We start from the raw sequence: 288,358 nt of genomic DNA on the forward strand, positions 1-288,358 counted from the left end.
CCTCTCTCTGTAATCCTTTATCTATCGCTAAACACAGTTGTACTACATGGCACAGTACAGTTGCTCTCTAGGTGGTAAACTTGATATAAACTCATCTACATTTACATAGACCTTTCTGACAGAATCTAGTAGATGCTAGAAAATAAATAGAAATGAACAGCACACCTCAAGCATAGGCTTCCTCTTTTCCTAATCTAGGCCTCTACGATGGCCCCCACTCACTGCAGCCTCCCCCCCTCGTAGTTGTGTGTAGATGGGCTGCTCAGATAAGCTGAGCTGGAATTCCTGTCTGGGGGTTCTCGTGAGTGACCTGGGTGGCAAAAAAGGAGACTCAATGAAAATCACTCAGCACAAAACCCAATAAGGCTTTCTTCACTGTCTCTTTTTCTTTACCCTTTTTTATTTCCTGTTTAACTTTTTTCTTCTTTAATTAACTCTGTAATGGTTAAAAATAAGAGAAAGAAAGCATCCATCTTAGGCAATTTAGACATTTTGTGAACCCTAAATATGAAATTTAATATATATATATATATATATATATATATATATATATATATATATATATATATATATATTTGATTTGCATTTGATTAGTCAAAAATGGCCGTTGATACATATTAGCGTTAAAATAACATGAAAAATGTGGCTTAGACAAATCTATTTCTAAGAAACATTACAAAGGGTTATGAACAGGTCACTTTCCTCGCTTATGTTTACTTACAGTACAGCGCAGTATTGTTAGGAAACAAAACCACAACAAAATGCACTATACAATTTATCACAGACATGTACATACACTACACAGTACAAAGTACAAACAACATGGCAAAGCATTAAAATCCATTTAGACCTATACTGCAACACTGTAGATTTTGAAATATGGAATAGAAATACAATCATTTTATACTCACCAAATTAGGGTCATTGAATTTTTTTTTTTTTGAGGAGAGAGAGAGAGAGAGAGAGAGAGAGAGAGAGAGGGAGAGAGAGAGAACAATGTGTTTTCCAATAAAAGAGATTTGATAAATGTAGTGCAAACTCATTTTTATGGTATGTGGTCTTAAAGTGCAATATGTGCACTCATATAACCTTTCATTCTGTAGTATAGCACTGAATTATGTGAATGATAAAATCAAAGTATGTTCATCAGTTGTAGGCAGTTATCATCAGCAGGGATATCAAAAAAACATGTTGACCTTATGTCATTATATTATATATAATAATGGGTAAATAAATGCACATGGTATGTAAGAATTTATATTCACACACCTATATGCTCAGTGTACATAATTAAGAGATCATTGTTGGCATACTCTCCCTCTCATGCACAACCTGAGACTTTTGACATTACAAAGTGACATGAGTCAGTCTAAGCCCCATGGCACTAACTCTCTGCTCTGTTCTATGTTATGAAGTAGATGACAGTTTTAATGAAGTGGTACAGGCTGCAGCTGTGTCCGCCAACCTAAAATCAAGTGGCTTACGGCTATTCTGACTCCTTTTCCCCCCTCCAGGACCTGGTTTCAGGCAATGCTGACAGGACTGAGCTGGCTGACATTCCAGGCCCCTGACCTGACTTAAGCACACAGAGGTGAAAGTGTGAAACCAGTGCAGGGTGCCCTGTTACCACAAGTCAAATAAAAATCATAGTATCAAGCATGCACACAGCTGAGTTAGTCAACCCCCCCCCACAGGGGGACTATAAAGATGTATAACTGCAGAAGAAAGGAAATTATTTACTTATACTATATTAATGTTCTCAATAGAAAAATCCAATGTAAAAGTGCGCAAGTAATTGGTTTCCTCTTTTACCTGCATAACAAAAATGAATGTAAGAAAATTTAATTCTTGAACTTGAAATTGAATTTTTTAGTTAAAAGTAATAGTATTTATAGTAGACAGAAACAGCAATGATGTAAACAGAAACGTGTCATCTTTCTTATCTGTGATTGACCAAGCCTGGCCCAAAGGTACCCAAATACACAAAGGTATTTTGTAATTGACATGCAGAACAAGTTCTGAGTTCCAACCTCTTGTGTACTGCACAACCTCATTTAGATAGCGCACAACTCATGTTATTTAAACTCTTCTTCTTCGGTTTGTTAATTTGCCAATTCCCGCCCACTAGCTCGCACACTAACTAGATTCCCCATATCACACAAGAGCTACTACCCAGACAGGGTGAAGGCTAACATGTGTTTCCTCTGAGACACACGAAACCACCAACCATATCTTTTTAAACTGCTGTTCATGCTATGTCACAGGGGAGCTGACCACACCTGAAAGAAAACACAAACTACTTTCTTAGTGTTACCAATTTTGCTGTCTTAGACCCCAAACCATGGATGTATGTGGCATCATTGTAGTCTAAGTCTCAAACCTTAAAACCACAAACAATTGCTGCGCCACTCTGAAACCCCCACCACTCACTTCTAACATAAAACTACTACAGTTTCTTCCAGTGTTGGCTCAGCTGCTCATGTATTAGCCATATTATGCAACATCATTTAATTATTTGAAAATGTTTTTCATTAGCTTGTTCAACAATAGCTTAGTGTTTAAGTGCAGTTCTGCTAATCAAATCATCATTACGGCACTCTTAGTGCCCTGGACTTTCTCTTTCTCATTAAAACAAAATCTAAAACAACTTCAGCCCTGACTTAATAGAATGCCGAGAAGAAGAGTAAAATGGTGTGGAAAAACATACTCTACAATAACTAAATGTTTGTAACATTATTTAATATGAGTACATAGGTGCAGATGTGCAGATGTAATTGATAAATGGTACCGCTTTTGTAGGCCAAGGTTAAAGTAAATTCACTAACAAAGGGAGATGCCAAAGTAACCAAAACTTTGCCTAGGCCCTCCCAGAGCAATAGTTCCTCAAGAAAACCGCCATCTCTTGTTAAAATAAAAGAGGAAGCTTCTAGGTAGTTCTTGTAGTTCCAGGATGCTCTTGGTTTGTGGTTATTATTCAACCACTGAGCAGAAAAGCAAAGCACTTCCCACTGTGCTGAATGATGTTTCCTCACACAGATGTGGGGTCAGGTGCTTCACCTCAGGCCAGATCTGAGAGATCTGGGGGTCTTTGCCTCAAGCATGAAAGCAGGTGGTCTTTCCCCTGTGGTCATGGCCATGCCTCACAATGTCTTCAAGGAATTGTTGGTTTGAATGGTTGTTTTTTGTTCATGATCATGACCATGCCTCATGCCCTGCCTATGAGCAGTTTTGTACTCCTTGTATTGGGCAGGAGTATTTTGAGGAGGGCATAGTGCACTCAAAAATTTCAGCATGCTCAATGAAGCTTAGTGAAGAGTCATCAATATCTAGGTCTCAAAAAGCCATTTGGTGGAAGGGTGGACAACAATTGAGTAATTAAAATGCTTCTATTCCAAGATACACTGCTGAGAAGGCTTTCTACTAAATCTGGCTATGGGGATTTGTTCCCAATTAGCCACAAGAGCATTACTACTGGAAGGATCTGATTTCAGAGAAGAAAGCTTGATGCACTGTCAGAGTTCCAGTACATTTCAAAAGTGTTCAGTTAGGCTAAGGTCAGGCTCTTTGCAGGCCACTTGTGTCTTTATGCACAAACCTTTGCATACCATATCTTCAAGGTGCTCACTTTGTGCACAGGGGCACTGTCAAGCTGGAACAGGTTTAGGCCCCTTAGTTACAATGAAGGAAATCCTCTTTCTACAAGACACAAAAACTCTATACAATAGTGTGGCAACAGTTTGGGGTGGGTCCAGATAATCAAATACTTTTGACCAGATACACCAATCAGCCATAACATTAAGCCACCTACAGGTGAAGACTATAAAAGTAAGTTAATCAGAGTTGTGTTTGAAACAGGAAACAGAAAAATGGGCCAAATTGTGAAGGCTGGATGACTGGGTCAGACCATTTATAAAATAAAAGGTATTTTTGGGTGTGCCTGTTATGCGGTGATTAGAACCTACCAAAATTGTCCATGGAACCAGTGAACTAGTGACAGGGTCAGGGGTGCCATATGCTTAATGATGCATATGGAGAGTAAAGGCTGGTACTTATGGTCTGATCCCACAGAAAAGCTACTGTAGCCCAAAAAGTGTCAGAACACACAATACATTGCTGCCTGCTGTGTAAACATAGCTGCAAACCTGAGTGTTGCTTACCTGAGGAAAACATGGCACCAGGATGCATTATGGGAGAAAACAATCCGGAAAAGGCAGTGTAATGCTCAAGTCAGTGTTCTGCTGGGAAATCTTGGGTCATGGCATTCATCTTATTTCGAGACCTACCACCTACCTAAACATTGTTGTAGACCAAGTAAACCCCTTCATGGCAACAGATTTCCCTAATTGCAGTTATTATATTAGATATTATATAATATAGCAGTCTTTCAGCAGGATAACGTTCTGTCCTGAAAAATGTTCAGAAATGATTTGAGGACAATTTCAATTCAATTGAATTTTATTTATATAGCACTTTTGACAAAGGATATTGTCTCAAAGCAGCTTTATAGAACATTAAGTTTTTACATACATTTATTTGCATTTATCCCTAATTAATTCCTATTTATGCCTAATGACAAAGAGTTCACAATCTGATTAAGCACCTTTGGGATCTTCTGGACAAACAAGTCAAAATCCATGGAGTCTCACCTTGCAAGTTACAGGACTTAAAGGATCTACTGCTAACGTCTTGGTGCCAGATACCACAACATACAATCAGGGGGTTGGTGGAGTCCATGCCTCAAGCTGTTACGGTGAAACAAGGGGGACCTACACAACGTTAGGCAGTGGTCTTAATGTTGTGGCTGATGAGTGTAGCATTTTATTCAATATGGCATGACAAAGGTCCCATGTGGGTGGCATGGTGGAGTAGGGGTAGAGTTGGCAGGTCACAAGTCCAGGGCACCAGTTCAATCCTAAGATCAGGTTACTGTCTATACAGAGTTTCACATTTTGTACTTCTGTTTTTGTAAATTTCCTCCAGGTTCTCAGGTTTCCTCCTAAAGACATGCCAGCAGGTGGATTGGCTGTGGCAAATTTTCTAAGGGATGAATTAGTGTGTGAATGTGTGTTTATGGTGCCTTGGCCATGGCCAATAGACCAGCATCTCCTCAGGGGGTATTTTCACCTCATGGCCAGTTTCATGCACTCTTGATTTGTTATAAAATGTTATTAACAATGAACAACAAAGACTTATATTTGAATATTCACTTATTATAATTCATTATAATTGAAGAGTTTATAGTAACTGCAAGTGGTACTACATTATGACTGTAAAAATCTGTTAGTCCATAAATGTTATTCTGATGTCATAAAGTTAAATTACCTCAACGCTTCAAAGAGGGAAAACCATACTATGGAAAATACAGTTCCAATATGACTTAAGTGGCAATGACATGGACATTTTCTATTTAACTCACCCAACACCTGCAGGTGTCTCAAAGGAGGCCTTCTAAACAAACAAAACAGAAACCATTACTGGTGTCTAGTGATTTCTTGTGCTTTTTTAATGGTCAGTAATGGTATTTTGTGTTGATATAATGATGCAAATGGTGCTGATGGATTACCAGAGGACTCTGACTGATTTTAGATGCCTTTTTGCTTCATAACAGATCCAGATACCTCTCTAATTGTAGCCTTGAGATAATATATTATGCTTTAATAGGAATTCAGTGGACCTCTGTGATATTTTACTCCATCCTCCCACAGGCTGTCCACAAGGAACAGAGAACACATGTCAGTAAATGGATTTTTAGCTTTTTCAGAAAGTCTGTGAAGACTTTTGCCTAATGTTTGTTGTCCATGGAACTGAGGTCAACCCTAAGTATTACCCCATTGTTAAACATACATTATTCTGAAAACATTTTAATTTACAGTACATTTTATCACAAATGTCAGCAAATGTCAAATCAATTATGTAATCATACCCACAATAAAAATCCTATATTGTAGTTTAGTTTTTTGTGATTGTGATTTTGTAGCTTAGTCCCCATTACCTTTTAAATGAAACTAAACTCTTCTGTGCCTGTTACATAGTATTGCGTAATACTAATTATGTTGGCCACAGGCCAGAAAAATGTGCAGACCATTAGACCTGCAAAACGTTTCTAAGCATATCTTCTCACTCGTATGATGCTCCAAATCCATAAGCTTGTTACAATGTTCTAGGCAGATAACTACTCAGAAATAAGACATATCATAAATCAAAACAAAGCACTTAATCACCACAAGAGACCATTTTCAGCCAGCGGGTTAGAGGCAAGCCAGAAGGTATGGAGGTCTGGCGCATGCAAAAACAATTCAGCAAGTGTAGAAAATATGGAAAACAGCGAAACCTAGTACAAACAATAACAGTCATTTTTTTATTACACGAGTGTACTTCTGGTTCCAAGAGCAACGTGCAATGCTTCATATCACAAGTCTCAAGACACTTAAACACACACTCCTAAACTGTTAGAGAGTGACAGAATCAGCTAAGCTTCACTTGCTTCACTTAACACTGTTCACGTCTATTGTCCAGAAGCCTTGCATGTCAATCTTATAAATATAATTCTGATGATTTCATTTTATTACAAGGGTACTTTGTGGGCATAGGTTATGTTTTGGTGGTTTGCTGTTACTGCAATGAAATCCCATATATTTCTGGCTTTGCAAAATGAAGTGTGAGCTTGTGTGTGTGTGTGTGTGTGTGTGTGTGTGTGTGTGTGTGTGTGTGTGTGTGTGGCGGGTGCCATGTTTGGCAAAAGGGCCAATGTTTGATTATGAAGTCATCAGTTTAAGCAAACTCCAGATGGCCTGGTGCAGAGTAAAATAGTGCCATCTGCTTACATTCAAACGCCCCACTTCTCCCCTTCTTCCAATTTGGCAGTGCTGGAGCTAAAGTGTTCATAGCCCTAATGTCATTAGTGAAAGTTTTCAGAAGTCATAGCCAACTGACTTTCTCATTTCACTAGTACACACAGAGCACATGTCTGTAGGTTCAGTCACTGTGGGGGAAAAAACTGTTTGCACTTCCTTATTGGTTGTAGAGCTTCCATCCACCTGACTATGGGATTTTTGCTATCTATCATAATGACAGTAAATGGACTAAAATCGAAAAGATCACCCAGTTTTTAAGCATTTACAAAATAAATGTCATACTCTAGCACTCCATGAATATTTACATACCGCAAGCATTTCTCACTAGTCATGGAAGCTATTTTGATTAATCGACGGGGAAATGACTCTTGTATGGCCAAAGGTAAGAGAGTCATTTGTATCGGCTCACTGAGCATGCCTTGAAGCCTAATAACTTTAATACAATGAGAACAAGAAGGCATGTTAAAACAATTCAATGGTGGCAAAGAGCAACACTTGAAAAATAGCACATATCCACTCTCACTAATGTATAGCTCAAACCCATTTGTAAAGCTACTTCATCTCACTTAAAGCATGTAAATGAAAAATCAGTTCAGCTGCATGCCTCCCAGAAGAAAAACAGTCATGGTCCTCCTCTGTAATTACCACTGCAGCTGGCAATTCCCATTACACCATCTTGTCCAGTCAGGAGAATGGCAGAGGCCTCTCTGCTACTATGCAATGCAGACACCTGTAACAATGTAAAGAAAAAAACATTTTAGGTGAGTAGGCTCTCTTTCCCTTTCTCACTTTCTTTTATTTTTTTTTACTCAAGGCAAATCGTGCCCTGGGCCCCAGGGAGGTTTTCATTCCTCTTGCATTTATTCTCTGATTTTTGGCACCAGCTATGCATGTGGAGAGATGCCCATGTTGTTTCATGTTCAATAAAATTCACACCATCCTTTTAAACAGTGAGGTACCAGTGTGTAACTAAGAGGCGAGTCAGTGAGGAATCAGAGAGACAGTGAGCCGGGTCAACTGCATGCTGTTCCTAAAGCCATACTGGTCCAAAAGCATGCTGGTCCAAAACTGCTGCCTCCCTACTGCTCTCAGCCTCCTCGCCAAGATAAGCTATGTGACCTCATACTGGCCGCACTGTAAACACAGCATTACCAACAGATAACGTAAAAGCCTAGCATGAAAACATTCATTTATGAGTATGTAAAATGTCAAAGCTCTTTTTTCCTTTGCCCAACATATAAACACTTGTAATATACCAATTACAAGAGTTCCAAAGCACAGGTTCTGCTTTTACACCTCTTTATTTCAAGCATGGCACCATGAGCATTCAGAGAGATGCTAGATGTGGATGTTCCAGTATTGCTGGCTGTAAAGTGAAAGTCCAACCAGAAACACATATATGTTTATATGAAATATTTCCGATGTGCTTAGCGATTCTGGTGATAATTTGTTGGTTAGTGCTGTATTTTTATTGTTCTCATGAGGGGGTAACAGGTTTTCTTGCTGCACTGATTTTGTGATCACATTTGAATAATCCCATTTAATAATCCCTTTTTACTGCTAGTTACTAAAAACAAACATGTAAGCATATCTAATCTCACTCACATTTTTTCCAGCAAATTAGCCATATTAATGAGAATTGAGTTAGGGGTCCATGGCAGTGGCAAGATCGACAGGGTCCTGCCGATCACCACTATGGCAGAGGCTCGATTCCCAGGCAGGGAACCAATGTAGCCACCAAGGGATTAACTCTCCAGTCGCAAGCCCGAATAAAATGGTAGGGTTGCATCAGGAAGGGTATGTGGTGAAATACCTGTGCTAAAATCAAAATGTGTGGAAATATTAAATGAGCTGCCGAAGGACAATAACAAGAAATGAGAAACGAGTTAACAAAAGCTCAATTTTTGCAGGTTTTTTAAAAAGTTGCAAAGAGTTATAAAGAAGACTCAGTTCCTCTAGGTAGGCAGCCGTTAATCGCTGTATTTGTATGAATGATGAAACTTGGGAAGCTTGATGAGGAAAAGGTGAGAGAGCTAGACAGGATAAAGAACTTAGGAGCTGCTGTATCACTGGTTAGATAGAGATGAATTCCCAATGGTGCTACTATCAGAAGGCAGTCAATACTTTTACGTACATAACTGATTATAAACGCTGATAAGTATTGTGGATTGTCTTTTGAACTCATAAGATTCCAAAGCAACTTTCATTCCACTGATGTATTTGCAAAAGTAGTCCTACATCCAAGCTAAGACTCTGTGTGTTATATGAAATGACCTATTTGTCATGAATTTCTGTTTTCTTGCAGGTGTTCTGCTTAAAAGCATATAGAGGGGGAAGAAAAGCCATGATGGAAAGCGTGGCACAGCCGGGTCACTGTTGTTTTTACTGAGTGGCTCTGTCAAACTTAAAAATGAGCATGCTTTGTGTTGCTCTGTCTCTCTTTTGCTGTATGTTTATATAAGAATTTCTGTCAAAACATGCAAAAAAGATAGATGTGGCTAATTAAAAGAGCATTTCTTTGGTAGTCAGTGTAATAGATACCTTTATGTGAGGTCCACAACTACAGCTTTCCTTGACATCTCTAAGGCACTTCTGGGATTGAATTGGACTCCTGCAAGAGCAAGATTTTTAATGTTTCATACATGTTAATGCACAGCGTTACTGTGCCAATAATCATTTGACGATATGTAAAGAATAAAACATGATAGGCTGAGCTGTTAATGGAAAATAATCCACTTCGCTACACACAATAGTGAATTATTATTATCCAATAATCATCATGTAGTGTTTTTTCCTGCTCTACCATAGCAATTTGCCAATACTTGCAATTTAAAATTTATTAACAAGCAACATTTCATGTTTAACTCTATAAATTTGTGAGAGGTTTGCAAGCTAGTTCTGGTAATCCCTTCCATAATATAGTAGCTATAAACATTCATTCCCTCAACAGCCTCTCTTTTTTTTCACTCTCTTAAAGTCATTAAGAAAAATAAATTAAAAAAACATTGTGTTACGGGGAAACATAAAGCACATTTTTTGAAGACTCACTGTTACAGTGTGTGGCATCTGAAACTCCTTCCATAATTCTTCTATATATATAAACATCTCATTTTTCTCCCCAAAATGTTTATTATTAGACTTTGTTCTAGCACTTACGCCATACAAATTGGTGTAAATGAACGGAAACATTTTAGAACAAGTGCATTAATAAAAACCTGGGATTTAATTTACAGCTAGAACTTTAAAAGTTGCAGTTATAGAAAGCATACCTATCCAAGCAGATTTAAGAATGCAACAATAATGTGGTTTAAATGTCAGAATTTACACAGAATTTATTGTTTTTCAACTAGCACTTCTTTCCCTATCTTCTGCATTTATTTAAAAAAACAAAAAAAAAACAAAAGAAAAACTTTCAAACTTTTTTATTGTAACTTTGAACAATGTTTTAAACTCATGGTATCTTAAGCATGCAACCTAGTGAACCAGCATTAATGTATCCAATGAGAGAGATTTAAGCACTTATGTACACGCTCTGGATAAGGGCATCTGCCAAATGCTGTAAATGTAAATGTACACACACTGGTGTGAGCATATTGTAATCCGTATATATAAACAGAACGTTATTAGGAATAATATGACCATTTATTATTCAGCACATGCCTAATACTTACAAACACATATGTTAAACATGCCTAATAACAAAAACCTGGTATAGGAATTGTGCATGGTTTTTGTACATACTCAGCTCACAAAATCAGATTCCAAAGATGCTTCCAGATGCACCCAGAGTGCTGTTGTGCACATGCTTCATGCAGAGTTTTAACACTGAGTGGAAAATGTGTGACAGAAGGAGGCCCCTTGAGTCATGTATGGCAGGAGTATTGGACCAAAACAGCACGCCACACACCTGCTACACCTTCATACTCTGTGTGTTTTTGTGTGTGTTTAACTGCTGATGGGAATCAAACAGTAAACTTGAAATAATGTCTATCGATTTACCACACAGTTCAAAAGAGAAGTGCATTACCTCACTAACAAGTGAGTTGATATTAATCTATCCGAGCATAGCTCTGCCATTAACCCTCTTTCTTCTTCCTTTCCATTTCCCTCTTGCTCTCTTTGTACAACACTAGCCTCATTTGGAAAAAAAAAGGCTACCTCTCACAAATCGTAAGCTTCACTATTAATCAGGTGCTCCAGTGTGAACTGCACTGCATTTGCTCAAAGCAGGAAGTAAAGAAGACTTTTGAAAGGCACAGTTTCATACGTTTCCCTCTCTCTCCCTCTTTTTCCCTTACTCTGTTAATTTGCCTCTGTTAAACATCATGATTTGGATCAGAGTGAGATAGTGGCCTGAAAAGACACTAGAGCATGTTTATTTCTACTTTTTTTTTCACCTTCACTCAGCAGAGCTACACCTCTCTTCTCTAGATCAAACTGTGGAACATTTTTTTATGGGAATCTATCATGGAGGGAACAAACATGATGCCCGACCCAAGGTCAGAGTTAGGGCTACGCAGGAGGAAAAGTCCTGGCCCGATGAACCAACTCTACTCTTCTCTCATTCCAGCTGGAACGACCATAACACAGCTCATGCTCTCCCTCATGCTGACACGGGTGACTAAAACAAACTTTGCGAAAAGGATAAAGAAAGAAGGGAGGCGTAAAAAGGGAAGCTTGAAGAGAGATGGTACTTCCACAGACTTCAGAAACCTACATACTACATCTGTTGTCTGTTAAGATCCTCCAAAATTAGAGTCTCTTGAGGAATGTTTTCAAAATGGCCTTTAAAAGAGAAAGAGATTCACTTTCAAGACCGTATTCCAAATAAATTTCATAGTAAAACTGCTGTTTATATCAGTTTACTGCTCGAGCTAAATAGCCATGACACAACTTGATGGAATCAAAATCTCAGACAAGTGGTGAGCATATTTATTGATTTTATGTTCTATACTTTTTTTTCCAGAAAAATCACAAAAAGCATTACTATATAACTAATTTATTTATACTTGTTAGCAATGACTATTAATGGTACGTATGAGTAGTGGAGAGAGGGTGTTTCCCAGCCCTCTAGAATTGGCTTTGTCCCAGAATTTCCGTTTCAATGCCTGAGATTGTCAGAAATTCTGGGTTATATCTCAGTGCTGAAAAGTAAGACAGACATAAGGAATATGATCTCAGATCAGCACTCTTATTCTAAAAGGCTGTGTGAACGCAGACCCGGAATGTATCAAAATTCTGCTGATGCTGATAGATTTGGCAGATAACTGGACTGCGCTGAAAGTAAGCCCTGGCCAAGTAATTTCAATTTGAAACAGAGGACACTGGATACTTTTAAAATGACACTTACTCTACAGTGCAATATGCCAGTGAAACAGCAACAATACTGGAGATAGAACTCCAGGTTTTATCTTCTGACAGCCAAGTTGTGTAAAAAAAAAAGCCAAAATTAATCTTCAAATTGAAAGAGCCAAAACATTACTAAATCTGTGAGCAAACAGTCTACGGGCTTGAGTGCTGCTGAGCGAAGCTGAAATGAAATCACACATCACTGCTTTGATCATACGGCCCGTTTACATAAATATGATCCATTAAAACATGCCACAATGCAACCATTAGAAGAAAAATGATGTAACTTGGTAGAGGTGATAAATCTTTAGTTACCAATCATTCACCATCTAAAGTGGACTTTTAGGGAAAAAAACGAAAATAGAGGAAGAAGAGGACATAGAAGAAGTGAATGCAAGAGGAAGACAAGCAAGCACACTCAATTTGACAGACCTGGAGGAGAGTCAAAAGTGTCTGCAGTGGATAATTTCACTCTTCTGAAGCACTGTTGTTTTAGGCAGGGAGAGATTTCACAAAGAAACCCCTCTCAAAACAATCAGTACATCAGACAATATCCCAGAGAGAACATCCCTCTGGTAAGAAAATAAATAAAAGCTCTTGTTTGGGCTCAGTATTTAAAAGAAGATAATAACCAAATTGGTCTGAACAGCCCCTCACTGTGAGGTTTGTACAAATGTGTGAAGGTTTGTTGAGCACCATTCAGTGGGTTTGTGATTATTTTCAATCTGGTCCTCAAAGTCAAGGCTAGGAATGTTCCGTAAGAGGAAGAGCCAACTAAGCCTTGCTGCCTATAGTGGTGTTCTCAGGAGTGACTGAGTCGGTAATATTATATTTATCTTGCTACTCTGGTAACATTTAATAGGACCAGTAAGCCTGAAAGATGACCGGGGTCACCACACACTTTTTGAGAGGAGAAATATGAAGTGCAGAAGAGGTCACAGGCACCGGAGACTCGGGGAGAATTCAGTGGTTCCTCTCATGTGGTATATCTTGAATGTACTCTTTTAAATGTCATGTTTTGAGGAAAGTTACGAGGACCATGTGGAATTTTCAGCAGCTGCTTCTGTGCAGTGACTCAGGTTGCGGTGAAGAGTGTAGAAAGGCTGAAACTGCTAACTGATAATCAATTAGGAAATACAGTGACCTTTGAAAGCAGTGCAACCCTGTTTAAGTTCAGGTATGCTGACTATAGACAGTTCATCTCATGACGTGTAGCAGCAACATCTTTTTCTCTGCTCAAAGACTCAAGAAATGCATGTTAACTGATCAAAGGAGGACTGGAAAATATCAACAGACATATATAGCCTGAATCCATCCACTAAGAATACTTGAAGGTAGGGAGACTTATTCAGTAAAGAATAACGTTAAAAAATTCTGCCATGTCTTATAATATGAACACTTTATCCGCTGTCTAGGTCTGATGAACATGAAGAGATGCAAACATGTACGGGTAGCCTGAGGAGATTCTAGAAGCTGTGGATGTAAAGAGGGTAGTGTAGCTGAAACAGCTCGCCTGCAGGGCAGTACGGGGAAGGTCTCTGACCGCAGTGGACGAAGCTAGCAGGAGGCCCAATCTGTCTCGCAGGCTTTAATCGTTGGTATGCATCTCATTAGGCTAACAGCTTGCCATCTGCATGCGGAGAGGAAGTTTACTGTTGTGTGATGATGAATAATCTTTCACGCCGTATATCCTGGGGGCTTATAACTATGCTTACTGTAACAGATCAAGGTGCACAGTGACAGGAGTGGGGGAAAGGATGATTAGATGATTCAGCACCATTTACTGAAATGAAATATCACATGAACTTGTGGTATGCAATCTACACTGTATGTTTTTGCAGTAATAGAAATAATCTGGTTACAGGTCTCTCTTTTTTTTTTAAATAAAACAGCGTTTTTGTTTGCTCAGGTATTTAGTATGGGGAAAAACAGATCATGTAATATGTATTAGAGGGTAGGATGAGTAGGTAGATTTAAATTGAATTTGTTAATTTGTTTTTTTTTTTCAAAATGAAAGTTTCAAATTTGCAGGTTTGTTCATGAAGAACTCTTGTCAATTAATATCAATTTGGGGAAATTAATACATTCATACTCATACCTACATATGCACACATACACACATGTATACACATGAATTAAGCATTAGATAAGAATACTCATTGGTTCTGTTTTATCTTTAAATTTATATCTCAAATGTCCAGATTAGAAAAAAAATCATGTTTGACAGCGTTAAATCAGTAACATAAAGAGACTAGTGTCTGATAAACAGGTGGCGTATGTATGCCAACCATAGGTGACTATGCTCTAAACCATTTCAACCTCCTCGGCCTGTCTTTGTCTGCTCCCGCTCTACTCAACCACTAAAAACCACAGGAAAGAACCTGGGAAAGGAAATGAGCCCAGAGAGCGCTGAAGTTTAATAAAAATGAATGAATGGGGTGTCCCAGAGAAAGAGAGAGAAAGAGAGAGAGAGAGAGAGAGAGAGAGAGAGAGAGAGAGAGAGAGAGAGAGAGAGATGAATGCTTTCTAAAAGAAAAGAAAAACAGCATTTTTTTTTTTAAATTGAACCCTTTACCTCATGGATATATTCTGTACTGGTGAAGAAGTAAAATGAAACCAGTCGCTCTGGTTCTTATAAGAGAACATTCATCAGTCATAGATTCAATAATCACTTCAAATCAGTGATCACACACACACACACACACACACAGAGGTAGGTACACAGATTGTTCTTTCTTGACACAATGAGTCTGGATAGGGAGACAAACATTCCACACATGCCATATATCCAGGCTGCCGGCGAATCATTAAACCGGGGAAGAGAAGCTGCAGGATGCCTCCTTTCTTCACTGTGTCTTCCCCTGTTACTATTAGACCTTTAATTGATCCAAAACATGAAACCGGTATTAACCTACAGCATGGGAAAGGGGGGGCTAAGAAGGAGATCTGTGGAGCATTAAAAACATTGTGTTCACCAGAGAGGATGTGTAATAAGGCCATAAATTAAAGAGATTAGGATCCAGTGGCATGCACTGTTTACACGCTCACAGTCACTTGGACCGCCTTGATCAAAGTCAGAAGAAATGACAAGGGAAACACACAACACGTATGTCCAGTGGCTGAAAAGTCAGAGCATACACCCGCACTAATGGATTTCAGCAGTCTCCATAAGCATTTAACCCCTTCTTTTAGAGGCAGCAGAGAGAAAAGAGAAAGCTCCCAGTTACCGAGGGCGAGAAGAGTGGTCAGTTGATGGCTTTTGTCAGCATGGATATCACCTCGGTTCTGCTTTTGCCCTGAGGGCTGGACCGCTCACCGCTTTGAGCGTGAACATCTAAGTGCTTGAAGTGTAATGACAAGCAATCTATTTGGAAGCAGGTGATCAGAAGAACAAAGGGAGGATTCAGAGCCCTGCTGACATGCTGGGAAAGAAATGAGTGGTTATTAGCTCCCTGCGAAACCTGACAGACTATTTAAGGTCTGTTTCCTTTGATTGTGACAGTGTAATTGTTTGGGCAGATACAATCACCTCGCAGAGTTACCTGAGGCAGGTGAAACAGGACTTTCATTAAAGTGTGGGATACCCTCACAGGGAGCTACTCTTTCTCTGGCTCTTTCCTCTAATGGGATGTGGTTGAGCAGGCCATTCTCACAGTTTGAACAAGTTCCTTTAATGATTAATAGAGGCTATAAGAACAAAAGCAACAGCTCAGAACTTTTATTAGAAAGCCATGATTATGTATGCTGCTCTGGGTTTAATTTCTCAAGAGACCATATATACATATACTGTATAGTGTAAAAAGTTCTAATAATCTAGAGATGAAGTCGTTAGAGGAACTTTAGGAGTGCACTCTCGTAGCACATGCAGTGATGCACTAAACTGTCTGGTACGCTTGGATTACTTTGGGAACATTAACGCTTAGGAAATGAACAGGAAATCTAACCCTCGTAAAAACTTTTGGCAATTCATTAAAACTGACTAAAGACACCGTCATGTAAGCACCTGTTTGAAAAAAGTCATTTCAACAAATGCACCCTGCAAAATCATGTATCTGCAAAACTACTCGTCATTTTTTACCCTTTCGTACTAACCACTGATCAAAGAAATAAATAAGCTGTTTATTTCTTATGATAAATTTTGCTTGAGCCTAGTGTTCGGGTTTTGTTACCTTGACTCCCAGCCCTGCCCCCTGAGCCCGGCCTTGTTCAAGTCCCAGCAGAAAAGCAACAAGAGCTGTGTGTTTGTTTTCGATTCTGGGGGCTGGGATGACACAGTCTGTTAGGCGCTCTATTGGCCATGTCGTTTGGGTCCATTGAACGTGCCTGGCTTTCCGACAGCTCCATGATTAGATAATAAACTACACAGAGAATAAGGCAGAGATGCTCAGCATGTCTCCACCAAATGCAGCAGCGTTCTTGGTCCTCGCTGTGACTTGCTGAAATGGCACTTGTCATGACGCTAAGGAGGAACACGTATGACACAAACCAGAGCTGGAAACATAACCCATTAAAGTAGGGGTTTGTAATTCCAATTTTTCTTTTCTTATATATTCATATAAAGATGAGCTGGAATAAAATATATCAATCATCAAGGCAATTTACCTGGATCTAACTGATGCATAAACTAATTTATAGATATTAAACCCTGTAGATTATGAGGCAGTAATTTTGGCTCTTATACTCCATGAGATGTTTATTATCTTCAGGAAATTTTATGTCATACAGAAAAGACAGTATAGACAAAGTATATATTATGATTAAAAATATATACACATTTCTACATATATATATGTATACATATGTTATATCATGTGTGGCTATACATAAAATTTCATCCGATATTTGCTTTTGAAAGGACTTCATAAAAACATAAACACGTTCTCTCATAAGAAAATAGATTGAAGTTTGATTTTGGGGATTTGCTGGGATAGAAACAGAAGCCCAGCGCTGAATGTGTGCTTTGCAGGTTTGCTCTGTAGCTGGTTTATTTCTATGATGCAGTCCTGGTGTCAAGTATATTTCATTAAAGAAAAATAAATTACATTTATTATTGTTTGCATCACTCACGTTTTCCCGTTGACCTGTAATGTAATCCCTCTCCCTTTACCAGACGGTTTTGTGTTTCTCAGTCAATTTAAATGATGTATGTTCGTTATAAAATGACAAATGTACTGTAAGTGATTTGTTCGTTTAAAAAAATGTCATTTGTTCGTGAGGCTCTAGCAAAATAAAATAACAGGCTGTAATTGTAATTCTCAGTGTAAAGAACACTTCAGACAGCAAATGGAGGAAAGCAGTAAAAGCGATTGATGATGTGAGGAGATAGGACGAGACAAGGGAGGACAGAGAGGGAGGGCTGGGTGTCCGCTCACATTCCAGGCCTGGTGAGGAGGTGAGTGGCCTCTGCTCCTGCAGTGGTGCATTCCATAGCCCAGGCCGAAGAGGCTCTGTCCCTGCACCCTACATGCTGCAGTGGGATGATGGGATAACAGGACTCCTAGGACCATGACTGCCTAAGAGCAGTTTGGCTTTAGGCTGATCCAGTCTTGCTGCTATAGAACGATCAGTTCCTCTCTTTAGGAGGCCCTGGATCCCCCTCTGCCACTACCCTTTGCTCAGGTTGGCCATATCAGATTTTCACCCATTCCAGAGTAGGAAGTCTTGATCAAGTCTTGATCAAGTAATTACAGCTCTTTTTAGACTGCATGTGATGGGTCAGGTGTGTTAGAACGTCCTGAGGGGGCTTGGGTCATGAGAAATGAGGATGGACATATCTATGTCTCTCAAATATTTGAGAAAGTGGGACAGAGAGAGAAACAGACAGAGCACAATGCAATTACCCCCCACCCTTCCTTCACTGTCACACTTAAAGGTCTTTTTTTCTCCTTCACTGCTCCAGCATCTCTCTCCCACCCTGTGTCCCCCTCTCTCTCCGTTTATAAGTGACTGAGCCACAGAATTTAAAATAATAAGATCAGGTTTCCAGGCAGGTAAGTGCATCCAGACATGTTATCAGTGTTATCACAGGAGCTCAAGCCCCTCACAATCTCCCCCTCTCTCTCTCGCTTTCTTCATCTCTCTCTCTCTCTCTCTGTACTGTACAATGATACACTATCCTCTGTATTATATGCTTTGGGAGAGGCAGCATCTGCTGCATCTTGTCATCATTTGCAGGACTGGATCTTTTTGAAGTGTTCTCCAGTTCTGGGTACTACGTTCAAGAGCAACTTCTCCATTGCACAACTCAGTATTATTTACCCAGATGGGGTTAATTGCTGAATAAAAGAATGGTTCTATTCAGTTAACTATTATACAGCCTCACTCCCCCCAACCCCATCTCACATCCCAACTGGAACCCATTAATGCAAATGGCACAACTTCCCACAAAGCCCCTGAATGTGTGCCAAAATATAATTAACATTAATGCTGCAAACTATCCATTAATAAAAAAAAATTAAGAACCATAAAATACCCCAAAGCTACCACAAGGGCCACAAAACTTCCAATTCTGACCATTCCACCAATCATTAAGTAGTGTTACAAAGTCATTCTATACAGGCATTTTATGGTCTAATAGCAAAAAGTGGCAGCTGAGCTCCTGAACATACAGAACAGAAACACACACACTCCACTAAAAACTACAAAACCACAAAACAAAATGCATAAGAGCAAGAACCACACAATGGTGTGGAAGCTGCTTCATGCTTCACTTACACTTGCGGTGCTCATTAACTTGATGCGTTATAGGTTTGTTTGACTTCTTTGACTGCTCAAAGTGCTTTATAATAGTAATGCAACTTTTTTCTTTACACGCACACAGTGTGTTTTTTGAAGATGATCTGAGGTTGTGAATGTGTGCAAACACACTGTTGTAGTGAGTAAAGACAAGCCTAATGATACATATAGTGATACATACTCCTCAAAGTACAGCCACCAGCATCGTTTGTAACTTCTCTGAGCGTGGAAAATAGGCCTCCCTCTATCCCAACACCACTCTCCCCAATGACCTGGCCTTTTTTGATTGTTACTACACAAACCACATTGTCTTGCTAAGTTCCATCCACCCGCTTCCCTACCCACACCCTCTGCCTCCCCAGGTTAGAGGGGTTTAAACAGCCCGAGGTGAAGAAGATGCTCTCACATCCAGGCTGCTCCTGTACAGGCTCACAATAAATAATATACACAGACTTTTATTCTGAACGAATATTAACAGCAAATAATATGGTATAGATAGATAGATAGATAGATAGATAGATAGATAGATAGATAGATAGATAGATAGATAGATAGATAGATAGATAGATAGACGGACGGACGGACGGACGGACGGAAGGATGGATGGGGGTTCAAAACTGACAGTCTATGATGAAGCCCTGAACCGATGTTCTTCTTGATTCCCATTACTACCTTACCTATAGTGTTCCTTTGAAGAAAGTAGATGTCAACAATCTATCTTAAAAGACAAGTCACATGATGAATGACTTAGTCAGCATTTGTTAAGGGTAAAAGCACAGCAGATATGCCTTTAGGGCAATTTAACTGTTAAGCAGCATGTGAACAGTAAATCTCTGACACAGTACTGATACTACTGTAATACCATAATATAGTGTTATTATATAGTGTTAGAGTTATTGATATAGTGACAAATTATGTAAGGAATAAAAAACAACAGTGCATGCTGTCTCTGGAAAATAATCAGCAACAGGGTAGTTTGATGTTGTTGAATACATAGTTGAATTACTTTTGCCAATCCAAAGTTGATTATTTTCCTAAAAGCACATGAAGTGTTTTATGCTTCTTAATACACAGTATTTTGCCAACTATTTCATTTTAGAGTTTAATAATGAATTATATAGCATAATTGTGAACCATCTGGTCCTATAATCACTTACAGCAGCTACAAATAAGAATTTCCTCATCACTTCCTCACAAGCCAGACCCAATTTTTAAAAAAAAAAAAAAACCTTGGATAAATATCAACAATTTAAACTTTGTTAAATAAAAGATGTTAACAGTAAAAATGTAATGTTTTATATTCTGTTTATTATTAGTCCTAGATCGTCTCCATGTCCATGTGAATTAGCTGTTACTCTAACAGAGTAACAACATATGAACAAGCACATTAATATAAAACCATGCTTTTGGGAAAAATTATTCAATGCTTTTTGAATCGACCATTCCAAAATACTGTAGTTTAAAATGATATAAAAGTGAATGACATTTAACTAACTCCGTCCAGGGTGTATCCTGCCTTGATGCCCGAAGACGCCTGAGATAGGCACAGGCTCCCCGTGACCCGAGGTAGTTCGGATAAGCGGTAGAAAATGAATGAATGAATGAATGACATTTAACTAGTAACTTTTTTATCATGTTAGTCTTTATCACTATCCCAAACAATGTAGATAACATCTGACTGAGCATTTAAAAATATTTCTGACGACCAAACTATCCCTCTCAAAAGAACAGACATCCAAAATCACAATTTACCCATCAGGGACCAGGGTCACATCTAACTTGTTTCAGCTCTTCAAACAGTCTGCACTGATTACCTGCTTGCCTTTTCTTTGCCACCAACCTAATAACGCTAGAACCTTCATTACCACTGAGCTAATGAATGGTGAGGAGTTAAGAAGAGGTGTTAACACAGCACCTGCCTGCTCTCACATAGCCACTTATTAACCAACAATGACCTTCCACATCATAAACCTATGTGCTGTCTAATAAACAGAGGTCCACATGCCTCCTCCCCCTATACCTTTAACTCAGCTTCCCAGCCCTTTATTGTGCTTTAAAGGACAAAAATTGGCTGTAAACCAAGAACACCTGGAACATGGCAAAAAAGGTGGTGAATAGATGGATGACAAGGTCCTTAAGGTGAATTTACACACATATGCTGACAATAAGGTATTTACAGGTACGTTTTTTCTCTTTAACACACAGTGTAAATGTATCCTGAAAGATACAACATTGGTACTTAAGTTCCCAATGAAAATGGCTTGAGAGTCATGGTTTAATGCTATATGCTGACATATTTCCTTTTGAAAAAGGAAGTTAGAGTGACAGCGTGTTTTTGTTCCAACATTACGAATCAGTCAATAGCATTCAAGATAGGTTTTACCCCTGCCAAATCTAAACGCACTTGACTGTAACACAGCAAAGTAGCTAACTATGTGGAACAGTGAAAAGTTTGAGCAGTGTAAGCCTTTTTTCTACTGTGAAGGATGTTTTTCTCCATCTACTTCACCTAGCACTGTCGATTAGACAAGGACGATATTCCAGATGACAAAAAGTTGTCGTCAGTGGCACCAACGGTGATGGAGAGCTAAAGGATAATCAGAAGGAAGGATTCCAATGTATCTGAATGGTAGGCTTTTAGATAAAGACTTACAGTAGTTAAATAGACATATAATAGTATAATAGTATAATAGTAAAAAGACATGGTCAAGTTCACTTCAAGTCAAGTAACAGGGTTTTACAGCAAATAGTGTCTGGGAAGATGTACAGACAAAAATTAATTGACAAACAACAGGTTTTGCTGATAACAAGCAATAGGGCATCAGCTCTCCCTGGGGGCAGGATAATAAAAGCATAAGAACAAATATAATATAAGCCATGCAATTGTAGAAAATTAATCTACACTTTCTAACCAATCAGATTTGACCATTCAACAACACTGTGGTATAAACAAATATAGTGTATGTCATATCAAATTAGCATGTTAGTCTTTACTGATATCAAAAATTGTGACAAAGTATACAATTAAATTAGGGATATCTTCAAATAATTTTATTTTTTTTGTATTTTTTCCCAAGATATACTGCCACACTGGTGTCCAGATTTCAGCGGCATTTCAAGTTTTAAAGACACCATACATCTACACGGAACAATAAGTAATGGTACAAAATATAACCATACGCTCTACCAAAAATGTTAAATAGTTTTCAGAAATATTAACGACAATGATTGTAATCCTTGCCTGACTGAAAAACTGCTGGTCTTCCTTCTGTACACTTTAGTCAGTCTGTCAAAATATCTGCACACTTTCTACCATTACTTTAAACTCTTCTGACTTTCACTAGAAGAAACCTTAATTCAAAATTATGCGCATTCCACATTTCATTTTCAAACTGAGAGAGCCAGAGGTTCCTGAGAGGTCTAGACCAATGCATGGCCTTCATTCTGCTCTCTGCAGTCCCTTTACGATATCCCTTTGGTATAGAACAGGGAGGAATAGCAGCGAGAGGGACTGTAATGGGCCCTAATGTGAGAACGTATTTATTTCATTCATTAGGTGGAGTAATTGGGCCGTCTTTCAGTGTGGCCCAGGTTAAAGAGCCTGGTGATGGATGGGGCATTTGACAGAGGTTAGCAGGCTTCCTCTTTCACTAGCTCTTTCTGAGAGAAATCTCTTCTGTCAGGTTGTTAACAGAGACGGATCAACCATGAGCACTGTCCTTGTTCCAGAAATTCAGCAAATGTGGAAAGAAATATACTCCCAAAACAGGTTATTATTAGCGATCCCCAACAATGTCATTCACTTTTTAGATTTGTAAGAGCTATAGATCATTTAAATAGCTTTCTTTATTACTGTGTAATCTAGTGAGAGAGATAAAATGCCTGAAGAAACCTGAATCAAGCTTTTTTATAGTCTTCCTTCATGACTTTGATCATAGTGTATTTTTTTGATCAATAAACATTATTCAGTTATGCTAAATTAAAGCTGTTGGTTATATGGTTATATAAAAATAGACCTATTTTCCTTTAGAGATTTTGACCTGTCTCCTCAAAGACCAGAACTTCTCTGTTTTAAGATGCAATAGATATAATAAAGAGAAGCAGAAAAGTAAACAAAGCAGAAGGTGCTCAGCTATCATGACAAATTTGGAATTACAACACATGAATATGCAATGCAGTTTTATTACACTGCATTTAAAGGATGTGACCTCTAAACCACACAACTCCACATTTCCTAGAAATTGGCTTGAACCCATCTTTGGCAGGTGGAATGTATGAGCAGGAAGGGTGAAGTGAAGCAGGATTTCACTGCCCTCTTGCTACTTTACCCTTCCAACAAAATAAATGCCATTTTATGTGCTTCCATAAATCCTATCAAACAAGCACTTTCCTTTTTATTATTCTATCTCATCTGCCAACAGCCTTTTCTGCCACAAAACAGGTATGATGCCAAAGCAGCTGGAAAAGCGTGGACCTTCAGGTTTGTCCAGCTTAAGCCTGCATCATAACAACACAACAGCTGCATGTATGGAATGTCCAAAATTGCATGAAGTCCTCACACACCTCGGGTAGCGTATATCCAGTATTCACAGCATATAGTATACACAGCAGACAGATTAATCGGCTCTAGCTCCATACACAGATTCCAGCTGTTTGCAGCAGCCAAAAACAGCTTATTGTGTCATAAGGCCTTAGTGCATGGCATTCCACCATGTTGAGGTGGAGTGAGTTTTCAGAGCTTCCCCAGCAGCTTCACAGCTGGATTCAGCACAGAACACAAAATCCACAAGAACACAGTTCCAAGGCAGTGAAGTGAACCAAAACATATAAATATTACCAATCGCTGATCCTTTTATACCACATCGGAAATTGGAGGAGTCGTTAAGAGTGAATGTGGGTGGGGAAGGGGTGGAGCATGAATCACTATAGGGATGGAAATATATGACAAGTTTGAATTTGTGAAAACATTTGCATGGTCCTTATGCTCATATTTTGTTTAATAAATGTGTAGTTTAGTGAAGTCTGGTTAAGGTTTAGAGAATGGGACCTAGGGTTTTTTTTGCAACCAGGAAAAATAAAATGATTTCCAAAGACATCCTTCTCATCACAACACTAATAAAATTTCCAGAACAAACAAAAAACATTCTAGCATGAAACAAAAAAAATGACTCATATAAATGAATACCACAATATTAATTTGAGGTTTTTTCTGGAACTTCACTGAGATGAGGCCAACCCTGTGAGTATCCTGAGGCATCTAGAGATGTACCAGCTCCAGATATACCAGCTCCAGTTCATGAAGTATTCAGACATACTAAGTGGAGATGACAACTCCATGTGGTCTTTGAGGACAACAACCCCAATCAATACACAATTGTTGAACTGTATATTTATAATAACACCCTCCAGTGTCACCCAAATGAGGACGAGGTTCCCTTTTGAGTCTGGTTCATCTCAAGGTTTCTTTCCTTGCCACAGTCACCTCAGTCTCCTCATGCTTGCTCATTGGGGAAAAATAGAAACACATTTAAATATAATTCTAATATTAATTTGAATGTTTGTATTATATTAATCTTTGTATAATATTAAAATAAATTTATAGAAATAAATTTAAATTGAATTAAATTGAAGTAATTCATTGTTTTTCCCTTCCCACCCACCAAATATATGTAACAATGCCTATCATATAAATAGAGCTATTTTATTAAAAGTGCAAACATTATATATACTTGTTAGTTCAGTATTAGATTATAAAACTCTTAACTTTGATGTTAGCTTGAATAACCAAGGGAAAACAATAGTAAAATATTTTGTTAATAATAAGAAATGTTAAGAATGTAAAGAATAAAATTTTAATCATATAGTATTTATATAAAATATATAAATGCTAAAATGTTATGCTGCTATGATATTCCATGTGGTTGTAAAGTAGTTGCTAGGTGGTTGCTATGCTAACCTGGTTGGTTGCTAGGGCACTGCTACTTGGTTGCAATAAACAATTAAATGTGTAAATGTTAGAAAGCTGGAGGCTATGTTCAAACAAAAACATTTTGCTAGCATGTTCAAGTTGTTAAAAGTTGTTAAAGAATTTCTAGCCAGTTGCTACATTAAACCAGTTGGTTGTTAGCGTAACATAGTTGCTTGCATATAAGTGCTTATAAGACCAGTTGGTTGTTAGGGTGCTCCTAAGCTATCCCAGTTGGTTGCTAAGCTGTTGCTAAGCTAACCCAAAAATGTTTTGCAATTTCTTTCCCAAACCTTATTATCAATTATTAATATAACTGCAGGGGGGCACAGTGGCTTAGTGGTTAGCACGTTCGCCTCACACCTCCAGGGTCGGGGTTCGATTCCCGCCTCCACCTTGTGTGTGTGGAGTTTGCATGTTCTCCCCATGCCTCGGGGGTTTCCTCCGGGTACTCCGGTTTCCTCCCCCGGTCCAAAGACATGCATGGTAGGTTGATTGGCATCTCTGGAAAATTGTCCCTAGTGTGTGATTGTGTGAGTGAATGAGAGTGTGTGTGTGCCCTGCGATGGGTTGGCACTCCGTCCAGGGTGTATCCTGCCTTGATGCCCGATGACGCCTGAGATAGGCACAGGCTCCCCGTGACCCGAGGTAGTTCGGATAAGCGGTAGAAGATGAATATGAATGAATATAACTGCATATGATTTTTGGCACAATCTCCCTCCTATCGTGCAGGATTTGAAACTAATTTGTATTTTTTCCACTGTTGTTGCCCTGTAGAAAATACTATTATTAATAATATCTAATACTATTTTAATCATTATCAATCAACAATCATGTGTGTGTGGTGTGTGTGTGTGTGTGTGTGTGTGTGTATGTGTGTGTGTGTGTGTGTGTGTGTGTGTGAACAGCAAACTGTGATTTTGTCAAACAAATGCGCAAATATGCACAAACAGAAAAATATTCACCAATCTGCTTCATTATAGCAAGATTTGTGTACAGAGACTGATTGATTTGGTGCAAGAATGTAAAGCAGGAATTGTTTGATTTATTGTTGTTTAAAATCATGAATATTTAATAAAAAACAAAGCTGATGATGACAGATTTTGAATCGGATTAAATGTGACTCTTTACTCTCTGTACTCTTCCAAACCAGCGGTCATAACATATAATCCGAATCAGTTAAATATCAGATATAGTATCAATAATATAGATCTATAAATAGTATAAATATTAGTTTTTTAGGAGGGAGCAGAGTTTCTATCTGAAGATATAAGAAGTGTAGAAAAAAATGATTTGATAAAACAGCAAATTCAGTCAGAATACTCTCAACACTACAGCGGTGATGACATTGCCCCTTCGACTTTCTCCCAATAAACTAAACAGAGAAGGCAAGAAGGATGGATAGAAAGAAAGGGATGAATGCAATGTGTCTGTAATTTGGCATGGCAAGTTCTGGTGGACCCGGGTTTGGCCATGTGAGAAAACCTTTTGGATCGTTGCTACACAGAAACCGTCATTCTAATTCTTGGCAAAACTACAAGCCCAGTATTACCGTATAAGGTCTCCAATCCTGATGAATATTCTATTCTCTACATCAAATATTGTAACTCACAAAAAATTAAATCTGTGAATAGAAAAAGACAAATTGAATTCTTCAATTCAACATAATAATCTCCCATAACATCCTTGATACTACCCTTGATACCACGATCACATAATATTAAAAAAAAAGCAATACAATCAACAGCCCATGGATATACAACACAGACTCAGCTTTGAGAAGCTTGAGTTTAGATCATAGACACAGACACAACCAAGTCTGTGTGCATGTGTAGGTCCTATGCACTGCACTGTTTTTTCTTTTCTAATACACTGTTGGAAATCCCTTATAATTATTAACCTGTTTGACAGGTCACTTGAATTGGTTTAATTCAAACCTCAATAACTTAAAAACAAGTATCTTATAAATGATGTCAATGAAAATGTTTATATGAACATGTTCTGTTAGTGGAAAGTTCAGGAATAAACTCCATAAGTCAGTTACAGCTCTTAATATTTAAACGCACAAATCTTCAAAACATTGATGTGTGTCTGTGTGTGTTAAGTCCAATCCAATCCCTGGTGTATGCAGCAGTTAAGTGTTAGTCTCTCTCTCTCTCTCTCTCTCTCTCTCTCTCTCTCTCTCTCCCCCTCCCTCCCTCCTGCTGCCATGCTTGTCTATATTAGTCAGGACAGGCAATAGTGTTGATTACTCACTGGCCATTAGATTGCTTTCACTGCTGCGACTAAGCCTCCAGCATCATGAGATTGCTTTGCTGAAGAGAGGATTAGAGGCCGTACTTCACCCAAACCCCCTTCCACTGCCTTACCCTCTTTCCCTCTTGTGCTCTCAGGTCAGCACAACACACACACACACACACACACACCAGAATGGCAGGTTGACTAGCCATGTAGTCGTTATTACCTCATTTCCTGTGACCAAGCTTTTACCCCCATATTTTCTTTCGTTTTTCACGTGGGCAGGGACATGTTTTATGATGGTTATACGTAGTTAATGGCCCCTATGACTTAATTGTTTTTAGGGTTAATTTGGAGTGACAAATCCAAGTGAACCTGATTATTTTGTTGGCTGCATGTATTGTGCCTGGCAAGCACATTTGGAGGGCAGAGAGGTGGTCTTTTACTCATGGACTTGGAGTGGCTGGTCTCTTATGCATGTAGACACATGCATGTACTTTTAAAAAAATGACAACAGGGATCCACACCAGTTTAAACACACAATTCCTAAACTTTGCTTGTAAGACGTATATGAAAAGAAGTGAAACAAAGTTGGAAACTCAAAAAGTAGTTGAGTGGAAAGAATAACATAATTTCCATGCTCACAAAAGCATTGCTCCTGAAAAATAGCTGCCCATAAAAAAGTTTTGAACATCTCAGTAAATTTAACAGGTGTGAAAACACAGCGTTCACTAGTCATGTGATGAGCTGAGCTTTGGGGAATTTGAGGCAACCTTCAGAGCACTGCTTTGCTGAATAGCTAACAGAGAGAGAGAGAGAGAGAGAGAGAGAGAGAGAGAGAGAGAGAGAGAGAGAGAGAGAGCTTAAAGCTCATTAACTTCTCTGGCTGGCACCTCACTGCATTTAAAACGCCTGGCTGCCTGGCGAAGACGCATCCACAGGCTGATAATCAGGTCAACAACAGAATTAAGCTATCTTTTAGATTTGGTCAGTGATGCTTGCAGGTTGTAAAAATACTTGCTTTTGAGTGTCATTGCTGCTTAATGTGATAAAGTAGCCATCTGTCATTTAGAACAATGAGAGATCTTTCAGAGAGGAGAGAAAAGGTTTGTGCAACAAAGAAGTCATGGCCAGACATGTCTTTATCTAAGTGAGCATTATCTTTCATCCACTAATATGGGATAAAAAAAAATCTTTGTAGTACAGTGACACACTAAAAAACACATTTTCTCTAGCTACTATATCAGCACACCAATAGCATTGTGTTATTTTTTTTTATTTCAAATTATTTTTTACTGGTTGAAGCAACGGCTTTATTTGAAGTGTCTACGAAGTGTTAACATAAGCTGAACATGTGTACACAGTGAGAAAAGGAGTCCTTCTGTACAGCCTTAAGCAAACAAAAACAAGAAATGATTTATGGTGTAACTGAACTGCATTATGAGAAGCATCCACAGACCATGTGTTATAGTGCACTGGCCAAATACTTGGTCAAACATCTGTACAGCCACACTTGTGTCCACACACATGAACGCATGCATGCACACACACACACGCACACACACAAATTGTCATTTATTTGAGAGCATGCTGCACTTTACCAGGGGAGGCTCTCCTATCACAAGGGAACATCAATCTCTCACAGTTAACTCGGTGCCAAAAGGTGTGCCATAAACTGATGAAAAAGAGACAGGCAAGTGTGTGTGTGTGTGTGTGTGTGTGTGTGTGTGTGTGTGTGTGTGTGTGTGTGTGTGTGTGTGTGTGTGTATGCACATGCTTGGCCGTGAAGGAATTTTTACTGGGCTTTGTAGTATCCTCAACACACATACACAAGATTTGTTCAGTTATAACAGTGTCACCTCACACCTGCACACACACACACACTCCAGTGCACTCCTGACACACTTCCTACCGCCACAGGGAAATAAAGCCAAATTAGTCAGATTCATTAAACCAGTTACAGTAAAACACAATATGAAAACATTTACAAATCATGTAGTTTTTACTAAAACTTACTCAAAGAATTACTGCACAAAATATGACACATATGCACATATTAAAGTGTGTGCCTGCAGTGTGTGTGTGTCTGTGTGTCTGTGTGTCTGTGTGTGTGCGCTCACACACGTGTGTAACACTAATGTCCTAACTACATGCCACACACCAAAGATCCAGTTTCATGAGCTGAATAGCAGTGGCCATTTACTATTGATACTGATATACATCATATCCATGACAAGGGGCTCCTTGGGGAGAGTCTCTCTCTCTCTCTCTCTCTCTCTCTCTCTCTCTCTCACTCACACACACACACACACACACACACACACACACACACACACACACACACACACATACACACAACCTGCTATCCACAGCATGGTGCCTGCTGCTTCTCTTTGTAGTTGTGCTCTCATTCAGAGGGACATCATTATACGAATATACAAGTGGATATGTGTGTGTATGTTTGGTTCTGTGTACACACAGCTCTGTTACACATCGAAAGTCACAAATAATGAACAGATCAATTATAAACTAGAGCAGACTATACTCTTTGAAGTTCTGTAGAATTATCTAACATAGCAGTATACACAAGCAGTTTTACTACCAAATCAACTGCATAACAACAACAATAATAATAATAATTACAACAATGACAATAATAATAATAATAAATAATAATAATATTGTTATTGTTGTTGTTGCTGTTTTTAATATTATGATGATTATTAGCACTATTATTATTATTATTATTATTATTATTATTATTATTATTATTATTATTATTATTATTATTATTATTATAACAAGCTACAAAAATTCACAGATTTTACCTCTGAAGTTTATAAGTACTGAAATTTTATAAGGACTGCATCTCAGCTAAACAAAATACCTTTATATTTATAATAAATAAATAATTGTTTATTTGACTTTATTTAACCTGCATATCATTTAATACTTCTTCATTCACTTTAAGAATATTAGCAATTTCCAATAGTTATTAAATCAATCTTGTTTTTGAAACAGTATATATTTATATGTCTACCAAACCTTAGTACACAACATAGCAATGGTCAACAATCAAAATGATCTAAAGGAGACGGCATGCTGCATTGTTTAAATACCGCTTCTACTTTTTACACGGCTCAAGTGGTTTAATTATATTTATAGGTTTTATATATTTTTTATTTGTTTATATTTGCTTTTATTAAGACTACATATTTATTGTGACAGGCTTTACTGATCCTTACAGAATTACTGATATTTTACTGCTCTGATTACGAAATAATAAAATAGGATTAATAAAAACACTCTCTAACAATGAGAGAACAATTAGCAATTTAGTCTGGTATGAAGTACAAACTGATAATTATGCTGGTAATTGTTATAAATATTTCAACAACTCCCCTAACCAAGAGTTTCTAACCTACAATATCAATTTGTGTATTGTTCATTCAGCATTTTCTGTTTTTCAATTACAATTAAAAAATTTCACAAATATAAAATGTTCTTCACAATCAGAAATCAGCTGATAAATGCACACACATTTTAAAGGTTTTACTAATCATAACAAAATATGTCAGTTTTATAATGCATTGCATTATTACAGCTGTAACTGAAATTCAATTTAACTTTTTCGATCCGATTCATTCGTATAGATTTTTTAACAATTCACATTGTCTTAACGCAGCTTTACATAAGTATAGAAACAGAATAAAAAAATAAAAGTTTAAAATTAAATTCCTATTTATACATCTATCCCTAATGAGCAAGAAATGACACTTTATACTTTATAAACTGTTGTGCATTTTAATACTGAACTATTAGTTTACCTGAAGGGAATGAAAATAATTTTCTATACATGAACAATAAAATTCTTGTGTTATAACTATATCCATTTCAAGGTACCTACACGGGACATTTATAAACACATGCATTAATGCTGTATTTTTTAATCAAACACTGCTGGAGGATTTCTGTGTCAGGGTCAGAACTTGTGAGGTGACATTAATGGTGTAAGCAGATTTATTGCTGTCCTTACATGAAAAAGAGAAGAAGCCTCAAAATATAAACCTCATTATAATTATGTAAGTCCATCATCAATATTTATTATTCGTACTACATGTACACATCAGTTAAGGATGTAGAAGTGGTGGTTAAATTGCATTCTAAAATCCCTGAAAGCATCAATCCAGTATAACTTTAATATTTCTGAAGCCAACGGGTCAGCTAATGATTTTCCTGCCATCTAACGCAAATAGTAATCAATTTTGCATTTGTAACACTGCTATGTTGCATTATCCACCTTCTCCAACATGACTTATTATTGAAGAAGTCCTAATGTCAGCAACATGCACAGGAATGTAAAATATTCTCTTCATGCTTAATGAATGTGCTCTTAGTAAAAACAGAGTAGGAATTTCCAAAACAAATGGTGACACTTTACTTTTCTCTAACATTTATAAGTATTGTATAAATAAAGCCGTGCTGGAGAATGTAGGAAAGACTTGAATCAAGTGACCATCTGTCATCTTTTTTTGAATTGTATCTACTTTTTATACATGCAAGGAATTCAAGGTTCTTGAACTGAAATAATGCTGGTCCTTTCGCAGTGAAAATGTTTATGAAGCACTTTTAGAGCTTCTTTTGTTAAGAATCCCACAGTTCAGACAAATGCCTTTAAAACTGAAGTGGGAATCAGAACATATCCTCTAACTTTCTCATAGGTAAGGATAGACAAATGGCAGCAACAAGCCTGATGACACTAGCCATAATGATAATGAGCAAGCCCTAATGAGCAAGAAACAATCAGCAAACAAGTTTTTGTTTTTTTTCGACACCGAATAAAATTTAGGAAGGCCCTATATAAATAGCTGTAAAATAGTGTAAAGGTCTATGAGAGATCACTCTGATGCTAAGAGGGATGGTTTTTTTTTAAGGTGCGTTTAATAGTCTGTAATAAAAACAGACTTCATCCGAAGTGGTGAATCTTTCACCCAGAATCACAGATTCACTCTTTAAAACATATAACCGTATACAGAACTAAAGCAGAAAGGAACTGAGAAAGGCAAGGGAACCTTTCTAATTCTACATTACCTCACAGTCTTTCTGGAAACCATGTAGAAGACTCTCACACAATCTCTCCATCACCTCTGCTTTTTTTTATTCTCCTCACTAAAGCAGGCAGTGAGTGCACAGATTTCAGACAGAGATGACCTACGGAAAAGCTTTTGATAGTCTGTGTTGGCTTACACACTTTCAGAAACACACCACATCACCACCCACTAAACACAGAGAGACCATTTAATTTGAGCGTTCTTAAATGGCGAGCTGGGATCTGGAGCACAGTAATGAGGTATCGCTTCACCTTGACAGAGGGAGTGTGTTGTGTTTTGGGCCGAGCTAGATGACAGAACAGCGCTGCTGTTAGTCATGCTTCTCCCAGCCACCACTCCTCATCCACCGAGTGTATTCACAACCACTGCCAAGCATTACACAGTTTCTTCCAAGCCTCAATAAGAGGGGAATGAACAGGGGAAATCGGCAAAATGAGAGGGAGCACAAAAGAAAGGTAGAGAAATAAAGAAATTGCATTCACAGTGAGAAATCACATAATTGTTGAAAGAAAGAAAGAAAGAAAGAAAGAAAGAAAGAAAGAAAGAAAGAAAGAAAGAAAGAAAGAATTGCAGTTACAGTGAGAAATCACATGATTGTTGAAAGAAAGAAAGAAAGAAAGAAAGAAAGAAAGAAAGAAAGAAAGAAAGAAAGAAAGAAAGAAAGAAAGAAAGAAACTTGTTTGTGTCTCCTCTTGACTACTCACTCAATGAACTCATTCCTGACATTCCAGTAAAATGCCGACACAAGCCTCACCATCAGGTCAATCTGACATGATTGACACTATTTGCTACCATTAGGCACTACTATGTAGTTGCCCTCTGACCTCTAGTGAATGTGCTGCTTGAAACGACTTTCAGCAATATGTTTTAATCTCCATGGGAAAATGCTCCTGAATCCAGACCCAGTCTCAGATCAATCAGCAATTCAAGGTGATAAATTGACACTTCATTCTCCAAGGTAATAATTCACCCCGGCTCAAAGTATACCATAAACAACGTCCGATTAAACAAACTTTAGCCGAGTTATCTAACGTCAATATTTAGAGCACCAGACCTCTCTTGCTTCTGCATTTTAGACATCAATGCTAATAAAGCAGGAATGTTGAATGTGGTTGAGTTGTATAAGCTGTACACATGTGCTGTTAAATTTTACTGACTCTGGTAAACAAAACAGAAAATGACAAAACAACACTTTTCTCAACAAGGGAAGTAATATTATGACCATAATATAAGAAGTGTGGAACCTTATTATTAGAAAATTTTATTTTAAAACATGAAACATTACTGGTGCGTACCAATATTGGAGAATAATCAAATTCTAATAGTTTCAAGGCCACATCACATTTCCGGAAGTGTTTTATTCATAATATACCACAATTTGCTAACATTGTATTTACATCATTTATTTATATGAATTTATTATACTGTTATTTAGAGCTACATGCTCTGTGACATCCTTGAAATCATGGTGGTTCCCATTATTACTTACGTTATGTCCAATCAGTAGTTCCTTCGCCAGCCTTGTCATTTTACTTCAAACCTCAACGCCCTCCATCCTGAAGTTTTCCTTGTGCTGGAATAGAGTAACCCAAATCGCTTATAAAACTTCACCATGTGAACAATTACACACAATTTTAATCTGTTTAATTTAAATTTGTTACTGAAGACAGAAAACAAGTGTTAAGTATTAATAGAAATTCTAATTGAACTGTCATTTGCCCTGCAGCAGGAACTTCCAGAGACCATGCCTTTGTAGAAAATGAATCAACACCTTCTTACCAATCAAAGATAAGAATTTAATAACACTGTGGTATCTTAATTTATAATAGTTACTAAAGAATGTGCTGTCAGATAAATATAATGATACTAAGACTGGAATTTAACCAAGTAGCCTTGTAGTTACAAAATTGCTAGCTGTGAATTAGTTTGCATAGTTTGCATTGTCTCTCTTTCAACAAAATGATGTGCTATTATTCATTCATTCATCTTCTACCGCTTATCCGAACTACCTCGGGTCACGGGGAGCCTGTGCCTATCTCAGGCGTCATTGGGCATCAAGGCAGGATACACCCTGGACGGAGTGCCAACCCATCGCAGGGCACACACACTCTCATTCACTCACACAATCACACACTAGGGACAATTTTCCAGAGATGCCAATCAACCTACCATGCATGTCTTTGGACTGGGGGAGGAAACCGGAGTACCCGGAGGAAACCCCCGAGGCACGGGGAGAACATGCAAACTCCACACACACAAGGTGGAGGCGGGAATCGAACCCCGACCCTGGAGGTGTGAGGCGAACGTGCTAACCACTAAGCCACCGTGCCCGCTATGTGCTATTAAAATAGCTAAAAAATAATGCTTGTGCCACACCACCATTACATAATCGCACAACTCCTTCAAAAAGCTCGCTGCAGCCATAACTATTAGCAAATGTATTCAGATAAGACTTGAGTGAGGTAGAGTTCGAAACTCAAAGTCACATGACTGCTAATTGACTGCTAACTTTAAATGCCTAGTAACAGTGTGCTATTAAAATACCTTGAAATCACATGTTGCTAAATTTTTTTGCATCACAACCCGTTATCTGTTTTAAAAATTTCACCTGAGTTTCATCTGTTACCAAGGGCACGTAGGACAAGCAGATCCTAACTATTAGTTCACATACTGTAGGACACATCCCCTGTAGGACACATGTAGGAAAAGTCCCTACTTCCTATTGGCTCATGCAAGAGAAATGTTTTTATTTGGTATGTATTGGGACATTTGTGCGGTAACTGTAATGTAATGTACTCCTACAGAATCTTACCAACTGTGGCATTATATGCATTAGCAGAGATACAATCTGGTAGATGGTAGAGTGATTCTTTTTTATTATTATTTTCAGAAACATGAACCTGCAGCAAACAATCATGCACACATAATATATAGAAAGTATAACAGTTTTGCTCTAGAATTTAAGTCTCCTGCTATGAGCAACAGTCACCTCATGGCTAAACATATGAGAAGAAAATTAGAAAAATCACAGAAAATGTTTTAGTTAGTTAGTTAGTTAGTTAGTTAGTTAGTTAGTTAGTTAGTTAGTTAGTTAGTTATTTTAGTGTGCATGTTACACTAAAAGCGTTGCTAGAAAAGAAAAAAATGTTATTTTATTTTATACTAATGCAATAACCTGCAAATTAATGTTACCTAGCACAATTTAACCTAGTAAATTAAGCCACCAACACTTGGTACTAGGAAACACACTGGAGCTTTCCCCATGATTCATCCAAACCCTTAAAATCCTAAACACTAACAAAAGTCTCAAAAAGAACTCTTATTTACAGTCAGCTATTATAAAATTAAGTAAGTCATTAAAAGTTACTTGAAATTAACTTCCTGATTTGTTAATCAATTAGGCATGACACCAGTGTTTCAAAGTGTTGGTCAATCCAAAGATGGGAAGAAAGAGAGAGAAGAAAACAACTTACAAATATGGTGTGTTGTTTCTGTCAATGAGCATGGATGCTGTCAAATGCAGTTCATAGCTGGCTTTGTTTTTTTTTTGTTTTTTGTTTTTTTATGAGACTGGTGTCCTACGATTGAAATTTGAACATATGGACTGGGGTCAGATTACAAGCCCTGGAACACCGGAGTAATATTAAGTTTAGTGTATGCTGAACTGTAGCAGCCCCACACTGTGTAGCAGGTGTGAAACAAAGGTTAACAACAGCTCACAACTTCACCCTGTGTCCCCTCTTTTGGTTCAAAAACAGACAAAGGGATAGAGATGGGGTGGGGGCAGGAGGGTAGGTTGGGGAGAGAAGTGTGTCGATGGCATGGACCACAGGGTCTGAATCTGAACGTGATTGGAAGTGACTTCTTACAATAAGCAAGAGTTGGACTCAGGCATAGCCATATATCTTTAAAATAAATAATGTTAATAGAAAGCCTTCCTCTCCCACATGTAATCAATTTGCTCTTGTCTGTCAGTGTGGCCTCAGTTCCCATTTAGCCCTTAACCCCCCCAAAACCCCCAAGTGTACAATGCCCTGGAAAGGCCAGAACAAAATGATTTGCAGTATGTTTTAGGTACGAGTTATTTCTTAAAGTCATAGCCATTATATTGCTATGTAGAGACACAGCACCACTATCTTTTTCTACTAAGTCCCACGTATCAGTTAACTGTACGAAGAACATTTGGGCTTTCATTTCTCTATGTGTGACAGGAGTGAAGGGAAAGTGAAGAACCAGACAAGCAGAACTGATAGCAATTATTTGTGTCATGCACAACATGTTCCTTCCTTAAGGTAGCGGTGCATTTTTTCGGACAGCTTAAGTGAGGTAATTTAGAGCAGAGCTTTTGTACGTTGTGCTTGTACAGTAGCTTCATAATTGTTTAAACCTGTTTTCCCCCAGAGTGGGGAGTAGGGGAAGGTTATTAAAAGCCCTTTTCCATACTGCAGGGAACATTCCCTCAGTCTGGGGAAAGTGTTAATAAGTGCTCTTAATATGATGGTACTGCATGTCCGCGGTGATGCAAGGCAACCAAGGGGCCAGACTTCATGCAGCCTGTTAACTCTTTCTACTGGAAACATTGAGTCCGGGAAAAGATATATAACTCAGACCGGGAAAAGGTATATAACTTGTGAAAATCACACAGCCATCTGCACAGTAGAACATCCATAGATTAAGCAGATCCATGTCTTGTGGTGATGGACAATATTCACCAGCAGCTTTGGGTCAAGGAGGAGTTGAGTGTCCCGCGTGAGGGAGCACAGAGTGGGGCAGAGGCCAGTCATGCTGTTCTCCCATCTCCCATCGCCGGTTCTCACTGCCAGATGTCTCTTTGGTTGGGCCTTGCATATGGAAGCACTCCACAAAGCAAACACAAGAAGCCCCAGCACCAGCGGGAACCATCCGCTAAGAAATAACAAGAAGTGCTCACCCTAAACTGGCCTGATTCCCGCATCAAAACATACACGCACATTTATGGAGAAAAAACGCGGCCTCCCTTTGCCTCCATCTTGACATACACTCCATCACACCTGCCACAGAAATGAGCACATGCTCACACACATCTATACATCCACCACTTCCAGATGAAAAGTTTATCCCTTGACAAAATATGATATAGCACACCCATCTCTCATCCAGCAGCTCTTTGATCAGTAGATTTCCCCTTCTGTCTTGCACAGGTCCCCCTCTAAGATTTTTTTTATTTGAGTGTGTTACACAGAACCATGCTGATCTTTTCCTGTGGGATGTAATGGAGAAGTCTCATACCTGCACTAACATGCCCTTATATTACAACGTTGATTTATTGTCCGGCAGTCCTACCACTGAGCACCGTAATGACAAGATGGGCTTATGAAGATAGACAAGTGATTAAGAGCAGATCCTCACCCACCCTGGGTCAAACAGGACAGAACCCAGAAGACCTCTGGCAACCATTTGTACCTATGGTCTCAGGGGTGCTCGATTTGGAAGGGAAAGGAACAGAGCAGTCAGACAAAGACTGTCATACACTAGGATCCAATATGTTTTCCTTAAATACTGCACTGTATGGGTGTCCACAGGGACCATTGTTTTGAAGGTAGACTGATCAGCATAGACATATTCATGATGGTATGTACAGAGATGGCCATCCCACAAGCCCACAGAATCACAACATGGATTTCATATGCAGTCTCTGTGGTGCTGTAACATTAACAACAGCCACTGTGATGTAATCCAGGCCACCCAGGCTTGATTGGGGTGTATGGTTGAGGGTGGAAGTTCCCAAGGATTGACTGAGTGCTCCAGTCCCTAACCAGCTCCACCTAAAGGCTCCAGCTCAGGAGAAAAGTCATTGAATCTGGATTCAGTCATGTGCAGTTATATGTGCGAGCGTGTTTGGTGGTAGACAGGCTCGGGTGGCCCAGGAGTGTCTGTCTGATGTCCAAGCTTACAAACACACAGAGGTCCAATCTAAGCCAAGTCCTTGAGTTTAAAGTGATAAAGAGTGCTAAACATACGTCATGCGCTCGAAGAGTGGGGAAAAGTAGTGGTATAAAATCTATGGCATTCTGAATGTTTCTAAAGTTTCTTTGTGTTTCCAACTCCTTTAAGCTTATTTTAAAGCCAAGGTTGACAGTGCCTATGGTGACCAAAAGCCAGAGGGAAATCACCAGGGGATATCTGACCTGACTGAGTGGTAGATAAAATAATATTACTTCCTTTTGCTGATAGAAAAGCCCTGCCAATGTATAAAGATGTAATTGTGTTCTTGATCAGTCTGAAGCTTTAAGGCTTTCCAGCATTAACCAGCCCCAAGATGGTAAAACACACCTACAAAAGTGTCACATAACTGTGAACTTGTATATATTTTACCCTCTTCAAAATGAATAACAATATCTTTCTCAACCAAGGAAGTGTGGTAAATAATTGCCAATAGGTTCAGGAAGCTGTACAGCACACAACTGAACCATGTTTTGAAGGACATTCTATTGAACATTCTATTTGAATGCATTCTATAGGATCATAAATCATCAAAAAATTGATCTTTTCTCTAGATGTGACAAATAAATAAAAACAAGAGTGCCTTCAAAACATTTTTATATACTATTGAATTGGTGTCAAGAAACTAAGAAACTTTAGATAAATAAACAGATTACAATCTGGGATTTCATGTTTAAAAATTCCATTTCCCTGTCAGGTTAATCATTTTCACTACATTATCATGAACACTACAAACCTCTTTTTCTATGTTCTCACTTTGTCACTGTCTTGCTTTCACTCTAACTGCCACTTTCTTTTTATCTATCTCCTGTTATATTTCCTTCTGACCAGCCTTCAGCAGCCAGTGCATCATATCAGAAGTAAGATAACCTTTTTCTCCTCCCACATTGCCTCATGAGCAATGAGTACAAAAACAGTATGGCCAATGCTTGCTTTTAATTATTTTCCTTTTTCCATCAAGCTACCTGCTTTGGGGTCTATGCCTGGCTTAAAAGGGTGGGATTGTTGAAGATCACACTTACTCATAACTACAGATTCTACACAATACTGTTAGATCAGAGTCTTGCATGAAGTCAATTGAACAAACAATGCTTAACAGGGCTGATCTACAGGTTAACTGGGCAGGTGCTCAGTAAACATCCTTGCTCTTTTATTTTCGATTCAAGCTCAAAGAGGTATTTCATACTTTAAGCTAACAACATTGTAGTGTTACAAGAAGATAAAAAAAAAAACATAAAATCACATATTCACAAACTTCACAATTCCACACCTGTTCTGTTACATACAGAATTGCATACAGTAAAGAGTAGCTTGATGAGAAAAGAGGAAAATATCAAACTAAAGGAAACGTAAAAGAAAAGAAAATTCACACAATAAAAGGACTTGTGTCGTTTCAATTAATTTTGTATATCCTGTTACTCAGCAGTGATGTCCTTGATAAGGTCTTAGATGTTGTCAACACTTCAAAATTAGGTGCCATAGGTGCTATGATTCATATATTTGCAATAATCATTTCCACCTGACCTATGAGTGACCTCTTAAAATATTCCTTAGCCACAAAAACACACTAAGAAACCTAAATTAGTATAATACAATACATGGCAAAAGTATGTGGACACCCGATTATCACACCAAGATGTGGTTCATCTCCAAACTGTTGCCACAAAAGTTGATAAAGGCATGGTTTGCTAAAGGTGATGTGGAAAACCTGAACAAGTCCTGACCTCAACCCCACTGAACACCTTTGAGGTAAACTGGAACACCAACTGTGCCCAAGACCTTTTAGCACAACATCAGTGACTGTCCTCACTAATGCTCTTGCAGCTGAATGGACACATATCCACTTAAACATGCTCTAAAATCTAGTGGAAAGAGTGGAGGTTATTATTACATCAGAAAGGAACTAAATCTGAAATGGGGATGTTCAAAAAGGCTTTGGAACTGACTGTAAAGTCATATAAAAATATCATCCTATAATTCCATACTCATATTTCAAATGCATAAATGTGTGTATAATATTACACTGAGATCATTTCATGGCCTCTATAACCAAACCTTTTTGCCCTCCAAAACCTACTGCTTTAACATGTTCTATATGAATCACACCAAGTAAATGGAGGGTGTATGTGCCTGCAAGGGACCTGAAGTCTCATTACATGAAGAGAATTGCGTGTAAAAGCCCCACTCTGACGGCATATCATTTTGTTTTTCAACCCACTGTACCCTCAAATTCACACCAGCCCACAATCAGGTGGGACCAGAGATGAAAGGAATAAGCCAGCAACAACACCAAAAGAAAAGAAAAAGGGAAAAAAATGGAGACCTGAAAAATTGGCTACAGATAATTAAAGGGGAGAGTCCTGTCATGCCAGGGCATTACTGAATTACTGTGATATCCAAGAAGAGGGCTATGGGCCTGCTCACAAGGTCTATAATCTGTGCATGCTAAATTGCGGCATGATTGTGAAGGGAAGGACGAGGCAGAGGAGCTCACAATCATGTCCTTGTTGAACACGGGCCAAAATGGAAAGGTTTACACTAAAGCAACTGTGTGCTTTAGCTCTTTATATTTGACAAGATCTTGTAATATATATTATATTTTTTTCTTTTAATTTATCTGCTTTGTATTATTATTATTTTATACAGTGAAATAAGATTATTTAGTTACTTCTGAATGAGGCTACTGACACATTGCTAAAAGTGTTAAACTATTGTGTCACTAATGATGCATTGAAAAATGAGGAATGAAAGACAGGATTTTGAATGGCCAAAGGTCCAGACATCCAAATACAATATTGCAATTTAAAGTCAACTGTATTTAGTACAGTTGAATCCTGTTTGGCCAAGTGTTGGCTCATCTTTTTCACTGATTAGATTATTATTTTCTTTTAAAGAAGAGGTTGTGCAGAAGCTTATTGTACTGTTTAACATTCCAAAACCACTTTTCCTATTTTTATATTTATACTCAATGAAAGTATATATGAAGCAGACAATATATTTATTCTATTTCTTATTATATTTGCATGAAAGTAAACTGCATGTGCCATACTCATATACCAACTAAAACTACAGCAGCTGATAAGAACATAGAAAATTCAGTGAATGGTTCTCTTGTAGCTTGCACAGGTAGCTAAATGTCGCACAGAATATTTGATTTCTTCTGATTACACCAGAATGGAGCTGGAGCATAATACATTCAATATTGCTGTTGTATTATTTTGGGTTTAAATTGCTCAGAGCATGTCTGATAGGCCCACTATCACTGTTAGTTTATGAGCTAAAGTATTGGAAATAATTTCTAGCATAAAATCTTTAACATAAATGTGACTATTTCATTTTCATTTATCTATTTAATTACCCGAGATATCTGCTTGCTAGACTAATGCCTATGCCAATGTAAAATCGACACTCTATTTTCACATTTGCACGTAGTTAGTTAATAACATCTTAATCTTTAAGCAGTTTAAAATGTTGTCATTGTGTGTTTTGGTTTCTTTTGCTATAATGTTTTCTGGATTTTGAAAGCACAGCTAAGTAAGCCACATTGCACATCCAGAATAAAGCTGACACCGTTGAGTTTACTATCTAAATCAAACTTAGTCATATAGTAGTTGTTTTTCATGCAAACTGTTTTAATTAAAAGTAGTTAGTTATATGACAAGATGTTTTGCTTAACTTTATTCTAAACACCATACTGATCATTGTATGACTGCACTCTCATTCTAAACTTACCAGAAATGACTGTCAACAATTTGATAAAATACCATAAATTACCATAAATCATAAAACTACATACTTGTGTAAATGCTTTAAAATTATTTATTTTTAACTAAGGGATAGTTGGAATAGGAAAAAGTGACAAAAGAAAAAAAACACAGCAAGACCTACAGGGCATATATAGAGCTTTTAATTGGACAAGGACATGATTAATATAAGGGAGAATCATCAAATAAATAATTAAGTAAAATAAATAAATAAATAAATATTTATGGGGTGTTAAGGGTTAAGAGCACCATCTTGTTGACAGATACACAGCTTCTTGTAGTTTGCTAACTTATTTGTTTATATAATTCATTAACATTTTGTTAACCTTGATGTAAGTTAACTAATGATTTTTAACAACATAAAGCCAACAAGCTTGACTCTGCTTAAGCGTTTGTTCTGCTAAAATACAAATATTTTCACTTTGAGAGATATTCCAATTAATAATAATAGAATGAAATATATGGATGAGGTTTTTGTATAACCTTTTGTATGACAACCTTACCGCAGTTCATCCACTTGGTGTATGAGGTAAAATAAATCCTTATTGCTCCTCCTGGTGCAGCGTTGAGAAATTTTTATTTATTTATTTATTTATTATTTATTTATTTATTATTATTTTATTTATTTCTTTTTTTTTATTTATATTTTATTGGCAAGGTATTTTGTCATGACTGCAAAGCATACAGACACACGGTACAAATGTGCCTGGAGATATTTAGCAAAATAAAAGTAGCCATTTGTTTCACTGCAATATTTATAAAGAATATTTTTTGACACTTGACAATTATTTATATATATATATATATATATATATATATATATATATATATATATATATATATATGTTTGATGGTACAGATAAGTGGTGAATATAAAAGTGTACAAACAAACATTAACATATTTTTAAGTATATTTGTGTATTTCTTTTTTTATAATAATAAAATGTCATTGTACAATTAACTCTAATATTTGTTGTTTTTGTTTGCCCCAAATGAAGTGATAATTTGTCTTTATTTGAATAAATAAAAATAAAAACAAGCATTTGCAAAACAATGCTAAACAATAATCCTTTTCTTCCATTTTCCATGTTTGCTAGATTTATTTCAAATGTATTTTCCAAAGTTATTCTAAAGAAGAGCATGTGGGGTTAATTAGAGAGCAAGTCTGCGTCCAAGGCCTATGTGAGATTAAAACCTGAGCTCTGCCAGACATACTCTTTGAGAGGTTGATGACTATCAGGATCAGTCTTATAAAATAGCTTAATAAAAAACATGGCTTTTAAGGGCATGAAACATATTGCTGCAGGTAATAAAAAGGAGTGAATTAGAAGCTGTAAATCCTAAAAATCCCAAATTACACATTCAAATATGAATTACTGTGTCAGAAACCACCAATTAGTCTGGACGTCATGAATGATGCAAAGAGAAACATTCTCACTAAATGACAGGATGAGTAACATATTGAACAGAATAGCAGACTGTACAGGACTGAGGTTTGGGGTTTAATGGGAGGGGGTTAAAAAGGGCAACCTTTGTGTTTTAAACCTTCGTTTGTATGATTCATGTGATCTGCACCTCAATTAGCACACTCCCCAGTAGCCACATCCGCTGTCCATGACGCAAATTTGTCTGGAAGGCCGCTCTGCTTTAAACTCTCTCAGGTTCGACCACCTCCACCATCACCCCCAACCTTCCCAAACCACTCACTTTCTCAATGATCTCTAAAAACATATACAAACATGACACTGAGACTCAGATATACTCCAGGGCTGCATTCTGGAGAGTGAAATCAGCACCAGTCACAGGATGTGACCAAAAGCTCTCTCTCCTTTTTCTTGCAGATCAATCAAATGTCCCCCATCCAAATTTTCTTTTATGTGTGTGTGTGCGTGTGCAGCTCCTGATGAGGGAGGTGAGGCAGGCTGAGAGGCCGGGGGCCCCCTACAGGCCCACCACACACTCACACACACATAGATGCCTACATGAAAACACATGCACATACATACACATACACATACACATCCGCACACATACGCACACATACACACACACACACACACACACACACACACACACACACACACACAATCACACAGAGACCTCTGTCTGTAGTATTAATACACACTTGGTTATGCAGGGGAGGATGCAAGGCTGTAAGCGAATCTGGCAGGCAGGTAAAGAATGAGTCTGCGGCAGGAGTCCAGCGCCATGGTGCTCCGTTTACACTTTCAACTCCTCTGGGCTTATCTCACAGATTTGCCTGGATAAGAGAATTATGAAACCAGCCTTGGCATCTAAAGCTTCCTGGGGGGTCAATGGCGTGATGAGAGACAGCTATGAGGAGGCAGCTACTCAAGCCTGGAGTCCCACTCTCTGGCAAGGAGTTCTGCTCCCCTCTCCCCTCCAGCCTTATCTAACTGTAATCTGCATCTTAGAGAGCAGAGAAAGCCGGCCAGCCAGGAGAGAGCTGTGGAGGGGCTGATAGCCTCGCTTCTGTGCACTCCTTCCTGAACCCTCCTGGTTTTAGTGACCCTTGCCCAAGGTCAAAGAGCGGAACTTTCCTTGATCTGACCGAGGGAGTAGAATAGGTCCCCCAATTTCAGGCAATATTGTAGATCCCTAAAAAAAGAACTAAAGTTCACCCACAGGTACACCCACGAAAACAGGGATTCAGCACCAATTATGAATTGTGTATGAATCATCCTTACACTCTGCTATTGCTAATCAGTGACATGTTTGGGCTATAATTATGCTCTGAAGGTAAAATAGGAATACCTCTCTACCTCTCTAGGAAACATACCTTGCTCCTCCTCCATGCTTACAGTCAGTGGCTCCACTTAACATGAAAAGTGCGTCATGAAGACCCCGGCCAAGGTTCCCTCGCAGCACTGACAGCACCCACACAACCCCACACCCAGCCCATTCCCCAACCCCCACCCGCTCATACACCCGCCAGGACCATGTTAATTTAATCCAACAACACTTCCTATAGCAGCCTGTTAATGTCAGAGTGGATTTCCTCAGTGCTCTTACTGACCCAGAAAAGAGCACCACCCCAGCACTTTGCCAGGAACCTTCCCTGGTTTAGTGTTTCCCAACAAATGGCGAATACGCTTCAAAACCAATAAACATAGCCTTGATATGTATTGGCCTGTTATACAAGTATTTCTTCTGTTCTCAGTCACCCCCTTCTGTGAGAGCACCCAAAACTACCCACAGGTATTTGCAATGCTAATGAGAAAGTTAGATCAAAGACGTGCTGTGTTACAATACAAGGCTGAAAATTATGGAGCATGGCTGGGAGGAAACAGGGAATATAGCTTGATTAGAAGACGCTGAAATATCTAACCTTTGACAAATACCTTAAGTTTAAATATTGCTGTCCAGATTTTGTCTGTGTGTGTGTTAGAACAGCATACCTGAAAAACCTAATTATGCCTGACTAATGTGTATTTGCAGTGATGTGATATGTCACATGTTTTATTTAGCTATAATTTTTAAAAAAAGAAGAAAGAAATCTTAAAATTAAGCATGTTGATTTATTTATCATGTCATCCAGCCTGCTTAAGAACAATAAATAAGGGTTAGAGGCATTTGTGTTTTGTCAAATCAGTCATCTGTTACTTTGATTTGATAGTAATAATAATAATAATAATAATAATAATAATAATAATAAACTTTACCTAAATCTATCAACACATCTATCCTATATCATTTAATTAACTAGGTGCCTACTGGCCAATCAGAGATTGGCCTGTGATCAGTTGATGGGGAATAAATTTCATTCTTAAACTAGTTTTAGACTGTATTTACGCACACTTCTTCCTCACTGTCAGACACAGAGTTGGCAGCTGAACTTAAACTGGTGTGTGGGAACACTGCGCTTGTTCCACCGACTGAGTTTATGGCCGCACATACCTATTTCCTCTCTTTGACCACACATTGTTCTCTGCTGATTTTTTTGCCACTGCAGCCAAAGCAGTTGCTTATCAATACTCTTTCAGGTCCCTCATCCATCAGACAGTAAAGATTTTGCCTTTTCTCTATGACAGTTGTTTCCTTGAGGTCAGTCTGGGGTGCTGTAGCCCAATCGGAGTTCACTCTTTTCCTGCTCCTTGTTTGGAGGCCAATGAAAACATTCTTGTTATGTGAAACCCATCTTATGTGAAAGGTATAGAACAGACTGTGAACTGGATTCTTGTGAAACAGGCTCAATGAAAATTCTTCATGAAAACACTTATCATTTAGTTCACAGAAAGAGACACCAACCAACAAATAAGTCCATTCAGCAAGACAAAATGAATATGCTGGCAGTGTCCTCTGGGGGTCACTGGGGATAAAGGCAAAGAACTGGGGCTCGCTAGGTCTGTAAACACATAACAACACACTCTTGCACACACGCACATTCCTGGGAGCTGAATCTGGACTACGTCATAAGCTTTAGATAGGAAGAAGAAGGCACTTCAACCATCATTCCATCTCAACATCATGCTCTTTTATCTTTTACTAAGTGACAGCATGCTGTCAACAAAACTATCCTCAAGCCAGCAAAGACTTTTTTTTCTAAATTAATACCTACTGTTTTGAGGCATTCTGGGCTTGGTAAAAGGTCAGCAAGCAAGAATATTATGAAATGTTCACACATATACACACATGCACAGATATACATACATACATACATACATACATACATACATACATACATACATACATACATACATACATACATATATATATATATATGTGTGTGTGTGTGTGTGTGTGTGCGCGTGCGTGCGTGCGTGCGTGCGTGTGTGACCATATGACTACATCATTATTAGTAGACACCTTACACACTCCTATTCTGTGTGTGTCAGTTACCCATGTTGCCAGTGTGTGTTGGTGTGTTATCCCTTGACTTAATTGTACAGTATTCTGAAACCAAAGCAGCCAGATGTTTCTGTTGTTTTCTCAAACAAGTTCCAGTGGGCCCTCTCCACATAACCTTCATGTTGTGTTTTAGAGCATAGGTAAAGTATATCTTTTCAGGATCATGTCATAATACCTAAATCTCTCTGAGAGAATATGGTTTAGAAAAAAAAACAGATGAGATGTAAATCTTGGAGTGGAGTTCCAGGGAAGGAAAGTCTTATGCTGAGGAACTAGAAGCACATGTAGTGCGCAAGCTACCAGGAAATTGGTATAGTCTCGTATGATTTTATAGGGACCTTGGGCATGCCCTTCAGATTAATTAGGATGTGGAGCACGGAGGTATTTTTTACAGGAAACTAAGTATGGAACCCCTGCCGTCAGCCTCAGGGCAAGAACATGAAGGACTGTAAGTAGGGTTTTTTTGATGGGGAGAGGCATAATGCAGGTCATATGCACACACACATGCACACACACAGAATAGAGGCACACAAAAATGTACAGGGTATGTAAAACATCTACTTTTAATGATGTGGTCATGCTTACACAGGTACGATTCCTAATTCCTAATATCTTTGCAGCTTGAAAGACATGACTGAGAACACTAGCACGAGTGCCTGGATGTAGACCGTGCTCAAAAACAGAAAGTGTAGGCTATATGGGTTTTTTGGATTTTTTTGTTTGTTTGTTTGGTTGGGTTTTTTTTACACAAAATACTTTCGCTTGAAATACCGAAACAACCAATTTATTATTAGTATTTATTTATTTATTTATTCATTTTGTGTACTTAACTCGTCTTTAAACTCACTGTACTATAGCAATAATTTTGTGCGTAGATAAAAGTAAAATGTATAATCTACAGCTACGGTTACAAGCTTCTCCTTTTCTTAACCCAAAAAGGCATTAAGCAGGTTGTACAGTGGTAGAGCACCATCAAGGTCTGAACACAATATCAGTATAAGGCAAAGACGGATATGTGTTGGTTCAGTCCAGTTCACCAGTTCACAAGTGAATAGGCCAGACATTTTAATGCCCTCCTGTTTATTTATGCAGTCATATGTCTCACTCAGCCCTTTATGCAGGTCTTGGAGCTTTTAGGTGCTGGTTAAATACTCCTCCGGCACTGGAATGGGAAACCTCTGTCCCGCATCATGACAGTATAAAACCGAACTACACCGTCTTATTATTTACTGTATACTGTATACACTCTTTACCCCCAAAAAAGTGCTATTTTTATTGATTTTATACATTAACCCAAGTAGGACAATTTGTCCACCCATTAAAATACACTGCAAAACATTTCTACATATTACACACATAATTCTGTCTGCAAACACTGTAAACATGTTGCACTGTTATGACCAAGAGTACAGGCATGTCACCGGCTGCAAGGCATAAACACTCGACCCATTTTAAGTGGCCAGGGCACAGCAAGAGGATAGAGTTACTGCTGTGACTGCGCACTCATAAAATCGACATGTCTCTAAATCCACACTTTTATTGGCATGACCCTGTGCTTTTAAAGGCCTTTGTTTGTCCGTTTTATGATTGTTATTTTTCAGAGTTTTAAAAGTAAGCACTCCATTCTCTAAAGGTTTTTGTACACGCAGAGGACTTCATAAAAGCAAACCTTTTATACATGGTATGTATAGAAGTGCTGAAAAAGTGCTGTTCTTTAGTAAAGAACAATAGTCTTGTAGAAGTTGGCCTATCCAACCACACTACAAGGCTTTACTTTCTAGTTAATCAAGTTAGTTAAGAAATCCATAATATAAGTAAGTATAATGTCTGATCAGTATTTTTAAACAATGGTGTAAAAAGTAATGAAAGACTACAGTGAACTGTAAGTATAGTTATTGTGTCAGAATCTTTTCTCCTTTAAAAGTGAAAATATCCAAGAGGTCCTTACTTCAAATGTACTCACGAGAGAAGAAAAATGTTTTAACTGATTAATTTGCACAACTTTTGATCCTTTTGAGTGCTCAATTTCAACACACCAATATAATACTTACAGTATAGTACAGTCACAAGAATAATTACTCAAGAGTTATTGAAGAATGATCACAAATTAGATGTCTATTGGATCTAAACAGGATGTTATTTTTTGGGGAGTGGGGGGTACCTGGAGGTGACTGGCATTTTGGCAGGTCATATATGCTAGCCGCCTGTTAATGGAGCCAGAGGGAATTCATGTGTCACCTGTCTAGCTGACATCCTTCAGCATTTTGACTGAAAAATAACCACTTATCACAATCTAGATGTAATATTCTGACATGCCATTTATTAGTATGTTACATTATGAATGGTATCCATAGCCTTTTATAATTATATTCAGGACAATAGTCCAGCACACATGACTTCAGCTTTCTAAAAATTCCCCTTTTGGGTTTGCTTTAATTCTTTTTCTCACACTCTCTCCTTCACTATCCCTCCCACCACCACCCCGTTAATGAGATATGCCTGTCAGGGGGCATCCTGCTGGTTAGGCCCAGTGCATTGCCTTGGAGCAAGATGAGGAGGAGTAGCCATCCCCGATCAGCCTGGTTGGAACTCTGGAATGCCCCCTCCTCATACCAAACCCACCAGGAGCCCTGCAGCTCTGTGCCATAATCCCAGGGCCTGTGGGAACTCTCGCCAAGTCACTTCTCTGAGTCAGAACAAGAAAAGTTCAACCACTGCAACATCCATCCTTTCCACACTCATTATGATCAGCCTCTCTCTCCATGTAGCAAATCCCTCCTCCCAGATACATCAAGGAGGAAAAATGCCATGGAATCCCAAAAGCCGTTAAAGCCTAAACTTTTGTAGTAGTAGTTTTCAAGCTTTTAGCAAGGTTAGGAAACCGCATTCTCCGTCTTATCACCTGATCACTTCTCTGTTTAATATGACATGTTTCACAGAGTAGAGAACATATTTACAGAGCACTCTGACGCAGGCCCAACCTTAGTCTAAGGAGCAGGCAGTTAAGTGACACCACAACAGACATTTCTAAAGAGTTCTTTAACAATACTCACAGGCATTTAAATGCCCCATGTTATGAAACATTACCCATTAATTCAGGCTCATTTAAGGCTTTTATTAAGTATAATGAAACATTGATTCACTGCTCTTCTGGTATTTTAATGATTTTATTTTCATTTTTTCCTTCTTTGTTTGCCCCAGTTTGCTTTCATTTTTACTACCTTATTTGAGGAGTTGAGCTGAAATGTTCTGGTTCCCCCAAGAGCATTTTATTAGCATCTGATGTTGTGTAAGTACACAATATACTCTGCAGTTCGGTTTATAGAGAGAAAAAGAGAAAGAGAAAGAAACGTTTTATAAGGGATTTGTACTGTTAAATCAAAGATATGTAAAATTAATTCTCCTGTAGATCTGAGTACCAAAACATATTGATTTAATATTAAATATTTAGCAGTAAACGTCATATATGTGTGATGCTATTTACATTTATCTTACTCACTGTTACAAAAAAACAATTCTATTTTCTGCTTTATAAAAATGATGTGCATATTTTATTAGTTTTTTTTTTTAGCTTTTTACAAAAAAAAACTAGTGTGTAGTGTCTAGTCAGATTACTGCTTTACCATTATGTATTTTATTTTTTAACTAATTTAGACATTATCTAGGATAATGTTGTTTTTTTAGGTTACACACTAAACCACTTAAGTGATAAACAACTAGAAAATTTATTTTGTTTTTTTTATGAATTTCCTCAAACTTTTATTTTTCATTCTTCTATCACCTTTAATTGTTTCATAGAATACAGTTATTCTCAAGTGATTTAAGTTTATTTTGTTTTTGTAAATATTTAGACAAGTTTAGAAGTTGTTATTTTGCTCATTCGAACCTGTATTTAAAGAGATGGACAGAGATATAACTTAATCTTATCAATGCAATCTTGCAACACTCAAGATTAGTTGTCTGATTTCGCTTGGACTTTCATTTCAATCCCCCTTTCTGAAGTAGACAAAGAGCTAATTTGCAAAGGCAAGCCGGGAATGGAGTATGTTGCCTGTCCTCCTTCTGCTGCCCTGTCTCCTGTTGTCCACAGACCCCATCCTGTCCTCGTCTGTTTATCATGGAATCTTGTAAATAGAATCAAACATGAAAGAAAGAGTGCTCATGAGAGCCCTTTAGGATTGGGTGGAAATGTGACAGTTCTGGAAACATTTAGCCTGTCATAGTTGCCTGCGTTCTTCAAAGAGGAGCTGAAGGAATGAATTAATGTTGCTTCTGTACTAAACATCCTTTCCCTTCCTCACCCTCCCCTCCCTACAACCTCCTCTTAGGTCATGTTGCAGATTATGATCAATAAAATGTGTGTGAGTACATTCATGTGTGTGTTCTCTCAGGGAAGCGGGGACATGTATACACACCAACAGTCTCATTTATGGTAATAGACATTTATCAGTTACTCTATTGCATGGCATATAGACAGATGCATTCGTTTGCCTTTGTCCAGTGAGAGAAAATGTATGCTAGGCAATCTGTAAAACTTTAAATCCATTTATGTGTGGTCTCTCTCTCTCTCTCTCTCTCTCTCTCTCGCTCTCTCGCTCTTTCTCTCTCTTTCTCTGATACATTTTCAGACAGCATACCTGTTCCTTGTGACCTGTGATCTAATGTTCACTGATCTGCAAATCAAGGAGAATGTGCATCTTCCACTTTGCTTTAATGAACCTAAAGGTCAAGATGGGTATGTTACAGCTGACCACTGGGACACACACACATGCAACTATATACACACCTCCTAACAGACATGGACACTTACCCACAAACTTTAACACAAAGAGAGGAATGCTGTTTGCTCACTGCATTCATCCATGTAAAAGCATCACCGGAGCAGAGGAGCAGACAGTCACTCTGTTCCACAGCATATCCAACCATCACCACACACACACACACACATACACATACACACACACACACACATAACCATCACAAAGAGATGGCACTTTCCTTTTCACAATGCACACCCCTAAAATCCCTCTAGCAACACACACTTGCACACACCTCACTTGCCACCTTTGTATCACTTGAAAGGCATATGGTTACTGCCATTTGATTCCATAGCTGAAAGTGGCTTTCACTTAACAGAAGTTCATAAAGAGGTCATACTTCTGCAAACAGAAATATTGGACCATAGGAGCTCAGTGACTGGCACTTAAAGTGATGTGAGAGACAGGAAAACAAGAACAAAGCAAAGATCAGATAAAGTACTAAAAATCCGCCCAAACAGAAACAAGAATGTGACACAACTGAAGACCCAGACGAAATAAAATTGATTAAACTTGCCACAGTGTGTTATTTAAAGAATTAAATAAAGGAATCAAGATGAATGGCAACAATGTAGAAATGTACACAATTATTCCAGAGCACTGCTTCAGCTTGAATTACTTTAACAATGCACAAATCAACTAAAACACATTTTGAGTACTTTGAGGAGAATATCAGAAATGTCTGCCTTAGTTTTTATTGGAAACACAAGGAGCATGTGTTCAGGTCACAAAGCCCTGGTCGAACAGAGCTATCTAGTCTCGCCAGGCCCCATTGTGTGTGTGAGGTAAATGATTAATGTCAACTGTTCCTCCTCTGACCTTGCTGGTTAAATGACTCATACCTGACAACTCACAATGATTAGCTTTTAGAAATAACTGTTATCTGTTATCAACTAAGGGACTGTCTTAGCATACACAAGCACTGTTGCTATTCAAACTGGTGTGGAGCAATCTAGAGGATAACTTGAATAAAACTGCAGCCAGGATGAAAACCAGGATAGATAGATAGATAGATAGATAGATAGATAGATAGATAGATAGATAGATAGATAGATAGATAGATAGATAGATAGATAGATAGATAGATAGATAGATAGATAGATAGATAGAACATAGAATAAAATAACTATGAAAAGAGCAGGAGTGAAAATGGTGGACTCCGTGATGGCTGTGTAATAGTTACTAGTGACAAATTTACTTTCATTTCAAGCTTTTAGTTTTTTCACAACATCCACTTTAATGTTTTATTACCTCATAAAGAACTTTCTGCATCTGTGTTACGGAAACCAAACAAAGAATCCTCCTAAAAAATACATTAGACACCTCATTATTTTTTAAATACTACTACTATTATGCCAAAGAGATTATTATAAAAGAGCTATTGGCATAGCTAGTATGTAGCACCATCCATGTTAGCACAGGGCATCATCTACGGTAATTAGCATTCATTTATTGAGTCAGATGCTAGCATCTGTTATTCCCAGATATTAAAATGTTTCAGAATACCATTAGAAAACCTAGTTTTAATGATGAGCAGTTTATTACTCACTACATTTCCCATAAACGTATACAATATGACTAGCTCCCAGACAGAAGCCTACAAAAACACATCCGGTTAAACTCATCTGTTTGTTGTTTGTATGTGTGTTTCACTGTGTGGGGGAAGGGCGTGAATGTGTGTGGAAATGCACTCTTGAATGGAATCATTGAGTTACACCATAAATCTGTCCCTCATCAGGGAGACAAAATGAAAAGCCACCCCCCAGCCCCCGTCATAAAACATCTGTAACAGCTCCATCCGCCACTAAGGCGTAATGGGGTAATTACGGTGAGGAGGGCTGGGTCTCCGCCAAAGCCCACATGCCCCTCTTTTGTACATCTGCCTGTATGTGTACCATTGCTACCCAGAACCGCATTACTGTGGAGTTGTAAAACTGCAAACATAGAGAGTCACACACTGGAAAACCTGAGACAATTCTCCACAAAAACTGTCTCACCTCAGCACAAACATGACCCCTATGCCCTGGGAGCAGTCATTAACTTAACGCCAGTCTAGTTCATCTGATCTGAAAGTGCATAATTAATGTCGGATCTTTTTGAGAAGCTGTAGCCTCACATGTAGCCGCACATTCTCCACACCTTGTAATCAAGTATAATTGAGGTTAATCGTATTGTGCTCAGCTGAAAAGCAAGACAGGTAAGCTGTAGTGCTTCATGACTAATGGATAGGGCAAGCCAGTGGGGCTGTGACCTTTTGAGACACCGCAGGCACCATTTTTAAGTGAAAGCTGTGCCTTTACAGAACCCTTTAGGTGTCTGTCAAGACAAGCCACCAATCAACACCTGTGATCAGGACCTCAGCCCACCCCACTCCTGTGCTCTTGGAGGGTCTGTTTCTCACTAGCTCCCAGCTCCAGCCCCATGTTTGTTTTTCTCAGAAGATCATTTTACAAGACAACTCCAAATGTACCATTGTTCCTTCTGTCACAAGCTTGTTTTTGAAATACAGCAGTCCTTGAGGTGCCCGTCATACTCTTTGAGTGTAAGAAAATGTTGAGGGATGGTGCAGTTTATTGAAAGTGACTGTTCAGTTGTAGGACCAGATGGAGAGGTCATGTCCCTGCCCTGTCCCTAAACAGCACCATTGTCTGAGCCTCTGTGCAAATTTACCCTGCTCTTAGCGCACACTTTAACTTACCCTCAGACAGGACACCACTAAACGACAGTAACGAATCTCAAGCCATTGTCCTTAAGTGCTAAACTGAATGCTGCTTCAAGAGAACAAATTTGACCAACCCTTAAGAAGATGTCATGATAAAAGAAGTATCTCACTGGACAGGTGTGAGGCACCGCTGAAGCATTCACAGTTTAAACAAGCACTTAGTCTTTATCACAACAATCCCTAATAAGTATTTTCCTTTTCTCAGACGTCAGCAAAAATGTCAGAGTTTTCCCATAAAGTCTCAGTCAGATTTAAAGGCCCATGTAGTGATAACGAGGTAAAAGAAACGTCTGAGCTTTCAGAAAGGCCTCCAGAGTGCATGGAGTAATATGATTAACAGGTAAGCTAAAGCCCAGCAGATTTATCCTCTCAATAAAGCCTAGGCTGGCTTGGGGCAAGGGCCAGGAGCCTCCTGCTTGCTTCTGTGGAGAAAGGAGAAGGCCAGCAGATGCCCCATTAGAAAAATATCTCTTTTGCCTTTTGTTATCCCTTCACTGCTCCATCCTGTGTTTTTCCCTAATGAGCAGCTGCCAAGTGTGTTTCCCTAAGCAGTACTGTCCCTGCTGAAACAGAAGAATTATGTAAAAATATACTATGTGTACATGTGTGCTAAACTTTGTTAAATACTGTTAAGAGTTTTACTCAGGACTGAAGCACCAGCTCCACGGAGTTCAACCCACCATCTAGCCTGATATCTCATCACACAGATGGGTTATGTCAAAGACATTCTCTGAATCTAAACTGAAAATGATCTGTCCCTCTGCCAGGCATCTGGTTATAGCATTTCAAGACACAACATTTAAATAAACAGCAATGTCTTAAGATACATTCCAAGCCAGATGGAGACTAGGGATGTGCCATCTCCTCATAAATGCACAGAACACCAGAATGCACTGAGAAACTGAAAATGATAAACTCTTCTGTCCATTTTCCTAAACACTCTTGAGATATCCAACATTCCTGTCTCAGTGCACTCTTCAGCAAACACAGACACTATTCATTATATCTTAATCAAATCTGGAGTAAAGACAATGAAATGCCAGTATTACAGTCATGCTTTTTTTCTATTTTGGAAATAGAAATGTAAACACAAGTTTTGTTGGCGAACATATGCATCTTTTATTGAACGATTTGGTACAATGCTTCTCTGCTTTTCTGATAAAAAGCAGAAAGGATACTAAAAATTGTGTGAGGCACTGAGAAGCAAAGCTTACTTTTCAGTTATCCTTTATGTAACTTAAGGTTTGCATGGATTCATGTCTGGGCTTTATTTTTTACAGCATTTGTGAACTGAGCACTAATTAATTATTTATTCTGACATGTGTGGATTTATTCTTGAAGTGTCTTTCTAGATCCTATTTAACACTCATAATGCTATCACCAGCATTATTCTTTTGTAAATGTCATTTTCTGTTGCAGTTTAAAAGCTGTGTTTAGCACATTTTTCATCATTGACCAAACATGTGTAGGATGACATGATACTGTACTGGTATGTGGACAACATATGCCATTTCAAAGCAATTTTCTAATTGCTTCCAGGCCAAGGCCAGCCACCTATATGGAAGCAATCCATGCTTTTAAATCTTTTCATCTGTAGATTGGGAAACATTACAGTGTTAAGAAAACTTGACCTGTGGATGGTTAATTCATTGAGAAACAGCCTGTTGAGCGTACATGCTGCCTCACAGTGCTGACAGCTGCTGGATTTCTCTCACATGGCCATATGCTGTGAGGTCACTGCACAAGGTGCAGGATGGTTTTAAAAATAAAAGATTTATTTGTCAATCTGATCTACCTGGATTGATTACTGGATTTTGTATTGAGAATTAACGATTGCAATGTTTTGTAAAGATTACCTAGAGTTTAAAAAAGTACTTTTTTTTTTTAAATCGTTTAGAATCAAGGATCGATGTGGAAGAAAAAAATGTCATCACTGTTTATCAGGTATGATATCTAAAAATATAGTATAAAATAACTTTAAATAGAATTTTATACACCATTCTGTGAAAATTATACTAATTTAACCTGGACAATGTATGTGGTATAGGATGATCGACACAGATCTATACTAGTCACTAAAATAACTAAAATTTAAATAAGTGGTGATTTTCTAAAAATATTTCCCCCTCACTTATTGTGTGTTTTCATGAGCCACTGGTGACACACAAGTAACTCATTTTCGGTTTTATTAGTACAGTAATAGTGTGGATTATTATCCATTGATATATTGTATATAGAATTGAAAAAGAAAAAAAGCCTTTACACTCTAATTGAATGCACCTCAAAACTTCAACTCTATGCCATAATGAGGTAGACATCGATATTGGTATTTCCACCCTCAGCAAGTACTGAATACATTTTTTTTTAAATTATTAATTAGTATCACTGTAAAGAAATACGAGATTATCATGAAACTCTGTACATCACAAATAATAAAAAATAATTATAGAATAGAAATTATTTGAGTGCATTTAAAATGTACTTTTACAAAGAAGCGTGGCTGGTCATTTCTCCACTCCTTGCGCCTTTTAGTTTTTAACTGTACACATATTTACAGCTCAAATAAGGAAGAACAGTGCATTCGAAGCTAATGTGCATTTAAATAAAAATCTCTCTCGAGTCTCTTTTCCCTCATCAGTGGGTCAGGCGCGGGGGAAAGGCTCCGGACAGTCCGCTACTGTGAAGTGCATTTCGGGAATACGCGCGCGCTGATATCCTTTCCTTTTCTCTCTCTTTCTCAGAGAAGAATTTTTTTTTTTTGCTGGTCCACCTTTGTGTCCAATATGAGGAGCTCGTCTTCTGGACTTTTAGCAGGCACCGTGAGCCCGCAGTGTCCAGGCACTTCTAAATAAAGTTTACCCAAGTTTTTTTTTTTATAATTGGTCTCCCGTGCATGGAACAATTTCATGTTTTTTTTTGATGATATCTCTCTCTCTCTCTCTCTCTCTCTCTCTCTCTCTCTTTCTCTCTCTCTCGCTCTCACTCTTTCTCTCTCTCTCTCTCTCTCTCTCTCTTTCTCTCTTAGAGATTCCCACGGACGTTTAGAACACAAAATTTTGGCAAATTACTGTCATCACTACAGGAGCTATTAATTGTAAAATCTGTGTAATATTAACGCATGCGCAGACCGTTCTCTAAAACAGGACGCAGGCAGGCAAAGGCACCACGTGACCTTGCACCGGACCGTAATGAAACACGGAGAGCTCAGACACATTTACTGGCTGCGTTTGAACAGGTGCCCAACACCCCATTCCTTTCAGTCCGCATAGATAATGGTGTAACAAAATCCCCAGTGAATCCTGTCCAGACGGTTATGCACAAAACCTGCCTTTTGTTACCTTGGGCTACTTGCCGGAGAGACAAGAAAATCCTACTTTAAGCTTGTTTTTACGCATTTCGATATGTGGCTAATGGGAAAGTCTTTAGGCACTGTGCAAGCTATAATATGTTGATCTAATGAAAATAGGGGTTCTGTACCATTATAGAAAATTAGGTTCCTGGTAGAAAAGTGTTCGGTGTCATAGTGATGATAGTTTAGAGTTCACGTATATAAGAACATAAGCACTACAGGTTTTGGCAAGAAATGACCATGAAACCCTATGTGGCCTAAACACGTATTTTTGTTTTGTAGGAGCTTTAACTTTATTCTGGACACGGGCTCGAGTTCGAGTGGCCTCTACTTCAAGTGTGTTAAGCGTAAATTCCCGTCGTGCATTGCTACCTGCAGCCGCACTGCTCTACAACCATGTCCTCGTACTGTTTGTAAACGACGTTATTGCCGGAGTCTATATACAGTATACTGATGGGGCTTAGTTTGGTGGGCACGCAGCAGCTGGGCGGCGTGCTGTTAGGGTCCATGGAGTTCATGAGAGTTTGGATGATGGCGTGGTTTGTGGGCTCCAGGTGCGACCTGAGCGGGAAATCGCACATGCCCTCGCAGTGGTAGGCTTCATAGTCCAGGGGCGCGATTATCCAGTCGTCCCAGCCAAGCTCCTTGAAGTTCACGTGTAGCGCCTTGCGGCTACACCTCGACTTCGATTTTTTGCCGTGTCTCTTGCCGTGCCGGTTGCTCAGCGCAGTTCTTCGTCTCCTACGCGCTTTAAAGTGCAATCCGGTGTCCTGCTCGGAGCCGCGAGAGCCTCGAGCCGATTTGATTTTTTCCCGCATCTCGTTGAATAGGTTCTCCCTCTTTCTTGAGCGCGCATATACCACCAGGATGGCCTTCTCTCGCTGCGCACGGCCGCGCCTTTCAAAGCCTAATGACCTCAAGTCCGTTTCAGCATCGGTCTGACCTACAGTGGCCTTGAGCTCCACACACAGCTGACTCCCGTGAGGCGTCGAAAGTCTGCTTTTAAACATATTCCACACGTCCAAAACCTCCCACTCCGGGTTTCGGGCGTCGCGCAGAGCCACGGAGCTGCCGGAATCCAGAGACCTGGTCGAACCGCAGGACGCCAGCTCAATGTTGTAGAGACCCGACGGAGAGGACAGCGCGTCCTCTGGGGGTTTACGGAGGATCCTCAGCTCCGCTCCCACCAGCTCCTCTTTGTCCGACAGAGTAGAGACATCAAACACATATTTCTGTTTTCGCAAAGGGGAATGCGAGAGCTCGTCTGCCAGATAAAAAAGAAAGGAAAAAAGAAACTACTGTCAGTATCGCCAAAATAACGAACACTTTAGTAAAAAAAAAAAAAAATGCACAAATACACCATAAAAATAAACCTTATTATTATTATTATTATTATTATTATTATTATTATTAGTAGTAGTAGTAGTAGTAGTAGTAGTAGTAGTAGTATCATTATTATTATTATTATTATTATGTAGAAGATAGGTTGCTTCGTTCTATATTTAGCAGTGCATTCTTGTTTGTTTGTAAAGTTAAAATCACTCGTGTGTCACGTTAGACCAACAAAAAACAGGAGTTTATCAGCTCATAATTACAGGTACAAATTATAACATTTTATGCGCCTTTCCCAATAAACACAGAAAATTATCAAGCAATTTTTACAGCCAAATTCTTCCGTTCTATTTTTTTTTAGGTTTTAACGAAATCTGTAACTGTTAGACCACCTAGGGAAAAAACACAGTGTACAGTTTAACTAAGAAATGGAACCAAAATGACAAAATCACATTGACCTGTTACGTTTTAAACCGAAGACTGTGTTAATGCGCTGATGGAGAGACTGCGCAAGGCAGCAAGAAAAATGGCGCAATGTGTCGAGAGTGTAACCGAGCAATACACACTTCATGCGTTGTCTCCCAGGAGGGAAGTCGGAGGCCTACTTGTACATAACCACACGAGCAACGCCATGATGAAATTGATCTGATAGTTCTGACGAATAAAATATCGTTTCAGACTAACCTGGAGGATGAAAACAACGTGTCAAAATCAATAAAACTATATCCCATACTTGTTGGGTTGATTTACAATACACTATAATAATGTTTTTCTAAGTCAAATAATAAATAAATCATGCTTGTCTAAGTTAATGTTTATTCTTAAACTAAACAAAAGAAACGCCTGCTTTTGTTGAATTTCCACTTATTTTACCCATTAAAGTAAAGAGAACAGGTCCTGTTTGTGTGTGTGTTTCTACACAAGTTGCATCATTGCAGCAAAGGAAAACGGTGTGTTTATCTCTGTTGCTATCCGCGTATGGCTTGCATTAACTTTTAAGACTTGAAATAAATCGAATACAAAGTCAACAAATAATTAACAGTTCTGCACCCCTACCCCGTCCAAAAAAAGACTTCAACGCTAATATTTCACGCTCTCTGCCAACGATAACATTTTCGGTGCAAAAAAATGCGTTGCCTGATTATTCTGACTATAAAAGTTATTGCAGTCCCATTTGCAGAGTTGCACAGGCATTTACGCCATTAAATGGGAACAAGGACCGTTTAAACAGATTTTTAGAAGATTTAAAAAATTGATAACCGACCGTCAGACAAACAAATCCTCTACTGTCCCACTTACAGCCGTGCGCATTATTTGTCCAGATATAATTTGGAACGAGAGAGAGAGAGAGAGAGAGAGAGAGAGAGAGAGAGAGAGAGAGAGAGAGAGAGAGAGAGAGAGAGAGACCATCTGCGTTTTAATGAGTTACTACAAGTGCCAAAGGTAATTTTCAAACATTTCATCCGCTGGTTTTTGTCCAATCTTGCAACTATAACGACGTAAACGTCCCTGGGAAATATCTGCTTTTAAAAAGAACTGTTGTCGTTATTTATTAAGACTTGTGGCTTATGATAATCAAATATTCAACAACATCCAGCATTCAGTAAAGTGTACTGAGAACAGTATACATAAATATATGCAAATATATGCTTTTAATATATTTGTAAACTGTCCTGTTTGCAGTAAATATGTAAATATGCAGTCCGGGACCACTTCAATCAGTGCACCGTGTTTTAGTGTGCAGTTAAAGTCTTGTCAAAATATGAATTTATGGCGTCTGTCTTGTCTCCGAAAAGAAATGCATTCAGTGGTCACATCACCGTGTTCTGAAAAACCTTTCTGTAGTGGACCAAAAAGTGGCAACATGCAAGAAGGTAAAAACCGTACGAAAAAATATAGAGCTTTCCCTGAAACTTCTTTGGCTGAGCTCGTTCATTACTGCAATGCAGAGACAGTGATGGTTATAGCGACAATTAAATCAAATCAACTGCAGTGAGGGGTCCACCAGTGGGTCACAGCCAGTGACACAAAATCACACAAAAATATATGGTTTTTCCCCTTTCTTTCTAAATGACATCTAATGGATTGTGTAATCCTCTGGGAATAAAAACAGGCCTAAAAATTAATTAATTGGTTACTTTGGGTAAAATGAGTTTACCCCTAATGTATTGCTCATATAATTACTATATTCTAATCAGGACAATCAGAAACAATGTGCGTAAAATGTTGCGTCATAGTTTTCTTTTACGACATAAATTAATTTAACATATGACATTAAAATACAGTTTTGTATTTCTATGGCTCGTCGAAAAACCTCTCCACGAAGACCTGCAAAACCTGCAAATATGTATCTCTCTCTCTCTCTCTCTCTCTCGCTCTCTCTCTCTCTCTCTCTCTCTCTCTCTCTCTATATATATATATATATATATATATATATATATATATATATATATATATATATATATATATATATATATATACAGTTTATGCAATTTCATTTAAATTAATCGAGGATGCTACGACCAAACCAACTGAACACTGATTATTCTAATTCATTTTCTAGAGAGGCAGTGACTATGAAAGCATGTTTTGGCTGCTTGCACGCTAGAATTCTGGAGGAATGATATATTAACTTCATTTAGAAAATGCCCCAATTAGGGCTTTAGTGTCGTGGTACTTTGCGTCAGTGTAAACCCGATTTAAATGTAGGCTATACGCCCCAAATTCTAAGGCGGGGTTACAATTAGGGTTAAATTGTTCACAAAATAAGATCAATGCTAATATTAAAACTTTGTAGAGGGATTTAAAGGTTCCTACTTATTATATTTTCATATAAGCTTAATGGAATGTTGTTTTACAAAAGTTTTCCATCCAGTACTCTTGGCTTTCTTTGCCAAAACGCTTGTCCTGTCTTAAAAGTAAAAAAAATTATAAATTACAAAGACAAACAAATTGAGGCAAAATGATGTGCGCGACAGGATTAAACTCTGTACTTGGAACCTGGTAATGTGCAAAAATGTCCTACAGTTCTCCCATTACCCCACAATTAAAATGATTAATGCACCAGTGTTCCTTGTAAATGCAGAAAATAATCAGACAAACCTTTTCCCCTGTCTACAAAACTTGTTATGGTATTCGCAGACTTGGAAGAGCGGAAAAAGCTGGCGTTTAGCCCCAGCTTTTCAGCGGCAGAGTAAGTCCTGTATATGGAGAGCATGTAATCGTGTGGCACAACCGAGTTCTTAAAATCATCCCGTCCACTTAGACCGGGGGAGGACGCAAAAACCTCTTTAAGAAATTTGGGTGACCTTTGTCCATCATGTGGGCTCCTGGTCCCCCTGTTCCTTTTCGGCCCCGAGGAAGGCACGATCGCGGCCGACCGGGTGCACGGTAAACTCCACAGGAAAGCCAAGAGCACGCATAACGCTACTGTTCGCGAGGCGTCCATAGCGACAGTGTCCAAAATGTGCGCCGAAACCTTCTCCACAGTGAAGCCGGCGTTTGGGTTCGCTTTTACTCACAGGCGGTGTAGTAAGGCACAGCAGTGACGTGCGCTCGGTTTGCGATCTGTATACGCACCAGAGTTGAGGCCGCCAGAGCCGCTGGGACACGCCCACCCGTCGCGCGCTCACACAATTACTGGAGAAGCCTCTGCCCACTTCTGTCCATCTCAACACTGGGACAAGGGGAAAACGCGCACGAAGGAGGGGGAGCGCAAAGCCTCGGGGCTACGTTAGGTTAAGATTACGACTGGACTAACATAGCTGACAGGGGTTAACATGTCAGAAAATATTCACAGATCTGTTGCACAGGCTGCAACTAAACTAAAAGACGATGCCATGCATAAAGTTTCATTCCAATCTAAAAACAAGGAGCAGTAGCTATGTATTACTCATTGTGTGAATGATCTGTAAACTGCCAGCAACACATATCTAGTCATATTATAGTCACATATCTAGTCATGTTATTTGAAAAACACATGAAAAAAGATAAACATTGATTTTTATTGCTAAACTGTGTATATTGGTATCACTCCCACGATTTTTACATATAAAATCAAATAGTCTACCAGTTAACATGCATTACTTGGATGGCACACCGTGTATATCAAAATAATGTGCAGCTGAACAGTGGCCTTCAAGTGTCCTACGTCTTATACTGTAGCGTTTTCTGGAGCTGCACTGCCCCCTATCCGTTACATACCGACACTATAAAACAGCTTCTGCAAAATAACTTTAGCAGTAACTTTAAGAGTTGAAGTTTTCTGTTTTCAAATTAACCTGGGTCAATATTCATAATGCAGCGTGCTTACTATGAGATTAGTCTATTATTATTATTATTATTATTATTATTATTATTATTATTATTATTATTATTACTATTATTATTAATAATAATAATAATAATAGTAATAATAATAATAATGATTGTTAGAAAAAGAAGAGGAAGAATTATTATTTTCTCATTGTTGTTGTTGTTACAACTAACTAATTAATTAAATAATAAAATAATACATTTTAATTAAATTAGGTTTTGTTATAAACATCAATTTTTAGTTTAAACAGTCTGTGTGATTCCGGTGTAAACCCTTTTATTTTATTTCACTTTTCAGTATGTTCCCATGCACACGATAAGAAATATTTAAAGGAAGGAATAAAATTGTTGGTATAGATAATGGATAATAGATAATAGTGAATACCGAGAATACTAATATAATATAGACTAAAATGATTGTCAGTCACGTTCACAGAAAACATAGTTTCACTAATGTGGGTAAGGTGTCCTTTGGCAGATTTTTTAAATATACCACCAGTGGGCAGTGTTTACCTTAGGTTTAGGTTTACTTTAGGTTTTTTCTACGCATTAAAGGCAAGGGTCTAATCTTGGGTCCGAAGTTAAAAACATCAGTCTGAACATAAAAAGAGAAAGCAACAGAATATACAACAGAAAAAAGTATAACATTTTATTCGATTTATTCTATTGTATTCATTAAGTACTTGCATATCAAATCAACCAAATTTATAAGAGTTATGTGTTGGGTCAGCCCTGAGTACCAGAAGACAAAAAGTATTCAGAAACAACTACTTCTTTTTGCTCAGGGGGATGGACATAAGCGTAATGTGTTCAAAGCTATACCAGAAGCTCAGCTCTCAGAAGCATGACGCCTTTTCTCAGCTCTCTCACTTCAGCACCATGGAGAGCCGACAAACCGCAGCACTGAGTCATTCTGATCATCCTGATGATCATCCTCACTGCGGATACCCCCTGAAATTCTACCTCAACAAACCCAACAAACCTTGCACGTCCCAAAAGGCCAAACAGTATCATTTAGTCTCACGTGTTTATCTGCGTTCTAACGCAAATCATCTGATTGAAAAAAAGCTTTTTTTTAACACAAGCATAAACAAAATCGCCTAGACGTCTGCGATTCTAGAAATATGACATAATTCGTAATGACCTGAGGCATACAAGGTAAAGATTATAAGTGATGTGGTAAAAATGGATCCCTGTGCCCAATGACGTCATGCGCACTGAAGTAAGCAAGCACATAGTCTTATGTAATTGTCTTGCACATGCTGACTGCTAACCTGGTCTTTGCTATCTCCATAGCTAGTAGCTTAAGGGTTATAAAAGCTGGTAGGAAGCAGTAAAGTAAGGGTTAACGCTGGCGGTGTTACATAACCCTCTCGGATGGTGGTAGTATTTATGTCAGGCTGGCAAAGCTGGGAAACTGGTTCTTCCCCTAGGATCTTGTCTATCTATAACGAAAAGTCACCATCTCGTGAAGCGAAAGTGTGAGAGGAAGAGCACAAGGTGGGACACAAGAACGCTTTATACACTACGTACACGCACTGCTTTTCTGAGCTGTGTATCATCAATCTGAAAGCTCGCTAAGAAGAAGACGCCTCTCATACGGCAAGTGTTTTTACCTACTGCGCCACAGCACATAGACATACTGAACACTGAGTACTGTGTGCTTCATTATTCAGCAAGTTATTATCTTCCTTACAATAGGCTTAAAAACAGAAAGGTTATTATGACAATTTAAAAAAAAGTTTATTTTAAAACGTAGCCTAAAATGACTATAAAATGTTCAATCACGCTTGAGAGATATATAAAATCATTGTCCTATTTATCTACAGTGTATCACATATACAGTTTGTATTCATGTTGGACAGTTCACTCTGAGAAATGAAATTATTAAACTGAAGCTTTCCTTTTTGCTTGGCTAAATGTACATTTCTGTGCATTTAATGTTTATACTTGACCTGGAAATATGGATATAGTCTTATAAATCTTATAAATGATTATTTAAGGTACATAAATGAAACGTAATTGTTTTTGTAGAGTAAAGCTATACAGGTACATTGCATCCACCTTTCTATGTGAAGGATACAGCAGATGGTATGTCTTTAAATTCTTTCTGGTAATCACAATGAATCAGCGTATTTAGACTACTAGAAAACAAACTTCCTTTGTTTACAGTAAGACAACAACAGAGATATCACCATTTAAAAGATCTTGTTGTTTAGAATTATATTAAAAGGTCATGATGATGATGATGATGATGATGATGATGATAATCAAACAGTGATTCATTATGGTAATCCATTTAAATTAACAACAAAGTGAAAGGAGAGCTTATTCGCTTAATATAATTATTAAATAGGTCATATTAAACAGTGTTCTAGAATATTGTAGAGTTTCTCATCCACATCACATGACCTATATCCTATCTCATATGGTCTAAAAATAAGTGTAATGAAGAGTAAATCAGTTGGGTCTACTCTATTGTATATGCATGGTGTTAGATTCAGCCAATCCATCCTATCTCTTTAGCTTCATTACTGACAGTTTAGGTCAAATACCAGCTTACAATACACTCTACAATTACTTCTGAACAAGCACAAAATAGCAAATGCTAAACATATCATGAGTCTTCAGAGAAGTGTCACTGAATGACAAACAACAAAATGTACAGTTTAGGAAGGACAATAATGAATGGACCCATGCACAAAAGGGGAATAATTCTAATAAAATAAATTCCCAGAACTGACAACTGACAACGCTAGCGAGACTCTCCTTTTAGTTCTTACAAATAGATAGATAGATAGAGAGAGAGAGAGAGAGAGAGAGAGAGAGAGAGAGAGAGAGAGAGAGAGACAGAGACAGAGAGAGAGAGAGAGAGAGAGAGAGAGAGAGAGAACATATAGTCTGTCTATTCTTATTCTTGTGATTTCTGAATAACAGCATGTATTAGTATTAGTGATGTGATAAACCTCTTATGAAATGACATCAGAAGTAAATGAGCACATTCAGCCTTACATAATCAGCCTATAATCTTTCAGAGGATTAAGATATATATTATGTCCACAATCCTCTTGGGTTGAAAAGTTCGATCTTTTTTGTCAGACCCAGGCAAACATTCACCTCTGTTATTGAGCACTGACTAATACATGAAACAAAACTCCACGTTAACACACCCAGACAAATCATTGCAAACCATACCAAAGATAGTATTTTTGAAAACTGCATTGGAACAACAGTCAAAAACTGATAATTTTATAGACAGAGGTAGTTATTGTGAAGCAGACTAGAAGCCCAAACCTTTCCTTTTCACACAAAACTGACATGTTTTTTTAGTTGTCTATTTGCTAAAATGGGGAGCGCTAACTGTTCTGTGCTAATGAAGGTCAGAGCTAATTACTGGGCCAAAAATAAAATCTAAGTAGAATCCTGAAATTTGAAAAAACTACCTGGCAGAAACATTTGATATGAGTACCTATTGAAAAGGTAGCTGAACTTTTTCAGACTGATAGACCAACATTTCAATCCATCTTTCCAACTTTCAAGCTTTTTATCCAGTTAGATATATCAATAATATCCAAATCCCTCAGAAAAATCTAGTCAAGTTAGATCACATTAGACGCTACCTGACTACCTCAAAACAGTGGAGTAATTCAGGTGTTTTCTCTGCTCCATCTGTCTTATTTCTGTTTGTATGTCTGTAATATCATTTAGTGTTGGAGTGTTACTATGGAGATGTCTCTTAAATTTCAACCAGTTCTGTCAAACAGCACCACCCATATTAAACTGTTTATATGCTGTGTTTGCACGTGCTGTCTTGTACTTTCACTCAGTTGGTGTTTTGCACACCACATTTCAATACCTCACCAAACCGCTGCTATTACATTAATAAGTGTATATATGTTTGCAGGAACACTCTACAATCCTCTATTTTTTCATAATGTACTGTACAATACACAGAATGCACACTGGTCAACGCTATTATGTGTATTTGTATTGTGGTGTTCTGTATTGTTTGTTTGCTGTGACATTTGTCTCACACTGTTTACACTAGGTTGCACACAATGCACTTTATGTGGCTAGGACAGCTTACTTTAAGTCCTTAGCTCTGTGTTGTTCTATGTAGATCTGTGTTTTATGTAACACCAATGGTATTGGAGGAACACTGTTTCATTTCACTATGTACCATATATGGTTGAAATGACAATAAAAGCTTCTTGACTTAATTTGAAACAGGCATCACACGTGACCGCAGGTAAGGGTAATAATATTAAAATTAAATGTTAAGACAGTAAAGTATGTTAGAAAGTCAAGAGGAAAGTACCTGTTTGAGAGAGTTCTCACTACAACTGTTATTTATAAAAGTATCTCAATGTGAACATTTGAATTTACTTTGTCAAAATGGTTGAAGAGAAATACAACAGGGGGAATGGGGAAAAGTGCAGAGCTTTACTCTAGTGTGGTTTTACAATAAAAGTAATGAAAACAAATTCTGGACAAAATGGGCGATTTTAATTAGCAGAAGAGAACGTTAAATGATCAGATATATTATAATTAACTTTTTTTTTTCGAAGAAACATACCACAGTAGCTTTTAAAACCACTCTAAATCCTAATTTATTCAAAATGTTCTAATAATTAAATTTATACATAAGCTACAATACCAAGTCAGCGTGAAGGTTCTTGATTTGATTAAAAGCAATATCTTGAAAGAGATATTAAAAGAAACAAAAGAACAGAAAGAGGCAAATGAACAGATGAACAGATATACATATACAAAATGTTAAATAATCTCTTTTATCCATCACAGGACTACTCCTGAAGTGTGTTTTGACTCAAGCAGAATGGGGCCATTTCAGGAATACAAGGTATGTATTTGCTTTCCTTACCGACAGTGATTTTTTTTCTAGTCAATCTCTAAAGGAGATTTAGATGTAAATATTTAATCAATGCCATCAGTAGATGCTCACTTTTCCACTATTTTTAATAATGAATTTGACATTTTCTTGAGGTGAAGAAGTCATTTGGAAAGGACATCCCTAGGAGCCGCATCCCCCGTCTTATGCTTCAATCTATTCGTCCTAAAGATTTGCAGATTTCTGAGTTTCCATTATCTGAGGATGAAAGCAAAGGCTGTGACATCAGCAGAAATCAGAACAGAACCATCAGTCCTAACAGCTTCTCATCAGGTATGCTGGACGTATCCTAAACACAGACACTGTTACATTTAGTCATGAAGTCTGTACACAATAAGTAGTCGGATCAAGAAATGCATTATTCTTTAACGTTTGCTTACAATGTTGCCGTGTAATCCCCTGGTTTCAGATGACACTGGATGTCCTAGCAGTCAGTGTCCATCTCCTGCTAAAATCAGATCTAGCTCAGACAACAGCTCTCTGGGGTCACCTATACCAGTGAAGAGCAAGGCCAAGGTCAAGAGAGTCAGAGTCAATGTGGTGGCTGAGTGCAATGGCATTAAACAGAAGCACAAGAAAGGGCAACAACAGACTTCTGTTCAGCACAGAGGTGAGTGAAATTGTGCGAGATTTAATCATCTTAGAGCTGCTTTATATAAAAAAACATTGCACACCCTTAAAGGTGTGAATAATGTTTATGAGCAACATGGTTAGAGCTTCTCTTCTTCACATATTCCAGCATGTTAGTGGTCAGAGTGCAGCTTCAGCCATGACACAGTATCCCTACAGCAAGGAGGGATAAGTTCAAGAGCCCAGCAGAGGCAGTGATGGGACTTGAGCGTTTAACCATCTGTTCAGGACCATTATGCTATCACTGCTCTTTAATCACATATAAAAAAAACAACTAATTATCGTTACATATTAAAGAAATCGTTTTTTTTTTTTACTCATCTGCCACTTTAATAGGAACACCTGTAAGTAATCATTTGTTTCAGTTAATTATTGCAAAAGCTCATTTCATAAAATCATGCAGATTCAGGTCATGAGCTTCAGCTAATATTCACATCAAACATTAAAACCTGTGAAACATGTGATCTCAGTAACTGAGCATGCCATAGTTGTTTGTGAAGTATGTAAATACAGAATGGTCTAAAAAACAAAAAGCATCCAGTGAGCATCAGTCGGAATGGGTGGAAATGCTTTATTAATAAGATAGGGCTGAGCAGAATTGCTGGACTGGTTCAAGCTAACAGAATGTCCAAGCTATGTCAAATAACCACTCTTTATATATATCTTAGGAAATGCATGACAATAAACCTTACAACAGCAGAAGATTCTAGTCCTATCACCCAAAAACAGGCAACATTGTAGAAGAAAGCCTTTGCACAGACTCCCTGACCCTGGGCAGTTGAAGACTGGGGAGAAAATATGTGTAACACCTTAAAGGTTTCATAATCTTATAGTAAGTACAGACTGAATGATCATGATATATGCTGTTATGACTAACAAAGGTTGGATAAACAAGTGACCCATTTGCTAAAGGCCACACTTTATTTATTTATTTGTTTGTTTGTTTGTTTGTTTGTTTGTTTGTTTGCTTGCTTGTTTATTTGTTTATAATTCCCTAGGTATTATATCTTGCTCTTCTATCAGATGTACTATTTTTTAATATATCAGAATAATGTTCTTTCATTCTTGTCCAAATCTTAGTCTGCGCTATTATAAACTCTGTCAAAAAATATAATAATGTCCTTGGAATTATTATTATAATCAGTGATCAGGAAGTTATTGTGAAGCAGCTGCACTATGATGTAAGGGTTTCAGAGATGTTTCTCTCAGTTACTTGGACAAATGTGTGTAAATACTCCTATTGTTGAAGTAACATAATTTATATCTAGTAAATACATTAAGTGTAATCATAAAATCATTTATGCAGCCAATAAAGAGGTTTTATTGGTAAGGTTTCACATATTCATAAATCTCACAGGCATTTTGCTGTGTAATTTGGGGTGATTAATGTTTGATAGTCAACTCTGCTTTGAAGCCCATGTTTAAAAATGTCACATTAAAATGCCACTCTTTTAGAAATCTTTTTAGTGCTTCCAGGATTAAACCACTTATGTCACTACCAGATGGTGAAGACTAATGTGTCTTTTGCAGAACTGACTACTACAGCACGCTTTTCTGTGGCTTACTAACTAACTCCTGAAACAAACTTCAACATGTACAGAAGTTTCTTGTTCTTCATAATTAGCACACTAGTGTACTTCCAAGCCTCTACTGGCATTTTGTAGGTGTAATTAAATTCTAAATGACGTAAAAGGTAAATGAGCAGGTTTTCTATGTGAACTCATTCAAAACGATTTCTTCTCTTTGTTCTGCACTGTATTTATTTTCAGCAGCCTTGTACTAAGCCAGGAAATTAGGAGCTCACTTTGACTATTTTAACACCTTAAAACATCATTCCTTCATTTATTTATTTTATTTTATCCATCACAGGGCATCATGCATACACACACACACACACACACACACACACACACACACACACACACACATACCTATACACAGAAACAATTTACAGTGGAAAATCCACTACTTTAATGTTTTTGTGAGGTTGGAAAAAACCCACACAGATACAAAAGGGCTTTTTAAAAACTTTTCCACAAAGAAACTAAGCCCAGGATCAAGCCCAGGATCATGACCGTAAAGCCATGTCACTAAAAAAAAATATTTTCTCTCATTTTCTATATATTAAAAATAAATTATTATAAAATAACATTTATTTGGTCTTATTATTTGTTTGTATTTTCATGTTAATCTAGCTATCCTCTATAAAATTATTACCGATCATTAACAATGTTATCTTTGTTACTTGGAACTCATTTTACAAGTTGTTACTTGCAGCCTTGCCAAGCTAAGATGACAGGTTTTGGTGTACTTAATTGTGCATAGACATAGTGATTGCTGATTGGTGGAGCAGTTGGGCTACAGCTGGCCATCAGTGTAATTAGAAGTAGTTAACTTCTCCTATTGGCTCAATGAAGTGACTAAAGAAAATCAAACTCACTAGCGACACTGAAAGACTGCTAGGTTTAGCAGTTTGTTTTGTTCCCTCACAAGTTCAAAGTCACAGTATGATGGTTTTATCAAAAGGAAAGAGGTGTTTCTCAGGTACTTGTTTATCCTTGTATGTAATGATATTAGGTTTAAGTATTATGAAGCATTTTATATGTACTGTGTGGCATGTTACCGTATGTTAATCTTGTAGAGTTTAGTTTTTTTTCTGGTGTATTTTAATGTGGAGTTTTGTAGCTAGAATGAATAAAATGTTCTGAACTGAGTGATAATGGTCTGGTCTTATGTACTCTGAATGTTGAACATATTTTGTAAATGTTGCTTTTTTCTAGTGCATGTTACATTGCTCGTTACAGGATTTTTGGGGTTGTTTGGTATGGCAGTATGGTAGCAGATAGATGTTGTTTTGTGTGGTTTGCTGAAACATGTAGAACATTTTCATGTTTTACAGGTAGTGAGGCTGACTTCATCTCCTCCAGCAGCACTGGAAGCTTCAAAAGCCGTGGAACTATGGCCAACAACTCCACTGGGAAAAAGAGTTGCCTTTCACACAGGTGAAGTATACAATTTCAGGATTATGGTATCAGTAGGTATGCCTTAATTATCCTAAAAATGAGCCTAACTTTTAACATTACCAATATCACTAGCAGAGCTGTTGGACTCATGTATTCAATAGAACAAAAATTAGTGTTTTATTCTACTTTTAGCATAATCTAGTTCTAGAAGTGCTTAATCGTGGAAAATTTTCAGCATAAATGAAATGCATTAAATAAATTTTGTTAAATTTTAATTTTCTTATCCATTTGTGTGTCTGAATTTAAGATGCTTTACCATTTTTCAAGTCTGCTCTTACAGATGTAATGTAATATTGAGTAATCAGAGCTACTGTATTCTTGTGTTTTCTGCTCTCTAGCCGTGTGCCGCACATCAGAAGCCAGCCTGTGTTGAAGTCACCAGGAAGCCCAACTGCTCCCCGTGATGCAGAGCTGTTTGCCCCCTACACAACACCACCCAAAAAAACACATGCATCATGCATCAGCAACAATTCTAGCCCCACTCCCAGGTAGGACACTGGGCTAGATAGAGCTGTGACTATAAGGAAAAAAAGAATGATTATAGCAAGAGTTATATTTTTCAACATGTGTATTAGATAATCACTCCTGGGAAATGATTCAAAACGGTCATATTTTTGGGTTTTTACTGAACTCTGAACAGTTTAGTGGATCTGTCTGTTTTTCTTTCTTTAAGCCTGGCAGCCTGATAAGTTAATCTATTCAATCAGTACTTCAAAGTTTTTCTTAATCTCAGGGGTTCAGTCATTTTGAGTATAGTTTATTAGTTTTCAGATTATTGTATTGCAGTTTTATCCTTTTTTTTTTTTTTTTAAATAAAGACCACATGTTTATATTAAGGTCTCTGTATATGCAATTCTATACGGTTGATTGGTAATGTCTGTGTGGAGCATTACTAATCAATGTGGTATGTTTTAGTTCTTTCTTTCTGGTGATATTTATAAAAAAAAGATGCAGAGGTTACATCAAGGCAAAACTGAGCTTGTGCTCCAGTCTCAGAACTGCTGCTTAGGGTGTGCACTATTGATTCATCTCTTACTACAGAAATTTTCCAGTCTGATAACGGAGTATACCGTCACAAAGGCTGAAGTGGCTTTTAGCTTTATTTTTGTCCATAGAGACTGTAACATGAAAGTTATGGATCAATTGAATCATTTCAGAACCAGTTTCTGTGCTGTTGAATTATTGCTCAGTTGTATACTGTACATGTGCAGGTTATCTGTTTTGCAGTGATTACAACAATATGACAAAAGTTACATTTATTATAGAAGAACCACTCCAGGGAGCTACCATTCATGTGGTGACAATCATGGCATCAGACCTCCCAATCCAGAGCAATATCTGACACCTCTACAACAAAAAGAGGTGACAATCAGACACCTGAGGACCAAGCTCAGGGATGCTGAGCAAACCACTTCTGATCGGTAAGCCCCGGTGACATTTTTTTTTGTATACCGTATTCAGCTAAGTACTAATTATAAAAACAGCATAAAGGTGACTTGTTTCCCATCCATCAGGGAGTCTGAAATTCAGGAGTTGAAGTCCCAGCTGGACAGAATGCGTGAGGACTGGATCGAGGAAGAATGTCACCGTGTGGAGGCACAACTGTCTCTCAAGGAAGCACGCAAGGAGATAAAACAGCTAAGGCAAGTAGTTGAGACCATGAAGAACAGTCTAATGGAGAAGGATAAAGGCATTCAGAAGTACTTCATTGATATTAACATCCAGAACAGGAAGCTGGAATCCTTACTGCATAGCATGGAACTGGCGCAAAGTGGTGCCAACCTGCATGATGAGCCTACGCTGGACTTTATATGTGACTCTCCAGAAAAGCCTTCTGGAGAGAAGCAAAAAGAAGAGCTACAGGTCAAGGATCAGGCAGAGGAAGAGATGACAGACAGTGGGCTGCTTGTCAGCGAAGAGACAGCCAACCAGACGGACACGCTAGAGCAGGTTCTCATGTCTACAGCTATGGACTACAGCCACGATAGTAGTGCCAAACTCATGAGCCAACCAGGACTGTCCACTCTGATTCAGAGTGCTGCTGAAGACACTGTAAAGAGCTCAAAAGTCTACAAAATCCCAAATCAAATTTACAGTCAACTCAATGCTGATGAGCAACATGCTTCTAGTGAAAAGGCAGTTCAAACTGATGAGTCTCTCTATAACCCTGACCTTCAAACCTTGCTTTTACATCTTCTGAATCTTCAAAACACTGGGCTGTCTTCAAATTTTCCCCAAATGTTACCAAAAGCACAGAAATCAGACCAACATGCAGAAGAACTAATCAAAAACAAATTGCCTCAAGCCCAGAATTTCAGTCTGCTTGAGGGGATGGATCACATTCCCTGTAATCCTGCATTTTCTACAATGCTAATTCCACAGGACCCTGGAGGTTCAATCCAGGGTTCAGAACCTGATATGGCCCCAGGGTTCATGGAAGATCTGGACTTTGGTATGAAGAATACTTACAACAGTGATGGTGCAACTGTGGTAGAGAAAAGTCACTGGAGCAACAACTTCTTGGTTGATCTTGTTGCTGTGGCAGCACCTGTTCTTCCTACAGTGTCCTGGCTGTACTCTCAGCACAATGCAGTTGATGGGCCACCAGTCTACAACATTGCAACTTTAATCCGTGGATGCTGCATTATGGGATTGCACTCTCTCCGCCTTGTCACCTATGGGCCACATGTGTGATGGTCTTTCACGTTTAGGCACAGCTAACAAGAGCACTTAATCTATATAAAATAAGTTTGTGTTGGTACTTTTTTATTTTCAGTTCTGCCACTTTGCACTTTGTGTATAGTTGCTATAATAATGAAAAATGTACTTGTTGATATTGTCTTGTTTATTTCTCCAGAGTTGTATTTTATTGCTCATTGCCCTGATGTGATCATCTTGGTAGGTGATCATGTTATTGTACTGTCCTTTGCCAGCTAGTTCATTTCTTGTGTAGAAATGGTATTGATGGTTGGTTATAATGTTCTTGTTTCCAAAGGAGTAGCCCTGCAGCCAAAGCTTGTTCATTATTGTTTTTGTGAATTTGTCTCCATCAGTGGAGCTTTTTACATGTTTTTGTTACCATGCTGACTCCCTAAACAGTCAATACTACAGCGCACATGACCTGTTTGTGCCTGAGCAATGTGCAATATTTATGTCTTGGATGTGTTAAATATCTATTTATTATTAAAGCATGATTACCCCATTCATGGTTGTACCTATTTATCGTGTTTGGTTGGCTATGCTAAATCACCACCAGGTGTGATGTGTTGTACTGGCATTCCAGTCCAGGTACATTCCCTCCACCTTGTTTTCAATATTTCTGGGTATTCTTAGGATCCACTGCAACTGTGACCAGGAAGAAGGTCATTGAGATGGTGACTTGGAGCTAAACCCTAGTATGTCCTATACAGGAAATGTAACTTAATAGTATCAAGTTAATGAAAATAATAAGCAAAGCATAAAGAACCTGGACAGCTGCATTTAAAAGTAGATGGGATGTACCCTTGGGCAGAGCTGTTAATGTTCAATCCCATACACATTGAGAGATGAAGCAAACATTTTCCATAACAAAGCTTGAGTAGATCATTATCTTTTCAAAAATGTTTGATGCATTTCTACCATATAAACTGGCTCAGTCAGTTATCTGGACAATCTTACACAAGGGATGACGTAGGCTGCCAGATGGGGTGCAACTGTTGTATAACCTGGACCTCATATTATATGATGACTAAAAAGTAAGCTCAAATAAGGACTGCCCTGACACATGACTCATCTGCAGTCAGAGCTGTGATATCAACCATTTACCATTGCAGTCAGGTTTAAATTGTAAGACAAAATGGTGACAATCTGACAGCAGTAATACTGCTATCAGAGCTAAATAGCAGAGCTTCAATTTTGTGGCTTAACCAAAGGCAGACAGCAGTAAAGCCTGAGCTAAGAATGCAGATTTTTTTTTTTTAAGGTTCAGTCCATAAAACCGAAGGCGGAAAGCCACACTTAAAACATGACTCAAGATGCATGCACATGTAAAATGTGGGACTAAATCATGCTTTGATCTTAAAATATTACAATGTGTGGGAAACAGGTGGCATGGTGGTGCTGTAGTGCAGTGTTCTGGTCAGATTTCTGGTTCCTCCTAGCTTTTATCTGTGGGCATGGTGCCACTTGATGGACTGGCATCGCCTCTAGGCTGTATTTCCACCGCATGTCCATTGTTCCCAGAATAGACTCCAGATACACTTTGGTTCTGACAAGGATAAAGCATTTACTGAAATTAATTGAGTGATATTTTAGAAATTGTGTTGGGGAAATGCAAAAAATAAACAACTGTATTTCAGTTCTGTATAGCCTATAGATTTCAAAACCATGGGAAGGTTTTCCAGGCCACCATACAAATCTTAAATGTGTATAAATTCCTTCATTTTTCAGTTTCTCAGAAAATTAGTTAAATGTATATTAAAAATAAGCACATAATCTGAGGCATTCCATATAATCATTAACAACATGGGTATTGAAAAGACCTCTTCCATTTTGAAAGAATAATTTGGTCTTCTACCTGCAATAATGCTCTTTAACACAATTCAAATGAGGTACAAAGATCATTTAAACTGTCACACACCATCTTTTCTTCCTGATTTAAAAAAAAAAAAAAAAAAGCTTTAATATAAAAGTGGGTCGCAGGCTGTATGAGCTTCAGTGGGCTGGGGGCGCTGATAGGGAAACAGATGGGGGATTACGAAATCATTCTGAGGGCTGGAATATTCCACTAGTCAGAGAAACACGACCTTGAATAAGCTCTGAAAATGCACAAGTGTTAAATCATTTAACAAGGCATCTCTCACACTGTGTTCAGCCATGACATTAAAACCTAACGCACTGCGAGGATTTACATGCTTCTATTTCCATTTGCAGATCTGATTTAGAGGCAGTGCAACACCTACACCTGTAAAAAAAAACTCTTCTAAAAAGCATGGCTGTTTATATTCAATAATCACATCTTTTTTATATATATACAGTATAGAAATACAAACATTTATTACAGGGAAAGAATGAAATTGTGCACAGCATGGGAACAATGTTTGTGAAATGACAGGCACATGTCTCATTCATTGCTTAAGCCTGATTTCCCAAATGTACTGCAGAGCTGCCCTTTGAACGTTGTCTCCAGAATGTAATCATGATCGTTCGTGCTGTAAATCCTCAGAGAAACTTTCATGTCTAGTGGGACACAAGTTAAAAGGATGGCTTGGGGTAAAATCTAATTTACATAAATTTCCAGCATACTTCAGCCAAGACATTTGGTGTCCATTTTGTGTGACATTTGCATAAGGTAAAATTGGTGGTCATAAGTTCCTGTTGTTTGTTTCAGGGCAAAATGTCATAATGGACATTTGGAATTCCTTATCCCCTGAAATGTTTTAATAATATAAGCACTTTAAATTATTACCTGCAACCAAAATCTCTCATGACAATGATCCTTCATCATTACCACATGCACATGATATCCACCAACCCATCACCTCAGTAGACCTTTGAGTATTAGTTGAGATGTCATTGGTCAAACCTGCAACAAATAACCAATGTAAAGGGAAAGAGGAAAAAAAAAAAGAAAAAAAGAAAAAATCAAATATACAGAACTGCTGTCAAAAACCTAACCATGTTACATATGGAATGGGTTGAACAGAATCTGCATCTGGTGCTTCATATGCTACTGCATTGATTCCTGTTAAATTTAAGTCAGATAAGTCACAAGGTGCTTTGATGACACTCCAGGCGTTCAAAAACTGCCATGTTTCCATGACAACCAACAGTTTACCATCCACATCTCAAGAAATACTGGCTTCAGTCCTTCATTCCATCCCACATACACACCATTTTCAGACATTTGCTAAACAAGCACAGAATGTTCTATTATTTTAGTGATTCAGAGAGACGTTTCCTTTCCCTTTTTTTTTTATTTCACTCTCAGGTGACCTTGTTGTTGTGGAAGCAGAACATCAGCCCCCACAAACCCACCCCCGCCCCCGCCCCCGCAAGTCCTCTTTCTGCAGTCATTGTGAAAATCAATTAAAGAGGCAAAAACAAAATCCTCAGTCTCTTTACAGTTAATTTTTATAGATATAAATACAAATGCACTAAAGCTCCAGCTCCTTCAGTATGTGTACTATTGGCTGTCAGCTGATGGCATTGTACAATTTATTTCAATAAAGGGTACATTGGGTTCTACACAATAAAAGAAAGAAAACACAGTAAATCAGGAAAACTTGGGGGGAAAAAAGTTAAACAGATTCCAAAAATGATGGCTGAAGACATGAAAACAATGACATGTTGAGCTGGAAATAAAAAGTGATGAAAGGTACAGTTTGGAGAATAATGTATGGGGGTTTTAATGTCCAGTGTTGCGTAAAAATGTTAGGAAAGCTTTACTGCCATCTTTTGCTCCTTCTTTAACATTCTCTGTGCCTCTTTCTCCATCTTCTTCCTCTGCTGTTCCATGGCACGCTTCTCCCTCTCTGCCATCTTCTGCTGTCTGAAATCCAAAACAGATGAATGATTAGATAAAATCCCAAATATATAAGCCAGCTCATACTTTTTGTTTTGCTTTACTGTCAAGTATGCTTTAATACTGAGAAGTGAAAAGACACAGAAGAAATTAAGTAAGAGGAAAGGTGCCTGAAAAACAATTATAAAACCAGTTAATGAGCTCTACAACAGTGCACTCTGTTGAATCTGAATGTACCTTACTGCCATCTAGTGGACAAGTGATTTAAATACATGTTGTGTCCACTACTCCAATTGTTTCAAGTAAAGCTGAATGGTCCCCCTCCCCTATCTCCCTCCTCGCTCCCTCCCCCCATGCTCTCCCACAATGAAACCTGTATCTCTGTAAAAACGATTGTTTTTTTGTTATACAAAAATCATTATGCAAGGCCTAATAACATTAGTATAACAGCAAGCCCTTTACCTTTAGTGTTTAATTACTTATATAAAGTTTCTGATTCTACAACAATACCTTAACACTTCTTCTGCCTCCCACGAAGCATCAGACTCATCCTCCCAGGCATTTGTGTCCTCTTGCCAGGTTTCCATGTCTCCCAGCTCTGCCTGTATGCCACAAGCACCGGAAAGCTAAATACGCATGCCTTAAGTCACCTAACACATCTATTCACCATGTATAGGTGAGTTAGATGGAATCCACATATTTGTAAGGTACACAGCATAAATTACTGTAACACTTTTATACCGTGTCTGAATTAGTAGATCGTTAGACGTTAAATCATTAGTTTTTATCAAAATGAGTCTGTATTACTGGCTCAGTTTGCTTAATATTCAGGGAGAGCCGTGTGATATAAAATGCATCTAATCTGAGAACTTATATTAAAAATACTTCAAGGCTAATTATGATATTTTCCACAGCAAATTATTTTACATTACCATTTAGTTTAATTTTTTTAATCGATATTATATAAGTGCCTTGACCAGGTGGAAGGGAAAAATATTGTATACAGACACAGTAGCGCAGCACTCACAGAAGGCTGGATAAAGGACATATCCTGAGTGACCGCCAGTCTGCTTGAGAATCCTGTAGTGGTATCAGGGAGAGAGAAATTCACAGGCTCCCTTTTCTTCAAGACAATCTGGCAAGATGATTACAGAGATTTGAGGATTAAGTTAGTTGTGAACCACCCAAACTATTCTGGAGACAAATAAAAAAAAAAAAACAAGCACAACCCTACTTTTTGTGTTTTCCTGATTGTAGGAGCCATGTCTTTGAAATAATCTGGCTCTTTATCCTCCACCTGGTTCTGCTGGGATGGAACAGCTCCATTACCTCCCTCGATCTTTATACTCGTCGGCGCCTCTTCATCCCATGAGCTCCACTCCTCGATCTCTGGCTATACAAGAATGGTGTATGTTACATAAAGTTGTACAAGAATATTAAACTGAATCCACTTAATGAATACAACATCGTGAAATAAAGATTATTCAGTCAGGTTTTGACCTGATGCTCCTGGGCTGCTGTGAGTTGCTTTGATAATCCTGTAAGAGTAATACACTCATGGGTCCCTGGGATTTAAACTCTCAACCTTCCGATCAGTAGTCCAATAACTTAAACACTTAGCTACCACATCCAACTTCAGTAGGCCAACTTCACATCCACTCAGCCAATCAAATAAGATCTGCATCATTAACCAGTAGTGAATTTGTTTCAGTAGCGAGTAATGAATATTAGCTGTAGCATTTCTGACTATATTAATACCATTATAATGCCATAAACGTTTGTGTGTTTATTTCCTTTACACATAAGCTAAACCATTTATATGTGAAATGTGTATTGACTTATCACTTGCAGCTGTGACATGATTGTATGCAGTGAATGTTGCACAAACTATAGTATAAACTGATCTTCCACTGCTGGCTTGTAATGAACACTTTACCCCACAGAGGGCAAAACTTCAAAATCATACAACCTTGAGGGCAAGCAGCATGAAATGAATCATTTTTACTTTTACTGCTTTCCTCGTGTTCCACTTTACTGCTCTCTTTCACATGTTTCTGCTGAAGATGCACAGCTCTATTAATGTTACATAAATTATAGGCTTTAAAAACAAATTGTGATTTTTAAACTTTATTTAAGGGACTACAAATCAAAGGAGCTTTAAAAGCTTCTGATTGAGCAGAAAATAACATACAGGTAAAAAACACATTCACTAACCTGTTTGGGAACAGAGGAAAAATCAACTGTAGTAGGGAGTGTGATTTGATCTCCACTTCGCTTGCGTGATCTCCCAGTTCTAAAAACAAGAAAATAACTACATTGTTAGAGAGTTAAGGAAGTGTTAAGTACTTCTTATATGTTGTCTGCCTCCTTTAAACAGATGTCAGCAGCGATTACCTTATGATGTAAGTTTATTGCCTGATGGTGTAAACACTGTTAAACACAATGTTTACAGTTCAGCATTTCTACCTTCGCAATGTGCATTTTTCTTTGTTCGTGGGGTGCAGCTTGATTTTTTTACACTGTAGTACAATAATTTCACTGTGTTTAAATGCTTACAGAACTCTGCACATGACAATAAAACAGGAAAAAATACAAAACCAAAACTGACCTGGTTATTACCTTATATGGTCATGTTCTGTTCTACATGTTCTGTTATAAGTGGTCAGGATTAATACTAACAATATTAAAACAACATTGTTTTTCTGCAATCAAACCACATTGAGATTGCCCCCTTTTAACATTTTGAGACTTCCCGTGTGTGTGTGAAATCTAATAATCATCATGTGTTGGCACCGTCTTTCACCTCCTGATGCCAAAATCACTGAGCTGTTACAGAATAAAAATTCATTCTGATTTCCAGTTCATATCATCTTTATCATCTCCAGACACAGAGAGAAGAAAGAGTGACAATAATTGTCATTTTTTTGTACTCTCCCGCCTTGACACATGGACTTTAAAGATGTTGTTTTATATAACACTGTATACCCGGAATAATGTTGTTTCAGTTTTCCATCCAACTTGACCAACTACATGTTCACGTTGATTTCTCCCATACAAGTGCAGCTGTACTTATACTATATTTCTATATCATTATATTATACTATATAAGCAATGTTTATAATGGCGGCTGCATCAATACCACTTTTCTTCATGGAATATGAGTTGAGTTTTGTTAATCCTCAACACCCAACATGTATAACCTACATAAACTACTCTGCTCAGTCTTCCTAAGGTTTTATATAACTGCATTAATAAGCTATGTTACCTTACAATACCTTAGATCAAATATGTTGTAATGGGGAAGAGCAGATTTTGTTTGACTTTGGAAAAGCTCTACAGTACAGCTGTAAGTAAAAGTTGTTTCTCTTGTAGTCAATGACTGACGGTGGCAGATCGCCAGAAATACTTTCACATACTTTGTAAGAGCTGTTATTTTCCTCTCACCTATGATTGTCTCTAGACATTTTTCTCAGCAGGCCAGCTTTTGTTGCTGTTGATTGCTGAGTGTGTTGCTAGAAAAAAAACTCCTCTTGTTGAGATTTATGTTTATGTTGTTTACATTTTATCAGGTTATTTGTGTTGATGTTCTTGCTCCTGATATTTTCCAGAAGCCCAGTTCGCAGTCTGTTTAGTTTTGACTGTAATAATTAATCATGAAATACGAACAGATTATTGCCATGTCATGTCGAGTGTCAGCATGGCAGTGTGTACTGGGTTCACACTACATGCTATCTGGTTTCAGATGCTGACATTGTGTGCATGGTAACTTGTACCAGATATTTGCCAAGCCCTGACCATCACACCCTTATCGTGTTGAAGATCCCATTACAGATTTAGTCCCCCTTTCCTGTTATGAAAATCTCCAATCATCTACAAAGGCTTTCTGTGAGATTCTGAAGTGTAGTTGTGGGGATTAGTGATCATTCAGACACGAGAATATTAGTGAGGTCAGGCACTGATCTCAGGTCTGTAGTTTATCCCAAATCTTTAGGTCCTGAAATGGAGGCAATGTCATGTTTGGCCCCTTCATTTTAGTAAAGAGAAATCTTTAAATTTTAGCATGCAAAGTCATTCTAAACAACTGTGTGACAATACTTTGTAACAATATGGAGAAAGCCCACATATGGGTGTAAAATCAGGTGTTCAGAATTACTGGCCATATTCAGTCCCTCCATGATTTATTTTTTTTTTGTGTGATTTTTACAGCCAAAAAATGTTCGACTGTACTCCAGCTTAATTCCAAATTTGAGATTTTTCTCCTTTTTTGCAGAAACCTACTTGAATTAGTGAAACTACAAGCTGTTTTTCTTTTAAACAGCTGCTAGCAAAATCACAATTGTTATTACTACGATAGCTGTACTCGTGTTCAAATACGGCTTTGGCTGAACGTGCGTTATATCGCACAATACATCTTCACACGAAACTGAAGATATTTTAATTGCAACCTCTACTGAATATTGCAGAATTTGCTCGATTTTGCGCTAATCTCTGTCATCTTAAAATCATGAAGCCCTAAAGGAACTGACAGTATATTCATAGAAACTTTACAGCAATACGACAAATGTGTGTTTGTTAATTTTCATGGACAGTGTGTGAGATTCTCAGTGGTGGTATGTTCAGGTCAGTGTAGCAGTCGAAGGAATGGCGGGAGAAGCAAAGCACTGCAGAACTCAGTGATACACCCTAAGCTGTGCACTATATTCTTACTCCATGACACATCTAGGTATTAGCAGTACCCTACAATTTCCATAACAGGACAGGGCGCATTCATGATTGTGTTTAAACAAACTTTCACTGCAATTACGCTTAATAAAAATTAAACAGGAGGTAGACCACCGTGTTAAGGCTCTGTCTGAGTAACGTGACAGCACAGAGCAGCTTTTAATGTTCACAGCCTTGGATCAAACCTGCATAAAACATCTTTCAGCATAAAAGCTTTGAACAAACAGCAGCATCTATAAAAACATGCACAACTAGTCCAGGGACTCACCTGCATATGAGCCTTTTAAAGAATGACAGGATGGAAGCTATGCATGTGCAGATCTTAAACAGACGAAACTGGGTCACGGCCATGGTGATAGCAGTGTCTGAAACAGAATAGAGACATGCTACAATTAAACCAATTCAATCGTGCCACAAAACACGTCTACAATCATGCCATATTGTAGCTAAATCCTGTGCGACCTTGTAACAGCAAAACAACATGTTCTAGCTGGCTAATGTCCAGTTATTTAGATTATTATTACGAAATCAATCTAATTATTAGTATTTATTATTTTTATTATTAATAATAATCCACCAATGGAGATGTCAGTGCTCTAACATACAAGAGCAGGTTATGAATAGATAGCAACCCTAGCAGGCTAGCAGGTTAGCCTAGCCGTCCAGCTATGCTAATGTTACACTGAAGCGTCACTAAACTTCTAAATCATTTAATACACATAAACAGTTTATCTATAAAAACATGCTGTAATCTATTCGGTTTAATCAGAGCACAATCAAGGCCCTTGTCACACAGGTATCTTAGCTATCGTGTACTCACTCACCAGGCAGACATCCGGGTAACTCTCAGTGGCTGCATAGCATTAGCTAACTAGCAAGATGCTGAAAGTGAGCCACGGTGTTTACTAAACAACTAGCATACGCTTATTTAATGTAAATCCGAATTATTTTCTTTTAACACGCAACAAAAATCATTTTGGATCCTTAGCTGTCAAACAAGGCGGTTTGGTCAGCAAACAGGCCAGTGTGTCTGTTTGGCACTGAACCCTAAAGACACCATGATAGTGTGGCTTCTCTTTCTGACTGCCAGGGGGACGCGTGCGTACGCGCACACAAGGGATCGCGCACGCACGCACGCGCGCGCTCACACAGATTTTTATGTAGTCTGCCGTAACCGGATATATCAAAAGAAAAGCCAATTCAACTTCCGACTTCGGGCGGACATGATCTGACTATCAGCGAACATGGACGATTTAAGTCAACTGTATGCACCAGTGATGAAGTGATGAGTGTTTAAGTACACTTTCACCCTGAAACACCTTATCCGAACTACCTCGGGTCACGGGGAGCCTGTGCCTGTCTCAGGCGTCATCGGGCATCAAGGCAGGATACACCCTGGACGGAGTGCCAACCCATCGCAGGGCACACACACACTCACGCAATCACACACTACGGACAATTTTCCAGAGATGCAAATCAACCTACCATGCATGTCTTTGGACCGGGGGAGGAAACCGGAGTACCCGGAGGAAACCCCCGAGGCACGGGGAGAACATGCAAACTCCACACACACAAGGCGGAGGCGGGAATCGAACCCCCAACCCTGGAGGTGTGAGGCGAACGTGAAACACGTTCAATATGTTTGTATTGAAATTTTTGATATACTTATATATGTAAAAAAAAATATATATATTTTTATTTTTTTAATAATTATTTATTTGTTTGTTTATTTATTTATGTATTTTTTACTATCACAGGGGGTCATTCCGAGTGCAGTTACAATGGTGTTTAAGTGAAATGAACACTTTCAGACAGTGACAAGTTCAGGTTTCACTGTTGCACTATATGTTCCAAGGTTTGTGGTCACCTGACCATCATAATCAAAAAAAAATATCCAGTCATTGGGAACAAAGTTGGAAGCACACTAGGATGTATACTGTGGTGTAAAAATGTGTAATTATTGGAACTAAGAAGCCATGCCAAAAGCTGTTCCTCTAGTACAACAGTTTTTTGGTGCACAAAACAAGCTCAGTGAAGACAGTGGAATGTTGACTGCATCCTAGGCAGTTTCATCTATCATCAGTGCCTGATTGCACAGATGTGCTTGTGAATGAATGAACACAAATCCCACCAACCGTGTTTTAAAATCTAGTGAAATGCCTTCTCAGAAGAGTGGGCCGACTCTGATGGGAGTTTCACCAAACACATATGAATGTGATGTGATGATCAGGTGTTCACAAAATTTTGGCCATATTGCATAAGTCCTACAAACAAAAAAATAAGAACATCAGTTCTCACTTAACATTTTCCAGCAATTATTGTCATTAAATGCAGATATATGATGTATGACAGAGACAGAAGTGTTAACAGCATTATTACCATGAAAGATGAACCTGTGGAAACTAATGTGTTTGAGCAAAGTGTACAGAAAAGGTGGTGAGAGAGCTGGACAGACTGAAGAGCTGAAAACACTTCAGTTTTTTAACTGCACACTTTTATTAGACATCTTGTTGTGTGCTGTGTATACATAGCAATAGCAACACAATTTGTGTTAATCATCTTCTAGGCCTTAATCTGGGTAACTGTTTAACTGCATGTATATTTTTGGCTGGCTATTGCTGATTTTTTAATTATTCATCCCAACATGGTGCATCAAAATTCCAGCACTGCTTTATACAGCACCAAACACTAACATCCACCTGCTATTTCTACTTGGATTTTATATTGAAAAACTGAAATGGTAAGTTTTCAGAGAGGTCAAGTTTTAGTACCCTTTTTAGACCCCTGTAGTGACTTCACGTAAAAATATTTAAGATCAGCAGCACATCTCTGGACTTTCTGAGCAGACTGTCCTATACTTGATGTAGTTTTCTAACACACAACACAACTGCTGATTATTTGATTTGAGAAAGCAGGATCACTCAAGTGCGTACAGCCTGACTGATCTGTTCTCCGTGCTGCAAACTCTTTTTTCAGAGGAAGGTAGCTAAAGCATGCTCCAAACTATACTAGAAGTAGCTAGATGATGTCCAAGACTAATTTGCATATAAATTATGCATCATTTTCAAATCAAATTACAATCTGAGTAGTTATAAATGGTGATTAGTAGATATAAAAAATTGGTTACAGACTTTAATTACTTCTAAATATCTTGGAAAATTAAAATGAAGAACAAATCATTTAGATGGTGGATAAAACAGTTGTGATCAGTGATATGTCACTGTGCACCAGTGTTAATCAGTGACTGCTTGTTGGGAAACAGTGGTGATCAAAGTTTGCCCATTGGGAATAATAGTGTTTAGTGATTGTAAGCATAATACACTTAGGATGTACCCATTGACGCTAAGTCAGGCAAACCTGCTCTCTCAACTCATACAACAGTAGCTATAATGTGAGCTGGAGGATCATTTCACTGTGCTCAGAAAGTTACTAAATTTGTCTCTAGTCTGGGTTTTGAATTAAATTTGGGAAATTTAAAAGTCACCAAATCTAGTGACAAAGTCTTTAAGTTCTTCTGTGAGCCCGTTACCAATGAACAATCACTGATCACTATTGTTACCCAATGACCAATAACATATCACTGTAGTTTTCCAACACCAATCACTGATCACCACTGTTTACCAATAACCAATCACTGATCACCACTGTTTACCAATAACAGTGAACACTGATCACCACTGTTTACCAAGACCTTTCACCACTGTTTTTTTAATTGATATGAAACACATTGATATGAAAGTGATCATTTCAATTTGATAAATATTCAAAGTAGTTGATGTTTGACAACTTCTATCTACTTTCTTTTTTTCTAGCTACTACTTTTTTTGGGAATATCTACATTCCATGCTACATGAAAAAAGATTGGCTTGTTGATTTTTTTAATTATTTATTTTATTTTTTTTTTTACCACAAAGGGATGTGACAACATTCCCTATTAAAATTAGAATAAAAAGTTTTAATATGCTCATAATCATAAAATGTCATTTCTGTTCTCCCCGTGCCTCGGGGGTTTCCTCCGGGTACTCCGGTTTCCTCCCCCGGTCCAAAGACATGCATGGTAGGTTGATTGGCATCTCTGGAAAATTGTCCCTAGTGTGTGATTGCGTGAGTGAATGAGAGTGTGTGTGTGCCCTGTGATGGGTTGGCACTCCGTCCAGGGTGTATCCTGCCTTGATGCCCGATGACGCCTAAGATAGGCACAGGCTCCCCGTGACCCGAGGTAGTTCGGATAAGCGGTAGAAGATGAAAAAATGTCATTTCTAACTTTCTATAAGCTAATGAGTCCCTAAAGCTTTAGACGGGGTAGCCAAGTGGTTAAGGTGTTGGGCTGTCAAGGGTTCGAATCCCAGGTCCACCAAGCTGTCACTGTTGGGCCCCTGAACAAGGCCCTTATCCATCAATTGCTTAGTTGTATAAAAAAATTAGATAATATGATTTGCTCTGGATAAAGGCATCTGCCAAATACTGTAAATGCAAGGTAAGATATTCAGCTCTAAACTGAAATAACAAAGGAAACCATTCTCACAGCCTTAGATGATTGGATCGATACTGCTCTAAACCGGTTTTGACCAAATCATCTTGTTCAGCTCGTTCTCTCTCCAGTGCATCTCTGCCTATAGAGGGGGCGTGGCCTGTCTCTGCGGGGTGTGTGTGTGTGATCTGTTCTTTCTCTTCATTACAGCTCGTGTGGATAAAGGGGCGCGGCCTGTTCGAATTTCTGTCTGTCAGTCAAACAGAAGGAGGCGGGGACACAAAAAATGCAGCTTTCACAACAGCCTCTGCCTTGTATTCGGCCAAACAGGATTCTCCTAACCAAAAGGAATTAATGAACGATGTTATTTTTACTCGACACATAAGATAAGGCTGTCGGTTTTTTTTATTGGATGAGGAAATCCCGAGGAGCATTTTGGGCAGTAATGTAAGTAGCCGTTAAACCGTCTCTCGGCCCAGGTAGCACAAACAGACCCTTATGTAGCTTCCTCGTCTTACATTTATTGCCTGTTATCGTCAAAACTTGCCCTTTAGTAGGTAGTAAGACGCTTTAATCCGGTCTGTTTAAACCATTTCCTTTACCAGCTCTATAAATTAGCTTTTAAACCTTAGCACGACTTAACTAAATTAGCCAAAATTGTGATGTTTAGCTAGTAGGTGTCTATGACCTGGCAAACCCTGACTAGCTTTAGTAGCTTCAATGGAGTCGTATCATTTCTTCAGTCCTGTATTAAATATACATTCGGTTACTAACAGTACTTTTATTATTGTGTTAGTGTGACACTTAAAGTTGAAACACCGAAACCGAGGACGTCTAGGCTAGGCTCGAAATGCAGAACTAAGTAGTATGTGATAATAAAACCCTACTGTTTGGTATTTAAGGCTACCCACATTGCACACTAATTATTAGGGAAGTATACAGGTTTGCCCCAAGCCAGGGTACACACCATATTTCCTAATAACCCTGAGATAAGGTATTTGCCAGATGTTCTTATTATATTGACATATAGTATGTCTTAAACATCTGTCTTATTTTTGTGTCACCTACCTTTATGACATAAAGGTTGTAACTCACGAGACCAAGTGCAGTCCTGGATAGGTGGAGTTACATAGCTAAGCACATAGATTTCACATTGGTTTGGTTAATAAACAGGTGTATTAGGGATGGTTTACAGTCATTTATCCAAACTGTGCTGTACTGCACTGCAATCTTGTTATAGCTCTTTTGAAAATATGAAGAAATCTGGTCACTCCCTACTTTTGTATTAAAAGCCTGTTCTCTTTAGATGAGAACTTTATGCTTATTCTGTCTTTGTCAGTGTGAATGACTAAGGATAATGTACCAGGTTCTGTTTAAAGCTTCTTGTTTTGTATAAAAACTATAGACGTGCCGTTAGTCACCTTGTGTCTGTTTTCAACTCTGCGCACTTAATAAGGACTCGGTTCTGTCTACTGAAGAAAAAAAAAAACTGCACAGTAACTGTTACCTCCCTGTTGTGTCTGTCCTCAGCATGAAGCCTTTGTGATAGGATGAGAAGCCCAGTGCCTCGTTTCAGGGACGTTGAGAAGCAGGCAAGCAGCTTGCAGCCCATACAGTGTGTTCCTCCCTGTCATGACAGACAGAGCACCATGTGGTTTGTTCGGGATGCCTGTGGCATTGTCTGTGGCGTTATCACATGGATGCTTGTTTTCTTTGCGGACTTTGTCGTGCTGTTTGTCATGCTGGTTCCGTCCAAGAACCTCACCTACAGCTTGATGAACGGTGCAATCTTTAACAGTCTGGCTTTCCTGGCTTTGGCATCCCACTTCAGAGCCATGTGCACAGATCCGGTAAATTCACATGCAGTCAAAATGAACGAACAAAGACACAAGTCCTGTATCAGATGTTAAACCAAAGCTCTACGTGTTTTTAGGGTGCGGTACCGAAAGGAAATGCCACAAAAGAATACATAGAAAGCTTGCAGCTGAAGCCAGGTCAAGTGGTGTACAAATGTCCTAAATGCTGCAGCATCAAGCCTGACCGAGCTCACCATTGCAGGTAAGAAAGACAAGGTAGAGGATCAACATTTATGGCTTTGCTAGGAATGGGCATGATGGATGCTTTACATTCTGTTTCTAGCTTATTTGTCAAACATTCATCTTCACAGGTTTAAAAATGATTTTAAGTGGTGATTATTTTTGTGAATTACAATACATTGTTATATAAAGTGCTTAATAAGTTCTTTAAGTCTCATTGACAACTGTGTGCAACTATTGTCTTTTTTTTTTCTTCTTTTAATGATTTTAATACTTCACTTAACCAGTGTCTGTAAGAGATGCATTCGAAAGATGGACCACCACTGCCCGTGGGTCAACAACTGTGTCGGTGAAAGTAACCAAAAGTACTTTGTGCTCTTCACGGTACGTAACACACGTATGTTAATATCCTTTTTTCATACTGTATGTGTGTATAGCAGATGAAACAAGGTAAATCTGATTCACCAGAGGTTATAAATTGCACAGCTTTTCAAGTGCCAAAAGGTTAGTTGGCTTGTAAGGAAACGACAGGATAGTAGAATTTGATTGGTAAAAAATTAAATCTAAATGATCTAAACTAAATTCCATACATTTAGAAGATGGATGAAATGCATGTGCTGCAGCAGCATTTCACTGTTTTGGACAATGTAGCCCTGAGAGTTTCTTTGCATTTCAGATGTACATTGCACTCATCTCTCTGCATGCCCTGGTCATGGTGGTTCTTCATTTTTTGTACTGCTTTGAAGATGATTGGACCAGTAAGTAAAAGCTTTTAAGATTTCATTATCTGTGACGCAAAAAATCACATTTAAATGTTAAGATCCCATGTTCTATTTTTAGGTGGATAACATGAAATGTTTCCTGTTTAGTCCACTGAGACTTTTTCCTTTCAAATGAGTATTTAATCTGCTGTTCTACAGAGTGAACACAGTCTTGTTCGGATGTTGATGGCAGACTCCTTAGCCATTTGATGAATTTGATTAGTTAATACAAAGTACATCTAATTCAAAGTTAATTCTTGACAGGTGAACTAATCTCAGATATGTGACTCTGCGTCACCGATGCTGTGACTGCCAATGCCATGTGGATGACTACGCTTTACATGTGCATTGCGTTTTTTTTTTCATCACTATCCATGTAATATATATGCTTAAGATGGTCTTAATTAATCTGTGAACTATTGTTAATGTGTCTGTGATGTCTTGTATTACACAGTTGTTTAAAAAGTTAACAATACAGTTAAGTATCCGTTTTACTTTTTCCTAGTATACAGAATAGTCACTAATCTCATTACTACTAACAGCTGATAAACAACAATCAGTGAATCTGTATTTTAGATTGACCAAAAGTAGTGTCTTTAAACACAGGCATTGTGTAGTAGCTGTGTCATCCTACTGTTTACCCTTTACTGCGTGTTAAGCACCCGCCCTTTCCCCTCCAACCCCAGAGTGCAGTACCTTCTCACCTCCAGCAACAGTCATCCTCCTCATCCTCCTGTGCTTTGAGGGTCTCCTCTTTCTCATCTTCACCTCTGTGATGTTTGGCACCCAAGTCCATTCCATCTGTACGGATGAGACGGTGAGTGACCCGTATCCCTTCCCTCTGCCCATCTTTCCTCCTTTGCTCTAGAAAATGTCTGTAGAAGTGCTGTTTAAGTATAAAATGATGGAGTAAATGTGCCGAATTAGGTTTTCTGTCCAGTTTTATTTGTACAGTGATTTTAACAATGGGCAATGTCACACAACAGCTTTACAGAAATGCTGTATGTAAGTTCATGCTATACATTTTCTGTGTAAAACATGATCCCCGTTGACCAAACCAGAGGCGTCAACGATAAGGAAAATGTCCATGAGGCGATTATTAGGAAGAATCCTTGAGAGAAACCAGAAACAGCGTTTGTCATTGGTTTCCCGTTGTAAATGTCAGTAGTATGTTGATTGTATATAAACATACAGAGTGTATATTCACTCAATCTGGTATTTAGAAGATCTTAGACTTCAAAAAATACTTTAGACCTGGGTCGGATTTTGGCCTTAACTAGATTTTCTTCTATACTACCCTCAAGTTCACTCATAGGACTCTTGCACATGTATCTGTTCTGCCACCACAAGGCTTTGAAACAGTTGTTTTAGATGAAATTATTAGCACAGACCCATTACATCACTAGCATCTAAACGTGCACTTTGGCTTATTTTCAGTGCATTCAGCAAAAGAGAATAATCCATTTGTTCGCACTAGACATTAGTCTTCAAATCTCTTAACGAGAATTATTGCATGTAAGAAACTCATTACTTTACTTTAATTATTTTTTTCCCACCCATGTATACCAGATAATAAATCAAGTTGTCATATAGGTTAAGTTTGAACATACATTGATTTGTTACTGGTACATTTTTCATCTAACTCTGCTTACTAACAAACATTCTCCTTCTAAACTCATAGAGCTTTATTAATTTATTTTTAAATACTGACCTCTTTTGTTTTTTTTTTTTGTTTGTTTTTTAAATACTGACCTTACATTACTTTCAATTTCTCAATTCAGATATATTACATTATAGCATTGAAGCTTAAGTTGATCTTTAAAGTTGCTATGAATATTTTGCACATGGTTCTGGCAGTTCTCTAGAGATGGAGGTAATCAATCACATCCACTCTGAAGTTTTGGTTGTCTCTTGTTTTTAGGGTATAGAGCAGTTGAAAAAGGAAGAGAGAAGATGGGCTAAAAAAACTAAATGGATGAACATGAAGGCGGTATTCGGACACCCCTTCTCAATAACATGGTTTAGTCCGTTTTCTACACCTGACCATGGGAAAGCTGACCCCTACCAGTACGTGGTCTGAGTTCAGGAAGATTTAGCCCCTTCCCTTTCCAGCTTTACGGTAGAGACTGGAGTTCACCGGACCTGTTTAACTCCAAAAACTCTCGCCAGCATCCGTGATTGTAATCCTGACTTGAGTAATGTCTTGCATTACTTTTAACCAGTGGGACTTTTAATTGCTGTAATGAAACCCATTGTATGTGTATAAAATTTATCCCTTATCTTATATCTTTGCACCCATTCTATTTTCCGCAAAAGTTACCTTCAGGACCATAGCTCATTTTACACCAGATGGAGTAACCACTTTGGCACTAGTGCAGGATGTTTTATCACTGTAGTCATTTACTTGTCTTTTGGGAATAAGTTGGCATGTTAAACTACTTAGTTCCTTCAGTTTTTGGTAAACGAAGACAACACGTACGTAGTTATGGCCAACCTATATCTGAAAACTGTTCTGTAAGCTGGATTCTTTTAATCACATGCAGAATGACTCATGATCAGTATCTGACTCGGTTGGTACAGCTTAATAATTTGAGGCCACAGTGTGACACTGACTTTCATCCGTAACAGTGCAAGGGTCTCGATTTTATCGAATTATAGAAAGGCAAAACAATTGTGGTTGATGCATTGCTAGTTAAGTGCTACTAACGATGTGTGTGGTGTTTTTTTTTTTTTGTTTCTCTGAACCACATGTCCTGTCCCTCTGAAGTGAGTTTGAAATCACATCACTATTCATGGAGTGTCACTTCTGGTGTAAAATGGACTTGAAAAGTGTTACTCAATAAACTTTATGTACATGTATATTCCTATCCATGTCTATATAAAATACGAGATTAGGAACAAGGGAAATTAATAATTATTCCATAAACCTTCAGCCAGTCATCTTTTAAATAACATCCTGGTTGATGATGATGATGATGATTTTTTTTTTTATTTAATTTTCTATGCTCTTTATTCTCCTTTTCATGGATGGCCAAATATAATTGTTAGCCTTCAGAAAGTAAAGAGTGTAAAATCTAGGAAAAGTATTGTATGAATAATGAATGATTATATGAAGAGGATAATGTATTAATTATGTTTTATAAATCAGTTTATGCAATCAGTCTATTGCAGTGTTGCAGGAGGTTCCTAAATAGATCAGTGCAAGAACATTTTAATTGTTAAGTCTGTGAATATTATATCCTAATTTCATAGCTTTACGACTGCTGAGGGAAACTGGCTCATTGACTCATTTGAAATTATTTACTTTAAATCTGTAAATAAAGTATATGTTTTTTTTGTTTTTTTAAAAACCATTTATAACAACTATGATACGTGTGTGTTGTTTTTTTTATGTTAGATATTTAATAGCTTATAAGGAAAAGTAAACCGTTACTTTTAAGTGTCATTAATACTCATAAAACGCATCAGTAAAGATATTAGATATTTGTTTAATATTTATTTCAAATATTTTCATCGGAATTCAAAGGTGCCGTATGTCATTAAGTGTTTCTAGAGCTTTCTCAAGCCAGTCTCCATGTTTCAGTCTTGTATTTTTTCCAGCCTGCAGATTTTGCTCCACCCACATGAAAGAATTGTTCTTAACTCCAACTCGTTTAAGGACAAGAGATTGGAAAGAGTTTGTTTTAGGGGAAGAGGAAATCTTGCTAATGTTCTAAGTGACATTACAATTAGTCTCTCAGGCAGCAGAGCGCTGTAAAACTTCAATTCTACTCCTCACAGGGGACATACTAACCTTTCCAAGGCCTATAAATACATCAACGTTGTTCTTTTTCAGGTACTGGTCTTCTTAATGGAATAGGTCTTTGGTCAGTTTCATGATTCTGTACAAGATGGCTTTTTTTTTATTTTATAACAGACCTGTAATGAGAAGGTTTTACTGTTGGTGCTTTTTTTTTCTTATGAATAAACTAAAATGAACAGTCATTACAGGTACATGAATGGCAATCACTGGGAAAATTTTTAAGTTCAATATTAAAGTGGAAAATGAAACCCTTGTTAATGGTTTGTACTTTTTATATCTAAATGCCCAAACTCCCTGTATTGTTCTTTGCTGTGGCTCTCTCACTCATTTCTGTCCTTTCTCTGATCTCTCAGTGATGAATTCTTTCTATTCTTTTCTTCTGTAGTCTGACTTTTTGTTAAAAAGCTAAAAGTTGAATCATGTATTTAAAAACCAGTGATGTCATTCTGATTGGTATGAAATGGAGGTAAGCGTTGATCACCACTGGCTGAAGCGCCAGGTAAATCGCAGCTGGTAGATTTTGTGCTTGAATGCATGCTGATGCTGAAATGAAAGGAAAGCTAGCTAGCTTTTTTTTTCTTTCCTTCCAGACGTCTTACCTTTTATGTTGCAGAGTACATTATGACTGCTAAAAGCATGCTGCATGTGCGCTGTGCTTTTTATTCATCCATATGTCACATTTATTTTAGTAGGGATTATTTCAACACTCTTTTCAGAGTGCACACCTACAGTTCTAAACATTTATCCTGCATCCCACTTCATCCAGCCCGTAGTGTGTCTGTGCTTTATTTCTCAGTACGTTCAAGGGAATTCCAGTTGGTCTGTGTTGCACATGTATCATGAAATAAACTCACATCTAAACACATCTTACGCTTTTCTCTTATTTTTTTAGGGTATTGAGCGGCTAAAAGGAGAGACTCCATCGTGGGAGAAGACTACATGTTGGGAAGCCATGAAATTAGCATTTGGCGGTCCTCTTTCTCCATCATGGTTCAGCCCCTTCTCTGACCTTTCCTGCAGGAAAAATGACTCATCCAACATTCCTGAAGCCCCACAAGGGGAAATAATATCAGAGGATGTCATTGAAATCCCCTTATAATATTGATGACCCATTGAACAATGCTTTTTGAACCTCTAATGCAGAAGAATGGGACCTTCTGTATGACATGAGATGGGGACAGTGGACCTTTTTCTATTTTGACTATAACTTTTTTGAGCTCAGTTTACTTTAATATATCAAGCCAAGTATAGACTCCATAAAGAGCTTATCTGATGGTTATGATAAAGCATTGATTGTGAGTTACAAGCTACAGGAAATTTCCCTTCATAATGAATGATTCAAGGGAAGAATTCTTGGTCAATGTGAGCAAGAATATTAGATCAAGAAAAGATCTTATTTTAAACTTAATAGTATTCAACAGTGCCTTAAAGTGTGTAATTAACCAGAAAAATCCAATATTACATGTGAATATTCCATGATCTTTATCAGAAATAAGATTTGGACAAAGTATAAGCCATGTGTATTTTGTTAAGAAATATATTTTTTTGTTCAAGTCAAACATCTGTGATCGCATTAGGACTGTTTGTCCAGTGACCCACTGTGTAAAGGGGTTAAGAGGCTGACAGCTAAATATCTGGAGTGAAAACCCCAATACTGTGAGAGCATTGTGACGTTATAATTGTGCATTATTTCACAGCTAACTTAAACTTTTATTATTTTTGAAACATTGTGGTCTTTTGTGTAAAATGAACATTTCATGTGAATTAAAGGACAAGCACTAATAAAAAAAGGAAAATTTTACTTCAAATGAGTTATTATTGTGCTTTAACATCACACACACATTTATTCAGTTTCACAGTGCTTCCGACATGTCATGGACAAAGAGAAGCTGCTCCTTCTCTTTGTTTGACAGACAATGTTGCATCATTACAGAATTTAAAAGGAGTAATGTTAGCGTGGTCTTTTCAGATACCTTACGATATCAGAGAACTAGGATTATGGTCATAACTGGAGGTTCTCTTTCAAATATTTGTTTTGATATCTCACTATAGGATATGCCTATAGGAGAAGTGTATTGCCAGACAAGCCCATCAAGAAGAATGAACTCCACAACAGCACGTGTGCCCTTTCATGGTCAAAATTTACCCATCCTCTTAGGGCTACTTCCAGCAAGTTCCCCATGTCACAAAGCAAGTAATCTAAAACAGGTTTCATGACAATGACAATGGTCTTTTGTGATGTTCTCAGTCACCGGATCTGAATCCAACAGAACAAGATGGGAGATGTAGTAGAATGAGATATTCACAGCATGAAATTGCACCTGTGCTGCAATCATGTCAACATGTCACCATCTTGTGAAATCCACGCCATGAAGAACTGCTTGTGATTTGAAAGAAAGGGTAGGCTCTAGCCAGTACTGGCATAATGCTCCTAGATATATACAAATATAGCTGCACAGTCACTGTCCCTTAATAATTTAGAAATCATCTTCAACACATATGTGAGAGATCAGTCATCCTTTTTCACATCTAATTGTTGGTCCTTGAGAGATGATCCATGCAAGATAAAGAGCCCCAACAAGATTAGTGAGATGCCAACCCACCACAACAGTGCATGGCTTTCTCCAAAGATCCCATATCCAAGGAATGCCTGAAAAATGTAAAAAGCACATCAAAATGACATTTATATTTTGGGCTTTATTCAAAAACAAATCACTAAGCTGGAATTTGTTAATGCCAGTTATACCACAGCACTGTGTAATTGGTCAAATCTGATTGGTCAGAAAAACTGCAGCTCTAATATATTATAATTTCTATAGTCACAATGTACAAAGTGGGTGCACATTATAAATTATGACTAATAAGAAACAGATTAAAATGTGTTGTTATTTAACAAATATCTAAATGTTGATGAGGTGTTAAAAAGGAGACATTTATTTAATATTTGTGAAGTAGTCTCCAGTGTAAGATTTCAGATATAGAGAAGGATGAATAACTAAGCAGTTTCTCAGTAAAATGACAATTCATGTGATAACAGAAACTAATTTGTTTAAATGTAACTACAAATAAAATTAAAATGAAGTTTGTTTATGAAGTTGTTGCATTAATTAACAAAAAGAAAATGTAATCTCTGGCAAAATGCTGCAGTACAAGATTAATAAAATGTCTTTCAGGACTTGCTGTTAAAGCAAAATTAGCTATTTGTAGGTGGAAAAGTAATAACCCTTTGCACACCGACCAGCCGCATCAACCCTTCCTGCACACCCTTTTAATCATCCTTTCATAATTAAAAATACATAGAATATATATATATATATATTTTCTGGAACCATTTATAATCTTTAATGCAGCTTGTTGTGCTTCAGTCTTACAGAGGAGATGAAATTAGAGGCAGTAGTGGTTACAGTAGCCCGAGCAGAAGACGATGAATGTCGCAGAGCCTTGGCAAAGAAGGTCCACATCACAGCATTAGAGCTGAAGAGCAGGACGCCACACACCAGTCTCAGAGGAATGTGGACCTGTGGAGAACATCAGCATACTGAGATGAGGCTCAGATGATTATAGTGTATCGGATTCTTTCCTAAATTACAGCATTACTGTTAACCAGTATTTCATAGAAATATGTAGAATTATGTTGGTTGTATTAATTATGTCACTATGACCAGATCTGTTGCTTTTGGTACATGAGTCTGAGATAATGGCGAATGTTATGTTTTATGTAATTAAACAAGATAAAAAACAGCCTTTTTACCCATTCACAAGCAGTGGTGTCCACCCCAGGGGTTAAACCGACCTCCTCAGTCCATGTTGTTACCGCAGTGTCACACAGCTCCTTAAGGTAACCGGCACCCAAAGATAATTTAGCAGATGATGAAGCGACAGCAGCACAGAATCCGGCTAACAACGCGTACATCAACCCAGTCAGCATAATTACACGTCAAAGCTATATGACATCAGTAACGATAAACAAATCCTAGTGTACAGAAGAAACATTTTGTATAGCAGTGTATCCAAACACTGAATGGTGAAGTATGCGGAAGCTGGGGAACACTTTCCGGATTGTGCTGCGTCCCAATCGCGCACACGCACACGCACACGCACACGCACACGCACACGCACACGCACACGCACACGCACACGCACACGCACACGCACACGCACACGCACACGCACACGCACACGCAAGCTGAAAAGTGAGCATCGATCCGCACTTCGAAATTTCCACCAGCAATAGTGCACCATCCGGGTACTTTTGACACATACTACGATTTGGGACGCGTTCATTCTAACCTCGGACACTATTTAGTAGGGATAGTAAACAGGGTTGATCTTAAAATCCGCGCCTGTTGATGACGTCAGGGCCCTGTGTGTATTCGTTGACTCGAGCTGAAGCTAACGTGTAGCTACGTGTATAGAACCTCAGCTATATTAAAGGTTTACAATATAAACATGAACAAGAAAGGTAACGTGTCGTGGGTGAAACCGAGCGAGCCGTCGTTTCTGCGAAAATTCAAGAATGACATTGGATACAAAGAAGGACCGACTGTTGAAACAAAGGTAGCTAAGCAAAGCAAAGCTAAGCTAAGCTAAAAACACTCCCCCGTTAGTGCTATTGATATGTAAATGTTCGGCTATTTAGCGCTGACTTTATGTTCTACACTTTACGTGATCACAGCGACAGGAACTGCCCCAGTTTGACGACGACAGCGGTGACAGTGACCGAGAGGATGAAATGCCTCAAGTGGTGGTGTTAAAGAAGGGCGACATCACCGCAGAAGAGGCTCTGAAGCTCAAGAAAGACATCCATGACTCTAACAAAGGTAGCTAAGTATTTTTATTGTCCAAATGGTTTACAGAGTGAATATAGAATTTCTGCACAACACAGTAGTTTTGCCAGCTCGTGCACTACAGAGTAATTAGAAATCTCATGAATTATACACTATATTTAGATCAGCAGTAAATGTATGCTTCGTAATTACTTAAAGACACAGGATAGTGAAACAACTGGCTCCCATTTTGGGGAACAGCTAAGTGTTAGACTAAGGTGTTAGACTGGTAAGGAGGTCATAAGTTCAAATCCCAAGTCCACAAGCTGCCCCTGAACAAGGCCCTTAACCCTCAGCTGTAGAAATGAGATAAATGTAAGCTGCTCTGATTAAGCACATCTGCCAAATGCCCTAAATGTAAATATTGATACCCTAAAGGTCACAGAGCAGAAAATGTCTGTGGGGTGAAGTCTAGCTCCTGCTACTGGTGTCGTCAAGGCAGAAGGCCAGAGGGTAGAGAAAACAGTACGTTTTAGGCTGGACTGTGTTGTTAGGGTTAGGACTAGGCATATAGAATTGGATCAGGTTCAGCTCCACCTACCTGGGCTTTTGGTTCTGCAGCAAAATCTATAGCTGAGGTACTTGTACCCTACACACTTACACTATGCACTGTGTAATCTAGCGTAAGAATTATAGAAAGTCAGTATTGTACAGATGGAAAACTAATGGAAGTATTAGCTATTTCCCAGTTGATGGCAAACAGTATCTCAAACATGTAATGCAACTCGTGTCTCTAGCAGAATATGGTGAATTTTTAAAATGTTGAAAAATAAGACATTAGTAAGTTGTCTTGTTCTACAAACTGTTTGTCATAGTAAAATAATTTTCCTCACTCAGTATTAGCACCTTGTAGCCCTGACATTCTTCTTCTTAAGCAAAGCTGTATAGAATACTTCATAAGTATGTAATTGGGGCTGCATGCTATCTTAACTCTCTCTTGCTTCAGTGTAAAATCTTACCTGGTTATTGGTGACTTGTTCATCAGAACTGCTGCTGTAGTTATAAAGATTGCACTGGGTTCATATGAGGACTCTTATTCACAACATATGTGTATCCAACGTCCTTTTAACATTTACGGCATTTAGCAGACACCCTTATCCAGAGTCACTTACAATTTATTTAAATTTATACAACTGATCAATTGATGGTTAAGGGCCTTGTTCATGGGCCCAGCAGTGGCAGCTTGGTGGATCTGGGATTTGAACTCATGACCTTCTGATCAGTAGTCCAACAACTTAACCGCTAGCTTACAACGTCCCTTTTAACTCGCTATTGTTTGGCAAGATATGTAGCTGTAGAAGAGACTTTTTTCCTTTACCATCTTAGGGAGTTGCCATACAAACTAAATTTAAATTGAAATGAAATGATTGTTTGGAATAGACCCATTACATTTTATGTATTACTTTATGTATTTTTTTTTTTTTGGTCGCAGATGAACAGCCTCCTGCAGACGGAAAAATTTTATTTAAGAAGCCAGCAAAACGTTCCTCAGACAAATTTGAAGGCATAACTGCTAGCTCCAACAGCAAAAAGAAGAAGAAAAGTGAGAATGAAGAGGAGGAGAAGAAGAAGGAGTCTGGAGTGAAGGTGAAGAACAGCAGTCTCTTGTCTTTTGGTGATGATGAGGAGGAAGACTGAGACCTTAATTATAACATAAAATATAATGGTAGAAGCCCCACACACATGATTTTTAGAATTTTGAATAAAATTGTTTTGTAATTTGAAATACTTGTCTGAGGCAGATTATAGACATCTTTAATGTCCTTTGGTTAATATTTAAATGATTTAATTCTTTATCTTGGCATGTTTGCCAGAACATTTTAATATCAACATGCAAAAATATGTGCTGTCTAGCATCATGGTGATCGAAAAATGAGTTTACAGCTTCAGAAGAAACCATTTTTCTGCTGTAATTCTGTGTGTAATGTACCATTGTGTATTTTCCTTGCCAGATGTTTTGCCTACTTCTGGGAATGACAGGAGTAAAATCTGTGTTCTTAAAACAAAATGCAAATTATGAACAATTAACATTTTTTGGGTTTCAGCTGAAGTCACTGTATTGAGAATTTGTGTTGTAGATAAATTATTCTGCCAAAAAGCAGATGTTCATACATTGTATAGCTTCTATAAAGGAGCTGTCTGGAATTTTACTTTTATTTTTTGCTTCTCAAGTATTGAGATACTGCTACATAACTCTCATTATGGGTTTTATATAGAACGTAAATAAAAACAATTATTATTTCACGTCTTATCTCCGTATGTGTTGTGTTAGACTCTTCATTGGAATGACTTGAAAACAAGAAGCTACATAGTAAACACTTTATTCAACTAGACGAGGCTGCAATCAAATGTGAATGTCTTCCAAATGTTTTCTTTAAAGTCAGTTCACGTTCCAACTTTACAAACAAATGACGACATTACGGAGGATATGATATTTGCACCGATAACAATAGTGTTGCTTGATGACATAAAAAAAGAATTTTATAGAATTATGTCAATCAGCATTATAATCTATATGGAGTGTAATCTGCTTACACAAGTCTACACCCAGACTGCAGTACAGCTTGAAATCAGTGAAATGAATCGCATATACGGCTAACAAGGTCTATGAATTTACATCTGTGAGCGTCACTGAGCAAAATTCAACAAGCCGTCTATTCTCAGTGTGTACTTCAAGATAGATAAGGACAAGTGAAATAGCAGAGACTTTCCAACTAGCAAAAACAGCAAACTGAGTTATTCTGGTTCTGACATAACACAAATCAAATTAAAGTGGTACTGGTTAATTAGTATTGATTAGTAAATTCAGCACACAGAATGATCCATTTGAATATGATGATGCTACAAATGACCAGAAGACTCCAAATGATGTTAGTGCACATAGTTTTGTAAAAGCATTAACAAAAGTGCAATTCATTTAATTTCTTATCAAGGGTTTTTTTTTTTTTGAGAGAAAACCCTTTCACAGTATGTTGTTAAAGCACTGCTCAATTCCCTTGTTTCCTAAAAAAAAAAGGAAAACTGACAATAGGGTATACGGACCATAAGAAACCCCGTTTCTCCTTAACAAAATGTAATAAAACCAAACTCAAGGGATATAAACAGTGGAGCTTTTTCTGGCAGCGTTGGGTAGACAGGATACAGTGATATAAACACTTGTTAAAAATGTTACAAAGAGTTAAAAACAGATTATTAGCTAAGAGGTATCAGTGTTTCCATAGGGGATGTGGTCAGGTTTATAGTTTCTTTGCCCAGCAGGAAAAATGTATCTGGTGATCAAGAAATGGTCCCAAAAGTTGTATTTATTTGTATGCAGAAGGTCATCACCAGTGAGCACACCAGCAGCATTAAATGGCCTTCTGGAGAACTTGGAACAAAATGTTTATTACTTACTGGCTCTGATCAGCATCAGTTCTACCTACTGGATAAAAACCTGACTGAGCTGGATTAATCTGAAGATTTCTGAAGTTTAAAAACATCATGATACAACCCGTTAGTCTAATCAGTGGTGAGATTAAAAGAGGATGAAAAATTCCTATGAGCACTGTTTATGTTTCTGCAGTAGTTATGCCCTCCACAAGGGGGCACCAAATGAAAGTAAAAATTACTAAAGTATTGAATAGATATTGCAAACAGCTTTTGTTCCAAAAATGTAGTTGTAGATGTAGTTAGTGAAACGAGTCTAAATGTTTGGCAGCTTTGTGACTGGTTAGACCCTGAGAATGACCACAACCTAACCATTTAATCCCAAAAGTGTTGTTAACTAAAGACTACTTGAGAAAAAAAAATCCAAATATAAATGTGCGTAAACCGAGAAGGTATGATAAAGGCAGAATTAATCACTGTATTAAAGGCAGAGGTGCTGGTGAAGGTGTTACTTTCGAGGCCAGCATGACTGCAGCTCGCTCAGGGCCGCTCAAATGTGCTCAGGGTGAGACTGCAGGCAGGAGATCATGTCCTGAACTGGCTTGCCATCAAAGCAGATCTGATACACGGCCGTGAACAAGGGAAACCTAGAACACAAGGCAATATTTATTTTATTATTTACTATGTAAGGAATAACTATAGTAGAATGGGGTGGAGTAATATGGCCTGTCAGGATAACGGCATGTAATTAAAAACTATTATTATTTTTATTTTATTTTATTTATTTATTACAATTTTTACTCTTTTTTTCCACTATAACTGAATGATGTCTGTTCTTTAACATTGCTTACTGTACATCAGTTAAAAATGGCCTTTCCCGTAACCACCTTTTTTTTCATTGCTATTGAAGTTCATTAGGAAAATGCAGCTTGTTACAGGACTGAGAAACTATAAAGCATTTACAGTGGAGACAAAAACGCTCATCTCTTCATTCCTCCACATATACAGAGCATAAACTATAAAATTCCCTGTGATGGGTGTAACTACATTTACATTTCTGGCATTTAGCAGACACCCTTATCCAGAGTGACTTACATTTTATTTCAATTTATACAATTGAGCAATTGAGGCCTTGCTCACTTCCCAGCAGCGGCAGCTTGGTGGAGCTGGGATTTGAACTCATGACATTCCGGTCACTAGTCCAACGGATTAACCACTAGGCTACCACATCCCCTTAACCACTCAGCATATCACATCACATTACATTAATATTAGACACGGATCAGTGTAGGTATTGTGTAGTTCCGCTTCGTGCTGCTAAAACTGCTGATATGCAGCAAGCAGTAACGTTTTCAGCAATTTGTGCTACAGTGGCTCTTCAGTGGGTTCGGACCAGACAGACTAGCCTTTGTTCCCTACGTGTATCAATCATTATTGGAGCACTTTTTGTAGCACTACTGCATACCGGGAAAACCCCACAAAACCTGCTGTTTAGAGATGCTCTGACTCAGTCGTCTAACCATCGCAATTTGGCCCTTGTCAAAGTTTTTCCTGTTCTAACACATCAACTGACTGTTCACATACTGCCTAATATATCCCACTCCTTTATATCCCTGCCGTTTTAACAAACTAATCAATCATAATCGAGATAATTATTCACTTCACCCATCAGTTGTTTATGGCTGATCGCTGCATTAACAAGCACTGAAATAATTTTGAGATTCCTTGCATACTTGAATTCTTTGTCTTGCACTACTCACATCTGCATTGGACAAATCAAGCATTTGTCAGCACTGTAGTATAACAGATTACATATAAATGCACTGGTAAAAGTACGAGGACACCTGTTATGAGGGAACAAATGATTAAAAAAAAAAAAAAAAAAATGCACTGACTTTTCCACTAGGCCCTTCTGCTTGAGGATGTGGTTCACTTCAGCAGATGTCATTGGCCCTTGAAGCTTCTGACCATTCAGCATCTCCTTCTCGAGTGCCTCAATGCTCTAGGACAAGAAAACGCACCCCATTAACCAGAAGCTGATTGTCATATTAAAAACTCCTAAAGTTGAAATCATGACATTAAAGTTGATCTATAGGTTGATCAGTGGTTCATCTTTAACATTTCAAGCCCACAGGAGTAACACTAAACATTCTCCCATGCATTAATGATATTGCTGCACACCTTGCCTGTCGTGACGAAGGCCTCTGCTACACGACGGTTGCGTCCGCCATAGCAGGTGGTGATGAGGTCAGCTACTCCACAGCTTTCCAAAAAGGTAGCAGAAGATACGGAGCCGTCTTTATTGAACAGCTTGGCAAAGGCAATCATCTCCATCAGCCCAAGCCTGATCACTGCTGCTTTGGTATTGTCTCCACACTTTAGGCCGTCACAAAATCCTGCTCCCACAGCCACGATGTTCTGAAAAGAAAAAAAAAATAAATTATACAAATAGAAAAACTGAAAAATAAATAAATAATAAAATAAAAAATGGATAGGAAAAACAACAATAATAACAACAAAAAGAACTACTACTGCTGCTGCTATTATTATCATTAAAGTATATTTGATCTACTAAAGTCCAGATGTGTGTAAGCTATAATAAGATTCATTATGATGTGCAATGCTTAACATAATACGTTTACAAAAAGCCACAGAAATCACAGAAACAAATCTATTGTTTCGGTCTCTATAACTTGACCGACACAAGGTTCGGGGTAAACGTAAACTACTGTCAACTTTGCATTTAAAGCATTTTCGCTTATATAAGCAAGCACAATTAAGGCTCAGTTTCAAAGAGTTATTGCTGTGTTACACAGGGCATTTAAAGTGTGTTGCATGCATATGAGTCACACTTCAGCTCATATGCCCTCTCTATACATAGAGACACTTTTCCTGGGAAATCAGCCAACATGAGTACTATATACAGTACTTTGAGAGCTCCACACAGCTCCACGGTGTCTGCGTCATCCACGACAGTGATGCGGAAGTTGGGTGTCTGCAGAAGATCCTTAAAAAGCTGTCCGTTCTCCAAGATTTTACTGCCTGGAAAGTGAAGAGCAAAAAGCAGCACTGCTTAGTTCCTTCCACTGGTTATAGATAATGCCTTCTACCCTGCACACTGAAGCTGTAACTCCATCATTCCAGCAGCGGTGCATCTTTATAAACGGTTGTTGAAATGAAAACAAGGTTCTGTAAAAGGCTGAATATTCTGACAGTGCAGCGAACCTGTTACAGCACCTGGTTAAGAGATTTGTCATGATGTGTGATAAAAGTATAGTTTATAGTTAAACAGCACAAGATATGCGGGTGTCAAATCACCTAATTCTTGTTAACAATCAGTCCTAGCAATGTAAATAATATACGAGTTGGGAAAGATGTTACTGCTGCCACTGTTGGGCCCTTGAGCAAGGCCCTTAACCCTCTCTGCTCCAGTGGTGCTGCATCATGGCTGACCCTGCGCTCTGACCCACAACCTCCAATGCTGTGATATGTGAAGAAAGAATTTTACTGTGCTGTAATGTATATGTGACAAAATAAAGACTGCTTCCTAAACAAACCCTCTTCCATGGCAAATTCAGGGGAATCTTAGTAACCAGAGGATTAAGGTTTACAATAAAAAGCTTAGAGGTTTAAACTAAATATGAACTACGTGTTTGACCATGAATAAAATAATGCACTGAAACCAATGCTAGCTAGAGCAGGTTTAGAAAAGCTCCATGAAAGTGTTAAAGGTTCAAGGACATAAGCATATTCCTAATACTGAGTCAAACATACTATATTAGAAAGAAAGCAGATGACAGCATGATGCAGCCGCATTAAAAGAAGAGGGTTATTACCACAGCACTGTAATTTGCCAGTGATGACTTTTTTTCTTACAAATCACAGAATGGCATGTTCGGTTTATAGTTACACTTGAAGGCTTGAAACAAGTTAATTCCTGTTATTGATTTGAAATGTGAATCAAAAAGAGTTCTGCTGAACGAGCATTGTGATGACAACACGTCACATCCTGCTCAAACTTAGAGAAAATTGAATTCTGTGAAGTTGCCGTGATTTTGCGTTCCTTTCTGGAAGTGCAAACTCTGCTTAATACAAACGTGGTTTGCTTTGCATTCAGAAATAACGTCAGAGATGCTGCTAGAGAAAAGTAATCAACACCTGATCACATAATAATAATAATAATAACAACAACAACTAGAACGTACATTTCCTGAAGAAAATGTGAATGGTGCTTGCACGTGGCAAATCCTGGAGGCTAGTCGAGACGAGCATGTGACGTCATCTGAATACTCTTGAGGAAGTTTTCCTCATTGTGCTGTGTGTTTTGATATGTCACACTAATTTTTTATTTTCACGTGACATCACGTGACATCATCAAAATACATGTGAGGAAGTTCCCCTCATTGTTGTGAGTGTTTTGATATGTCACATGTCCATGTTGTAAAAAGTTTTTTGATTTTGCATATTTTGGGGGCAGGGCTGCAGCACAACCGAAAGGCCAGTCGGTACACCAATTTACAGGTTTGTTCAGAGTATCACCCTAAAGGAGCTGGCCAAGTTTGGTGTAGATAGTTCGAAAGCTTGCCGAGTTATAAACCTCCAAAGTTTATAATGGGAGTCTATGGGAAAAAAGGCAAATTTGAGACCTGGTACCAGAGGTACCGGTACTCGGATCGCTTATAAATGTCATAACACACCTCTCCTCAATGAGCCAGTCGATTTGACAGCTCATTCACGGGTCTAGGACAAAAGCTGCGGGACAAGTTACGCGCCATAGTTTTGTCCGGCACAATAGTAATAATGTTGCTTTGCAAGCACCATTAATAATAAAAAAACTCGCTCAATCCAGAAAAGAGCTCCTAAAATGTAGGTCTTTCTTTTGTAGTTAATACTGATGTCACCACCAACATTATAGCGAAGAAAAAGAAGCTAACCCCTGCAAATATGTTGGCCGGAGCATTACAAGTTGTAACTTTTTTCCTCTTACCGATTGTGGTTTCACAGAACTTCTCATCCGCCACCTCATTAGCAATGTTGGCCCCCATTAAGACACTGACATCAATACCCATCTTCTCCCGAATGATATCAGAGATGAGTTTCAGCCCCTCAGGTCCCTCATCAATACCCTAAAGAGAAACAATAGATAGATAAAGTTTACTCGGATGTGTTTTATGCAAGTCTCAACATCTGTTCCTTTGGAATCATTAAGCTGTGAACTGCAGCTGCTCCAAAAAAAACATCTTGAAGAGCTTTTTGCCAAATGACTCATGAAATAAGGAGGAAAAATAAAGAAGGGGAGTTAGAAATGCAGATCAGGAATGTGGTATGTTTTTTTAATGATTAAAAGGCATTCAAAATGAATAAAGCCATCTACATTTCATGAAGGCAGAAATCTTTTTTAAAAAGTGGATTATGTCATGGTTAAAAGCAATACAAAAACGTGACAGTCGCAAAGTAAGCAGAGTGAATCTCAATGAGAACCAAGTAAGGCTAAATGGAGGGATAAATTAGAACAGTAATAAAAGAGAGAGAGTGAGAGAGTGTGAGTGAGTGTGTGAGTGAGTGAGAACCTGAAACTCAAAAATAAACAGAGAATAAGCAGCTGGCCAGGCAGCCAGCAGTCCGTGTTTGACTCATAAGTCGTGCTCACATATGGTGCACTCCCCTTAACACACACACACAATCCGCCCACATCATTCCTCAGCACCTATTTTGTATAGAACAGAGAGTTGGAAGTGTAGAGAACTTGTGATGGGGAAACAGTGGACTCAACTTTCTTTTATTTCCAATCCATAACAAGAAGTGTAGTTTATGTTGACGTTACCAGGTTGAAGTGACTCAAACCTAATTTTCCACCTTAATGTGAAACAGATCAAATTTTTTGGACTGTATGGATATAAATATCAGATTTTTTTCAAATAAGCCACTTTTGTATGTGGTCTTAGATTAAACACATCTCTGAGAAGTGACCAAGCAACATGAAAAAAGCCAGATAAGAATTTGTGGCTTTTCATCCCCAACACATTTTAATGTACATGAGTACATAGCCTTCATAGTCATAACCTAGTCTTGGCCCACAGTGACAATACTCAGAGGAAATATCTGGGAAAGTGATTTTTGTAGATTCAGAAGAAACCTTCCAAAACCTTTGCAAAACAATGTGTGAAACAATAACTGAAACAATTGCAAAAGAAATTGATGTGTGTACGTGGAACATTTTGAGGAGAGATGTGTTCATATGAAGACAGATATGGATTGCGTGTGGTTATGAACATAAAACATCAAGATAGACAGATTCAATCTGATTGGAAAAATAAATCTGATTATAATGTTAATGGAGCCACAGTTTTCAAATAGACAGTAATCTCAAATCCCTCATAAAAAAAAAAGCCTTATGTTTTATTACTCTTTTTTTTTTTGGCCTTTTATTTCCACTGTCATTTAACAGACATTACACAGTAGCTTTAGAAAAATAAGCAGTGTTTGGGAAATCAGACATATCTTGACTATTTAACAGTTCAAAGTATCTGGCTGGTCCATGTCAATACTAACCTTCAACTAAATGACTCGAGCTGATATTGCAGCTTGTTTTATAGAGCTTGATTATAAGAATTAGACTACAACAAAGAACACAATAAAGCACGCCATACTATCTACACAGCTCTTAGTGGACTTCGACCACAGCACAACAGAGATACTCACCTATAACATCACAGTGTATTATGCAAACTGTAAAATTGTTTTTTGGATAGATAAAACAGCACAGCAGATTATAGGCTTTGAGCTCCTGAACCTGAATACTGTGTATCATAAAGGACTCCACCCACCCAATACACAAATATGTCCCAATTTAATCAAGAAAGAGGTACATGGTCATCAAATCCCACACTCTTTCTCAGAGCAGTCACAATAAATTGTGTTGAATTGTTTACAATGAGAATAAAATCCTACTCTTACATGTAAATAAACATTAAAGAATCATTATGTCTCTCTATTGTCTAGTGCATTGATCAAGAATAGTTTTGTAATTCATGATGTCTGTCCAAACCGTGCACAATATTTAGTGGATAGAACGCAAGTTACCTTAATTAAACTAATTCCTCTGGCCGTCTTAGAAACACAGCCGACCATCTCATCACACAGCTTTCGGATAAACTGGTGTGGGACCACAAACACCAGCAAGTCTGCTCCATCTGCAGCATCCCGCAGCTCAGGCACAGCAATCTGCATGTAGAGGGTCGTTTCTTAATATCAGCATAGCAAACTCTATCCGATTACAACATACATGAATCAGCAATGCCCAGCTTTACACGAGCGTATTCCATTTTATATGACTGGGGTACAAATTGATGTAAGAACAAACACTTCAAATGGTTCTTACCACATTTTCTGGAAGTTTGTAACCTGGGAGGTATTTGACATTCTCATGATCAGTGTTAATGATATCAGTAAGTTTTCTTCCATTTATATTCTCCTCATAGACCCACATCTTGACGGTGGTGGCAAAGCTCTGCAGTTTTTGTGCATTGTGACCAATGATCCTAGCAATAGCAGAGCCCCTGATTGGAGAATAAAAAAAGAGATAAAGTTCATTATTATTCATCATCCTCAGTTTTCTGTGCTGTTCATGTGCAAAGGTTAAAAGCAATGCAAGTCAGTAAACTGAGGATCAACATGATAAACATGAAGGATTCATTTGTGACTGCATTTCTATATAAAAAAGCAACTGTTAAAACTCGAGTTTATTTTATTGTACCTAATCAGCCTTGTGTTGTAAGTGCTGTAATAATGGCAAATAAATATTGATTATATGTGAAAATGATCATTTATTAGGTATTAAGGTTAAATATTAGCGTTAACAGAGTGATATTTACCTCCAGTCTGACAATGAGGTAAACAGGGTGTACTCACCAGTTTCCTGAGCCCACGATACACACTTTCAGCGGTGCAGACATTGCAGAAATATCTTCTAACAGAGAAAACTAATAATATGGCGGAAACTGCTTAGCTAACTGCTTATAGTTGCTCTATATGCAGCCTGAGGGCGTGAACGTGTTCGTCGACTTTTGATTGCGTCACTAAACGTGACGATAAACCGAAGACGACGGGGACAAGTAGTTATTTGGCATAAGTTATTTGGCATTTAGTTATAAGAGCTTATTTTGTACAAAAGAAAAAGTCATTTAATGGAGTTAACAATTCATTGATGGTCTTCAACGCAAACAAAAGGAAAGAATTCCACTCTAAAGTGTGTTTTAATGACAGTGAAAATAATATACAGTGTTTATATATCATATACATCACATATTATAGTGTTTATATATCATATACTTCATATACACTTTATACAGTGTGTATATATCATTTATACATCATATTCATCATAATACAGTGTACATCATAATGTTTATTATATATATATATATATACTATATACTGTATAATGTGTATATGATATATATGATGTATATGATATTATACATTATACAGTGTGTATATATATCATATACATCATATACACATTATACAGTGTCAAGCAGAGATCTTTTTGGAAAGAATCCTTGACGAACCTTATGAATCTTTCTAGGACTGTATAGAGGAAAGTTTTAAGATGACTTTATTGTTATTTACACTATAGATTGTTAATATTGCTGAACATTGTTAATATCCAAACATATACTATAGAACCTAAATCACAGCTTCCCAAAACTGATCATAGGTGACTGCAAATTATTGTAAATCATGTTTTGATAATCATAATACAATGTTATGTTTGTATGAATGAGCTCTATTTGCACACTCAGCCAACAAAAAGGAGATATTGATGTGTTGTCTTGGTCTTTTTGCCCCCTTTCCCTGTTCCCAAAGGAGTTGGTCTGTCAAAGTAGGGAAAACACTAGACTGTGCAGTGCAAAGGGCACAAGAATGTAGACAACCACAATGTGGTATTACACATTGTGCATGAAATGATTTTTACATAACATTGGACAGTGTATAAATGTAAGGACAACTGGTAATGTTTACACAAATAGGTCACAAATAAACAGAAAAAATACTTCAGTGAGTTCTTCAAATCCCTGGATTTGTATTGAAGGGATTAACATCATTCATGCAAAAGATATTCCATGAGTTAATGTTCTGAAAGCAACAAAACTTTAGTCCAAAATCTCCTATTGGTGTTTAACTGGGTTGAAATCCTGTGATGACTTAAACCATAGACTATGATATACATCATAGAATGGAATGGGGGCATAGAAGCCTTTATTATCGCCACATATACATTACAGCACAGTGGAATACTTTTCTTCACATACCCCAACTGAGGAGGCTGGGGTCAGAGTGCAGGGGCAGCTATGATACAGCTCCTCTAGAGCAGGGAGGGTTGAGGGCCTTGCTCAAGGGCCCAGAAGTGGCAACTTGGCTGTGCTGGGCCTTGAACCCCGATCCTCAACATCCCAGAGCCTTAACCAATTGGGCTACCACTGCCTGACTTCATATGTATCCAGTCATTCCGTCCAATCAGAATAGAAATGTCCCATTATAGGATCATTAGGATTAGTCAGAATAACTTACTGTTCTGATGTCAATCAAATATTACAATCAAATATTAATTTGGAATAGGAAAATAAGATATTAGAGATAAGAATACACACTGATTTGGTCATACAGATTTAGTCTTCATGTTTAAAAAAATTTAAATAATAATAATAATAATAATAAATGGAATCTTTACACAACTGTTCAGAAGAAATAGAGTTGCCACGCGTCGCCTGGCTGTAGAAAACCCTAAAGCCTTCGCTGAGTGGACTTCTGCTGCTGAAACAAGTGAGGGAGGGAAGGTGGGAAGGAGCAAGAACATGCACACGCGCACACACACACACACACACACTCCACCGAGTGAGCTGCTCCGGAGTAAACGCAGAGTCGGACGCACACAGCCTTCACTCGACACCGCGGACATGTTCCTGCGTTCCGGTTTCCTCTAACAGTTCGCTGGCTGTTGTGTGCGGGTGCGTGCGGGATGGAGAAGTGCGGTGCGTCTCGCTGTGGCAGCGCTAATAAGCGCAGCGTGTCGGTGGAGCGCGGAAGGAGAGCAGCGGCGAGCGGAGCGCAAGCGCAAGCGCGGCCCGGACCTCCAGCGCCACAGAGCTGCAGCGGGAAAGCGGAGCAAAACCTCCGGAGAGGACTGGAGGGAATCCTCAACAAATACACCAATCTATTGCAAGGATGGCAACACAGGTAGCGAGCTGACTAATATCACTCAGAGGCCAAAACCACATAGTAATAATCATATAGTCAAAAGCACACAGTGCTGTACTACACAGTTCTATAGCTGGCGTTCTGATAGCATTGTTTATTAAGACTGAATGCAGTTATGGATGATCAAAGTCAGTTAGCTTTGTCCTGAACTTTTACATTGTTAAGTAAGAGCACTTTGATTTCAGTAGTATTGTTTGTACTGGATTCTAGCTGGTCATCATTTCCACTCTGGTCTACTCAGATTGTTTTGCAATGTTTTGTTATGTTGACATCGTAGAAGACTGATAAGAAGACAAATAAGACATCTAATAGACTGTAACATGAAATAATGCACTATGCAAAATAAGAGCTGTGATAAAATAAAATAAATAAGATCCAAGAAGTTGCTAATATTCATTAATTTATCTTCAGCCACCTTTTTATCCTGGTCAGGGCATATCATCCTGGGAATACCTGGCATTAGGTGGGAATACAGCATGGATGGACACAAACATTTGTACTTTAAAATAGATCCATCTAAATCCACCTCCTGGCTTGTTTTTGGGCTGTGGGAGGAAATCTGAAACCTAGAAGAAACACGTCGATATGGAAAGAACATGATAATTCCACACAGACATTAAGCCAAGTTCAGGAGTGAAAGAGGGACACTGGAGCTGTGAGTTTGCAGTGTTAAAAATATTCAACATATTGACCAGCCAGATTCGTTAATGATTTAGTCCCATCAAGTGACACCAATGTGCACTAAACATAGCCTGTTCACTGCATGGTTCAATTTTATTACATTTTTTTTTTATAAATGATATCAGAGAGAACAGAATGCTAACCACACCCTAAACTCTAGCTTAATTTTGTATCTTTCTGACACAAACTGTTCAGAAGTTTGCGAATTTGCAGCAGTTAGACCTTGTTGCAATAATTGCTATATGATGTGTCTGTATCATACATCCCTATTGCATAACCTCAGCCAACACTGCTGATGTATCAGCCTGTTGTCTTCTCTGTACTAATGCAATCAGTGCAATGACTTAATTTCCAGCTGACCATTGTCTTAACAATAAGAGGACACTAATTATTTTTATATTGTTATTATTATGTTAATTGGTACTTTAGTCTTCAAGCCTCCCCATGCAAACACAATATGTTCGCACATATTCATGACTGACTCGACAGACCGCATGCCCACTGAATTCACACATCTATCAATAGGCATTCGTGACTGCAAACTGTTGTGCTTCTGCACTGCACAGACTTCCTGCAAGGAATTTTTATACAGAGTATTCCATATTTTGACACACTTATGCTGTATTTCTCATCTATGAATCGAAGCATAAGTGGTCTAAAATGTATTTAAAGATCACATTTGTATGTTGTCACACAAGGCCTGTTTATTAGTCTCATAACCTCTTATTGATTGAGTGTGTATCTTGATACAAATTGCATAAGCAGTGTAAGCCTCCAGGCCTCATTCATGGTAGGGTGGTTTGTTGTAATGTGTGAAGGTGGGAATTTCATGACTGTGGGTACCGCATGAGACAATACAACGTAGTTCTAATTATGCTTCTTTCATCTGGGAAAGACTGTGACTCATCTGTAGAGAGGAAATCCCCCATCCCCTTAATGTTCTCTTCTCACTGCTGCCTCGCCTTGCAATCGATGGGGAAAGCAGCCAGCTATATAATGAGCCCAAAGATGAGGAGTTATATTCTGGCTCTCAGGCACGCCACACATTTAGCTGCATGCCAGTTGGAGTTTACTTAAAGATTTGCAAGTGTAACACGTTGACCACTATGAAACAAAATGAGTTCTTAATGCAAAAAATAAAGATAAATGAAAATAATCGTTATGTAATTCATTTAAACAAGCACAGCCATCCACTCATAAATCTAATGTTTATCATGAAGCAGTCTTGTCCGTGATGTATAACCCCGACACTCCACTGATATGAGTGTATTTGGCATGAGAGGATGTCATAACACTGCATGTGCGTCCTCACTGTATGTAAAATATAGCAATGGAACATGTTCTCTTTTACAGATTGAATGCTTTGACTGTAGTTATTGTCAACTTATAGACTACCTACAGTGACACTTTTTTGTGCACTTTCAGAGATATAAAGGTGCTGTATGTGATTTTTATCCTTGTTAATAGATATAGAAAAATTAACTCATTTTATTTTTATATTTTAAAATTAATTTTTATTTTACAAAATCACCTTAAACACAATATGTGGAACTCAGTAAGTTTTAAGTCACATGGATCTTTTCATGAATTTCTGGGCCAGAAAATAGAAATGGTCTCTTTTTTGATGTCCATGCATTCAATCTACAAAACCAGCTCTATGATTACCGTTTGCAAGCAAGCAGTTAGCCAGCTAACTGTTATGAGTGATGTATAAATTGCTATATTTGTATAGTCAGCTCTTATGTCAGTGTTGACTGATTTAAAGCACATGTTTGTATATATAAGTATATCTTTTTCCTCTCTGCAGGTATTTTGTTCTGGACCCTGAGCTTGGTCAACTGCAGTACTTTCTAAACGAACAAAGTAAGAGCCAGAAACCACGGGGCTCCTTGCCTCTGATTGGCTCTTCTGTGGCCCCCAGTGATGAGTTTCCATTTATGTTCACAGTCTATGCTGTTAATGGAGAGCTCTTTAAGCTGAGAGGTAATAGAATACACTAATCTTCTCTTGAAGCTTCATTTCTGCTTTTTTTTTTATCACACTCTTTCCTCTTGTCATATTCACTTTCCTGTGCTTCTATCCTGCTGCCACTCATTCTCTTTCTTCCCTGCTCATTTCCTTTGAGACTTATCTGTCTGCCATCATTAAAGCAGCATATCTTTTTATGTTGGCTTTTACCCATGGCAGATCCCTGTCTTTCCTCTGAAACCCATTCTTTTCTGCTGTCAATCATCTGAAGCAATTAATTAGTTATTTTCTCTCCTTTTACCTGAACCTATTGCATCCATGTCATTGTCATAACCACACTCATTCATGTGAAGAGAACAAAATAACATGTTCGTATAACAAAATTATTTTTAGAGGTCTTGCTAGACAAGCACACGAAACATAGCTGTTGTGTGTAATGGCATAGCCTGACATGAAGCCCTTGCTGCAGGTGGTGGACGCCACTCCTCTTCCACTTTGTAGTGTTTTTGCTGCTACAGTTTTCAGGTGCTGCTTTCTCATTTCATACATTTCTGCTTCGACCGCAGGCTACAGCAAACCTTCAATTTGAGTTTTAGTGTTTTCTATAAGACTTAACAGAGAGTTAATAGCTCACTGTCATCATGAGGCTGAAAAAGCTTTTTCTGTAACTGCTTTCTAACGATATAGCCTGTTGTCCTTTCTGAACAGCAATTTGTCCTGTCGGCGTAAGATTCCTTAGATGGAACATAAGCATGCTTGTGTTGTTCAGATTAGATTGACGGCTAACTTGCATGTTCTCATGGTAAATAAACAAATACTTGGTTCTAGATCAAGTACATACAGTGTATATAGTGAATATACATATCCACACACACACACACACACACACACACACAGACACACACACATATAAATCTCTGATGTGTGTGCTTTGTATCTGTACAGCTTGTGATGCTTATGAGCGGCAGCAGTGGATGACCCAGCTTCAGCTCTGTGCCCGTCGCCATTCAGAGGGCAGTGCCAAGGTAGCATAGTTAATTACAGTGCACATACAGTACATACTCTTTACTGTCAGCAATCTCTTTCTCTTTCTCACAGTCATGCCACCTTTCTCTGACCCTTCTGTTTCCCTTTCCTCTGACCTCTGTTGCTCTTTGGCAAACTGCCCCGGCAGTCTTGTGATTTAAAAGTTAGTTTAATTTTCTCTGAGCTGAAAGTGGGATAATATGTTTATTTTCTTCATAGGATGTTGGTATCTCATTCTGTGCTGCTCAGAGAGGTTTTGGAGTTTGCAGTGTTGCAAAACTTTAGCTGCAGGTTGTGTAAAGAAATGAAGGAAGCAGCAATTTTTAAAAAAAATTTTCCATCTGATTTGTTTTTTTATTAAGCTGTAACAAGTTATTCTTCTTTCTTCCTAATCTTTTCTCTTTTATGCATTCTATAAATTATTCTGAATCACAATCACTTTATTTGACATAGGAATTTACTTTAACTAGTAGTAATTAATATTGTAAACATGATTTGCTTCAAATTGCAATTTTTTCATTAGCTTTTAAAAATCGCAATAGGCTTTAGACCTGAAGTTAGTGTTGTACAGGATTATGGGCAACAGAAGTTCTTAAATGTGCTAATAATTGTACTCAGCTCTGTGGTTTTGTGCCACATTTTTTGTGTGTTTTTTTCACACATTTTTACTGCTTATAGTATATTGTGGTAATTCAATGGTTAGGATGAATGAAACATGCTTCTTCTTTTAAAATACTACGTCTTTTTCTGATTAGTTCCACTGTAGTTACCGAATAATACACTTGAAGGTAAACGAATCAATACTAAGCTGGTGCTTTTAGGGGTCAAGCAAAACAACAAGAAAAAAGATAACACACAGTACATTATCTAAACACTTCGGCTTAACCAGCGTTGATTTTATTTTTAACCTTTTTAGAGTTAAACATTAATCACTTACTCTCATTTTGCCTGATTATTTAGTTACACATTATAAATCACCAAGGCCTCACTAGACAGAGTTACTGAAGGTGCCTTTACTATCATTGATTACATTTATTTACCATGTAAATCATGCTTTTAGATCAATTTTTATCCTAAATCAGACAGGATTATAGTAAATACATCTAATACAGCCTCAGAATCAGACTTTGCATCAAGTTAAGTCAAGAGTCAACTCAAGAAGCTTTTATTGTCATTCCAACCATGTAGAGCTCACACAGTACATAGAGAAATGAGATAAAGTTTCTCTAGGACCATGGTGCTATATAGAACAAACACAGAGCTGTGTAACCTAGTGTAAACAGTGTCAGACAAAACAAACGATAGAAAACACTACTAGACAATACACAAAAGCAGCGCTGACCAGTGTACATACTTTATATTCTATAGTACATGTGCAAAAATACTAGATTGAACACTTAATATAACAGCAGCAGTTATATGAGGTATTGTAACGAGTTGTGCAAAACAGCAAGCGACTGAATGTGCAAGACAGCATAGATGCAAACATAGCAAAAACAGTGTGGAGAGGAGTTTGATATGGGTGGTGCTGTAGACATAGATGTATATCTGATGAGTGTGCATTGTCAGGCTGTATACATGTATACATGCAGCCTGACAATATATTATAGGCCCAAATTCTTACAAGCACATTATTTCTTACATGTTCAGGTGTGTACACCGCCCTGTTGAGGTCTATGAGGTGTTAGATTATGGAAGTTCTGTGGGGTTGTTTGGATGGTGTGGGAGTGTCTGTGTTCTGTTCACAGCTGAAATATAAGCCTGCTTCTGTAATGCACTGCCTATTAGACTGAAGCAGTTTTGCACTGTCAGGTCTGATTAGTGCAGCCACACTGCCTGGAAGAAGATGTCTGGGCTTTTTAGTAAATCTTTATTCATGCTCATTTCATAGTTTATAGTTCAATCCTTTAAACATCCTAACCAGTTTAGAAAAATATGAACTGTGAAGCATTTTTCTGATTCTTTCTACAAGAACTGGCTAGAAATAAGCCTAGAACTGATTTTTTTGTCATCTAAGCAGACTGATATATTGATTTTAGTGTGTTTGTAGTGAAATTATATAGAATAAGGGGATGAGCCAAATGAGGTAAAAATTAATGTAATTGTTTATATTACATGGTGGTCTGCAGACAGATTAGAATTTCTGTTCGTCTGTGCATGCTGAGGAGGTTTCAGAGATGGAACTGTGCCATCTTTTCTTTTCTCAATACTCCCTGGGGAGTGTAATACATTCCAGCACATTCTCTCTGTTCTCTCTCTCTCTCTCTCTCTCTCTCTCTCTCTCTCTCTCTCTCTCTCTCTCTCTCTCTCTCTCTCTCTCTCTTTCTCTCTCTCTCTTCTCATATTCCTGGTTCATCTTTTCCCTTCCTCTCCATACGACTCCCTCCACCCCTCTGCACTCTACCTCCCTCCCTCCCTCCCTCCCTCCCTCCCTCCCATGTTTCCTTCCTCCCTCCCTCCCCCTCTTTGCGGGTGAGGCTGCAGTAGTGGGCAGAAGATGCCCTCGTGTGTCACAGGGCAGCGGGGTGGCTGTCGAGGGCAATTGCGCATCTCTGACAGGAGACTGGACTTGGCTAACCGTGTCCCGTCTCACTCTTGCTGCTGCTGCTGCTGCTATCTTTTTCAGGGCTGCTCTTTATCCTCGACCTCCTCCTCCTCCACGGGCAGCCGGACCCGCAGCTGCTCCCTCCTCCCTCATCCCGCTCCATCTTGCTCCTCCACTGCCACCCAGAGGCAAAACCTCCCGCATGGGCACGGGACCCCGAGCTCCATCATCACCATCACCCACCACAAATCACCCTCGAGTGGGCACCGGGCCTGCAGCCACAATCCTGCCCATCTGCACCATGTCAAAGAGGTAGGGCATGCAATCTGCAATGCCAGGCTAGTTTTTTTTCTTTCTTCTTAATTTCTTAATTTCTTTCTTTAACAATTTTTTTATTTGCTATAGATATAAATATATTTCACAATGAAGCTCAAGAGAGTTTGATAGTTGTGATTCAATTTAGAGAAACTAAAAAAAAGGGTGATTTTTGTCCCTGTTACATTTTCTCCATCTCTTAAATGAGCTCATGCCTGTGCATACACCCAAACCTGGGAAATAATTTTATATATATTTCCATAAATATATTTTTCTTCCTGACAAAAGTGGTTAAATATACTAGTTTATTTTATAAATTCAAAAACAGCTGTTTCAGTAGGACACAACAGAACTTGGGGGTTACAACCGTCTCCATAGACTGTGTGTTGTTACAGTAGGAGAAATGTATATCACAGTTTGATGCATTATTGGTGTTGTTACAGATTGCAAGTTGTAAGGTGTTAAGTGTTCATTTAGCTCCTTCTTAAGATTCATTCTAGTGCAGTTTCTCAGTGCATGGTGTGCATTAGCCTCATTCCCTATAGAACTCTTCAATCTTGGCGGGTGTGCGACTGATGCGTCAGCAACCAAAAATTTCTGCTCAGCAGAAAGCTAGTGTCATCACATTGTTTTGACGTTGTTGCAGCACTTTGCTGTTTCATTTATGAGAGTAAGACTTCAAGCCATGGTAAACGTACACTTATATGCCTTAACTGAGTCTATATTCATTTATAATGTACACTATGTTGACATGTTTAATCAGTTATTTTTTTTACTTATTTCATGAATTTGAGTTATAAGCTTTATTTATTTAACTAATATACTTTCATCGTAAATAAAGTGTAATGTAGTTCACTTATATAAGGACATATGTGACACAACTTATTTGAAACCAGACAATTACAAACTTACTCTCATCAGCCACTTCAATAGGAAACCTTGTATAGCTGTTCATTTCTGCAGTAATCCAATCAGCCAATCATGTGGCATCAGTGCAATACATAACATCATGAAGACAATTTCTTTCTAATCTTAAAACATCCAGTTTCTCTGCGCCTTTTCCCACTGTGTCCTCAGATTTGTGTTCTTGGCTAACAGAAATGGATGGAAATGTGGTCTGCTACTGTTGTCACATTCAACATCAATGTTTCATGCGTTATTCATTCTAAGTCACTTTCTACTCACAACCAGTTAAGTGGATATTTGAGTTGCACCATTTTTGTACCCTCTCAGTGTGAACACTAGAGACTGCTGTGTGTGAAAATCTCAGATATCCTCCAACCAGCATGTCCAGTACCAAAGACCATACCACAGTCAATGTCAGCAAGATAAAAAGATTTCCCCACACTGATATTTGATATGATTATTTTATGCAGTGGGGGCAATATTATGCGCTTAGTCCTGCTTTCATATGATGGGCTGTTTGGATAATTGCATGAGTGAACAGAGATCTAGGTGCTCCTATTAAAGCAGGCAGTGAGTGTACAGTATATGTTCAGATCAGATAAATAAAAATGGAAAGCAACTTACTGTACCCAAGTACTGTTTATTAGACATACTATTTAAAAAGGGAATTATGTTTAAGTTTTTTAACTGTAACATTAAGTAACTGATTATGCCTCATCATGTAAACACCTTAAATTAACCCCTTAAATGCATGTTTTGACCCACTAATGACACATGACCTGATTTCTCCCTCTATCTTCCTCTGTTTTCCCTCTCTATTGTCCATTTCTTTCAGATTGGTGCTGGCATTTGTAGTGTTCAACATTCATGCTTTAAACTATTCTCCAATAGTGAAATTCCAAAAAATGTAAAATGATCCACAAAATAATGCGGAACAGATTTATGTAACTGTAACAACAGGGAAATGTTTGATCGGTCTGTTGAATGTTTGGTCAGCCCGGCACATTGGGGTGGGGTCAGTCTGTCACATTGGGTGAGTCTGTCACATTGGGGCGGGGTCAGTCTGTCACATTGGGGTGGGGTCAGTCTGTCACATTGGGGTGGGGTCAGTCTGTCACATTGGGGCGGGGTCAGTCTGTCACATTGGGGTGGGCTCAGTCTGTCACATTGGGGTGGGCTCAGTCTGTCACGTTGGGGTGGGGTCAGTCTGTCACATTGGGGTGGGGTCAGTCTATCATGTTGGGGTAGGGTCAGTCTGTCACATTGGGGTGGGGTCAGTCTGTCACGTTAGGGTGGGGCCAGTCTGTCACATTGGCATGGGGTGAGTCTGTCACATTGGCGTGGGGTGAGTCTGTCACATTGGCGTGGGGTGAGTCTGTCACATTGGCGTGGGGTCAGTCTGTCACATTGGGGCGGAGTCAGTCTGTCACATTGGGTTGGGGTCAGTCTGTCACGTTGGGGCGGGGTCAGTCTGTCACATTGGGGTGGGGTCAGTCTGTCACATTGGGGTGGGGTCAGTCTGTCACGTTGGGGTGGGGTCAGTCTGTCACATTGGGGTGGGGTCAGTCTGTCACGTTGGGGTGGGGTCAGTCTGTCACGTTGGGGTGGGGTCAGTCTGTCACATTGGGGTGGGGTCAGTCTGTCACATTGGGGTGGGGTCAGTCTGTCACGTTGGGGTGGGGTCAGTCTGTCATATTGGGTGAGTCTGTCACATTGGGGCGGAGTCAGTCTGTCACATTGGGGTGGAGTCAGTCTGTCACATTGGGGCGGAGTCAGTCTGTCACGTTGGGGCGGGGTCAGTCTGTCACGTTGGGGCAGGGTCAGTCTGTCACATTGGGGCAGGGTCAGTCTGTCACATTGGGGCAGGATCAGTCTGTCACATTGGGGCAGGATCAGTCTGTCACATTGGGGTGGGGCCAGTCTGTCACATTGGGGCAGGGTCAGTCTGTCACATTGGGGCAGGGTCAGTCTGTCACATTGGGGCAGGGTCAGTCTGTCACATTGGGGCAGGGTCAGTCTGTCACATTGGGGCAGGGTCAGTCTGTCACATTGGGGCAGGATCAGTCTGTCACATTGGGGCAGGATCAGTCTGTCACATTGGGGCAGGATCAGTCTGTCACATTGGGGTGGGGCCAGTCTGTCACGTTGGGGCAGGGTCAGTCTGTCACGTTGGGGCAGGGTCAGTCTGTCACGTTGGGGCAGGGTCAGTCTGTCACATTGGGGCAGGGTCAGTCTGTCACGTTGGGGCAGGGTCAGTCTGTCATATTGGGTGAGTCTGTCACATTGGGGCGGAGTCAGTCTGTCACATTGGGGCGGAGTCAGTCTGTCACATTGGGGCGGAGTCAGTCTGTCACGTTGGGGCGGGGTCAGTCTGTCACGTTGGGGCAGGGTCAGTCTGTCACATTGGGGCAGGGTCAGTCTGTCACATTGGGGCAGGATCAGTCTGTCACATTGGGGCAGGATCAGTCTGTCACATTGGGGTGGGGCCAGTCTGTCACATTGGGGCAGGGTCAGTCTGTCACATTGGGGCAGGGTCAGTCTGTCACGTTGGGGCAGGGTCAGTCTGTCACATTGGGGCAGGGTCAGTCTGTCACATTGGGGCAGGGTCAGTCTGTCACATTGGGGCAGGGTCAGTCTGTCACATTGGGGCAGGGTCAGTCTGTCACATTGGGGCAGGATCAGTCTGTCACATTGGGGCAGGATCAGTCTGTCACATTGGGGTGGGGCCAGTCTGTCACGTTGGGGCAGGGTCAGTCTGTCACGTTGGGGCAGGGTCAGTCTGTCACGTTGGGGCAGGGTCAGTCTGTCACGTTGGGGCAGGGTCAGTCTGTCACGTTGGGGCAGGGTCAGTCTGTCACGTTGGGGCAGGGTCAGTCTGTCACGTTGGGGCAGGGTCAGTCTGTCACGTTGGGGCAGGGTCAGTCTGTCACATTGGGGCAGGGTCAGTTAGAGTAGAGAGTAGTCACCCAAGTAGTATTTCCACAGCTCTGCTATTTCAGATTACTAACCACCATCATGTAGTGTGTTTACTGTAATGTGAAATTCTGAGTTTTATCTTGTTAAGCTTGTTTGTTTCCTTCATTACAAGCTACAAGCTGTTTTTGTTTATATGTTTTTGGCATTTTGATCTCTATTTTCTGACTCATTGCACAAAGTTATGCCAATTCACAGTTTGCTTTAAAACATAAAATGAGACAGTATGACAGTAAATAAATAGCATATTTGTGCTTAATGTGCTTTGCCATGTTGGTGTAATGAGTGTCATTACTGTACCATGACTTTGATCTTTCGGCGCTATAACAGAATAGGACATTTCAAAAACAAAAAAGAGTTGCTTTCCCCACAAAGCTGGAGTAGATTAAAATATTGGATATTTGTTCCATGAGATAGATGTCTGAAATGCCTGATGTGTGAATTATTGTTAGGCGTCTGTAAATCATCTCTATCCTTTCAATGTACTTTATATTGAACAACACTGAATGTCCTTCATAGGCTGTAAACAAATGAATCATGCTAACATTTTCTTTATTGTTTAAAAATTACAATATTTTTAAAACCCATTTTATTCAGCCAGATTCAATTTTCCACAGGACTCAACAGAGCTATCAAAGCAACATTTACAAAATGCTGACATCCGGACCCTTTTTTCCGGACCTTTTAATTTCATTCAAAAATCTAGAGTTTTAAGTAAATGGAACAGAGAGTTATATAATAAAATAATTCTGTCAACAAGTTAGGCCAAAGGCAGCCAGAATGAAAATCATTTAAACCATCCAAAGCACAAATGTTCACTTCAGAGGAACTGCTTCAGCAGCATGGTCTGAAAATCTCTGCTGAGCTTTCAGCTAAATTCTTAAACACACTATACAATGCTAGCAAGAGACCTTATCATGTGAGACAGTGAGATATTGACAAGCGATGAGTATATAATTCATGCCTAAGCTGCAGTTAAGCTGTTTTATCAGCATATGGAATCAGTCCTGATGCAGAAAAATATAATTTGTAACTAGACAAAAATGAATAAAAAATCTCATGCATTATTAAGTGGTTGCAAGCATATACATGTGAAGGGTTGGCTCCCTGTCCAGGGTGTCCCTTGCCCTGTGCCACAAGTCCCCTGAGATAGACTCCAGGTTCCCTGTGACCCTGTGTAGGATAAGCAGTACAGAAATTGATGGATGGAAGCATACGGATGAGTAACAAATTAAAGGAAACCTAGTAGCAGTGTTAATGTATGGGGACATTTATATGGCATGGTTTTGGTTTAGTTGTATCCTTGGAATAAACGGTTACCTGAAATTAATGCAGCCTTATTGATGACTGATGATCTATGATTAAACATTTTTACCATGATGGAAGTGCTGTCTCCCAGGATGATAAATATTCCCATGCCCACGAGGGCTCCCACGAGGGCTCACTGAATAGCTCACTGATGAGGATGAAAATATTGTAATATATCATATGCTTTGTCCCTCAAATTTACCAGAACCCAGTTATACACCTATGGGATTTTGGAACAATGTGTTAGACTGCACTCCCTGCCACTGTTGTCATTAAAACATCAACTAATGGAAAACCATTTTTTGTGCTCACTCCTCTAGTGTGAATTCTACAATTTTTCCAAATGAACATAAAATGTATACATACCCTGGTGCACCCTGGGGTGCCTGGACCATACTTTACACCACTGCTATCATAACTGCTATCATAAGTGACCGTATGAAAAACACTGATGGATAATGAATGAATTATTCATGATGAATAACGTGGAAAATATCAGCATTAACATGTTAATTGAGTGAATCAAGTAGCTTTCAGAAATTGTCACAATCAGTTAAGGGAAGCAAAAATCTTTATTTATATGAAAAAAATCATTTTAAAGTCATCACATTTAGTTTTTTTGCAAGTCGGGTCACTTCCTGAAGTTAACAACTTTCATACATCACCAGATGCTCAGTATTATTCATGGCATTGCTTTGAATTGTAGCTATTCAGTTCCTGTGGCCTGTTTGGTTAATGTTTATTTTAATCTTATTTGTAATACTTCATTCCAGTCTGTGTTTTTGTACTTTTAACTCCAGAACACAGAAAACAGTTATTTATTAACAGTAGAAAGGAAATTATCAGGCTAACTAACAAACCCAATGTCAAAATGCATCTGTTCACTTTGTTATCAAACTTTATTAAGTTGTTCTGGTTCCCAGGGTTTTGCTTGATCTGCTATTTTGAAAATATATTAGCATTTATTCACTCTATTTGTTGGCAGTGTTGAATCTTTTGGGTCTTTTAGTTCATCCTACAACCAGTTGGATGTGTAACATCTGTAGGCTTGTTGTATCAGCTCTGCTCTGGGTATTACAGTGAGTCAGAGTGAATGACAGGTGGAATTCGGTCTGGCTGGTTCTGTGATGATATGCTTCATATACAGGGTTCATAGCTTTAATGTAGTAATTTTTGAACCCTGAAATGAACTCAGCTGCAAAAGGTGTGAAGTCTAAACGACAATAGAAAAACACCTTATTGCTATCTACTGCAACCAGGAGATGAGCAGCCTTTGACCTTGTCTATCAGGAATAATTGAGTGTTCAGAGTCTATGTTCATGTGGCTCAGAAAGCTCTTTCTTATTCTTCAAACCTTTGATCTATTAGTTTCTAACTGACACTTTTGGGGAAAGACATGTTATTGAAAAGCAGCTGAATAATATAAGAAAATTTACACCAAGATATTAAATGAAAGAATATAAAATGTAAAGTTAAAAAGTTGTATCTCCCTTGCCCAACAGCTATAGTGGGCTGGACTTTAAGTTAGATTTTCCTTTGAGATATTTTATGGCCATGCTTCTTATCCAACTAATATACTATATTTGTATTTGTATGCTGTAACTGATGTTCATAAAAGAAAAACAAAAAAAGCTCATCATTCTTTTAGTCCCCCTGGCCATTATATAAATGCATACTTACTTTGTTACACATTTAGCCTGTTTTACACTAGCCACCCTTTGTCACAACCGAAGACAGGAAGACAGACCCAGATGCAGGATAGCTTAAAATAAATAGGGTTTAATAACTAAAATACACAAAACAGGAACGAAAACTAGACAGGACAAATGACGTACACTGACGATGATTCCGCGCTGTTATCGGCAAAGCGGCACGGTTAAATAGACATGACAATGAACACATTGGTGATTGGGGATGTGGTGGCTCAGTGGTTAAGGTGTTGGACTACTGCGTAGGTGTTGGAAGGTCGTGATTTCAAATCCCAGAGCCACAAAGCTGTCACTCCTGGGCCTCTGAGCAAGGCATTTAACCCTCAATTGCTCAGCTGTATAAAATGAGATAAATGTAAGTCACTCTAGATAAGAGTGTCTGCTAAACGCTGTAAATGTAAATGTAAACACATAGGGAACAGGTGTACAGGGGAGGAGTAAACAAAGGCGGGGCAGACACGTGACACGGAAAATAAACAGAAGCACGTGGCCAAAAGTCCGGGCTGAACCGTAACACCCTTGGGCAGTGAGTGATGGCTTAATGATTAAGGCTCTTACTCTTAAGGTTACTGAACAGAAGGCAGGGATCCTGGGGTGGGTAAACCTGAACTCTGCCAGGTTGCCACTTTTGGGCCCTTAAGCCATGCCCTTAACCCTCTCTGCTTCAGGAGTGCAGTATTATGTCTGATCCCAGCTTCCTAGTAGGCTGAGATATGTGAAAAAAAGCTGTGAAGTACCGTAAAGTATAATGTGTCAAAATAAAGATTGCTTCTTATTGACTACCAGATGATTTTGCCAGAACCATAATTAACCCTAGGAAACATGCATGATTCTCATTTCTGTTTGACAGTTACCATAGCGACCACAGCATAGGGATATCAAAATGAGAGCCAATGAAGTATAGGAGGTCTACTGTAGTAGGATATAAGAAAGCAGCTGTTGTTTTAACCTAAGAAGCCACCTCCCAACTCACTAGCATGTTATTTAGTCTTTTTTCTCCAGTGACTCTTGCACAAAGGTATATTATTTTACTGCCTTTAAATACATTGATGTGTCAAAATTTGTCTATCGTAGCCTAGATTGTATGTTAAATACTTAAATGACAGCTTCTGAATACTGCCACTACTTCAGCTAATATTTGGCATCGGATGTGATATAGTTAAAGAAGTAGTGACGGTATTCAGAATCTGTCATTTAATTATTTAACACATAGTCTAGGCTACCATAGACAAACATTCTCATCTCAGTGGATGCTTAATTGTACAGATCAAGCAGTGATTTTATTTAAAATATTTCCTTTTTCCTTCTTGTAAATAATAAAATTATACTACACTGCCTTAACCCAAGTTTTATGGCTCACAATCTGAAGTTAATATTACATAATAAAACTGTATAATTCCAAACTATCTTGCAGTATGCAGCCAGTAAGTAGCTGCACTGTGTTATTTGTGTTTGAAAAGGTTGGAGGCTTGTATTGAAATAGTTGCTGTTGTTTCTGTCAGCCTGAAAATCCCTTAATGTCTTAATGTCAGGAAAGCCTGCAATTGTTAGGATTCAATTAGACAAAAGAGCTGTGATCCTGTATGAATATCCAAATAGTCTAAAATAATCAAAATCTAAACAATTGAGGCTGACATTTTGCAGATTAAAATTGGACAATTGATTGTGCTGGACCACAGAGCAGCACAATGAAAACTGTAAGACTGTAATTACTGACTGCACAATGTGTGCCATATTCACACTGTAGCATTTACAGAGAATGATAAGAGGCTTCCTGAGCCACCTGAAAGAGCTACACTTGGCAGCCATGGTCAAAGATCAAATGAATCTGAGTAAAAGAGACCAAATGTTCATCTCACGGTTGCTGGAGTTATAACAGCTCTTTATTTCTCATTAGTCTTGACCTTTTAAAGCTGCATTCATCTTAATGCTTGATTTTAGCACTGAAAATGGGTAGGGATGGAGGGGTATGCGTGAGGGGCACATATTTCTTTTCTATGTCTATTTTACCTATATTACCTATGTGCAATATACATCCTTTTTTTTTATACATTTTGTTTTGTATATACTGTATATTATATTATGTATCTATCATTTTTATATATTTGCATTTTATTACTCTTGGCTGCTGTAACAGTGAAATTTCCCCATTGTGGGACGAATAAAGGTATATCTTATCTTACAGTATCTTATCTTATCTTATCTTAAATGCCCTCCCTGTATAGTGTACAGTATGTTGTAATTCTGTTACATTGCATTTTTTTTCTTGATTTCAATTAAGGCTGCAGATATGGTTAACATTTCTGTACAGAAAAAATATGCAGGTTACATTCTGTGCCAGTGCCATAGAAAGGGTGAGAGAACAATCTTCTTACCTGTGTGTGTGTGTGTGAGTGTGTGAGTGTGTGAGTGTGTGAGTGTGTGTGTGAGTGTGTGTGTGAGTGTGTGTGTGAGTGAGTGAGTGAGTGAGTGAGTGAGTGAGTGAGTGAGTGAGTGAGTGAGTGAGTGAGTGAGTGAGAGAGAGAGAGAGAGACCCTGATCATGTGTCTTGTTACAGCCACTGTGTCTAGTTACAGTCATTGCCATGGACTTTTCAAAGAGAGATTTTGATCATAGAGGGAGAGAAAAAATAGATTGAGAGAAAGCACATTGAGATGAAGGGGAAAACAGAAGGCTATTTTGAAATGAAGGAGAGTGGTTTTCTGTGTACTCTGTCTACATTTTGTCCTCTTATGTGTCCATAAAGCTGGTAAAAAAGCAGAATAATAACACACTATAAGCAATTTTGCTGGGTTCAGACTGAGCTCCAAATGCAGCCAAATTTTCCCAAACATCTGACGAGAATTTAGTTAAAAACATGCAACATGCACTTGGAATAGATTACACTTTCTGTAGCTATGATCATAACTTCTGGAGCCTCAGATGAAAAAGAACTGGTGCACACAGACAAAGAGAGAATATTAAAGTGTATGCATTTTTAATGCAAGATGAATTATGAAATTCTAGTCACACCATGCACAGCACAGCAAAATCATTCCGCATTATAACACCTCAAGAAAAAAGTGACATAATTCCATATATTCAAAATGGTTTAAAGCTGAAAATGAGTAAAGTTTGTGGTTGTCTTGGATTTAATATGGTGCTTGTAATGTGGTTTCAAAAACCAATCAGTAATTTTTGATAGCGGTGGATATCTTATCATCATCATCATCATAATCATCATCATCATCATCATTCAGTCAGGACCACAAAGCACATTTACACATGGTGCTTAGTTCAGAATGAGTGCTGAATTAAGAGGAAGCTTTTATATACAGTATATTTTACATGCTGGATTTTATATCTGCTAAATAAGATCAAAAGCTCTTATTTACAGATATCTAAGCACACTAAGCACACTGGGTGGACTTCCACCAAAACAATGACATGTTATAAGCTGTTTAACACATATAGATATTTTGGTGAGTTTTAGAACAGATAGTGTTAAAGGAAATGTAAGTACATAACACATTATTCGGCTGCATATTCCTTGCTTGTAATAACTGAAGCTGGTGACCCACTGACATCATCAAACCACTGCATTCTTCTTTTGTGATTCTTCTTTTTTTTTCAGATTTGTGATTTGTTTCAGGGGGTTTCTCCCTTTAGTCTTTATCAGGAGGTGAAATGCATTCTCAGTTGTATTAAGGGCTGGTGATTGTCATGAAGAGTCTAAAACCTGTCACTTTTTTCCACTGATGAAGTCCTTTCTTCTGTTGGCAGTATGTTTTGGGTGATTTTCTTCCTGTATGATGTAGATCCTTCCAGTTAGATTGAATTTAGATTTGTCCATGAATTGGCAGACGGATTGCTTGTGTAGACTGGTGAATTTATTCTTAATCCATTTAAATCCATTTGGATATTTGTATGCTTGTTTAAAAAAAACTGCGGATGGGTTGATGGTGTTGGTGATATGTGATGGTTGGGGCTGTGGACTGTGTTTGGGCAAACAGAGGCAGGGACTGTGATGGGACAAGTGGGGACAGGTTGGGATGGTGTTTGGGCATGCAGGGATGAAGTGAAAATTGACATTGTTGGATGCACGGACGGAATGAGGACAACCTTGTGATGTGCAGGGATGGGATAAGGATGGTGTTGTAACATGCAGAGATGGGATGGGGATGGTGTTGGGGCAAGCTGGGACAGGATGAGGACTGTGTGAGGGTAATCAGAATTGGTGTGAGGATGGTATTAGGGCATGCAGGGATAGGGATGTTTTTTGGGCATGCAAGGACAGGATAAGGATTGTGTTGGGGCATGCAGTAACAGAAAGAAGACTTGTGTTGGGGCATGCTGTAATGGGATGAGAACTGTGTTAGGGCATGTAGGGAAAGGATAAGGATGGTGCTGTGGAATTCAAAGATGGCATGGAAACAGGATTGGGACAAGTGGGGAAAGGATGTGGATGGACATGGTAGATGCAAGGATGGGTTGAGGATGTGTTTGGGCATATATGAATGGGTTAGGGATGGTGTGGGGGTACGTTCAGTGTTCCTGGGATCCGTTCGGATTCATCACCCTCCCTGACTAGGTTAAAGCACTTATTGAAGATGAATAAAATGAATTCATTTATTGTTCATAATAGTGGGTTAAAAGGACAATCTGGGATGGGATGGATCATTCTGTTAAGATATAATGTACGTGTCAATAGTAAATGTTTGTGGGAACGGTCTCTAATATTTCTGTTACAAAAAATTCAGTCTAGGTTTGTTAAAAGCCAAAAACAGAGAAAAGGAAAAAGTGACAAAGAGATGATTATGGTGTGTGTGTTTGCGTGAGTTTATAAGAGAAGGTGACAGAGGAATACAGAGCTGATGTGTGGGTGTGTTTGTGTGAGTTCTTTCCTCTTTGAGCGGCCTACAGTAATGAGTCACCACCTTGCGATCCTCCTCAGCTGTCTTTCCCATTTGTAGTAGAGGAGCTTCATATCTACAGCACATCAAATAATCAGACATCATTACTCTGTGTGACAAGCTTTAAAATAGATGACAAGTGCACAAGCTAACTCCTGCCAATATCACACCACCCACATTACAGTTCGGCTTCTCGATAAAATCCTCTGCTGTGCTGATGTGAGCGGGTCTGCATTATAACCACATAAAGGACACGATGCACTGTCATTTATTCCCCCTGACTCAAATGTTATTGAAAGATGCTCCATAGATTGAACTGAGCCTCTGTTACTGTGAGAATATGGGGATTTTTCTCATCAAACTACAGCAGTATGTCATGTATTAAAATCTCTTTAGATTTAAATAATATGTTGCTCTTTTCCTGTAATTCATGGAAATCTGCTATAATAATGTTCAATAAGTGTTCTCAGGTTAGACAAGCACTCGAAAGCTGTTGCATAAGGACACAAGCACTTTTGCTGTTTGCTGGACATAAGGTTGTGTCATTGAAAAGGTCATTTAATAGCTCCAGATACTGCATTCTATTAAGCTTGTATTGTTGTATGCGAGCTCTAAGGCTCTGATTACTGGAATTAATTGAGATTGTGATTAGTGTAAAAGGTCCTGATGGTTGTGATGCACTAATATAAAGGGTATTCAACGAAATTTGAAAATGTCCAGCTACTTAACATTCTTTCGTTACAAAGGTCTGTATAAGCAAGTAACATGAAATGGTGGAAACAGTTATCTTTTAAATACTTAACCATCAGTGATCAGTTCATGGCAGTTAAATGCTTCATATTATTCATGCTTTTTTATTTTGACTAGACTTTTAACAGGTGTGTGTGTGTCTAACTTGAAGACTAACTTGAAGAGAAAGGAATAAATGCACACTTCTCAATCAGTTCATCTTTAAATAATATGTTTTCACTATTGTCTTGTTTATAAAAAAAAGTGTCTTCACTTTATTAGAGAGGGTACATGAAAAAAGAATGTGCACTAATGCATGTGAATAAGCTGCACCGCTTCATGTTTGGAAACGTATGCGTCCCAGTTGATGCTCTGAACTCTAACATACAGGGTTGTTTGAAAAATAATTGGTGTCAGATCAGTTTAAAAATAATAGCTTAAACCTTTTATGAACATAGCTTTTAAGCATATGGTTCTGCCCAAGACTTTTTTCAGTTTTCTAAAAGTATTGTTTGCTACTCAGGTCATGTCTCAGGCTGAGGGCCAGCAGAAGAACCTACTGCACTCCATTGAGTCTCTGCCGAGCCGTGGGCCTCTTTCCTCTCTCGATCCAGACCTGCTGCTGCTCAAGGCTACGTCTGCAGCCACGCTAAGCTGTCTAGGAGAATGCCTGAGCATCCTTCAGCACAATGTCTCCCAGGCAGCACGCAATATCACGACACACACACCAGGGCTGAGCACAGGTAAGTTACAGTGTGGGTTGATCTGTCTGGACACAGTGGTGTAGATCACTACAGGAGGCAATGATGACAGGAGTTTTGCTAGACTGACATATTAGAGGACATGGTTGAGCCTTATTGTGACAAGTAAATAATTTTACTGGAATTGATAAAAAACATTGTTATATGACAGGGACTGAAGATTAAAATGAAATTCAAATTTGTCATTTTTTCTTAAATAACGAAGTAAATAAAGAAGTTTGGGTACAAAACAATATTTAAAGCACAGAGTAAAGCATTCTTGTTTACCAGTAGTGACTTCACCCAGCACCCCCTCATCTCCTCCTTAGTATTCAGCAACTCTGACACAAGAGTCTTTATCCAAAGGTCTGGCTATTTAAGACAAATCAAATTTCACCCTGGACTCAGGGCAAAATTCAGAGTTCTCCACACTTTTGATGTCTCACATTCACATAGATATCCTTTAGATGCAGATTACAATACAAACTGCCTGATGGAAATTTGTTATTTATAGTTACACTTAAGTTAACATTGTCATTTACATTCATGGCATTTTACAGATGCCCTTAACCAGACAAGACTGTTTCACTAGGTCACAGACCAAGAATACCATCAGTCATCACATTTTTCATACTTAATATGTATTAGTTCAGATTTGTTTGGAATTTAAATCACCTGCTTATTGCTGTCTGATTCTTAAAAAAGGGCACCTAATGACTTTATAATTATATGATTTGTAGATAAATGCAGTAATGTCAAAAGTAGTAGATCAAAAATATTAGGTGCAAGAAAAATTGAAGTAAAATGCAAAAAGATAAACAATATTAGCTACTGCAACATTAGCATAATTCTCCTTCTAGCAAGCAACAATCAGAGACTGCTACTTGAAAAGCAGGTCATTTTGAACAAATACTCCATGTGTGTGTAGACAACAATTCAGGCTGGTCTGTGGCAAAACCTGCAACAGATGAGCCAGTGGAGAATGGATCAGTGATGGGCCTTTCCAACTCCACCACTAACAAAGCATCCCCATCTCCAGCACACAGGAGCAGCAAGGAAGTGCACAAAGGTTCTGAGGTACCGTGCACACACACACACACACACACACACACACATACACACCCACACCCACACACACACACATACACACACACTTACACACACACACACACACACCCACACACACACACACAGTACACACCCACACACACACACATACACACGCACTTACACACACACACACACCCACACACACATACACACACACACACACACACACACACACACACACATACACACACACACACACCCACACACACCCACACACAAACACACACACACCCACACACACACACACACACACACACACACACACACACACACACACACACACAGAAGAGTCTGTAGTGAGGTCACTTGTATATGTTGAGTTCTAGTTGTAGTGGTTGTGTATAAAATGTCAAAGCTGTCTGAAATAACAGACTCTGGGGTTCTGTGCATTTCCTACGAACTTGCCTGGCACAGGAAGCTCTAATTGGATGTGCTCTAGTTTTCTGACAGGTAACTGATGCTCTGCAACAACCCAATCTGAGGGTGGATGAGTCACTCTCTCCCTTTTGGGAACCTTTGCTCTTCCAACATTTCTGTCATCTTCCTGCCTGCTTCTAGAACTAGGCAACAATTACAAGCGCTTCACGATATTTGCATGTTATGAGCATGTGTGTGTCTGAAGGGATGGAATTGATGTTGTGCTGCTTAATGTGCCATTAAAAGCACTCCCTATAAAGACAATGTGCACTCGGCACACAGGATAGTAAACAGAACCAAATCTATGATATATAATGAATGAAATAACGTTCATCTCATCACTAGTATTGCATATTTTTAATCGGTGGATTGAAATCCAGCACTTTACTTTTTAGGATTCTATTACTTATCACTTATTACTGATTAATATTACTTATTACTGATAGTACTATTTAGGAAAAAGTGCACTGGTTTCCAGTAACATGCTTGAGTGTGTTAGAGGATATAGAACCAGTTGGATGTTGCCATGTTTAGCTAGATCATGCTGTGCTTATGGTGGCGCATGCGGCCATCCCTGGCACTCTGCCTACACAGACAGTGAAATATGCTGATAGGCCTCAGCACTTAGAGCTACTGAAATGAGTAACATCAATCCAGACTGTTCTTTTTGGAGCCCAGCTGGAGTGTGTTGCTGATCACGGATGCTAAGGACAGAAAAGCCATCTTTTAAAGCACAAGATCATTCAGCCAGCTCAGATTAACTGTCCAGAAAAGCATTTATGGTTTTTTGAACACGAGTTCAGCTGATCAACAGTACAGCTAAATGCAGTTTCAGTCTATATTTATATAAGATTGAATTTTACAATTTTATGCAATTTTTAAATGCAATTTTATGCAAGTGTATAAGATGATTTGACTAATAATATTAGTAAAACATTCCAAGTATTTGCATTTCGCACTAGTGGATCATAACCAGGTTGTAAGAACTGCTTCAAAAGAAGAAAAATGAGCAAGAGACAAAAAAACAGAGATTGTCAGTTTATTGAAAACTGCATTTAAACTAAAACAAGCTGTTCATCAGCTGATCAAAAGTTTAAGACCATAGCCCAAACATACCCACAACAGAAGTAAAAGTGTAATTGACCCAGTGCCATTGGAAGCCATGTATGCCCATGCCATCACATCGCCTCTACTATGTTTTACAGAGGATGTGGTGTACTTTTGATCAGTAGCTGTTCCAAGCCCTCTCCATACGTTCATTCTGGTACAGGTTGATCTTAGTTACATCTGTTCAAAGATTGCTGTTCCAGTACTGAGCTGGCTACTTTAGGTGTTTTTTGGCAAAGTCTAATTTGGCCTTTCTAATTTTGAGGCTGATTAATGGATTGTACCTTGTTGTGAACCCTCTGTATTTGCTCCCATGAAGCCTGTTCTTTATGATAAACTTAAATACTGATACACCTACTTCCTGCAAAATCCTTGGGATTTACAGCAACAGCTTCCATACAGAAATGTCACACCTAGAATCAATTCCAGACCTATTATCTGTTCAATTGATGATGGATTAATGAGGGAACAGCCCATGCAGCCCATGAAATAGCTTTTGGTCCCTTAAAAAAGAGGCAGCTACAATTTAAGAAGCTGTAATTCCTAAACCCTTCTTCCAATTGTAATGTGAATACCATCTAATTACAGCGGAGAGTCTGTACTTTAAACCCATTATATAACTTTATTTTGAATATGTTTTGGTAAGCAGCTAAAATAACCTGTCAGTGTCCAAATATATATATGGACCTAATTATATATATATATATATATATATATATATATATATATATATATATATATATATACACACACACACACACACACACACACACACACTCACCGGCCACTTTATTAGGTACACCTTACTAGTACCGGTGTGGTCTTCTGCTGCTGTAGTCCATCCGCCTCAAGGTTCGACGTGTTGTGCGTTTAGAGATGCTCTTCTGCATACCTCGGTTGTAACGAGTGGTTATTTGAGTTACTGTTGCCTTTCTATCAGCTCGAACCAGTCTGGCCTCTGGCATCAACAAGGCATTTGCGCCCACAGAACTGCCGCTTACTGGATATTTTCTCTTTTTCCAACCATTCTCTGTAAACCCTATGCGTGTGCGTGTGCGTGCGATGGTTGTGCGTGAAAATCCCAGTAGATCAGCAGTTTCTGAAATAATCAGACCAGCCCGTCTGGCACCAACAACCATGCCATGTGCAAAGTCACTTAAATCACCTTTCTTCCCCATTCTGACGCTCAGTTTGAACTGCAGCAGATCGTCTTGACCATGTCTACATGCCTAAATGCATTGAGTTGTTGCCATGTGATTGGCTGATTAGAAATTTGCGTTAACGAGCAGTTGGACAGGTGTACCTAATAAAGTGGCCGGTGAGTGTATATATACAAACATACATACATACATTACGTATCTGTGACAAAAGTATGTGAACCTTTGCTTTCGGTATCTGTTGTGAGCTGTTGTGCAGCAATAACTGTAAGTAAAGTTTCCGGTAACTTTTGAGTACTGTCAGTTAGCTAATGATTAAAAGATTAATCTACATGTAATGATTAAACTGCATGTTTTTACTCATAATAAAGCCCTGATACATGGTTGCCCTGAATCTGTATAGGTTTGTCCCTGTCTGCAGATTTCTAGAGCAGCCACAGTCAGTAAAATCAGTGTGTGCAATGGAGAGAGACTTTCATTTTTCTTGTCGTTTTAATCAACCCCACTATCTACACGTAATCGTAGTGTTTGCTTTTTAATAACTAGTCTCGTGTAGCCAGAGCTTCAGACAGAAGACAGAATATCTGGACTACATAGCAGCTTTTATTAGCCAAGGTCTGCCCAAGAGGGCATTTGACTGACAAACCAAAGTTTGTTTAGTTCAGTGGCATGTTTAGGGGCATGAAAATGAAAGTGTTGATGTCCCTACAAAAGAGACCACAATGCAACCACAGATTGTTCAATACAAACGTTGTGCAGATTAATGAGTCTATACCATGAACTTCATATCAGTTGGAAAATCCAGCATTTAGCTGATCCTCATATGTGCTCATTGTGACAATGTTGTGAGTAAACACGACAGCTTCCTTCTTCCATGGGGAAAGTAGAGCGTCACGTTGGCTTTGTTTTCAGGCAGACCGTTAAAAGAATATGCCACACGTGTCTCCTGGAAATCCTGTAGAATCCCACCGATCAGATGACTTTGAAACTCCTGAAGGGTTTCCAAATTTGTGTGCCACATGCATTAGGCGTTCAGTTGACGGTTTATGGGCATGACATCTGAGGATAACCCAATCAACAACTGGTTAACTCGTTGTTCTGTGCAAAAATATTGCATGAGTGCTTGAAGATCAGTATGGCAGAATAATACCAGTAGCCACAGAAGAAATGCTTTTGTCGAGTTACCCATGTTTTTGTCCACTTTGATGTGGCCAAATATGATGAGGTGAGAATGACTATTACAATGCTATCATGACCAATTACAAGGCATCACAAACATAGCATTAGACAGTTTGTTATATGTTAGGATTTGTGAAGTTTTTTGACTCGTTTGCTGTATGAACTGTTCTGGAGCTACATATGTATGAGACCTAAAGAATCTGAAGAAACTAATATACCTAACAAATGAAGGAAGCTTGTAGTTTAAGCAAAATCAACACATTCTCACTTGAAAAGGGAACTGATTGGTTTGTTTGGTTTTAGCAAACTAAGTGCTAAGGAAAAAAGTGCTGAAGAACCAATTAAGGATGTTGTTTGAGGCGAGCAAGTGTAAACAGTTTGCAGTTTGCTTGAACTTAAGCTAGTTCAGTTAACATTTATTCAGAAAATATGCTTTTCTTTCTTGCTATCAAACCTGCCGTTGAATCTATAGTGTAAAACAAAAGAAGCAAACACAAGGCAACAAATGTGTCTCTGCTGATTGACTCTTTGGGATAAGGGGAAATTGTGTAAATTTGATTTTTGCACAGAATGTTCCTTTCAAGTGCCCTTTGTATGCATTGTGCTCAAGGAATTAGCAGAAGAGCCCAAGCAATTAAGCAGGTACTTTGTCACTCCAGTGATTTCTCTCTTTTGAATGAGAAACTAGTAAACCATGGTGTAAAACAGCAGTACAGTCAGAGGCTCCATAAATCTTAGGAAAGCTTTTTGTTTTATCACTGATGGCACTGCACCAAAATGGCACACTGTGTGTGTGTGTGTGTGTGTGTGTGTGTGTGTGTGCGCGTGCGTGTGTGTTCTGTAAGATGGTGCACACTGTTTAAGTTTTAATACTAATCATACACAGTAAACATTTTCATTCATCATACTGGTTTAAATGCCTGTGTGTTTTGAGTAATAACCTGATGAGGGGGGTAGAGAGTAGTAAACTGTATAACTGGAATACCTGATGGGGTTTAAGAAAACTGCAGTCAGTGCATCTAAAGCAATTCAGCAACGGATGGTAATAAAGAAGTACAGCTGGAGTCATCTATGCACACAAGCATACAAATGAGCATTGTAACAAACAACATTTTAATTGTGATGATGGACCATTTCTGAGTTTTCATGTTCATTTGTTTCACGTTCATTTTCGGGTTGCAAGAAATACATTTTTGTATTAAGAAATATTTAATGCAAATATTTAAAAAATATTAATGCAGACTGAAACCCATTATACACCACAGGTTCACTATATTATTTAAACGATTATGTGAAGTAGTGTAATTAAAAATGCAAAATCTTTTTTCCATATTGTGCACCTATACAGTACATCACACACCTATAGTCAAAGATATGAGTTTTTTTACTTGCAGCATTGCTTACATATTTTTAATTTGTTCATTCATTTGTTCGTTCATTCATTCATTCATTCATTCATTCGTTTGTTCGTTTTCCTTTTCCTGGTGAGGCTCAAAGAGGCAAGCTAAGTAGGTCAGGCCAGACTTCCAGCTCCTTCAGTGGGATCTTCACATGTTCTTAAAGCAACTGTGAGATGTAATCTTTCCAGCAGGTCTAAGGTCTGCCCTGGGTCTGCTTTCAGCTGAATGTGTTTGATAAACACTAGCAGGAGCACACTAAGGACACGCTTTTAACATGCTCAAGCTCCCTTAGCACACTCCTTCGAATTTGGAGAAGCAGCAGGTTCTGGGACGTTGAGCTCCATCACTGAGAGCAAATCCAACAAACCTGTGTAGGAACCTCATCTCCACCTGTACTGTGTTCTTTCTGTCACATCTGGTAACCATAGATGGGGATAGTGATGGAGTTTTACCAGTAAACAGAGTGCTTTTGTGGATTTGATTTGTAGGTACGGCGCTAACCCAGCCACTGATGACTTAACTCTCAGTGCCCGTTTAAAGCCTAGATAAAATGGAAGGGTTGCATCAGGAAGGGCATCCGGTGTAAAACCTGTGCCAAATGAAATATGTGGTCTAGATGATCTGCTGTGGTGACCATAAACAGGGTGCAGCTGAAACAACAGTGTATAATAAACACAATGCACATGTCATTTTTATGGACATTTGACAGGATTTTTACTAAAAATAACACTAGGCAATATATGTGGTGGTTTTGAAGAAAAAACAAAACTGGAAGAGAGAATCATTTCTTCTTGCTAAGCTGAACTGATTGCTCTGACTCACTAAAATGATCCGTGATTCCCATCACTGCTGTCACTGTCAGCTCGGTTAATGTAATGTGACAGACAGATGACGGCTCTCTACAAATTTGCAGAGTGCAAATAATTACTAATTAAAATGATTAGATATTAGGTTTGCTATAGATTTGAAAAACGCATGTGTTAGGAATAAGTACAAGACAATAAAGTCAGAAATTCAGTAAAGATATGAAACAGATGGATATGTTGGATAAGATGGATAAGTAGAAATCCTCCAATCCAGTCATTCCAAAAAAATCCTTGGGCTGTATGTATAGTATGGCTAAAATCACAGTGTGTTTAACAATATAAAATACAACATATATTGTGTTCTTTGATGAGCAGCACTACATTGTGGTACTGCATTTTAAAAAATACACAAACATCTGTAAATTCAGTATTATATCATTAAAAACATAATTTAAAAGAAAACGTTCAGCATGTTATTAGCTGCTTATTAATCAGTCGATATTAAGTCGATATGCGTTCATGAATAGTTGTGTAATGATACATCATAACATGATGCATTTGAGAAACAAAATGTAATGATGTGTGTCATGGAAATGTGTGATATCAGCATTCCATTATAATTTGTTATGCATGTAATGCAGTTGCAATGTGTGAAAACATGGGATGATTCTCCCATCTAAGTAATCTTCTGTGCTGTGATGTGATCATCACTGTATACAGACACAAGGCTATATTATAATAATTAAAATGTTAAGTCAAAGCTCTTGGGTAGCTTTCAAACACAATCGTCATGCCTCTGTGATTTATGGTGCCTGAGATAGAGGTGAAAACTGAAAACTGGCAACTTGGGTGACTTTGGAGTTTTGTTATGGAGCTATGAAGCTCGATTCAGTCTCTGGACCACAAAATGTTTGGGAGAATCTATACATTTATTTTTAATATATGCTTAACCTGTATTCAATATTGTTTACAATATTAAAACTCTTTAGAGTAATTTTTAATTGATTTAATTTTATATATATATATATATATATATATATATATATATATATATATATATATATATATATATATATATGAAACATTTTCATTTATTATACAGCAATAAAAGTCTTTTGAGTCACAATTTTTCAGTCATAATTTTCTATTCAAAATCTATTTAAATTTTCCTGGAAGCAAATTAAATTTGAATTGTGAATAAGTATATCCTTTCATCCCTATTCATTAATATCCGTTAGATGGCAATAACTGGGATGAATAAGCCTTAGTTTAAGCACTGATATATGGATTTGCTGTGGAAGCATTAACACCTGACACCTACGGAGAATTAGTGGAAATCGTCAGCACTCTCAATCTGTGTGGGCGTAAACTAATCTGACGCAGTACGGTTCATTTTTATTCCTATAGTGTTTTTAACAGTGGACCTTGTCTCAATCAGAACAGTGCCTACTGTTCTACAGTACACTAATCTACAAACTGCTACTGATCATTTATTCACTGTGGATTTAATTATTGCTGCAATGCATTTTGCTTCTTGACTGTGATATAAGCTCAGGTCAGGTGAAAAATCTTCTACCAAACACACTCACAAAAACAGGGCATAGCATTTAGCACTTCATAAGGCATTGCTGCTCATTATTAGCTCTCTTGGAAGTTCACTACACTGTAACCATGACAACGCTCATACCAGTCCTCACAGCAGCTAATACAAGCTAACTATATAATCTCGCTTGCTTTCTAAAGCACTGCTTCTCAAAGTGGAACCCAGACTCCTCCAGGGTTTGATGAAACATGGCTAACAGGCCTTTTTTGTTATAATGGTAGAAATCACAATCATCATTATCAAACTTATTATATGTATTATTGGGTTACTGTAATTCTGTTTATCAGCCTGTTTATTTGTTTGAATTGAACAATTACATCTGTAAATAATGTCAATTTGAACCTTTTGTGTCAGTACAAAGTTCAGGACTAAGCAAGATCTATAGTTCCAATAAATAGCCGAAATATTGTTATACACATTTAAATACTGAGATTTATTATAAGGATTATGAAGTAATTCTAATGCTGAGGAGGCTTGTGGACTCATTTAAAGAGTCCCGGGCTACAAAATGTTTGATAACTTCTTATCTACTGTAGATTCTTTATAATGTATTTGGTCTGTGTTGCCAGCTGTAGTTTCTAATTTACTCAAAGCTGCTATAGCACTAATGATTGATTACTCAGATGATTGTATAATATCTTTGTGTGATGGATGCTGGAAGGTTTAGTGGCCGAGTGTTGAGACTGAAGGATGCAGTGCTGTGCTAAGGAGGACTATATAACATCATAAATGACCCTTTAATCTTTAACTTATTTTAATGTTCTCTGCTCTCTCTCTCTCTCTCTCTCTTTCTCTCTCTCTCACGCACACACACACACACACACACTCACACACAGCTCATAAGGAGATGAATCACATGCTGAACAGCTTGCAGCAGATCAAATCAGACTATGTCACGGGACAACCCAGGGTCAATATAGACACTGAGCCACATGACATTCATTTGGACTCTCAGACACAGAACCTGTCCATCACTCCTCAAATCTGGAGGTTAGCTCTCTAAAAACATATTGCCTAACTGGCAAGAAGGCGCATTAATCTAATTCATTTATTGATTTATACAACCTTGGCTTTTGTCATAACAAAGAAGTAGCTTCGATCAGAACATTATTTAAAATAGAGACAGACACAGAGCCATGATGATTCAAAGACATATAAATCATCATGTACACAGAAGGGAAATGCAAAGCTTTATAGAAAATTAATATAAGGTGAGCATCACATCACATTACACAGATTTCTGATTATTTCTGATCTGAGTAACAAATGAGGCACAGTGCTGGCAGATGTTATAGTGACTTGCAGCTAGGAGCGAGTATGGCGGTAGGTTTTATGGCCCTGGCTAAAATTAGAACATGGCAAAGCTAATAGAGATAAAATTAGCATCAATTATATTTACAGAGATGCAGCACTACACATCATCATGCAAACAACATTTGTGTCATCTTGATGAGACTGCCATTATAAGTCATTTCAATTTATTTCAGTTCAATTTTATTTTTTTCAGTATAGCACTTTTAAAATATCATAAATGTCATAAAGCAGCTTCATAGAAATTTTCATGTAGTTCAGGTTCACAAGAAAGCTCCCTCAGACCGCATGAGGTAGAATCATTAAGAGGAACTTCAGAGGAAAGTGGGATTATAACTCATTAGAATATACAGATGGAGAAGAGTAGAAACACATAGTACTACTGTAAGTCATATTCCATTAGAGAATAAAGCCCTGATGTGTGCCTCAGGTGACCCACTGAAAATGTGGTACTAAATGTGATTGATAAATGGGCAGATTTCCTCCAACCTGAAGATGCAAGAATTCTTGGATAGTTACAAATAAATAAATGCAAAATTACTGAAATACTTAATTAGATAAAGGCAAAGAATTTCCCCAACTCATTTTATGTCGGGGGCACGGTGGCTTAGTGGTTAGCACGTTCGCCTCACACCTCCAGGGTTGGGGGTTCGATTCCCGCCTCCGCCTTGTGTGTGTGGAGTTTGCATGTTCTCCCCGTGCCTCCGGGGTTTCCTCCGGGTACTCCGGTTTCCTCCCCAGTCCAAAGACATGCATGGTAGATTGATTGGCATCTCTGGAAAATTGTCCGTAGTGTGTGATTGCGTGAGTGAATGAGAGGGTGTGTGTGTGTGTGCCCTGCGATGGGTTGGCACTCTGTCCAGGGTGTATCCTGCCTTGATGCCCGATGACCCTGAGATAGGCACAGGCTCCCCGTGACCCGAGAAGTTCGGATAAGCGGTAGAAAATAAATGAACGAACATTTTATGTCGCACAAAATCCACACTTAATTATAAGGGGAAAATATAAAAAAGAAAATAGAATGATTAGCTACCGAGCTTCTTCACTTCTTGTTAGAATTTGGGCTTCTCTCTCTCTCTCTCTCTCTCTCTCTCAGAGCCATTTTCTGTTGAAAGAAACACACGAAAGGCTGCTTTAACAATAAACACAAGTATATTAATCATTCACATAACCTACTGATACATACCATCAACTAATTAAATGCAAGACAATAAAACAGTGTGGCAAGGTGAAGTAGAGGTTGTGTGGGAGTGTGTGTAGAATTCTAGAAGGTGGATGAATACATGAAGGAGATGGCTACTTGGGACATTCAGACCTGTAGTCACTTGTAATACACCCACTTTAGGGTGAAGAAGATTTCCCAGAATATACATATACTGTAGATGCAAATGGAACGCTGGGTGTGGAAATCATGTGTGTTTGTAGGGAAGTTAGGAGGGGCTTAAAGGATTTAAAACATCAGTGTAATCTCCCATTGGGTATCAGGAACAAGTCTCTCTCTCTCACTCTCTCCAGTACAGTGTGCATATATCTCTGGCTTTGTTATTGTAACCAAACAGGGGCAAGGAGGTCCAGCTGGATGGCAAGTCTGGGCAACAGCAGCAGCAATGTGGGTGTATGTGTGTGTGTGCATGAGTGCAAATGTATGGGTGAGCAGAGTGGGAGGGGGCAGTTTCACCACAGCTCAGGGACAGCTACTCAGACAGGGAAGAGTAGCAGAGAGAAAAGAGTGAAAGACAAAAGGAAAGAAGAGAACAGAAGAAGAGCTGCTGGGGGAAACTTTCTTACTTCTTACTTCCACTTTGAGATGAAAGACTCGGAGCACATAATTAAACTGGCTCAGACATGAATGTAAGTTTGAAGAGATTTGTGTTGAATGTGTGGTGAATCAGCTTTCTGTCCTCTGTTTGATCAGGTTGTTGGTGGAAGGAGAGGAGGAGTGTCCTATAAGACACTGGCACATAGTTATTGATATAAAGACTAGAAAAATCAAACCTTAAATATGTTGGTCTTTAATGTTTCATGTACTAGTCCTTTGTTCTGTTGTAGTAGGACAAGCGGCAGAATTTCTCTTTAGTTTCACTGAGTTATCATAAAAGCTGCAAACTTTCATATATTTTGATATATTATATTTTCAGATACATCAAATGTTGCCGTGGAATAGAACTAATGGGTTTCATGACCAGTTTTTTCCTCCAATATTGTTGTTATATTGAAAATTAAAATCCCACTGCTATATCGTATATTCAAAAGTCACTGTGACATGCATGTGAGGGTAATTAGTATACGATTTGGTATTTGTGAGTATAATCACATTCCCCAGTGCAACAAATTGCTGCTTTTTCTTTTTTTAATTTACATTTTAATTGATGGCCTCGGTTCAGTTTTGAGCTTTTTGGATGTTTGAGTGTCACATGATGTTTGAAAGTGGACTGATTGATCATTGCTTCACCCTTGTGAGTGTGCAGCTGCCATAAAGAGAAGAAAGATGGCAACATGCTTCTTTTATGAAATATTCAGTTGAAAAAGCACTGCTGCACTGAGCACAGAACCAGGCTTCCTCATTTACCTCACCAAGCCCCATCCACTTCTCACGATTCACTGAACGCTGTTGGCATTAAGCAGAAGGCTGAGGAAAGCAGATCAAATCAACATATGATCATAACGTTAGCCTCTTTTTCAGTTTATATACCATTCACAGAATTTGTTACTTGAAGCATGCTGCTGCTTTTCAGTTCCCATCTGGTGTCTTAGAGTTGATTAAATGTTCATAAAAGAATGGAAAATAATCCTCAGAGATGCAAGATGTGATATTTCTTACTTATCTCTGAACTATGTCAATGTTTGATGAAACTTTGTGCATTGGGGAATGCACTTGTGGGCTGGTCTATATTATGCATTAGCAACTATGTAGGGCTTCCGCATGAGTGGCTACAGCAGAGAAAACACACACACACAAGCTACACACTACACATACATACACGCTAAACCGGGCCAGATCAGCTAAGAACACTTAAGACTGAACAGATTATGCCCAAATGAAAGTATTGCATGTGGAAACCTGGGTGATTGAAAATGAGCCTCAACAGGATAATGCCACGGCCATCCAGCTAAATATATATTGTTTCAAAAACATGCATTTAATTAGTGCTGATGTCAGGAATTGTTCATATTCTTTAAGTTAGCATTTAAGATCATATGTAAAATGCAAACATTCAGTGCAAACTAATATATTGAAAATAGAGCTAAATATGTTAAATACTCTAAATGCAGGTTCATTTAGATCACAAACAGGAAGTGCATAGTGATATAGTCAGAACACGCCTGTACATATACAACCTATTTGTACAGATCATATCAATTTACAATCAATAGAACAAACAAATTCTTCATTACAGATCTATTCATGAATGTTATATACTTTAGTCTTCAAAAATTTAGGAATTTGATGCCTCTATAAAGTGCAGTGTGTCTGGAGCAGGCCCTTGGGCATGACATTATGTCAGTTATGTAAGATAGTAACCAGTTTGTGTGTTTCAGCAGCACTTAAATGCAAATGCAGTAGACCCCAGTGAGGAGAGCACAGACACTGAGGACAATGAGGAAGAGGACCTGGGAGTGTTGGATGAGCAAAGAAGTATCATCCTCCACCTGCTCTCCCAGCTCAAACTGGGCATGGATCTCACACGGGTATGTATGCGAACACACACACACGCACACACACACACACACTCATTGATTATACTGCATGTTAATCAATTGTACTGATCAAGCAACAGAACATTTTTAACAAACATTCGCCATAGGAAGATTAATGCTTGAACAAAAGTAGCAACAATGTACAGTAGTTTTTAACCTGCTGCTGCGATCCCTCCACTGGCTTCCAGTAGCTCCACACATCAGATTCAAAACACTGATGCCTACCTACAAAGTTCTTATCACTCCTCGCACTGTACCTTGCTCCCTCAGAGCTACCAGCACTGTTTGACTGGTCCCAAGATCTCTCAGGGTAATAGGCAGGTATACAGCAAGACTGTTTTCTGTTCTGGCATCAAGGTGGTGGAATGAACTTCCCCTAGATGTCTGAACAGCTAAGCAGCTGAGTCACTTCCTAACTTCAAACGACCAGTGAAGACCTACGTCTTTCTGAAACTGACCTGAAGTGAACTAGCACTTTTCCCTTTGTTGTGTGTGTATATTTAAAAAAAAAATTAATAGGGTTTTAGGTTGATGGTATCCAAAGTCTGTAACCTAGTAAAACAGTGTCAATGTATTCATCGATAGAGACATAAGCACTTATGTATGTCTCTCTGGATAAAGGCATCTGCCATATGCTCTGTGTAAATGTAAATGTAAGGAAGTGGATACCAAATAGAAGTTGATCATCTGTTAAGACCAGCATGTCTTAGTGTTTTCTTCCTACCATTGCCAGCTTAAGTCATTTTTGTTTACTAAAGAATGAGACTTGTACAATTTATTCCGTAATAATTATATTTAATGTTGTGCTAAAATAAGAGCTGTAAACAAAGGTTCCCTTTCCAGTTTATAAGATAAAAAAAAGCTGTCTGTCCTAAAGATGAAAATTTACAGTTTTCCCTCAGAAACTACTGGGACTGGGGATTCCTTTCACAGATGTTAAATAATCCTCTCCTTCCAAACTCACCATTTCATCATTCATTCATTCATTCATTCATTCATCTTCTACCGCTTATCCGAACTATCTCGGGTCACGGGGAGCCTGTGCCTATCTCAGGCGTCATCGGGCATCAAGGCAGGATACACCCTGGACGGAGTGCCAACCCATCGCAGGGCACACACACACACTCTCATTCACTCATGCAATCACACACTACGGACAATTTTCCAGAGATGCCAATCAACCTACCATGCATGATTTGGACCGGGGGAAGAAACCGGAGCACCCGGAGGAAACCCCCGAGGCACGGGGAGAGCATGCAAACTCCACACACACAAGGCAGAGGCGGGAATCGAACCCCCAACCCTGGAGGTGTGAGGCGAACGTGCTAACCACTAAGCCACCGTGCCCCCCCACCATATTATCAATTACACATAAATCCATTAATGTGGAACATCCACCATACAAATCACGATAATGTATTAGAAAGAGTGCAGTAATATAAACGGTGCAGAGTTGAACTTTCAACTGTGATCGTATAAAAATCTGTAGCGATTCTCACAGAAACAATTGTAAGCTGTGGGATATCATTTCATCATTTAAATCAATCTTTTTTCACCCTGTAATATCTGTGAATTCTCAGACCATGATGAATGATGGTCATGATGAATTTGACAAACGTAATGAAAGTCTATTGATTTAAAAAAAAAAAGTACATAGTACTTCTACTAGGAAAGAACAAGTTTGTTTTTTTAAGCACATATATTTTCCGCAGGGCCTAGCTGAGGTTAAAAGCATTCAGCAGGGATCGATGCAGGTCTCTGGGAATCACAGATGAGTAAAGCTAACGATGTGTGTTAGAGATTGTTAGGCCTGGGGCGAAAGGACAACACATTGATCCAGTGCGGGTCGGATTGAACGCCAAACACGGAATCACACATTTATTAATATGACTCAGCAGTGGATTGGGGCTCATCATTAGTGAGTGATTAAAACGTGTGTGTAAAAGAGAGAGAGAGAGAGAGAGAGAGAGAGAGAGAGAGAGAGAGAGCGATGGGTACAAGTATTAGGACTCAGTTGAGCTAGCTTGTGAATACAGTATGCCCAATACACAACCATAGAGCCGTGTTCAATTATTCAATCCAAACAAATGACCACTATTCACTTTTTATATGATTTGTATAATTAATATAATTTTACAGAATTATAATTCCACATCTTACTATTATTTTATTCAAAAGAATGGAAATGTTTATAGGTAAAAATATATGTAAATCCACAGTATGTAAAGATGTAAGCAGTAATTTTTTTAAAGCAAATTAATTTATCAAAAATCTAGCTTGTGCTTGATTTGCGTTTCTGGCCCAGTGTTTCCAGTGCCTGGGTTTTTATTACGAGTAAGAATTTTTATTTTGGCTTTTTATCCAGTCCAGTTTTCAGCTCATTGTCCTGTAATACAATGAAACAATGAATACTCCTCCTGCAGTGCAGAATACTTTCAACATTATTCTCAACTTTCAACCAGAAGCACTATTAGTGCTATATCCAAGTCCCCACTAATAGATATGCATACTGTACAGTTTAATGCATCATTAATGTAATAATTTAACAACTGCTTTATCCTTGGGTCACAGGATAAATCCCAGGAACACTAAGTATGAGACTGGAATACACACTAAATGTAATTCCAGTCCACACATAAAATTAAAATACCGGTATTAAATAATTGCACATAAAAATAAAGTGCATTTAGTTGTATTTAGTAGGTACCGTGACTGTATTTGCTGTTGTCTCTAATGACTTGCAATAGATTAGTGAAATAATTAAAGGCCACTCTCTTATCTCTCTCTTAGGTAGTACTCCCTACCTTTATCTTGGAGAAGCGCTCTCTGCTGGAAATGTATGCTAACTTCATGGCCCATCCCGATATGTTCTTGGCCATCACAGCCGGAACAACACCAGAAGAGCGCATTGTGCGATTCGTGGAATATTACTTAACTGCCTTCCACGAGGGACGCAAAGGCGCTGTGGCCAAAAAGCCTTATAACCCCATACTTGGTGAGAGCTTTCTGTGCAGCTGGGATGTCCCGTGTGAAAGAGTACGGCCTCTTAGGACCAACACTTCTGTCACTGCGCCTTCAGCCACACCGCCAAGCTCGGCCAATCCCACTCACTGCTACCGGCTGCACTTTGTGGCTGAGCAGGTCTCACACCATCCTCCGGTCTCAGGGTTCTACTGCGAGTGTAAGGAGCGTGGAATGTGCGTCAACGCCCATGTCTGGACCAAGAGCAAGTTCATGGGCATGTCTGTAGGCGTGTCTATGGTTGGAGAGGGTGAGTTGAATTGCATGATATGTGTTTAACTGATTGGATTTCACATGAAATTAAGCCCTCTATTACAGTTAAGAGACGATTAATTGATGTTAGTTGCATTGAATCTTTCAGAAAAAAATGTGGATCTAAAGTATTTTTTTGCAATCGCTGTATTCTATATATATGTATAGAATGTATTCTATATATATAAGAGTTTCTGAGACAAATCTTTCCTTGGGCTGAGTAATAATAATGTCACTGTCAGGTAGTCTAGTTTATAGCAGCATGTTTATGTCAGGGTTTAGCATTAAGCTACATTTAGTTTAGCTGACAAAATGATGAAGAGGTGGACCTTTCTAGTGAGTGTAGTAACTGTTCACTTTCAGATTGTTCACACTCTCTTCCTTGGTAGGTACTTGATTCAAAACACTTTTTACCACATTTTTTTTTTATCTGTGGTAATGGAGGAAGAGTTAAGAAAAATAACCTCATTTATTCATCTTCACTAATCTCTAAAGAGAATCTTGGTCAGGCTTGTGGTGAATCCGGAGCCTATCCAAGGAACCCCTGAGTGTGAGTTGGGAATTCATCAAAGAGTAAATCACAGAGCATCATGCACACACTTCCATTCACACCAGGGATAAATTTAGCAAAGCCAAGCCACCTAATGGGAGGTAGGACGATATGAGTGAATCTAGATGAAGATCACATGACCAAGAGAAGAAACATGTAAACGGATTGAACCAGTGAACCTGGAGCTGTAAGCAATACTACCCACTTTACCTAAGACAAGATCAATAACAATTTACAATTCCATTAATCCAGTTTCTTTTCTGCTTATCATGCACAGGGTTGCACGGACCCTGGAACATAATCTAGGAGACTTTGGGTGCAAGGCAGGAGACACACAAACACACAACAGAAAATGTAGAGATGCCAGTCAGCATACCAAGCTCCTATTCATCCTAGTCAGCCTGCTGTTCCTTTCACATTATCCGAACTGCTGTAATGCTATTAATGTCATGTAGATTTACTCCTCACCAAACTTGTGCACATATCCCATGCAAGACATCATGAGACTCAGAAATATTGCATATATTTTTAATTAGGACTTTGATGCATTAAACATAATCGGAACAGCATTTTCAATACAACTGAGCCCTATACATTGTTTAGCGAATACAAATGTGTGACTTCAGACCAAACTCCAGGTTATCTGTGACGCTGTTCTCTCTCCAGCACTGCACCCAAAGTACATTCTGTCTTCAGATAAGCTGTCTGGTGAATGGACAAACCTCAGGCCATGTGGTGGCTGCTACCGGTACCTTTTAATCTCTCAGTTAGCCAGCTGTAGGGAGCCGTATACTGAACTCTCCTCTCTGTGTCTGCTGCTCATTTTTTTTGTCCTGCTCCCATTTCGGTTTCTCTACATACCAAAATTCAAACGTCTTTAAAATGCTAAAAACACAGAACAGCAGTTCTCTTGTCTTTCCAGTGCTAGCAGACATCCAGGTGATCAGTGAAGTGGATACAGTTGCTGCCTCTGCAAGCTAACCTCAACCTATTAGTGATTCACTCTGATTAGGCCAGCATTAATTACTTACAAGACAAATGGAACTAATTCTCCTTTAGAAGAGCAAGGCAGGTAATTAGAGACAGAAGAACCTGGTGGGGATTAATGAGAATTTCTTAAATGCAGTGTAATGATTCCACACACTTTAACAGACAAGCACAAGTAGTAGTTTTTATAAAGTTGGGTATTTTTTTTGTTCGTATACACATAATGAGTGAAATGGACTTATTGCCACCCTTCATAGAAATGAGGGAAAAAATGATTGTTTAATACAGCGGTGTCCAGTCTTATCCGGAAAGGGCCGGTGTGGGTGCAGGTTTTCATTCCAACCAAGCAGAAGCCACACCAGAGTCTACTAAAAGCCAAGAACAACTGATTAAACAGGTGGAATCAGATGTGGCTTCTGCTTGGTTGGAAAGAAAACCTGCACCCACACCGGGCCTTTCCGGATAAGATTAGACACCGCTGGTTTAATATAAACATTACACATTATAGTTAAACGTACCCACTCAAATGTTCAATAAAAATGATTTAATATGTATACGTAAGTTATATATTTAATATATAACTTACGTATTTTTTTAAATACATGTGCCATTATAATTGACATGCCTAAGCAATGCAATAAATAAATAATAAATGTTAACCATCGTTTTCTTAGCAGAATTAGGGTAATAAACGTTTCTCATGATTAAAACTGTTAAAACTTTGAAATGAACTTTTAGTCAATTTCCTTGCTTGAAAGCAAAAGGGAACTGCATCTGAACCTTGACAGTACTGCATGTGCACTGCACAGTAAGCATGTGGATCGTTAGATTTGGGGCTGTTTTGTTGCTGGTGATTCATGGGCTCTTGTGAAGACTGATAACATTGTAAATGCTAAGTACCTGGATATTTCATCTCAAAATCTAATGCCTCTGCTACAAACTTTAGACTTAAAGAGACACAGAAATGGTTAAACAAACACAAAATTAATGTTTAGGAATGACCAAGTGACAGTTTCCACTATATCTCCAAAGGTTGACTGGACACACAAGCCAAGCGCTCGCTTTTCTTGCACACTGTGCTGGAGGCTGTAGGAAAGTGCTAACCTCAGCAGCATCATATGTCACATGGCAGTCCCATGCCCTGTAAAGTGGGGATGCAGGGGCACAGAGCCATGCTCTAGCTCTCTCCTGCTCTCCTCTCCTGGGGAAACAGATGTGTTTGTGTCAGCCCTGGCCCAATGCCTGCACCAAAACGTGCCACAAGACAGCTGGCTGTTATATAAGAGCTGGAGAGGGCCTGTCCTATGAGGATGCACACGTTGTGCAGCCAGGATCCTACACATGATAAAGAGACGAGGAAGAGTCGTTTAGATTCTGTTTGACAATCAGAGCAGATGATGCAGAAATGTTTAATTAATATACAAATGAATAATACAAAGTGTAATGACTGAGCAAGCAATCTGGTGAATTGGGATTTTTCCCTTTGTGATAAGTGATGTTTCTAAAAAAAAAGTTTTTAAAAGGAAGTAAAAAAAAAACAGTTAAATCCCAGAGTATTTAATGGATATATACAAGGTACATGTCGTTCCTTAAAGAGGCACAAATTTAAATTATAAAATTTTGTCATGTAATGGAGGCGAGGGCAGATGAAATTGCAGATTTTATTGTAAAAAAGTAAAACTACAATACAATCAAACAGTAAAACATGAACTATAACTAAACAACAGATATAAGGCAAAACACAGACCATGAGCAAGGCTGTGAAACACTACCACATTCACATGACAACAAAAGCTTGACATACTGTAGAAACACTGAGACCACAACTTAAGTAGAGCTGCTTATTAGTACAGTCTCTCCTGGATTTCCCCCTGAGGGTTTTTGTGATTTTTGCGGCCAAAAACGATTTGATGATTTTTTGCAAAAAAAAAAACAACAAAAAAAAAAACACAACTTGAATTGGAAAAACAAGCACAAGACGCTTCTTTTAAACTACTACCAGTATGTGCTTACATCCTATGATAGCTGTAGTCCTTTACCACATACATGTATTGAACAGATTAACATTACGCGTTTTGCTCAAAACTCTGAAAAATCTGCGGAAATTTAGAAACATTGTGTTTGTTTTACATTCATTATTATGATCATGAAAGTGTGAAATCCTGGAAAGACTGTGAATGATCAGTCGGATATGTGATGTGGTCATGCTACACGTTGGAGGTGATGATCGATTATGACATTATCATAAATATAAGACCTTACTATTACATTGTCTTAAATTTAAATGTACTATAAAGAATGTTAGATTTTGTGCTATAAATATTCCTAAATTCATTATGAACACTTACTGTAATGTATGTTTAGTTACAACAGACAGTTATAATGTCTTTCCTGGTATTTGTAGATGAGAACATTTTACACCAGACACAGTAAATGCACTGCACGAGCACCACACCAATGCTGCTTCCTATCTACTCAAAGGTTAATTAACACGTCCCTTTAAGCTCATTTCCCCCAAAAGCTCTAATGGGAATTTATAGAGCTTTTGTAAAAGGAAGAACTTGCTTCCTTTCTGTAAATGTCTTTTCACCCTTTAGATTAAGGGTCATAAAGCTTCCCTGTGTTCTCTGCCTTGTAGTACTTTGTAGGTTTTTGAGATATAACCGAAATAATACGACCATTAAAAAAAACGTGTGGCAACAGTGACTAGAGGCTATAAAGGATTGATGTGACCATTGTTGTGTGAAAATACCAGATTTTTTTCAGACTATCATCATTGTTAATCTGGTCTTAACTTAAATTTGGGATGTGGTGGCCTAGTGGTTAAGGTGTTGGATTACTGATTGGAAGGCCATGAGTTCAAAGCCCAGGTCCACCAAGCTGCCACTGCTGGGCTCCTGAGCAAGACCCTTAACCCTCAGTTGTATAAATTGTAAGTCACTATGGATAAAGGTGTCTGCTAAATGCCAGAAATGTATATTTAAAGTAGTCTTAAAAAGGTTTTACTGGATATTTGTAAAGGAAATAGATGTAAATAAATGGCATGTGTGGTATTAACTGTATACTGGATCACTTTCCATTTTAGTTTTATTAATCACTGCAAATGGAGAGGATCAGAAAGATGCCTCACTGTCCAAATGATTAGTTGTAATGGATTAAATGATTAGGTGTATGGATTTTTTTTTTAAATAAATGCCCCCTTCTCCCCTTGGCCACACCTGAAATGATTTGCTATGACATAACTGAGCGATCTAATGTATGAAATCCTCTCACGCAACCTTTGTCACTGCCTTGAAACAAATCCACAGCTTGTTGACAATAAACTAAAATCCTCTCTGTTTTGGTGTGTGTCAGGGGTACTACACCTTTTGGAGCATGAAGAACAGTACGTGTTCACACTACCCTGTGCCTATGCCCGCTCTATCCTCACTGTGCCATGGGTGGAGCTCGGAGGAAAAGTGACCATCAGCTGTGCCAAGACTGGCTACTCTGCCACCGTCACCTTTCACACCAAACCCTTCTATGGGGGAAAAGTACACAGGCGAGTACACTGGCTCATTTTAATACCCTCAGACTTTATATAAACATACAGAGCTGTAGATCAGTATCATGTCCAGAACAGTGTCATGAACTTTATTTATGTTTATAGACAAATTCTTCTTTCAGATAAATGCCTAAAATCTCAGACTGTGTTAAATCTCGACAGGGTGACGGCTGAAGTCAAGCACAATCCCACCAGCACCATTGTGTGTAAGGCTCAAGGCGAATGGAACGGTACCCTGGAGTTCACATATAGTAGTGGAGAAACCAAAGTGATTGACACATCGAAACTGCCAGTCATTAAGAAGAAGATCCGCCCACTGGAAAAGCAGGGCCAGGATGAATCCCGGTAAGAAAGTGTACCATATTCATGTATTGGAAAAGGAAAGTACTTTTACATTGTACGTTTGTTAACCCTCACCATAAATAATCCCACCACATTTCACAAGAATAAGAATAAATAGTTTAAACATATTATCCATTTATATTCTTTTGTGAATAAAATCTGAATAAAATGATACAAGGATGCGGGAGCACAAAAAGAAAAGAGAGATAGGACATGACATGACATGACATGACAAAAAGCAGGCTACATGCTACTTGAAAGTAGTGCTTTAACCAAGAACACTTTTATTGTCCATCCTCAATGGATCTCTTATGCAATGTAGCTCCTCTCACGCTACTCTGTCTCTCTGGACCACTTACTTAATAAGTGCAATGTTGCGTCTTACAGAGAGAAAGAGGCACATCCGTGCCGCATCAGAGTAGCCTAGCGCTGTCAGACTGACATTAGCATCGCAGCTTAATGCAATCAAAAGGGGAATTGGATGCACTAAGCTGGTTTGTGCAGGCAGACAGGCTTTCAGGACAGACTGATTTCCATTCTGCGCACACACACACACACAATAATCATTACAACACAGCACAGAGACATGGTCAGAAGGTAATTTTATTGATTAGTAAAAATCCACAAGGCATTTTGCAATTAATTTAACATAAGTATTTAAACAAATCCTGTGATTATAATTTTAAATAATTACAAAATGAAAGTCTGTTTATTTTGGAAATGAACCCAAATCCCAGTTGTTTAACTGACTAAATTGTTATATTCTGGGAGATTGAATCATCTTTAATTGCACCAGAGTGCTGCTGAATACTCTAATCTGATCGGACAGAAGGTGTTGATGAACAGCTCTGAAAGTAGCTGCGATGCTAAATCCAAATGATTATAGGTTTACTGTACCACGCTCATTCGAACACGTTATCATTGCAATGATAGTAAAAACGAATTCAGGCACAGTTTGTTGGACGAGATACAGAATCGAACACTAATTTAGTTCAATACCACTTTTTACAACGGACATTGCCAGAAAGCAGTTTGACAAAAATGTATCAATTTACCTACATTAACGGACAGGATCCACAGTGTTAGCGCTTTGTAACAGACACTGATTTTTCCGTCTTCATTCTTCTAAGACGGATAAAACACTTCAGGCCATATTGTGATTGCAGCTCCCAATCGTGGAGTCTTTTCAGCACAACATGTAGTGTTTTATTTCTCCCATTCTGACTACAGGAGCAGGAAGGAGTGGGGTTTAAAAAAAAAAAAAAGAAAAAAGAAAGAAATACTGAGACTGCTATGTTACAGGGTCACTGTAATATTTTAACAGGATTCAGTGTCCTTGATAGTTAAAAGAAATTCTTGTCTTTGCTTCTTCAACAATATCTGATGTTAGAATAAACATGAGAAGTGTCCTTTATTAATGATTTGCCATTTCTTAAATGTCCTTCATTAAGACTTTGTAAACTTTGAACACGTGCTGAATATTTTTGACTGACAGGCGTTTGTGGCAGCATGTGACCGCAGCGCTCAAGGCTGGAGACATCGACACAGCCACAGAGCGCAAACACCAGCTGGAGGAAAGACAGCGCAGCGAGGAGAAGCAGCGAGCGTCCATCAATACCGCCTGGGAACCCAAGTACTTCATCAAAGAAGTGAGACATCCTGGTAGAATTCGATAACACTCATATTAGCCTCATTCTTTCCATCTCCTCTCCTGTGTGTCAGCTGAGACAGGAAAGCTGAAGAGATTATTGCAACACAGCAGAAGTTCCATCAGTTGTTTTTTCTTCTTTAAACAGAGTGAGAATGAGTAAGCGAAGTCTTGTCGAGAGAGAAGGCAGGAACAGGAGCAATGTAATTTTTTTAATATAAATTCCTCTGTAGATGATTTGCAGACTGCAGAGCTGTTCGTCTATAACATCTCATATCAGAACATACTCATATGTCTCCACTGTTAGCAAATAGCCTGCGTATTACAAACCAGGCTCGTAACATTCTAGATAAATCCACCAAATAAATTTACTCTGTCTCACTGGTAAACAGTATATGAATGTTTCATGATGTTTAATGTGTGTGTATGTGTGTGTGTGTGTGTAGGGAGAAGGCTGGGTCTATCACAATCCTCTGTGGAAGAATAACTGTTGAGAAGAGAAAGTATTGTGAGCTAGCTGTCCGTCACAGAGCCCAGCCCACTGATGGGCGGGGCCAGACAGGAAGAATGCTTCCCAGCCAATGGAAGTGTAAGAATCGGACTTCACAGGAGCAGGAAAGAGCCTTACCTTTTCCTCCGAGTGATAAAGGTGCCAAAAAACCCCCAAATATTCCAACCCAAAAGAAGAACGACCCAGTGCAGCAGCTCCTTAAAGAACGGCCTCACGGATTCTGAAAAGTCCTCCGACTGGAGACGTGGAGGTCAAACAGTACACAATAGAAATATTTTGCATCCTTTTTATCTTCCTGAATTTAAATATATTCTTCCAGCCATGCTTCCTGAAATATCAGCACTCAAGCTTCCTTAAACTGAACACCCTGGACATTTTAAACACTAACAGACAATGATATACAGTATGTTCTGAAAATATCAGTCCTGCTCAACCACCTCAAGCTTCAAGAGAGGATGCGTTAAAGATGCAGCCAAATGGGGCAAAAGCCTATTTTTTGACCCACGACTGCATGTTAAACTGAACATACAGGCTTGTGTGAAATCACTGAGCATAGCATTGATGTCTGATGTAAGTAGTCGTGAAAGTGACTGTAATAGATCTCTTTGCATAAGTGTTCTGGTTATCGGTCATAAGAGAAGATTAAACTTGTAGCTCTTGAAGTAGCTGCTCATAACATTCCAGCATAAGGCCTAAATAAATGAAGTTCCAGATTTAATTCACCGCAACATGAGACATTCGAACGCAAAGACTACGATGTGGTGTTTTTTTCCTCAGCTGAGCCAAGAAACGGCAAGCTCTACGACTACTTTATCGGGAGGTCAAGACAGGTTGAGAGACAATGAGTTGGTCTTGATGGCGGCTTTTATAACGATCTCAATCTGACGACACGTCTCTTAAATCCTTCTTTAGAATAGCAGCTTGCATCTCTGTCCTGTTTCTGAGAAAATGATCCAACATGCACAAGACATTCTGTTCAGAATTAAGATTTATGGTTCATTTCACTGGCACACTTATTATTAGGTTGTAAATTCATTGGTAGTTTTGTACATGCATTTTTAAGACTACGGATAAAACAGGTTTATTGTATTCTGAGACACAAAGCACTGTGTTGTAAGCCATGGTACACACTTTCATTTTCCTTACCCAACTTCCAGTCAGGTGCATTTATAGAGGAAGACAAATGGTTGCTATCTTGGTATTAGTTTGTAGCATCATGTTTAGAATTTACTACACATCCCAGACTGAACATTTAATGAGCGTCTTGTAGAATGTCTGGGACATCTTTAACTTCATGGTTTTATGTTTATTATTTAAAAAGGTTTAGGGACCCTTCTAAAAAGTTGGCTTTTGATATACACATCCCTCAAAGGCCTTATAGGAATTGAGGAAAATTAAAAGTGTAAAATTCGGGGCACATAATGTAGTACAGATGGGTGAGACATGTTCACTGCTCTGTGTGTATGTGAAGAGTTTTAGGTGACGTACAGCATCGTAATGTATTCAGAGCTTAGACCAAACACTTTGTGCACCAATGTAGAAACTATGCAACATGTTAATTTCACCAGATAAAGGCAGGGAGTTGACGATACCTTCCATAGTACAGTGTAACATGTTCTTTTAGAAAGAAGAAGAAAAAAAAAAAAAAAAAAAAAAAAAACATTTCTGTAGAAGTTTTTTTTTTTTTTTTTTAAATCACAATGGAAGATAGGAGATTGAACACAACCTGGTGGGAACTAGAACATAACTTGTGTATTCATAATGATTAGGATGTTGATATACTGTAAACAAATGCGTGTGATACTTATGTATGTGTACAGACTCTTGATTGGCTGATATAAATGTCAGTCAGGAAGCCGTTTCTGGTTTAATCTGTTATCGGTCTAACACTACCAAGCACATACCCACCCTTTTTTTATTTTATTATAAAATCCTCACTTCACTAACCCTAGTTTGATCACTTGAAATAGCACCTCCTAAGGGTTGTCAAGATAAGTGTACTGCCATCTAGAGGACACAAGACATTTTTATAGAATGAAAAATAACTCATTTGTACAGTTTAGTGTATTCACCTTGACAGTCTTTACAAAGAAATCTCAAAATCAAGACACCCAGAATAAACCACTGTTAAATACAAATTAACCCCCCAAAAAAAGGAAGAACTGACAAGCTTGCATTTGTTGTGTGTTGCGTAGTGGTTGGAAAGACAACGCAGGCTTTATGTGTACGACCGCTGGATCAGCACAGAACCTTTAATAACAACAATATTAAAACTAAAACACAAATGAACTTTTTTAATGAAACTGTGGTGTACCATTCAATAGCGAGACAAAAGCAGTGGAGAAGAGATGAGATGTGAAAATAAGTACAAACATGGCGACAGTTGATAAGGCAGAACCTTTCATATACTCCTTTAATTTCAAAGGCATCACTGATTCTGACAAGAACATCCATTTTTCAAACTCTCTCTTACAACTTGGGGGAAGAAATCCCAACTTAAACAACACCCAGTTTTGCATTAGTGATTTGATGCTTCCATCTTTTTCTACTTCCATTTTGTTCTTATAAATAAATAGCCCGTGTCTATTAATTAATTATGAAATAGATATGTTGTTAAGCAGATGGCTGTTAAATTGAGTCTGAATTTTCCTTAGAAAGTACTAAAACTGCCCTACTGTTAACTCGCACACAAAAAATAAAGTAGAGGCAGCGCATGGAGGGAAGAGAAAACCAAGAAAAACATGGAGCAAGAGAACGAACCAAGATTCAGAAACATGACGAGAGTTAAAGCTGGTCGTCTGCCAGGAGCGAGAAAGACAGAAACGGAAAGTGAAAGAAATGCAAATTTGTCACCCGGAACAGAAACGTTATCACTAAGAATACACACTGGTCACCTGCATGCTACTCAGTAGTGGATCCACTTTAAGGTGAACTAAGCCGAAAGTGCACAAGCTAATAATGCAGCATCGTATAAAAATCCCTAGAACTAATATAAGTGTCACGTCCTCCTGGCATTCGCCACAGGACAGTGAGACAGTCATTAGGAAAAAACAAGGAGAGAAACAGATTCCTACAAGGCCCAACACTGCAGAACAGCCTTTATTCAACGGTCTACCTACAGTATTCACTTCCCTAGAGGCACTGCTGAAACCAAACCAGACCTCTGGACAAGAGATAGGAGCAGAAAATTAAACAAAAGAGTTCAATTCAACAATAAACAAAACTCTTTTTAAAAAAATAAATCACCATAATAATTAAGCACATTAGTAATAACTCAGACCTCTGCAATGCCTGCAGTACTGACACACGTTCAAGTGACAAGGAACTTGATGCATTCTGGGAACTACACAGGAGGGTTTCATCAGTTCTAATTGAAAGCCTGCAGAAGGGCCTGAGCCTCTCTTGCGGTACACCGCTCCATAACCCTCATACTCCAGAGCTTTTATCATTAATTTTTTTTTTAGCAAAAAGTAACAAGTTTACACAGGCTCTGAAGAAAAATATATATATAAAAAAAACAACAACTGGATCTTTGGTGCTATTGCTCCAAGGTTCACTCAGCTTACCACTTCATCTTATTTCATATTACGGTTGTTGTGGATTAGATAGAATTGTACCACAGAGATAAAGGTTGCCATCTTGATGGATAGGACAGCTCACCTGCCTTACAAACACATTCAAGTACAAAAGAAACAAAAAAAATGTCCAGAATCGTTAGATTAAAACCGAGATCCCTGTCCAGGCCCTCTCTCAACTCCCTCAGTCAGATCATACAGCCTCCGCGTCGTCATGGCAATCATGGGGTCAAAGCCTCCAATCAAATATTTTCAGATGGTCAGATGCCAGACGACTGGGTTTGTTTTTCTTCTTGATTGGTGGATTACTGGTTGCATTTGTCATTGTCTATTTTGCCTTGTTTGCCATTTTTTTCCATTTTCCGTTTGACAACTAAACTGACTTTTTATTCAGTTTCTTGCCTTTTTTCAGGATCAGTTTATTTTTTATGTATCCTCTCTTCCTCTTGGCTGTCTACAAAGCAAGAAAGAAAGAGACAGAATTAAAAAAGAAAATAAATAAATGATCCGGAGGAGTTCAAAGGTGCAGTAGGTGGTCATGGGTTATTGTACCTTTTTTGAGGTGTACTTCTGTTTGGGTACAACATTACGGAGCTTGTGGTCCAGCGGCTGCCGGTTCTCCTGCTTCTTCACTCTGTAAATTCGCACCAACCAGTGCTCGGAAGTAAACGCCTCCTCAAGGTGTTTCAGACGAATGTCCTTATTGCCGATTTCAGCATTCCGTGTCCGGTCGAACCCAGGTGGTGTACGGAAGTCCAGCTGCATCAAAGAACACGCAGTTAGCAGATAATACTTTTTCCGCCAAGATTAGTCGAAAATATTCATTAAGACCGGTTTACAAAGAAGACGGGGGGTGGATCTCACCTGCATCTCTCCGAAGCGATAGTAAGACATTTTATACATGAGGCAGTTGAGCAGGGTAGGAGAGCCGGCCTTATCTACTCTAAATTCTCCCTGAGGGGTGAAGTAGTCACTCTCCTGCAAGGAAAGCCCAATGTCACTATTAACTTTAAACCAGTCAGGACATGAACTCACCTCCGAGGTTTAGAGGAATAAATAATGCTGCAAGTACAACCAACGAATTTATCACGGTTACCATGGAAACATACCCTGATGTCTTTAGGGTGCTCCCCTTCTGCAATGCGCACCATCCACAGGAACTTGTTAATGTCGTCACCCGAGTACCCGATCACGCCGCCAAAAATGATAAGGACGTAATCTACATCCAAGGATTTCATAATCTCAAACGCAGCACTCTCGTTAGAGGACATGGCCTTGCCAACCTGCAGGAAAAACAAAAAGATTGTAATAAACATACATGAGCACAAAATGGCACCAGAATGAAATAAACCTGAGGGCATTTAATCAGCATGCAGCTACAACCTAAAGTCAGTGGGTATTGTCAGGTGTGTTGAGTCAACAATAACACTAAAGACAAAGGAGGCTGTGAACTGGACACAGTTGGACATTGCTCATGTGAGTACAGTGCTCTCGAAATCCACATTCGCTTTATACATGGCTCAGGTCTTTTCCACCGCAGTTTTGACAAGGCGATAACTAAGCCCAGGTCAGGATTAATGATTAGCAAATCTTTAAATTCAGAAAATCGGCTTGACTAACAGCAGGCTGCCATCATTCACCTGCCTTTAGATACCGAGGAGCAGACACAAACTGTTTGCTAAAAGTAATTAAACCACACAAGCTTTTACTTTTCACAACATTCCCATTAGTGGCTGACAGATTGTTCAAGCTGGTTGATTAAATAAGTCGATATCAAGCATTTTAAGGCAATAAAAGTGCACTGGCAATCGCATACGGACTTCGAATGCAATAAAATCTCTCAGAGAAAGCAGTGGCATTGGAGTTCCCAGAGAACAAACGGCTGAAGTTGGTACGGCTGAAATTCCTAGCTCCTAAAGAATTAATTCATTTCTATTCATTTAATTCCATTAGCCCCCATGTGTAATACAAGCAGTTCTTACACCTCTGTACAATTTGTTTAATTTAATTGTTTAGCGAGAAAACGTAAATGAAAATGTGAGGAAAACGAGCAATGCTAGAAAACAAACGAGACAGAAGCTACACTAATATTCATGCATATCTCTTCTCTCTCCAATTGGCCAACCCTGACATCCTACACAGCAATTTGTCCCCTTATGATTCTTTTTCCTTTTAAACGGGAAGTGCCTGTTCTTCATCAAAGAACTATTCATTTATGCAGATTTTCCCCACATACACTATGAACTATATGAAACATCGCTTCATACTTAAGGATACATTTCATTCAGACGTATTCATGGATCTGAAAGTCTCTGAATCTGTCATTCTATCACTCCTATTAAACTCATATAATCCCAGGTGTTGTTGATGGATCACTCTTCACTTCTCACCAGCGCTATGTGACTGTTATTCCAGGTGTTGTTGTCCACCAGTGTAGTTCGGTTAGCCATGCCCGCTATCTGATAGCCGTAATCCCACCATGACATGACTCGTGCGTGCTCGTCTGTGTTCTGCCTCAGCCAGTAATATGCCTCGCGGAAATCATCCAAAATGTTCCTTGACCTACTCGAGAGGGACACCAAAATGTAAATCAAGACCAGTTGTTATTGTGTATACCACAACCAGCCTTCATGCTGGTCAAGACAGAAGAAAAAAACCAAATTCGTTTAAAAGAAGGTCAGAAAGACATAAATAGGATTTTAGGCTGAATTAGTGTCCCCTAACCCGTCATGGTTGTAAGAAGCTAGCACCACGCTGGGACTGGAGTAGGCATTGCTGGTGACCCAGGTGCAGTGCACAGCAAACATCATCAGCAGCATCAGCATCAACATGGTGACTATGCTCTTGATGTTGGGCCCCAGGCCCTCCTCCTGTCGGTCTTGCTCAGATATGTGTTTCCGCACTTTCCCAGCCTGTCAAGACAACACACACACCTCAAATTACATTTAAAACCAAAGGTTCCAAACAGGCACACAGTAAACAAGAATGTTAACAAGCAGAGAAAAAGAGGGAAAAAACAACAATATTTTTAAAGTATGCCAGTGAATTGGATGGCTCCATAACAGCAGCACGAATGAACAAATGTGAAAACACCTGTGCAAAGCAGGTCCCTTTTACCTTGTCATAGAGATTTCCTGAGTTCCTCTTGTCATCTTCGTCGCTACTGTCCTCTGCTGGTGGCTTTTCTTTCTTCGTTTCGTCTCCAAGGTAGTGTTCGAACACGCTGGAGAAAGCGATGGCTGACAGCATGCACACCACTGGAGTCAGTGTCAGCATGAGTCGCACCATAACGCCCGCAAAGTACACGGCGCTGATGGCATACAGAGCCACTGGAGGGCAGCAAAGAGCCGAGAGTGAGATAAAATTAGTGATTTTCAACCCTACCTATAAAACACCACTCACACTACCTGGATTGAACTAACCATATGGGTAAGAACCTTTCAGTGGGTAATTACTGCAGTGATTAATATGGTTCAGGTGGCAAGTTAATCAACCTTATCTGATGCAGTTATTAGCTTTTCATTTCTTAACCAGCCATGACTGCAGACATATACGAGCCTGCATCATGCAAAGAGAACAACTAATGATTGTAGTGGCTAACTATCATCCTCCAGGAAGAAATGTGGCTGGATAAAAATAAATAAATAAAATAAATTATTGTAATCAGAAGAGAAAAAAAAACATTAAAACTCACAGCTATGTTTAAATGTGAAGAGAACTAATGTGAAGAGAGATAAAGAGATTGGGATGAAAGCTGTGTAGCCTTAAGAACACTTATTATTGAGACTAATAAGAACAAAAAAGGCTTCCATTTACTATGGAACAAAGATTTGCCTCTGGAGCAATAGAAAAACTTTATGTTGTCTGATGAGTCCAGATTTAGCCTGTGCCAGAGCGATGAGTGCATCAGGGTAAGAAGAGAGAACAGCTGAAGTGATGCACCCATTGTGCCTAATGCTGACTATACATGCCTGTGGGGGCAGTGTTATGATCTGGAGTTGGATCAGCAACATCATGTGCCTAAAGAATGAGGTCAGCTAACTACCTGAATATACTGAATGACCAGGTTTTTTTTTTTCTTGCCTGGTGGCACGGGCATATTCCAACGTGATAATGTCAGGATTCATCGGTGCTCAAATTGTGAACGAGTATTTCAGGGAAAATCAGACATCGTTTTGGTCCAGACCTTTTTTTTTTTTAGGCTAGGCAGTGTATATTCCTCATTTCTTATTTTAAAGGATTATTTGGGAGACTACAGTGCTAATAAATGTTAGTAGTGTACACTACAAATTAATGTACTAATATAAATTAGTCATTTTCTAATACAGCGTCTACCTTAGGCATAAATATAAACATCATCTTTGTAGTCTGATTTATTCATTCAGCAGAGTACTGCATAAATGATGAGAGAAATAATGTGCTGTCAGTGTAATCAAATAAATTTGCGGGGTTCTATCAAGTTCAGCTATGACATGATTTAAAAAACAAAAAAAAAACCACATACAGGGGATTCTTAAATCTATCACAAACTATGCACAGAAGCTGCACAAGTTTGTAGCACAGTGCTATTTAATTATTCACCAAAACACTTCTTCTTGTGCATCTGTTCTCTGGGTGGTTTCAGTACAGTTTATGAGACAGTAAACTCTCTTTGTGATACCTTGTAAATTTCAGCAAGTGTCTTTGAGCAGACTGAGTGAAAGCAAAATAACTGCAGAAACTGCTTCCTGATTTAAAAACAAGAAGTGCCTGAATACCGTCTTTAGCTTGCTTCTGATATTTTTATATACACACGAGATATAATATACCCTGTGCTCAATACAGTCTGATGAAAAGGATTTTATTGCTTTGTCTCTGCTGAAGCAAAAGTCTGCATGAAAGAGAGTATGAATAAATATGTGCTAACAGACTAGATCACCTGGCAGACTAGGCTACACAAATACCACACTGGTGTTCTTCATTGTCACTTCATAACACCTATTTTACCTGCAGAGGCAGATTGCAGAAGTTCTAGCAACTCACTTTGCATCAGCTATTTGAGCATTGTAATGGTAACCGTTATCCGAGTTCTCACCGAAAACACGCTCATCGTTGATGTTCTTGATGCAGAACCAAAGCCCTGCTGGGAACGTGCACACCAGGATGTGAAGATCAAAGAAGAAGGAGACCCAGGTGGTAGGTTGGTGCTCCGATACCGAAGCAATGATGGGGATGTGGATCTTAGCATATCTGAAGAGTACAAAATTGAGAAGAGCGTATGGTTTGGAATGTGTATAATGCTATAATTCGCTTCTTGCAATGTTTCCTTAACCTTGAGTGTTCATTTGCAACAATGAATTCATGGTCCAAATACACAAGGGAAATGGCTCTTTGAACAAGAAAGCTGCATACTTAACTGCAAAGCCAGCACTTCAACATCAAACTGCCTTAATGTATCAAAGACTCACTGCTTACTTCCTATAGGAGAGGAGTGCAAACCTGGCTAAATGAGCCAACTAACTCACCAAGTTAAGCAATCTCAATCTTTTGACTTCTCTCTCGCTCTATAATAAATATACATACATACATACACACACACACTTATCCAGTACTGTTCTCGTTCTCTAATTTCTATCAGAGTGGGCTCTGTGGGCATTAAATGTACCAGCAGACCTTGTAATGCCGGTCTTCTCTTCTGATCATTATCTCTTGACATAACCTTTCTCTCTCTTCTGCTCTTACCCGAATCACAGAAAGCCGCTTCAGCAAATTCTACCCCCACTTCCCCTGCAGCCATACTCCATTTAAGACTGCCATAAATGTAATTATACCATCACTCAATATTATATTGATATAACTAATGATTAACTATTTCCAAGGTGAACATACTGGAAAAGGAACTGTGTAGTCAAACAAAGCTTATTATCGGTGACAAATGTCTGACTGGGCTGTTAATCCACACAGGAATCAGTATGTCAGTGTGTGGAATAAAGGCCTAAATGAAAAAGTCTGAGCCTGTTTCTGATGTTTTGGTTTAAAAGAAAGCAGCTGCAGATCCTCACATGCATACAAAAAAACAGATTCCACTTACCCAGTGTCCCACAGGGAATAAAAGCGACCACTCCAAGGTGCAATGTAGCCTGAAAACACAGACAACAGGAACATAAAACAGTCGCAATCAACAAACACAACAGCTCTACCTCTTCAGTGATTCCTGTGAGGCAAAGGAGCTTGGATAGCTTTCAGCAGACTACTACCTCCTACAATGCCCAATGCAATTTCCAGTCATTTCCACTGGGAGGCTGTATTCGGTGTAAATGCAAAACAGAAAATAAAGCAAACCGGCCCTAATGAGATCTCATAAGCTTGTTGCAGGCATTGATGTGATTAATAAAGGGCTGTTGAGGATGGAGAATTGAAGCAAATGACTCTCAAAAGGCACAGACATGCAGGACAGGAATATATATTATATATATAAATAAAAGAGAGTCAAAAAATCATTCTGTATCTTGATTAAGAGTAAGTAGTATGATCTGAAGACTTATTGGCAGCAGAGGAGGAGAGCACTGAGAAGACGTATGATGTGTTATATTTTGCAGACTCACCTGTGTAGGTGAGATAGATGACCGTGAGGAAAACCGCCCCTGCGGCCAGTGACACCCCGAGAAAGAACAGGGTCTGGAACTCCTGCCTAGTCAGCCTGTCCTTGAGATACTGCAAGAAGGCATATGCCTGCAGGAGGGCAAAGACACCTGCAGAGACAAACACACCCACACAAACTCAGCACGGTGGCACGAGTTGCCAGCTTCAGACATTTAGGCAAGGTTCAGTTCACATTTCTGAAGTATTTCGTTCAGCAGCAGAAATTCGTTCGGCAGCTAGAATTAATCTTACCTGCTGCAGCCATGTGCTCACTTGTCCTTATGGGCTGGAATCCCACAAATGGGACTTGCATGGACAGCACCAAGCCCACAATATAAAACGTGCTGTAAGCTGTAAAGTAAGGGGGGGAGAGCGCATTAACTTATACATATAATCCTATCAAAGCACATGCATGCATATGAAAGTGCAGAACATCTGCATGACAAGCTGGTGAAGCAGAGCTATTCATCTCACTCCATTTTTGTGCCCAATCTGAATTTCAGCACAGAAAGGCAGAAGGAAACAGCAGTGAGTAGAGCTAATGAGGAGGAATCAGACAGGCCCTGTACTGGAAGGCTGGGCATTAAGCTCAGAATCATCTACAAACTGGGCTGCCGTGCCAGCGCCAGTGCCAAAACTTCACAAAAAATGTTGGAACAGAGTAACTTAGATTTCATTTGTTAAGTCATTGTTAATTAAGCAGAATCTAATAGTTTTATCATTTCAGACAAATTTATATAGAATACAAACCATTCATTTGACTAATATTTCACAATGTTTATTTTGTATTGTATGAATTAATTCAATTTTGTTATATATTTATTGCACTGTGGGAAAGTATAGGACTGCATGATATGAACCAAAACAGCACACTGCACTTATTATTACTATCATCATCATCATCATCATCATGAGCGGTAGTGAAGGACAAGAAAAAGAACAAAATTAGACAACAACTTTGTCACATATACATTAAAGTAGTGAAATTCTTCAGATTTCAGCTTGTTAGGAAGTTGGGGTCCGAGCACAGGGTCAGCCATGATACAGTGCCCATGGAGCAGAGAGGGTTAAGCCCATAGATTGGGTAGTGCTGGAGCTTGTGTATATATAAGAGTTCGAAAGTTATGACAACCAGTAATAAGAACACCTACTGGAGCCTTCATAGTAGAATGACAGGGGACTTGAAGTGGTTAAATCACTGCAGGCGTGAAAGTAGCATAATAAACCTAGCATTTAGTTTCGAATAGTCTTTGCATAACAAGATGGTTTTACAGAGCAGTCGAAACCTCCTTCTGCACACATTTATGAAACTAGCAGTTTCAGAGTCCTTCAATTTCAGATATAACAGAAGTGTTCTCTGTACAAAATATTGAGCTGGCTTTGAAGATCGCTCTGACTAACAGACCAAACCCCAGTCTCCAATCAATGGGGGAAAAAATCTTTAATCTCTGTCCATTTCACTACACTAATGGGGTAGTACTCCAGATGGTTCAAATCCTGAATAATAAATATATAATAAATAATCCTAAATAAAAGAATGGTGGATCTGTAGTGCAGTTTTGCAGTGTCCCAGGAGCAGAGAAGGTTAAGAGCCTTGTTCAAGAGCCCAGCAGTGGCAGCTTAGTGATGCTGGAGCTTGAACTACTCCTACTGATCAGTGACCACCACTGCCATGCTGCCATCTACACTATAACTTGCTGAATTTCATATTGCAGACCAGACCTGTGTTTAATGGTGCTAATCAATTGATTTGCACTGTGTGAAGCTTCAGTGTTAAGGGTCATCTCTCTTACTTTAGAATGCCTGCTACATGTGTTTAACAGAACCATCGCTGTAGAACAATGTATAATGGAACCATTCCAGGCTCCATATTCACTCAGTCAATTCCTGTCCCTAAGGCATACACCCCTATTCAGAATTGGTTTAACATCCTGATATTTATACAATGGCCAGAGTTCTTACCAAATCCACTGTAAAAAAATAAAAAATAAAAAAAAAGAGAGGTCACATTGCATTACAAAATGTCAATTCAAATGAGATGTTAAATTAAGCAGCAATATTCAAGGTCTCATTCCCTGGTGCTCTCTCCATCTTGGTCTAAATTCTAATATTAGCATTGAGAGGCATGATCCAGGGACAACTTTTGGAAGCGCAGTGTTATCATAAGCACTTTGAAATATCTGCCCAGATCTTGGAGCCACCGAAATGTTACTTAATCCAAATTGGTCTAATTTATTAGCAAGCTAAACAGAAGTGCTGTGTAACTGAAACGCATTGGGGAGCCAGATGCAGCACCTGTTCTGTGGCACTCCAGGGGAAAAGGGGGGGAAAAAGAAAAAAAAAAAAGTATTGTGGAACAGTGTTTGATGAGGCTAATGTCCAGCATCCATCACTGAGCACATTTCTGACTGCAGCAGCTGGGCCACTACACCACAGAGCCATGAGGGGAGGGATAATGAAAGCCCTAACAGAATTATCAGGAGAAAGCGGCGCTATCCTGGTCCACCGTGCGAGCACTCTCGAGCCCACACACTTTCTTTAAAACAAGGCCATCAATCAAAACAAAAACACTCAAATAACGATTTGCTTCTCAGAAAAGTCCTACGCCTCTGCCGTTTGTGCGGGTAACAATGCAACTTTATAATAAAAACCCCAATTTAGGCAGTTGGGATCCGTTTTGTGGTAAGTTGTAAGAAGCTGTCAGTCTAATTGGTTATGAGAGGCAGAGGAGTAGGTGGAAAAATATGTGCTATTAAAAAGTCCAGTTTTGGATACATTTTGCTCTCCCTGCAGCAGGATGTCTCAATAAAAACCAAACAGACACTGAATTGAGCACAGCAAGCAACATGAAGCTTTGTCCTCCATATTCACGTGTATGTGTGAAATAAAAATATAGGAGAGAATGAGAACAAAACCATTTTCACTACTGCAAATGAAGACTGAAGATATTCCATGTTTGTGTGGTGTGTGTGTAGGTGGTAGTGTATCTCAAACGATAAACACACACATGTACACTCATGGAGCGCTGACTCACCAATATAAAGCCTCCTGCTGTATCGCTGCATGAGCAGCAGAACAAACACATGCAGCGGGATCAGGTTGATGATGAAAACATAGCCTCCCCACGCAGACACCTGCAAAAAAAACACACACACACACACACACAAACACTATAGATCTACACAAAGCACTCAACCCAATCAACTAGGTACAGGAGAGTGTACATTTTTGAGTGGTGTACACTAGAAAGTCTAGTCTTTCATCCTACAGCCTGTTGGTTAGAGGTACTGAGTAGGTGTTGAAGCCTATAGTACAAATGACTGCAAATGGTTTTAGAAGTGTTTTATTAAAAAGTAATTCAGGTCGCTGGAAAAGCAGCCGCAACGTTAAGCATTAGAATAAAGTTAGCAGAACGGAGAAAAACACCCTGCAGGCAGCATCAGAGCTCAGGAGATAACAGAACAGATAAGGCTGGTTTGGAGCTTTACTGAACAGTTGGATCAATGCTGCCAAAACGACACTTTTCTGTTTCTGACAGAGACGTCCTAGGTAAGTGCACTGACGTGAGTCACGTAGGGGAGTTGATCGCTGCAGCTACACATGATAAACTGAGAGCCAAGTTCGTGTTCTCCCCTGAGCTTGTAACTCTGTCTCGAGAAAGATTGTATGTGACGTCTAAAACTCAGTAACTTGCTTATTCATGCACAAAGGATGTTAAAGAAACGTCAACTGATTCAGATAACGTCATCTGAACGTCAACTAATTACCCCAAATAGGAGCAGCAAACAAGGTGCAATAGTATGGATCACGTGATTGAAACGTCTCACTGTTAACCAGTGAGCTTGCAGTATAAGCTCAGCTTTTTGTATCGTAAAGAGTGACTTGTATTTGTGTTCAGCATATTATATGAAAATTGAAATTTAAAAAAAATTATTTTGTGGACACTTTGCACTCTTACCACCGGTTTGCATGCAGAAGTGGAAGAGCTAGACAAGATGTAACAACTAGACAAAAAGACTATATATAAAGGATCTGAGGTGGCACGACGGCCTTGTGCGTAGGTACAGTGTGTACAAGCAGCCTCTCCAGTCTGTTAGATGAAATTTTGGAAGAAAGTGCAGCAAAAGCAGGATGATGAGATTACAAGTGCACACCTTTGTCAGAGAGTCAAACAGTCTATGATTAGATAAGGCCTTGCTTTAGTAAACGGTCAACAAGAGTGACGAGCCTCTCAGCTTTAACAGATAATTGTATTGTAAAACAAATGCAAGTGCAGAGAACAAGAAGGTCTTCGGGGCTGCCTCTAATACAGCCAATGAAAGGAAAAGCAGCCTGACAGCCGAGAAAGTCACGATGCTTAGTTTTTCTAAACAAGAATTAGCCCCCTTGAGAAAACAGAAAAAGAGCTAACTGACACCGAAGTTTCTCAATGGGCAGATTTAATAAAATAGTCATCCCCTCAGTATACTGAAATGCTCTTCAACTTCAGGCCAAGACTTCTTTTATCAAGAATCTGACAAATATTATTTTCTTTAAAAACTCTTATTTTGCACACAACTGGCCTATGATATTTGTTTTATTTTTGAAGTTTAGAAAGAGATTACATGAATAAAAATAAACAAAAAACTGCTGTTTGTGGAAATCAGGCTGATGTCCATGTAAGAGCAGTTTGAGTTGTTTATTTTTAAGTTCATGGTTTAAAATTCTCATCTTGAATCTGTGTGGTTTAAAAAGCACTGGTATCGAATTGTACTGTTGCTTTCAGTAGACTCTAGCTCTTGTTGTTCTGAAAAAGTGAAGAGAAAAGGAGGACAGAACTGTCATTAATGGGCACTGCCTCCTGTCACCAAAGAAAACTCGCAGACTTCATTTATGGCTCCTTTTTATTAATGCAACTGATGAACGCTGTTTTTTTGTTTGTTTACTTTATATATTTCTGTGTAAAATGAGGAAATGTAGCTCTTGGATGTACCTGGTCCTATCTGCTCTCACAGTGTGCAATTAAATGTAAAAACATTACAGGACAATGCTCAGAGAGAATAAACAATATAACACTTACCATATAGAAATAGGAGAGGCAACAGCCAATGGCCCAGAAGACCGATCCAGTCTTCACAGACTTGACCTGAAAGAGAAAAGGCCCAGTTTAAGTACAACTTCAATGATATGATGACGACTGATGCTGATATTGATCTAAGCTGATACTGGGATGTTTACTGATTATTTTACATTAGTCAGACTACATGACTGCTTATTCATAAGAACCTTCAGAAGGATGACATACAACCAGAGTGTAAACGGCTGAAAATTCTCTCCTTCAGTAAAGGACACAGAAGTCTTTTTGTACAGAAGACAACAATGAACAGACAGTTTGGATTCTTTCCGTCAGTGATGAGCTAATTGCAGCGGCCAAAATCAAATATGAGATTAACCTCGGCAGAACTAAAGTGTAAACACATAGTGCACACTGCTAACAGACCAATTAGGGGGATACAAACAGCACATTTAAGCTTCACTAGAAATTCATTTAAATCTGAGCAGCAAAATATTTTTCTTCTATTTTGAATTTGAATCTCTACACGCTTTTGTACTGAATGGAAAGCAAGGAAATGTATACCACCTTGAATATTGGTATTAAACACCTTGGGAGTCAAATATCTTTGAAGTTAGAATCTTTGATTCTTGAAAACCAAGAATTATTTCCTATTTAACAAGACAGGAAGAAGAGCAGAAGTGAAGGAGTGTGGAGTGATCCAGAAAAGACAGCAGACAGCCTGAGTGTGAGAGAATGAGCAGTGTTTGCTTTGAAGCTCACCCAAAGGTAGTAAGTAAACTGCAGAGCAAAGATGGCGATGCCCTCGTTGTCGAAAGAACCTGCTACGGAGCGAGAGATGTAACCGGGAACGATAGCGATGAAACAGGCAGCCAGCAGCCCGGCGCCCTGATTCCACAACTCTCTCGTCAGCAGGAAGGTGGAGATGGCGGTCAGGCCACTGAAGACCGGAGCCAGGAAAACACACACGTCACGGATGTGCACGGTCACATGGAGCAGGTTCAGGAGATAGTGGATTAGACCTGCAGTCACCATGAGACCTGGATACACCTGGAGAAATACGCAAGGAGGATGAACATTAGTAACAACCCAAATCATTTTACTCGTAAGAACTGAGCAGTGTGTGTGACATTTGGCAGTTTATGGTGCATTATTTTACTTTGATGGTCATTTTTAATGTCACAAGAAGACATGCTTCATAGAGTAAAAGGGAAAGCATCCTCTTCTTGGCACGATTTCCATTAGACAACACTGAAACCTTCTAGAGTGACCAGACTATCAATGCGCACATGCAGGCCAGACAAAACCCCCTCAAAGATGAAACATTATTACCATGTGGCCTTTTGGTATGAAATCCCTATGGACTGTACTCATACATGCCACTAGTCTATATTCCTTTAAAACACTCCTGAGACATTTTTAATGTTTCCTTCAGGTTTCATTTGTTTAAGCCAAATCGGTTTCTTCTGACTACAAACAGGCATCGGGGCCATTTAAATTTCCCTCACAGCTTGGTTTTCTGATCATGTTTCTGCAGTCTCGTTCAGGTGAGTGGTCATGTGTGTAATCACCTATGGTCATTGGTTACAGACAATAATGCAGCTGGATAATGTTTCTCCTTGCAATGCTGCAGAACGGACATTAGAGATACACAGATATTGATGTATGATTATTTAAAAAAATGACATCTGGCCCCATACCTCGTTTCAAATTACAAATTAATTAATTATACTTCACTATGAAAGAAATACAAATAACTATTCTTGCTGAATCAACATGTCCATGTTTCTTAATATGTTGTCTTCACGGACGGCCAAGCTGGACGGCATGAGCTATGCACAGCAGTGAGATCAGTGTCTGTCATGGCGCTACTCGGACGCAGTTCATGGCGCTACTCGGACGCAGTTCATGGCGCTACTCTGACAGTTTAAACATGCTGGTTAGGCTTGCATCTGATTATCTGTTGTGAAGCTCATTGCTAAGTCATTCTGTCGATTTGATCTGCCACAATGCTGTATATCTAATAACACTTGGACTTGGTATCGTGTAGCAAGAAGCGAGGTGTATCAGCAGTCTATGGAAGCCCGTGTCATCCAATATGGACAACGGTTGATCAGCCAGCAAGGTAAACTCATTACTCTCTAGGGTCTTGAGCTTTTGTGATGTCTGGTTGAAATGTCCTGTCAAAAGATTGTTCTACAGATATATAGCTTTGGCTGGGCCAAAGCAGCCTTCATGGTTAGCTTTAACAAACAGGTCAGATTCTTTGCTGTTTTGAGCTTTAAATGTCGGATATTAACGGAGAAACAGTTCCACCTGGTGAAATTCTAGCAGTGAAAAGCTTACAAATTAAAATTCTGCTGTCATTGTCACCCAGTTCAAAGTAATTCACAGACAAGGGAAATTTTCTTAACACTCAGCACGAGTTGCTGGTTAACATCTCGCACATATTTCTACACACTTTTGAATGCCAGGATGTAATTGACACAGTCCATCGTCTGTTTTTAAAAGTTGCTTTTATCAACCAATATTGATTGCTGGCTGACAACACTGCATCCAAAATCGCCACTATATAAAATTCTGTATTTTTGGGACACCCTAATACATGTAGATTTCATTAGTACATGAAGCAGGGTTTCAATGTGAAAGATGATCTAAGATTTGCTATACTCCTTGCCTGTCTAAACCAGAAATAGTGCAGTTAAACCCGCATGTAATATCAAAACAAGGACAACTGGAGCACTGAACAGGAAAGACGAAAAAGGGTGAAGGGAAGAAGATGCATTTTTTTTTTTTGCAGACCTTCTTTTCTTCTCCCTCAACCCGCAGGGCCTGCTCTAGATGAGCAGCCGTACATCGTCTGTTCTAAATGGCCGCTGCAGCAGCTGCGGAGATCTGTCTCCTGAAAGTCTCTATAGCCCTCACATCAGAGCGGTCATGCTGTAAAAACCCTCTCTGCAAAGTACTGACAAAGCCTGCCACAGCTTTACAAAACCCTGTTCCACTTCCTGCCACTGTGAATAAAAAGGTGAAGGTCATAAAGTCGAAGATTTGGGTGTCGTGATGGAAGTCTGAATGCCTAGTGAATGACCAAGATCGAGGTGGAGAGAGAGAGAGAGAGAGAGAGAGAGAGAGAGAGAGAGAGAGAGAGAGAGAGAGAGAGAGAGAGAGAGAGAGAGAGAGAGAGAGAGAGAGAGAGAGAGAGAGAGAGAGAGAGAGAGAGAGAGAGAGAGAGAGAGAGAGAGAGAGAGAGAGAGAGTGCGCGAGAGAGCGAGAGAGACAGAGACACAGAGAGAGAGACAGAGAACCACTGAGATTTTTAATTAGTCAGTCCTTACCGTGCCTCCCACGATCCTGCCAAGTGGATACCATGCCCTCTCATCGAACCAGTTGAGAAATTCATAAAAGCCATTAGTACTGAGGTAATGAGTTGACCTGTAGTTGAACCTGTATGTTGAGGGATGGAAAGACAGTGGGAAGAAAAAAGAAAAATAGGAGGGGGGGAAAAAATAAACATGTCGTCAGAGCCAGCCATGTGACAGCCTGCCTGTCAGAAAGAATACTTCTATTTATTTATATACAATAAAATGTAGATGCAGCTGCAAAGCCTCAATTCATAACCCGAGAACAATATGAGAACATCATGCATTTGCATTTTCTGTAATTGGAACACGGTAATCAGGACAACATGTTTGCCAGCTCTCTTTCCATCCGTCTGTGATCAGTCTGGACTGTTTCCATGCTGAGCCTCAAACGGAGATTTTCAAAGAACTGAAATTACAAAGGGTCTGAAGAGAATAACAATGAAGCATATTGTATACTGTAGAGATCGAGGATGACAGCACATGATCCCAGTGGTTGGCCTCTAACCTTCAAACATGTGGGCAAAGCCCTAAGCTTACATTAGCTGACCTGCTGGATTATTTCTTTCAGCTTTCAGATAGACATAGATGAGTAAACAGGATTACCAGCAAAAATCAAAGAAACAAAGTGCTCAGTCATGGCTGTGCAGGAACACCCTTAATGCCTATAAAATGCAATTAAAACTAACTTAAGTTCATAATCCATCCAAATGCACATACAAATCATTAAAAATAAATAAATAAATAAAAAAATGGCTTCACATCTTTCCGCATTGATTAAATCAAGGAAAAAGCCTTTTCAATGTGTTAATTGGACAGATTATACACGAGTGCCACTTTTTGACCTTGGGCCCAACTCCACCTCCTCAAGTCAGCTAATTCTAGCCATCTTTACTAGCAAGATGTTGAACTTCTCCCTAACTGCATTACAGAAATGTGGAGTGGAATCAGATTTGTACTGACCATCCTAGAGCTGCTTTCTCTGCTCTGGAGACAGGTTAAAGAGCTTTTTGATTAATCTTATAGTTACCTATATAAAGTGAGTGCAGCATATTAGCATTGCAATTTGAGTTCATTTTATTTAGGCAGCACAATAAAACTTCTATCACATTCTCTCTTAGAAAATATTCTTATATTAAATGACTGTTAAACGTGTGAATAATAAACAGAGAAGGCATACAGGAGTTTAGCTTAATGTCAAATTAAACATTATCAGTGATTTATAACATGGAAGTAAGCAGCATTCGTCTCTTCAGTTGATTTGATTTTTTTGTTTTGTTTTAAGTGAAACGTGGCTTTTTAATTTTTTTTCCTGCTTCTAGTGAACCGTGGTACCGATTGTGAACTTTTGTTCACCAATAGCAAGCTGACGAGTATAAACAAGGCCCTATATTTAGCCCTGCACTTCCATAGCATTTTCCCTGTGGCTGAATCTTCAATGGCGTGCAGAATATTTTACATGTAATATCCACGTCTTATCTTGGTGTGGGCGCAGGCTTTCAGCCCAATCGAGCATCACCTGATTCCACTTCCTTCATTAGCTGAACCTGCTTTTAAAAATACTATGAAGTGTGGCTTCTGCTTGGCTGTTATGAAAACCTGCACCCACACTGGGCCTTTCTGAGTAAGACTGGGACACCCTGTCCTAGCTAATCTAAGCTACACGCAGCAAATAGGACGTAGTCTGGGATTCGGACTACCTGAAAGCTGCCAGAGGGTTTTTTTTTTTTTGCCATGCACGGAGGATGACCTCTTGATCTATTTTGCACATTGCAAATAGCAATTTGGTCATTTGCATTAAGAACAAAGAAACAAACACTGGATTTTGGACATAAATGATAAAAGACCCATAAAAACAGAAATAATTCATAAGTTCATTTTTAGATACCGTCATTAGCGCATCCAGTTTGATGCATTAAAAAAACTTTACGTTCTCGACATATTCAGCACCTTTATTACAGATCACGTTGTTTGACAATATTGTGTAGCCCTAATGTGTAGTTACCAATGAGTTGTCTGCATTTAAGCCTCCACTGAGACATCTGACAAGGGCTGGTATACATCAGTGGTGCAGTGGATAAAGAAAACAGCATTAAATGAAAACAACTCAGTTTTAAGCTAAGTGCGTCAGCCAATTTCTGTGATTTGAAACGATATATATAAAAGAGGAAATGACTGAGATGCTTAAATGAGATTGTCTCCTCAAATGCTATTAAACCAGTACAATTTCCCTTTTTGGCTTTTTTTTATTTTTTTTATTTCAAATGTCACTGATTTTTCCCCATTGAAGATAATCCATCATCTTCAGTAACACAGTGAGCCATGAGTGTGTGTGAGAGCAGGGCGTTAAAACACCTTTACATGTAATAACATCACTTTAAGGCACACCCTCAAGTTATAAAAACAAATAAAATGACACGATCAAATCCCACCCTCCAGTTACTTCACTACTTATCCCACGCAGGGTCACTGGGAACACAATCTATCACGCAATACTGTACATCAGAAGCCTTATGAAAGCTTTATTACTGAAGTAGTAAAGTGTTTTATCTATCATGACTGATCTATAAAATTCATCTCTCAATCTTACAGTTTAATCGGTCCATCCGCTCATGAAGTCAGATATCAGATATACACACAATATATTATATTAACTATTTAATGCTGTACATCTCATCTTAATAGAATACGGATAAAGCAGACGTGCAGTAGAGCTGAGGTGGAGAAGTTGCACACTTTGGTCTGACTGGTTTTGCTAAAAACAAAAATCAGATAAACGCACTTTGACGAAATGGTGGTTTTTGCTGTTGTCATGGTAACTGAATGAATGAGGAACGTTTTTTTTCCCCTTTACAGCCAGCCATCAGATTAATGACCAGCCATCAGATAATACAACCCTTTCACAGGAGAAAATGGCAGTGTCCGGGTGGCGATCCGACAGCCCACTGCCTTTAAGAGGCATGCAAGTGGGAGTAGCAGGAGGACTGTTTATGATAAACACACACACACAGCATCCAGGCTTTTTGACGAACATGGCTGCTTCGTTCTTGTTCTGACACTTCACTTGCAATCCTCTGTTAATAGAAGTGGCATGCTGGAATTTTCTTCTTTAACCTCGCCATTCAGTGCGTCTCCCATCTCTTAACTCCGCTCACTTTAAAAAAATAAATAAATAAAAAACTCAATTTCACACTGGATGGATATACTCTAGGCCCTGAAAGGGGCCAATTCAGCTGGAGAAGACTTTATTAATGCAGAGTGCAGAAAGGATGGAGGCAGAGTTGTGTCCTAAATTAAAGATGGACCTCTGGCACAAAAGGCTGCTCTAACCTCTTTTACAGAACCACTGTATTGCAGAGGCCATGGAAAAAGAAACATACTGCTTTTGAGTAAGGTAATGGAAGTCATTCGCTGATTCACTACAGGTAATACTGACTATCGGTTACATACAGAAAATTCAATTACCTGGTCAATTATCCATCTAAAAGTAACTTTGGGGCAAAATTAAAAAGATACCTTCCTACTGCCTTTGCATATCTGAGATTGAGTATGACAAGCCCAGTGAGACAGAGGTGAGATGCAAAGCCTGAGACCCACAGGTAGCTTAGCAGAAGTGCACAAATTATACATTCTCAGCCTTTACACTTTGCAGCTGAGTATCACTTGTTTTAGTTTCCGGTGAACCTAATTAACTATTCTAGAAAGGAAGCAAAAGAAAGATCTCGTGGACTCTTCCACAAAAATCGCCGTGAGCGGTCATTTTCTTCCCTCACCTAACCTGTGTGTATGTGGATAATATCAGTATGTTAGCGATCAACTGACAGGTGGATAATATGCGAGCTTTGTGCTGCAGTATTTCTTTTGCTGGGTCTCAATGTTTCCACATCCATTCACACTAGTGTGTGTGTGTGTGTGCGCGCGCGTATAAAAACAAACTCCACTTCATCAATGAAGGACTATGTATCAAAGACTGTTGTTCCAACATGAAGCGCAGTGTGCAAAAGATGACGAAAACATACCTTCCTTAGAACCAGATTACCAGCCCACAAAACCTAATTATCTACCCGGCGATTAAAAGTGAAAACTAGCAATCCAGACCCAATCTGCTCTTCCTGCATTAGCAAGCAGTTTATACTGCTTTAGCATTCCAAATTCCTTCTGTACGTTTCAGTACCTGCTGTGTTTTCTCCCTTGGTTTGGTCCATTTAAACATACATGAACACCGCAACTGTAGTCGATCCCACAACAAAACGATCACAAATGAACTCCAGAGCTGTTAGTTTATGGTGAGAAAGCAATTCCATGAACCAGACTATATGGCATTGCATGCTGAGAACTGTGTTTGGTTAGCTGATGGTGTGCACCAGGTGAATCGTTGGTTAACAGGTCTAACAGATCTTCGGTGACACGGAATGCTGTGAGAGAGCACATCATGGCAATTAAAAAACAAAGCACGCCTCTTCAGTTTAAAAATGACAGAATGGTAGAATGGCTCTTCAGCAAAACAGGCGAATTAAAACAACAGTGTCCCGATGAAACCTTGACTCCTGCTCAAAGAGATAAATTATTTAAAAAAAAAAAAAAAAAAAAAAGTACAGATAAAAACAAAGCTACAATAAGCTCTCAGAGCTGCTGACTGTGCATCTTGATAGATTACGGCTAGGAGATGAACCCTGGAACATAAACAGGCGTCCTCGGACAAAGGAGAGGACTGTTTACTCAGTGAGAGACTGGCATGAAGACATTACGGAACAAATGTGAAATGCTCCTGTGTGAAATTAAACAGAACCAATGTTGCAGAAATTGCAACACAAACCATTTAAGCTCTGTTTCTGAACAAAGCACGGGTCTGAAATCACCCAGATTAAACTCAAACACAAATGAGATGTGTCAATTCACTGGCCTTTATAAGCCTTAACACTTTAACCAAGAGCTCAGATTTAACCAATCCTGCAGTCTCAATTACAAAGCAAGAGGGGAAAAAATATCAGCCGTTATTAAAATGGCAGAAATGCAGAAAATGTGAAAGTCAAGAACTGAATCCAGTCCAAGTCTCAACTGAATGAAGCAGAACTGAACACTAATAAATCACTCTCGAGACCCCGGTCCGTTTCCTTCGATTTTTTTCTAGAAGCAAAGTGTCAATCCGATTATGACTACTACTTTATTTTAAACAAGACACTGACCATCTCTGTTAGAGAAAGATCATATTGTAGCGTGAAGCATAGCTAACTCAGGAAATGACTCCAAAGACATACAGTGCTCAGCATTTTAACAGGAACTAGATCATGTCATGAGAGAGAGAGAGAGAGAGAGAGAGACAGAGATAATACTCGAAAAGCCAGAGAGATTACCGAGAGTAACTTACTTTTTCCCTGAGCTAGCTGGCCAATAAAATGCGGTAATGCTATTTGCATAGTGGACATATTTGATTTATTGTGTTCCCTGGCTGCAGACACTGCACTGGTTTCTTAGATGCCAAGTGTCTAGTGTGCACACGTGCACCAGAGTGAGTTCATAATCCTGGTAATGACATAAGGTAGTGATAAGCTGTGAAGTACATTACAACCAACTGTTTTAATCCTCTAAAGCAATTACTGAGTTTAACAATGCACAAAATGAGCACTGGTTGTTGGAGTGTGAAGTGTTGTGTTTGGATTGTCTAAGGTATGAATGCTGTGAACAATAAGAGCAGAAATTGGTCAAAATATGAAGAACAATTGGTGTTGCATTAAGTCATTATTCCTGACACCAGATATTCATATAGATCTTATGCAAATGTGTCTTAAGTTTAAGGGACAACTAATGTTTTTCACACCAATGTAAATATCTTGTTTGTGTGTTCCTGTTGCATAACTTTGCATCTTATTCATTCTGATAACACCTTTTATTGTGCTAACAGAAGAGAGTCAAATCTCAGTGTATTCAGGCCTTCATTATACATTTTTCAAACATAATTCATAACAACGTACTTGCCTTGAACAAAGGAAACTCAGCCTTTCAAACCAACACTGGTTATGGCGTTTTATCCAACACCTTTAATCTTTTGCCCTGAAGGGAGAAAAGCAATCAAGCGTTGTTATGCCTCGTGTCCTTGGCGTTAATTTCCTAAAAAGCCACCATAAAATAAGTGATTAGCTTTGAGAAACAATCAGAACAGATTTCCAGATGAGTACAAAAGAGCCTGTCCTTAGGCAAGAGCACATCAATATGAAGGATGCAGTTATGCCGGCATCGCCGGCAGAAGGAAGAAAATGTGCTGAATGGAGAGGACAGATACCAAGTAAACACACCGTAATTAACACACTCGATTTCTTCAACAAAAAAAAAAAAAAAAAAGAAAAACACCCGTGAATTATAACCTGTCAAACAGTTTAAACAGGGCTTATCTAAATGAGGCAACGTGCATGCTAAAAGAGTCCACAAATTTCACTTAAACTATTTTGAACAAACTTTCATTAAATGGTGCTTAAGAGGAGCTTTAGATCTGACTTTCAGCATCACAAGCCCCGTATTACCAAAGACACTTTTTTTTTAAAATAAAAACAAATGCTTCACTGCAAACATAACAAATGTTATCATGCATAATTAAAGCAGTTTGATTCTGTTATAGCTGCAGAGTGGTCAATTATTTATTTAGGAAATATATTTAAGAACAAGGGGGGCACGGTGGCTTAGTGGTTAGCATGTTCGCCTCACTCCTCCAGGGTTGGGGGTTCGATTCCCGCCTCCGCCTTGTGCGTGTGGAGTTTGCATGTTCTCCCCGTGCCTCGGGGGTTTCCTCCGGGTACTCCGGTTTCCTCCCCTGGTCCTAAGACATGCATGGTAGGTTGACTGGCATCTCTGGAAAATTGTCCGTAGTGTGTGATTGCGTGAGTGAAAGAGTGTGTGTGCCCTGCGATGGGTTGGCACTCTGTCCAGGGTGTATCCTGCCTTGATGCGCGATGATGCCTGAGATGCACAGGCTCCCCGTGACCCGAGGTAGTTCGGATAAGTAGTAGAAAATGAATGAAAAGAACAAAAGACTTTCCACCAGCACATTTCACTGTACACACCAACACAATCCAATGGATATATAACCAACTGTGGATCCAGGCTGTGATACTCTCATGCTTTCTAACTTTTTTGAGGTTCCTGCAGTTGAATTAGTGGCTTTCAAACTGGCAGAATCTTGTGAAAAATAGCAGTGCTCATAACATGAAAATTGGTAACATGAAAGCCATCGTGTGGACCAGGAAACACACCTTGATACTGAACGGTCTACCTATAGGAGGTGATGCGAGTTTATTTGCACTGGGAATGAACGTGATTCTTGTGAACATGAACACATCTTAGGGCTGGGCGATAAAACTATAAGTTTTGCGATAGACACGTGATCACGTGATAGAAATCAATAAAAAAATGTGTTCGATAAAACAAAAAAATGTTTTTATTCTTCGTCGGACGAAAACAGAGGTTGCAAAACAAGTTTGGTTGCATTAACAAGGCACTCACTCTCTGGTAACCAACAACATAGAGAGTGACATGCTAACAGTCAATCATGTAACAGTATCAAGTTTGGTCGCGCCATATCGTTGTCTCATGCTGGTCTGCTGGATTCCTCTTCAGTAACCGGTGACTGATAAGAAGAAAATGAGCGCCGCAGCGAGCGAAGAAATTGTAAATAAAAGAGGAAAAGTCAGCTCCCCAGTATGGCAGTTTTTTTGGATATTATACCGTATATATACCATAGTCAGACCTATGTCGTCTGCAAATTATGCAAGACTGTCGTCCCCATTTATGTTTAACACTTTGCACTATTTTATTACATTTTATTAAGCATTTCTTACATTTTCTTTCATTTTGCACCGAGATAATTGTTAAGTGTTCATTGTGACTTTAGACTTATGTTTACATTTTAATTATTTGAGTTTTTCATGGTTGTTGACATTTCTGTCTTAATAACTGAGGGGATTATGATCAGGGGAAGGTTCAGTTTAAAATAAAAATGTTTAAATGTAATATATTTTTCTCCTGGTCCTTATTTTAAATGGGTCATAAATATTAATAATTATCGATATCGACCAATATGAAACACTGATATCGTGATACAGTTTTCAGCCATATCGCCCAGCCCTAACACAACTCATGATCTGCTCTGCACTTGCTCAGGAAGTGAAGTAACATGCATTTGTGTTTCAGCCGATGACATCATTAGTTTCCACATGTGTACCATGAAGATGTGTAGCAGGGGAACATTGTGGGACACAGAAGGAGTGAGATGCCTTAAACATAATAGTAACAAAAAAAGAAAAATAAAATATACATGTTACGAGTCGCGTTGTTATCCTTTTTTTGATGATGCAAGATGAACACAAATGCACTGGGGTTTGATAAAAAATAAATAAATAAATAAAAAAGTGAATCTGAATCCAGCCCAGCGATGAATTGGGAACAATCGCACTCGGACTGCAGGCAACGTGCTCAGTGTAAAAAACACTCCAGCATACAGAGCTGCAAAATTGGGTTCCACAGTACAACTTTTGTTTTTTTTAAAGAACTTAATTTGAACTTTAACAGCAAACATACAAGTCTAGGTTTCAATCTGTGCAGCCTGTCACTCTGATTTGATTAACAAACATGTATATTGATTAAAAAAAACTTTGCAGCCAGCAGGTAGCTCTCCGTTCCACTGGTTTCTCTCTGCTTCACAAAAAACAAATATGTCAGAATCTGCAGCTCAGCTTAGACTTTTTCACAGCTGGTGTCTCAAGCTTCGGTTGTATAGTTACAGCCATTTTTAAAGAGCTAGAGATTACACAGGTTGCGTATTCTAAAACAATTTACCACAAACATACAATCAGAACACAATTTTATATTTTAGAAAAATAAAAAATAACAGTGCTACAGATGACAGCGTCGCTTTAAAACAGAAATACATAAAGGCTGTGAGTTAAAGGATCAACCACACCATACAATCATTACGTCCATCACAGCAAAAGTTTAGTTATAAATACTGATCAAAGCAAACACTGTTCAAATTTTGACAATAAAAGATGACCTCAAAATGTTCTGGACATCAATTCTGACCCTGCTTTCATGGGGGCAGGTAAGTAATACAAAAAATCTGATTCCGACTGACCGAAGTCTATAGTGACCATTAATGATGTGAAGAAGGCAGGATAAGGGAAATATATTTGAGTGTCATTCAACTTCATGCGAACGAGAAGCAAAGCAGTATGTCGACTACCTGTTGGGAGAAGAATGGCAGCAAGGATTTGATTTTTTTTTTTTAGATAAATGATGATTTCAATAAATGAAAAGATTTCAACTGGTTTGAAAAAGAGTTAATGATTATGTCTAATGCTACATTCGCATCAATTTGACTTCCTGTTCAGTGAGTGGTTGAGGCTTCTGGCAACACGAATGACAACCACTGGCCACCAGATGTGTGTGGGTGTGTGTGTCCAGTGGGTGTGTGTCCAATGGGCGTGGCAAGGTTAAGAAAAGCTTAACTTTATGCAAATCTGGAACGACTACCAAAAGGATTGTGCCACTCTGATAAAAGTTATGACAACCAGCAGTAGGAACACCTACTGGAGCCTTCATAGTACAGAGACAGGGGACTTGAAGTGGTTAAATCACTGCAGGTGTGAAAGTAGCATAATAAACCTAGCACTTGGTTTCGAATAGTCTTTGCATAACAAGATGGTTTTACAGAGCAGTCGAAACCTCCTTATGCACACATTTATGAAACTAGCAGATTATGGGCCAGTTTCAGAGTCCTTCAATTTCAGATTACAGAAGTGTTCTCTGTACAAAATACTGAGCTGGCTTTGAAAATACTAACAGACCAAACCCCAGTCTCCAATCAATGGGGGAAAAATCTTTAATCTCCGTCCATTTCACTAAGCACCAACACAATCTACCCAATATTAAAGCCCTATACAGCACTAACCCAATAACAGGCTAATAGCCATAGAATCAACTGTGAGAAAAGCCTGTGATACTCAGGAGACACTTTCATAATGCTCTTAAATAGAACACACACACGCCAAAACACATAAGATTTAAAACAAGCTTCATCATTCATCAAGCTTCATCTAAAACCAACCTTAATTGAGCTACAAGACATTAAAAACAAAACAAAACAAAAAAAAAAAAAACACACCTTTAAAGTGATCCAGTATGAAGGTTTTGTCTGAGGTTACACTGAGTTTGACATACAAGTGAGTTTGAGGTGGATTAGGAGTAGGAGGATCGCTATTCCAAATGTCATCCCCATCTCCCAAGCTTCGGTTTTATGACAGTTTAACATTTAATTGACATCTTCAAAGAAGGAAACAACCCGAGGTAAAAAGGTCTAGAAATAAAACATCAATCTTGCCATTCAGACAAAAAGAAGCAGAGAGTAGTCATTTTAAGCTACAGTTTGAAAATAAGAGGCGCTCCAAGTTGGGCAGCACAGCTCGTACAACAAAGCTCCTCTCCGGGAGACATGAAAAGCAGAGCAACACATTTTAATGGGGTAGTACTACAGATGGTTCAAATCCTAAATAAGAAATAATATCAAAAATAATACTAAATAAAAAATGTTGGACTTCAAGCACAGCTTTCATCTGTTGGACGACTGAAGATTTAAGAGAGTAAAAAAAAAAAAGGGTGAACGCGAGCTACAGAGGGAGAGAGAGAAAGAAAAACTGCAGGGATGATGAGCAGAATAGCAGAACAGGAAGTGCAAACAGAACATGAAAATAAAGAAATAGTCAAATAACTGATCTAAAAAAAAAAAAAAAAAAAAAAAAAAACACTAAACGGCAAAAAAAAAAAAAAAAAAAAAGCTGTGCACCTGCGGCTCTGTAACTGCTCTAGACCTCGATCCAATTTTCTCATTTGTGCTTGCTAATCAATGAAACCCCTGCTGAGAATATGGGCAAGGTATTTCAGTAAGGTACAACCAACACCATCTACACACAGCCCCACACCCATGCTTACTCTCTGTCAGACACACACACACAGAGACAGAGACAGAGAGAGAGAGAGAGAGAGAGAGAGAGAGAGAGAGAGAGAGAGAGAGAGAGAGAGAGAGAGAGAGAGAGAGAGAGAGAGAGAGACATCTCTTTTCTCGAGGTTAACCAATGTATGTTTCACAGAGGAAAAAACCTTGAGTACTGAAGTAGCTCACAGAGAAATATCAAAAACTTTAAGTATGAATGTATAAATATGATTGTTAGGACGATGTGGTCAGAAGCACAGGGTCAGTGTCAGAAGGTTAAGAGCTTTACTCAAGACACTGCTCAAACCTTGGTGTTAAAACATGACCTCAAAATGTTCTGGACATCAATCCTGAGCAGACTTTCATGATAGAAGCTAAAGTAGTATGACAAAGTCATGCATTTTCAGTGAAGGCTGGCAATTCAAAGCGGTCATTAACGATGTGAAGAAAGCAGGACAAGTGAAACAAATTCGAGTTTCATTCAAATTTATGCAAAGGAGAAACAAAGCATAATGTCAACTGCCTGTGAAGAGAAGGACAGCAGCAAGAACGTATAAATTTGAGTTTTTCTATTAATCACTATCATAGCAATAAAAAGATTTTAACTAGTTGGACAAAGAGTTAAAATGATGATCTCTAATGCAATAACAATGTGACCATTTATGTCCAATGAGTGCTTAAGGACTCTGGCAACACGAATGACAACAACCACTGGCCACCAGATGTGGGTGGGTATGTGTGTCCAGTGGGTGTGTGTGTCCAGTGGGTGTGTGTGTCCAGTGGGTGTGTCAAGGTTAAGAAAAGCTGAACTTTATGCAAATGTGGAACGACCACCAAAGGGATTGTGCCACTCTGATAAAAGTTATGACAACCAGCAGTAGGAACACCTACTGGAGCCTTCATAGTACAGCGACAGGGGACTTGAAGTGGTTAAATCACTGCAGGCGTGAAAGTAGCATAATAAACCTAGCACTTGGTTTCGAATAGTCTTTGCATAACAAGATGGTTTTACAGAGCAGTCGAAACCTCCTTCTGCACACATTTATGAAACTAGCAGTTTCAGAGTCCTTCAATTTCAGATATAACAGAAGTGTTCTCTGTACAAAATATTGAGCTGGCTTTGAAGATCGCTCTGACTAACAGACCAAACCCCAGTCTCCAATCAATGGGGGAAAAAATCTTTAATCTCTGTCCATTTCACTACACTAATGGGGTAGTACTCCAGATGGTTCAAATCCTGAATAATAAATATATAATAAATAATCCTAAATAAAAGAATGGTGGATCTGTAGTGCAGTTTTGCAGTGTCCCAGGAGCAGAGAAGGTTAAGAGCCTTGTTCAAGAGCCCAACAGTGGCAGCTTAGTGATGCTGGAGCTTGAACTACTCCTACTGATCAGTAACCCAGCGCTTTAAGTTTAGTGACTTGCACTGCCCTGGTACAAATCACAATACAGACACGTTCACCTATAAACAAGAATATTACTGAACCCAGTAATACAATAAGCAATGGCTGTAGATTTTACAACATATAGTGCATTGCAATCCATCACAACAAAAACACATCTCAATGCAGAGACATGATTCTAACAAAAACAATATTAGAAGCATCTATGTGACATTACACCTATTATTATTAGTCACAATTAACAGTTTGGATGAGCGCTACAGTGGGATTAGATGATCTGAACACTTTTCTCAAAACAAGAACATTAAAATGCTGATTGAATCCTATTAAATATTTATATTGAAATATTGGGATTGTACTTAACAACTGGTGCTAATTTGCTATTTCTGCTGCTCCTGTGAGCAGCTGTGTGTGGCGTGGACATCACAATTAAACCTTGTTAGCATGTAACAGAAGACAAATAGCAAAGGCTCCCAAGTGACACTACTGAAAATCATTCACTCTATAGCCAAGAGATCATAATGCCCATGATATGGCTATGCTCTCTGGATGGGAGGAAAGGAATTACCGTCTCCCCTTTCTCATATACTTCCACTATTTCTATCACAAAATAGGCATATTTCCATGTGAGTAGCGTAAGATTTTGTGTGTTCAAAATAGAGGCAGGACTACCAGGCACTCTCAAAAAATATCAAGCTTGACAACGACACTCTGGTGGACAAGACATCATACAAACTCGCCCATGTTGCACTATTTATTCTTCAATGTTTTGAAAACTCACTGTATTCTACTAAACCTAGAGTCGTCATATTGCGTGTGTTTGATGTCTTTTGCCATCGTCTGGGAAACGTCTGCTTTAATGGCTTAACCTTAGCGTGTCGTTTAAACATTTCTAATTTCGCTGAATACCAAAAGCTGTAACATGGAATCTTCTTGGCACTGTGGAAATGCATAGCTGTGAGGAAAAGCGTGTACTGCTTTCCAAATGTCCAAACGTGTATTGTATTTAAAAAGTTTTTTACGTTAAAGACTGCATCAGTATTATTTTACTTTGTCTCAGGAATGTTAATTTGTTATCGTTTAGAAGAATGCTGAGTATTTTAGGAGGTGGGAATTGTAATGAAGAAGAGTCTGTTACGCTGCTGGTCTTAATATAACACAGCGTTGTATCGTATGGGCAATAGATGGGGATGTAGAGCAGTGTAATCAGCTTCACATGTAAATGTGAATGTAAATCAGCTATTCTTTCCAAGCACTGCTAGCACAAAGGCCCATTAACACAGAATGTACATGCTTGGTTTTGTCTAGTATCTATTCTCTCCTCTATACTCTACAACAGTGTTACTCATTGCGCGGCTCGCGAGCCTCCTGCGGCTCACCAAGCTTTAATATGCGGCTCGCATAGCAGTAAATAATACGATGATATGATCATGTGGTTAAAATTTTTTTTTCATTTAAATAACATTAAAATCAATCAATGAAGCATAGAAAAATGAATGTGCTCTATTACAAATAATAATATATATTTTATATATTATTTGACTCGTCACTGACTCACTGCGTTCCGCAATAGCCAGTTTTTGGCGGCCTGCCAGAAGCAAGTTTGTGTTTCATGCTAGTTAACAACTTGTGTTTACTGTACACACGGACTAAAAAAATGTATAGATTTCTTATCAAACAATCCCGCGCACAAAATGAACAGCAACAAAGCAATGTGACAGTGACAAAAGAGGTAACTGATGGGGAGCATGCATCATCCGCAACTCGAGTAATTATTGTATTGGAATATTGTACATTGTATTTAAGCAGATAAGCTATTTAAGACTGAATAACTTGGCATACTTTGCGGTGAAAGTGGCTCTCCTATTGACTTTGTCCTATCAGTGTGGCTCACATGAAAAAAATAGTGAAGACCACTGCTCTACAACAACACACTACTTCACTTCCTTCACATTCAGGGTTATCTGTACAGCAAATATACAATACTGCAGGAAAGAGAACTCCACTCACACTGGGTCAAACGCTAACGTGCGAGATGGCAGGACTAAAAACTCATCAGTTAAGTGGGTGAACACTGTTTTCCCCCAAATCCAGCACATTCCTAGAAGTCTAGCCAGCGAATAGTGCAGGATCTGAATAAGAATCAGATTTATTGGCCAAGTGTGTTGACACAAACAAGGAATTTGGTTCCAGCAGTTTGTGACTCTCAAAAGTACAGACATACACAATACTATACAAGACAATGCAGTATCCACCTTAATTTGGATTTATACCTTTAGAGTGTAGAAAAAGTTGGCTATACATTACGTTATATTATTCTTCAAACACAAGAGATGTTTTCTCTGTGTACACAGAACAGCTGCACTCAACCTATTTGACCTTATACATCAGAAAAATAGATTCTGTTGCTTCATAAATGCTCCCCTCCCTCCTATTATGAGTGACTGCTAAAACACAAGTAAACCTGGGAACGTACAAGCTAATGATTACCACGCAGCCCTAAAATGAGTTTAGTCTACAACCCTAATAAATCAATTACTTCCTCTGGAAATTGAACAAAATCAGTTTCTGTGAAAGTCAAGTTACACATCACTGACGTTCCCTACAGATACAGACTCACCACTAATCAGAAACAGCAGCGTGTCAGTCATTTAACAGAGGTCAGGTAAAATCACAAGTGATTTTTTTTTTTTTAGATCATTAGCCAATGCATGTAGGAAATATACTCCATGCATGTGTGTAATCTGGTCTAAAAAAATAAATATATAAAAAGAACACAGAGCAAACAAAAGCTGTCAGTGCTAAGCCATGGAAAATGGATTATAACCTCCCGAAGAGAGGAAATGAGTAAAAAAAATGGGGACAGCTTGATAATTCTTAATAAGCCAGAGTGGTTTAGATGAAGGATTTATCCAGTGGATGTGCAGAGTCACAACAGTGCAGAAACTGTGTACTGCAGCATAAGCCATAGGGCTGTACAGTCATTATTAACCAGAAAAAGAATAAAATGAACATATTTAAAAATGTTCTAATTCAGTTTGCCTAATGGACAATGTTCTGAAAACTGTGTGTTTTATGCAAACAACATTACTAGAGAGAATTTTAGACTCAGGAAGATGGACACCTGAAACCTACATTTGACTACCAAATAAGACGAACCTAAAAAAATAGAATTATTCACTTTGAATTTTAAATCTAACAGAGAAATTACTCTTTATTAATCATCCCTGATATTATAGGACAAAGAGAGTGATACAAATCGGTAAAAATAATTTCCAGCCCTCAAAATGGAGTCTCTTTTGCACATAAAGATTTGAAAGAAGCTCTCCAAACTTCACAGTACAGCAGCATTCTTTATAGAACTTAAAACATACTGCAAACACATAAATTGCTAGTGCCGTGACCAAAGATTTTATTCTGTTATAAATGTATAATGATACTATTTAACTATATTCTGAGAAATCTTCATGCAACAGGATTGGATATGCAAATTCACTGTCACGCTCAAATTCAAAGTCAGGCCAGTAAATATATATATTAATAACTATTATGAGGTCACCTGGTGACCACAGGAAAAAAACCTGGGGTAGAGAACAGCTTGATCCAACTCCAACTTATAAGATTAACATTAACAGGGTATCACACTGAACTGGATTTGAGAGCATGAACCGAGTCAGGTCCAACTCCACTTCATAGACGTTCAGTTTTTCCTTGGACTTTTTGAGCATGCATTTGCGGGGTTCAAGATTAAAAGATCTGGCAACCCGGTTACTTGCAAAACTAACAGTATTTTAAAAGAGACATCAGTGGATGCACTATAACAGTCTTAAATATGAAGGTTGCAATATTTACATTTACATTTCTGCCATTTAGCAGACAAACTTATCAAGAGTAACTTACAATTTATTTCACTTTACACAATTGAGGGTTAAGGGCCTTGTTCAGGGGCCCAGCAGTAGCAGCTTGGTGAACCTGGGATTCGAAGCCATGACCTTCTGGTCAGTAGAAAAACACCTTAACCACTAGGCTACTACATCCCTAATATTGTTACTCCTGTCATTAATGCCTGTTAAAGAGCTTCAATAGAAAGCTGCTTGAATGCACAAACACCATTCAGACATTTTAGACCTTTCATTTGTTTCAATGGTGCATTTTATTAATAGAAAACCAATCTGTGCTTTCAATTTTGCTTTCTGGGTTTCACCCAGATGCGTCTCAATATGTTTCAGTCACTGTTGATCAATCCGTGTGAACTAAATAATAACAACAGATACAGATTGGTGCTTGTAAAGCTGAGTAACAATTCAGATGAGATGCTAGTGAGCGATAAACACCATTACTACCGCTTCCTGTGGGATATTTCCGAGTTTCTCTGGCAACATTAATATCATTCCAAGGAAATGAGAACACGGTGTAATTAATGGGTTTTAGATTATTATTATATATTATAGAAATGGACGAATTAGTGAAAGTCCTATAAACCTCCAGCTGTGAAATGTTTATAGCTGTTAGCATTGTGCTAAAGGCATTAGCTCACTGATCACTGCTCAACGGTCACTTAACGTTAGCTTTGTTTGAGACCCGAATTTCTGCAGTCTAGCTCTACGGTTTGTAAACTATGCGCTCTGTATAAAGTTTAATGCACAAATACGTGCATTTCTAACATGTTTTTAATTAGCGTTTTAGCTAGGATAGCTACGCATGTAGCTCAATAGGCTATAGGCTTTTACTCACCAAGGGTCAAACTCATGGATGATGCTCTCGAATCGTATCACGGCGAAGAGCCGAGAGCTGAAGCCCGCTAACCAGGCCAGAAACAGGATGGTGAATGAGAGGAGAGACTGCCATCCTGCAGGCTGCGTTAACCCACCGGACAGGCCTCCAGCACCGCACACGGCCGGAGTGTTCGCTCGTCCGTTCCCCGACAACGAGCCGCTGGAGTTTGGACTTGCTTTGTGCTTGCAGTCGGAGGTGGCGCGGTGCTCCGCCATGTTCTACCGCGGTGTGTCGGTCACAGGCCACTCACACAGCGCTCCGACTTAACCGCGTGACGCTGCTCTTTACTACTTACAACTTAGCTTCCTTGTCGCACACGGACAGCATGTATTTGTACTGAGATTTAGTTAAAGTCGATGCTAATGTGTGAGCGGCATGCTAGCCGGCTGGTATCGCTCGGCACGCGAGATTGAGCGGGGTAGAGGGGCGGGACACCGCGGTGCATCAGGAAGAGCCCTCAGCCTCTCACGGCGAGACAGGTAACACTATGAAGGTCACGCGCTTGACACAATAAGCCAATCAGCTTAAAGTACGCAGAAGATTGATAACCCGATTGACCAATAACAAATAGACTTGCGTTACGGATAGTTGTCAAACAAGCTAGGCATAAGGTGCGAGAAGGAAAAAAAAATGACCAATGGCCATATTAGATCTGCTGTAAATGACATCAAGTACAGCCAATCGGTACAAAGGCAGCCGATGCGCCGCGGAGTTGAAAACCAATTAAATAAATTAATTTAGCTGGAGTGGGGCGGGACAAGTCTGTTATTGGTTTCCGCGTCAGGAAAGTCTGTATTGTTTTTATTAATCTTTTATTTATTTCTTATTTACAGTTACATGTTGTTAGATTGTGTACAAGGTGCATATGAGTCTGTTTGTTAAAGTATTTTGAGACTAGTCTACGTTGTTTCCCATACACACTGTGGGCGGGATTAGATGAATAATGGAGCCTTACTGCAGGATTTAAGACATGAATCAGGGCCAGAACACAAAATGTACTTCTCTTTTCCCAGCCTGAAACGGTCTATACACTGTAAGTGGGTGAAATGATTCAGAAATCTCACTGACACCCACTCACTAAAAAGTGACCCTGCTCTCGCCCACAAACACTCGCCTGCTCCTGCACAGTTCTTCTCTTTCACAGCCATAATATTTCATGATCTAATTCAGCAATGAATCCCCCGTCAGAGCCCAGAGTCAGCCGTGTTACAGTTCCCCCAGAGCAGAGAGGGTTAGGGCCTTGATCAAGGGCCCAACAGTGGCAGCTTTACAGTGCTGGGGCTGGATCCAATCCTACAATCAACAACCCAGAACCTTAACCGCTTGAGTCACCACTGCCCCTACAAAGCAAAATTAAAAACTAATTAAAACTGATGAAAAATGTGTAATGAATCGGTTTTGACATTTCAATTCAATTCAGTCCTGTGCTAAAAGGCCAGACTTGTCTTCAAACGTGGCCTAAATATCAATAAGGAATTTAGAAAAAAATGTTATTCCCCCATTTCTGCTCTCTGGACCTGCCTGATTTGTCTCAATGCCCTATTTCAATTACTCGGTACTGCTGACGATGACCCCACATGATGACCCCACATTCACAGTTTAAACATACATTAAACCATTAAGTTGACTTTGAACTGCAATTAATACAAGCATTTTTTTCCTTGATTACTTTAAAACTTACTGGTTACACAATTTTCGACTATATAAACAATTATGGAATGGGAATTATTTTAAAACAACACTTCCCGGTGTCACCCAGATGAGGATGAGTTTCCTGATACCCAATACAATTACAGTGTTCAAACAGGCTATTTAGAATAAGCAAACTTTTATAAGACATAATCAGGAATATTCATTCATTCATTCATCTTCTACCGCTTATCCGAACTACCTCGGGTCACGGGGAGCCTGTGCCTAAATCAGGCGTCATCGGGCATCAAGGCAGGATACACCCGGGACGGAGTGCCAACCCATCGCAGGGCACACACACACTCTCATTCACTCACACAATCACACACTAGGGACAATTTTCCAGAGATGCCAGTCAACCTACCATGCATGTCTTTGGACCGGGGGAGGAAACCGGAGTACCCGGAGGAAACCCCCGAGGCACGGGGAGAACATGCAAACTCCACACACACAAGGTGGAGGCGGGAATCGAACCCCGACCCTGGAGGTGTGAGGCGAACGTGCTAACCACTAAGCCACCGTGCCCCCCTAATCAGGAATATAAGTTGGAAAAACAACAAAATACATTTATGCTATATTTTGAAGACTAATGAACTTTATGTAGTCATATACAGTGGTAATGCATATTCATAATTCCCCAATGGCCATTCCATCAAATGTATTTGAAAGGAAAGCACAAAATATAATGTGCAATGCCTCAAGCAAAAAAGGGCTTTAAACTCATGAAAATATTACAGAGGCATTGTGGCTTTTAGTGGTTAACACCTTTACTTTACACCTCCGGGGCGGTCTTCACTTTTGCTTTCCCATCTCCGCTATGTGCCTGTGGAGTTTGCATGTTCTCTCTGTGCTTTGGGGGTTTCTCAAAATAATGTGAATGTGTGTGTGTGATTGTGCCATGCAATGGGTTGGCACCCTGAACAGGGTGTCTGCCTGCTTGTGCCCTAAGTCCCCTGGGATAGACCAGATTTCCTGAGACCCGGTGTATGATGAGCAGTACAGAGAAAATATTCCATCTAACGCAATAAATGAACCCACGTGAAACATGGATCACTGTGATCTTTCTGTACCAAGTGTCCTAATTTGGGTTATGTAACATTATATGTGTTTTACCCAGCAATAATAATCTGTCTACATCATCATTGTGAACAACTAAGTCTACAAATTTTCATCAATATTTCAGGCAACAGAAATTCAGCCGTGAAATAGAACCATAGAGTAAAAAGTAGTCCTCTTGACTGTTCAGGATTCTGAATGTAAGTTTATACTGATCAAATATTTTTTGTATACCTGAATATATATTAATCATTTATTTACATATCTTTTGTAGTTTTGGAACTATGCAAGGTGAAAGAATGTAAGGGAACATTAATTTCAAGTTAATATATATATTTTTATTGATATCTAGGTAGACCACCCTCAACTCTTGACACTGAAGTCCCACTTTCTGTCTGTGCCTTTGTGTCACCACACCACTCCTTCTTCAGTGACAGAGTTGTCTTGATCTGGGTACTGCTTCCAGGTAGATCCTTTTTGATCCTTGATTTAATCAAATAGCCTATAGCTTAGCCTATATTTGACACAGAGTTTAATGGCTTAGTGAAAAGAAAAGCTTACCATTAATAGCTCTTAACAATGATTTGTCCTTAGAGGCATCGCATCTCATTCATTTTGGAGGATTCTCTGAGCATGTCGTTCTCGCTCACACTCCTCTTCATGCTTTTTCTAAGTCTCAGAGATGATTATGTCGCCCACTGTGTTTTGCAGTGTCTCCACATGGTGCTTCAGGGTGGTCCTTTCTCTCTCCAGCATAGCAAAGCCTGCTGATGTTTCTCTTCTGCTTCAGCCAGTAATGCCTGAACATTCAAGAACCAAGGGGCTTTATTTAGTTCTCAGACACTTAGGTGTAGTTTTTTTGGGGGGGAGTGTATGTGAGCAAACAATTACACACAGTTAGTGATTCTTTATGGTAGTCTTTATACACTTTACATAGTTATGTGTACGTTTGTGTTGTCTCTTTCGTTTCACTGTGTACTGTCCCAGCTGTACATAGCTAAAATGACAATAAAGCCATATGACATGATACACAAAAAACACACACAATTCTCATCACTCACTCATTTTCTACCGCTTATCCGAACTACCTCGGGTCACGGGGAGCATGTGCCTATCTCAGGCGTCATCGGACATCAAGGCAGGATACACCCTGGACGGAGTGCCAACCCATCGCAGGGCATACACACTCTCTCGTTCACTCACGCACTCACACACTACTGACAATTTTCCAGAGATGCCAATCAACCTACCATGTATGTCTTTGGACCGGGGGAGGAAACCGGAGTACCCGGAGGAAACCCCCGAGGCACGGGGAGAACATGCAAACTCCACACACACACAAGGCGGAGGCGGGAATCGAACCCCCAACCCTGGAGGTGTGAGGCGAACGTGCTAACCACTAAGCCACCGTGTCCCCCCACACACACAATTCACCATGTGTAATTTATCCTTTTGTGAGTTATCTTGATCTTGTAATTAAAATTCAGGTTGCTGCAATCCCTCTACTCTCACTCCAACTCCTAAAACACAATCATGAGGTTCAAAGTCGAGTCCTCATCATCTGCAAAGGGTCACTTTCCTTCCACTTTTTTTTTGAAAATCTATGGGATGATGAAACAGATGCTGTGATGTCATTAAAATTTTTGATCAATTATTTTTTATTGTGGTCAATAAATACTGTTTAATCCTTGCAAATATAGGCGGTACACAGACACCTAAATGAATGAATTTTCTGCTTCAGATAAAGCAGTGGTCACACCAAACACATAAAATGTGTTGGATGGAAATGCTAGTACACCAAGTCTCTGTGAAGTGAACCAATAGAAAACAAAAAGTCGAAGACTATGGGGACTATGGTTCTATTGGTCAATAAAAAGAGCTGTTTATTATTAAGTAGCTGCTACACCAGACTATTGCCCTGCTGTTTTTCTTTTAATTTTGCTTACTGATCATCTGAAAACATAATGTTCAATGCATGAACACTGCTTTGAAATGTTTTTGCTGACAAATATTCATGTTCATGTTTTATATCCCCAGAAGTACTGTATTCATTTTTTGGCCTATAATGGATGCACTACAGCAAATCATAAGAAGCAAGGCTTACTTTTTTACAACTGTTTGCAAGTTCTCTGTCATCTCTTCTTTCATGGACTGGAGGATGTGGTTAGCGTGCCGCTCTTGCTCCGTCAAACACAGACACGCAAGCTCAAACTAGCATGCTCAGTTTCCACTGCAAAAGGTTCAGTTCCATTCAATTAAAAAAAATGCAAATCATGTGGTGCAAATCATCATGCTGCACAAACAAGAAAACATGTCCTCATTTCTAAAGGAACTGTTTAATTTCAAACCTTCATTTTATTACATCATACTGTATATAGTTTGAGCCTCAGTGATGTCATGTCATTTCCGTGTTTTGCAGACTGTCTGGTTCTGAATCACTCTTAATCTAAGATTCATAGTTAGAGTTTTTAAGATAAATTAGGAGCTCTCTGAGATGATTCTTAGAGTCTTTATGAATACGGGCCCAGGTTTCTCTCCTTCAAAAACACAGCAATAATGTAAAAGTAGTTTGAACTCTCTAGTTTGAAGTTTCATTTCCCTTCTGCTTTTAGTTCACTTGTGACATAAACAGATGTGCTGAAGTCATTGAACTTGCAACACTGGGCTGTAATTATTTTATGTAAGGATTTTTTCAATGTGGTCCATATTTAAATAACATCTAGGGGTTTTGACTCCTTGCTGTATAGCATTATGGGAGACAAGGGTAAACTAAAATTATCTGCTGTTTTTCAGATAAACCATTACACATTTTTATTTTGTTAGCAGTTATGTTAACATTCTACACACTTTATCTTGGTGAACTTTGACCTGTGAATTCACATGTCTGCCACGTAAGCCATTAAAAAACTACTAGTACTGAAAAAGATACTGTACTTATTTCTGTTCCTGTTCATGCTGGAGGGTGCTGTGTACTTGCCTCACTAGCTCACAGTCCTACTGTAAAAGGCATGCATGAGGCAAAAAAGGTTCAAAGTCAAGTGTGTAATGTTCACTTGAATATATATTTTATTTTTATGGTGCTGTACATATAGCCTGCATCATGCAGCATGAACATGACAAGTCCTCACATTGGGCTTCAAATACTTTGTGCAATCCATTTTATTAAACTGCCATTACAAACCAACACAAACCCAGAAATCAAGACAATTCAAACAAATCATTCAGTTTATAAATCATTCAGACAAAAGAAATTTTAGCGTATATCCACAGGATAGACTGGTCTATCTGCACATAGCTGTAAGCTATAAACAAATGCCTGAGCAGACAGAAGATTTAGCACATGCTTATATTATAAACCTTAGACTATTTATTATTAAATGTTATCATTTTTATAGAAGTGAGACAAAGTAATTTTCACTTGTGTCTTTGTGTCTAAGGGGGAATTCCCCTTAACATTTATTTTGCACTCCCAGCTGCTTCTTCAGTTTTGTGGGTTTCACTACATACAAAAGAGCTTTGTAGGAAATGTGCTTAGGATAATACAGATGCTCAACATACGCATGCAATTACAAAATCAATGTTGTTGAAATGTTTCTAAATCTGCCAGAAAAAATTATAGTTCAGTTTGGCTTACAAACACATTATTTCTAAAGGAACTACTGAACACAAGGCCTTTCTAGCTTACATTCATTACCTCATGAGGCTTCTGAGCCTCACAGATCTTGTGCCTCATGTCTTTCACATTGTCTTGCAGTTTCTCCACCTGGTCCATCAAGTCCTTAGCTTTCTGATTAAGGAACTCCAACACCTTCTGATGTTTATCCAGCCTATATATGCATGGTCCAAAATATCCATCCTTCTTTTCCACAGAGAAGAATCCTGCTGTGGCTGGGGACGTGGAAGGTCAAATGTAGCCAGCAGCCAGGGCTTCCGCAATGTAATCCTCCATCACTTTGCTTTCTGGAATAGACAGGGTAGAAGGTATATTTTACTATAGGGAGGCACTGAGTAACAGTTGGATGCATGCTCTTTGTTAAAGACCTCATGGTATTCTCTGGGGATGTCCACCTTATTGGGAGTTTCAGGGCTTTCCATGGTGGTGGTTAAAGAATGGCATGTGTTGTGACCTTAAAGACAATGTTCTTGACAGGAAGGGGACCAAGTGTCCTGCAATGACAGTAGTAGGTTTTATTGATGAAGCCTGGGGAACACAATTATCATTGGGTTAAAAGGGAATGTGATGATGAAGAAAGTCAGTTTTCAAAATGAAACAGTCCAATTTGGAGGGTTATGGGGATGGTTTGGTGCATGATGTGGCCCTCCCCTATGGTCTGGTTGTTTGTAGCATCTTTCAAGCACCATGAGCAGCGGCCCATATATGAGCTAGGGGAAGGGGAAGGTGCTTAAACATTTTTTCTTTCCATCTTAGCCATCACTGGTGCCCCCTTGAAATTTCCTCAGACCCTATAGAGTTTTAAATACCTACAGAATAATTTAACATCCTGCCTGGGAAATTTCACTTAGCTTACGAAGGATTGTTAAAGATCTACTAAATTAAAATATTGAGAAGTAAACTGAACAAAAAAAAAAAAACCCAAAAGAATCTAGCCTCAGTAACCACCAACTCTCTGGGGTCCTGAGTTTTCTTTCCTTCACCATCATTGTAATTGCTGTAACCTAGGCAACATTCATTCATTCATTCATTCATTTTCTACCGCTTATCCGAACTACCTCGGGTCACGGGGAGCCTGTGCCTATCTCAGGCGTCATCGGGCATCAAGGCAGGATACACCCTGGACGGAGTGCCAACCCATCGCAGGGCACACACACATACACTCTCATTCACTCACGCACTCACACACTACGGACAATTTTCCAGAGATGCCAATCAACCTACCATGCATGTCTTTGGACCGGGGGAGGAAACCAGAGTACCCGGAGGAAACCCCCAAGGCACGGGGAGAACATGCAAACTCCACACACACAAGGAGGAGGCGGGAATCGAACCCCCAACCCTGGAGGTGTGAGGCGAACGTGCTAACCACTAAGCCACCGTGCCTAGGCAACATAAATTTTGTAATTTTTTTTTTCCCCTGAATGATTCATAACTTCTATCATATTTATCTTACATCAACTTATTTACATAAAAAAAGAAACATTTCAAGGGGAAATGACTTGATTTAGTCTTTTATGTTATTGACATGTCAATGAATTAATTAAATAATTTTAGAAGTTTGTTTTAGTCTATGTGAATTATGCTATTCTAAAACTAAGTATTTACCTAAATTAAGCCCATGTTTAAAAATACAAAATGTTTAATTTAATAAATTAATTGTGCTAACTAATACACTACACAGTATGCAGCATATAATATATAAATTATTTCATTATATCAAGACAAGTGAATAGGATACGCTTTTAAAACGACAGACATCTCTCTCATTTTCCCCAGCTGATATTCTTCCAAATAATTCATTTGCATCTTTTTTTTTTTTTTGTAAAATTGTATTTTATTCAGCAAATGAGGCTTCATCTAAGTAAACACATATATTTGTATGTGATACTTTATATCATTTATTTACATCTATATACAGTAATAGAATGAATTAATTACTTAAACAAGAAAATACCTTGTATTATCATACATTATTTTTTAAATTTCGCAGTCCATTATAATAAGCCTAATTCTCAACATTTTGAAAAAATCCTCTGAAATAAGCCTTTAAAGTAGCACACAAACGAAGATGTCAAGTTTCATGACTATGTGGATTCTAGAAAAAAGGGAATTTGTTTAAATATGTGCTCAGGTCAGTTTGCACTATTAAGTGTGATTTATAAGGCTTTTCCTGTTTAGTTCTGCTGTCACAGGTAGAACAACTGGCGTCTCTGCTTGAATTACAGGCTTGTATTACTGCTTGCATTTCTGCAAAACATTTTATTGACAGAACATATCTAATGTTCTCTCTCTCTCTCTCTCTCTCTCTCTCTCTCTCTCTCTCACACACACACACACACACACACACTTACACACATGTCCATAGTTCTTTTGGGGTACTTTTAATTGAAATGATCAAATTATAATGTACATGATCTGAATGAATGCTATGTATATACTGTATATACTGTATGCAACATTAATAGATTCAACATCTAAGTCATTACAATGTTATAACCTTATAAAAAAAAAATCTTGGTAGTCAGAGGATTTGTCATTTTTCTTACCCCATCTTCTTCTGTCAATTTCCTGTTTGATGCTGACCACCTTAACCATACAATGCTGCATGATTTAAGTCATGTGATGATCATTTTTAAGTCAAAACTTGCACTGTTTATCAGGTCAGATAACCAGCACTGCTCAGTTACAGTCCAGTCCCTGTTGTATTATTTGCACAAAATCTAATTCAGTCTTTTTCTACATCATCTGCAGCTTTGATCTGTACAGTAGTGTTCACATTCTGTGTATTTTGATAAATAGTCAAATTGATCAATCACATGTTATTTAATAGGGATGCAGAGATCATTCAAAGTTCCATATTGTCACAGAGTACGTTTATATTCTCAGGATGAAATTAAAACAGGAATTTACAGTCTGTAGCAGAATTCATTTTATTCATAGTCATCAATCATGAGTACAGATATGTATCCGGGACAGCAATACAGTCTAGTGCATCAATTTATTATTTTTTGTTTTTCTTCCATCAGTTTAGTTCAGAAAGGGCCTTTGTCATGCACTCTCTTGGGTCACCATCAGACAAATGCTGCTGCCGGATACTTGCTTGAAAAACCTAGATCCTAACCCTAGATGTTACCAGTGAGCTTTCTAAACGGTCCGTAATTATAAAGGAGGCCTTACTGAAGACTGCTGAGGCTTGAGGGAAGGTAGTGACCGATTGGCTTACAGCATCAGTTTGAAATCAGTGGAATTGTTTTCAGTGGAAGTCATTTCCAGTATCACACCGCTGGGTGCAGTGGTGCGTGCCTGTAATCTGAGCTACCACGAAGCAGAGGCTGTGGATCATTAGACCATTAACCCACTCTTCTCAATCTTCTCCAGTGATGCTGTATCATGGCTGACCTTGTGCGCTGATTCTAGCTTTCTAACAAGCTGGATGAAAAAAAACAAAAAACTTTCTCTGATCTGTAATGTACATTTGACAAATAAAAAGCTTCTTCTTCAAATCAAAATATGTCTATGAGTTGCACCACAAAATAATCCATATTTCCCATGCTTTTTCAGACCTAGTTATGAGGTGGAAGCAGATCAGTACATCAATTATTCTGTGAAAAATGATTTTATTTTTGAATGATCACCTCAAGTAGTCCACTTACTCTTGTCTGCACAGAGCCCTAGGCTAAGAACCCTGAGCCCAGTTTGTCATTGTGTTCCTATCTAAGGCTTAAACAGTATATAACTGATGCCAATCAAATTTGTAACCATTATTCTGGATTTTTGATTAAGCATTGCCTAACTTGAGTGAAAACTGCCTGTGATTTTGTACTTGTTATGTTTTCCCCATGATTACAACTAATATTGGTTTTGTCTCTCAGCTGCATGCAGACATGGAAGTTTAGTCTGTAGGTGGTTTCATCACCAAAGTCTTCAGTCTCAGCCTGAAAGCACTTCACATTACTTTCATAACTGAACATTAAATACACTTTCAGAGCATTCTTTTGCTAAATAAGTTCAGCCACATTTTAATTTTGTTTATTAGGTATTGGATATAGGGGGCACGGTGGCTTAGTGGTTAGCACGTTCGCCTCACACCTCCAGGGTTGGGGGTTCGATTCCCGCCTCCGCCTTGTGTGTGTGGAGTTTGCATGTTCTCCCCGTGCCTCGGGGGTTTCCTCCGGGTACTCCGGTTTCCTCCCTGGTATAAGGACATGCATGGTAGGTTGATTGGCATCTCTAAATTGAATGAGAGTGTGTGTGTGCCCTGCGATGGATTGGCACTCCATCCAGGGTGTATCCTGCCTTGATGCCCAATGATGCCTGAGATAGGCACAGGCTCCCCGTGACCCGAGGTAGTTCGGATAAGCGGTAGAAAATGAGTGAGTGAGAGGTATTGGATATTTGCTGTGGCTTGACTTGACTGTATGAAGCAAGCATGCTACACTGTGCAGTAATTTGTTCCTTCAGATAAAGTAAGACAAATATACTACACATAAATGAAGGATATTTCTAAATATATGATAATTATTGTATGGAATTATACTACTACTAAATTATACAGAACATTGTGGAATTTGTGGAATATTTCTAAAGTCAATTATGACTTTCATCAGAAATGCTACAGTGAAACTATTCAGATATCCACTTATGAAAGAAAGCAGTTGAATATATCTGCGTATAGAAGATTTGCAGCTCTGTATCTATCATGTGAGAAAATGTCCTAGCTGTAGGCGTATGATTAAAGAGTGCTGTAAATTGTTTACGTGACTAGGATGACAAAAATATGTATTATATTAAGTCATTTCAACAAGCACTTTTATTGTTACGCTGTGGGCATTGGATGCTCGGCGGTTAAGATTATGAGCTCATGATTGCAAAATTGTGAGTTTAAACCCCAGGACGATCATAGAGCTTCTACTGGGTCATTTCCTCTGGCTTCTCATTAGGGATATAAATCTACATGCAAAGCTTCTGCAAAGCTGCTTTTTGACACTGTCATTTTTTTTTTTTAAATAAAATGTCTAGTACACAAATAAACCTGAATGGAGTTAAATGCTTTACTCTGTACTGCTCAGCTCAAACCTTTGATCATATCCTGCATATGCCAATGTACACTAAGCTGACCGTGTCAGCATTGCCAATACAAATAAAAGCTGTTTTTTAACAGCAAAGACTGCCTTAATGTATGAGTGTTTTTGGCCTTCATTTAATGAAGTACACACGTTGCACGCGAAAATATCTAGTATGTGCATTTGTCAGGTCCTGCTGGTGTGTTCAGGCTAGTTTCCTCCTTTTCAGCAACACCTCCCCCTTGGGGAGAAATGAAGTGTGTGTGTGTGTGTGTGTGTGTGTGTGTGTGTGTGTGTTTGTGTGTGTGTAAGTTAAAAGGACAGCTGCTTGATATTAAAGGCAATAGAATGACAATAAAATGATGCATCATGTAAATGTTTTTTTTTCTAGACATACAGTACCTTAAATCTTATGGATTCATGGCTTCATTTATTTCTCTGCCTTTCTTATTTGTGTAGCTGACAATCTCTTTGCCAGGTGTGAATGCTTTCTTATATGCTCAGTTGACAGGTATATCTATGAACACGTTCTAGTGTTTGAGCTGACAGAGGAAAGTTGCTCATGTGGCTGATCCGAATTCCTCAGATGGAAGGACTAACATTCTTTCAACAAAAAAACTCCATTCCATCATACAAAGCAAATGGCAAACAAGTATCTGACCTTCACTTTTTATAGAGTAGGAAATCAGTGAACATGAACAGTGTTACACAAGATGAAAATAGACTGACTGACATTCAGCTTTTGGTTCATTTGTGTAGGCGAATATTTGTCAAACAGATGTGCCCTTAACCTGGAACAGTATTGTTATCCAGATGCAGAAAAGTTGGTTCTTTTTGCAATGCTCATGCACTAGTCATATTATTTTGTACTTGTCATGAACTACCTAATTTTCCCTCCTCACAGCTAACCCTTGTTATCTTTTTTGTAGTAGTTTGTTCCATCCCCAAAGCCTTCAGTCTTAGCTTGTGAGCACTTGACATTACTTTCATATCTGAACATTAAAGACACTTGCACAGAAGGCTTTTTTCTAGACAATTCAGACACATTTTTTTATTTAGTTTTTTAGGCCTTTGATTTTTGTCCTGCCACAGTTAAATATGATGTCTCTCATTGAACCCAACTCCACATGGCCCTGTCTGGAATGTAGTGAAGAAGAACCAATGCTTTGAAGGTGAAAAAAACATATGTTTGGCTGCTTTCATGAGCTGTTTGCCTTGTATTCTTCTTAAAGTCAACTTCTTAAGATTTACAGTTGTATTAGTATGAAGTACTTGTTATTAAGTGAATACCTGAAAGACTGTGTGTCTGTTTAGAGAGCTGCTCCTTTCCTGCTATGGCAGAAACTCCTCTATTGAGGCTTTTATTCCTCTAAAATAACTTCTATACGTGTCTATTCTCATGTGTTAGTTTCTCTGTCCATCTCTGATTCATTTACTCTCTCTCTCTCTCTCTCTCTCTCTCTCTCTCTCTCTCTCTCTCTCGCTCTCTCTCTCTGTAGGCATGTTGAGGGGAGTTCGGATGTTTAATGACTGCAGGGTATCAGTGGGTACTTTAGCTGATTTAATAAATATGCTAGATCAGCTCAATTGATTTATGCTATTATTTATGTATGCGATTTTCTTTCCCATAGTCAACTCTTTTCCTTGGAAGCTTCACAGCAAACTGATGGCTATTTCCCCATGTGGTTCACACACTACTTTGTATGAGTCAAATCCTGTCTTGCTGTTATAGTTAACAATGACTAAAAATGATCTGATCTTACACGCGGCATAATTCTTGCTCTTGAAAAATGAACATTTAATCCATGTAATAATCAGATAATCTGATATATGCTTTTTTTTGTCAATAAAACATGACAGTTGTATCAGACAATCCTGTTAAAAACATTATTGGAAATCTATTAAATTCTTTGCTTTTTTTATGACATGGAAAGAAAATAAATGTTTGATGTTATAAATGTGTCACCAAACTGATCAAAATGAAGACTATAGAATTTTTATAATAATGTCAGACTGCGAGAACTAGAAATTAGAATCCCTAATCATCCCAAGTGGGTAATGTAATTCTTTAATCATATCAACTGGCAGTAAGTCGTTGTGACTAGACTATAATCAGGAAGACTATATGTTATCATTCTGATTCTGTACTCTTCAAAATGATCTTTATTTACTTCTACTAGACATTATAAATATCTGGTTGAAAACTTTCAAAGACATTGTAAAGTCATGTTAAATCAGAACCTCGCATTTTCACATTGTCTTTTATCTCACACAGAATCTGACGAAGCCTCTCAGACAAGATCTCCAACATTTTCTTGCAGTGAAAGATCTGCGATGTGAGTAGTGAAGCAGAAAGTGAGTCCGTATCATGCGGCTGATGCTCTCAGACTCTGTGGAAGGCAGTTGGCATGCAGAGATTGGAAGAGAGCGGACAAAACTTTAACCAATACCAAGAAAGTGGGCCTCATTATTGTATGAACAGAAAAATTTCAAAGCTTGGCTCAGTATAAAGCTTTTCAGTATCTGCAGGACTCCACTATTAAACCATGTTTAAATGCTTATGCCAGAAATATAAAGGGCTTTGGAATAACACCTAAACTGGAAAATGTTGTACAGCATACTGGAGGTGTCACTTAGGCTTATGTGGTATATTTTGATAAGCAATAATGTTCAATAAAACTGCCGATTAATTAAACAAATGACTGAAGGTTGTCTAGAAAATTCTATCCTTGAATTGTTTGCTGAATGAGGTTGAATTAAAAAGAACTTTCATTTTGAAATACACACATTTTTCTGTTGTCAGGTCAAAAACAGGCCATGAGCAAAAACAACATTACTGTAACTAGGGCATTCATAAAGAAATGATGAAACCAGAAGAAGGTTAATAAACAAACAAACAAACAAACAATCAAACAAAAAAACATACTATCATATGACCAAAAAGGTGTGGTTCAGATTGGCCTAAAATGACATGTATGTGTGAACTGAGAGTCCTGTAAACTGTGAGTGTTGCTCTGAAGGTGACTGAGACAAGGTGTGTGTGATCAATAACCTGTTAAGTGCAAACATGAGAGAGTTTCTGTGTTATAAATGAGTCATTAGTGGCCCTGTTTTTATGGTGTGCTGTATTCTCGGAAGCGTAGTTATATACCAATACTGTCGTCGAACATGACAACACCCAGGATGGGGCAATTTAGAATAGCTTTATCTACTCTGTTTAAGGAAGTTGGGAGAAAAACCAAATAACCTGGAGGAAACCTAAACAGACAGTCACCCAAGCTTAGGACTTGCTTAGGAGTGCAGCTAAAACCAAGAACATTTGCTATGTCAAATATTTGTTAAATATTTCTTCATTTCCTGCAGCTGAATGTTTTACAGTGGTTCAGTTCACACACCCAGGCTGAATTTTTCTATTATTATTATTATTATTATTATTATTATTATTATTATTATTATTATTATTATTATTATTATTATATAAAATCTATATATATACTAAATAATAATAATAATAAAATAATAATATATATAATATATATATATATTGTAATTGTATATATCTTTGGGACCCGGACCCGGATAAGCGGTAGAAAATGGATGGATGGATGGATGGATGGATAACTATCTTTGGTACATCCATTTCATCATTCAATTCAACTCAATTCAATTCAATTCAAATTTATTTGTATAGATCTTTTTACAGTGGACATTGTCTCAAAGCAGCTTTAAAGAACATAAACATAGAAAAAAGGTTATTATAAATAATAATATAACAAAATTCAAGATTAATATTAGATATATTTAATTGTGTTTGTATTTATCCCCAATGAGCAAGTCTGAGGTGATTCAGGTGACTGTGGTGAGGAAAAACTCCCTTGAATGGTAAAGGAAGAAACCTTGAAAGGAACCAGGACTCAAAGGGGAACCTCATCCTCACATGGGTGACACTGGAGGGTGTGATTACAAATATACAGTCCGACAAATGTTTTATTGACGAGGAGGTTGTTGTCCTCAAAGACCACATGGATTTGGCATCTCTTCTTTAGTATAACAGAGTACAACTGGAGCTGGTAAATCTCTAGGTGCCTCAGGATCCTCACAGAGTCGGCCTCATCTCAGTGGAGGTCCAAAATCTTCATGGCACGGAAGACAATTGGAGCTGGTACAACTTCTGGATGCCTCGGGATGGGATGAACAAAAGATAATTCTGTGGTAAGGTTAATTTGGTAAGCAGGGAAAGAAAACAGATGACATGTAAGGATGGTAAGGATTAATATACTGTAAGCCTTGGTATTTAAACATAATAAATAACTCCAGAGTATTAATGCTTGAAATGCACAGAGATCACTGCAGTACACTGAATTGGCAGCTCTGAAATTCATCTCAAGGATCTATATATAACGAGTTTATCTGTTGAACAGTTGCCAGTTATGACTATGGCTTTAACTGACTGTAAGGCCATATTCAAGCTTAAGCGTTATTTAACAACTTATTAGTCAGTTATGACTTTTCCCCAGGTCCACTCTTTCTGTGCTGGAGTTTCAAGAAATCTGTTCCTGGTATGAACCAGTCATTTCAGGTGACTGAACTGACTCACATGAAACTTATGTCACATGGAGCACAAACCTGCTCCAGCATAACAATACCCTTGTGCAAAAAGTGAAGCCCATTAAGCCATGATTTGCTAAGATTGTAGTCAAAGAACTCGACTGGCCTTCACAGAGCCCTGGCCTCAACCCTACATCATTCCCCCCTTTCCAGTCTTTCACCTTTACTGACACTGTATGTCCACCAGGTGGTGCTGTTGAATCATGGTAAAAACCTGAAAAATAAAATCCTGGTTTATTCTGTTTCACATTGCTCATACTTTACCTTAAATTAATAATTAATCCTGGGTATTTATAATCTGTTGTTACACCCAGTACATTCATAAGAGAGGGTAATGTTCTTTGCATATTTTTGGTGTTATCATCCATGATTGGATAAATACAGCGTGCATTGGTTTAAATAATGGCTTGTCTCATACTATTGCATCCCTGAGGAAAAATGGATATATCTGCAGTTCTGCATCCGAGCTGACATTATCTTAAGAGCTTTCTAATTTTTTAAAGTGTTCTTAGGTTTGTATATTTGATATCCAGCTTCCAGTAATTTTTCAAGGTCATAAATTTCCACTTTGCTCTGACATGCACTTCTGTGATGGTCAGAGTTTTGCCACCTGACACTACTGAACCCTGTTTACTGAAGTGTTGCTATGTCATGGTTTTCAAATGATATGATGCAAGTGCTACCAATATTTCATGTTGGTTGTTACTAAGCATTTAGCTGTAACGTTCAAACAACATGTCGTTTCACACCATATATGTTTGCCACCACAATGTGGAGTTAATAAATGAAGTGTGAGAAATTTTCCTCTACCCGGTCATATGCAGGTTTCGAAATGACAGTAACCCAGGAGTTAAGTGCAGTGTGAAAAGCTTAATGTTTGCCTACTACTGGCACCAAAGAAAGGCAAGTTTCTTCATCATCAGCCTGGAGTGTGCTCTCTGGTTTGGATGAGCTCCACATGCTGTGGAAAAAGACCTATAAACACTGTGTTTACCTGTTACACTCACAGAATAAAGCACTGAAGACACACAGTATCAACTCATTTACACTATATTTTATAACATATGAGAGAATCCAGCTTTCTTTAAATGCTTCATTATGTTCTGTTATCAGTATATGTACGAGCATTAAATTAACAGGAGTTAAAGAGTTCAGGCATTTAGTGACAACTATTTTGTCTATAGTGCAAACTAACAGTGAAGGTTTTTGGAAGACAAAGACAAAAAAGACATACAGTAAAATGTAATTCTGGTTTCTGCTTTCATATTTAGACTGACAGCTTAAACGTTAATTAATAAATAGATTATACAGATTTATACCACGGCGCTGAATCTGATTGTTTGAGAAGTTGTTGATTCATTTTCAATGACAGCACAGATCAGACCACAGACCAAACAGTTTTATATTGATATGTTTGAAATTTTTAAGTAGCTCATTCATAACGACTTCTACTGTATAGCAGACACGATAATGCTAATGTAATAATAAATGAAATCAAAACATGATAGTTAATTAAAAAAGTCATCCACAGTGTTTAGTTTTTTTCATGAATGTTCCGCTTCACACCAAGTCTCACAACACCCCCCCTGTCATTGGTCGTTCTTCTATCACCAAACATGTCAGTTGTTTTTTATTACTTATTTTAGTTTTATTTACAAATACTATTGAGTGAAGAGTTTGTGGATTTTGAAGGACATGATTTTTAAAATGGATTTATTTTTCCATGATAAATATTTCAAGTTCAATATTTTTTTTGTATGTCCCCTTGGCAATTGTGGTGAAGCAAAATGTGCAAAGTTTTCTTTCTCTCCACCCAACACAGAAATGCAGAAATGACCCGTTTTGCTTTGGTCAGCCTTGTCCACTTTAAACCAGCAACATGTTGATATGCCAAGACTTACTCTATGAAGACTATTCTGAGATTGAATCCACAAAGAGCTATTTTCTGATGCAAGTTTACCCGTGGTTATTGCTCCAGACAAAACTCTAGTGGTTTATATCTAGAATAGTAGTGGGACAATGGTGGCTGAGAGAAGTTGAGAGAGAGGGGAGAGAGAGAGAGGGGGGGGGGAGAGAGAAAGAGTGAGTGAGAGTGAGAGTGAGAGAGAGAGCGAGAGAGAGAAGCTCAATTTGTAGCTATTCTAAAGTCAGACAGGGTCTGCCTGAGGGATGCGGTGTTCAGTCTGATAGTCTGGTTGTGGGAACATCTGTTCTGCAAAGCTCACTGCTGCAGTGTCTGAACTGAAAGCTCTCTCCAAACATGTGTAGTGGCTTTTGAGTGGCTGTTAGTGAACTGAAGAGCACCAGGCACCAAAAGTTCCAGAGCTAGATGTTTATTCTATAACAAAATAGCAGGGACTCAGTCAATACACACACATAGCGGCAGACTCTCTCACAATCTCTTGGAGGCAAACAGATCATATGGCTAATGTGGCTAAATCTGTCAGAATAAATGTCGACAAATCTCTTTTTTTCACAGCCAAAAATGTTAACTTTTTATAAACATACTAGCAGTAACATGTTTTTTTTTTTTTTTTTTTACACAATTAAACTCATTTTACACGACTTCTGACTTTGCAAACTTAACCGAAGAAGAGAGCATTAAAACGCATCTTACCAGCACCAGTAAGAACCATTCGTTACCAGTAGCACATGGATGGATTGCACATGCAATGGCTATGTGTTCAAAATAAATTTGACAATACACAAAACAAATATTCCCAAAAATGAAAGAGAATGTGAATTTAAACTAAAACAATAAAACCTGGCTACACATACTCATGCATCAAGAGTCCCAATATAAGGAAGAGGTTATTAAGCTGAATTACATGACCATCCTGCGTCTGCTCCTCTCTGCTCCTCTCTGCCACTCGCACTTGTGCCTTTGTGGGTCCATGCTGCATTCCTCCAGAACTGTAAAGTTAAACTTCTCTCATCAGTACACACTACACGCTGGTAGTGATTATTATAATAAACACAATTGTCATACTCATCTACTCATCTTCCATATATATATATATGTGTGTGTATGTATGTAATATATATGTAACATAAATGCATATGATGCATATATATATATATATATATCTCAAAAAAAGTTGCATATATATATATATATATATATCTCAAAAAAGTATATATATATATATATATATATATATATATATATATATATATATATGTATATATATATGCACATTTTTTTATATTGCTTTTTAAATGACAAGCAAAGAGCATTGCATGTTGTACTCTGTATGGTTGTGTATATGACAAATAAAACTGAATTTGAATTGAAACATACATGATGATTTATAAAAACTAACAAATCAGTGTGGTGAGGGTGAAAACATTGAGCAATATTGATGTCAAATGAGTTACTGTTAACAGGCTTACTTCCCAGACCTGAGAGTCTTTAAACAACTGACTACTAAGAAAGAAATGTTGTCTGACTCATGAGGAAAACTCTTCAGGGCATCCAGTAATAGACAGCAGCATCACAAATAATAAACATGTTAATTGTCTGGTTTCAAGAATCTCAGAGTAAAAATTAACCTGAGATGTAATACTAGTAATATGGATAAATAAAAATAAAATAAGGAAAACCGAGGAAAAAGGGTTACCTTTACTTGAAGCTGTGGTAGAATCCACACGATGTCTTTAGTATGTATCTTTTACCGTGAAATATAAGTATACATTGGAGATCAAAATTTTGTCTTTTAGTCTTTTAAACATTATTAAAACACATAATTGGTCTGTAGAAACCTTTAAATATATTTAAAGCTATAAAGATTCACTACATGTATTTGACTAGATTTCCTATATTTCTATATTACATTACATGTGCCAGTGTGGAAGGTGAAATGCAGAACATGTTATGCACAAAACACAATTACTAGAATATACACTGTTTATAAGAAATTTATTTAATCTTAAAAGATTTACAAATATATTGCTTATAAAAACAAAAAGAAAGGCACATTTAGCTGTTTTCCTTATTATTTATAAAACTACAGCTTTGGAAATGCTTTATTAAAATACTTTTCGGTGCCAGAGCAGAGTCCTATTTCTTTTTTGGCCTTTTCCAATGCTGCAATATGATTTCCAATAGTTATATATATATATATATATATACTGTGCTTTGTTTCATTGGCAAATGAGTAAAATAAAAATAAAAAACCTCTGTTAAAGCAATACCAAACACACCACATTCTTTTATGTACATGGAATCAAACATGCTCTTACACACCCATACACACACTCATACATGCACACACACTCTTTCATGAACACAGACAGTGCTAAATCAAACTGTACATATAGATTCTCTTATGTATACCTGCTCAGGTAATGTTTGAGTTGCGGTGAGCGGTGAGGAGTGAAGCACCAGCCACGTCCTCTTGCAATAAAGCCACCAGTGCTTCTTTACTGTTACATATGCATAGACAATCTGATAAAGTGCATAAACTCTTTGGTTACGAGACACATCTAAAGCTTAAAGCTACTTCATTTCCCTGTGGCTCGTGTCCCGAGGCCTCTGATACACACCTGCACACACAAGCACACATTGTTTATAACATACTGAATGCATTCCAGTTTCCATTGTTTGGAGGGAGCTGTTCTTCTTTTGCTGATCACTTGATGTGAGCACAGATAACACTCTCCCATGCCAGAGTGACAGTTAAATGGGCTCTAGCTCACTCTCCCACTCTTTCACTTGTCGTCACTGACGCTCACAGAGCAGTCTTCTGGAATCTTCTCCTCGGAGCTGCTGCGTGTGGATAGCTTATCCAGATCGTCATTCATCTCCCTGAAGCGCTCGGCCACACACTGCGCAGTGAGACGAGCCTCAGGGTCTTGGTCCCAGCATTCATTGATGGTGGCGCACACCAAAGCCACACCCTGCAGGAAATTATGTTTGTGTTATTGCATTTCAGTACAGACAGAAGGCCAAAACAGCTTTTTACCTTGACATGTGGAAAATTATAAAATCTCACAAAAATAAAGAGCATCTAACAACCAAGGAATAAAACACTTATCAATGCGCTGCTACTGAAAAATAATGAACGAAGGGGTAGTGAGATGTGTCTTAAAGTAAAGTTACTGTTACCCCAAAGTTGATTATTTTCCAATAACCAAACATTCTGATATGTTATATTCCTCTTAATAGGAAACAGATTTACCAGCAATTACAATTTATTACTAAATCACATCAAAACATCATGTTTTATCCATTTAAACTTCATTTAAAGTTGTAGAACATCTGCAAAACATACTTCCGTAGTTCTTTGTTAGTTATGTTAATATTAATGGTACTTATCTCTGTATTACTGTTCTCATTACTGTATCTCATTATAAAAGCCATAAACTCATTCCCTGACCAGCTCCACAGCTTATTTTCTTTCTCTTTTTTGTTAATAAGACAAAAAAAATACAGTTTTTCATGTGACCAAGAAATCAAAGACAGCAAAGTCTGTCCTGAAGATGTGGTGGAAAACGTACTGACTGTTAAAAAACACCAATTAGCTTATTATTAGCAATAGATTATGTGAGCATGAGCTTATAAGTCCTGTGAAGGACTATAGAAATGATATGGTATTAGAACAAATGATTTAAACTAGTATAAATCTATCATTTGAATTACAGTTGGCACTACGGTCTGAGCTCAACACCTTCCGAATAATCGGAGGATTCAAGACTGTTGTGGTATAAGACATAAAATGATTCAGTATAAATGACGTTCCAACACTCACATAAGTTCAGTAAGCTCATACGTTGTAAACTTTGTCAGCCAGATGGTTATTTCTCCCACTGAGATATAGACATGAAGTCAAATCTCATGTCATTATGAGAATAAAATTGTGCTTCACTGTAGATATTCAGTCTTTCAAAGGATTAGGAAGAGTTGATTTGACTGCATATTGGCTGAGCATAACTGATAATGTTCACTATATGACCAAATGTTTGTGGACACCTCAGCATCACACCCATATAGGGGACTTCCTTAAACTGTTGCAACAACAACAAAGTTGTCTAGTACGTCCTTGTATACTGTAGCTTTACAATGTCCCTGCTCTGGCATGACAAAGCCCTTGTGCATAAAGTGACATCCATGAAGACACAGTTTGCACAGTTTTCACTGAACACCTTTGGGATGAAGTGGAAAGCTGATTGCACCCCAGACCTCCTCACCCTGACCTCACTAGAGCTTTTGTGGCTGAGTGATCACAAATCCCCACAACCACACTCCAAATTCTGGAATGAGATGTTCAATAAGCACATATAGGTGTGATGGACAGGTGTCCACAAACATTTTTGTTTTAACCCAACCTCTGCTTCACCATTGCTCTTATTAGGACCAGTAATGAAAAAAAAATTATCTATACCTTATTATTGCGATTTCAGAAAACTAATCAGTGCCTTGTGGCCAATCAGAATAGTGTATACAGGAGCACACTCCCTTTAAATTAAGAAATGTTTATACTATCTTCAGTAAAGCATGAGGTGTTGTTTCCTACAGTATGTATTGTATTAGCAACTCATAAACCGATTGGATATAGATTTATTCTACTATTAACAAACATTTACTTTTACAGTATATCGTTGAAGACAATATCTTGTCTGAAATGGTCTATAAATTGTTTCATGACTGAGTGTCTAATATGAATATACAATAATAGTGTGACTGTTTTTATGCTGCTGCATTTCTTATAAATCACTCATTGTGATCAGTATGTTTCCTTTCCCCCCAGTATTGCTGTAAAAAGTGGCTAAGTTACCGGGTGTTTCGTCCAGCTGCTTGGAATCTCAGGCCGGCCCCGGTCTCGGAGCACGTTGTCCTTCATGCTCTCCACACAGGGGTGCTCTCGCACTTTAGAGCCAAATGGAGGTTCATAATCTTTTACCTCTGAAACACACAACCACCCCAACACACACACAGACACAGGAACACAATTAATCATTCAGAGTATAACGTTCTAGAGGAAAAAGTGCATTTTTAGAGATCGTAAATGTTCTCTGGGGCTCTAAGCATCGACGTGAGAAACGCTGAGGTTTGGGAAACAGTAACGTCGGAACTCACCTTTGGAAATATTTGTCTGGCACTCCTCTTTACACTGGGAAGGCAGACAAATGCTAAACAACATTGGGGCGATCAGCTTACCCAGCAGAGTGCCAGCAATAATGAGAAGTTATGATGCTGTGTTGTTTGTTTTCCGTATGAAAACAAATTAGAGGAAATATGGGATAATGACTGGACTGTGCCAGAGAGAACACGAACAACAGTATTCCAGTAATTTTCCAAACCCTGTGAAATAGAGCTCATAGCAGCTGTGCTATAACTCACAACAGCTTTGCCTTATAACTCTCACCCATCCACAAACGCACTCAGCGTGCACGACAGGAAAAATGTATGACAAAGAAAACGGTTATAACAGAACAGTGGGAATGTCTGCTATTACAATACAAACCAAAATCCATTGCCACAAATGTAAGTAGATGAATGAGTTTACTTTGGAAAATCTTTTTTTTTTTTTTTTTTTAAATGAGTGTGTTTTGTGGTTCTTCCTCACTATATAGGCCCACAGGAAGAGGCCAGACCAGCATGGAGTCTGGGACAGGAAGTACAGGGCTGTGATTGGGCCCCCGCAGAGTAGCTGACTCCACAAGCGCACACATCCTGTTTTTGACAAGTGGACTTCCCCTGTTTCAATTCTAAAACAAAGCAGTCGTATAGCATTAACTGCTATTCCTGCTGTCCCCGTTAGGCTCTTGGCTATAAACCTGAGAAGGTAGAATAGTAGAAATCATACAGCCCACACAATAATTTGCATTGTGTACTTTATATTGGCGTGATTTGTCAGTCTCACACCTGAAAGGCATCAGAGCAGCACATAAAACCCTACTGCAGAAATGGTCTGTCTGTCTGTCTGCTCTGGGAGCTGTGGCCTGAATGATGTGAGTGTGCTCACTATGTGAGGAATGCAGCGGTTTTGGTAACAGATGTCCCGCACACAGAGGCCTCCCTCTCCAGGTCGAATCGATGCGCTCTACAAATCTTTCCAGGAAAACCCTTTTTAACAAGCTTTTCCTTTTCAGATTATCTGTCTGGAACCTCCACAGACCTACCTGTCTATGCATCTGGGATTTAAAGAAGGTTTCATTTGGGATTTTCAAAAGGTCTATTTGAGAGCATGGTAGAAACGCAAAGACAGGCCAAAGTATAACTTAGCAATAGTAGTAACTTAGCAATAAAAAAACGCATCAAATCTGTTGTACGGCTAGCGGACATTGTCTAAGACTTGAAGCATTTTGGATAAGAGCTGAGAATATGTATGCATGAGAACAAGAACAAGCCTACAGTGAATTTGACACCTGTAGTGACAAATGGACTTGCCATATGGAGCTCTGTCACTTGCCACACAGCTGCTATGCTGCAATGCCCTCCATCGCTCTATCATAAGGGTAGGAGTGGAAGCGATATTTAGGCTGGCTGCCTCTCAGCTCGCCGCTCTACTCTATGCCGTTCCAGCCAGAGCCGCACCCCATGCTAATTTTGGACAGACTAACAACAACACAGTGAGCCAGAGCACAGCACAACAAGGCAGCATGATGACTTTCTCCTGATTGCCTTATAGCCCATGCTATCTCTATCTCTATTGAATTCTGGTGGTCCAGGTCTAAAAAACAGACTCTTGCTATGTTAGTGCAGTGAGCAAGGCAGGAATGTGACATTCCGTCTCTCTGGTCTGTCGGGAAATGTCTCAAGTTCTGCAGATAAGCCTGCAGGAGCCTCTCAATCACAGAGGGGGCATGCTGGGGCATGTGGGTAACACAAATCCCATACTTTGATGGTATGCTTGACACCACACATACACACATGCACACATGCACACAGAACAGTGTGTACAAGGCCCATTAAAATAGCTATCACCAACTGAGTGATATCAGAGTACAGTATCAGTTTGGTTCTAAATTGTGTCAGAGTATTGCACGTGACTTTTCAGACTTATTCTGTGAATTGGCAGGCTTTTTTTTTGTTTATACAAGTTTACTGACTCCACTGTTACTCATACTGGAAAGTAGGTACAGTAAGTAGATAAATAGGTAAATATGTAAATAAAGATTTTATTGTTCAAGGGGTTAAATGTATATAGGTTTATTGGGTTAAATGTGGCTCTTGTAAACCTACTTATATATAGCACCTATATATACTGTATATAAATACGACATGACAACAACTAATTTTTTAAAGATTACATTAAAATACGCATACATGCTGACCCTCCAAAAACCTCACAGTGTTTCAGTCCACCTGCTCAGTGAAGGACTGACATTCTACACATTCCTCACACTCCAGCAGCTCAGTTAACAGTATTGCTATAATGTTTTAGTTCAGAGTTATATTGAGAGCCTTCCAAATAACAGGAAGCAGCAAATCGGTCAAAACCGCACACGAGCCACATTGGGCTTTCTGTGCACAGCGCTGGGACAATAGCCTGGTCACACTGGCAAAACAAAAACCACAGACTAATGGGAGAAATAACTAACTTATTTTTATCCATTCCATTCTTAAGGGGCAACCACCGTCTCCATAGAAATAGAATTCCTTTAGACTTCCTTTAAGGGGGTTAGAAATACTGACACAAGACAGTGCTCCGACAAGGACTCTTATTTCTCCATGAATTACCATGAATAGAATAGACACAAAGAAGTCCTATGTGTTTGGAACTGACTTGGTACCCAGTAATTTGGTTGGTATGGGTATAGTTCAATAAGTGATCTTACCTCCAATGGCGTTACACCTGGAAGTGATCTCCCACAGCACAAGAGCCATGGAGTAGACATCAGTCTGTTTAAAGGACTCAATGTTCTCCAGATTGATTCTGGACTCGAGCACCTCTGGAGCCATGTACCTCGCTGTTCCAACCTGCAATGAGGAGACAATACAGATTCATGGCTCATTACATTGCTTTCTCTCTGTAGTTTAAACTCTGCATGGGCTTTGATCCTCAGATGAGTTATCACAAGGAAACCGTGCATTACCTGATCACTAATAGAGTACATTTTGAATTCAGAACAATGGTATTCAAAATAAAACCAGAATCAGACTTTTCAAATTCTATTATATCCTATTTATACCATGCACAACAAACTATAACAGATAAGGAAAAAGTTTGTAGCACTTAATATGTTTAAAATATACTATTTTAAAAAGAGCAGTTCCATGATTAGAAAATCTTCGCAGTAAGTGGCTTATTTACTCATTCACTCAACACCTCAGTGTGGTGCATTTTCAGCCTGTGAATCATAAATCAAGGCACAAAGAACAAAGGTCACATACAAATCGAAGTGGGAAGATGCTCAATGGGTTTTTCCCCTGCACGTTCAAACATATCCCTGATCTAACTCCTACATACTCTTACAAACTCACAATCGAGTTTACGTTAGCAAGGAACCCAACGAGAACAGCAAACATCACTAGGTATAAGGGAAGAAATGAATGTATTTATATCTTCGAGTTACTTATGTGTTGATTCCAGTAGCATTTATGAGAGTAAACTGCAGTTTATCTATGCATTGAATGGTAATATTGAGTTGATCATCTCCCTTGGCATGTATTCAACTTGTATAATATATGAGAAAGGTTTATTTAATTAATATATATTTATATGTATACATATATATTAATTTGCCCAGTCTTTCAGCTCTCTCCCTATTCCTGAGTAAAACACACATAATTACCTGTCCACTGTTGGCCAAGTCATCCACAGACAAGGAATTATCCAGTCGTAAAGCCAGGCCGAAATCACACAGGCAACACGTGAGGTCATTCTTTACCAGGATGTTGGAGCTCTTGATGTCTCGGTGGACGATGGGCACTTTGGGTCTTCCACAGGGTGTGCGATCGCTATGTAGATGAGCAATGCCCCAAGCCAGTGAGGCCCCAAGCCTCCGCAGGTCCTCCCAGCTTATCAGATGCCGAGTGAGGTAGTCCTGCAGATTCCCACGAGGATGGTAGGCGGTGATTAACCAGAACTGCCTCTCAACCTTCCTTTCTTCAGCGGTGAGGAAGTGCAGCACATTCTCATGCTTCAGGTCAATGTCAGAGAAGACGTCTTTCTCGTTCTTCCAGGAGGCATATTCTTCACATGGAAAGATCTTCACAGCTACCGTCTCAAACTGCTGTGACGAGCTCTGCCTCAGTTTGGCCCGGTAGACCTCTGCGAAACGACCCTTGCCCACCTGCATGTCCAGCTCGATGGGCAGTGGCTCTGTGTTATGGTTGAGGCTGTTGGCATGTGTGGAGCTGCTGTCTGAGCGATCATCATCCATGATGGCGCATGCATCGCTGCAGTCTAGAGGACCTTTGCGTTTCAAAGGCTTCTTGGTCTCCCACTCGCTGAGCTTGCGACGCCGGTAGATGCGGTACCAGTAGAAGGATGCAATGACTACCATAGCCAGAATCAGCAGAGGCAGCAGGCTGATCAAGATTACTAACACCACCTCACGATCTGTGGCGCCTGGGGGAAAATGTGGGGACAAAACAAGATGAGTCAAATTGGCCATGCAACTTATTCAAAACCAGTAAAATGTCTAGTTTGAAACATCTACAATTTCCATCTTTACAGTTATTGCATCTTATGAAACGAACCAAAGGCTGCAAAGCTGCTACTTAGGTGCAGCTTAGTATGATGGATGTTCACAGAGATGGTAAATTTCACATTTGCTTTGCGTTTCTGAGAGGCACATGAGGAAAAGGGTTATACAATGAAACACTGTCTACAACCTTCAAGGAAATTTACCATGCCACTCCGACTTCCTGCCAACCTGAGGTTTGGCAAAGCCTCCTGAAACATTACAGGTTGAGTCTAGCGATGGAGACAGACTAGTGCCAGCTATAAGGGGCACAGACTGGGGTAAAAAATCTTAGCCTGTCTACATTTTTTCCATCACACACATTACACACCACCCTCACTAGAGTACAGACATAAAACACTCATAAATAGATACCCAACTCTGGAACATTTAACATGACAATAAAAGAAAGGCGCAGACTGGAAAGGATTCCAAAACAAAAAAAGATTAAAATAGAATAGCTACTCATAAAGACTGAAATCTACAGATTTATACTTTATGGAATGAGACATGCATTTTTTTTTTGCACACAGCAGCAAAACTACTGAAAATAACTCCCTGCTGTGGTGAGCAGTGAGAATATTAACCATATTCAGACCATTCTCAGATTAAACCATTACTGTGTTTGTGTACACATGAGAGTGTGTGTTTACGTGCATGCTCAGCTCTTTATAACAGGCAGTACAAAGCTTATGTTCTTTAAAGCCCCTGACTCACAGGTTAGTCAAATAGATCCTAATTGCTACAATATTTCAGTGAATCACACAACATAGCAACGTAGACAGGATACAACGCAACATTACAAAATCTCTTATTAAAATTTAAACAATATTCTATGATTTGATGTGAAGGCTGACAAAGATTTTGGAAAATTTTTAATTTCCACACCGTTAAGATTAATGTCTAATTTTTATTCTGAGAAAAAAAAAATAATAATAATGTTTTACAAACAACCACAATGATAAATTCAATTCATGTGAGTGCACTTAATCCTGCAAATTCCAGCTAGATATATTACCTCTGGTGAAACATTTACATTCTGAAATACTATATCACAATTTTATTGCCAGATGTTTAATTTCATAAAATTTACATTCTCCTGTTTAGAGTGTGGAGGTTTTGCTAGAACGGTACTGGTAATATGCATAGTAAAGTGTTGGGGTCACTGTTTATTGTTTGTTATGGTTACAACTCTCATTTCACAGTATGACTAGCACCATAAAAGTGTTTATCGCTCTTTTTGCCTACAAACACACTCTCTCTCTCTCTCTCTCTCGCTCTCTCTCTCGCCCTAAGCCGACGGTGACTCATACCTGTCTTTAGAGCATCTGCTCTGGATTCCATAGTGTGGGGGAAGAAAGAAAAATCATCCCAGACTAGACCTGTCAGACAGACAGTTTTTCTTCTCCTTTTTCTCAAAAAATAACCGGTGATAAAGGATCAACTGAGGGTGAACAATCCTACAACAAATTCAGTCTTGGAAATTAGTAATTCATAAGAATGACACATACTGAGTTTCTTCTCTCTTCTCTAAGATGTTCAAATAACCTAAACTTTTTGTGACAGCAGGATAAAGACTTATTGAAGGTGCTTTCATGATGAGACACTCACTCATGGGTTTCTAACATGTCTCAAAAAAGAAAACAAAATGAAATCTATAGGATTCTTATACATTCTCCAAAATGAATAAAGTAAAACTTGCAAAAATTCTAAGCGACAAATGCATTTCACAACCTGTCACTGTGGCCACATACAGTAACAAGCTGTGAAAGCTGAGTGTGAAACTTGTCATGTGTGAAGCTCTGACAATAAAAGTGAGACACTTCCAACAGCTATAAATCAAGACAGCTGCTGCTGTCTACAGTACATTTGTCACTCTTTGCACTGAGCCAATCACGTTTACGACGTCAACAACAGAAAATAAACCGTGTGAAACTCACGCTATAATGACCAACATAGGCTCTCTGACAAGTTTTATAAGTTGCTTATTAGAAGCACATGTACTTTTGGTAGAAAGCTAATCCACTAGCTGCTATCACTGTGAAGAGGTTCTCTCAGAGATAACCATCTGTATTGAATTCAGAGCCAGATCTGTTTGTGTTGTCCTTGACTGTCACACAGAAACCCAAAACATAAACTCTGGGATAATTCACAAAGCACAGTCAGAAGTGTTTCGCAGTCCATATGTCTGTTTAATTGTCTTCTCTTGTCTTTAAAATGGTATTCCATCTTCTTGTAAGTGACATCCTGTACTCAGCTATTGACAACTGCTCAATTTCTAGGACAAAAATGCGCAGACCTCATATCAGTTTTGTTTTATGTCACAAATTTGTTATGTGCAAGGAAAATAATGGCAAACATTTCGCCATTTCTGAGAAAACTAACCTTGGCTTCTTTCCTACAAGTAAACATGGACTTCCTGCAGGACGTGCTCACTAAAGAGTAGGACTCCTCCTAAGAAGTCTGGACTGCCTTTTTACATTTCATTTTATACTTAAGACAACTTCAGAAGGGCAAAAACAGACAATGTGTAACGTACAACATTCTAGAATTTATATATTAGGGCTGTCTATTACTATTGTAATGTTTAGGTTTGTGTACCATAAAGAACGTATTATGACACGTGGTACACGCACCTCTACAGGCCTGCTAACACGAGAGTGTATTAAGTCAGAGCATGCCCAGTACACCCAGCTGTTTTGCTATGTGGTTGTGTTGTCTCTGTTTTGAGTTAAAGAGACAGGAAACCACACGTCTGGGATCCTCTGCTGCCTGCTTCACCACATAACCAGAGCCAACACTATGGTCTGTCTTGAACAGGCACAACACAGCTAACTAATGTAGAGTGGTGAAGATTATTACGACTGTCTGCAGGTGTCCTATACGCAACCCTATTATATCATTCAAACTAAAGACGTTCATGTATGCCTATTTACAAGCTCACGGTTTATCAAGGTTTGTTTTAAAGATTGAAAGAAAACTACTTTCAGGGGCGTACTACCGACAGCATAAAGAAGTAAGGAAGAATGTTTTCATGTTTACTCCACATTTTAGATTGTATGTAAATGTAAACTGGAAACACATCTGACCCTATATATTCCCTTCTGACGTACATGTGCAATACTTCCATAGTGGAATGTGATATGCTTTTATTTTTTATTACGCAAAACCCTTTCCTTTTACATATTTGAGTGAAGTCTCAGAGACATCCAGACTATTTAAGTTAAATTTAAGTTGTCTAATAAAGAAGACTACGTGCTGCATTAAAAGCTTCGCAATGGCAGTTTAAGGACAGCTGATAACCTTCATCAATAGATATTAACAATATGCAATATGTTGTATAATCATTATATTCTATAAACATTGTAACAATGAAGGTCTGAGAAGAAAGCAATGAGACACTGAATGTCTCACCAAAGCTGGTCCATAGTAGTAAAACATCAAGTATGCAACAAAGCAATATAGTGAAAAGAAAATATTTTAAAGGAAAAAAAAAGGTTAAATAACTCATTATTTTGAGGTTTCATTCATGAACCCATTTACATCAAGAGGAAATTTATCTTTAGCCAATCCACCTACTGGCATGTTTTTGGGAGGTAGGAGGAAACCCAGAGCAAATATACATGGACATGAACACATAAAGAAACTGTACACAAACAGTAAACTGAGCTTAGGAGCTGCACCATCATGCTGTATGGACTGCACAGACCTACACTAAATACACACACTTCCAATATATATCCATCAATCTGTTTACATGCTGTTTTTTGCACACTTTTTGCTATTTGCACATTCTGTCTGATATTTCAGTTGATTGATTGCTGTTTTGCACAACCCTGTACAATATCTCAGTTAACTGCTGCTTGAAATGGTTGAAATGACAATAAAGGCTTCTTGACTTGACTTTCTCAACCCTCAAGATTCCCAGGTTTAAAAATGTCCACACAGCTAAAGAAAAGGATAAACGTGTTGAACAATAAAGTTTGTCCTATCAGCTGCCAATAGACTCTAAGTAAACAAGTTGTTCATTCTTTTCTCGTTTCTGGGAAATGTTTAAAAATTCTTGTATGTGGTAATCTCACATACACTACAGATCTGGTATGCAGCGATTATGCTGAGAAACCCTGGAGATTCCCACTAAAATTTGAAAAACACCAAGAAAACAAAATAGAGTATGCCACTAATTATGCAGTGAACTGGCTATTCTTGATCAAAAGCACGAAAAAGTTAGGTGAGAATGCCAGTGTGACTTTAGCATCAGTGTTTCAACTATAGAAGCTATACTACAGATCAGAAAGAAATTAGCATATACAGTCAACTACATTTGCACTCCTACAGCTCTGTCAATCTGCAACCCAAGCTGCCAAAAGTCACGTCACAGCATAAGTTTAACTTGAAATCCTGTCTCACACACACACAGACACACACACACAGACACACACACACACACACACCCACTCATGCACGTGCTTACACTACTGTGTTCTGTCCTCATGAAAGCCTCAACAAAGCCAAGAACATTTCTGAACATTTGAGGGCCTTAAGTGACAAGCTGCATAAGGAACCCCATCCACATATCATATTATTTTATATGCAAGAACTGCATAATTAATACTTCATCATCCTGATTGAGGAAAAACCATTAAATAATAATTTAATCAACAATAAAATCTGAATATCTGTCCAATAACTAAACTACGTACATAAGTATACACAACATACGTATATATACATACACAAAACAAGTAAGCTCTAGAAATAAAAGAAATAATTACAAATAAAAATAATATATATATATATATATATATATATATATATATATATATATATATATATATATATATATATACACACAGTACTATAAATAATCTGCACTAAAAAATCCAGCTGTTAATCGAAGCTAATGATCTTTAGACTAGACTGGGGGAAATGATCTAGTTTTATACAGTCAAGTTGTGCTTGGCTTAAAAATGTACCTGGATTGTTTTCAGTAGGTTCTAATCCTGATGACTACCTCCAAACTTTCCTTTTAGCACCTGAAAAATGACCATTAGATCATTAGGCTACTTTGCACGGTGAAATTTCTGACGTTAAATTCATTTCTTTTTGAAATGAATTCAAAAAGCACTGCATGCTTTAGGTTTTGGCTACTGCTGAGCTACTGCTTTTATAGCTAACAGAAACAAAACGTAGCTCAAAACCTAGCTACCCCAACACTTCTTACTCCAGATACTAGGTAGGAATTTACTTTCATTAGTCGGGGGACCAGAATCAATATGCTATACTGCTTATAGCAAGAAACTGGTACATTATGACACTATGTGCAAAGAGGAAACTCACTGTGAGGAAAGAGAAGATTCTCATTACACTCTTCCTCATCACAAGAACAGATAAAGAGCTGTCCGTTTTCTGTCTTTTGTTCCTTCATCTCACATGTGCTGCTGTTGTAGTCCTTCAGAAACATGCCATACAGTGGATCTGCTGGAGAGTGACACATCGTCTCGATTGTGTTGTTATCCTCATTCTTCCTCCTGAAGGATCGCATCAAACATACAATAATTAAAGGGTTATTCAAGATAAATTTTAAATAAAATTTTAAATGTTGTAATATCTATTATTTTTGTAATATCTAAAATTTAATAGACATTTGAGAAAATGTCCACTGTTAAAACCAGTCTACAATTAAAGCTGAATTGAACTGAATATAATAATAATAAAAAAAAAAAAAAAAAAAATAATAATAATAATACATTTTATTAGGACGCCTTTCAGACTCTCAAGGTATAGTGTAAAGAGTATAAACATAATATCATATATATACTGTCAAATTTTATGAAAAAAACAAAACAAAACCAAACGCAGTAGCAGTTACGTACCAGATTGCCACACAGACTTCGTCGCTTTTTTCACAGATAGAGGTGATGCTGCAGTTGACCTGACATGTACCAAAGCCATTACATGAAGAGGTCTGCACATCGCAGAACTTACACAGTTTGTTTATTTTAATTCTGCCAGGTACCATCCCACCTAAAACACAGAATACAAGCACATGAGTTCAATACAATCTACAAACTTTGAAATGTGCTTTAAAATGCGTCATTGATGTATCAGTTATACCACAATTCTCAAATCTGATTGTCCAGGAGGTTGTGAATAATATTTATAACAACAGATCTGATAACAGTCCTGTCTCTAATTCAAACGTTTTTATATTAATGTGATCCTTCTGATACATAATCTACAATAATAAAAAGACAAAGAAATTTAAAATTATTGGTGATATGACCACTACTGTGAGGAAATATTTATTTAAAATTTACAGAAGGACTCTCCAGTGTCAGCAATACATTTTTTGCTGCAGGACTTTGAACTTTCCAGTTTCTCTGTAACATGTCAAACTGCATCTCGGCTTTATGAACTAAAAGCGTGCAAAGAAAAAAGAGTAAATGAGTGAATATTTTAGTCACTATAATTCAGTATAGGAAAATAATTCACCTTAGCTTTTTTAACTCATTGTGTTTCAACTTTGTGTTTTATTCATTATATAATAAATACTGAACGATTAAAGCCTTTACTTCACATTTCTTTAATATCCAAGACAATCAGCCAGTCCACATCTTTTCTCTGTTCCAGTTCCCACCATAGCTGTGCCAGATAATTACCACTCTACAGCCCTTAATTACCTACCTTAAGTTTGTTTTGGTCCGGAACAGAATGAAAATGTGGCCTGGTGGTCCCTGAGCACTAGATTAGGAAGATCTTTGTATAATATTGCTTTTATAATACCCCTTTTCCTGTCTTCAAGGACCATATCATTGGGTTGGAGGATGGGGAGTGTGTGAAGGTTCATTATGGTGTGTCAGCATGATCAGTATGATCTTGCATGCTGATCTCCTTGGCCATCATCTCCTTGGGACTTGCTCAGACCTGTTCTCCTCTCTAGCCACACTGAGAGTTTCCTCAGATACAAACCCAAAACACTTGGGCCAATTTTCCTTGGATCTAACACTATTATGCTGGATTACTTAAAATAAGTGTTACCACAAATACCCCACTTATAATGGTTTTGAATCTGGTGTGTTTTAGTGTATGTTAAAAAAAAGTGTGTTTTAGTGTATGCTAAATCTCTGAATGGTTCCTTTGTCAAAAATAAATGTGGTGCATAGACAGGTTTTGCCAAGCCAATACCAGCAGCTGAAGGCCCTGAGTGTGTGTGTATGTGTGTGCTCATATTTGTGTGTGGGGGCATATACACGCATTAAACAGTGTAATATAGCCCTCTACACCAGCTGTTGGCTTGTGTAATAAGCATGCCTCCCCTGATAAAAGCCTTCCTCTCCTCTGATAAAAGGCTTCCCAGCTTCTGACTGGCTGAAAAGGGAAGCACTTGGGTAAAGAAAATCACAAGAAATTGGGTCCCATTTATGTAATAAGATATATAAGCTCTGCAGCCAGTGAACAGCTTTTAAAATCCAAAAACATCCAACTCCAACAAATTGCACTGACATAATATCAACCACATAAAGCTATGAATGAAGCCACTTAACTATAACTTTGATCCTTGATACTGGTATAAACTGCTGTTAACCACATATGCTATAAGTTACAACAATCTAGTGAAATGAGTTTATATCAAGTTCACGTGTAATCAAGTTCACGTGTATATGATGTGATTATCACAAGTGTAAAAATCACACTTCTCTATACTGAGAAAGAACAGGGACTCACTTTCAATGGACTGTTTAAGGGAAGGTACTCCAACTAGATAAGGCTACCTACTGTACAACCATTATAATCTATCAGTAAAGGTCATTAGGTATTTAGTGTTCTACAAAAGTACTTTGCATTAGACTTCTGTTATGTGGGATGTTGTTGTTGGGTTTTTTTTTCATGCTGGAAAATTGTATGAGATTCTTATCTGTGGTGATTGCACATACTCTACAAATGTGTTGTATAAAGACTAAACACTTCAAAATACTGACATTTTCTTTAAAAATTAAAAAAAAAAAATCATATATATATATATATATATATATATATATATATATATATATCTATATATCTATATATATATATATATATATATATATATATATATATATATATATATATATATATATATATATATAAATAGCCCTTAAACCAAATGCTAAAGTTTTCAGATGATGTACTTTCTGTATGCCTTTTTCCAGATAGCAGGTTACAAATTGTTCCTCTCTGGTAGAAACACTTTAAATCCTTTTACCAAAACATGTGATCATAGAATTAAACACTTTAATTTTAAAAGTTATGGCCTTAAACTAAACTGTCCTCTCTCTGTATCCTTTCCTGTCTTATGGACTTGCCAGTAAAGGATGGACCAGGTGACCTGAACGAGGAAGGAAGAACAGACAAGGTGGAAATATGTCTTCCTCTTCACAGCTAAAATAACAAACTTTGGGTGGAAAAAACATACAGAGACTGTGGAGAGTTATCTATGCACTGCACTGCATTATAAAAAAAAATTCTGTACATGTGTCATGGGTGGAGTGCATCTGGTTTGAATTTGATATCACAGTGCCAAAACATGCTGGGAAGACAACAGGCTTTCTGCGCTGATCAGCTAGTCAAATGTTCAGGGTTACTGAAGCAGGCCAAAAGAGGATTGTGTCCATGATGAGGAAAGGAAGACTAATATGGTCAAATCAGATCCTGCCACTTAGAGGTTATGTGACCCTCTTCTCCTCCCTAAATAGCTGTTTCTCAACTCTTCACTCAGAGGCCCAGAGAGGCAAGAGTAAACATGGGCTCAGACTAACACCCCTTCCTGCTTCACTGCCTGGGCGTTACAGTTTTCTAAAGGCCTACAAAAGGTCTCTTTCAGATGGCAAGCATTGCTCTGCTGCCTGCACTGAAGAGCCTTTCACTGGAGAGTCCATCCCTGTAATCTTCTTAAAGGAGATACTGAAGTCCTCCTGTCCTCTTTATGTGTATGAAAAGTCATCTATTTGTGAAGTAGTTACTGCAAAAACATAGAAAGGGTTGGAGACTGCATTTTGAGCTGGTGGAATTGGATTAACAATGGTCAAAATGCAGCTCAAAATGCAGTCTCCAACCCATTTAGTCAGTTCAGGCAACAGAAATGGTGGCAGACTTTATCTCAGAGTAACATGTGATTATCCACATCATGGCTATGGAGTTAAAATTGCATTCAGACAGGCAGGCAGACATACACGAGACAGGCAGGCAGACGAACACTCAGACAAACAGATGCATGCACATGATAACACACACGTTTTACAGCAATCACACACACACTCATTTTGATATAATATAACAAATTTAGGGGCCTTCATAAACATGGAGGAGAATCCAAACTAAGGATATAAATGTATCTGTGTGGTACTCTATCCAATGACAGTGTGTGCAGTTTGGGTGTAAATGACAAGTACAGCAAGTAGACAGGGAGCAGATAGTAAAGCAAATGTTACTAGCAGGGTAAAAGCATTACGTCCAAATACCATATGTAATGGCTAAGTCAAACAAAGATATAATAACTGAATACAAATAAACACACGCAGTATATGTATATTTATATCTATCTTGATAACAGATAACAAAAATAACAAGGAACTATTAGCTTTGTCTCTCACAGACAGGTTGGTGTTTCAGAAGAGAGCTGAGGCAGGGAGGGACTCATTAGATGTAATTAGTACTTAACTCACCTATAATTACGGGATGAAGAGTTAAAATGAATGCCATGACAGAGGAGAATAATCAAGCAGCTTACACAGTTCAATAAAAAGAAGGGGAATTTAAATATCGCCCTCCCAAGATCACACTATTGTGAAAGTGTCACTTAATCTTGCAGAATGACAAAGAAAATGTCTACAGTCATCATTAGTTTGGATCAGGGATTCCTAACCTGCTGGTTGCAGGGGTTGTGTTACACTTGTCATGACATGATCTTATGGATTTATGATTCAACGTTTTTAACCGCTGCAAACGGGTTTACATGAACTCCCAGATCTCTTTAGATGCTTATTTCAAAAACTTTCAGTTTGCATCTTTGAATACATGAGCTTTTAAAATTGTTTCATATTGTAATATACTAAATAATAAACATTAATAATGTACAGTTAATTATGAATCTTTCTTTAAAAAATTATGAGAATTTCTATAGTCAATAAATCAGCAACTAGATGTGAATGCCAAATGATTAAGTTTTAATATAGTATAATATAATAATACAAGTAGCATGATGTTTTAAGCATGTGGAGATGAATTGTGGAACCATACACTGTTCCTTAGAGTTTGAGAGGTTGACAATTTAAACTTGAAATAAAAAGTACTATACACTCTCTGTAATAAAGGTAGAGAACCAGCACCATGCCCTTCCTTCTTGCTGAGTTGCTCCCATTGAGGGCACGTGTTTTGTATCAGTGGTATAAGTAGTATGTATATATTGTCTGTTAAGCATTAAAACTACGAGGACACTCTGTCAGTACACAGATTTCTGCACATTAATGCACTTGTGCACAGTATAGACCTGTTTGCGTTCAAGTCACACCAGAACTGAGTTAGAAAGAACAACTTTGCAAGATGCATGAAAGTGATGACATGGTGAATGTGGTGTGACAGTTATGTTCAGTGGACACATCCACAACCACTCCAAGACTCTGTCAAAACTCTCAGCACATAACAGGAGAAAATGTATAATAAAGGCTCTGTAGGAACTTAGCAGCATGAGATGGTAATAAAGGTCACATCTGCGCTATAGCAGTGACGTCACTCTGACAAGGCACCTGTATAAACGCGCGCGCTATAAACTAAGCGTAATCTTGCGTAACGTTTCCACACTACTAAGTATACGTGAAAAGTACATTAAGTTTAAAGTACAAACTGTTGAAAGCAGTTTGCTGTCAGTAGAGAACTAGTTTTAAACAGTGCTCCTCTATAACAGCGTCCCATATCTAGCACAAGGATCCACAATCCACAGCAGACTCACCAACTGCGTTCCTCTCCAGCCCGAGTGTAGACATGAAGACAGCGACCCACCACAACACGGAAAAGCCAACATACTCCATTAGCGAGCTTTTCTTTATCCGTGTCTCACATTAATGAAGTTAAACGTGTTCCCGAGTTGCATAGAAGTTCTCGCTGTCTTTAACTCCACTCCTCTACTCGCTGTCTGTAACTCCACTCCTCTACTCCAGCTGTGGGACGAACAGGGACTGTCTTTCTCCTTTAGCGCGCGCGTGCGTGTGTGTGTCTGTGTGTGTGAAGTGTGAGAGTGTGTGTGTGTGTGTATGTGTGAGAGTGTGTATGTGTGTGAGAGAGAGAGAGAGAGAGTGTGTCAGAGAGAGTGTGTGTGTTCGTGTGTAAATGTGTGTGTGAGAGAGAGTGCGTGTGTGTGTGTGTGTGTGAGAGAGAGAGTGTGTGTGTGTGTGTGTGTGTGTGTGTGTGAGAGAGAGAGAGAGAGAGTAAATGTGTGTGTGTGTGTGTGTGTGTGAGAGAGAGAGAGAGAGAGAGTGTATATGTGTGTGTATGTGTGTGTGTGAGAGAGAGTGTAAATGTGTGTGTGTGTGTGTGTGTGTGTGTGAGAGAGAGAGAGAGAGAGAGAGAGAGAGAGAGTGTGTGTGTGTGAGAGAGAGAGTGTGTGTGTGTGTGTGTGTGAGAGAGAGAGTGTAAATGTGTGTGTGTGTGTGTGAGAGAGAGAGAGTGTGTGTGTGTGTGTGTGGGTTGACTCACTAGATTCTGCTCGCTTTGCTCTGAAACAGGAAATCTTTCAGTAAGGGCAGGACTTTTCCTCCTCCGTCTCCCTCCCGCTGCCACAGCGCACTTTTTTTTTGCCCCGGTCTGTAATTATACGCCTTAAAGTCTAATTTAGTGCAGACCACTTAAAATGACACGTTTACAATATTACACACTGAAGTTTTATCATCATTATTATTTTATTCCCGAAGAGAAGATGAAACCTACTGTATTTAAACCTCTGCTCGTTGTGGACTAGTTCATTTTAAACCTTGCCTTATCATATCACACTATTTAAGACTAGTGATAATTATTATAATTATCCAAATAGGTGTAATTCTGATTATAGGCTGTTATTTCTTTAGTTACTTTCATTAAACACTTAAAAATGTTATTATTGCCTATTGAAGCTACTTGATGCAGTCATTGTGCACTCACAGAAAAAAAATCATAGATCATGAATGACTTTATGTTCCTGAGTAAACATGTTTTTTATTTGTGTCAGAATTTTACAGCATTTTTGTGCAATTATAGCTCTGCTTTATTTTTTCTCACACTCTGTCAAAATATCTAAAAAAAAATCTGTTTAAATTCTATGACAAGAACATGGTATCAATGTTTAAATCTATTTATTATAAGTATTGTTAATCTGTACAAATCTCATTGTATGAGCTGTTACTATAGAAACAGGAATTCGTTAGAAAAAGTGCATTCATTTTAATCTTTCATATTGATGGAAGTACTGATACCGATGTACTAACCTGCACTGTTACACAAAAATAATGCACCAGATTTGGTGCATCAGATTGAACCAGATTTGAGAATTCAACCCTGATGTGTTAGATAAACTTCCTTTAATCAATCATCTATGATTAGGGAATCTTCCTTGTATACTCTGAACACATATCACATTTTATTATACAATTTTGTCAATATTGTACTGAAATAATCTCATACAGTATGGCATGTAATTATTTTAATAGGCCACTGTAATTGCATGTCTAAAACTGGCTAACGTCATTCTGAATTGATATAGACAGGTGGAGAAAGAGGGTGTAAGGAAGTGAGATTTAAAGAAAGATGGCAAATGTGAGCGAGAGAGAGCTTGTTTTGCCCAGTAGACTATGATGCCTTTCATTAAAGACTGACACAGTGTACAGTGGTTCATTTCTAACCTTATTTCTAGAGCATTGTGTGTGAGAGAGTGATTGTGTATTGACTCAGTACTGTCTTTCTCCCACTTCTTCCTCTCTCTTTGAGATTGAATAACATGAAGAACGAGTGCAGACAGACAGGCCTGAACATGCACACACCTGGCAAGTTGCCACCCAGCCATCCTCACACACCCTGTCGCTGAACATGGAGAGCAGAGAAGAGAGACGAGACGTGTAGTCTGTCTGAAGTGCTAAACACACATCCACGAGTACCTGATGTAGAGACAGACAAAAATCACACATCAAAAGACATATGGCTGTGTTCTGAGCCCGCAAGCATGTCTTTCCCGAGATCTTGTGATCGAATTGTTGTTTGTGCATGCTCATGTTGAAACATTTTCTAGGCTTACATAACTGTACTAAGGCACGCATGTATCAGCATGGTGTAGACACCTTGTTGGTCTCCTCCTCCATCTTTTCAGCTACAGTGTTTATCTAAGATTAATTTCAAGACTAACACACACTGACACTCCCTCAATCACTTGGTCTAGAGTGACAACTACTCAACTTACTTTCACTTAAAATGATGCCAAGGGCTCATTTCATTATGTTAGCACACCCTTGCATAACGAGCAGCATAGGTTCTGAAAGCTCTGATGGATATTTTCAAGAGCATCAGAAGGTTACTCCTTGATAGAATGAGATTTTACTGGATGTGAGAGAAAGAGTAAGTGAGTGAGTGAGAGATCCTACTCTATAGCTCCCTCCACTGGGATGTTTTTTAGCACTGTGTAATTTGGCAAGAGAAAAGACAAATTCAAGAGAAAATCCAAACCTCAGGAGCCTCTAAACATCAATATGAAGACTTGATGTAGTAAGAAGACAAAATTCCCATGCTTTTTTTAACACTCCTTTCATCATACGAAGAATGTAGACTTCTTGTTCTGGCAGACGAGTTATTAATGATACAAAGTGCCTTTATCATCTTTCACCAGATGCCCTTAGGCTTTTACACACTCCAATAAAATCAACTTAATATTTCATGCTTAATACATATATCAAAACAATACAACGACAGACATATATAAATGCACCAAATCAAATGAAACAAGCTAGTCAATATATAATGTAAAAAGCAGGGACCAATATACTATTCCTATGGTTACACTATCCTTCTTTTGTGTTAAAGTGTTCTCAGGAGTGCAGAGTTTGTTCAGGTCTATTCTTGGCACTTAGTGGCAGAGTAACGGAGTTGGGTTTCTGTTGGCACGCTTTGCTTTGACAGAGGTGCCGTGTCTCCCTCCTCCAGCGTCATATGATCTGAGCCACTGTGGAAAGCAGCAGCGGGTGGGATGCTTCGTACATTCATGCCGCAGGTCAGAGCCGTAAACCAAACTTGAGTAACCTTGCTTTGCTGAGAACGTTTAATTTTGTTTTACATCCCTGCAAATGTCAATGCCAAGTGAACAAAGCTGTCAGAAAGTAATAGAAATAACAGTGACATAGTTACTATTCATTTTTCTGTAAATGCTTTTAGAACAATATGGATGGATAGATACAGTAGCATGTGAAAAGAACCACCTTGGCACCAGTCCTATTATTCAACACAGCAGTGACACTATCATCAGAGTGGTGCTATGACTGTGACGCAGGTATGAGTATATTAGGAACAGCAGTGTTCTTGGAAATTTTAAACATCCCAGTGTTGCTGCTGATTTTAGAGTGTTGACAGTGGTGAAGTGGTCGGACACTGACCACTGATGAAAGACTAGAGAGGGATGAACATATGCTGTGCATGGAAAAGATGATCTACACTCTGTCTATGTGTACAAGATGGTCCACCAAGGCAGGTGTGTCAAATAAAGAGTCCAGTAATAATATACAGTGCTTAAAGTCACAGCAAAAATCTTCTGTACATGAATTACACTAATCTATTAATCTAAGATGCACATATCAGACAAGCTGAAGCCTTTCTATATGCAGTCAAACTGACTTTATTTTTACTTACTGTAGTCTCAAAGGTAAGATCTTTCTTATATTATCAATAATGGATCGATAACGTGCAAGATTTCTAGTTGAGGAAGTGGTGCAGAAATAATATTATTTACATTTTACATTTGTCACAATTTCTACGCAATATTTTTGCATGTTCACGGCAAAGGTTCCATCTCTAAAGAATATCTACACACATGTATCCGTTATATACGAGGAAAGTACTTGGATGAAATGTAAATAAAAATGCCTCACAAAACCAAGGCTACATTATATAAAGATATTTTACACAGGAGAACACCAGATGATGGATAGTGGGAAGTGGAACATGTTTTATTGTGGGGCAAGTGGTTGGAGTACGGAGTTGAAGGCTGTGCAAAAAAGACTGTAACCCTGTAAAGGAAGTACAGGGTGCTCACCCACATTTGGTGAGTAAAAAAAAAATGTCAGCATCACACTAAAGATCATATCAGTTGCACAAACAGCACAGAATGTTAACATTGTTTGTCATAAAAGGAACTTTACCATAATGGAATTAAAGCAAGTAATGAATGCTATGCCTACACCTTAATCTAAAATAGGTTTTATTTATTAACAAACGTACCTTTTTCCAACATTCAAGTTTGTATGTGTCATGCTGTCATGATGACTTCATAAACAGGAAATTAGTCATCAAGGAGCAAAGTAAGCTTCATAGCTTGCTTACTTACTGTAAGTTAATAGCGTCACCACAGAACATCGAAAACACTTAATGCTGCTCCAGGAATTTAACAATCTGTAGCCATATGCATTCTAAATATATATCAAATATTTAAGCTGTTAACCTACTAAAGATCCAGTTAAAGATCATTTAATTATTCACAAAGCATATTATTCAGCAACTACTATTAGTTAATTATTATGAAAGAGCAAAACTAATACTTGTATTGCCTTCCACAGGGCAGTGTAGCTTAGCTTGACAAATGATCCCTGTTGTACCTTCTATAAGTACCCATGAAGGGTAGTAATATGTTTACTGTAGTAAATAATACAGAACACATATTGATCCAGTGCAATGATAACAGAAATTGGCACACTTGCTTGTTTTGTGTGATCAAGCAGCCATTATTTAAACATGTGCTTTTTACATTTTTTGTAAAATTCCTGTATTTGAGTGCATGCTGTTTTTAACACAAACTCTCTATGGACTGAAAACAGTAGTTTACACCAATGAACAAACATATCAACACCATGTTTTTTTTCTGGAATAATTTCAAAATGATTTCTGCACCTTTCCAGAGTTTTAATACTCTGCCCATCACTTGTCACTAGTAACCTCTAGATAAACTTGTAGTCTTTTGAGTTTACAAGATAGCACAGAAGCATTTGGCCCCGGCTGTGGATAATACTGGTTTTGCATTTTTACACCATGTAAAATATGCTGAGCCATAATCAAGTGTGAGACAGCTCTAAAAGAAGCCCAGACAGTCATAACTAACAGTATTACTTGAATAAATGACAAGTTCACTAAAGCGATGCAAACACAAGGTAAGATTAATTAAATGATTTGTGTGGAGAGTTTAATATCAAGAGTAAGGACATGGTGAGTAAATACATGCCACTAGAGATGGTGTGCGAGGAGATTTACAAAATTTTACAATATCCCTGACAAAGAGGTAATTTCCTGACAAATAGGTCATGTCATCACTCAAGCAGCCCTCATGCGTTATCACAATTATTCTACTTCCCACTTCTGAAGTTACGAGTATGTCTTGCTCACATGCTGTTTCTTTCTTTTTTCTTTTACTTTTACACAATAACATATATTACATATGTGGCGGAGGGGAATATGCCACCACCTTGTGGGGCAGATAACAAACCTTTGACTAAGGAAGACTGAGTGGGCAACAGGCCTGTTAAGGTCATTCGAGTTATTCGGTGCGGAAGTTGAATACCCCCGTGTTTTTGGGTTCCTTTTTGTGATTTACATCCAGATTTTTGTTAGTTCAAACGAACTCAAGGTATAGTGGATGCTGTTGCGGGGACTATTGGCTGATTCTTTGGATGGCATCGTGTGTTCGTTGTTTCCTCTAATTGATCACCGTTGGACGGGATTGTGGCCTCGTCGGGTCGTGCTGTGTCTTTCAGGATCACGAGGGCAATCGTTGGGGATCAAAGAGTTAAGGAAACAGTACCCTGCCTATCCAGACACCTTTCAGCGCTCCGTCCAGGACCCAAGGGTGGTGATGTACAATAATTTGTTTGTTTTTCCTTGAAGGTTGATAAGCAAGTTACCTTTTCTTTTCAACAAGTATCAAAACGGAACTGTGCTTTAAAGAAACTGTTGTTCGAGAAACTGTCATGTGAGTTTCCAACAAAAAGACATATATTTTTGTTGCCATGGACATTTTGGACATTTTGATTTGTGAATGGACTGAGTATAATTTCCTCAAGATTTTCGAAATGAACTCTTTAAAATTTGAGGTGAACTGATTTAATTCAAACTCAGTGTTTCCTCCGGGTACTCCGGTTTCCTCCCCCGGTCCAAAGACATGCATGGTAGGTTGATTGGCATCTCTGGAAAATTGTCCGTAGTGTGTGATTGCGTGAGTGAATGAGAGTGTGTGTGTACCCTGCGATGGGTTGGCACTCCATCCAGGGTGTATCCTGCCTTGATGCCCGATGACTCCTGAGATAGGCACAGGCTCCCTGTGACCCGAGGTAGTTCGGGTAAGCGGTAGAAAATGAGTGAGTGAGTGAATGAGGGATAAGGGCAGTGTTTAGGGGCCCAGGAGTGACAGCTTGGTGGCCCAGGGATTTGAACTCACAACCTTCCGAACAGTAGTCCAACACCTTAACCACTGAGCTGACACTTCCCTACAGTTTCCTGAAGGATCACTATGCTGAAAGTTTAGGATTCCTCCCATCTTAGAAAACCCCGGTATCAAAATGATGTCTGAATTTCCCATTTGTAATTATGATTTCATGTGCAACATTCTATAGGAAAGCTCGTATATACAATAATTCCTTTTCCATGTGAATGCAGAATCATTTCATCCTCTTCTCTTCTCTCTGTCAAAATACCCATGCCCAAACATGTATGCACAGACATACACAGATTCATACTCACACATGAGAACATCAGAGAACATTACTGAAGACATATGCTTATCAGGCATTACATTTCATATCTTTAAGCTACACAAACACTTTCAGTATGTTCTCAACATGAAATGAGTCCAATATTCCAGAAGCATCACCACTGCCCTAAATACAGACGAGAAGAGAGAGACAGAGAGAGAGAGCGAGAGAGAGAGAGAGAGAGAGAGAGAGTGAGCGAGAGAGAGAGAGAGAGAGAGAGAGAGAGAGAGAGAGAGAGAGTGAGAGTCCCCCTACCATTTTTGGCTACAGTTTTCTTTGAACTCTCCTTGTGATGTTTACACCACTCATAAATCGTATTGCATGAGGTTAGCCTATTGAGTTAGTCAATCATCATTCTTACTTATGAAGCTGAGTGACCAGTTTTCATTCAGCAAATAAAAGGACTGTGATGAAACTACCTCATTTTAGTCAGTAATTAACTGGGAAATGTCAGTGTTCAGTGTGAAGCCTCTATCAGTCTTGACAGGGAGAGACTGGGTGGAAAAGTGGAAATGAAAAACAAAGAGGCAGGAAGAAAAGCAAAATCTGGAATAAGTCTATCCCTGCCTCCGCATTAGTTCATTCATTGTTTAATTCGGTTCGGGTAGGACCAAGACCATGACGGAAACATGCCAAGGTAAAAGGTGTGTTACTTGAGAGATTAAGCAGAGTGTTTGTACAAGTGTCTAATTTCATTATATCTAACACACGATTCTCTCTTCTTCTCTTTCACCCTTCACACACTGTCTCTGCTTGTGAATCAAGCTGAGTGTGGAAATACATTTCCAAACAGTAAACAGACTGTGGAGGAGGCTTTAATGCTGAAACAAAAGATTGCAGATTTTAAAGTCTGACAAAAGATGTTCTAACTTCTGGTACTACAAAGGATATAGGAAGTCTTCACATCTCTCTTAAAATGGCAGGTTTTTGTGATAAATCCTGTCAGAACAATGTGAAATTACAACAGATAAAAATAAAAAGAGTTAAAACACAATGACACTTTTTTCAGGAAAAAAAATTAAAGTTGTGCACAACTTTAAATGAATACTCAGTACAAACACCTTTTGATTTTATTACACTGCTCAGTCTTTTTGCGTAAGAGTCTATCAGCATTCAAACTCCATCAAATTCAAATCTGTACACAACGTGCTTCAGGTCACACCATAGATTTTTAGTTGGACTCAGGTCTTGAGTCTAGATAGATGATTCAAACATATCGATATACTTTTGGTTAAGCCATTCCTTTGTTGATATGGATGTATGCCATGGGCTATTGTTGTGCTGAAAGGTGCAATTCCTTTTCTTCTCCAGGTTTCTAGTAGATACCTACAGTAAAGGTTTTAAAATAAAATCAACAGGTCTAGCTTTTCATGATTTCTTCCACCTTGATAAAAATCCCAGTTCTGATTAAAAAGAAGCAACTCTAAAGCAGTACAGTAGTGCTTTTGTCTACACACCCTACCCTATTCACTACCCTAGCCCAAACATATGAAGGATATGAGAGATTGTTGTCACATGCACAGAGTAATCTGGTCTTGAAGGATATCCCTGCAGCTCCTTTCATGTTGCTGTACGTCTCTTGGCAGCCTCCTTGGTAAATATCTATCTTTTCCTTTTTTTTTATTTTGGGGAACTCCTGTTTTTGGTGATGTTTTGTGCTCTGTTTCTGTTTGTTGATGATGTTGATGCCATACATGCTTTGTAAGCTCTTTGTGGACCATGGCTTCAGCAGTGAAATGAAACCAAGAGGATATAAAGAAAATCATACAGAAACAGCTGATCTTTTGGTTAATCAGAAACATTTGAAAGCTATGCGATGAAAAAAAAGTGGTATGATAATTACTTTTGAAATAACATTGATTATTATTGGTTCATTTGGAACACAACCACATCCACATTATGAATGAGGTTATTCTAACTTTTACATTTTTCTTCTTTTTTTTTTTTTTTTGTATTTTCTATACATTGTAATTTCACAGGGGGGCACGGTGGCTTAGTGGTTAGCACGTTCGCCTCACACCTCCATGGGTTGGGGGTTCGATTCCCGCCTCCACCTTGTGTGTGGTGGAGTTTGCATGTTCTCCCCGTGCCTCGGGGGTTTCCTCCGGGTACTCTGGTTTCCCCCCCCCGGTCCAAAGACATGCATGGTAGGTTGATTGGCATCTCTGGAAAATTGTCTGTAGTGTGTGAGTGTGTGAGTGTGTGTGTGTGTGTGTGCCCTGCGATGGGTTGGCACTCCGTCCAGGGTGTATCCTGCCTTGATGCCCGATGACGCCTGAGATAGGCACAGGCTCCCCGTGACCCGAGGTAGTTCGGATAAGCGGTAGAAGATGAATGAATGAATGAATGAATGAATGTAATTTCACATTCAGGGTAGAAAAAGTTTTGAAATGATTTATCTTTGCTTAATTTTTTACATCACAAAAACATGCCATTTTATTAGGGGTGTGTAGACTGTTTATATCAATTGTACATAGACTGGAAGTGGGAAGAACTGGAGAACCTGGAAGAACCTGGAAGAACCTGATTTGGATATGGCAAAAACATGGGAAAGGCTGCACAGACAATAACCCAAACTCAGGATTGAATGCAGGGCTCTTTATGGAGGCAATTATGCTATAAACAATTTTAATCACATTTGCCTTATTTAAAATTTAAGTGAAACATTAAATAGAGAATAAAACACTTTAGGATGTGCTGTAATAGGAAAAATAAATAATGTGGTGGTCTGTGGTCTAATGCAGCAGTGCAGTGCACTCTGCCGTGTTTATTCCTCTTCTCCCAAAGCATTTTGCCACCATTTTCAATTTTTAATTTCTCAATGTGTATGAATAACATTTAACCATGCATGGTTACATTTAATGTTCCAGATCATCATCGTGACTAGTTATTTATGTGACTTGATTTCACTTACATTAGGTCAGCTTCTGTTTAACAGTATAACATTCGCTTCCTCACCAGCATCTGAGAAAAAGATTAAGAAGTTAACAAAAGCAGAACTCTTCCATAGATACTCTTGTGGTGGAAATTTTAATGTTTTTTTTTTATATAGAGATGACACGCAAGACTCCTTCCATAAATAATTGAAAATGTCTACTTACAGAAAACAACACAACATTTTAAAAATCATTTTCTTATTAGTCTTATGATAATAATAATAGATTACATGGAGTGCCTGTCATACAAATCCCTATAAATTAGCTCTTGCTGTAGGAACGATAAAGCCTTACAATTACTGCGTTAGTGTAATCGTATCATTTGAAATGCTGACAGAACTCAATACCTTAGTCACAAAAGCAGAATTCAATATCACAATAACGTATGTGGCATAGCTGAATAGAGACCATTATGCATACGGTATATACTTGTTCTTTATATACACAGGGATGTCTAAATTTAGCATGAGCTCAAGTTGAATAACAAATTAATGAACTACATGAAATGAATTAAGATAATAATGCTTTGGAAACACACCAATATATTTATAATTCTACGGTTAAAAAATAAAAATAGTGCAACCAATTTACCAAAATTGAGTGTTCCAAAAAGATGTAGTTGTCTGACCACCACAAATATATAGATTTTTTTCTTCAGCTTTTAGATATAAAAATTCTGCTAAATCCACAGAACTGCATGAACCATAACGGTTTTATGGTGGGAGACAGAAAGCTGTAGTCAGCATACACAAAGAAGAGAGAGTGAGAAACAGAGAGCCAAGTGCCATGCCTTCACAGCTGCAAATTTAACTACTAGTTATTGATAGAAGAGAAACTCCCAGAGCACATGTAGAATTTGGCAGGAAGGTACATGTGGCAGTAAGGATCTGCAGATAAGTCACAAATAAGTTTTTCCTGTGCTTTAGGGGTTTCCTCCAGCTACTCTAGTTTCCTCCACCAGTTCAATAAAATGCACTGTAGGCTAAATGGCCTTTCTAAATCTTCTGTAGTGTGTGAATTGGTCTGTGTGCTATTGTTCCCTGTAATGGGTTGGCACCCTGTCCAGGGTGTCTCCCTTATGCCCAGAGTCCCCTGGGATAGACTCCAGGTTCCCAGGGACACTGTGTAGGATAAGCTGTATAGTAAATGGATAGATGGATATATATACTATCTTATGTCAAAATTATTTCTAGATAAAAAATCATATGGAACAGTTCCAATGAAAAAATGTGCATTGGACTTCATTTGGTTCATTTAGATTAGTACTAGTTACACAAATCTTTGGGATTAGCATGTCTGAAGCTGGGGAGCACGGTGGCTTAGTGGTTAGCACGTTTGCATCACTCCTCCAGGGTTGGGGGTTCGATTCCCGCATCCGCCTTGTGTGTGTGGAGTTTGCATGTTCTCCCCGTGCCTCGGGGGTTTCCTCCGGGTACTCCGGTTTCCTCCCCCGGTCCAAAGACATGTATGGCAGGTTGATTGGCATCTCTGGAAAATTGTCCGTAGTGTGTGAGTGAATGAGAGTGTGTGTGTGTGTATGCCCTGCGATGGGTTGGCACTCCGTCCAGCGTGTATCCTGCCTTGATGCCCGATGACGCCTGAGATAGGCACAGGCTCCCCGTGACCTGAGGTAGTTTGGATAAAGCGGTAGAAAATGAATGAATGTCTGAAACTCATTTAAACACAGATAACCATTTCTCTTGGTATCTCACATTTACATTTATGGCATTTGGCAGATTCCCTGATTCTGAGTGACTTACAGAAATGCTTTAAAGTCTCTATCAATAAATACCTACGCATACTATTTCACTAAGTCTGGTACTAATAGTAATTTCAGTCCTACAACCTTGGTGGGGAGGTTGGTATAGTAGTGAAAAACATACAGGACATGGATTTTTATCTTGATAGCTGCTGTGTACTAGCATTAGGATTTCTTTTCCAAGTAAGCAACAAAACACTTATGTAAATGGCTTTGGATAAGAGCATCTGCAGAGCATGGAAAATGGTACATTACATGTTCATACATACTGGAATTCTAATTCATTTAGCATACACAGGAAAATGAGAACACCAAGCAATCTAAGCATGCACTATAATAAAATAGCAAATGACAAAAAAAAAAAGAAGACATTATTAACAATAAAAAAAATTTATTCCTCCCACCAGCTTTCTCTTGGTGATAAATGACCCACACTGCAAATTTGTTTCTTGAATTATAAAGTTTTGTTGCTGAATGAAACAGGGGTGTAGATTATGGGAAGGTGTACACAGTTGAGGACATGGGGGTTTTGAGAGAACCCCATTTCCTTCTGGTTTGTAGCAGTCCTGGAATGGAGCTGTGAGTGTGACTAGGGCAAACCCCGTAGCCTGAGAGGAAACCCTGATAAGGCGGGGAGGATGCGGCTGCTTGGGTTAGGGATTTGGCAGTGGCTGAATATCCATAATGAGGAGCAGGTCTGTCATTAGAGGATGAAAGCAGAGGGCTAAAACCAGAGAGAGGATGATTACAGGGACTGCTTTCTATGGTTTGCCATACAAGACCCTTACTGCAAGCAAGTTCAGGATTCAGTGTTTAGGGTTGAAAATAAGAGCTTAGAAAAAGTGGTTGGAATCATGTACATAGTTTACAAAGTCTACTCCAATGTTCTGTACAACAACAATATGACTGCTGAGACAAAAGAGGCATTTAACTTCAAGATCAAAAAACAACATCTTCAGGAATTCTGCCAAAGATCCCAGAGACAGCAGGACTGCGCAGCCTACATGAGCCACAATGCAATTTAGACTGTCATTCAAATAAAACTAGCGTCACCGCCCTCAGATTCTCTACTGCCTCTGGAACAGACCAGCTCCATTTCTCGAATGTACAGCAGGCAACAACTACAGGCTGTAACTAAGACATAGTGTAGGACAGGAAATCCCACCAGGAAATTCAGGATCCAATAACCTCGGGTCCAAATGTAGAGTGCTGGCCCTCTTGCTGTCAGCTATTACACCATGATGATTTATTGCAGCTGAGGCCTCGGTCAGTGGCCTTATCTTCTGTACAGGAGGGAGGAGGAACTCTAATCTCTGCCCAGGACGAATAACAGCTGATAAGATTTTTGCTGAGATGTTATGCTTGTGAGTGTGTGTAGAGGGAACACACATACACACACACTGTTGACATCTGTACAGTTAAAGCCTGAAGGAGCTTTCAGTAACTAGATCGAGTAACGTATATGCTGGAATACTAGCTTAACCATGTTATGTACTAAGCGTCATCAAACAACAAAGGTAGTATTTGGCAATATGTTGTTTTTTTATGGGAGAATAAAGAACTCAAACTGGAAAGCAAACTTTTAAGCATACACCTGCATTGAGAAATCACAAAAACACCACATTCTTTAAACGATAGGGATCTATCGTTTTTAAGTTCCATAACATGTAAACCCCCTAAGATTTGTATTAACTTGGACAGAAAATTCTTTCCAGGTGTGCCGTTTTGATGTGTCTTGGTTTTCCAGCTACAACACACTGCAAGATTCATCATAACATGTCAGAGTGAATATCAATTTAGCCAGTCTCAATAACATAATGACGCTCGTTACACTGTGAAGCTGGGAACCACAGGCCTGGGTTTTGATGCTGTCATCTCAAAGTGACCATACAATCCCCAGGGGGGCTGTGAAACACAATACTCTCACTCCGTCATGCAGTGACTAAGTGAGCAACATACACACACTGTCTATGGTGGACAGGAAGTGCTTCATTTTGCCTGCTAGTTGAGGGCAAGGCCATTGAGACAGTTGCTGATGTCATTATCTCTAGGGGAAAGGCGTAAATAGGTTTTCAAAAATAAGTGGAAGATGACTCACAAATGTTTAGGAAAGGACAGATTCCCACTAGTTTGTAAGACAAGGATAAAACTAGCAGGCATACAATTAACTCTAACACTTATCTTACTGTCAGTTATGTAAAGTATATGCTAACCAATGGTGACAGAAATGCAGTTTGTTTTATATGTATAAATGCAGAGTTTGATTTTTTTTAATAATGATTATTTCAATTGAACTTCTTATTAATCCCTAGGAAAAATGAATAATTCCAGCTTTCTGGAATAGTTTATTTCTCTTTCATGATCATTTGCTTTGGCATCCCATGATATGACTACTTTGTCTTGTACATGATTTGAACAAACACAGATCCATGGTGCTTCGTACGGACAATCTAGCTGTACTGTACATTGTTAAACATTAGACAATTGGGGATATCTCAATTTTTGTTCTCTTTTCTTACACAAAAATATATCACATGTCTTGTCTGTTCTTTGCAGCCTAAACATTAGACCATCACATCTGGCCTTTTCACTTCACTTCCTTTTTCAAATAACTTTCAGATCATACAGGAGTTTCAAATAGTCAGAAACTAAAAAAATCACATGCTGGCAGCAGGTCCAAAGCTGATTAAATCGAAAAAGCAAATTTGTGTTCCACACAGCTGTCTAAACCTGGTCAAACACTACGTTTTAACAGCTGTAAACAATGGAATCAAGGCCTTTCCTCTTGCTATGTTATACTGGACCATAGGGAGCAGGGTTTAGCTCAACATTGTCAGCATATTGACATTACGCTTTTCCAGGGTGACATGCCCAGGCAAGGCACATAGCCAATGCAAACATTCTCCTCACACTGAATCACTGTTTCCAATCACACCAATCTTTAGCTCCAAATCCTAAGTACAGCTAAAGGCTAGAAATTTAGTTGAACATAACTAGGGAAGTCCCTATCTGAAATGGGGTGTGGATTCAACACATTTTTGCTAACACATTTTTTATTCATCTGTAGATTCACTGGCAACTCATTGAAATGCTTCTTGTAATTAATGTGGCCGGAGGATTTATATTTTCAGTATATGCCAACTAAGTGGAGCACAGGTGTAGATCTGCAAATGAAGTGTCAAGAAATATGTAAATAATGTATGCTTTTGTGTCATTGCTGTAGCCTGATACCACAAAATATGTAAAAGAAAGAAATCCATCATTTCACAATGATGGAGTACAAATGCACTTCATAATTTTCTATGGAGTGCTGGCAAGAAATAAATCATGCAACATTTATGATTATTATTTGGAACATTGGTTTACTATGTGATTTTTTTGGAATTGCAATATGACAACACAAATGTAGAAGACAATACAAAAATGTGCATAGCCTAAATACTGTGGTTAAACCAAACCAAATGCTGGTTAAACAAAAATTTCTTTTACACGCCCAAACAACTCATAGATCAGAGCAGGAAATGTCTGTAACATATTTCTGTAACTGCTCCAGCTAGAATTCCCATCCACCCAGTTGTAGTGTTCTAATGTAGTTTGTGCCCTCTCAGTTCTTATAGAATTGGGTTCTGGCATCAACCTGATCCACTGCAGTGCATTATAGTAGTTGAGGAACTACTTGAGTGACCACTGCCCAGTTCACAGTTGATTAGTATCCCCCTGATTGACAGCCATCAATCCAACATAGAAATCTAAGTTTAGTATCTTGGACTCATGGCTGTGACCATTAGGATTTGAACTTGCAATCTCTTAAAGTTAGGTCAAATGCTTTCTAGTGCACCACTCTGGATTTTTGTGTAGATAATCTCAGATATCCTTATTGAATTAACAGTGATGCAGGATCGCTAATGAACCAGTTAAAAGGGTGGAGATCTTTTTCATGCCACTGTTTTAGCTTGCTCTCATATGTGAAGCACAGGGAAAATTATTGTTTGGAAAGCTATACATCCTATAGCTTGGTGTAGATGTTTATTACCATCTGTTTATAAAACTGAAGAATTTTATTTTAATTGGGGATAGATACAAACATTTAAATATGTCTAATATTTAATCTTGAAATTTTATATAATATTAATCTTTGTATAATTAACTTTTTGTACTATATGTCTTATGTTCTGTAAAGCTGCTTTGAGACAATATCCAATGTCAAAAGTGCCATACAAATAAAATTTAATTGAAATTGAGTCGAATGTGTGAACACCTTGGCTTCATCCCTGGACAAAGAGGGCAATGATGAATCTGAACATAAATTCATCTTAGCAATGGGGCTTTTAAATGCAGCTGCTGAAGTAATAAAAACAAGACATAAAAGACATATGTTAAATCACTCAAAAGGATGAAAAACAAAGGAAAACACGCCTTCGGACGGATATGAGGCATGGAAGCAGGGGCAAGAGCAGAGAATAGAGGTGGGGAGGGAGGAAGATTGGTAATATGAGAAAAAGAAAATGAGCAAACAATTACAGAGAGATCTGTGAGAAAACATGTGGTATTTTGAGTGACACCTACAATCAACCTAGTGCTCTCTTAGACTCTGTGTGGGACTAAGTATCTATGTGTGTCAGTTTCTCATACACACTACGCAAAAGAAAATAAATAGAAAAATGAATAAGACCATGTCATTTTTTTTCATGCTGGACAGGTCAATTTATATTGCACTAAAAGCTGACATCAAGAGCAACCACATATCTATAGAAACATATGAGAGCAAGGGAGAAGAGAGCACTCAGACTTCAGCATTGAGGAAATGGCTGAAATGGTGTCAGAGCTATAGGTTATATACTGCAGGACTGAGTTTGGCATCTGCAGGCCGAGTGTTTGAACAGCTGGACTACAGCCGGTGAGCTCCAGACAGAGCTGAACTTGCCTCAACAAACTTCAAGAACAATGTAATAACTCATAAAAAAAGTCAAATGCAGCAGGTCTGTCCATGCAGTATGGATGGCTAGATGTTCGACAATTTGTTTTGGCATAATTGGAGACAGAGCCGCATTCCTGATGCAATCTAAGCATGTTTAATCAGTCATGTGGTGCTATTTTCCAAACTTTGACTGATTATGAAATAATACCACATCGCTCTTGGTTCCTCAGTGTGTGTGTGTAGTCAGCACTGATAGATGTGAACTGTCTGGGCCTATTTGTACACACTAACTAGTTTAAAACTTTCTTTTTGTAGTCAGTTTTTATTTTTTTTTAATTTCTTTTACAAAGCATGTTACATACAAACGCACATGGAGTGTGTCTGTGGTGCACTGTATGAGTCATCCTAAAGTGAGCTTTATGCAGTGTGTTTTTCACTGACCCCAGTCCACCCATACTGGCTCTACCTCAGCACTCTGGTATGCAGCCTGCGTATCCACCTCCTTCACCACCTCCTTCTCTCTCTCTCTCTCTCTCTCTCTCCCTCGTTTCACATGTTCATCTTTCCACCAGACCTGCAGCCTTTTAAATTAGTTTATTCCACTTCCTGATTTTACTGCTCTGCAGAGAGTGTGCTTGCTGCACACAGTCTGGTGTGTTCAGTGTCTGAAGGTGACTTGTGGCCAAGTGGTTTCATATCGTAGTCATGCGCAGCAAATTGTTTTGGAAATGTGTAACAAATAGTTTAAACGAGAAAGAAAAGCACATCAATGGGATGGAGACACAAACACAAGGAGAAATGCTTCTATTGAGAAAAAAAAACTTTTTGGATGAGCATTCATTTAACGCTGTAACCAAATCCACAGTCTAGACTCTTTAGGATTGTATGTCTATACCATATTAATATAAAAAGCATATGAATTTGTTGGTTATGACAGTTACACAAGTGAGTACAGCAGAAAACAGAGAGATCACTGAACTCCTGAATTCAAGAAAAAAAATTATGAAGGTGCATCGCAAACTAGAACCCTTAAGTGTTGTGAATTTCATTTCATGAAACAAACTCTCCATTTAATTCCTGAGGACAAATCTGTTTTAATCTGTTTTGAGACTCTTTAATGGTCAGATGACTCATAGGACTTGCCAAGAGAAGGAACCTGCTAATTGATTTTTCCTCTCCAATTCTTTTTCTTTTCCCTAAAAGCTTCTTCTCAGTGTAATAGGCTCGACCTTAGAGGCTTTTAGAGCGTTATCTGTGTCCTGAGTGTGTGCAGGAGGAGATAGAAAAGTGTGTCTTGTGAGGGGACAAAGGTGTGGTGTGAGGACTCTCCACTGTGCCCTCCCACCCACACACACACACACACACACACACACACACACACACAAGGTGACACTAAAACCCTAATGGAGAACAGATGTGCTCTGGAGACATATACTTGAACTTACAGTAAGTATGTGCTAATAAAGCAGACCCCCAATTCTCTCCTAAAACACTAAAATCCTCATGCATCAAAAGTGTATTAGTAATGTGGATCTTCAAGAACAAGTTGGTGTCATGTAGACATCTGATCATTTAGAGCAGTTCAATTGGTCTCATTTAGCATACAGCAGTGTTTAAAACTCTTAGTCAAAGCTCTTATGATTGTCAGATGTAGATGTATAAATTCTGTACTAAACTACTATACTTGTAGTTCAGAAACCCCTGACGTCCAAGACAGATCAGTGTACTGAAATGCTCTTTAACTAGGACTTCCCACAGTTGGGAACCAAAGCATCATCCACCTGCCTGATTCTCCAGAAGTTACAATATGTTGGCACACAGTCAAAAGTAAACAAATTTCCCTTTCCATCATTTTCTACCTGGATTTTCTTGAATATGTAACTTTGGTATTGTAGCAATATATTTTAACAGCTTCGTAAGTTTAGATTTGTCACATAACATAGTCCAATTTTACTGACAATTAGACCATTGTGACATAATTATTACGGGAACAAATTAGAGACAGTTTACCTTATAATTTGCAGATTGCTCACAAATAGCTCATGTTTATACTTTTATTAAAGTTAGAGATTAGCCATACACAATTATTTGAGTTTATATGAATTATTTTGGAAATAAACCAACTTAAAACAAAGATAGAGACTAAAACAGAGGGTTTTTAATAAACACATGGATGATACAAATCACATGCAACATAATCACAAAAGATGCCTAATAATTGAAGTGCTAAGCTAGGCTGTGCTAAGCTAATAACAAGTTCAAGGATATATTAAGGAAAGAATGAGCAATACAGGAAGTAGGATAAAGGCAAGCTAATATCTATGCTAATAACAGGACAGAAAACAAAGGTAACATAATACAGGCATGACAGAAAAATAGAATAAAAGCTAGGCCACTAATGACCTAAGCTATAACACTAAGCTAGATGCTAATGGATAAGAAAAAAGTCTAAGCTAACAGCATAAACGAAAGACCAAGCACATGCATGAGACATCACTAACAAAACCATTGCAAAAACAAACACATGGAAATACACAAGGCTTTACAAACCCAGACTCTGAGATGTGAATAAATATTCAGTCCTGAGAACGAGCCGTGAAACAAGCTGCAGGTGTTAGTTATTATGGGGGCATTCATTGTCAGGAATGGCTTTATCTTGATCAGGGTTGTGGTATGTCTCAGGAACATTGAGTATGAGGCAGAAACACACCCTGGTGCAGGGCATCATACACTCACACACTCAGTCACGTCTACAGGCAATTCATAATTGCCATCTCACCTACCAGTATAGCTGTAGTAAATAAAACAATCACACTGTGCTAAAACGGACACATCAACAGCATCATGCTCATGGTTGGGGAAACTGTACAGATGGTCCCAATTGAGTTGTATTATTTAAAATGTCCATGCAGGGTTTGTGAAAAAAAAAATGACTGTGCATGATTTGAATACAATAATAACTGACACAACAAAGAAAGAAAACATAGAACAGCTTTTCCCACAAGATCTCTAAAGATATGTGCTTTCATTTTATGACAAGGTTAAAGTAGGTTCAATTCGTAGCTAATGTTCTAAGCATTTGCTAAAGCATGTGAGGTTCACTAAGATCAGATTTGAGGTTGTAATTGGATTTGTGATTGCCTTCCATTGACTTATTTGGTCTGGTAGGTTATGCTTATCATGATGTAATTGCGTTAGTGCTGTCTGTCAGGTTAACACTAGCAAGTCCAAATCTCAGTGACAAGTCTACTGTACGACTCTTACCACCTCCCTGGCAAACTGAGGCCTGTTCTGTGTTAAAGCCTCCTGCTGATGTTTGGCATATCACTGGGTTTAAGTTAACATTCCATTTAATTAGCTCATTACTGCCTTGCCCAAACATTACCCTCCCCTACCACTACTGCTGCAAAAATAGTTAATATGCTGCCAGGTTCAGTGGAATGTTCCAGTACACCCACACAGACACCTAATCCCACATGCACATAAACACATGACCCACAAGGAGTTAAAGCACAATGCAGAGTGCAGGTTGGGCTGTATTTGCTCTAAGAGAACAAACAGACATCTGACAAAAACTATAAATCTCTTACACTCTTGTGCTCTCTACGACACTCACAGTTAGACTTGTCTACTCTGCCTTGACTGAGAAGTCCACATTCCTTCAGCCTGTCAAGGGAATAGACACAAGGGCCCACAAGATTCAATCTGTTATTGCCAGACTGGACCCCTTCTCTATTGGAAAAGGATGATATTCTCATTCTTTTCCTGAGTAGGAGTCAGTGGAATGCCCCTTTCTACTTCTACAGTATGTCGATGCAGAGCCCCACGCCTACTCAAAACCGCACACGCATACACAGCCACTATTTATCCCCTGGAACCATAGTAACCACTCGCGCCATCTAAGCTGCCGTTAAGTTCACCATATCTGGAGAGAGAACATGGAAATACAAACGACAGAAAAAAAATATGAGCGTGAGTTCCACATTCCAGCTCTAGGGAAATATCATAAGGGAAGAGAAAGGAAACAGCAGGAAAAGAGAAAGAGAGATGGGGGAAAGAAAAGGATGTCAGGGCCTGGCAAAGGTTAGTGTGTCTGATGAAAGATAAAAATGAACCTAATGGCCCTTAAATTAGGAATATGAGAATGCCACGTGAGAACTCGTAAGGGGTTGAAGTAGAAGACGTTCTAGTTCAGTTATCATAGTGCTGCACATACTGAAGTTCACCTAAACCTTTATTTTGATAACTGTTGCTATAACTAATTAAAAATGTTAACTATAGAATGGTTTACAGTTTGGCTGTCCGTCTATTGGTCTGTCTGAAATAATTGAAGTGTGATCTTAATTTTCTTAATATAATAATTAATATAATATAATAATTATAATAATATAATAATTTCTTAATAATCTCAATCTTAAAAGATTTTGAAAGATTGTAGGATTTTTGTAGAAAAACATTGTAACAAGCAGATAAACGAATTAAATTTTGTAATTAATTCAAACAGCATCACGATCACAGCAAAGTGTTTAGGTCAAAAGTCTACGACTAGGCTTTTTGGTGGTTGAGGCATGTGAACCAAGGTTCTATAGACAATGTGAAAAAGAGAATGAATACATCACATCTGTAAGTATTATAAACTAAAATGTTGAAAAACTGCTGAAGGTCCAGCCATACACACTGACATACGACAGAGTTCTGCCCACATGTGAGGCATATGGAAAATGAACAGAAACATCTTGGCCTCGAGTCTGTTTTTCTCATCATTTGTTGCATGCCAGAGCATGTACAAGTACAAGTGTGAAAAACAGCACAACTATCAGCTACACTGTCTGTTACCATAGAAACATTCATGTAGATTACTGAATTGCTGGGTCTTCAGGTAACTGAAGGGAAAACTTTGTCCAGCTGGCACACTGCTCCAGTGGAGCTGCCAGTATCTCCCAAATGCTTGCTGGCTCGCCATGCTGAATGATCAGGCCTTGAGAAATTATTGCACTGGTTTCTTGAGCCAGCTCCTGAAAGCTCTTCACAGATCTAGTAGGCTGAGCACTCTCTTAAAGCAGTTTGGTCTCCACCCGCTCAGCCTGCTGTGTTTTATTTTTCTCTTCAAAGGATGTACAATTTGAAGAATTACATTAAAGGATAAAACAGATGCATTCAATTCTAAACTCTTATAAGGCATTACTGTAGGCCAGTGTAATAATTTAGGTACATAAAAGGACTGGCTTAAAGAAAAAATCTATTTAACTTCTAATCACTACATATCATGCCAAAATTTTATTTTATTTCAAAGCCTAATCCCATCAGCAATGTTGGTGTAGTTTTTGTCACGGACTCTTCAATACTTTAATCTAGGAAGATTGAAACACTCACTCACTCACTCATTTTCTACCACTTTATCTGAACTACCTCGGGTCACGGGGAGCCTGTGCCTATCTCAGGCGTCATTGGGCATCAAGGCAGGATACACCCTGGACGCAGTGCCAACCCATCGCAGGGCACACACACTCTCATTCACTCATGCAATCACACACTACGGACAATTTTCCAGAGATGCCAATCAACCTACCATGCATGTCTTTGGACCTTGGAAGAAACCAGAGTACCCGGAGGAAACCCCCGAGGCACGGGGAGAACATGCAAACTCCACACACACAAGGTGGAGGTGGGAATCGAACCCCCAACCCTGGAGGTGTGAGGCGAACGTGCTAACCACTAAGCCACCGTGCTCCCCTGATTGAAACACTAACAATGATATAAAAAATGAACAACTTATCAACGTATTATTGACAAATCAGTCAAACTGCAGTAAAAATGTTGACACTAAAATATCAGTTCTCTTTTTTAATGGCACTGATGAACCCACAGGCAAAAAAGCTACTCCGCTTTTTCCGAGAATGCTAAGCAAGAAAAGGCATGTAAATGCAATCATTTTGACAGCTAATTTGTCTTTGAATGCATTCCTAGTCATGCGAGTGGGCTTGTGAAATAGTTAGTAAGTCTTACACAACACATGTGCCCTATTAAACAGGGTGGAACCTTATTTATGCATCCAAATAAATTTGTTAAATTAAATTCAAATAATAGTATACTGAATTAAATACAAATAATTGTATACTGAAAGTCTTCCTTGTGTATATGACAAGCTGTATGAAAACAATTACACAACACTGTGTCAATTCAAGTATTTCTCAATCTGTGCATGTAGCGATCTCTTGATCCCACACCATATCTACTGTTGTGGTCACATTCAGATAGGCTTATGTACCCTTTGCTCTGTGTTTATGGATTTTTTTTATCCATTTTTAGCTAATTTACTAGTTTGGAAGATATTGGTACAGCATTGATAACTGGATTATTGTTGTTCTTTATATCTTATAGTTTTATATTGAAAATATGTATTAAGTTTAGAAGTGTATATATGTTTGCAAGAACCCTGTGTTTTCAACCCTCTTTGCACAACATTTATGACCCTATACTTTTGCACAATGCTCTTACAATGTACAGAATGCACACTGGTCAGCGCTATCTTGTGGTTTTATTTTTTGTCCTTTAGTGTTTTGTTTTGTCTGTCTACACTGTCATGTGTCTTGCACAGTTTGCACTAGGTTGCACACGTTGCACTTTATGTAGCTAGGACAACTTATTTCAGTCCTAAGATCTGTGTTGTTCTATGTAGCTCTGTTTTGTTTTGTGTAGCACAATGGTCATGGAGGAATAATGTTTTGTTTCACTATATACTGTGTCAGATATACACTATATGGTTGAAATGACAATAAAAGCATCTTGACTCCTGAATCTCTTGATTCTAGTTGCTGATTACAGTCAGTTCTATGTTAAGCTGGATAACGGACGGGTCAAAATAACAGGTTATATACAATAATCATGGAATAAACATTGCATTAAGGTAGCTGAGCTGAATCTGAGCAGAATCTACTTATCATATGGTGAGTTCCTCCTCTAGAAACTTTGTTAAAATGCAGCAATGTAATGTTGTGTCTGTCCATCAATATTTGTGAAAGCGCCACAGAACTCCACTGATCCATGGCTTTTTACATTTGCGATTAGACTTACATTTACATTTATGGCATTTGGAAGGTTGTTTGTGCTTTTATGTTATACAGGGAGCAAAATGTAATGCTCACTGGTCCACACTGTTTAAATACATCATTTCACCTTTTTGCATGATGACTGAGAGACCTCTCAAAAGGACTGGACCACGTAACCAACTGCTGTAAATGGTTCTGAAGATGACTGACATCTCAAAGTTCAACATATCAGGCCTCTAAGCTACAGTAGTCATCAGTAACCTAATTCATAAAGGTTTTACAGACAGGTTGTTATTTTATCTTTCTAATTGGTAAACACTAGAAAGTGTAACAATAACTTTATTTTTCATGTTCGTAACATTTTCAGTCAGTCTAGCTCACTAGCTGTCACTACCTTCTTCAGTGACATTCAGACACTTCTTTTGCTGACCTTATTTTGGAAGGAATTTCCTGCTCTGACGTATCAGGTGATAATCATTTCTATTATTTTTGCTACACAGAATTTGGCAGTATTTGGGTTTCAAAAGCTCAAAAGATGAACATTAAATGATAGATCAGTATTTCAGCTTTTATTTACTTAGTTACATCTAGATATGTTCAACAACTTAGAACATGGCACCTTTGGAGGCAGAACATCCAATATCATCCGAAATTCCTTAAGATCCTGGGAAGAAGAAAAGAATGTTTTCATTGATGATGCAATATTGGCTAAACATGCCACTTTGCAATGTCAGTGCATTACTTATGGCATTAACATGGGTGCTAGAAAACATATACAACATTTTATAGATTTGCTATAAAACCAGTTCTCTTATAACCCTGTTTAACTAAAATATGTACATATACCAAACCAAACTAAAGTTTTTTTTAGATATGTAAATTCTCATTGCTAAGCTTATTTGCATGGAGTGATGCCCAAAAACCTCTACAAATATTCAAATGCAAAGATAACTGTGCACACAATGAATGATCAAGGTGAAAGCTAAAAGACAGGAGTGGAAGTTGCTTTGACTCACTTCTATGCTTTTAAAATGAAATAATTAGTTTGATTTGTCTTAATTTATGGGTTATTGTTGGCTCAGATTCATTATATTTCATCTTCTTTAATTAATGACTATTAATTATAATTATTTATTTGATTAATTAATGGGGGGCACGGTGGCTTAGTGGTTAGCACATTCGCCTCACACCTCCAGGGTCGGGGTTCGATTCCCGCCTCCACCTTGTGTGTGTGGAGTTTGCATGTTCTCCCCGTGCCTCGGGGGTTTCCTCCGGGTACTCCGGTTTCCTCCCCCGGTCCAAAGACATGCATGGTAGGTTGATTGGCATCTCTGGAAAATTGTCCCTAGTGTGTGATTGCGTGAGTGAATGAGTGTGTGTGTGTGCCCTGCGATGGGTTGGCACTCCGTCCAGGGTGTATCCTGCCTTGATGCCCGATGACGCCTGAGATAGGCACAGGCTCCCCGTGACCCGAGGTAGTTCGGATAAGCGGTAGAAGATGAATGAATGAATGAATGATTAATTAATTATATTATTTGACGTCAATACAGTCACGATTTACATTAGTTAGTCTTCTTATGCATAAATTAACATACACTTTGGAGCTCAAGTAGAATATGAACGTTTTTGAAAATTAACAGGATTTAAGCATTACAACATCTCTGGTGCTCATCCAAACCAGCTTGATGAATAAGTTCCACCGGTAGGTTTTTTCTCCGAGATAAGTCATGACATTTTTCTTTAGATAAATACGTTCTGTTACATTCATTGTAGAGAAAACATTAAAAAAACACTCCACTCTCTACAGTTTTAAACTTATACAGTAGCTGCTATTGACATGTTTACTGATTTAGCAGGTAAGCTATTCAGTTACTCAAGATATAATGCATGTATCCCCCAGGCTTTAATACTTTGATTCTTGGGAAAAAACAAAACAACTCAGCCACTGTTCACAGAGAAATATCTCTATGCCTAGCTAAATGTCAGATATGAACGTTAGTATTGTGTGGATAGGAAAGGGTATTATGTGAATAGAGGGATAAAAGGTGAAAGGTCAGCAATGAATCTGAAACAGCCACTTGTAGAGAAGAACAATCACTCTATCGATCAGGATGGAGGAGTGGGAGGAGACCAGGCATAGAGGGTCACTGACCACAGCAGCAGAGTGCACAGAGTGCCCTGACCTCTCATTCCTTCCATCTTTGCATTTCCATACACTGTGCTGTGTGGTGGAATGTATGAGATACTCTTCTGGTATTCCAGCCATATTTTCATGTCACATGTTCATCCTGGTTACACAGCTGCACTTTTTGACCATATTGTAAACATTTATAAGAGATAAGTTATTTAATCACTCGCTCCGGTGTCACCCTTAATAAATAGGATGGGTTCCCTATTGAGTCTGGTTCCTCTTAAGGTTTCTACATAATATTGCCTCACAGAGTTTTCCTTGACACTGTTGCCTCTGGCGTGCTTATTAGAAATACATTTTAAATGTATCATTTGTATCTTGAATTTCTATATTTCTGTAAAGCTGCTATGTCAATATCCATTATGAAAAGCAGTATACAAATATTTTGAAATTGATATCATTTGTGTATCTAGGCTCCCCTCCACTGGCCTCCTGGTGAAACTACATGCAGTAGTAGTAGATCTCTCATCTGTTACCGTATTCAAATTTGTGAAATCCTCCAAAAAAAATGATGAAATAATGAACAAAAAAGCAAACACAACAGTGTGCAAATGAGATTTTGTCCTTTTTTTATTGAAAGCTTCATTGAAATAATAATTCATAATAACAAACAGAGGTTTAAACTCAACATCCACTGATTTACAGAAACTCTCAGGATCACTACTCGAACACACGGGAGGCATGGATGTGCAGCATGGAAAAAATAGCATCCTAGAACTGGTTCACTTCCATAATCTTTTCATCAACACACTTACAGATATAAAAGTTTACCATAAATAGTTTTCCGTTTCCTTTCAAATAAGTTAATTTCTCACAGAGGTTTCACTGTTTTGGCTGAATTTGGTAGATCAAAGTGAATAGCTTCTGTGCTTACACAATATGACCTTCTCTGTTTTTAAAGCCACAGCTCTTGATTGGTCAGTAAACTTTCTTACTGGATTCTGTTTGACAGCCAATTAGATGTGAAAACACAACACAGGAATCTTAACCAATGAAATATATAGTGTTTGTAGGGCTTAAGGGTTCAAGTTCTTTGCACTGTAAAACCCATCAATGAGACCAATAACAATAAATAATTTATTCTGCATTGCAATAAACAACTTGGCATTGTTCCTGTAAAGTCAAGTAATTACTAAGGTTCAGGGATTAAATTAGGGATGATTGAATATTCCCTTTCTGTTACAGTATTTGTGTTTATGTCATCTAGGTTATGAACAGTTTAATTCGGTTTGCTGTTGAATTCTTACAGTGTGAAAATCCCTTTAGGAATGGAAGAGCACAGTTTACTTACTGTAGGCTGTAGCACAGCAACAAAATGAGAGTTTAGTTCTATTGTTAGAGCAGCTCCCTCTGTGCCTGTAGTGTATATACTCTGTTTTATATATATACAGGAGGCATTTGGACCCTTTCCATGGTGTGAATGTAGCTGCTCTGCTAACACTGCGGTCCTTATCAAAGCAGCAGTCAGTCTTTTAATCTCCTCCCATCTGCCACTGTAGCCCTCCAATACTGAATGCTTTTTTAGCAGCAATTACATGATAAAAATGAATGTTCCACAGTAGAAAAAAGAAACAGATTTCGTTTCATTGAGAGAAATGGAAATGTGTAGCAAGCTCGAACTCCATTCTGTAACAGAGCTTTCCTTGACCGGTTACACACTGTAGCCTATTCATCAGGACACGTGGCAGAGAGGGTTTTCTATTCATCACACCTGTTCCATTATAATCATTATTTCATAGACAAAAAGAAAAAAGTCCCTGTCCTTCCCACAAAAAACCCTCACTACACCCACACCCCAGCATCCACATAGTTTAATTACATCACTGTGAGAGAATGTTTCATTCATGGCAGTAGAAATCTAATTCTATGGTATCAGCAGCTACCAGTTTGCTTTAGCAACATATAAAAGGGAACACACCGAACAATCGTCACTACAAGTCACCAGTTTTGCTTATACCCTGACCTGTAGCGGCTCATTTGTATAGGATGTTAGCCAGTACGTCCTGAGGAGGAAACTGGTTAGCACCCAGAGATGCCCTATGTGAAGAGACGATGATGAGAGATGAGACTCAACAAACTATTCATGCAGATTAACAACTAGCATCGGTGCAGCAAATATCTCAAGTTATGGGTTCAGAATAAAGGGGTCTTGAAAAGACTTCCTTGAATTATCAGCATCATTATGGAGTAGTGAATAACTGTGAAGCTACGAATAAAGGACTTGTAGCATCCAGAGCACATTTTCCAACAGCGCAGTTGTCACTATGTGTATTTAAACTTCATGTTGAGCAATGAAATAGTTGAAGGAAGTAGTGAAGTGGAAGGATAACAGCTAAATGTTTTCTTTTTATTTTTTTTAACATAAGGCGACGCCTTCTGTATGTATTCGATTTCCTTTTCTTTCTTAAGAATGAGGTGAAAACTAGCATATGTAGTCTGAACAGTTAGCATGTCTCGCCTGGTACGTCTCACTTTTATTTAGATTTAGCTCTTCATTGCTTTTTTTTGACAAGGCACTGGAGTAACCACCTGATCCCACGTTGAAACAAAATCACCTTGTTTTTCAATGATTTACTGAGCTTTTCAACAGACATGAGCGTGAACATTTTGTAAAGTAAGACATTTGCTTGAACACATCTGGGAACCACTATGGCACAAGAAGGAATTCTGTTGAATTTTTATCATGCTGCCTATCAGGTAGTTCACTCCCAGTATGTATACTATACCGCTCCCTTTACACATTTAGCTTCCTGTTTCCTCGCATTAGAACTGCTTAAGACTGAGGTAGCAAACTGCAAAAGAGTTTAAATACACACATGACTACAAGAATTTTGGCAAAGGGTATGACATGTTTGTAACACTGAAGACTTGAAACCCTAAAAACGTTTCCTGAAAGCTTGTTGTTTCAGAAAAGCTGCAAATCGGAAGAGACAGGTTGAATATGTAACACTGAGAGACATTGAGTCAGTGACCCGTGGGTGCTGTAACAGAGATGTACAGAGCTGAGAGTCCGAGCACTTTCCCTTCTATTTTTTTTTCCTTTTCTTTTACAGCTTCTCTAATGCCATCTGCTGGGGAGACACCACACTCAATACAACGCATGCGATCTAGAAGTATTGCCCTCTCTCTGTCTGAGTGATTGGTAGGAAAGCTGCAGCAGAGGAAGGAAGTTTAACCCTAGAACCCACCCTAAATATAAGTACCGGTCTGGCCATCAAGGTCAAACAAATACTTCTGAGACACAGAGGCTAGAACAACAAGGCAAAAAAAATCAATTAGAAAGAAAAAAAAGTGATCTACTCCACTGTCTCTACGGGGTTTCTTCATCTTTGGTATAAAATATGCCATCCATGGGCTGCATTTGATCCACAGCTAAGAAAGACTAAAGAAATTGTCAACAATTTCCTATTACTATTGCTTTTTGCACACATTTGCTTTATTTTAATTCAAAAGCTCCTATCTACGTACTTTTGCACTGCCAGTATTTTTTTTTTCCTGGTTTTAGTTTTTGATTTTTTTTTTTTTGCAATGAAACAAGCAAAGCAGGCTGAAAACACCTTAAAGCTCATAAAAATATTGCAGATAAAAACAATAATGCCATTAAAAATGATCTCCACTACACAATAAACTGCACTTCCCAGGATGCAGTGATTTAACATTTTCTTTTCTTTTTCTTTCTTTCTTTCTTTTCTTTCTTTTTTTTTTTTTTTTTTTTTAAAAAGCAACTCTCTTTAAACACATCACTATATTTTGACTGTCCTTTCTTTTAAAACACAAAGTCGCCACTGATAATTTAAAATGTCTTCACAAGACCTTTCTCATTCCTCTGTACAGGTAATATGATAAGCCCCCCACTCCATTTGTTCTTTCAGATAGCTTTTTTTGTTTCTTTGATATATATATATATTTTTTTTTTGTATTTTTTTTTTGCAACAAGACGTTCAGTTTGGGAAAAGTCTTAGACGTTTCTCAAAATTAAGGCAACAAAGATGATAACATTGATATTCTCTAGAAAACTAAAATATAACATAAAAAATCAAAAGTAAAAGAAGTAGCTTAGAATCTGAGGAAGACTTCTTTTCTCTCTCTCTCTCTCTCTCTCTTTCTCTCTCTCTCTCTCTCTCTCTCTGTCTCTCTCTCTCTCTCTCTCTCTCTCTCTCTCTCTCTCTCTCTCTCGCTCTCTCTCTCTTATGCTTCCTCTAATAGAAAACTCACCATAGCTGAAAACCTACCTGCACATTCAAAAAAGAACTGGAAAACTTTGTACTTTGTACTTGAAATTCAACACTTCATGAAGAAAAATGTCTTGTAAAGTTGTAAATATCCATTAAACTCTAACGCCACAACTGCATATCTCTCTCTTCTCTGACCGTGATGTAGGCTTTCACTGGCTTCTCTTGCTCTGCGCAGATGTCTGTTAAATTCTCTCTTTTGTTTGGTGCTTGTGCAAAGGTGGACCCAAACATCTTCTGCTCAGTTTTTCTTTTTGTCCTCAGCACAGTCCCCCAATCTCAAGGCAACGCAGTCACCCAAACACCTCCTCCTCCTCTTGTTATCTGATCACACGGGGAACAGGAAGAACAGCAGCGTTGGAAGAAGCAGCCACCGATGGATAAAAGAGATAGACAAAAATGAATGGTCAAGACACAACTTTAAGGCTCTGAAATTTAGATTTAAGAAGTCAAGATCTTAGTATTATAGAAATTACATTTCCACTCTGATAAGCAGCTAAATTATTTGTACAAAAGTGTTTGGTTGGTGAATAGTGCTGTAATTTTTGTGTGCAAAAAATGTGCAAATCCTTATAACTAAAACAGGTCAAATCCCAAATTGAGGGAATATTTGTGACTATATGGTACAGGTGCTGCTAATGTGAACAGCAATAATGTAAAAGCAATGTTTTACATTTAAGAAGCAGCTTTTCAGAGACAAATGGTAATAATAAGCATTTCCACTGCAGTTTTTGTATGCGGTTATGAATTTTTTTCTAAGTTCTATTACTATATTTGCTTCCAGTGTGCCCACTGAGTTTGCTAAAGGTGATCTCTGTGTTTTTCCTAGCCCCCCTTTTAACAAATCACTGTACACCAAGCAGCCATAAGCCATTAAAACCACCTGCCAAATAGTCTGTAGTTGTAGTGCAGGTCCCCAGAACTCTGCACCATTGAGGCAGGGACTCCATGGAGAGGCGCTCAAATCCTTATGCTTACTCTTCAGCTGACTGTTCACTTGTTGACTAATACACCCCACTGCTTGACAACCCATTTTAATGAGCTAATCAACATCATTCATGTCACCTGTCAGTGGTTTTAATGTTATGGCTGATCTGTGTATATCAGGCCCAGTGCATGGTAGTGTTGTTTAGATATTTAGAACACCAAAAGGGTCATAAACATATCAAAATATGTCATGAGTTTTAATACACATGTAAAAAAAAAAAAAGTCTCATTTTTGGATTTTCACATCTTATGAGGTGTAAATTACATGCCACTAAGGTGTAGTTTACACATCAAAATGGATAGGCATAACAATGTGTGAAATAGGTAACAATTACACCTCAAAAACAAAAAAAGTGTAAAGTGGTTTTCAAACGGATAGTGTCACATTCATTTAACATGACTTACAAAATTAGATATGATCTAATTATGTTTATTTAAGAATGTTATGATAGTATTTTGATTAAATTTATATAATGGTATATGTGCCTATGCATGAGAAAGCTAGATATGTTTTATTTAGATTATTGTGACAGGTAATGTTTACACTTGATGATTCAGATACTATTACTGCTACTGTTACTAATACTACTACTACTACTGCTACTGCTATTACTGCTACTATTCCTGCTGCTGCTACTATTACTACTACTACTACTATTACTTGTATTAGTAGTAGTAGTAATAATGTACTTCTAGTATTACTGCTGCTAATACTACTAGCACTACTACTGGTACTATTAGTATTACTACAAGTGTTAACACTACTGCTGCTACTACTACTACTACTACTACTACTACTACTACTACTACTATTACTATAATTGCTATTATTACTTGCTACTACTAATACTACCATTATTACTACAGCTGCTACTTCTGCTACTGTTACCGCTACTACTGCTAATACTTTTGATAATGCTACTACTGGTGCTACTGCTACTACTGCCGCTTCTACTTCAACTACAAAGTACTTATTCGGTACTTTGATCATCTTTTGACAGCTTAAATACTCATTCAAGAAGGTCATTTAGAGAGGAAATGGAAAAGTGAAATTGCAGCAATTCAGACAAGGCAATATTACCTTATGTGGGGTACAACACTGAATGCTAGTGTTTTTGAAACAGCAGTGATAATGCTAGCTATTGTGTAGGTATTTGTATTTTCAGATATTAATGTTTTGTTTTACTTATAAAGACTCTAGGCAGTTTCTTTTAAGGTGTTGTGTCCATGCCTTTAAAATAATGTAGCATAACAGATGGGTGCAGTATAATGTGGTTTTACAGTGAATCTCACAGCTGGCATGGATTTCAATACTGTCTAAAATAAGAGCTTAAGTTTGACAAAATGCTGATTCATAAAAGCTTTGTTATATTTGCTTAGCATTTGGGTGAAGGAACAGATTTGTTTTGAATTGAGGTAATATAAAAAAAAACATGTATATAAAAGGCCTAAATGCCATTGCTGAGCTAAATACTGTAAATACATTTAATACTCTCTTATCCTTGTGTCAATTCCACAGCTCTGAACAGCGCAGCCCTTCACTATGTAACATGTGTGTGGAGGTAGATAGAGCATCAAGAGTCTCACTTAGCAGGCTGGTAGGAGTAGGTGGGTGTGTGATCAGCTGTACCATCCACACAGAGGGGCTGCTGCTGCCCGCTGGCATCCTGGGAAGAGGGAGGAACGCTCTGCGGAGAAGCCTCTGTCACCACACCCTGAGAGATAAAGATAAAGACATGGGTATATCTGTGAGAATCATCTAACCAAAAGCAAAAATAGAACAGATATGAAAGAGAAAAACTGTCAGAAGGTCAAAGGGAAAGGGACAGCCATCATATGACACTTCAGGAATCCAAAAGCAGAGAGGGTTAAAGGCCCAAGATCCCAACAGTGTTAGCTTGAACCCTCAACCTTCTGCTCAGTACTCCAGAGCCTTAAACTGTTGAGCCACCTTTTATTTCCTATTGACTGGATTGTCCCTGAGATCCCCGGTCTAGTTTTAACCTTTCTCTTCTACTGAAGTAAAAGAAAACTTCAAACAGATGTCTGTATTTTCACTTTAGCAAATCATGTAATTACTGATGTCTCATAATCCTTGATGATGGAATTCAGCAATGACACACATTCATGCCTAATCCTGATTATGATTAATATTTTCACGGGGACTCTCTGTCAGATAATTTGTGAGACTGCTGCTGATAAGTAATGTACTGGATCAGCTCTAATTCAGCTGGTCCTCATTAAGATCGGTTCCGGTGGGTGGGTGAAGAAGAGAGGTCTAACGCATACTCCATGATTTTGGAAATCATCAAGACATAGTGAGTGCTTGTGATCTGGTGCCTTGTCTATTTAACAATCTGCATGTGATGCTCACATATTGCACAATCTTTCATGCAGAGTGTTCCCTGACAGAGAGCACCTGATCCCAGAAATAAGCAAGAGAGCTGTTTTGACTTGATTTGGCAAAGACTGAGCATTAGCATTTTTTTGTAGTTGGTTCTGAATGTTTTTGAATTGTGAAGAAACATGAAATATGCATTCATTTTCTTGGCAGAGCACTATCAGCAATCCTTCTATTTCCTGGGTGCACAAAGAACATGGAATGGTCTTCTCCTGATCGCTCTTCTGATTGTTCCTGCTACTTCCAAGACTTTCGATTTCTCTGTTCTCTTATTAACTGTTGTTATATCACAGCACAGCTCACATCATTAGTGAAAAAACAGGTTGAAAAATGTGGAGCTCATTTATAATCATTGCTACAATGAAGTGAAACGAATGTTTATGGGAGGAGGTTCTCTATCATGGAAGAGGACTTTGTACTTTTGCCTTATTAACTTAAATATAGAGAAACATTTACAGCATTTAGCAGATGCCCTTATCCAGCGCGACTTACATTATCTCATTTTTATACAGCTGAGCAATTGAGGGTTAAGGGCCTTGCTCAGGGGCCCAACAGTGGCAGCTTGGTGGACTTAGGATCGAACTCACAACCTTCCAAATGGTAGCCCAACACCTTACCCAGTAGACTACCACACACAGCTCTTTACAGCTGCTAGAACTTAGCAAGCTTGTTTCATGCATGTTCCTTAGCATTAAATATAAGTATAACTGGACAAAAGAAAGACATGTCAGTTTTTAAGTAAATAAGATGTGCAGATGTTGGCAAGATATTCTTCACACACCCTCATCCATATTTATAATCCACATTTTGTACAGCTTTACATCTTTTTTTCTATAATCTTGCACTTGTACAGTAGATACTTTTATTTATCTTACTTATTTATAACTTCTGGCCAGAGGCGAACTCACTGTCTCAGAGGCATTTCACTGTCTCTGTACACGTACACTGTACAGTGACAAATAAAGCAGAATCTGAATCTGAATTCATATTTTGCTCGCATTGTACCAGCTTGTTGTTGATTATTTTCCTATAATGTTCTATTTTATTCCTCACTTGTCATTATTCTTATGCTGATGCTGATATATCATTTGGTACCTGTATACTTTAAAATCTCTGAAACGACATATTATCATGAATCAGACAGCTGCTGAGAAAACTGAGTTAATACTTTCCAATCCTCTGGAGTTAGTTCAGTCATAGTTTTTTGCATTTTTTTGTATCTACATTGATAAAAATGTCAAAAATGTTTTTTTCTCTTGAATCATACATCCCATCCAGGCACTTTGCTCAGCTGAGATGGGCCTACTGTTAGTGACAAGATGTGGCACTATTGCCCCTTTTCCATCAAGGCAGTTTGAGTGCTGGTTCAGAGCCAGAGCCTAATTTAAAATCAGTTCTTTCTTTTTCGACACCCAAAGCACCGGCTCTGAACCAGGAAAAGTGGTTCTTAAGTAGCACCAAAACATTGCTGGTCTAGACTTAAGAACCGCTTGCATCAGGGGCTGGGGGTGGGGTTACTGTGACCAACAAGACAACAGAGAATGTTGTTAGTGGCATTTTTAAATAATTTTAAATCAGGATTCACCGCGTTTGGATGCTAAAGTAGGTTCGCAAAGCCATGAGCATTAACAGTAAAGCAACATCCACCATTGTTGATGTTGTGTTTGTGTTTGCCGCTGCTGCACTAACGTTGCTGTATAACGTTGCATACAATGACGTAAGACTTGGCCCTGTGATGGCTCTCTAGCCCATGAAAAGGCAAACCGGTTCTTAGAAGGCTCACCAATGGAACCAAATTTGAACCAGCACCAGCACTAGCTCAGAACCAGCACCTGGTTCTTTTTGGTGGAAAGGGGGCATAAGATTCAAAGCTGAAGGGGATGTTGTGACAAACCCCCAAAAAGTTATTGCTGGCAGGAAATGGATAAGGATTTGCAGTGTGCACTTGAAAGGGTGTGAAGATATAAAGTATGGAAAGTGAAGGGCATCTTACCTCCACTGAGATGGCTGAGGCAGGCACCGCAGTGTACTGGGGAATGTAGGTTCCCTGCATAGGAGCCGCAGCAGCTGCCGCTGTCATGTACTGCAAACAGAGGGAGAACAGCCGTTCTGGTCAGACCCTGGGAGTCTCTGGTCAGAACAGTTTATAGAGTAGTCTACCAAATTCAGAGGGATTCTCACAGTGCCAGTGGTGCCGAGGGACAGATGGTTCATCTGCTGGGTGAGGGGCCCCATCATGTTGGCTGGCTGCATGGATATGGTGTGGTCCATGGTTGGCGTAATCACAGCACCCTGTGGGTGGGCACAAATCAACACACACACACAGAGAAAAAACATCAGAGGTCAGACCTCATGGGAAAGGAAATTACTACCTATTCAGTTCCATGTCTGGATAACCTTCTCTACAATGTTAATACCCTTATAATGCAATGCATACACAATCTCATTCACATTCAGAAATCTCTCTCTCTCTCTCTCTCTCTCTCTCTCTCTCTCTCTCTCTCTCTTTCTCTCTTTCTCTCTGTCATACAATGGAATGATCTGAATCACTCCAGCTGGGCCCTATTATGGGGGCCAGACATGTGTTGTTCCACTTCAACAAATGAAATAATGTGATCCAAATGCGCGTCACGCATACTTCTCCAGAGATGATGCATTGCTCACTTAGCGCCATGGCTCGCACACACTGTGTTTACGTTTCAACCACGCTGTTTCATGAGTGTTAACACATGTGAGGTAAAAGGAGGCTACATGCTCCTGCCATTCGTAACCACTCACCTAAGATCTTGAGAGCGTTCTGTTGCGTGAGTGAACATCATGTGTAGCAACGCAACGCACACTCTTGATTACGATTAATAAGTCCAAAAGGATTCTTGGTCAGGTAGTTTGTCAAGATATAGTTCTTTCCTGAAGTTTGGCCAGGTTCAGATCGTGTCTGAAGTAACCAGAGTGCTGAAGAAAGCGTGTGTTTTTAGACATTTTTGAGTGGGCCTGCTCTATATCTGATCAAATATTTTCAACCTGTGTGTGACCTAAATTCTGCTTCCCTTTATGCCGCTGTACCATAGTTGATGTACTTTATTTAGCACTGGATCATTTGTATATATAAAACTAAATAAAGTCGATATAGGAATGAAATACAACTGCAATCCTTTGTGAACTCTAAACTCTCACTGGATCAGAAGTGAACCGTTTTGACGCAGTCTGCTGGAAAAAAAACAGAAACTAATTAAGAAAAGTTTTGTACAGGAGAATATAATGCTTCCCATATTTGCAACCTGACTGGCTGACAGAGAAGACAGGACTGAACCGTCACCATATCACCGAATGGAAAAGAATATAAGCAGGCTTCCATTCGAGTTCATCTTTATTCATGCAGAAACATAAAAGAGACTCTTGTTTCTTCAGTCCCTTGCTCATATGTTGCCTCAGGGCAAAATGAGGTCATATATTACCTTACAATCTGCTATCACCATTTACTGTAAAGCAGGAGTGGCCCCCAGTTGACCCCAGGCAACACAAAAGTCTATGTTACTTTACATTTAATTTTAATCACCAGATGTTTGGTCAGGAGGCTTGTCACTTACATGCTGTATGATAGTGTTTGTTGTTGCTACCTGTGATTAGATTATTCGGACATTTTGTAATCTAGGACTAGCTTCTTATTCCACGGGAAGCTTGCTTAGATATGATAACAGCATAAGGCAGAAATCTCTTCCACTAAAAAGTTTTAAATAATTACATCTTATCAGATGATTATATCTTACATTTAGTCAAACTGATCTATTCTTTTTATTATAAGCTTAGAGTAGAGTGTAAAGTGGAAATTTGGTAGTAATTTGTAATAATTATTGTATTTGTTAATACAATAAAACAAATTTCAGATTATTTAATCGATTTATTATTATGAATAATTTTGCTTCTTTCTAGAAATTTATTCATTCATTTTTTTTTACTGCTTATCCGAACTACCTCAGGTCATGGGGAGCCTCAAGCGTCATCGGGTATCAAGGCAGGATACACCCTGGACACAGTGCCAAACCATCGCAGGGTACACACACACTCTCATTCACTCACGCAATCACACACTACGGACAATTTTCCAGAGATGCCAGTCAACCTACCATGCATGTCTTTGGACCGGGGGAGGAAACCGGAGACCCGGAGGAATCCCCCGAGGCACGGGGAGAACATGCAAACTCCACACAGACAAGGCGGAGGCGGGAATCGAACCCCCATCCCTGGAGGTGTGAGGCGAACGTGCTAACCACTAAGCCACCGTGCCCCCTCTTTCTAGAAATAACTTTTAAAAATAATAATAGCAAACTAATCAGTCAATAAAAGAAGAATAAGCTTAAAAAAGTCAAACAGGGTTTATGATCTTACATATGGTTTACTGTAATCCATACAGTATTTTTTCACTGCCACCTTCATATCTGGTTTTGATATTTCTATTATGAATTTCTATAATTCTGTAAAGCTGCTTTGTGACAATGTCTATTGTTAAAAATGCTATATAAATAAATTGAAATTAATTGTAACATGTATATCAAAATGCCATACTGACTGATTAAGTAGCCATGAACCGATACTTCACACAAATTCAAGCATCTGATGGTGAACAGAGAGCGCTTGGCACAATATTGTTTTTGCAATGCAATTAGCTCCTATAAACCTTCATGTAGCATTTAGCAGTTACTTATTTCTGGCTTGAGTGTTGCTTTGAGAATCATTTCATTCACATGGAAATATACACACTTTCTCTTTTGCTCTCTATGTCTCTCTGTCTCTCTCACAGACACACATGCAGACTCAAAAAGCACTCAGATGCTGTCTCTGTGTGAGTGCAGCTCAGCGGTGCTTGTACTGTCAGTAAGTCTGTTTAAAGAATAAACCGTACAGACACTCAGCGTCAGAGGAGCTCTGTCTTTATCCTATCCGTCAGAGCTAAACTGCTGGAGTTGTTCTTCTCATCTCTGCTACGCCCAGGGCCTCCAGCTACGAGCTCCCCCACCTCCAACACTCCCATAATGAGAGGAGGAAAAAGAGATTGCCGCTGAATAATTCTCCACTCTCATTTACAGTCATATCAGTGAGAGACACAGACAGATGATAAGCTCTGCATGTGTTGTGCCTGTGTGTGTGTGTGTGTGTGTGTGTGTGTGTGTATGAATTAATACATCTCCCTATAGGGCATATATGCAGACAGCAAGAGAGCATTTCTGCAGAACAGAGAGAATGTCTTGCTCCTTTGCCGTTTTGATTTTTTTCAGCAGCTCCTTTACAGAAGCAAAACGACCTGCAACTGACTCCTTGATGTCAAAAAATAAATGTATTGTCTCAACTTTGAGCCCTTGATATATAAACTAGGATGAGATTTGTCTCCTGTGACATCACAGGAAGGGAAGATGATGCCAAGAGGAAAGGGAAGTGGCCTCGTTTGTCCCTCAGAGGCAGCAGTGACCAAAGTAAGCAAACTTCCACAGAGGATGTTTTATATCAATCTTTGATTGCGTCACACAAACATGATATAAGGGCATTTGCTCTGGAATACTGTCTGTATTTCCAGCCATGAAATGTTCCTCATCATCTTCACGGCTTTATCCAAATCAGACTTGTAACGAGCCTAACCAGGAATTACAGTTTAGTAATATAAAATAAGAACTATTATGTGTTATTATCAAACGATATGTCTTTTATATTTTAAATGATACTTATTCTTAGCATATCTCTCTCAAACACAGACGCACACACTCAAATGCCACCTTTTCAAACCCTGCACACAGTGTGCTCTGGAGAATAGAGCTGCGATGGAGCAGAGATAAAAGCAGTAAATCTTTATTCAAACATTTGCTCCTTTGTCTCAACAAATGGCTGTGACTGGCACTGATTTAGGGAAGGGTCTCGTTTCCTTTCTTTTCCATTCAGTGGCCGTTCTGCTCTAAGCGGCTTTGCAATAATTCGCTGTGTTGGTGATTTGCTAATGTTCATTTTCTGACAGGGATTTGGGACTATTCACATAAGCATTCCTCCCGTGGATAAGATGGAGAGAGAGAGAGAGAGAGAGAGGGAGGGAGGGAGGGAGAGAGGGAAAGAGAGAGAGAGAAGGAGAGAGAGAGAGAGAGAGAGAGAGAGAGAGAGAGAGAGAGAGAGAGAGAGAGAGAGAGAAGGAGAGAGAGGTGGAAGTCACAAACATGAACCAAAATTAAACATGGAATACTTTGTGTATATATAAGTGTGTGTTACATGAACACAGTAGTATGTCACCTTTATTTGAAACTGATACATTCATTCATTCATTCACTCATTTTCTACCGCTTATCCGAACTACCTCGGGTCATGGGCAGCCTGTGCCTATCTCAGGCGTCATCGGGCATCAAGGCAGGATACACCCTGGACGGAGTGCCAACCCATCGCAGGGCATTGAAACTGATTCATCAAACAAAAGATACAAATCATATACAGTATACACACACACACAAACACACACACACCAGAGACAGCCTCCATTGTGTGCCAATTTCAGTCAGTCCTCATCTCTAGTTGCTATGGTCACGTGTCTCCACAGTAACAAGGTGCCAAATACAGAGGTACTGTACACTCTTTATACATCACCTTCTTTTCCTCAAATGCTTTTAATTGTCTGCATTCTGTCCATATGGTAACAGAGAAACATTTCCTTCTGTCTTGTACTCTTCTCAGGAGTTTGTTTTGCTGACTCTAACATCCTCTCAACAGAAGTTTTTTTTTTCTTTCCTTGGTGTCTAAGGTTTCATCTGATGAGCTGCCAGAGAATCGGCCCAGAAGACTGTGCTATAAAACATGTTTACACGTTATCACCCTCAGGACAGCACCCAAATCTGACACGTCTCCTGAAATATCATTATCTTGTTAGAGTAATAGAGACAGACATTCCGCCATTGGATTCTCAGTTTGTCTCTCTTTCAGACTGTAAAACTCGGAATGTTCAGGGGTGAATTTCGAGTGCGACAGCTGTGTAGATGTTGGCAACACCTATGGTTTATGTGCGGGGGAAAAATGAAAATATAACCCTGTCTACAATTATTAAAAACAATACAATCATGTAAAAAAAAACGAAAAAAAAAAGCAACAATAAAAATAATAGGAAATATCAATGGAAAAATAGTTAAAAAAAAACATGAACCAAAAACAAAATAAAACAAAAATAGAAAAACAATTCCAGCAATGATTTGGAGAGAAACAACCAAAAAAAAACCAATAACTTTAACACGCACCATATTTCACCATTAATAACAATATACATAGTATATAAATGATGTGTGATAACAAGTAACAAAAATAAAATTTCATGGCTGTAAATTCATGGCAGCAAATGGTAAGAAATAGTGTCTAGTCTATCACTTTGCCAACTAACATGTGAAAACACATCGTCTGCCGTCCATGCTACACAAAGTGTCTGGTTCACTTCTGGTTACTCGGAGGAATCAGGGAGTCTACTTGTCTTTATAGTGTAACGTCTCTCTCAGGTGCTGTTAGACTGGTTGTGTGTGATTGCTGTGTTCACACCTGGCAAAAATCACATTGCACCATAATGGGAAGTGTGCCAGGGTTCAAATTAAAGACTAAATACAGTTCCATTTATGTGAAAGTGGCCTCTGTTGCACTACCTCTTCTCTCTTTTCTTCCTTGATCCCCCTTTCCCTCCCTGACTTCCTTTCCTAATGCTTTGTGTTTGATTCGTTTTGCAGATTATGGAACCTGAATGCCCGAGGCAGCTGAGTGAACACTTTTAAGGCATCGCTAATATCCTCTAAAACTCCAAGGGATCACTAGTGGTTCCGGACTCTCCTGAAAAAAAAAAATACCCAGGAGCATAAGAGGTTAAGACAAACAAAATCCTCAACCCAGACCAGCTAGGTAAAAGGATTGGGGCCTTAGATTAGCGTGCAGTAGAGTGCAGGTACAAGGCAGACAGTGGGCCGAGTTCCAAACATGTGCTTGGAGTTACCCTTTTTTGCGTGTGTACATGTATGGGGAATTTTCCAAGCCTGGAGTGGCAGGTGCCCTTCCTGCGTCCTTACTGTCTATGCAACAACGAGATAAAAAGAGAGATGGTGAAAAAGGGTAAAAGAAAAAAGAGAGTAAAAGGGAATGAGGACTGGGAAAGGAGGTGTACAATTCCAAAACTCTGGACCTTGTAAAGGCAGATGACAAAACTGTGAATCTCTCTCTCTCTCTCTCTCTCTCTCTCTCTCTCTCTCTCTCTCTCAGCCACCAAGGGGCAGGACTAAGATTCTTAATGGCACTTACTGTATAACAAATAACTCACTTTAACCTGTTTCCATTCTTTTTTATTTTATTCTGCACACACAACCACCCACCACCTACACACACACACACACACACACACACACACACACACAAATAGAAGCAAATAGTTTGGACTTACAGTAGGTTGCATAACATACTGCTGGTGAGGCATCCAGGACGTACTCTGCACCTGTTGGGAGAAGAGCATTTCCTCATTTTCCCTTCTCTTCCTCCCCCACCTGAGAAACCCCCAAACCAGCGACGGCAGCAGCCAGAAATACAGCGTGATAATTACAGTGGGATCAGAATGCCACAAGGAGCAATATTGTCTCCTAATTACAGCAGCGCAGCAGCAGTTTCATCATCATAGCGCCGTCTGGCCCAAAATCTCAACTTTCATCTCCCCTGCCTCTCTGCTCTGCTCATAAAGCCCTGCCTAAATATTCCTTATTATTGCATTTGTGCCTCAACAAATGCGGCTTTTGTTTTGCAGAATGGGAGAGTTAGTGAACATCTCGGTATCTACAAGGGGAATGCGATGTCAAATGTGTTTTAAAAATTTGCTGAAAAGCGTTGAAATGTGCATCACTCATTGCTCACCATTTGAGACAGATCCAGTATGGATGTTCTGCGGCATGGTGCACTAGTGTGATCATCTAGCATGAGTTTCTCTAAGGTGTGTAAGCACACACCATGTCTCTGCATGTTGCTTAAAGATTCATTCACTCCTTCTCTCTCTCTCTTAGAGCTATTCTTCCCCTTTGTGTAACACTGCAGCAAATGTGTTTTTTCTGTTAAAATAGGCGGGTCTTTGGAGGCCACTCTGTGTGTGTGTGTGTGTGTGTGTGTGTGTGTGTGTGTGTGTGTGTGAGCAGGGGGCATGTTGTCGTGAGGACAGGAAGAGGTCCAGGATCTGAAAAGCTTTGCTTCTTTCCCAGCTCTGCTCTCTGTGTTATTTAGTTTCGCTTAAGCCAAATCAATTAGAAATGTTCATTGTTTGTTGTCAGTATTTAATCTCTTCCTTTCTCTGATTATTTTTTTTCTTTGTCCCTTTCTCCTGGCTGGTCAAAGCTGAATCAGAGTTCATAACTCTGCAAATATAAGGAAAAAAATTGCATTTAAGCTTTTAAATAATTGAGCACTTCATATTAGAATACATGTAGTTTATAGCATCTATACCGTTTACACAACTCGTGCAATGAACGCACCAAGCCACACTTTATTTACAGCCATGCACATTTTCAGCTTCAGTGCTTTTTTTGGCTTAAGTGTGAATGATGAAAATAACTAAATCAATGCAATAAATGTGTATCTGTGTATCATTATTACACTATTAATGCACAAATTTCCTTTTAAAAATGCGCTTTTGTGTACAAAAGACGGACATAGCTGAGATGAAATGATGATGTTGAGAGCGCTTCTTATAGCTCAGTGACCAGTTTTCCTTGGGTGGAGAAAGCTATGTCTACAGCACTGTTAGGAGGTTTCTCCAGGCTAATAATGACCTAGGAGTTGAACCAGCATGTTCAGATCGGGTCTCACAGTGGCATTGATAATGAGTCTGGAATGGCTTTTGTCAGCTGGAATGTGCAGGTTCAGAACTAGCTGTGACAGCCACCCACAAAAGTGTCTGGTGTTGGATTGGCTTGTGATGTAGAACCCATGGCATGGAATGTGCTTTTTCCGCACAGCGCTAGTCACGAAGGAATGCCACAGTGCTGAGATTTTAATTATATTTTATTAAACATAAAAGAACCACCAAAATAACTGCAGTAGTGGGCAGGAATCATCAGAAATACATCAGGGAATGAGCCGATTAAAATACAGTCCTGTGTACACCTTTATACTTAGTGTAAGATTATCACTATATTAAAGTGAAAATCTTACACTAAAGCAACAGAAAATAATTACACAAAGTGCAGCGGACTGTCGAAAGTGGATTCATATAGTGTGAAATATTTTGAATATATTTACGTTCTTAAAGGTCTTTAAGTATATTTAAGTTCTTTTAATCTTCTTTTTGTATCTTCCGCTGGCATTTCTTTACCATCTACCTTGCTGTATTTTTCCCACCATGCTGGTCGACAGCCGAACTAGTCAACAGTTCCCCAAAGCATTGACTAGTCCACACACACACACACACACACACACACACACACACACTCACGTATATATAATAAATCTAAAGCATATGACTTTACCTGATATGTGGAAACTGGAGAGGCAGCGATGAATGGTGTGATTGATGTCTGGGCGATCATGCGGTTGGTGGAGATACTGTATGGAGAGGAGTAGAACCTGTGCACACACAGCCATACATCAGTCATGCATAATGAAAGAAGCTCACAGAGCACAAAATTACTTAAAAGCTTTAACATGTATGTGTGGGGGAAAGCACAGGGTCTCATTTTACTTCACAGCTCTATACAGTGTACTTTACATGTGCACTTACTGTGTGTGTGTGTGTGTGTGTGTGTGTGTGTGGCTGATCCAGTGATTCCCTATAGCTGTCTGCTGGTAGAGCGATGGGCCATGACTTTATTTAGCATTGTGTACCCAGAGCGGACATGTTTCATTTAGTAGGCTTGTTGCTATGCTATATTGATTGGTTTGGCTGGCGGCTGAGTAATGGAGCGTTGGGAATGAAATGCTGTCTTCTCTTAGATTTCGCTCCTTACACCCATCACATGATAACCTGTCTGAACAAATCTAATATGTCACGTTACCCCAACTGAAGGCATATGGACAATTAGTACAATAGAAACATATAGGTAGTTATGGGATACCTGTCCAGGTTCCAGTAGTCGTATTAGGCTTTCTCATGCGATTCTGGTTTAAGACCACGGCAGCTCGGTTCTTATTTATGTTAGCCATTAGTGGCTATGGCCTCCTTTCAGTAAGATGATATGGCCCATTAAACAATTGGAAAGGTTTAGTTGAGAACAGAACAGTACTAATACTGCAAAATTGTCTTATGTCTGCCTATCAGAGGTTGCAGCTATGTATGATCTGGACATAACAGAAAAACACAAATTAAAAATTATTGTAAACGCTGCTACAGAGACACAAAAAGCATACTGTCTATCATGAATGAGTTAAAGACTTACTTGAAACATAATGTGAAAAACATAATATAGATTGTATAGATTGAAAAACGGAATATTTAGAGAAAATAATAGTGTCTGCTGAACTGTATCTGGCCTACAAAATGAGCACAGTAATATTACTGATTGACCCACTCCTTTCTCCTAAGTTATTAACCTCCCTTGTTTTATGTCCGTGTGTATATGTGCATGTGTGAGGTGGTAAATGCTGTGTCAGTCTGCAGAAGAAGAGGGGTTGGATCCGCTCTCTCGAGGGCAAGATCATGGGCATCAGGGCCGGAAGAGCTGGCAGAAAGACAAAGCTCATATTTCCCTTACACAAGCAGTCACATCCAGCCCCGCAGCCCGTACCTGACGAAACACTTACACCCTGCAGTGCAACAGCAGCACAAACACAGATGGGGCAGGACAGCTTCTCCGTGTGTGTGCTTGCGTGTGCGTGATTGGGAGTGGGTTACACTTGAGAATTACTCATCGTGCCTCAGACTTTTGCACCCCTTCGATAATACTGTCATGGAAGCTGAGGAGGAAACTAATAAACCAAGTGTGTCTGGGAGGGAAGCATAAAAACTAAATATAGACTTACCCATTCTGCATTGCGGCAGGGTCGTAGGGTAATGCCATGCCACTCTGAAATGCAAAAGAGACATGAAAATCAGTAAAAGAGAGTTCATGCCCATACAGAAGGGAGACTAACACTGAAGTGAGACAGAAGCTGTAAATTGTACTGAGTCATGTCTGCCGAAGAGCTGAGCTGTCTGGCCGAATGATCTTTATGTCTTTAAGAGCTTGGGCCAGGCCTTGTAACGGTGAATCTATTACCTTGCAGAGTCAGCCAGAGAGAGCAGCCTTGCTCTGCTTCAGTATGCCACAAAGTTATTTGGTATTTACAAGTCTGCAAGAGACATTGCTCATGTTGACGTTGCTCATGCCAGCTAAGTGAATGACAGCAGAGGGCGGCACTCTCGGCCTGTATCAGAGAGGACATGGATAAATAGTTCTCATATACTGCAACCTGCAGGGTGCCAGATTCTCAGCAGGGGAGAAAACACAGGGAGTAGTGGGAGATTTGCTGGAACAACCCATATGTGTAGTGTACTGTAAGTCCTCTTTGCTCTCCGTGGACCCCTGGGGTGAGGGTAGAGCTCCTGTACAAACACAGACACCTGTGTCTGAGTTTGTCTAGGCAAACTTCTGCTCGATGCCAGGTTTGGGTAATGGAGCTCACAGTGGTTGTGGGATAGACTGGCATCTGGCATGTTTCCCTGAGCCATCATGCAAGTGGCTGGGCTGCCCAGAAAATGCCAGCACATCTCCGCTCTGCTGCCGTGTTGCCTCTCTTCGCAGTTCAGGAAAGAGCTGAAGATTAAAAGCCTGAGAGGGAGGTAGGAAGCTTAAACAGGGCCAGATGTGCCTGTCAGTCAAAGCATTGCCCCCTCCTCTGCTCTCCTCTCATTCCTCTCTCCTCACCTCTCCTCTCCTCTTTTCTAGCCCCAAGCAGAATCAGAGGGCATGCTTAGCATCGGGTGCCTCTCGTCTCACTGATTCTACTGCTGCTCTCCATGCAGGCTCTTTTGTCTTGCAGCTCTTCTTGCCTTGTCAAACCGATGCCTTTTAGTGCTTTGTGTACAGGGGTTAACCCTCATACTCTTTTCACTACTTATCCAAGAATATCCCACTGACTGGCTGACCATGTTGGCATGCAGTCTTACAGTCTCTTTGTCCAATATATCTTAGCTTAGCAATAAGTATGGAAATCAAAACCTTTTAAATGCTTTTTAAAGTGTTCCATTTCCTATGGTAGGTGTGTACACGGGGTTTAGCCTAGGAGTTATAAGTCTCTTATTTTAATAAGAGATATTCCATTCATTCATTTTCTGTACCGGTTATCTTACTGTACATAGGGTCACAGGAAACCTGGCACCTACTGTATCTCAAGGGAATCTGGGCAAATGGAGACCCTGGACAGGGTGAAAAAGACCTTCCTACTGTACATCCATTTTGTAGACAATTTAGAGATTCCAGTCAACCTCCAACACGTATCTTCAGACTGGGTGAAGAATCTGGAGTACTTATGGGAGAACATTCAATCTTCACACACACAGGGCAAAACCCCAACCCTTGAGGTGTGAGGCAAAAAATATGGACTTATATTTGCAAAACGATTTGCAGATCTCAATTAAATTTCATATGGGCTGTACATTTAACATATTCACCTTACACAAAGAAACTTACTATTTAAAGACAACATACTGTAGTTAATTATTAGGTGCTTTGCTATGTGTCTGAACTCTGTCCTTCTGATTTCTCTAAAACTTTAATCATGGCTGTTAGGGTTATGGCTGGGGTTTAGTTTAGCCTTGGGATGTCACTCATGTTTTTTCTTAAATCATAACTGATATGAGATACCACTACTTTTTTAATATTTTTTCATATTACCAGATTTTGATTCAAAGTTCTATTTCATTGTTATTCACAAGAAGCTGAAAGTTAATCAAATTCATTAATATTTTAATGGGAATTTGCACAAAGAAATAAAAAGTTTCATGATGTTAAAAAATATTAAATAATATTGCTTTACTTTAAATAAAAATGTAAAAGTAGTTATATTGACCAGAACAGAACATATGGATTAAAGGTGACATGTGGTATACTGAAAATGATGAGGATGATGAAACTCACCTCTCCTTCCCGAGGCCACGGTCTGCCGTTCTGGGGATACTTGCTCTGGCTCTGTCTCTTCTTCTGACCCCCATCTGCAAATTTACACAGCAGTGGCTCTGTGGGGGCTGCAGCGAGAGAGAGAGAGAGAGAGAGAGAGAGAGAGAGAGAGAGAGAGAGAGAGAGTGGGAAAAAACCGTCAGTCAGATGGAGTGTAGAGTGAGAGCGAGTGAGCGGGGTTGCTAAAGGTCATCGTCAGTAGACTGATGGAGAGGTGATGACCTCAGCAGTGATGACCGTCAGGGGTTTGAACAAAAAGGAAATGTTACACCTCGGGTATCTACACAACCCCAAAGAGCCTGTAGTGCAGGGATGGAGAAGCAAGCCCCTTTTTGAAGTTTGATTCCCATAGTGTTTCTTTTCTCTCTTTCCGTATTCATTCCCCCCCCAACCCTTCTCTCTGTTGAGATGCTCAGACTCCACTCTTGGCATGTGTTCCCTCCGAGCCCGCAACATCAAAACAAGCTTGCTGGCACACCTTCAAAGACCAAGCTTGATAGTGTTGAAAAAATAAACACCGTAATCATGATTGTAAATAACTTAAACATTATAATAGTCCCATGTTCTGACAGCCAACAGTGATATCTTCAAAATGAATATGTTGTTTGATTTCTATGCTTGTGTGAGAGTAGATCTAAGGGGTAAAACCTTTTAAGTCAAGTATGACCAGTTCACATCTCTAAATTTGACAAGCGTTCAACACAATTGTATTCCAGAAAAAGTCAACTATAAGCTCAAGCACACTTTTGTTTTCTTTTCTGTGTCCTTGTTTCACACACATTTAACCAAAAGTGTAGGCAGTAAAGACACTAATATGTGTTCCTGGAACACTTTAAGTGCTTTAGTGCTCTTTTTTTCCAGAACAAAGTCCTATGAGCCTTTGTTGAACTGATTTTGTTTCCCCAGCAACCAGGAAAACTCATTTTGAGCAAGCAAAACTTTCAGTAAGATATGATCTGGCAAAGATTGCTGATAGATGCAGGAGAGCCTTTATGTGGTCTTTGTGCAGTCAACTCCAGTGACTAATCCAGCCTTGAGGCTAAACGACGCTACACTCACCTCTGCAAGTACCTACCTATTGTGAATGTTTCTCTGCCTGGCAGAGAAAACATTAACAATATACAATGTCTCAGACTCTGAAACAATCCAGAGCTGGATTGTTAAAAGAAAAAAACATACAGACAAAAAAAATATCTCTCCGTTGAGACATCAACCTATTTCATTTTTGATGATATACAAATATGCAATAAAGAAGCGTGCCTAAACACAGAACAAGCAACTGTACTGTAACACTATAGGATCTATGCACAGCTTTCAGAACAGTTAATGCATTTTTCATGACACTTTTCATAGTGGTTTACTAACAAGAAGATGTAATGAAGGTGACAAGATTAGAAGAGAAGTGAAGAGAAGAGAAGAGAAGAGAAGAGAAGAGAAGAGAAGAGAAGAGAAGAGAAGAGAAGAGAAGAGAAAAGAAGAGAATAAACATGAAGAGAAGAGAAAAGAAGAGAAGAGAAGAAACATGAAAAGAAGAAACATAAAGAGAAGAGAAGAGAAGTGAAGACGTGGGTGAATTTGGTCAGGGCTGTCAGATAAGACTCTTCTAATCACATACTACTGTATGTGATGAGAGCAAGACAGCCTCTCTCGTTCACCTGCCTGGAGTGCGTAGGTCTACACCTGCCGCCCTGTCATCACATTCATATTACCCAGACACACATTCACACATGGACTTGCACGGCCCTGTGCTGATAAGACCTGCGCACAAGCACTTCTGTTGTTGGAAGAGAGACAGCCAGAGAGGCAGAGCAGATCACAGCATTTACAGCATGCGCAAAATGTTAGCATAAGCAACTCTCCCCCTCTCTCTCCTAGCCAAGTGCAAACAATGGGATAATGAGACAGAGAGAGAGAGAGAGAGAGAGAGAGAGAGAGAGAGAGAGAGAGAGAGAGAGAGAGAGAGAGGGAGAGAGAGAGATAGAGAGAGAGAGAGATTCAGCTGATGGAGTGAAAAAGTCAAAGATTTGCTTTAAGGTCCTTTCCCGGCACTGTGGGAAAAGGGCTAACTCTGAAATAACAACCAACAGTGTCATAAAGTCGAGAGGCCAAATAACTCAGGGGGTTTCGCTGTGTTTTCAGAGCCCAGAGAAATAACCGAGGCTATTTTATGAGCACACTCTGCCTGGCTTTCCCCACATTTATTTTGTTAGTCAAGATGCCCTGAACCTTAACTGCTGATTCTCAGTCATGCGTTTTAAATCTGCACTTTTGATCTTTGATATTGGTCTCACTAACAGACCCTGGATATCACCCAGGGAAATTTTACACACACACACACACACACACACACACACACACACACACACACACACACACACACACACACACACACAGAGGGATGTTGGCAAGTCGGAATGTACCCAGTTGGTGGGTGAGGATGTGTAATAATGGCGGGGAGGATGGCTGTGTTTCACTGCCATAGTCTTACTTTAATAAATCTCAGTGTTTTTCCAGTCTGCCCCCACTATCATACTTAATGAACTGAGCCTTGACACAATCCCTGCCACCTAGGACATAAAAAACACTGATATATATACACATGCACTTCACACTATTCGTACCATTAAAAAACCTCCCCAAAGTATTTTGTTGCAATAAGCAAATAATATAATAACATGGTGGAATACAAACAAAGGTTTGTTTTTTCATTTGTAAAGCTATATTGTAAAACTATTAGTCACCTCAGTCCTGACTGGATAAATCAAAATCACCATCTGTTCCTTATTGATCGATCACTTTGATGAAAACATCTACAGTTGCACATTCACAGTATACATTTTTTTAGCATTGATTCAACTTCAGTAAGCACTTCATTCCGGTCAGGGATCGTGAACATGTCTGTAAAATGGTACGCCAGTCCATAACAGGACACCATGCACACGTCTACACTTACAGGCAATATGCATAGCTAACCCACCTACTGCCATGTTTCTGAGAGTTTTGCTGGAAGTGAACCAGGATAAAACCTACAGGAAAAACTCTAGACATAGACCGAGCTCAGACATGAACCCGGAGACCCTGGAGCTGTGAGACAGCAATGCTTTATAAATGTATAGAGCTTTTAACAGTATACATGGTCACAAAGCGGCATTACACAAATATATAAATAATTATATATATTCGGCTGCTCCCTGTTTGGGGTCGCCACAGCAAATCATCTGATCCGCATATTTTATTTGGCACAGGTTTTTATGCCGGATGCCCTTCCTGATGCAACCCTCCCATTTTATCTGGGCTTGGAACCGGCACTGAGAGTTAACTCTTCAGTGGCTGGTTTAGCTCCCTGAATAAGAGTCTAACCCGACCTCGGTAATGAGAGCACAGGATAATTATATCCTGAATAATATACCCTAAATAATTATATACTGTATGTAATGAAATGTATTCTTATTTTATCCCTAACGATCAAGCCAAAGGTGAATTACTGTTCTCAATTTTCCGTATTCTATACATATTTCCACATATCTGTGAATTTATATGCATTTCTTTTTTCACTTTGTTTCACCTTCTGATTTATTTGTGCAAATGCTCAACTATAACTGCATATTTTTTAGTGGGCTTATAAACATCATTTTACAAGCGCAAAATCTTTTCTACCCTTTTTTACTAGGCAGATAAGAGTACAAAACAATTCTAGTAAACCCATTTGTTCCCCACAACTACAGAAACACACAGAGGCATGCATGGTGAATCGGTGTGACCATGCTGGATTGCATTTCCCTAAACAGCTCAAGAGATATTTTTCCTGTTGCGAAGGACAACCTACAGGCGTGAGGACTGCGTAAAGCTTCATATTCAGGAACTCTGTGGCTTGTCTTTGAGTAGGCTGTTGTACATGTGATCTAGTTTGTGTGGGTATGTGTCTGTTGCTTAGTGTTCTGAAAACATTTACCCAAACTGACAGCGCTAACCAAGCTGTTTATTAACTCTGGGTCAAGGAACAACTGACATTGTAATGGTAAGAGAGGAAGACACAGTCAGAGTGAGTGAGAGGAGATGGAGAGCAGGTCATGAAGAAGATGGACATGTGTTTCTAATCGAAAAGGCCGGTATCCAGCTTGCCAGCTCCCGCTGCGCTCCCACAGACCAGCAGGTCTCGCTGTGGGCGGCGCACATTCCTCCACGAGAGAAAGAGGGCAAGTCCATCATCATTCATCCATCCTTCGACATTTCCACTCCAGTCCAAAAGCAACTGTGGGCATGATAGCGGTGAGGGGATGAGCCTTTTAACTACTAGACCAACCAGATGGGAACTCCCATTGAGACGAAATAAGATTAAACCTTTAATACTGAGTTTCCAGCTTTAATATGAGAAGGGCTTTGCCGATTGAATCTGTGGCAGAGGTGGACATCCACTTATCACGAAACATCATTAGAAAGTTCAGGAAGTTATTATAGATGCTATGAACTGTAATGTTCTAAAAATTACATTTCTAACATACAGTAATGCAGTAATAACTGTTTATATAGTAATAACGGGTTGGTTACACTATGTTCCCAAAGATGAAAAAATCTAATATAGAAATGCTGTTAATGTTCCTACAGCTACTACAAAAATGTTGCAGTAGTGTTTTATGAACTTTTACAAGCATTGCATAATGTTCTCAAAACATGGACTGGCTTCACATCCAGGATCTACGTTTCCCACTATGAGCTTAGAGCTCGTCTGATAAACTCCGGCTTTCCCCTGACCTCTAATGAAGATGAATGCCTCATTGAATGTGTGAACATTTTTGTGACAAAGCTTCCAAAATCTGCAATATTCAGAAAAGGTTCTGCTAGCCTTCTCAGCTGGGTTGAGGTCAGCTGCAGTCATACTGGAACAGGGTGTGTGGCATCACATTCAAAGTGTGGAAAAAAGCTTGTGTTTACCAACAGGCAGTGTGGTGTTTGTCCTGGCACAGTGTGTTCTGTGTGCTCTCGTTCTCGGCATGTGTGTGCCGAGGTGTGGGTGGGAGGAGTGTGTGACCCTGACGACGCGGGTGTCTCCACACCGCCCACGCTCTAATAGCAGCCGCTGCATGCCTCTGTTCAAGTGCCAATACTGCAGAAGACTACACAAACTGGGGGCAGGTGGTGAGCGAGCGAGCGAAAAAAGAACGAAAGAAAGAAAGAAAGAAAGAAAGAAAGAAAACACAGACATCCTCTCTAAATGGAGTGAAAAGTACCTCTGTTGTGGCAGCTACAATACAGTACAGCCGAACGCAGGCGTCTTGGATATATGTGACTATATGCATGTAAATGTTAGGAATTTTTAAGTTAATTTACGTGTCTTAGCCTGATTGTATGTTGCAGACATCTTGAATTATAAACCACAAAGCTGTTCTGGCAACATCAACAGCTATTTAATTATTTTTTATTTATACCCCTACAAAACATTAAAAAACACCACTCTCACTCCTCAGGAATGCAGGACATATGTGAGACATATGCAAAGATATTGTAAAATGCAATGCAACACTTTTGCTTTATGAGGAACATGGAGCTCATTTCCACACTTCCATGCTACAAGAGAATGTTACTTCAAAAAAATCAAGGAAAGAATCACAAAAAAAGCAGCCAATTATTCATATAAGAATAGTTTTATATGTTAGAACCAATCCATCCTCAACCCATCTCCAGTATAATTCATGTGTCTTGCTGTATTATATTATATGAGTAAAAAAAAAAATAATAAGGTCACCTGTAATAGTAATTCAAAGAAATTGTTTGAAGGACATAAACCTTGCAAATGAAGTGCAGAGGCGACGAATGCTGAATGAAAAAACAGCCCAGAATCAGGGATGAGAGAGAGAGAAAGCCATTTGTCCAGAGCCTGGATCTGTTTATTTTGGGCCAAAGCAGGTAAATACCAGTAGACTGTTTGATATCTGCTGACATTGAGAGAGAGAGAGAGAGAGAGAGAGAGAGAGAGAGAGAGAGAGAGAGAGAGAGAGAGAGAGAGAAAGAGCACAAAAGAGAGAGAGAGGGAGAGGGTGAAAGAGGAGCTAGAGAAAGATGTGATATGGCAGACGAGCTAGAGATACAGAGAGTAAGAGAGATAGTGGGCAGAATACAAAGTCTTCATAATCATCTTAGCCTGCCCACTTCCTGCCTTTTAATGGCTTTGCCACTGTTTGTGTGCCTGTTGTTTTGAGCTCTGGGCTGGAGGGAGATCGGACCTGTACCTCAAGCACTTCTCCTTCACTCAGGGAGAAAGAAAAAGACAGACAGCAGTGAGGGGGGTGGTGTAGTGCATTGTTTGTGTCCTCTGTTAAAACGCACTATTTTCTACCCGAGTTAAACTTGAGCTCCATTAGGGCTTTGGGTTTACGTTGCCCTAAGAGGAAAGACATTACTCTCGGCCAGTACAGAAAAAAAAAAAAAAACACCGGTCATTAAAGAACAAGCTGTCCTGTTCAATTCTCCTACAGAGAATAAAGAGGACAGTAAAAAGCATAACTCTGTTAATTTGACAGGTCATTGCGGATGAAGATGCGTGTGCGCCCATGTGTGCTTGTGTTTGTGTGCGTGAAATCAAATCAGTCTGATTTAGACATGCATGAGTCATCTACCAGCTTCAATTAAAGCTTCATAAAGAAAAGCACATTAGGATGTCTTAATGGGCTTCCTCTCAAAGCCTAAATCCCTCTGTTGTTGGCTGCTATCTCCTCCCAGGTCAGACGCACACGCAGCTATTAGAGCACTCGAGATCCGATCGTTTTCACTGAAGGATCGTTTTACTCCCACTCTCTCCGCCGTATTAGAATTCTATCTGCTATAAACGTGATAATCTCGGCTCGCCCATGTATGTCGCAGCGCAGCTAAATCAATCACTTAATCACCAAGGGGAAACACAAATGAAATAAAATAAAACAGCCAAGCAGTTTAGAAATTACTTTTACAGTGGCACACATGCACAACACATGTGGCTTAGAGACCGTGAATTCAATTTTTTAGGGAGATTAATTTAATTTCAAATTTGTTGTGGTTTGTATGGTAATATTAGCATACTGTCTACTAATAGCAAATCCAGTGTGGTGTTCACTCTGCAGTAGCCTACATTAATCAATCAATTAAAGCCTGCACTACATTCTGGATAATCTACACTACAGTTTCGAACACCATTATCACTGTTGTGCTATGTGAATAGCTCTTAGTCAAGAATAATGTCACAGCAGAGAGAGGCTCGCATGGGTGTAACGGAGTAAGACAGTTTTAATAGTAATCAGTAAACAATCAAAAAAACTGCAAGGTCAGAAACAGGCAGAGGGTTAAGTGATGAGCAAACAGGATACCAAATTATCAGAATACAAAAAAAAAAAAAAACAGTGTATAGTAAAAAGGCTTGGTAAAGTCATTACTTTACGTAATTATGCAAAGTTTGTGTGTATGGAGAAAGGCCATGGTGTGTTCGGGGAAATGGAATTCAAAGGTGGAGTTGCTGTGACAAATAACTAACAATATAATTAATAGACTAACTAATAGCACAAATTGAATAAAGAGAGCCTTTATTGTCAACACCCTATTGGTAATTAAGCAAATATATGGTGGCGAATCGGAATTAAATAATTAGAGAAGCCAGAAAATGAATCACCGTTTCAATTCTTAAATCTGATTACTTTCAAAATGCACACTGTGAGGAAACAAAGTTCATGTTAAATTTATTATCAGATCTAAAATGAATCGTACAGTAGGATCATGTGAGATTTATTCTCTTTTTGTGTGTTTAAAAAACATTTGACTGAAACTTACACACTTTAGGAAACAGAAACTCAACAAACATTCTGGACTCCAGTCAGTTCTGCTCCGACAGAAATCACAGGCTCCTTGTTATTATGGTAATGTCGCTTCTTGCACAGATTACATGGAATCGGCATTGAAAATGAGAAATTAGAGTTTGGAGGGCATGCAAAATGTGCTGAATTTAGAACCTGCAAATGATAATAAAAAATTGATTGTTTAAACTTTTCCAAAATGAGAAGGCCCTGGCTCTTGAGTGGTACAGTGGAAAAGCATTTGCCAAATTTTTAAGGAGTCAAAGGAGCAAATTTGGCTATGCTCTTCGAGTGGGTGGGATGGCACCTTTCTCTTTCTCTCTCTCTTTCTCTACTGTCAGTCATAGTGTTTCTAGCAAATCATGGACATCTGAATGTGTTGTGCTACCCTGCAATGCAGCATGAACAGCAGAAATGATGCGGAGGCTGTCTTTACATGTCTCTCATTGTAGCTGTTGTATGATATAGGAGAGTAGACAGGTGGGCAGGAATTGGAAGATCAAAAAATTAGGGATGGAAAATATTATATTAGAAGTCCTAATCATGTGTTCTGGCATGATGAGAGAGAGCAGAGGAATCAAGCAGGCTTAATGTGCGTCCTGTAATCAAGGTTATGTGAGTGATAGTGTATGTGTGCGGCTTTACAAGAGTTTTAACAGCCATCCTAAAGCAGATGGAGGACAAGAACCCTCTCAGTTTGAGTATCCAATCCACTCAAAACCTTTACAGGTAGAAGTGATATTCCATGTTTTCTTCAAGCATCCTGGGAGAGATAAATGAACTCACACTATCTCAGCTACAATAAAGCACAGTGGGATTATGCTTAAACAAGGCCATTCACACCACATGTTATGATCTCTCCTACCCATGCACAGCTTGGATTAGTTTAAAGTGTGAAAGAACATTCTGGAAATTCTTAAAATGAGAGCAGAAGGGAAAGGCATGCAAACACACACAGCCAGATAGTGCTCTATTGAGTGCAGGTGTTTTCTCTGTTTCTCAAAAGGGAAAGAGAAAGTTGGATGGGGAGTGTGAGGAGGGAGAGCACCATGGCCCATTACACTCGGCAATAAGGCCAGAGAAAGTAAACTGCTTCATTAGCACATCTCTGTAACAGCCCCCTCCTTCATCCCTTCGCTCTGTGAAGTGTGTGCCTTAAACACACCGTCTAAACATCAGACGTCGGTCAGAGTCCAGTGCTCATTAGTGCCTTCGATTACTTGAGAAACCAGGGCGTTCTGACTGGGGCCAGCTGATCCCAGTGCAAACACACTTCAAATAGCAAGTCTGACTGAATAAAACCAGACCTATAG

General features: G+C 38.8%; 11 protein-coding genes across 19 annotated transcripts in view; 4 read left to right on the forward strand and 7 right to left on the reverse strand.

Moving 5' to 3' along the window:
* Positions 1-56,575: 56,575 nt before the first annotated feature.
* gdf6a (growth differentiation factor 6a) lies at positions 56,576-62,635 on the reverse strand. The gene is made up of 2 exons (XM_060869870.1): positions 62,190-62,635; positions 56,576-59,019 (listed from the first exon to the last, which is right to left on the reverse strand). Exons 1-2 carry the CDS (start codon positions 62,533-62,535, stop codon positions 58,124-58,126), a joined length of 1,242 nt encoding a protein of 413 aa, XP_060725853.1. The 5' UTR covers positions 62,536-62,635; the 3' UTR covers positions 56,576-58,123.
* A 2,135-nt stretch (positions 62,636-64,770) lies between these two features.
* sybu (syntabulin (syntaxin-interacting)) lies at positions 64,771-75,129 on the forward strand. 5 transcript variants are annotated; one of them, XM_060869873.1, is made up of 8 exons: positions 64,771-65,003; positions 68,205-68,262; positions 68,406-68,583; positions 68,720-68,920; positions 71,840-71,942; positions 72,302-72,451; positions 73,232-73,384; positions 73,478-75,129. In XM_060869873.1, exons 2-8 carry the CDS (start codon positions 68,239-68,241, stop codon positions 74,655-74,657), a joined length of 1,989 nt encoding a protein of 662 aa, XP_060725856.1. In that variant the 5' UTR covers positions 64,771-65,003; positions 68,205-68,238; the 3' UTR covers positions 74,658-75,129. The 5 variants fall into 5 exon arrangements, with proteins under 5 accessions (XP_060725856.1, XP_060725854.1, XP_060725857.1 ...); XM_060869871.1 differs by having other exon boundaries at positions 64,780-65,003; positions 73,229-73,384; positions 73,478-75,126; XM_060869874.1 differs by having other exon boundaries at positions 64,780-65,003; positions 68,412-68,583; positions 73,229-73,384; positions 73,478-75,126.
* Positions 75,130-78,056: 2,927 nt separating this feature from the next.
* ebag9 (estrogen receptor binding site associated antigen 9) lies at positions 78,057-84,282 on the reverse strand. Its single transcript, XM_060869197.1, has 7 exons — positions 84,012-84,282; positions 83,456-83,552; positions 80,680-80,758; positions 79,700-79,858; positions 79,493-79,600; positions 78,976-79,067; positions 78,057-78,492 (listed from the first exon to the last, which is right to left on the reverse strand). The coding sequence occupies exons 2-7, from the start codon at positions 83,536-83,538 to the stop codon at positions 78,375-78,377; spliced, it is 639 nt and encodes a 212-aa protein (XP_060725180.1). The 5' UTR covers positions 83,539-83,552; positions 84,012-84,282; the 3' UTR covers positions 78,057-78,374.
* Positions 84,283-87,890: 3,608 nt separating this feature from the next.
* Positions 87,891-96,058, forward strand: zdhhc3a (zinc finger DHHC-type palmitoyltransferase 3a). 2 transcript variants are annotated; one of them, XM_060869886.1, is made up of 7 exons: positions 87,891-88,105; positions 89,189-89,508; positions 89,592-89,716; positions 89,982-90,078; positions 90,371-90,452; positions 91,142-91,272; positions 95,150-96,058. In XM_060869886.1, exons 2-7 carry the CDS (start codon positions 89,209-89,211, stop codon positions 95,354-95,356), a joined length of 942 nt encoding a protein of 313 aa, XP_060725869.1. In that variant the 5' UTR covers positions 87,891-88,105; positions 89,189-89,208; the 3' UTR covers positions 95,357-96,058. The 2 variants fall into 2 exon arrangements, with proteins under 2 accessions (XP_060725869.1, XP_060725870.1); XM_060869887.1 differs by lacking the exon at positions 95,150-96,058 and adding an exon at positions 92,377-93,821 and having other exon boundaries at positions 87,902-88,105.
* An 11-nt stretch (positions 96,059-96,069) lies between these two features.
* tmem42a (transmembrane protein 42a) lies at positions 96,070-98,457 on the reverse strand. Its single transcript, XM_060869888.1, has 3 exons — positions 98,009-98,457; positions 97,629-97,775; positions 96,070-96,907 (listed from the first exon to the last, which is right to left on the reverse strand). The coding sequence occupies exons 1-3, from the start codon at positions 98,183-98,185 to the stop codon at positions 96,767-96,769; spliced, it is 465 nt and encodes a 154-aa protein (XP_060725871.1). The 5' UTR covers positions 98,186-98,457; the 3' UTR covers positions 96,070-96,766.
* A 102-nt stretch (positions 98,458-98,559) lies between these two features.
* Positions 98,560-101,327, forward strand: kiaa1143 (KIAA1143 ortholog). Its single transcript, XM_060869889.1, has 3 exons — positions 98,560-98,814; positions 98,933-99,077; positions 100,516-101,327. The coding sequence occupies exons 1-3, from the start codon at positions 98,707-98,709 to the stop codon at positions 100,719-100,721; spliced, it is 459 nt and encodes a 152-aa protein (XP_060725872.1). The 5' UTR covers positions 98,560-98,706; the 3' UTR covers positions 100,722-101,327.
* A 61-nt stretch (positions 101,328-101,388) lies between these two features.
* Positions 101,389-110,516, reverse strand: gpd1l (glycerol-3-phosphate dehydrogenase 1 like). The gene is made up of 8 exons (XM_060869884.1): positions 110,361-110,516; positions 109,831-110,008; positions 109,533-109,673; positions 107,437-107,575; positions 105,379-105,491; positions 104,631-104,867; positions 104,345-104,451; positions 101,389-103,096 (listed from the first exon to the last, which is right to left on the reverse strand). Exons 1-8 carry the CDS (start codon positions 110,402-110,404, stop codon positions 103,000-103,002), a joined length of 1,056 nt encoding a protein of 351 aa, XP_060725867.1. The 5' UTR covers positions 110,405-110,516; the 3' UTR covers positions 101,389-102,999.
* A 1,807-nt stretch (positions 110,517-112,323) lies between these two features.
* Positions 112,324-159,000, forward strand: osbpl10b (oxysterol binding protein-like 10b). Of its 3 annotated transcripts, XM_060869880.1 has the most exons (13): positions 112,324-112,688; positions 115,198-115,253; positions 115,338-115,373; positions 116,304-116,383; positions 119,011-119,241; positions 132,285-132,504; positions 133,430-133,578; positions 146,132-146,281; positions 149,081-149,561; positions 154,455-154,641; positions 154,807-154,989; positions 156,482-156,635; positions 157,081-159,000. In XM_060869880.1, exons 1-13 carry the CDS (start codon positions 112,471-112,473, stop codon positions 157,126-157,128), a joined length of 2,193 nt encoding a protein of 730 aa, XP_060725863.1. In that variant the 5' UTR covers positions 112,324-112,470; the 3' UTR covers positions 157,129-159,000. The 3 variants fall into 3 exon arrangements, with proteins under 3 accessions (XP_060725863.1, XP_060725861.1, XP_060725862.1); XM_060869878.1 differs by having other exon boundaries at positions 115,198-115,373; XM_060869879.1 differs by having other exon boundaries at positions 115,198-115,373; positions 146,135-146,281.
* Positions 159,001-159,532: 532 nt separating this feature from the next.
* Positions 159,533-193,375, reverse strand: stt3b (STT3 oligosaccharyltransferase complex catalytic subunit B). Its single transcript, XM_060869877.1, has 16 exons — positions 192,872-193,375; positions 175,733-175,841; positions 173,157-173,444; positions 172,401-172,466; positions 170,376-170,475; positions 167,594-167,692; positions 167,305-167,451; positions 166,791-166,839; positions 165,795-165,949; positions 163,838-164,049; positions 163,445-163,632; positions 163,111-163,282; positions 161,830-162,003; positions 161,585-161,698; positions 161,273-161,479; positions 159,533-161,174 (listed from the first exon to the last, which is right to left on the reverse strand). The coding sequence occupies exons 1-16, from the start codon at positions 193,126-193,128 to the stop codon at positions 161,094-161,096; spliced, it is 2,418 nt and encodes an 805-aa protein (XP_060725860.1). The 5' UTR covers positions 193,129-193,375; the 3' UTR covers positions 159,533-161,093.
* A 19,530-nt stretch (positions 193,376-212,905) lies between these two features.
* On the reverse strand, positions 212,906-232,263 carry tgfbr2b (transforming growth factor beta receptor 2b). 2 transcript variants are annotated; one of them, XM_060869881.1, is made up of 7 exons: positions 231,627-232,101; positions 226,516-226,666; positions 225,980-226,170; positions 219,746-220,524; positions 218,789-218,930; positions 215,782-215,909; positions 212,906-213,904 (listed from the first exon to the last, which is right to left on the reverse strand). In XM_060869881.1, the coding sequence occupies exons 1-7, from the start codon at positions 231,703-231,705 to the stop codon at positions 213,716-213,718; spliced, it is 1,659 nt and encodes a 552-aa protein (XP_060725864.1). In that variant the 5' UTR covers positions 231,706-232,101; the 3' UTR covers positions 212,906-213,715. The 2 variants fall into 2 exon arrangements, with proteins under 2 accessions (XP_060725864.1, XP_060725865.1); XM_060869882.1 differs by lacking the exons at positions 212,906-213,904; positions 215,782-215,909 and adding an exon at positions 217,437-217,565 and having other exon boundaries at positions 231,627-232,263.
* Positions 232,264-258,037: 25,774 nt separating this feature from the next.
* Positions 258,038-288,358, reverse strand: part of rbms3 (RNA binding motif, single stranded interacting protein) — a 123,252-nt gene continuing 92,931 nt past the window's right edge. Inside the window, exons 7-14 of the mRNA XM_060869883.1 lie at positions 279,190-279,296; positions 277,094-277,137; positions 275,605-275,701; positions 273,543-273,593; positions 267,293-267,403; positions 267,105-267,194; positions 264,298-264,425; positions 258,038-262,047 (exon numbers count right to left, since the gene is read on the reverse strand). Of these exons, the coding sequence (XP_060725866.1) occupies positions 262,044-262,047; positions 264,298-264,425; positions 267,105-267,194; positions 267,293-267,403; positions 273,543-273,593; positions 275,605-275,701; positions 277,094-277,137; positions 279,190-279,296 (632 nt within the window). The 3' untranslated portion in view covers positions 258,038-262,043. The remainder of the gene's footprint in view (positions 262,048-264,297; positions 264,426-267,104; positions 267,195-267,292; positions 267,404-273,542; positions 273,594-275,604; positions 275,702-277,093; positions 277,138-279,189; positions 279,297-288,358) is intronic.

The sequence above is a fragment of the Tachysurus vachellii genome, chromosome 5 (genome assembly GCF_030014155.1).
Source record: "Tachysurus vachellii isolate PV-2020 chromosome 5, HZAU_Pvac_v1, whole genome shotgun sequence".
Taxonomy (NCBI): Eukaryota; Metazoa; Chordata; class Actinopteri; order Siluriformes; family Bagridae; genus Tachysurus; species Tachysurus vachellii.

Excerpts from the sequence above, each read along its gene's own strand:
- zdhhc3a (XM_060869886.1), top strand. The coding sequence starts at position 89,209 with ATGAGAAGCCCAGTGCCTCGTTTCAGGGACGTTGAGAAGCAGGCAAGC. Across the intron at positions 89,717-89,981 it reads GACCGAGCTCACCATTGCAG|TGTCTGTAAGAGATGCATTC; the intron begins GTAAGAAAGACA and ends TCACTTAACCAG. Across the intron at positions 91,273-95,149 it reads CCATCTGTACGGATGAGACG|GGTATTGAGCGGCTAAAAGG; the intron begins GTGAGTGACCCG and ends TTATTTTTTTAG.
- stt3b (XM_060869877.1), bottom strand. The coding sequence starts at position 193,128 with ATGGCGGAGCACCGCGCCACCTCCGACTGCAAGCACAAAGCAAGTCCA. Across the intron at positions 167,693-170,375 it reads CAGCAGGAGGCTTTATATTG|CTTACAGCACGTTTTATATT; the intron begins GTGAGTCAGCGC and ends CTTACTTTACAG. Across the intron at positions 161,699-161,829 it reads AGCACCCTAAAGACATCAGG|GAGAGTGACTACTTCACCCC; the intron begins GTATGTTTCCAT and ends CTTTCCTTGCAG.
- sybu (XM_060869871.1), top strand. The coding sequence starts at position 68,239 with ATGGGGCCATTTCAGGAATACAAG. Across the intron at positions 68,263-68,405 it reads GGCCATTTCAGGAATACAAG|GTGAAGAAGTCATTTGGAAA; the intron begins GTATGTATTTGC and ends CATTTTCTTGAG. Across the intron at positions 71,943-72,301 it reads AAGAGTTGCCTTTCACACAG|CCGTGTGCCGCACATCAGAA; the intron begins GTGAAGTATACA and ends TCTGCTCTCTAG.
- kiaa1143 (XM_060869889.1), top strand. The coding sequence starts at position 98,707 with ATGAACAAGAAAGGTAACGTGTCGTGGGTGAAACCGAGCGAGCCGTCG. Across the intron at positions 98,815-98,932 it reads GACCGACTGTTGAAACAAAG|CGACAGGAACTGCCCCAGTT; the intron begins GTAGCTAAGCAA and ends ACGTGATCACAG. Across the intron at positions 99,078-100,515 it reads CATCCATGACTCTAACAAAG|ATGAACAGCCTCCTGCAGAC; the intron begins GTAGCTAAGTAT and ends TTTTGGTCGCAG.
- gdf6a (XM_060869870.1), bottom strand. The coding sequence starts at position 62,535 with ATGGACGCCTCGCGAACAGTAGCGTTATGCGTGCTCTTGGCTTTCCTG. Across the intron at positions 59,020-62,189 it reads TTTTGTAGACAGGGGAAAAG|ACGAGCTCTCGCATTCCCCT; the intron begins GTTTGTCTGATT and ends TTTATCTGGCAG.
- tmem42a (XM_060869888.1), bottom strand. The coding sequence starts at position 98,185 with ATGCTGACTGGGTTGATGTACGCGTTGTTAGCCGGATTCTGTGCTGCT. Across the intron at positions 97,776-98,008 it reads ACACCACTGCTTGTGAATGG|GTCCACATTCCTCTGAGACT; the intron begins GTAAAAAGGCTG and ends TGTTCTCCACAG. Across the intron at positions 96,908-97,628 it reads CCTCTAATTTCATCTCCTCT|GCATTCCTTGGATATGGGAT; the intron begins GTAAGACTGAAG and ends TACATTTTTCAG.
- osbpl10b (XM_060869878.1), top strand. The coding sequence starts at position 112,471 with ATGGAGAAGTGCGGTGCGTCTCGCTGTGGCAGCGCTAATAAGCGCAGC. Across the intron at positions 115,374-116,303 it reads AGAGCTCTTTAAGCTGAGAG|CTTGTGATGCTTATGAGCGG; the intron begins GTAATAGAATAC and ends GTATCTGTACAG. Across the intron at positions 119,242-132,284 it reads ATCTGCACCATGTCAAAGAG|GTCATGTCTCAGGCTGAGGG; the intron begins GTAGGGCATGCA and ends TTTGCTACTCAG.
- gpd1l (XM_060869884.1), bottom strand. The coding sequence starts at position 110,404 with ATGTCTGCACCGCTGAAAGTGTGTATCGTGGGCTCAGGAAACTG. Across the intron at positions 107,576-109,532 it reads GAGGAATTAGTTTAATTAAG|GGTATTGATGAGGGACCTGA; the intron begins GTAACTTGCGTT and ends GTTTCTCTTTAG. Across the intron at positions 104,868-105,378 it reads AGCTGTGTGGAGCTCTCAAA|AACATCGTGGCTGTGGGAGC; the intron begins GTACTGTATATA and ends TTTTCTTTTCAG.
- ebag9 (XM_060869197.1), bottom strand. The coding sequence starts at position 83,538 with ATGGCCGTGACCCAGTTTCGTCTGTTTAAGATCTGCACATGCATAGCT. Across the intron at positions 80,759-83,455 it reads TTTAAAAGGCTCATATGCAG|AACTGGGAGATCACGCAAGC; the intron begins GTGAGTCCCTGG and ends TCTTGTTTTTAG. Across the intron at positions 79,068-79,492 it reads TGTCCTTTATCCAGCCTTCT|GCAGAGCTGGGAGACATGGA; the intron begins GTGAGTGCTGCG and ends TGTGGCATACAG.
- tgfbr2b (XM_060869881.1), bottom strand. The coding sequence starts at position 231,705 with ATGGAGTATGTTGGCTTTTCCGTGTTGTGGTGGGTCGCTGTCTTCATG. Across the intron at positions 220,525-225,979 it reads GAATCTTCTCTTTCCTCACA|GCGCCACAGATCGTGAGGTG; the intron begins GTGAGTTTCCTC and ends ATTTTCCCCCAG. Across the intron at positions 213,905-215,781 it reads GCAGCTGGACGAAACACCCG|GGTGTGGCTTTGGTGTGCGC; the intron begins GTAACTTAGCCA and ends AATTTCCTGCAG.